Source organism: Rousettus aegyptiacus, unplaced genomic scaffold (assembly GCF_014176215.1).
Source record: "Rousettus aegyptiacus isolate mRouAeg1 unplaced genomic scaffold, mRouAeg1.p scaffold_m13_p_6, whole genome shotgun sequence".
Taxonomy (NCBI): Eukaryota; Metazoa; Chordata; class Mammalia; order Chiroptera; family Pteropodidae; genus Rousettus; species Rousettus aegyptiacus.
In genome coordinates, this window is record NW_023416309.1 from 17,306,756 (window position 1) to 17,517,653 (window position 210,898).

General features: G+C 34.5%; 4 protein-coding genes, 1 non-coding gene and 3 pseudogenes across 13 annotated transcripts; 4 read left to right on the forward strand and 4 right to left on the reverse strand.

Moving 5' to 3' along the window:
* Positions 1–15,593: 15,593 nt before the first annotated feature.
* On the reverse strand, positions 15,594–121,606 carry TET1 (tet methylcytosine dioxygenase 1). Of its 3 annotated transcripts, XM_036222601.1 has the most exons (13): positions 121,223–121,606; positions 112,345–114,356; positions 92,138–92,191; positions 54,845–57,176; positions 51,382–51,472; positions 50,744–50,837; positions 34,298–34,509; positions 30,558–30,708; positions 30,136–30,222; positions 26,697–26,786; positions 24,826–24,963; positions 21,971–22,319; positions 15,594–17,514 (listed from the first exon to the last, which is right to left on the reverse strand). In XM_036222601.1, the coding sequence occupies exons 2-13, from the start codon at positions 114,232–114,234 to the stop codon at positions 16,502–16,504; spliced, it is 6,501 nt and encodes a 2,166-aa protein (XP_036078494.1). In that variant the 5' UTR covers positions 114,235–114,356; positions 121,223–121,606; the 3' UTR covers positions 15,594–16,501. The 3 variants fall into 3 exon arrangements, with proteins under 3 accessions (XP_036078494.1, XP_015982823.2, XP_036078495.1); XM_016127337.2 differs by lacking the exon at positions 30,136–30,222; XM_036222602.1 differs by lacking the exon at positions 15,594–17,514 and having other exon boundaries at positions 21,977–22,228.
* On the forward strand, positions 64,093–64,211 carry LOC118604151 (annotated as a pseudogene).
* On the forward strand, positions 99,300–99,418 carry LOC118604142 (annotated as a pseudogene).
* A 3,931-nt stretch (positions 121,607–125,537) lies between the features above and the next one.
* On the reverse strand, positions 125,538–125,655 carry LOC118604855 (annotated as a pseudogene).
* A 9,358-nt stretch (positions 125,656–135,013) lies between these two features.
* LOC118604402 lies at positions 135,014–135,117 on the reverse strand. Its single transcript, XR_004951716.1, has one exon. It is a non-coding gene; the product is annotated as a U6 spliceosomal RNA (small nuclear RNA).
* Positions 135,118–136,459: 1,342 nt separating this feature from the next.
* Positions 136,460–178,347, forward strand: SLC25A16 (solute carrier family 25 member 16). Of its 6 annotated transcripts, XM_036223149.1 has the most exons (11): positions 136,609–136,713; positions 137,446–137,597; positions 139,460–139,513; positions 140,234–140,326; positions 144,605–144,738; positions 145,625–145,688; positions 155,832–155,953; positions 156,193–156,259; positions 160,016–160,178; positions 163,028–163,096; positions 169,951–173,356. In XM_036223149.1, exons 5-11 carry the CDS (start codon positions 144,676–144,678, stop codon positions 170,105–170,107), a joined length of 705 nt encoding a protein of 234 aa, XP_036079042.1. In that variant the 5' UTR covers positions 136,609–136,713; positions 137,446–137,597; positions 139,460–139,513; positions 140,234–140,326; positions 144,605–144,675; the 3' UTR covers positions 170,108–173,356. The 6 variants fall into 6 exon arrangements, with proteins under 6 accessions (XP_015982822.1, XP_015982821.2, XP_036079042.1 ...); XM_036223152.1 differs by lacking the exon at positions 144,605–144,738; XM_036223151.1 differs by lacking the exon at positions 139,460–139,513.
* On the forward strand, positions 178,265–210,551 carry DNA2 (DNA replication helicase/nuclease 2). 2 transcript variants are annotated; one of them, XM_016127332.2, is made up of 21 exons: positions 178,265–178,552; positions 179,942–180,115; positions 180,984–181,167; positions 182,691–182,836; positions 184,657–184,788; positions 187,787–188,006; positions 191,723–191,840; positions 192,799–192,964; positions 194,200–194,394; positions 195,733–195,963; positions 198,903–199,019; positions 199,098–199,207; positions 199,481–199,590; positions 200,233–200,457; positions 204,912–205,105; positions 205,195–205,284; positions 205,374–205,578; positions 206,406–206,495; positions 207,138–207,320; positions 208,676–208,822; positions 209,437–210,551. In XM_016127332.2, exons 1-21 carry the CDS (start codon positions 178,377–178,379, stop codon positions 209,503–209,505), a joined length of 3,282 nt encoding a protein of 1,093 aa, XP_015982818.2. In that variant the 5' UTR covers positions 178,265–178,376; the 3' UTR covers positions 209,506–210,551. The 2 variants fall into 2 exon arrangements, with proteins under 2 accessions (XP_015982818.2, XP_015982820.2); XM_016127334.2 differs by lacking the exons at positions 178,265–178,552; positions 180,984–181,167 and having other exon boundaries at positions 180,004–180,115.
* On the reverse strand, positions 183,838–184,620 carry LOC107501300 (peroxiredoxin-1-like). The gene is given in 3 exon segments (XM_016127308.2): positions 183,838–184,026; positions 184,028–184,486; positions 184,612–184,620. Coding segments are annotated over 3 exon segments (657 nt in total).
* Positions 210,552–210,898: the final 347 nt, after the last annotated feature.

Consider the following 210,898-nt stretch of genomic DNA (forward strand, 5'->3'; position numbering starts at 1 on the left):
TATCATGCCTAAGAACCTACTGCCAAACCCAAGGTCATAAAGATTTACTCCTATGTTTTCTTCTACAACTTTTATGGTTTTGCTTTACATTATGGTCACTGATCCATTTTAAATTAACTAATTTTTGTATATGGTATGAGTTAAGAGTCCAGATCATTCTTTTGCATGTGGATATCCAGTTGTCTTAGAACAATTTGTTGAAAAGTCTGTTCTTTCCCCATCAAATGGTCTCAGCATCTTTGTCAAAAATAAATTGACTGTAGAATCAGCTTCTTGCAAGATGTCATAGAAGGTAGAGGCTGTGCATGCATCCTCCAGTGACCACACCAAAATTATAACAAAACTACAGAACAACCAGCACATGGAGTTGCCTGAAGTCCGGCTGAACAGAAACCCTACAACTAGGGACAAAAATAAAAGGTCACTGAAAACAGTAGGAGGGGCAGAGACACAAAATGGCTAGGTCCCACAACTGCGTGTGGCTATCAAGAGTCAGGAGGGCTACCTTGGCTCCTGTTGCATACTTTCATAAAATCTCTCAAAGCCTCAGAAAACTCAAAGAAGTATTATCTTGCCTTGGTGTGCCCTGTACCACTTGATAAGCAGCTCCAAGGCCCTGAACTAGTAGCAACCAGCCTTGGTTCCTGACTTGGCACCTCGAGGCACCTGTAAGTCCAATATGGGTGAAAGCCATATGCAGATTGTTTGGTGACTTACCAAGTGGCCCGGAGGTATACAGGCTGTAGCTGAATTTAGCCTGCAACTGGACCCCTCCCAAGACTGTGCCACTGGGCCCCATAGCACACCTATTACATAAAGCCATTCTACTAAACCAGTAGACTTAGGAGCCCTACATAATACATAGAAACACACAGGGAGGCAGCCAAAATGGAGAGAGGAAGAATCATGCTCCACATGAAAGAACAGAAGAAAGCTCCAGAAAAAAGAATTCAGCAAAAGGAGACATATAATATACCAGATGTAGAGTTCAAAACACTAGTTATAAGGATACTCAAGGAACTTGGAACGAGTAGATGAACTCAGTGAGAGCTTAACAAAGCTATAGAAAATGTAAAAATGGAGATGGAAAACTTAAAAGAGAGCCAGTGAAAAACGAAGGATACAATATGTGAGACGAAGAGTACATTAGAGGGAATCAACAGAGTGGATGAAATGGAGGATCAAATCAGTGACATAAAGAATGGGGTAGCAGAGGATACCCAATTTGAAGAGCAACAAGAAAAAAGAACCTCTGGGAAAACATCAAGTGTAACAATATTCGCATCATGGGAGTACCAGAAAGAGGAGAGAGAGTGAGAGCAAGGAACTGAAAACCTATTTGAAGAAATAATGACAGAAAACCTCCCTAACCTGGTGAAGAAAATAGACATACAACCCCAGAAAGTTCAGAGAGTCCTTAACAAGATGCACCCAAAGAGGCCCACACCAAGACACCTCATAATTAAAATGTCAAAGGTAAAATACAGAGTCTTAAAAGCAGCAAGAGAAAGGCAGATAGTTACCTACAAGGGAGCTCTCATAAGACTGTCAGCCGGTTTCTCAACAGAAATTTTGCAGGCCAGAAGGGCTTGGCACAAATTATTCAAAGTGATGAAAACCCAGGACCTACAGCTAAGATTATCCAGCAAAGCTATCATGTAGAATTTAGTGATTTATTGGGGTGATCACTTTGTGAGTTATATAGATGTCTAATGATGTTGTACACCTCAAACATATAATATTGTGTGCCAACTATAACTGAAAAATAATAAAATTTACAAATCGATTGATGATATATGAATAGGTTTATTTCTGGACTCTAAATCTTATTCCATTGATATATGTCTTTATGCTAGTACCATACTTTTTATAATTTTTGTAGCTTTGTAGAAAGTTTTGAGACATGTGAGATTTTTAACTTTGTTCTTTTTCAAATTTGTTTTGGCTTTTCAGGGTCTCTTGTAATTTCATATGAATTTCAGGATCAGAATGTTCAGTTCTGCAAAAATAGCAGTTGGAATTTTTATAGAGGTTGTATTGAATCTGTAGATCAATTTAGGATCTATTGCCATCTTAACAATATTAATTAACCATTCCACAAATATGAGATGCATTTCCATTTATTAAGTTTTCTTTGATTTCTTTCAACATGTTTTATAGATTTCAGAGTTCAGTTTTTGTACCTCCTTTGTTAAATTTATTTCTCAATTATTTTCTTCTTTTCGATGCTATTTTAAATGGGACAGTTTCCTTAATTTCATTTTTGGATTAGTTATTACGAGTGTATAGGAATACAATTAATTTTAATATGCTGATCTTGTATTTTGCAACTTTGTCAAATAAGTGTGTGTGTGTGTTCTTTAGGATTTTCTATATATAAGCATGTCACCTGTGAGACAGCATTACTTCTTTCCAATTGGAATGCTTTTTAGTCTTTTTTTTTTTTTTTTTTTGCCTAAGTGACCTGGCTAGAACTTCCAGTACATGTTGAGTAGAAGTGATGAAATAATAGACACTCTTGTCTCGTTCCTGATTTTAAGGGAAAAACTTCAGTCTTTCACCATTAGATGTAATTTTAGCTGCGGGTTTTTCACAGATGCCCTTATCAGGTTGAGAAAGTTCTCTTTTTTTCCTACTTTATTGATTGTTTTCATCATGAAAGAGTTTGGATATTGTCAAATGGTTTTTCTCCATCAATTGAAATGATCATGTGGATTTTTCTTTCATTGTGTTAAAATTGTATATTACATTGATTGATTTTTGTACATTTATTCATCCTTGCTTTCCTGGGACAAATCCCACTTGGTTATAGTTTATACTCCTTTTAATATGCCACTGGATTTGGTTTGCGAGTATTTTGTTTAGACTTTTTGTATACAGATTGGTCTATAGTTTTCTTGTATTTCGACTGGCTTTGGTATCAGAGTAATACCTGGCTTGTAGAATAAGTTAGGTAGTGTTTCATTCACCTCTTTTAAAAGTGAGAAGAATTGGTGTTAATTTTTAAAAACATTTGATTAAATTCACCAGAAAAGCTATTTTGTCCTGGATTTCTAGTGTCTCTTGATGGATAGTATTTGAATACTAATTCGAAATTTTTACTTGGTATAGCTCTATTCATATTTTAATATTTCCATAGATTCTTGGAAAGCTCATAAATTATAGATGCTTAGATGTGGCCCTGGATGTAAGAAAATGGAAGGAACTAATGTAAATAACCATTTTACAAAATGGCTGACTGGAGGAGAGAGAAGTGATGGTGCTAAGAGAGGGATTTGGGTCGAATAGCAGTTTTTTTGTTTGTTTTATGATACCAGAGACTAGAATATATTTAAATACTAATAGGGAGGATCCAGCATTGAGACTGAAGTTACAGGGGAAAGCAGAAATGACTTTTTCCTTAAGAAGTTAAGCTCCTGAGAAGGCTAGATGGGACAGAAGCCAGAGAATACACATGGAGGGATCAACGTTTGATCGGAGGAGGGACATTTCCTTTATTGTAATGAGAAGAAGAATATGGGTGCAGGTAGATGTAGATTTATAAGCTATAGGGGGGAAAAGAAAATTTTCAGTCTGTGATTTCTACTTCTCTGAGGAAAAAGGCAATCAACATTTGAGAACAATTGGGTGCAAATGTGTACACAGACTGAATGGATTAAAGAAACAGTATTGCAGATCCTGTTGACATTGATAATTGTGACTATGTGACTATGAGAGTTGGGATTCTGCCAGCATGCCAGGGGACCTTTGAATATTCCAACCTCTAAACAAACAAACAAAAAATCATCTCAGTCATTGCCAGAGACAACCATATGGGGAAGCAATTGACTAAATAGGATACTAAGGAACTTTTGGGAACTGATTGAAATATGCTGTATTCTAAGCCAGTCAATACAATAGGCACTAATCACATGTAAGTATTGGGCACTTGAAATATGACTACTGCAACCAAGGACCTAATTTAATTTTAGTTGGTTAAAATTTAAATTTAAAAATTGATAATTGTTTCAGTTTGGGAAAACTTTTTAGTATGTTTGGAATAACTTGGATCTTTGTATCTACAATTCAAGAATAAATTTGATGAAACAGATCAAGTATTTCATATGAAAATTTAACAGCTGAATGAAAATGTACTATCAGTATAAAATACACATTAAATTTCAAAGACAGTACAAAAAAGGAAAAAATATTTCATTGATTAATTACATATTAAAATGATACTATTTTGGATTTACTGAAATAAATAAAATATGCTATTAAAATGAATTTCACCTGTTCCTTTTTTACTTTTTAAAGTATGGCTAGAAAATTTTAAATTACAAATTGAACTCTTGTTAGATTTCTATTGGACAGTGCTTTGTACCTCTTGATTGTCATCATGGTTACATGACTATGTATGTTTGTCAAAACTCATAGCACTCATTTAAAGGATGAATTTTACTGTATGTAAATTATGCCTTCATAAACATAACTTTAAAAAATGTTTTAAAGAAAATAAAAGGTCTTTGTCTAAAAATGCTTCTGAGTAATATCTGTTTCCTAAAGTTCTGAACTTTTCATTCACAGCCTTATAAAATAGCCTAATAATAAATTTGGTGCCTAGCATGGAGAAGGGATTTTCCTTGATCTTTGGCCAAATATTTTTCCTTAAATAGGGTGCTGATTAGAAACAGAATGTAAAATGGTAGCAAGAGAATTATTAAAATCAGGAAATAAACCAGATAGAAATGGAGAGATTGCATAGGAAGAAAGGAGAAGGATCAATGGAAGTTCTAATGAGGTAGAAAAAGTGTCATGGAAACAGCTGACTGGACAAACAGGACATATAGATGTTGAGGTCATGATGTGTTTGGACTAACGAGTTGGAAGAGATAATATATTCCATTCTTTGACTGTGAGGGTAGGAGTCTCTGGTGAAGTGAGGCCCAGCAAATAAGACTATATTTTTAAAGAACTGTATCATCCCACTGCTGATGGGCTAGCAAAATGGTACAGCATTTAAAAATATACACTCAAAAGACTGAGAAAACTTAAATGGCCATCAACAAGGAACTGGTTAAATAAGATGATTTGTCCATACAAGGGTATATACCACACGGGTGTTAAAAAAAAAAAAGAATTCTAGTGAGGTGATCACATTGCAAGGTATAAAAATGTCAAATTACTACATTGTACACCTGCAACCAGTATAACATATAATATTGTATACCAACTATACTTAAATAAAAAGTTAAAAATAAAGTTAAAAAATCAGAATTCTAAATGCATGCAGCTCTACATGTATTGATCAGGACTGCTGGATTAAAAAAAAAAATGTTTAGGATGTTCGAGTATGGATATCTCTGGAAGGATACATAAGAAACAGTCAACTACGGTGGCCTCTGGGAAGAGGAAGTGTGAGGCAAGGCCTGAAAGACCAACTGGTTACTTACCCAATTGCAATTCTCTTCCTCTTTTGTCTTTGCTGACAGAGCCCAAATTTTGTTCAGATGTGACCTTAGGGAAAGCAAATCTTGTTAGCTCCAGGAAGCAAATATTGATTGGTCTAAGCCAGTTAATGATAATCAATTCTCCTTGCTAGTAATTGTTTTAGGCATGACTGTGTGAAAAAAAATCTTGGCTAGTGAGTATAAGAAGTATATTGGGGGCTTCTGGTTTTTGTCCCTGATTAGAAAGAGTCTGGAAGAGAAATTACTCTTCAGGACTTTTCATGTAAAGTTAAGAAAGGTCATGATTTTTTGAGTTATGGCAGCCATCTTGAAACCATGAGGGAAACCTGAGAGAATTGCAGAAAAATAGATCTGAAATTCTAATGTCATTGAATTGCTGAATTTATTAACCCAGAATCACTTATCTCTGGATCTCTTGTTATGTCAGAAAACATGCCGTTTATTGTTTAAGCCATTTTTAGTTATAGGCAAGAGCATCCTAAGTATAAACACTGGGCAATAGATAGATGTAGAAAGGTCATTATTTTTTTTCCCTCTACTGACTGTACTTTCTGAATAAGACATGTACCAATGACGTCTTAATTATTAATTTTTTTAAAAAATAAATCATTCCCTTTAGTTACCGGTCCATAAAAAGGAATGAAATCTTATCATTTGTGACAACATAAATGGACTCAAAGGATATTTTTGCTAAGAGGATATATTTGCTAAAGAAGTCACACAGAGAAAGATAAATAGCACACAATTTCGCTTATATGTAGAATCTAAAGAACAAAATAAAGAACAAACAGACTCGTACAGAGAACCAACTGATGGTTGCCAGATGGGAGGGGGTTTGGGAGGCTAAGTACAGAAGGTGAAGGGATGAAGAAGTATAAAATAGTTACAAAATAGTCATGGGGATGTAAAGTACAGCATAAGGAATATAGTCAATAATATTGTAATACCTATGTGTGGTGCCAGACTTATCAGGGTACTAGACTTATCAGGGAGATCACTTTGTAAATTAATGTCTAACCACTATTCTATACACTTGAAACTAATATAAAATAATATTAAATGTCAACTAATTGAAAAATAAAAATTAATTTTAAAAAGGTGAAAAAAATTCAGATGCGTTTCCTTTAATCCAGCATTTTAGCATTTATTGTAGTAAAAAGTTGAATACAATCAAAATGTTCAATAACAGGGAGTGATAAAATTATAGGACATTAATATGAGCAATATGTAGGTATTAAAAATGATAAGACATTTGAGCTAATATGGGAACTACGGGGAAGAGCTAGCCATATGAGAATCTAAAGGAACCAGGCAGCAGGTACAAAGGTTTTGAGTCAAGAAGAGTTTGGCCTCTTTAAGGAGCTATGGAAACTTGGAATGGCTGGACCATGGTAAATGAAAGCAGAATGTTTGGCGGGAGCCAGGTCACCCAGAGCTTTCCAGACTAAGTGAAGAGTTTGGTTTCATACTAAGGACATTGGGAAGCCACTGGAGTGTTTTAAGCAAGAGAATATCATGATCTGAGATCTGTTTTTAATAGATTACTCAAGCTGTTGTCTAGAGAGCAATAAGATAAAGGATCTAGAAACCATGTCACTAAAATGTTAAAGGAACTGTGTATTTGGCCTGGAGAAGATGATGAAAACATGATAGTTGCCTTATGGGGTGGATGTTTAGTTAGGATATTGACTGAGCTATTTAACAGAGAGCAAAATGAAAGAAAATAATGTATATTTTTTTTCATATAAAAGACCAAGTTGATAAGTGGGTCAGGAGAGTAGATCATCCAGGGGCATGAGTTCCTTCTGTTTTGCTGTTCTGCTATGCCCTAGCATGTTGCCTATGTCATGTCTATATAGTCAGCCGAACTTACATGTGTTTCTTGTAACCAGCCAGGAAGGAGGTGGGAAATGTGGTGTCTAGCTGCCCTCCTAAGCCCGAGGAGGAGGTGAGGATGGAGAATAAAGTTGTTATTGTTACTAGAAGGAAAGAGACTACTATTATGCTACAATAGGGGAGTTAGGTTTCAAATTTGATGAATTAATTCAAATTATTCTGTGATATTTGCTGTCATATCACTGAAAGCCTATTGTCAGTATATTTTTTCAGTTTTTTTTTACATTGTTTTAATAAATACTTTAGAATGTTAACTTTAAAATACCGTTAGCACACTGTGTTCAGGATAAGTTTATTAAAATAAAGATAAATGTAAGGGAGGGCATGAGTAAGTCTAGACCCAAGTTGATTAATGGCTCTGCCAATTACTAGGGGTGTGACCATAACTACATTAAGCTTCAGAATTAATCTGTAAAATGGGGTTCATAAGAGTCCTTATTTAATAGCATAACTGTTGGAATTAAATAAAATAAAATGCAAGGTTTCTGGCACGTAATAAAGATTTCGTAAATGTAGCTATCTTGATTTGTGTTGAACGCAAGCACCCATACATTTGGTCATCTTCAAATAATGAATTCTTATAGTCCTTTGTAGTTAAAAATGTGTGAATCTGATTGGACATTGTTTTAAAAAATATCATTTTGTAGAGGAAAGAAAAATTAGACTACCAGGTGCAAAATAGAAGTATAAAATTTATTTAAAACCACCCACAAAGTTCTGTGTGATCAGGAATGATACAATTTGCAATAGTTTTTTTTTTTTAAAAACTCATGACAAAAATTTAAAATATAATTTCAATTACAGTATTCATTTAGCCTTATTCAGTTAGAACAATTAAAAAGAAACTTTATGCTCTAAATAAATGAGACACAAGGAAAATATAATAGACAATTTCCACAACTATCTTTACAAGTATGTTTCAATAGTAGTACATTTCAATGTATTTTGCTACAAAAACATGAAATCATGTACAACTGCTGTGCACCAAAATTTAGCTTAATTCGATCTTTCAAGTAACATGCAATTTCAACTCACAAGTCTTCAAGTACTGCTAGTAAGTGTTCCCTTGTATGCAGAGCACTACATATTGATCCTGAATTGAAATCATCATAATTTTCTTTTTCCCTTCTACATGGTGAAGTGCTTTTTCTTTAAACCATTTCCCCCATATGTTAAGAACTAAAAATGGGTATTTGTGGAGTTTTAAAATCTTTTCCTTACATTTTCTTACAACATTTCATTGTATGGGATATTTAATACAGTAGGACGGCAGTAGGTAAAAATAATTTCCCCAAAGCAAAACATTAAAAGTACAAAATAAATAGTAAATACACCCTAAAGAGAGAAAAAAACCAGCTAGAGACAAAAATATTAAATTGTGAAATTGATATTTCTCTATTGGGAATTCAGTACTGCTGTATTTCACCATGGTGGAGAATCTGTGAATATTTTACTCTCATTAATGATAAGCATTCAGTCGTCTCTTTTGTACATGAACTCGTAAGAGAAAATGAAGAAACTAGAAATTAATGCTTTCCTTTTTATTAAGTAGTTTCACGAGTTTCTCTTTAGGGAACACTTAATGATTGCTTAATAACCCAAAGATGACCATCCACTCATATGACATGATGCAAAAGCTGCCCTTTATTTTTACTATAAACCATTCCCGGAAAAATAATATTTCTCTTAAAGAACCTATTGCAATGTTATCTTAAAAAAAAAAAAAAAAAAAAAAAAAGACTTTACACGGCAATAAAAAAATATTTAATCTTTTTTTTTAAGAGCTGTTTTTGTAAAGTCTTATGTCATCAGCCACTTTATAATATCACAAACAGGCATTAGTGGGGCTAGGCAGTTACTGAATTGAGTCACCGAAAGTTGAATTTGCCTATTTAGGGCAGTTTGGCCTACTTTTCCATAGTAACCCATAATGCACTGAAGGGATAGTCAAAATGTCTTACCTCTTAATATCTATAAAGAGCTTACTAAAAATTTATAAATACATCTCATTTTTTTTTTTACTCTCTGAGCCAAAGTATATTTAACCTCTGGCCCAGAGACTACATGTGGCTGGAAACAAAGTGGAACGAAAGAGAAAACAAAAATTCAAATAAGTGGGAGACAGTACTATCTCTTGAGATGCTGACAATTTTACATTTTTACCATGAATGCCTGTTTACTCAGTACATTCCTTTAAGAAACCCGAATTTCAATATAACAAATACATTAAACTTTGATTGTGAGTTGCTGACCTTAAGTCTTTGAAAAAATGTTTTTAAAACAATTACTACTTTGGAGGTTTCCCTCTGTTTTAGCAGTATGGGATCTCTTTAGAAAGTTTTTTAATAGGGGGAAAAAAACTTCATAAATCTAAGCCCTAATGCAGAAGTCCTAGAAATTTGAGGAGACCTTTTGAAGTATGCATAAAAATATATCTGGCTAAATAAATAGTGGAAACAAAATACTTCAGAAGCATGTTTTGCATATGAGAAGCAGATTTTATATATTCTTAGATTGGGTCTGACAAAGTTTCTAGTTGATAACACACTCTAAGTTATAGTTTATGATGTAGAAATACATTTAACAGTGTACAGATATTAAATGTTTAGTCTCAGGTGAGTTGACTTGCTATGTGACTTGGAACAAGCCACCTGCTACTGTTGTCAATCTGCAGGTTCCTCAAGAGTAACATGGGAACATTCTCTGTCCTATCTTAGTGTTGGAGAGAAAAAAGTAGCACATAGTAGAGGAGTTTAGTAACCTAAATCATAAAGTACAAGGATTAATTATAATTTTCCTTACTATCATATTTGTTTTCAAAATGGTTCCTCATTTTGAGCTACTATTTTTTAGATAAAACTAGTAATGGAGTGGGAAGAAGAAACATTAAAATATTTCTTGGTGTTGAGCTGTAGAATGAACCTGCGGGTTGCTGACAGAAACACAATTCTCCCTCATTTCTGCCCCTTAACTTCCCGCTATTGCACCTGAAAGAGCTTCTGATGACTTATTTATTCCATCTTTAAGAACTCTTCCAATAACTTTCAGTTCATTTTTTAATCCCTCTCACCTGGATTATAGAACAGTTCCTATTATTGCTAGCAACCAAATTCCAAAGTAGTATATGTACTTTAGAAAATAGATACCATCCACAAAATCGGAACTGAAGGAAAATATGCAAAAAAACAAAAACAAAACAAAACAAAAACCAACAACAACAACAAAAAACCAACCAACCAAACAAACAAAACAAAACAAAACCCAAAACTGTCTATTCTATAGATCACAGACCTATTACTAAGAAAGTCACTGGTCAGGAATTTATAATTAGTATGAAGTGTTATATAGCAATAGCAAAGCCATATAGAAGTAGTGGTAGAATATTTGACTTCTTATACAACTTTTTGTAAAACACTCAAACACTAATAAATGAGTTGAGAGTCAAACATTGTCGGGATTGGTAAAGAGCACTCCATGCTAACCTGTGGTCTTTTGATCACATCTATTCCTAAAGCCTAAAATTACATCTAACTGAAAAGGGCTGAATAAAAGCTCAATTCCTTTTGGGATTATTCCAAAAAGCTTTTGTGAAATATGATTTTAAAAAACAGAAAAAGACAAATTACCAAGATCACTACTATTCTTGAAATGGACCATGTATATTTGCATAGAGGACTTGGAGCATGGAGAACAGAGGGAGGGGAAGCAATAGTTTTAAAGAAAATTTGAGGATAGGATAAAAACTGTAAAAAGACTGAAAGTACACTTGATGACATTGTACCTTCAGTAAAATGAGGAAAGAAAAATAATAAGCAGAGTTTCTAGTCAGATTCTAAGTTTATACCTAGGCCAGATGGAGAAGACACCAAATTACTTTCCAATATTGTTTCTCCCAAAATGCGAAAGTTTCTGACAGCTTCAAGACTTTATTCTGATGAACAAGACAAGAATGCCTTTCATAACAGAATAGCGAGAACAAAGTATCTTTTTAAGAAAACTAGGTTTATATTGTTAACCAAGGGTTTCCAAAGCTGCACTCAAACATGGATGATATGCTAATATGTTTAACATCTGATAATAACGTTCCTACCTTACACTAAGTTTTGCTTTAATTTAAAGAACATCTACGGTTGAACAAATTAGAAGAAAACTTGTGACCCAGGCAGAATCATGGATATTAGAGTAAGAGTGAGAAAAAAGTACAGCCAACAAAGAAAGGATTAATGTTGAACTTTCAAAGTTAGAAATATTAAAAATTGCATACTACCAAAAGAGAAACACATTGTGGGGCCCTTAAAGAAGTGAAAAATTAGGAAGGGCAAAATAAAGAATACCTTTGGAATAAAATGCAAACAATAGTATTTGGGTGCCCATGAGAAACAGGGATTGGAAAAAACTCATCCAGATACTGGAATGCAGAGAATTAATTTGTAGAGTTCAACATGGACAAAAAGTGATGTCAGTTACACCATGGACATAAGCCAATTTCACCATGTCCAAAATTAAAAGAGGAACTTAGTCTCTATTTTATACACAACAGAAAAGCAAAAAGATGCCATTTAATCTCAATACATTCTAAGAAAACACAATTTCAGCTTCCGATAAAGGACATACTTATTCTTTCTGAATTACATTCTAGAGCCATGTATGACATCATTTCCTTAGCTTGTTAGAATAGAGCTCAACACGAAGCATAATTTGATTTGGATAAATCCAGACTCTTTCAGGAATCAAGGCATTGATTATATGACTTGGTTAAGTGTGCCATACTACTGACATCAAAGTCACAAGTTCAATACACTTATGGGCAACTTTATTAGCTGTGCACACAAAACAGTATTCTAATACATGTAGACAGCCACGGCAAAATAAACTATTCTGGGACTTAATTGTGAGGCCACTAGGCAAGACATGTAAACAGACCATACAATCATGACAAGGTAGTATATACAATGGAAATATACTTTCCCCCCATTATTTCAGCCATTCAGTCTTTTAAAATTCCTTATACATGCCTAACACTTAATCCAGGGGAAATAAAAACCTGTACTGTTTAAATACTTGATATTATTGAAACAGCAAATAAGATTTATTGCCACACTTTGTAGGATAACACATCCTACAGGCCAGCTTAATAGGTAATGTCAGCTAAATTTCCCATTCAAGACCTAAGAAACTCAGCGGGTAGGGAAATCTTGATCCAATTTCACTTAACTCCTTTCCCTGAACCTCTCAGGAAAAAAAAAAATCCAAAACCATTTTATTTTTGACTCGTATCAAAATAAGGTTATTTCCCAGTGACAAAATACCTTACGGGTGATCAAACCAAGTTTGTTTTTCTACAATCCTCCCAACCACAAAGTGGCCTTTGTTTGCTTCTTTAAATTCTAATTACAAAAATAATTACACACTGACACTAAGATTTGCTCTCCAGGCCCCAGTGATTGAATTATATGACTTCTAAGGTGTCTTCCAGTGCTATGGAAGGCCACTACCATATTACCTTATTTCACAATTCTTGTTATAAATTTCTACAAAAGATCAAAACTTACATTTGTACTAAAACTAAACAAACAAACAAAAAGATTTTCATGCACTAAAAAGTGTGAAAAAGGCAGCTATTATTAAAGATCCTATACAGCTGATTTACTTGATACATCAAAGGAAATGCTGTGCGCCCAGTATCAGTGGAAGTTGTCATGCAATGTCAACACTTTGTCCCAGACAAAAGATCTGAACATAATTTCTTTTTAAAAGATTAAACTTAAATAGTTTGGGGTTATTTTCATACATGCTATTATGAAATAAATGATAATAAAGAGTCCATGGAAATAATATTAGAAAGTAGGTTACTTCATATGAATTAAATTTCTCATTTACACAAGGGTACGCATTCAATTAAGTATGTACTGGGGTTATGTCTTAAGTAAATTGCTTATGGATTTAATCTAGTTAAAATTCTATATTTAACAAATGAAATTATTTCATCTACATGCAGATTGCATAAAGATGTCGGAAGGTTATTTAAGAGGCAAACATTTTGCTAGTATGTTGCAATAATTTACCTACAGCTATACATTTTCCGCGACGCTCACCTTCTAATAATAATATATTTCAAATAGGTTTATGACAGTTGGTACTTTGTGGATGAACTGGAAATAAGATGTAGGTGAGGCTGACAGGCGCAAGAAAAAAAAATTCGATGATGGCCTAGAGGCCATTAGAAATAGGGCTTTGAAGGGTCGCATGGTATTTTGTCAGATTCTACAATAGGGAAGAGTTATTCTTTCATCATAGTTGTTTAGTTTTTAACATATTATAAACACATCGGGCAACCTGGGAGTCATGTATCAATGAATCCAATTATCATACCATGAACAAAGGCAGAAGATTGAAAACCCAATTTGAGTGCTACAAAAGAGGTAAAACAAAAGATGACCATTAAAGTAAAACATAATAGAGGTGTAGAAATAATGTTAGATGACCAGTTTTCTGAGTGAAAATGTCATTTCAAACAAATTTATTTCTTTGCTTCATGAGAAAGAGCATTCTAACAGCAGTGTAGCCAGCATACAATCACAATGCTGCAGAACAGTAAATAAGCATGAGCTTTAAAAAATTACAGGGCAGACAAGGGGATGGTAAACTGTTAAAATTATGAAATAGAGTCCAACAAAGCAGTAATAATGTGTGGGTCTCACCATGGGGATAGCAGTTGAGTAGGCCTTTCATGGTGTTAATTATAATAACGGAATGGAAACATTTCAGTTGAGACTAAATATTTTCATGTATTTGTTTTGGTAAACTGCAACTAACTTTACAAATCCCCATATTCCCCTCAGTCAGCACTGGTGCTTCAAGTTTAGATTGTTAAAGGACTTATTTAAAGTTAGTGACACTGATTTGAAGATTTGCCACACAATGGATTGTTTTGAAGGAAATTTGTTACTTCTTCAAAAAAAAATGTGTAAGAGTATCTTCTAGGATTTTAGTTCTTAAAGTTGACTATATCATGGGTAGCGATTAAAATAAAGCTAATACTTAAATATTGCAGACATTCAATAATTGTTGAATGGAAGAATGGATAGATGGGTGGATGGATAAAGGGTCTTAAAGCTTTATCCATTAAATCTGGTGGAGAAATTTCTAGTGGGAGCTAAGGCCTAAAATCTAAAACGAAATATCACAAGGGTGTATTCCTGATAGTCTAATACTAATGAAATCTTATTTAAGCAGCTGAAACAATAAACAATCACTTATTTATATGCTTATATGTATAAGAAACCTTAGGCTCACAAAAAAATATACATGTTTTAAAACAAATCTAAGGCACACAAAGTACTAAAACAAGTCAATGAATTACCCTATTTTACATATTCAAAAGCAGAAATCTACTTGTACAAGATGATGGTTTATCAATGGACATTTTGTTATTTACAATCCCTTCATATTCCTTTACTTGGATTAGTCAAAAGCTTGAAACTGATACTTTGCACCATATATTATTTTAATATAAGCTATAACGAGTTTTTCTTTAGAGAGCTTGCTGGAACTTTTGCACCAAAATTGTGAGTGTTAGAGGTTGTGGGCTTCCTATGGCATTTCCAAGGGAGAAGCACCATTAGGTTTTCCATACTCCCAAGGAATCTGACACTTTGAATGTTATAGCACCTCTGCATTTTAACAAAATCAAGTATTTCATTAAAATTTTTTTCTTGTTCAAAACATTTGGTTTGGGCAATCCCTTTTGTTTTTCTATGAATCAAAAAAGTACTAGGAAAAAATGGGAGGACTAAAATAAATGAAGTGCCTATTTTCCTGTTACCTAGAACATAGGCAATTATCAGAAGAAGAATTATCATTCTTCCAAAACTAATATGCTTAGATAAACTATTTTGGATTAGCTTTTAATGGACAGAACTAAACTTATAATACCAATCCTATTGTTTGATTGGGGTGTTATGATGGTAGGAATTTTTCCCCCAAAATATTTCTACAGAAATTTTATTCTTATTCTGCATCAGAATGACTTTCAGAACAAATAAGGCAATTTGGGATGGGTAGAGTTCCTACTACTCAATTTTTGTATTTCATCACCTTGACACTTTAGAAGCATTTGACTCTTCTGAATCCTATAATGTCTCATCTCCTTTTGAAAACACCCATTCATGGATTATATTGAGAAAGCTAGAATGAAAGTAAATGGGAGCCATTGTTGCTTGATAAATCAGAAGAGACCACTCTTACTTAGTTCCAAAGAAAATGTTAATCAATATTGGTGATATGCTGTCAAATTCCAATTTTAGAGATAATTAACAATTTTTGCATGATCTACTTTATGAGAGTAACTAATATCTGAATGAAAAAGGACACATTAAAAAAACAGAAACCATATACATGATTAGAATACATATTTCAGTTAACAAGATGGAACTCTACACAGCAAGAATAAATGATTTCTCTTGTATGCAAATATGCACAAACAACAGACAATAGGATTCTTATACTATACTATTTCAAGTTACTTTTAAAAATAGAAAGTGCTTTTAAAATATATATTTACAATCTATGAACAGCCTCCAACCATTACTAACAATAATGAATTAATTATTTTATATAGGAGAGATATTTTGAGAGAGAAAACATTTCATTGGTTTACTTCAAAGGAATATGTCGATTTTCTAGCAATGATTGGAAGATGTTGGAACGATGGCACCATGAAATTATAATTCAGCTTATTTTTAACTGTGTGGATGTGGTTAAGCACCAGGAGCTGTGTAGAGTTAACACTGTGTATCTTGATTACATCATAACACATGACCTGTTAAAATCCTCTAAAAATGACTCTTTTTCATAGTAAACAGACTTAATTTAAAGCACCAACTGAGTGATTCTATCAAGGTTAACACCTAACCAAAACATTTCTTTATGTATTTAAAACTATAAAACTTTTATTTTTGCTTAAAATGTGCGCCTTCTACCAATTGTCAAAATATAGTCACAGTTAAGAAATACCCACCCTATTTTTTTTTTTTTACCTCAGCCTTCGAATGGGTGAGATGAAGATATAGTAAACGACAACATGACTTTCTTTTAACAGCACCTTGAAAAAATACACTGCACTAGCAAAGGCATTAAGAAAGGGAGAAAAGCCTTCAGACCCAATGGTTATAGGGCCCTGCAACATGTGTGAGAGCATAAGGGGACACAGTGACAACATTGTCATGGGTTAATGTTAATGCTTTATGAGAAGGAATTTGGTTCAATTCATTAACTTCAGGGGACAGTTCAGGACCTTCATTAGCTGCCTGATCTTTCTGCTCTGAGGCCTTAGTTTTCTTATTTTTAGCTTCTTTAGCCTCGAATTTAATCTTGTTTAGTTCAAAACCGTGTTGGGGTTTATTCAGGTTTTTGTGCTGGTAGAAGACAAGGGAGAGGCGTGTAGGATGATTCCGGTTTGGGTGTTGGACAGGAGTTGTAGCATGAAGCTCTCGCCGGGCACACTCAATCAAAACAGAGCCATGAGCAGGTGCTATTGCCACCCCACCAATATTGGCATCCAAGAAGATGTGCTCACTGTCAGACCAATACTCATCAATGTGGGGTAATTTCTCCTCAGCAGGTGACAGGGGGTCGTCTGATAGGGGGTCATCTGATAGAGGCTCATCTGCTTCAGAATGTTGCTCATCTTCTTCCATCACAGAGGAAGCAAGTTCTGGAGGAGAGGTGATGAATGGGGGCTGCTGGTTTGGTTGATTAGAAGTTAGCTGCTCAGATGAACCAGTGGGAGGCTCAGAATAAACCAGGGAATCTGACATGGGAGTAGACAAGGTGGGAAGAGGGCCCACTTCACCAGGCTGTGCGATTCCAGTGCATTCCCCAGCAGCAGCATTAGCACCACTGTGTCTTGCAGAAGGCATTGTGCAGTGGGGATTGCTACTTCTTTCTGAAAACCCGTACGAAACTGATGCACCGTTCTTAAAAGGAGATGGTGTGGTTGAAGCAGTCTTAGGCAACCAGGAGAGGCCTGGAGATAAGTTTGCCTCTTTCACTGGGTGAGGAATGGATGGGGTCAGTGAATAGGTTTTAGTGTTGTCCAAACCTTTGAAGATAAAATTGGGTTCAGATTCACTTTTTATTTCAGGTTGCAAGGTCTCAGTTTTATTCCCTAAACAGAGAAAAGGACACCAAATGTGAGGATAAGCACAAACTACTTTGGTAGTTGCTGTCTTTAAAGACTATTTTTTAAAAGCAGTACAAAGAATAATATAAAATATAACAAGACAATGATGATGGCAATGTTGGTCAGTTTTGTTGTATTTACTTTATCAAACACACATGAATACATTAATAATTGGATATAGTTTGGTATGCTTTATCACCTAATAATTTTCCTTAAAGAATTCTTCCCTTTCAAAATAATCATAAATAAACACACAGATTTAGCTAAATGGATGACCACTGTTTAAAATAGTAACGACCTAATTGGCTACGAAGTAAATATTAAAACCATATATTGGAATAAAATGCAGGTAGGTAACAATATGATGACATAGAGCAATATTTAACTACTCAAAGAGATGTTTACATTTTAGGTACTGTATGATCTCATAGTCAAAAAACTACAAATAAATAATAGTTGATAAATATTTCTGTATAATCAATGCATCATAACCAGCAAAGTAAATAATTAGGCAAAGGGAAGTCACGTAAAATTTTAGTTGAAAATAAGCCACCTGTAACCCTGAAAAACACATACAGTTAAGCTTGTTTCTCATTGAGTAGGGTAGATCGTTATTATCACATTGGCTAAGGTAGGTAACTGCTCAGACGTACCCACACAAACATCACATCAAATGGAAAAAACATTTTGTGAGAACATTCTCCCTGTTTTAAAGTGCTAAAAAAATCTGGGAAGTGCAAAAGCAGAGAATTTTAGGACCAAAAAATAGAAAAAAATGGCCATATTTTAAAATAACAATATAATAGCAAACATCTAATTCAGAAGATCTGCAATTTTTCCCTCAGTTGATACACCCTGGAGACACAATAGTTTTCATTTCTAAAGAGAACTTATACAAAGGACCCAAGGAGTAAGTACATCAAGAAACTTGTGCTACTATCTGTAGCTGCACCTATTATTATAGAGGTTAAGTTGTCAACAAATATAAATCATGGAAAGATTATAATAGTGACGAATCTTTTACTGAGCTGGATAAAACTATGAAAAAAGTTCTTAAGGATAAAATCACAAAAGGATGAGAGCCAAATATAGTGCATATAGCTACTAATAAGGCATATATTATTTTAAAAATAGCATGTAAAGATACTATCTATTGGGGAATGAATGACACCAAGTTGAAAATGATAATGACTGCTATTAACAAGCAGCATGGAACTAGATACGTAAATCTTAAACTAAACCTAAATAAATATCTGTTAAACGGAGCTACAAGCAAAAAGGAATAATACTCCCTGCCTTTCCTCTTCACTATCTCTTTATTGAATCTTTCCCAGCATTGTATAAATGCCTGGACTGCCATTTCTCTCATTTTAAAACAAACAAACTCTCGTCTAAATATAAAAACCAAGGAAGTTAAGGAACATCCTCTAATTCTAAGTTTGAATACCAGTATAAATTAATGGTGCAGCTTTCTCTTTAGGCTCCTTGGAGAAATGGCTGATTTTAGATATGGGGCAGGATTATATAAGATGAGACTGGAACATCTTGTTAGAACATATCCTAAGCAAGCTATCAAAGACAATCGGGGTTATAACAAAAATTCAGACGTCAGCTTCATGGGTTTCTACTGACTACAGATGGGACAATTTGAGGATTGTCTTTAAAAGCTTTTTTAAATTTAGTTGGAAAAAAACTCTACTTAATATGCACTGAAATATAAAACTATGTTTAAAAAAAAAACACACAAGATCAAAATATTAATTAAAAAAAAAAATTGACCACACTGGAAAATGCTGGAGAACTAACTTTATTCTGAAAACTTGTGAATAAAATCAAATAGCTAAGTATTCTGATTTCCCTATATGAACCATATTTCAGAATTAACAAGTTATAGATATGGATAACATTTTTTTAAAAAAAGAAAATCGACTAACAAATGGAAAAAGAATGACAGACTTTCTTACTTCTAATAAAGAATGTAGAGTACGACCATAAATATTTCTAAAACCATTAGGTAAAAAGCTGACAGGATACATTATAATCAGTGAATCAGTTTGACAACACCTGGCACACACATCAGTCTCAACATCATGAAAGGAGATACCATCAGACACTATGTATTCCCTGATGTGAAGAAACAGAAATGTATACATCACTGATAGTGTTCTTGCCATAGTAACTTAAAAAACAAAAAAAATGAAGCTGAATTTGTCTCTACATGACAATAGTTCCTGCTACAGGAAAAAAGAAAAAAGAGAAAAGGAGAAAGAATGTAAACTTTAAATTAAAAAAAAAAAAGTATGGGAGACATATCAACTAAATCTACTGCATTACCTTGTTTGGGTAGTGATTTAAACTAACCAAATGTAAAAAACAAAAAATCAACTAGGAGACAAATGAAGCAATTTTAAACACTGATTGGTATTAATGCATTTTTTAAATTGGGGGTTAGTTTTAGGTATTGTGGTTATAAAAATTCCTTATCTTTTAGTGACACATAACAATGAATCAATGGATAATGGGATATGACTTCTGCAATTTGTTATTTTAAAAATCTAAGGGGTAGGGCCTGGGTAAAGGTATAGAGGAAATAAGAATGGCTCTGTATTGAAATCTTTTTAAACTGGGAGCCTATGAGGGATGTGGAATCCATTATATAATTAATTCGCTTTGTACATTAAAAAAAATTCCATTTAAAAAAAGAATCTCAATCAATTAATCTCCTTTTTAGCCAACCACAAGAATTTCTCCCATTTTTCTCCCATTTCCCTGTAAATCCACTTTATTCATTCTTGTCATCACTTTACTGAATCTGCTCTCTAGAGGCCTTCAAATCTAAAAGTCTCAGTCTTCATTTCATTTGACACAGGAGTAGCATTTGACATGGTTATCACTCCGTCCTTGAAACACTACATACATTCTTGTCATTTCACTTTTCCTCATCAGACATATCAAGTCTCTCTTGCTGGTTCCATCCTCATCTCTGAAGTCTCTACAAACTGAGACTTCTCATGATTTGTGCTTGACCAAATTTATTTTCTGTCTCCTTCAATTTCTCTATTTCATTCATTCTCATGGCTTTAAATACTACCTCTGTGCAGCTGACCTACTAAATCATATCTCCAGCCTGAACCTCTTCTTTGAACTACTCTTATTCAGCTGCTTACCTAACATCTAGACTTGAATGTCTGTCTGACAGGTGTTTTGAACTTGGCATGTTGAAAAGTGAGCTTCCGATCTCTCTCTATATCTTTGCAAATCTGTGCTTCTCTCCCCTTTCCTCATGACACGTTGGTGGTTTCTCCACCTTCCAGTTTACTTAGGCCAATAACATCAGGGTAAATAATGAAACTTCTTTTTGTCTATACTCCAGATTCAATCTATCAGAATTCTGTTGACTCTACCTTCATAACATATCCAGGATCATATATTTCTCATGCCCTCTTCTTTAGCCACTTTCGTCCATGCTCCATCATCCCTGAGTTGTTAGAATAGCCTTGTTTCCACCCTATTTTTCTATTTTTTGTCCCAGCTTACTCTAGTTTTAACTGAGTAACCATAATGTTTGATTTGAGTCATATCATAGACCTTCTCTATTCTGAAATCTCCAGTAACTTTCTTCTCACTCACAATAAAGGCCAAAGTCTTTACAGCAATCTACGAAGCCTGAGATGAATCGCTCAGACCCCCTTCCTACCTTTCTGCTCTCATCTTCTACTGCTTTCCCAATAACCAACAAGCGGTTATCTTCTCGTGTTAAAGTACAAACCCGATAGGAGGCCACAATAGCCTCCTTGTTTACATGATGTATTCAGGTAAAATCCTGCCTCCTGACTTTTGCACTTGCCATTTTCTCTTCCTGGAATGCTATTTCTCCAAATAAAAATACCACTAATTTTCATTTCCTTTAGAACTTTACTCAAATGTCTCAGTCTTAGTGAATCCTTCTGACAATTCTATTTAGACGGAATTCTTTTACAGCACTATCTCCTCTCTTATATAACTTAAAATGATGCTAAAAGTCATCAAGGAAGACTTTAAATGATGTCATTTCATGTATGCCAAGAAGAAGAAGTTGGGCTTCAAAATAGATGGAGAACAAAAAATAAGAACATATTTTTAAAATAAACATAATAGAAAAAATACTAAGAAATACAGATAGTACACTTTTCTGTTGACTTTTGTTTGGTAAGTGTGTAGAAATATATTCAGTGTCACAGTTTGAACTCTAAATAGCTATATTAAAAAACAAATGAGATATATGAACAACTAGCTAACTTAATTGATTAATTCATATCTGACCTAAAGTTTTTCTTTTCATAATGCCTCATTACTAATAGAGTAGCAAAGATAAAGGAGAGGAAGAATAAGGTGCAAAGGAAGCTCTAAATTTCTGCCAATGAAAGTTGTACTAGAAAATTAGCAGGGACACAGGCCTCACCTAAAAGTGGCAGCGATAAAGCCTTACTGTTGTTTGTCATCGAGTTATTCTTCCGCTTGATTCGAGGAATGAATTTCTTCTCTACAGCCCTTATCTTATGCGCGAGAACCTCCGTCATCATTGCTGCTCTCTTCTTCCCAGAACGAGGAACTGGCTGAGTAAACCGTGTTCTTTTTTTGCGGCGGGGTGTAAGGACCTCAATGGCTCCGGATCTGATCTTGGCTTCCATTCCTTCCCTTGAGCCAAACTCATCTGTGTCTGAAAGTTTATAAAGGGGTAGCACATGCAGCTGCTCATCTTGTGGAATAACACCCAACAAACGGTTATCTTCTCGTGTTAAAGTACAAACCTGATAGGAAGAAAACAGGAAATGGAAAATATAGGTCCTGCACATTCATCGCAGTTATTTTTACCTTCTTGCTGCCATAGTGAAAGGGACTTGTATTCCCATTTTATTTTCAATTGGTCATTGCTGCTATATGAATTTTTGAGATATATCAAGGGACCCAACACTATTCAGTTGTAGTAACTTATCAATTGTAAGCAGACAAGGGTAATTTTGAGTTGATTTCATAAGTAAATGAAAATATACATGTTTATATATTTAATGATATTTTAAATGTCAAGCCTTCTGTATGTTACATTTCATCTTATAATTGTCTAAGTTAAGGAACAGTTACTAAACTGCCTTCATATTAAATATTAATGATTAAGAAGACATTACTCAAGCTCATACATCACCCTATTTCTTAATATTTAAATACTGCCATTCCTTGGGTAGAGAGAGCTTAACTATGATGAATTTTATAATTTGTTGTTTTTCCTCTAGAATTTTTTCACTTCTGTCTATAAGTGGAATTTATCTACAGATATTTTTTCCTGCCCTTTCTGTCAGGGTGATATTTTTCTTCAATATGTAAATAGACAGATATTAATAAAACAAAAGAAGAAATGCAAGAGAATTCCTCTTCTAGAAGGACTTATATTCTAATAGTTTAAAAAAATAACCAAAATATTTTACCTTGATAAATTTTATCTCCTTGCTCCATTTTGCTCCTATTCTGGGTAGGAGCATATCAATAATTTTGTCTGTCTGTCTTTCTTTTGGACGTGAAATAGGACAACTTAAGAAAATTTGTCTTGAATATGCCCAGTCTCAACCCTTCTCCTTTTTTAAAATTATTTTTATTCATTGTAGAGAAATTAAAATACAGAACTATATACAGAAAATTTGACCTGATACTTAATATTAATATTTTCCTACATAAACTAATAATATTTTAATAATAATTTTGAACTGTCATTAAAGACCCATTAAAATACATTCAATGACTTAACAATTTTTCATTAAAAACATTTTCCCAGAGCTAAGAGTGCTTTCTAAAACAGCAGAGATGTTATTAAGACTCAAAATAAATGAAATTGCCAGATTTGATTTTCAAGATTAATATAATTTGGTGGATACAGATGATACAATAAGGCAAACAAAAAGTTTAAAAAATCACACCATTTTCTCAATATCTATAGTTACATTTACTTGCAAGGCTTGAAATATTGAACTTTCGACTACAATTTGTTAATTTTTTAAAAAGTAGTTATGTAAAAAATTTGAAACTTCCACCAGCAAATGTTTACATCAATCAATTTATTTGTCCGTAGGGAGGCTAAGAAGCAGACAAAAACTAGAAATGAGGAACATAATTAGAAAGACTGGGGAAACAGACAGGAAGAAGAGTTGGCAGTAGAATTTTAAGAGTTCGGGTTTCCGAAGATGAAGAAATCTCGAACTATACCAAGTTCTAGTAAGAGCCTCGTTGCATGAATAATGAGAGCAGTGGAAGAATGAGTAAAGGATAACATGTGAGAGAGAAGCACAAGAATTTAGTTTGACTCTGAACCTAATCCAGGCTGATCACAGATACTCTGTTATGAGGCAATTCAGGTAAAATGATGAACCAAGCGATGATGATAAACCACTTTCTGACTAAGATTCATCTGGACAGATTTATAGAATTTCAACATCTGAAAATAATACTGGTCTCAAAGACTATAGTCATAATCAGTGAAGAGGACTGATATGCAAAAATGTTACTTCATCTCCTTAAGCTGTCGCTGATAAGCTTCACTGACCAGTGATAATCAGATTGTGCACTTCAAATCACACTGTAAGAGCCTGTAGCTGTCTTTCATATATGGTTGACTGAAGAAACTGATGTGGTGCAAAAGAGAGGCAACCACTCTCTATTAATCTCTTTTACTAGATGAAAGGAAAATAATTACTTGAAGTAAACTCATTTTCCTTACAGAAGGACTATTGCATAATTTTCTCCAGGGTCTCCTACTTAAGTTTATCTCTTGATTGACTTTACACTATAATCATGTGATTCTTTTAATGGCTGTGAATGTAGTATGGACACCTAAATGCAAATATTTCTGATAATTTTGGAATATTAATGTAATTTTATATTTCTGCTAAGAATTAATAAGCATAAAAATAATGATAAATTTGGCACAGTTCTCTTACAAAAACCCTTGTGGTACAGATGGCAAAAAGAAAGTAAACTGCTTAACTTCTATAGACCAGTTTGATAGCAGAGAATTGTTTTTATTTCTACCTCCCAGCAAACATATCGCAATTAAAGATATAATTCAAGACTTTCAACAAAATGTTTGTTTAAAGCTAGATCTGTACCTTTTGGAAGTACTTCGATGACCATTTAAATTAACGCTGTTGATATATACGCTATGTGGAATGGGCCATAAAATATGATTTGTTACCACACTCATATTTAAGGACCTCAGCCTAAGCATATAGCAATGGAACTCTTAGAATCAAAAGACACCTAGGTACATACCACAGTGCTTCCATTGTTCATGTTGTGGATGTCCCTGTGGGGATGGGCACAGAAGTCTAGGCAAGCAGTGACCCCAGAGAAAGGACGACCTTCTTTGCTGCCAAGCCGACATTCTCGGGCAACATGTTCATATTCCACCTAAAAAAGAATGTATGACATACAGTTTAAGAGATAGAAAAAAAACACTTTCAGCAAAGACTAAAAATCACTTTCTGACAAAGTTCATAGACTTATACCTTAATTTCAGAGATTTTGAGACTACAGTGTATTTATTGCATTGAATACGTAGCTAACATTCGGGATTAAGAGTTTGAGACTACATGGGTAAAATGACAAGTACCGACCAAGACTGAAGGCAGGGTGAGGACACTAGTACCTGCTGGTGGTGGATACATAAGTAGCCTGAATCATTCTATTTGGAAGAAAGACTAATGTAGTGCATTAATCATGCGTGCAGAGTTTTCAATGTGTATAAAAAGTAGATATACATATGTATTAATGAACCGATACAGAAAATAAATTTATAAGATTTTTAAATGAAAAGCTGGGAATTGATCAGAAAGCATGTTATTCATAATACAAATAAACCACAGATTTTAAAAGTATGAACTTCTGGTTATGTTTTAAAAAATTTATACTTATACTTTGTCTGATATATGATCTGCAAATATTTCCTCTCATTCTGTGCTTGTCTTTTTTAAAAAAAAATTTGCCCCCTCCAAGCTTTATTAAGATATTACTGACATATAACATATGTAAGTTTAAGGTATACGATATGATTAGATATAAGTATGTATTGTAAAATGATCACCACAATAAGGTTAACTAACATCTCAATTCTTTCATATAATTATGATTATTTTGTGTTTATAGTGATAACATTTAAGATCTTGTAAAAACTTTTAAGTACATAACACTTGTTATTAATTCACATATGTATTAGATGCCCAGATTTTATTTAACTTGGAGCTGGGAGTTTATACTCCTTGACCGATATCTTCCCCCACCCTACCATTTATTTCCTCAATGACGTCCTTTGAAGCACAAAATTTAAATATGTTTTTAATTTAAAAATTTTGATGATTTTTTCATTTCATTTTTAGATTGTGCATTGCTAGTGTATAAAAACCCAATGATTTCTGCATATTGATCTTGTATCCAGAAACCTTGCTGAACTCACTTGTTAGTTCTAATAGTGTGTGTGTATATGCCTCAATATCTTCTACATACAGGATCATACCATTGGCAAGTAGAGATAGTTTTATCTTGTCTTTTTTAGTCTGAATTCCTTTTCATTGCTCAATTGCCCTGACTAGAATTTCCAGGAAAATGTTTAAAATGTTTAACAGAAGTGATGAAAGTAGACATTCTTATCTTGTTCCAGGTATTAGGCAAAAAGCTTTTAGTCTTTTATCATTAATTATGATGTTAGCTGTTGAGTTTTTCAGAGATGTGCTCTTTCAGACTAAAGCAATTCCCTTCTATTGTTAGTTTGTTGAGTGTTTTTATTATGAAAGAGAGTTGGATTACTCACTGCCTTTTCTGCATCTACAGAGGATTCAGGCGGTTTCTGTCCTTCGTTCTACTAATATGGTTTATTACATTAATTAATTTTCATGTGTTGAACCAATCATACATTCCTGTTTTTATAAGTTTTATTTCTAGAAATAAACATAATTCTGTCATTCTGGAGTTTTATTCAATTACCATAATAGCAAGACTTAAAAAAAAAAAAACTTAGTAATTTTGGATCTATCCAATAAAAACAAACATACAATAAAGTTCAAATTGGAAAAGTTTTTCTATTAAAACTTTTGCTTATGTAGAAATTTCAACTGTTTAAAGAGCACCATCAAGGTCCTAAAACATACCTGGTTCTGGTAAGCAACTGGAGCATACTGCTTATAAACTGGAGCTAATTGTGTAGCCAAACTCTGTAAATTATCTTCAAGGTTTTTTTCCTATAGGAAAAGACAGTCCATAAAAGTTGTTTCACAATGACATGTAAGATGAATTTAAGGTATGAAAATGAATCACAGATCATTGCTGACATGTGCTTGATGCACAATTCATACTTACCCTGATAAAAGACCTACCGTAGAAAATAATATGGATTTTTTTTTAAGTCTATACTATTAGTGATTGTTATGCTTTAATTTAGTCTTTTGAAATTAAAATTCTATGTTATAAGCTAATTTGAAATTTAAATGGTGTTAGAGATAAGTTGCAAAACTGCTCACATGTTATTGAAAATGAGAACTACATTTTATATTTTTTCAGTGGTACTGAACACTTGAAGTAAATCAAAACAAGGTTGTTGCTGGCAAGGGGTGATATCAAAGTAAAGAATCCTGACACAGAGCAACAACTTTAACAGATGGGAGGGTAATACACATAAGGCACATACCATATATCAGGTCCTGAGATAGGAGCTTCAAGTGGGCTACTGATTGTCTAAAAACAGTTTCCTTTTCTACACCATAATGGCTACAAATTGAAGAAGGTTTGGTAGGACTGTGAGGGAAGATTAACACCATTACCAAGTATCTGAATTGCTATTGATAATAAAAACATATAGACTTTTTTAAAGGAAAAGTGTCATGGTGAGAGTCTCCATTAAAAATGTCACTAATGACAGTATGAGGTTTGAAGCAGAGAAGGAGACTTTGGAAACAATAGTTGAAAGATCACTGTGATAGCTTTTCAGAGGTAATTATAATCCTAAATCAAGTCAAAGACTTAGTAAAAATGATCAGTCACATCTAAGGAAGACAACTGAAGGGAAATTGAGAACAAGGATGAAGGAGGGACTTAAAGTTTGAAGCTTCTGCCTCATTTGAAACTTGGTGGAAACCAAGAACACAGAAAGATTTTCATATGGATCAGTTCACCTCTGATATGCAACAGATTATTATAAAAGCCAAATCCACACAGCAATGTAGACATAGGAAGTTAATTCTTGAGTGGTTTTAACAAGCCTCATTCTTGGCAATTATAAAGCATCAGTTATAACCCTTTTGGTTTCCTTCTGATTTATGTTGATGCTTTCATTAAAGAAGAAATTCATGTATATAAGGTCTATCTCTGGATTACTTTGCTCCATTCACCTTTCTACTTAACTATTACTGAATGTAGCTTAATAAATACAGTCAGGAATGTTAGCATCCTAGATTAAAAACACTTCCTGGCTACATTACTTATTCCATTTATTTGGGGAAAACTTTAGAATTGTGATTTAAATACAGATTTTGATTGTTTTCTAACATATGAAATATTGGGTAGAGTGCATTAATTGTGTTTTACTGCTAGTAGAATATTATGAACCATACAGTGTCACAGGTAGACTAATTTGACATCATATGAAATACCTCATTTATTGGGTAGAAATGTTGAAAAAAAGTAGGCAAATAGAAACAAATCATATAAAGTTTGTTACTACTGGTATCATTTTATAAATTAAGGCTCATTCAAATTGTGAAAATCCTGACTTTCTAATTGTTTCATTAGAATAAATATGTATGTCAGATACAAAATTTCTTCTTTTCAAATCTGTCTTTACCTGCTGGGGCTCAAGCCAACATCTCTCTACTTTTCTCACCCTTTTCTGATCTCTAAGACCATCAAATTCACATCCATGGCTACAATTAACCACCTGGACCATAGATCACCCCTTGAGTTTTGGATTCTTATTATTATTGACCTGACAGCCTTACTTGGAATTTCCTTAAGGGATAGCCAACCTATTGTGTCTTAAATAAATTCATAATCTGTCCTCTACAAACTGGACACTATTTCAGCATACGCTTTGTCAAGAAATAGCACAACCAACTAAAAAATCTTTCAAGAGAAATCACTGTTCACCATTTCCTCTCTCACTACCATAATCCAAGCCACTATTAGCCCATCCTGGACAAAATTAGCTAGCTAATTTTGCTAAACCCACTCTCATTCAACTCTAAAACCCTTCAGTGATCTTCCAAAACCTTGACATAGCTTACAAGAACGCTGCATGGACCTCACTCTCCCTTGCCTGCTGAGCTTCATTCTGGCCTTCTGTCAGTTCCTGGAATGAGCAATGCTTCTTCCTGTATTATAAGCACTATATAAATGTTACTCATTATCAATAATAACCATAAGCAAAAACTGATCTCACATTTATTAATAACAGTATTATCATTGTAGAATAAAAATGAGTCATGTCAATATTACTAATATATTTATATATTAACAGACAGTTTCAACATACTATAATATTTAGAAAGAAGACAACTAGTTAATTTTAAGGGAGAGCTGACATCACATTATCAAGTGTTCTGATCTTTGAACATGGTATTTTTTCATTTTCAGGTATTTTATATCTTTCTTATTAAATTTTTATAGTTTTCTCCCTAAAGTCTAACATACTTCTTGTTAGACTTCTATGGTACTTTATATGCAACTGATAGTTCTCTCTCTCTCATTTTTTCCTTGTTTTATTGCAGTAGATGGGAACTCTTAGAAAATGCTAAATAACTTTAATTACTTCTTTTCAGTGATCATTATTTAATTCTGAGCTTTTTTGAAAAATGTTACATTCATTTTATTACAGATGTAGTTGGATTAATTCCTGTTGTTTTGGTTTGGTTTTCTATTTATCCTATATCCTAAGATTCTGTAAACTCCTTTTGCTGATTTATAAATGGATGGTTTTCTTTTTAAAGATTATTCCCACAACTAGTTCAAAGCTATAAATTCTGTTTCCATTCATCTAAAAATTTTTAAACATGCACTTTTCCAAATGTTTTTCTGATATCTAGAGCAGTGTTTTCCAAGCTGTGGGCCATGAAATCAGTTTAGTAGGTCACAATTAGCATTCAAAAAATGTAATTTTATCAAAAATATTATACTGCATCATAGTGATACTTAGCAATAACCATATTATACATTAAATTATTTTTAAAAATATTTTCTTTGTTACATATAATAAGGCCAAATCTTCTTTTCTGATAATTTTGTTTTACTTACTTATATATATCTATCTGTACAGTGGTTTGTGATATAAAATGTTTTTTACTCTTAGTCACAGCTCAAAGTTTGAAAAACACTGATCTTAGAGTTAATCAGTATCTAAATACTCCCCACTCCAAACAAAGCATAAAACATTACCACACTTAGTTCTTATAGGTGCCCCACCCTGCCTCCCACTGCCTACCCACCCCTGAGTTGTTAAGAGTATGGAATTATACTTAAAGGTTATTATTTTTAATTTAAAAATGTAAGTACTCAACTTATTTAAACTTAACAGTAAGGTTGACTAATTTCTTTGCTCACCATGGCCTCGTGTCCCGGACAGATTGCTTCCGGTTTCATATATCTTCTTTCTGGATTACGTCCTTTAGTAATTCTTTCATAGTAGCTCTGTGGGTAGTAAACTTTCTGAGTCTTTGAAATGTTGGCAAATGGCTTTATTTATTTTTCCTACTTTGGTTGGGTATAAAATTCTAAGTTCTTTTAACAATGATTCTCTCCGGGGTTAGGGGAGAAGGAGGAGGGAGCCAGAGACAATTGGAATTTGGGTTGCTAATTGAAGACGTTACCTAATTTGGTTAGAATTTTAAACTATTTACATATATATACATATTTACTCTTTTGTCACTACTATTTAATATTTAAATTTTTTACTATTTAAAAACACTTTAAAGGAATGTACTTATATAACCATTGTTGAATTCAAAAGTAAAAAGGACACTTACATGTAAGGGGGAGCTTGGATCAATTCTAAATCTTCTAGGGCTTGGGCTTCTACCAAATTTGCAGCCATTGAAATACATACTCCATGAACAGCCGAAAGAGAATGAAGCTCCACAAGTCTCTGGATCAATTCCTTGACATGTACAGGTACGACTGTAAGATGGTAATTGCAAGGGAATCAAGTGATAAAACAGGACACTTCGGACAGAACATTTCAGGTTCATATAACTTTAGAAGTATGGATGGCTAATGAACTGATTTGAACATATCTCTTTTATTACTTATTTTATCTAAATGCAGTTATGTTAACACAAACAAACTGTATGTAAATTTTTAAGTAAAAATTTAGTTATAGGTCAAGATTGTAAATCCAAATAAATGATGATAAACTATACAGATCTAAAATATCTATAGTCTTTTTGGATTTGGAGATATTTTGGGAGGGGAAATAAAGGGCCTGGATTTTACATCCTAGATCTGTTCCCTAGCAGAAATGAAGACTTGAGTATCTTATGACTTCTTTGGACTTTATCTCCTCCATCTGTAGAATGACATTGATATAATCCTCTGAAGATTGATAAAGGATAATATACATATTCTATGTGAAATCACTTTGTCATGTTAAAGAAAGACTTTACGAATGTCACAAGAGAAAAGTTGAGCAGAAAAGCCTGTTTCAGTAACTTGGTAACTTTATTGTTTGGGGGCATTCTGAAGCCCTAAAACAGACCCTATAGTAAAGATGTCAATGATACAAAGATATGAAACTAAGGAAATAACATATACTTTGTGGTTCTTATTCGTATAATGCTTGAAATTTCTAATAGTATGTATGTAGCATTTATGTAATGATTTAAAAATACAAACAATATGGAAACTAGACTTTTAGTGGTAAGCACTAAACAGAGTATACGGATATCAAATTATAATGTAGACCTGAAGTTTATGTTATTAGACAATGTTACCTCAATAAAATAATAATAATAAAAAAAAATTTTTAAAAAGTAAATGGAAATAAATTAGAAATTTAGAAATATGGAAATTTAAAGATCAAAACTATTAATATTTTCAATTGTGAAGGTCAGGAAAAAGCTGGACATGTAAGATAACCTTGAATATGAAAAGAATACAGAAAAGATCATTCAAGATACTATGAAGGAAATAAAAAAAGAGAAATAGTTCAAGTATTCTAACTTTCTTTAAATCTTACAAAATGGAAGATATGTTTTAAAGAGGCAAAATATAATAATTTGATAAGAAAGAAAACTGGCATGCAAATGGGACCAAAGAAGTTAACTCGAAATTGCAAAGGAAATTAAAGTTGCCAAGCAAATAAAAAAATAAGTAACTTATTTATGTCATGGAAATAATACATGAGGAGAGAAAAATGTAGTTTTGACAACTGAAGTTATTTAAAAATTAAACCCAGGAAATGTGAAAGATTGTGAGACCTCATAGAGCTTCCCCAAGATATTTTAAATAGTCAATGTCACTGATATTGTGACAGATTAACTTAAAATAGGTCCTAATATTATGGACTAAGTGTAGTATTTGTACTAATAATTCTTAAACTGAATTGAATCAGGAAGAAACAATTGGACAAGTCAAAATGAAGCAACAATCTATAAAATCAGCCCATTCTCTTTCAAAATGTCAATGCCATGAAATTTGAAAGACTGAGATAAAAGGATCAAGAGACTAAGAGACAACCCAAATGCAAATAATTCTGGGTAGTGTAAAATTACTATAAAGAATATTATTGAGAAATAAATGATATTTGAATATGAATTATAGATTAGATAATAGCATTTTTTTATAATAGTATTTTTATCGAAGTTAAATTTACTGATTTTGATCATTGTACTAGAGTTATGTAAGAGAATGTCTTCATTCTTAGAAAATACCCTATAAAGTATTATTTAGGGAAAAAAAAAAGAAAGACATAAAGTAACTAGATCACAAGTAATCCAGAAGTAAAAAAGTCAATAATAATAAAATATGTGTGAATGTGTGCCTATGTATATAAGTGCAAATGTAACGAACTGTTAACAATTGTGGAATCTAGGTAAGGGGCATATAAAAGTTCATGGAAGTATTCTTACGTCTTTTCGGTGAACAGAAACAAAAAAAATGCTAGATCTACATTGGGTAAAACAGAATAAAACTTACGTTATTGGATTCTTGGGACGATTAAATAAGACAATATATGTGTAACCTTTAAAGCAGTGTCTTCAAAGAGGTATTATTATTCTGCATGCACATAACAAAATAATTAGCAGACATTAAAAATGATGTGTACATATTTGTTGGCATTCGCAAGATAAGAAAAATATAATAAAATGATGATATAAGCATAAAGGAATATTCTAATCTTGTGTGGGAATGATACAGATTTTTGTTACATTTTGTATAATGACATTTCTTTTTTAAAAAGAGAGACCTATATGAGGAATACTACATTAAGCACTCTTGAAGGGCACATGAGGACTCTCGAACAAATGGGGAAAAAATACGTTATGGGATAAAAAGTTTCAATATAAAAAATGTCAGTTTATTATAAATTAATTTAATGCGATCCCATTAAAAATATCGTTAGATTTATGTTAAAACTGCACAATTGATTATGAAGTTTATGATAACTTTAAAAAAGAACAAGAATGGCAAACGTTAAAATATATTATAAAGCCTCTGTAATTTAAAAAATGTGGTACTAAGTACCTTAAAAGACAGGACAATGACACAGAACTCAAATACGAGAGGATTCCATTACATATGTAATTTTTGTATACAGCTAAGTAGCATTCAAATCAAGGAAAAAAAAGTGATCTTTAGACAGTAGTGTTGGGATAAATGGAAAAAAGGATAGAAATGAATCTCCTCTTCCTATTACTAATCACCATAAATTTTAAATACATCAGCTATTTATGTTTTTAAATATTTGTGATTTCAACGAGTATGAAAAGAAAACATAGGTGAATTATTCTATAACTTCTGTGAGAAAAAATGTCCTTAAACACCACTCAAAACTTAGACACAAATAAGGGAAAAGATAGATTTAAAAAAGAAAACTTTTGCAAAAAGATGGCATAGCCAAAGTAAAAAGACATGTCAAAATGGCAAAAGCATTTAGAAATTATATCACAAAGGATTTACAGCCTCGACATGTAAAAGTAAATATCTCTGAAGTGAACAATCCTTTAGAAATATGGCCTGGAATAATTAACAGATGGTTGACCAAAAAAACTCAGAAAAAGAATGGCAAATAGCTCTTAACCATATGAAAAAATACACTCATAATATGAAAAATTCAAATTAAAAGTAAACTGATGCCATTGATCACCTATTAAATGGGCAAAAACTTAAGTTTGACAATATATTCATGGGCAAAACTATATAAAAGAGATATTCTCTTATATTGCTAGAGGAAATGCAAAATGATACAATTCCCTGTGGAGGAGCTTTTTCTTTACTGAAAAACCCCCCTACTTCCAACTCTTGGGGTAAAAAGGATCAAGTATCAAAGAAAAAAGCAATGAATGAATATTTTAATGGAGGATATCCTAAAATGGTCTTAACTCACTATGAAATCAAGTCTCTCTTTAAAGAAGTGTTCTTTTTTTTTTTTAGTTGCAGAGTATCTAAAATTCTGTTCTCCCATATATATAGTTGCTAATTAATTAACAATGCAACATTACATAATAGAGGTCTGAATGTAAAAACAGTACAAAACAGATTTGATTACTTTTCATTGAGAGTGCATCTTCGGTCTGTGGGATGACCATTGTATGACTTTAGATTTTCGGTAAGCTCCGTGTACAACTTGTCTGCCATTGGAAGAGGAATGCCATCCCATACCATGATGAGCACCACCATCACGGCTGTTGGACAGTGGTGGCCTGTACGCTGCCGAACCAAACAAAGAACTTTTTCTTCATCGCTGCTTCTTCTTAAAACCTGCAAAAGCAGAATACATTCATTTCTGGAAAACAAGGAATCTAAAGTTGAATACAATGCATATTGCTTTTAAAGCTCTGTATTACTGCATTTATTTTTTAAATTACTACTTCTCAAAGGGTTGAGAAGCTTATAGGACTTTCAGTTGTCAAACTAGCTTCCTCCACACAACTCATCATGGAGTATCCCAAGTCACTTGACTAACAAACAACAGACAGAACAGAAATCTGTGCTATATGGTTATTATTTGTAAAAGTAAACCAAAGCAATCTGTGTTTATTTCACTGTTGATACACTATTATAAAAGAGACAACAGAGGATCTTGTGGAAAAGTGCCTAACTATCTGCTCTGCTCTTCCACAAATGTCACAATGGGACAAATCTAACTAGATGAAAAATTTCAAGGACTCCCAACATTAAAAATAAATTTGAGCAATAAAATCTAGCATCTGAGGAAAGTTATGGATCTTTTCCTTGAGTGAACAGTTTAATAGAATAATTAATAGAAAGCAATGTTCCTGCAATTCTTGTAATTTTTTTCCACACCATCATCAGGATTTATCATACCCATTTTATGATAAGATTAAAGGGATCCAGCTGACATGGTGAATGCAAAACACAACTAATTTTGAATATCCACTTAACTTGCACCACATCATATCCATGCTAAAAAGACTTCAAAAGTATTTAAAATATTGCCCACTGGCCCTAGTGTTGATAAAAAAACATAAAAATATTGACACAACATGAAATCATCCAACTCTGTTTAAAGCTCCCTCTATACGTTACAAATTTACAGAGCAGAGACTGACCACATTAATCAGTACATAATCAATAACTGATGAAACTGCCCACCCCGTGACGAAAATGGAGTAACCAATAGCATAATATTCTATTTTTGTTGCTAAATTACATAAACTTGAGATGAAACTTCTTAAGATGTTAGTTACCCAATATCACTTTCTTCTGTCACTCCAGATGGTTAACAATCATTGCTACCAAGGCATCCCTTGAGTAGAGTTGGTTTTAGGACCTTCCCCCTAAACACAATTATTTATATTAAAATTTTTTCTATATTTATATGTCCTTTACAGCCAAATAAGAATACATTTGCTTTTGAATTAGCTTAAATACAAAATGATATATACTGTATCAAAAAAAATTATACCAGATAATTTTCAAGTTGTCAAACCAACAACGAAGATATATTGATCTATTCTTCATATGGAAAATGCTAAAATGCTATTTATTCATAGTATTTGTGCTTTTTCCAGATTTTTTTTTCAAATTTCCTTCAGTGAACAATAGAAAATTAAGCATCATGAGCCTCTAAATTCGGATCTAGGTTCAACAAATTGCTTAAACGTTGCTATGATATGGATATTCATGCCTACCCAAAATTCATACATCAAACCTTAAATTCCAATGTGAAGATATTAGGCGGTGAGATCTTAGGGAGGCGATTAGGTCATAGGTGGGAAGCCCTCATGAGTGGGATTAGTATTCTTAAAAAAGAAACCCCACAAAGCTCCCTAGCTGCTTCAACCATGTGAAGACACAAAGAGAAGAGAACCCATACCCAACCAACCAGGCTGGCACCTTGACCTCAGACTTCCAAACACAAACTGTGAGAAATAAATTTCTGTTGTTTTAAAACACCCAGTCCGGTGTTTTTCACAGCAGTCTTAACCAATTAAGACAAGTTATTAAACCTATATTAAGACCTCTGAAAGCTATAACTACATTACTGAGAGCTTGTTTGAAGGTTCTAGCAGGGGAGCACAGCTACTCATATACCCTTGACTGAAGAACGGTCCTCTCCTCTATCGGGTAAGGTCGTCCTCTTTCACGGAACGTGCTGCTTCAGAAGGGATGCACTTGGAGTGGTGAGGAAGGGGACACCAGCCTAGCCAGCCAGATTGGCTGAATCAACCCTGGTAATCAATGGGGTGACAGATGTCGCAGCCAGATCGCCCTCACATCCTATAACTACATTATTGAAAAAAATTAAAGAAGACCTAAATAAATGGAGAGAGATACCATGTTCACGGAATAGTCATTATTGTAATGATGTCAATTTCCCTCAAACTAATTTCTAGATTTGATGCAATCCTAATCAAGTCCTGTCCAAAGTTTGTTTTGGGTAAAAACTGACAAATTCATTTATGTGAAAACGTGAAGAACCAAAAAGAGTCAAGAAAAAGAACAAAGACAGAGGAAGTGATTAACTAGATATTAAGATCTATTGTAAAGCTATAGAAATTAAGACAGTTTAGTACTGGAGCAAGGACAGATAAAGAGATTAATGGACTAGGATGGAGAGCTCAGGAGATCCAAATAAATATGGTCACCTGACTTATGATAAAGTTGATACTTCAGTACAATACAAAAAGTAGCCCTTTCAATAAATGGAACTGTGTAAATATTCATACAGAAAAAAATGAATCCTAACCCCTACTTCACACAAATAACTTGAGTTACAGTGTAGATCTAAAAATAAAAAATAAGGGCCAGGCCTGATTAGTACTTGGATGAGAGACCACCTAGGAAGACCAAAACAGACCGCCTAGGAAGACCAAAACAAAACAAAACAAACAAACAAATAAATAAAAATAGAAATGAAAAATAAAACTAAGATTTTAGAAGAAAACATCTTCATGATGTTGGAGCAGGTAAAACATTTAAAATAGATTACTTAATTTAATATTAAAAGTTATAAAAATAAAGTTAAGATGTTAGATTATATTAAAATTAAGAACTTCTGTTCATCACAAACATTAGCCAGCAAAAGATCAAGGCAAGCAGTACGATGGGAGAAATATTTGTAGTACATATAATTGACAAAATATTCTTACCCAAAATACATAAAGAATTTCTCCAAATGCGTAATAAAAACACAATAGAATAGGCTCAACACAAAAGAATATACAAACAGATGAAGAGCATATGAAAATATGCTCAATATTATTAGTCATCTAGCAAAGTAAAAACAATTTAAAAGCACTGCATATGTTGCTGGGGTTATGAAATGAAGCAACTGCTATGGAAAACAGTGTGGGAGATGCTCAAAAAATTAAAATTAGAACTCTTATATGATCCAGCAATCCCACTTCTGAGTATATTTCCAAAAGAACTGAAAACAGGTCTTAAACAGATATTGGCATATCTGTGTTCATATTATCACTATTCACAATAGTTAAAAGGTGGAAGCAACCCAAATGTCTATTGATTGATGAATGAATAAACGAAATTGGTATACACACACAATGAAATATTATCCAGACTTAAAAAGGAAAGAAATCCTGTCACATGCTACAACATGAATAAAGCTTGGAGACATAATGCTTAGTGAAATAAACCAGTCACACATACACACACACACACACAAATACTGTATGATTCTACTTATGTGAATTATCTAAAGTAGTGAAATTCATAGAAACAGAAAGTGGAATGGTGGTTACCAGGCGCAAAAGTGATGGGAAAACGATAAGTTATTTAATGGGTATAGACTCTCAGATTTGCAAGAAAAAAGTTCTGGAGATCTGTTTCATAACAATGTAAATATATATAAAACTACTAAACCATATACTTTCTGGTTAAATCTGTTTAATAATCTATCGGATTACTATTGCTCTTAATATCTCTGCATTTCTGTCTTATGTTTAAATCCTGCATTCTGTTATTTTCACTCTATCCTTAAAATTATTTGAACATAAGAGTTCTGGGTAGATATTAGTGTGATGTTTAATCTTATTTCCTATTTACTAATTTTTAGAGAAATGAACAACATAAGCAAATATGGGGGGAAAAATACTGCTGTAATCAATTTGGAAAGAAAAATGGACACTTTGTTCTCAATTTTGAAAAGTAGTGATAATTAAAGTACAATGTTTCAGAAGAGCCTAGTTTGAGCCCCAATTTGAATAGCAGCAGTAAATCTGTAGCCGTCTTTGTTTGTTTGTTTGTTTTTGAAAAGTCTTTTATTCTATATCAAAGAGACTAACAAAATTCAAGGGTAATAACTGTTCTATGGTAATGGAATAAAATGATCAGAAGATGAGTTCTAACGAGTTCTAAAATTATACACACACACATACGTATATCAAAAATAGACAAAAAGCAGAGTCCAAGAACCCATGAGCAAATGACACCTCCATTTGTCAAAACTGATCCAACTGAGAAAGAAAAACATAAATGACTATCCTGTTTACTGAATGACAAATCTTTAAGTTATTTAGGCATTTCATGACAATTTATTGTAAAGTTTGAACTTAAAAATGCGATAAATGACAAATAAATGTAGATAAGTGATCCTGATGGGATTCTGAATCAGGACCAAAAATTTGTTTTCTTTTTCCATAAAGGATATTATTGGATATAAAACCTAAATATTAGATAATAATATTGTATCGGCATTGATAATTGTCCTGAGGTTATGTAAGACAATGTCTTTGTTTTTATGAAAAAACCACACCCAGGTATTTAGGTGTACAAAAAAGGCATCATGATTACAAATTACTATTAGAGTATTCAGGGAAAATAGAGAAGGGGAAAGGGCAAAGGAGAAAGAAGGCAGGAGAGAGAAATTTCAAGCAAAACAAATATGGTAAAAAGTCACATTTGGAAAATGTCAGTGTAGAGTGTAAGGAATTCTCGTAGTATTCTTGCAACTTTTGAGCTGTCTGAAATTATTTCAATAATAAAATAAATTTAAAAAAAATTCCATGGTGCTAACCAAAGTTTTGGGACACTGTATATTTTATTCTCAATACCAGCTTGGGACTCAAGTGTTCATGGCCCTCGGTAATAGAAGACAAGGAAGCTCCAGCAGGTCACTGGATCACTGGGGTCATAGCTCAAGGGACAAGCTACAGGCAGATCTCCAGAAGGAAAGTACCAACTCCAGCAATTTAAACAACAGTCTTCTGTCAGAAATAATGTAAGAAGAATAAAAGGTAAGTCTTTGCATAACATGAGGATGAACAATGGGGAAATTTTTTATAAAGGAAAAAATCTTTCAGTTAAATTCAATTAGTGGGACAATGAATATTCACTGCATGTTAAAGGTTAGACAACATCTTAAATAAATTAAAGTAAATTAATAAGTATGTGAACTTAGATAAAGCAATTAGTAGCCAAGTCCAAAATACTACCATGGTTAGGAAGATGTCACTTTGTCTAATTATGATATGCTGCAAATTGTAATCACCTGGAAAGCTGATTAAGTAATACTAGAAGTGAAATGATACAAATTCAAAAGTAAATATACAGCAACAACAAAAAAATAAATGTACAGCATTATTTGTGCTAATGGGGAAAATGTTAGCAGTGCGTTTTTCTATTGTAATATTATTGAGGGGAATATATAGTAGTCCCCCCCCCATCCACAGTTTCAGTTAACTATAGTTAACCACAGTCTAAAAATATTAAATGGAAAATCTCAGAAACAAACAATTCATACGTTTTAAATTGCACACCATTCTGAGAAGCGTGATGAAATCTCACACTCTCTTGCTCCATCTCATCCAGGTTGTGAAAAATCCCTTTGCCCCCCATGTACATGCTGTATACGCTCCTGGTCCATTAGTCACTTAAGTAGCTATCTCAGTTATCAGATCAATTTTGTTGGTATTGCAATGCTTGTGTTCGGGTAACTCTTATTTTATTCAATACTGACTCCAAAGAGCAAAAGTAGTGACCCTGGCAATTTCGATTTGCGAAAGAGAAGCCATAAAGTGCTTCCCTTAAATGAAATGGTACAAATGTAGGAAAAACCATAGAATATATAGTATTTGGTACTGTCCATAGGTTCACATATCCAACAGGGAGGTCTTGGATGATATCTATCTTAGATAAGGGAGATTACTATATAAGACATTTGTAAGGAGTTTGTATGAATAAGGGTGCAAAGTAGGGCCAGACTCTGTATAGAGTGGGAAGGCTTCGTGGAGGAGACCCTTCTTAAAGGATTAAAAAGTTTGCCACCAGAGAAAAGATAGTATAAAGGACATTCTAAGATTTTTCAAAACAAGCCCCACAAGGGATGAATGTTATTTAAGGGAGAATTCTGCCAATTATATCAACACCAGATGGCTTCTGTGATTATAAAACTACTTTTATTAAATTATTATATATAGTTGGTTCTATTTCTGGGATCTCTGGTATAAAGGTAATGAGTGTTCTGTTTTTAAGATATAGCTCAAGGGTCAACACCACCCCAAAGCTCTTCCTAGAGCCTCAGCTCTAAATGTTATTCTTGGTTTCCTCCCTGCTCCTGCTATATGCCATTGTCAAGCTGGCATGTTGTCGGGTATAGTAACTATGGTGCATTGGTGGCTGCTGAAGGCGTGGCCATGAATGAGCTCACCTAAGAAGGCATATTTGTAGGCAGGCTGACTCAAGCGCTAAGGAGAGATAGAGGAAAGCAGTGTTACTGAAGCCAAGCAAAAAATGAGCTTCCCGGAAGGGAGCTACTGAAGAGAGGTTATGAGCATCTAGAAATTTTTTTAGCAGTTAAGGTATTGGTGACTGTTGAGATAGAAGGGGTGGAGACAAATGATAGATTGGTCCGATGATCGCTAGGAAAAGATTTCCTAAATTTCTATGACAGCATCCCCTTAATCTGGGTTACAAATTATTTTGCTTCAACAGTCTATTTATGAACATCTCTGAAGAGTATATTCTAAACTATTTCTGATATCTTGGTCTGGAAGACACAATCTACTTAATTCCCCACTGGGAACTCTTAAGGCAGCTTTAGACCAGGATTCAAAGTGATAACCTGGAATATTCTAATGAAACTCTGGCAGTCTAGGGGGATTTATGGCCATTCATTACTAAGCATATAGAAACTGGTAGAAAAAGAAGAGAAGACTGTTCTGAGAAATAAGGTTACTGTTGCAATTTTTAAAAGGCAACAGTAGCTTAACAGTATTTTTATATTCTTCCTACACGGAAGGAAGAAATTCAAAGACCATACTATAGCAGGCAAATATGGCTTCTAGTCATAGTATATTTACACAGGCAACAGAAAAACAAAGTATTGTAACAGCTTTCTAATTCTCCCACTCCCAAAACTATTCAATGAACAGTATGCCAGCATTTAATTATTTTTCCACTATAATCACTAATTTCCCTTACGGGTATACAGATTTTATAATCATTCCTTTGTAAACACAACATTTTGTTTGATGGATCAGAATTATTATTTTGGTATTTGTTGGTACCTACAGATATTTGAACCACAGAACGGCTATCAAGCTATTGCCTTTGATTACTAGGATTAAATGTGAATTTAGATATAACAGACAATGTCGTAAAAAACCAAGAAGTGTTATTAAAACTGGAAGACAATTTTAAAAACAGATAATAGTCTTTCTAGAAAATTCAAGAGAATTAAAGAAAAATCTATTAGATTTTTAAAGACTAAAACAAGTAGCTCCTTATAAGTATTGAAGACTCAACAGCTTTAACATATACCAGCAAAAACCAATAGAAGTTTAGTTTAAAGCTTGAGTTAAATATAACAGTAAGGATTATCTTAAGGAAAATGCATGTGAAATACTCTCGATAAAGCTATTTTCTAAAGAGAAAGATGTAAAAGACATAATAAAATCATAAAAAATATAAATAGAAGGTTATTTTAAAAAATAAAAAGCACAATTGGGGGAACATAATAGTGTTCCTAGATGAAAGGCTACACATTCAAAGACACTGATACTAGCCACCAAACTATCCCTCATTCTATATATATTTAGCTTGTTTCTAAGGTTCAGATGGAAGAGTAGGAAATGAACATCAAGTTGAAAAAAATAATTTTTAAACAAATGAGAGAGAATTGTCCTTTTAAATTTAAAACTTTTCTTCAAAGCTATAGCAAAAAATGCAGTACCAGCCTAGCAATGGTCTAGTCTAATGGGTCAATGAACAGTGTCAACAAAAATGGATGTGTAAAAAAAAAATGAAATGGAATTTTAAAACAACAAAAACAAAAAAATTCAAATTAATAACTAGACATATACATAAAACTATAAACATGAGGAGACACTATTTTTACAATATTAGCGTGGGAAAGTCTTCTTTAGCAAGATGAAAAATTTCTGAAAACATGTAGGAAGTGACATAGACTTGACCTGAAAAGAAGTTCAAGCTTCTGTACAGTTAACAAACAGCCAAGCACTAAGGCTAAAAGTATTAGACAACAGCAGATTATAAAGAAACTCAACCCTACTAATTAAAATGGTTTACAATTACAAAATAGATTTCATCATTAGATTAGTATATTTTTTACTTAAAAAATGTTTTTAACAATAACAACAAAAAGATTTGTTAACCCAAGTATTATAAGCAAAGAAACTACCTTTGCAAAGCCTTTTTTACAGTAAGCAAATTCTTAGATGCCTTCTTTATAATTTCTAATACTGGCTCCAAACCACCGATGAAGAATTGAGCTATATATTCCTTTTCGGTAAGCAACAAGGAGCTAAAAGCTCGAGTAGATTCTGCTTTCAAACAATCCCATGTTTATTTAATCAAACTTTCCTGAAACTTAGGAAGTTGTAGAATAATCAGTTTTTACCACAAGCGATATTGATCTTTTCACTCTTCTTAATATGCTTTAGCAGTTTGTCCATCATTTTTTCCTAAAAGTTCTAATATCCTCTTGGTTTCGGTGAACCCCAAATTACCAAACATCATTGTGTCAGTGGGTAAATTTAAGATAGATTTTTAAATTTGAAAGCAATAGATTTAACAAATTTTAAACATAATTTAATATAGATAGAGCTTTAATTTTCAACTTGGATACATACTTATTTTAATTTTGAACTTATTTTTAACTGAAGTCAAATCAAATAAAAATTTAAATGTAATAATTGTATAAACATTACGGCAAATAAAAGAGCCCTTTTAAAACAATCTGAGTTGTGAACATGCCAAGGGGGCTAGTTATCTTATATACAAAGAGGTGCCTGATCTGGTCCTTCACCAGCTCTACGAAAGATCTGGGCCCCACAGAAAGACTAGGTTAAAATCACAGCAAGGTGCAACACTGATATCAAATGCGGGGTAGATTACCAGAGATCAATGTTCAGTTTATCGATAATCATGTGAGACAAAGTGGATAATTTTCAACACAAAATGATGGTGGCCAACCAAAAAAAAAAAAATCACTCATTGATCAAGATTATTTAAAGCTGCTTGTATATTATAATAAATGAACTTCAGCTTTGGGGGTGGTGGGGAATGACTGGGTACATGAAACAGGTTTCTGGACTAGTGATAATAATTAATTTCTTGATCTGAGTGGTGGTTACATGGTTGTGTTTACTTTGTATAATTTCGCTGGGCTGTACATTTATGACTCGCATACTTTATGTATATTATAGTTGAGTAAAGTTTCCTTAAAAAATGAACTCTATAAGTGAGTAAGCCAACAGAAAGTAGTTCTAAGGATGGCATGTTAGCAGACAATAGGCTTAAGTGAAGAAAAATATTTTACAACGAAAACAGACAGTGAAAAATATAAATCAGCTTAACATCAACTGACAGCATCAACTTCTTGGCTTCTGCCTAATTTTCATCATTGAAGCACAAAATGGTTTCCACACAACAGCAAGATAATGTAGGCACCAAACAAATAATCCAGGACACTAGCTAGTCCCGTTATTATACTGATGTGGTAATATACAAAGAGGTGCCTGATCTAGGCACAGAAATAAGTAACACCACGGCATAGCTCAAAGACAACCAAGTCTTATATTAGACCGAACCTTGAAACAAAGGAACCAAAAGAGGAAAGTCTTTGAAGATTATATTACTGTATAAGTCTAGGCAAGATGGTCTGAAAACTTTTGGATACTTCAGCTTAGTTTACACCTCACCCCAAAACTCTGGTCACCACCAGACCAGAGTAGGCAATAAAATCTTTACTTTTGCATGTTCATTGCCGTACCTGTTATACTGATTAATAAATAATCCTACAGAGGAGTCCCATCAACAGGTGCTTGATGTGAATCGCTCTGGCATAGGAGCTATCTGGGCAGCTTGTCTGAATTCTTCTCCCTACTCCTGCTATCACCAAAAAGGCTCAGTTAAAGAGAGGAGAGTAGTATAGAGAGAAAGCTAATATGAGTCTAGTGTATCCAAGAAACTACATCACTCTTTCCACTAAACTCTGCTGAATAACAAGATAACTAGTCCCTGACAAGATCCAAAGTGACAACAGAGAAAAGAGTACAAAACATCTGCCAAAGGCCAACAATTATGGGGGAGTGTTAATGACCACCTAGCAAAGAAACATTTCAAGAAAAGAATAAAACACTGTTAAGAGTAAAGGCAAAATAATGTGAGAATGGCTCAGAAAGTTGTGCTGCCCAGTTACAATGTGCTCTTAGGCATTTTGTATGTGACCATTAAAAAGAGAAGCAATAAAACTCCTTCAAGAAAAGGAGGCAAATTCAGCACAATAAAAATAGAAAGAAAAAAAAAAACACTGTTAACAAACAAGTCTGCACACAGATGAAAAAATGTACATAAAATCACATAATGTTTAAGTCAGTTTGATATTAATATTCACAAATGTACACTGTGTAAGATGAAAAGTAAATCTGGAGCAATGTGATCCATTAGTTGAATGTTTATTAGATTCCTTAGTTTAAAATAATTGATCTTCATTTCCTCTCACCCTTTCTTTTACTTCATTCCTGCCTTTATAAAGCATCCACATGTAAGACTTAATTGCCCTAGTGTCATTAAAAATAATCTCCTTGTAAAGTCCTAAAAACTACGTAGACTATTGAGAGACCTTATTTTTTCTACTTTTTTTTATTTAACATCTATCAAAAAGTTCAAGTTTGGGGTGGACAACTTTAGCAGACTAATAGTTCTAATATGAAAAAGTATCCATGCCTCAGAAGAGCTAATAATGAATACCACAGCAACACTATTTCAAGATACCAATTCGAATTCAAAATATCCAATATTCTAAAAGTCTTATTTATTTAATCTCCATAGTTATTCATTCAACAAAAATTTGTTGACTATGTGCTGGGTATTGCTCCAGGCACTAACAATGAACAATATGATTATTTTAAATAAGATAACTTGGAAAGATTGCGAAAAGTAAAGTTTGATTACCATTTTCTTTTTCTAAAACACATAATCATTTACGAGACCTATTTCTTTTTCACAGATAAACAGAATCAATTCTTGGTTTTGTTATCGAGATTATACTTTCGAACTGTCATTAGTAGATATCAAAATTTTCATTAAGTCGCATAGCAACCATGCTTCAGTTCATTCTTTATATCTGGATTGCTTCTGTATTTATGAAAAGTGCCAGATATGTATCACTATGTATCGTAATATTCCGTTTATTCTGATAAATATTGTAAAAGAGAAAATAAGAAAGCAATTTTGCTACAGCTGCTTCATGGAAAATGCTAAATACTCTGTACCTAAGAATCCTTGAAGAAGAGTTAAACTAATAGAGGACTTTAACAGAAAGTTATTACCGAAAATCTTTAAGCTGCAGACTTCATACTTGTTTTTGTAAAAAAACAGAAGTATATCAAAATCCTATCAGTGAATTATTGTTATTATATTAGAGAGATTTGAAAGGAAGGAAGGAAGAATCATCTAAAATCCCACCACTCAACCCAGTTACCATCTTGAAGATATTTTTAGCCTTTGCTACTTAATAGGCAAATAAATAAAGAATTCAGATATAGATTAATGTAGCTATGTCAACTATCGGTACCAAATATTGGGAACCAATCTCTGCCATTTATTTCAGCAAATGTGCAAGATATTATGTGGGAGCAAGAGACAAAAGAACAAAGGAAAGCAATACTATATTGTCGAGAAATACAAAAATGAGGAAAAGCAAGAAATTTTTTACCACAGAAGTCAGCATGGGAGGTTCTTGGGGATTCTGGGAATCTAGCGATGCTCTATTTTTAACCTGGGTAGTTGTTTCATGAATGTTCATTTTATAATTATCGGTAAACTATACATTTATATTTCATGAACTTTTCTGTTGGTATATTTTATAATGGACAATGTTAACACTTAATGGCATTATTTTGTGAATGATGATTCACAAACTAAAGGGTTTCTTCTTTAGAGAAATATAGGGCTATGGCAGATAGATTAGATGTATCAGATATTAGATATATTGGCTAGGACTAAGATAGCTATATTTTACTAAGCCTATGTAGTGTTCATAATATGTTGACATTTTTAGTGAAGAAGAAATACATGGTAAGTAGTTCTCCAAGATATCCCCAATGATCACCACCACCTGGTATTTATTCCCTTGCATAATCCTCTCCTACGCTGAATAGGGCTCACTTGTGTAGCAACTTCCAAGGCTTATGTCACCAAAGACATTGTGGCTTCCTCCATGTGATCTTTTGACTGACTCACTCAGGGGGAAACCAAGCTGCCATGATATAAAAAAGTGCTTTAAAAAATCTTATAAGAAAATGAGGTCTCTAGCCAACAGCCTTCAAAGAACTAAAGGCTCCTGCAAATGACCTGGGAAGTAGACACTCCAGCTCCACCCCAAACTCCCCAGTCAAGTTTTCAGGTGACTGCAATCTCATGAGAGACCCTCTCCCAGAAGCACTCTGCTAAGCTATGTTCAGATTACTGACCCCCAAATGTTTGTTGCTCAAAGCTACTAAATTATGAAGTAAACTATAAAGCAGCAACAGATAACTAATACAGATTTTATCAATTAATTCCTTAGAATGCTTTTTATAAAACACAAATCAGATAGATACCACATCCTTAATTCTACATCAAAGGCTTGTTCCTGGACTAAAACCCAAACTCCTCACCATGACCTAAAAAACCATTAATGCTCTGGTTTCTACCTACCTTTTACCCTTGCCAGGTTCTATTATCTACCTGAGGAGGTAGCTCAACCTCACCAGACTCCTCTAGCTTATTGAAGAATGTACTCTCTTGCTTGACCTTTGCACTTGCTGTTTTCTTTGCTTAGGAATGCTTGCTCAGTTCCTTTTTTGTCACTCAGATGTCAGCTTAAATGTTCCCTCCCCAAAGAAGCCTTCCCCGATGAATCATTCATAATGAAAAGACCCTGAAAAATTCCCAGTAAGGAATAAGATAAGAAGGCCATATTTAAAGCGATATGAAATTGGAGTTAGTCTGGTTAGACTAACTGTATCAAATGAAAGAAATTAGAAGTATAAAATTTGGAAATGAGAATAGATTACATGATTGTATATCTCAGATACACAAGAGAAAAAAATTGGAAAATAAGAAATATGTAAACTCTGTGGGAACAAACCTTTGAAACACCCTTGAAGAATAAAAGAAGGCATTAGCAAATGGAACGGCATGATATGTAGGATAGGAAGACTATACATCAAAAGATGTAAATTCTTCAAATTATCTGTGTAATATGATTCCAATAAAATACCAATGACTTTATTCTTATAATTAGATAAAGTGATTATAAGCTGAAATGGAAAAAAAACCAAGGCAAGAATAGTCAGGAAATCTGAGAAAAATTAAAAGAATTAGCTCCATCAGATATTCAAACATATTATAAATCCTAAATAACTAGAATAATTTAACATTTTAATATTTAATACAAGAGAGACATAACGGTGATGTAATGAATAGAAATCTAGTATAAACAAATACAAATCAGTACAGAAAAGACAGACGAGATAATTAACTATAGTGACCTAGAAAAATATAAGTTGTTACTAACAGTCTACACACGAAATGGATAAAATCGTTAAATGTAGAAAAAATGAAGCCATTAAAATACTACAAAAAGAAAATGGGAAAACTTTTTATAAGCTAGATGTGTAAAGATTTTTCTAATTAAGATATAATACTCTAAAGCCATAGAAGAAAAGATGAAAAAGTTTTTCATCTTTTAAATTAATTTTTAATTTCATTTTAAAAATATGAATGTTAAAAACAATGACAAATGAAAAATTGAGGAAATATATTTGCAACTGTTATCACAAATGGTCAGTTTCTTACAGGAGTTCTTACAAAATCAACAGAAGACTAATAATCCAAAAGAAAAATGGGCAGTCTGCATATTATCTCTAACTTTAAAATATTTTTAATCAACTCTATTACCTTTTCAGAAAAATGAATAAAATAAAAATGAAGATCACTCTAGCTGTTTAGATATAACTTTACCAAAACTCTTACAGATGGATACCGACTTATATGAGTGTTTTGTGGAAATTGAGAAAAGTACTTAACATTTAAAGCTGAGTTGAAACAGTGTGAAAATCAGGACAGGAAGTCTATCCATGAAGTGAGGAAATAATAGTTCACAACCACCAATCCCAGTCCCATCACATGATAGAAATTTTAGGGAATGTTTTAGACTTCTAGGGGAGCAGTTTGGGAAATGTTATTTGTTCTTGAGAGGCAAAGTGACTCTAGCAAACATTTGTGTTACTAGAGGATAAAAGTGAAATTTAGTCAGTAAGTCTAGTCTCAAAATGTGTTTGTGATGGCAGACGTGACTCTGGGCCAATTTCTTCTCATCTACAAAATGAAATGACTGGTAGAACTTCATTATTTAGCCCAGTGCCTGGCAATAAGAAAGTGTTCAATAAGCACAAGTTCCTTCACTTATCTCATTCTTAAATTGTTTTTTTCTTTTCTTCCAAAATTCCCTCACATTGTAACAAAGTTAAGTATATTGGTTAAAAAAAAAAAAAATCTCTCTCATGTTAAAGAAATTCGGGTTTAAGAAGGCCTGAGGTTGGTGTGGCAGCTCTGCGGTATCATTAGGGACTCAGACTCCTATGATTCTTCTCACCATCCTAGTACAAACCTCCCACTATTATTAGGTCAATTCCTGGTTCCAGATGGCTGTTGGAGTTCCAGCCATTAAACCCATGTTCTGTAAATGTTGAGTGAAAAGAGCAGACACATGAGAGTACATACTATATGATCCTAGTTATATGGAGTTAATAAAAAAGACCTTTATAGTGATAAGGTCAAAATAGTGGTTATTTTTATGTGGAGTCATTGACTGGGAGGGGCCACAAGGGAGCCTTCTGGGGTGCTAGAATGATTTATATCATTATTTGGGTTGTGTTATAGACACATGAATAATTTCTTGATATGTGCTAACCTAAGATTTGTATACTTTACCAAATCTAAGATAACTGACTAAACAAGGTACATCCCAGTTCTTTGATCTTATCCATATTTTGACAAGACTGCTCCAAGTAGACTGAAGAAACTGAGCATTCTAAAGCATTTGTATTCAGTGTCCAGCTCTTGTGCTTGTCACTAATATTCACCTTTCAAAGGTTGAAAAATGAAAAAGACAGTCTACCACAGTAATAAGGGTGTAGCAACTGTCTTAGGGTTAACCCTATCTCCATTTTGCATTTAATGCTTTTCTCTGAAAGAGGTACAGAAATAATGGCTTTTACCTTTTCCAAAATCAGAATAGGGTCCCTCTGTGAAGATTTATGAGGAAATACATGTCATGGTCTTAACATAATGCCTGACACATAATAAAAGGTAGTAATTATTTTATCATTATTATATTCATCACAATTATTAACAAATGATAGCACAGAGACTTCAAATGATTCTATGGCCGGGAACCCCAAATAAACTGGTTAATATCCTTTTGGATGTGAAAATCCTACTGAAAATATACATCTGGCTATGAACCTGTTTTTCAGTTGAGAACTTACTAACGAAGCTGAATCCAGTTCTTATAGCTCTGCATTTTCTCAGAACTTAAAGTAGTCATAGGAACAAGATGGGAATATGTTGTAAAAAATTTGGTTTTGTTTTCACTAATACATTATCCTCATTAAGGTAGCCCTATGGATACTGAGTTAGAAATAATTTCAAAATACAGTAACTGATAAAAATAAGGTATAAATCAGTATGTATAGGTTAGTACCATTTATTTATGTTGTCTAATTATGAATGCTTTGAATGGTCTATAAAAGTACAAAAGGAACTGATAAAAGTGGTGACCTTGGGAGACAAAGAACATCATGGGGTAACAACTAGGAAGAGCTATACACTTTCGTTCATTTAACACAAAAAGCCCAGGCTATGACAGATAGCTTCCTTATTATTTCCCTGGAAATAATGGAAGTGGGTACTTTTCTAGTCCACATTTTCATGGGGAAAAGATTTATTTTATATGTGGAACAAATCCAATTTGAGAAATGTATAAACACAAAGTACTTACCCACTTAGCGATTGGACACCCATGAGAGCTTTTTCCTTCTTTCCCTGTATACACTACTATTTCTATCCTTACTGCATTTCCTTTCTGCCCGTACCTGAGTACAAAACACAGTGAAAGGAAAATAATTGCAATATAAACTTTTAACATCTTAATGCGCATAAAATATAGATTTACAGAAGTACAAAAATTAAACACTCCTCATAATTTACTCTCATTAAAAATTCACTTTTGTGTGGCAGATATTTTATTTGTTATCCAGTTGTTTAATTATCCTTAAAGACCAGTCTTTTAAAAAAGGGCCTGGCTCCAAAACAGACTAAAAGAATGTGACTGCAGTGTTCACGGTGGTAATTCGAACTCTTCTACCATTATTATACAATAATATAAATGCAAATATTTCTGAATTTAACAAAGACAGCCTTGCTTTGGGAGTGTCTTGTTGAGTGCCCAATAGCTCATGTGGTAAGTGACTTAGCACGGAACCAGGAAACTATTCTTTTCCTGGGCCCTAAGAAACATCCAACTCATACTCCTGAAGGTTTTCCATTCACCTCATGTTTGTTCCCAGAGATAATTTCTCTGCATTGAGTATGGTCCACAATAATGAATGATTTTAACAGGGAAGTATATTTCCTCACCTATTCTCCATGATTTCCCTGACAGCAGCAACACTTGGTCCTGCCCCAAGGTGTGTATAATATGGGCCTTTGTCTTTTTGTATAACTCGATCTGTGGAAGGAATAAGATTATTAGACCCAAAGTTTTACAGAATTGCACAGGGGCAAGGAGGAGCTATTTTTACTAATTTTTTTTTTTTTCAATTCAGAACAATGAATCTTGAATGGCTTTTGTAAGCTTTAATAATTAAAGTCTAGGGCAATAGGCCCTAGAATTTAACTTGTTTCTTTTTCTCTTTCTGCTCTTAACTAATTTATTCTTCCTCTAAGAATCAGAGGATGAAAAACATACTTTAAGATGTGGGTCATATTTATTCTTCTATCTCCTGCTTTAAAAATATCTATAATAATTGAGGTGCAAAATTAAAATTTGTGAGCGCAACACATTTTAAAAGCATGGCCCCAGAATCTTATTAAAATTGAGCCTAGCAATCGCACTAAGAATTTGTTCTACTATACATCTGCACAATTATGTACTTACAATGCAAATGTACACAGAACGTTCCTAATTACAATTATTTGTAATATCCGAAAAAAACCCTCGCCCTTACCATATATTCATAGGTGATAGGATATATAAATTAGAGATCTTTATATAGTGGAATATAATAAAACTATTAAAACAAAAATCTTAGAATTTATTTAGGTAAAAAGCAAACTGCACAAATAATGTTTTGAAAGACCTAAATTTTGTAAAATGTGAATCAAAATTAAAATCAGTAATAATGTTAATCCATACAGAAAAACTGTAACAGAGGTTTTATCTTTAGAGAATGAGACTTAAGAAGACATTTGTATCATATTTCTGTTTCATTTGAATATTTTGAGTGTGAATTACATGTCTTAGAAAACAGTATTTTTAACTTGGACTCTTAAAATCATGCTAACTAGAATCACTGCAGAATATATTTTTCACCATGGTGTACATACACCAAAAAGACATTATTGAACCATTTTGATTAGATATCAAATGCAATTTAGGATGACTTCTGAGGCTTCTAAAGCAAGGTATATTGAATAGATTTTAACTTATTATTGGTGATCTAGAACAGTGGTTCTTAACCAGGGGTGAGATTTTTCCCTCTGAACATTTGGCAATGTTATTGGTTTTGACAACTGGGCAGGTGTGCTTGTGTGCGCGCGCCTCTGTGTGTATTACTGGTATCTAGTGGGTAGAGACCAGGGGTGCCACTAAACAGCCTATAATGCCTAAAATAGCTCTCCTACAATTAAGAATTATTACATCTAAATGTTAATTACTCTTACTTTGCTAGAACATAATACCTCCATGGAAATCTTTTACCCTTATATAGGATGGTCCCACTTGGGATGATTTCTGAGTGAGTCTGTTTTTTGTTTCTCTTCTTCAAATTTCCATTTCTACACAATAACAATAACCTCGCATGTAACGATTATAGGAAAACATGTAAGCGACAGTGTATAAAATTAGTTCCAGATCCACTGTAGATACTCAATAAATTTTAAATGCCTGACTGTCTCAGCTCCTACATTGTGGCTAGTTACTAGTTATAAGGAAGTGGTCTTGAGACTAGATTATCATCCTATTGATACAATTAGACTAGCTCAGGAATATTTTTCCCATTTGTAATGATACTTAGAAAAGTACTATCTCTTTCTTACTTCAGATTTCGAAACGACAAAGAATAAAGTTTATAAACACAGGCTCTCGAGTTGGGACTTCCTGTCTCTGAATTTCAGCTTAGTCATTTACTAGCTGTGAACTTCTCTGTGACTCAATTTCCTCATTTGTAAAATAGAAATAATAAGCCTTTCCTTTGTAAAATTGTTATGAATATAACAAGTCAAGGACATGGCATAGTATCAGACTTGCAAAAAAGACCTAGAATAGGAGCCATTATCATTTTTACACTTTTCTATCCTTGGTCCAAGACCTCTCATTCTCCCAAATCAACCCCACTCAGACAGAATTGCCCTTTCCAGATTGTGAGTTCCTTTTCAAAAGAGCCTATCCTTGGTTCCTGGCACATGGTAGGCTGTCAAAACTGTGTCCTGAATGATGATGAGTAGAGAAATGGAAGGATTCATTTCAGAATGTCAAATGTAATCTGAATAATAAAGAACTAAAAGTCGTCACTATACTTCACAATTTTTTCTATTGTGGTAAAAAAATATACATATATATCAGAATGATATACTTTACCCTTCCAAACAATTCTTTAACTACCCATTCTGGTATGTACTAATGTACCATCTGCTTCTAGTAAAAAGACTGCTTTTATTCAAAGCAAATCTTGAGTCTTTGTGATTTGGGGCCATATTTTAAGTAAAACTTTGAAGAATTAAACCTATCCGAGTTCAAAACAGGTTATTTTACAAATTCTGTCCTACTATATGTTGTATAAAAGCTGAAATAATGGGGTTTTACTAGCCTAACAAACTTTAATGACACAATCTATTTAATCTCCCTATTTACAACCATATTTGAGTAAACAAGTTTCTTCTTATATTTGAGCACTTACATGAAATTTTACCATAGACAGTGTCTAATCAGTAACAGGATTCAATTAAGCTTCCATATGTTTCAAATATTGAGCAAATTTCTCATAAGGCCTGCCTGAGAATCTTTACTCCAGCAAGATTTTCTCAGGGCTTTTAAAACACTGATAAAACTTCTAATTGTTAGTTTCTGAATATTCTCTTTCAGTGACTCCTAAGGCACAAAATATACAAATACATTAGTTAGAAATTGGTCCATGACCCAGCTATTTGCACAAACCTATTTGTTGATTTTTTTTAAAATAGAAAATCAATATTTATTCAACAATTTAATGTTTTAAAACTCCAAAAGGTTTGCAAATTCTTCAACTGGCCAAGTTTATGGAGTTTTCTCTTTTACAGGCACACCCTTTATATTACAGAACATAAAAGCACTAGGCACTGAAAAAGAAATAAATCAGTTCAAGTTCTCCACTGGGGTAGCAATCACACAGATACTTTGTATGGTTATTTGTTAAGTTGTACACATATTTTACTTTCTCTATATGCAAGTTTTTTCTCACAATAAAAACTATTTTTTTAAGCAAAAAGTTTACAGGTTAAAATTCTTTTGAATAGAGGAAAATAAACTGTAACAAGTATTAAGGGAATTTATTCTTATGATGTGCATAATACACAACTTGAGAGATATTTTAGCTTTGAGAGTAATCAGCAAATTTTCCACTTGAGAAAGTTTCCAAATTATGAGTTGAATTTCTCATTTATCTAAGCAGAATCAATAAAGGTCCCACCGAAAAATGGGTATAGAATTATTTAGTCCATCTTAGCTAGAATACGAATGGGGCAAAAAGGCCACATATAAAATATAAACCAAAACTTGATTCGGTTATGACTGAGGCAATTAACGTATGTAAATTAAGAAGAAACACACTAAAATCACACTTACCAAGACAGTTGCAAGTTGGCAATTCGGAATCTTTCGTTGCGGACACCAGGTTTTTTGTAGGATTAGTAAAGAAGTTCATGGCATAATCATTAAAACTTTTCTGTGCATTCTCTGCTGTGGAAAATTCTGATGCTCCAACACTAGATAAACAGACATCCTCTTCACTTTTGGTAGTAACTACTGCAATTCCGCCTGAACATACTACATTCACATTCCTGAGAATTTGTGCTGGGTCCAGTAAGGGGGTCTCATGAGAGATCCCAGGCAAAGTTGGCAGTCTCTGATGCATGAGTTGATCTTTAACATCCTGCTGGAACTGTGTTTGGTCATCATCAGGCATCACATTAGCACACTGGTTAGTTGGAGAGGAAGGTTGGAGTAAAAGATGAGCATTCTGATTGACATTCACTGTTGGCTGTACCTGAGAATTATAAACGTTTCCTGTAAATGCCTGCCCATTGGATTCTGTTTTTAACTGGGATATAGGGAGAGAATCCAATGGATCAACCTTCATCATTTTTTCCTGTGCTAAATCAGGATAGTATCGCTCGAATTTTATCTGAGCGAGTGGAGGAAATAATTTTTTATGTTCTAAGGCTGAACTTGTTTGAGTCAGTGGTTTCCATAATTTGGTTACAGGAGGAATTTTTCCCAACAGAACAGGAAAATCATGTGGACCAAATTGACCAAATCTCTGAAATTTAGATGCTATCCAAATATCATGTAACTTACTGTACTCATATGACAACTGTTCCTGCTTTTTCTGATCATTTTCTTGACAGCTTATGACTGCAGGCTTCTTTTTCCGCCGATCTCTTGATGGGGTAGATTTTGTCTTTTTCTGGGTTGTATTCTTTTGCTTTGTTAATGACGAGCCATGATTATTTTGAACACTGGAAGGTGGTTTCTGTTGTATTGTGCTCTTCTCTTGACTGTACTTTTGCTGCATGTTATATGCAACAGGGTTTGTTGGTGTACTTTCAACATTTTTTTCATCTGGCTTTATATAATTAAATTTTATTATTGATGCAAGTTGTGTTAACTGTGTTGCCACATCTTCCTCTATTTTACTATGAACTGTATCTAGACATGATGGATTATCCTTTGAGTCCAACTTTTTACTGCTATCCAGTAACTGGTTACAACACCCCAATTTATTACTTGTTGGTGGCAACTGATGCAAATTCTTGGAACAACTGTCAAGAGTAATTCTGCCTTGAGCAACATTTTTATTGGTGTTAATTTTAGATGAACTTGAATTCGATGTAAAAATAGATATTGAATTTTCAACTTTTGAATACTCCTGTGACTTTGTAGATGCTTGGTTAGTAGCTAAGCTGTTATGTGACTTGGAAATGATATTTTGGCCATTGAACACCACCGTGTTGCATGAACTTTGCTTTTCCAAAGGTAGACAGTGATGAAGGCTTTGTGGCTCCCCTTGTAAATTTGGTTCTTGGAGATCTTTTTTTACAGAATAGAGGATAGCTTTGCAGTTATTAAGCAAACTAGCTGTCCTCTGCTCTGTTTCTTCATCCCTCTCTGACTTTGATGGCGAGGAATTTTCTGAAGGGGCTTCTGAAAGCTGAGTCAAAGCTTCAATAGCCACCACTTGCTCCAGCGTTAATCTCCTATCTTTCATTAAGGATAAAAGACTCGGTTGAACTGGAGATCCATCTTTTGGTTCTTTACTTGGTATATTTTCTAGAGATTTTGGTTGATCACTTTCATTGGGTGTACTTGTCTGACTGTTTAAGTTGAGGTCTGCAGGATCTGGAAAAGACTTGCAGTTAAAGCCAGGCTTCTGGAAGACTAAAACATTACTTCTCCCCTTATGATGATCACAGCTTGTGCTTGTAGCAATGGAGCTCATGGCATTGTTATGGTTTGCAGTATCTTTCAGGAGTTTATAGGAATTGTTTTCAAATGCTTTGCCAAATTCTTCAATGTTGAATTTTTTAAAAGACACATTTGTTTCAGTTGGTAAATAATGTACATTTTTAATGCCATTTCTTATAGATTGTGGAAACAATTTTTGAGGTTCAAGGATTTCAGTAAGTAGGACTTTTTTCCTGTCATCTTCAGAATTTTTTAATTGTTCAGTTTCTGTCACGACTGCCTTAACCTCTCCTTTGACATGATCAGTTAAATGTGATTTCTTGTTTTGTATCCACTTCTCCACTTCAATACCTGTCATACTTTCTTCATTTTTAGTTACATTTTCAAGGGGATGTAGGTTCAATTTCAATCTCTGTTCTTCCCCATGACCACATCTACTGTATTCCATGGATTCTGACTTGGGGCCATTTACTGGATTGTTGTCAAAATCTGCCTGTAAAATAAACATAGCAGATACTTGTATTATCCACTTAAATATCTGAATAAGAGGCATGGGAACTTTAGAATTTAATAACAACTAGATATAAAGCCCCAGAAAAAAATATTACTTTTGCTTTTAACATGTTTAGAGAAGTCATAAAATACCAGTAAGAGGTGTGTGTGGAGAAAGGAAAAAAGAGAAGTAGAAACTAACATAATTCCATGCCTGTTAGTTATCATTTTGGTATACACATTTGTTTTTCCAAACAAATTTTTAAAATATTTTTAAATTGGTATCGTTCAATGGGCAGTATCTACAATTTTAATGCAAACCGTACTGAAGTAGAACATACACACAAAAAAATGGACAAATCATAAGTATATAGCTTGTTGAATTTTCACATAATGAACACCAATCTGCCCAGATTACAACCAAGAAACTTCCATTTGGTCATCACTCCATCACCAAAGGATAACCATTGCTTTAAAATTTACCATAGATTTTGTTTGCTTATTTTCAAACTTTATGTGACTTCCTTGCACTCAAAATTTTATTTGTGAGATTCATTCATATTGCAAAGTATACTTGTAATCTATTAATTCTTGTTTCTGTATAGTAATTCATTGAATGTGCTACAATGTATTTATCTATTCTACTGTAGAGGAACATTAGGTCATTTTTAGTTTCGGGCTATTACAAGTACAGTGCTCTTACATATTACTGTTATCTTTTGATAAACACATACATATATTGGGTGGCTTGAAAGTGCTGGGTCACAGAGTGTGTATATATGTGTATGTAGCTTCAGTTTTAGGAGACAGCAAAAAATTTTCAAAAGTGGTTATCAATACACACTCCCAGTGGGAATTATGAGAGCTCCAACTGTTCTACATTCTTATTAACAATTATTATTTTCAGTCTTTCTGCTTCAGTCATTCTGGTGGGTGAATAGTGATACAACCCCTTGAAAAAAAATATTTTTTGAGATAAAATGCCCATAAAATAAAATTCAATGTTATCATTTAAAACGATCATTCAGTGGTTTTGAGTATATTCATACCATTGTGCAAAAATTGCTTCTGTCTTATTCCAGAATATGTTCTCATAAGAGAAATCTGGTACCAATTAAGCAATCACTTCCTATTCCTCCCTCTTATTTTTTAAAACCTTAAAACAGCTCATCCAAAATTATACCACAGGAATTGAGACAGTAAGGGTATTTCCACTGAAGTCAGGAGCAAATAAAAAGATAACCTCCATTGTACTAATATTTAAATATGGCACTAGATGTACTAGTTAGTGCCTCAAGAAAAGAAAAATATAGATATAAAAAACTAGGAGGTTGCTTGTTGAATGAAGATGATATTAACTGACTTCAAAGAAAAAACAGGAGCAGTGACTTAAATGAATCAGAGTTCAGATGGGCAATAGTTACATTCAGAATATAAAATATGCAAGCATTATCCTGTTGTATAATATTAAACAATCTTAGAAATAAGCTACGTCTAATTTCTTGACCAGAGTAGGTTCAGCTTGCCAATATTCATCAAAATATACAATTATCACATTTTCTGTACATATATTACATTTCAATAACATCTTTTTCAAAATAAACCTCAAATGGCCAATTTTTAAAAACACGTAGCAATAGTAAAAAAGATTTTTATTATTAAAAAGCAATAATTTTTTAATATGCAGGGTAAACAAATTAACAGACTAAACTCAAAAATATTAAGTAATTTATTAATAAAATGCTAGCATTTCTAAGCAATGGAGAAAATATTGATTTCTTAATAATAACATAAGAGGGAAGTTTGATCTCTATCTTGATATGCAAAAAAATTCCATATATCGATCATTTAAATGTAAAAAAGATGTAAAAATTATGTAGAAAAAATCTTTCAAAGCAAGAGTAAAAAGTAAGAAGCCATAAATGAAAAGGAGCCATAGACTTCTCTGACTACATATATTAACATACATATATTAACGATTTCACTTTTTTCCTTCCACTTTGGTCTCACTCAGTCAAGATTCCAATATTAACAATTTTAAAAGCAAACACACCATTATATAATGCTTTACGAATTGCTGATCAAAATCCACGAGTCTTAATACCAATTTAGTGCTTTGTGACAAGTGTTTTTTTAATGGAATAGTAAAGAAAAATTTAAACACACTACATTTAATAAATATAATTACCATGTAAGTCTTTTATGTATGTGTTTGGATGTGTCTGTGCACTAAATCACAATGTAAAATGTATTTCTTAATATGTATAGTTGTCAAAAAAAGGTAGGAGAAATATTGCCATGAAAAAATTCAAAACAAAGTAAAAGCAAAATAAATGAATGGGACTACATCAAACTAAAAAGTTTCTTCTGCACAGCAAAAACCCCATCAAACCAAAGTAAAGAGACAATCATCCGAATGGGAAAATATATATTTGCAAGCAACGTCTCTGATAAGGGCCTAATATCCAAAATAGACAAAGAACTCATATAACTTAATAACAACAAAAAAATAAAAGATCCAATCAAAAAAATAGGCAGAGGACCTGAACAGACACTTCTCCTTAGAGGACATAGAAATGGCCAACAAATATATGAAAACATGCTCAACATTACTAGCTATTAGGGAAATGCAAATCTAAACCACAATGAGATAACCACTTCACACCCGTTAGAATAGCTATAATCAACAGGACAAGTAATAACAAATGTTAGAGAGGATGTGGAGAAATAGGATCTGTCATACACTGCTGGTGGGACTGCAAATTGGTACAGCCACTATGGAAAACACTATGGAGGTTCCTTAAAAAACTAAGAATTGATCTACCATATGATCCAGCAATCCCTCTGCTGGGTATTTATCGCAAAGACTTTAAAACTATATCCAAAAAGATATTACACACCAATGTTCATAGCAGCATTATTCACAGCGACCAGGATGTGGAGGCAATCAAAGTGTCCTACGATAGATGATTGGCTAAAGAATCTCTGAAGAAGCTGTGGTACACATATATATAAAGGAATATTGCTCAGCCATAAGAGACAAAATACTGCCATTTGTGACAAAAGGAATGGACCTCAAAATACTCATGCTAAGTGAAATAAGCCAGACAGAAAAAGTTGAAAATCACATGATATCACTACTGTGTGGGATATAAATCTAAAAACAACAAATGAACAGGACAAACAGAGATTCATGGACATAAACTATAGACTAGTGGTTATCAGAAGGTAGGGAGGAGTAGGGAGGTAGATGTGGTGACAGGAAGAACTCTAACTATGGGAGGTGAACACACAATGTAAATATTTATATGCCTTACTGTTAAAAGGTACAGCTAAAAAAAAAAAAAAAAAAGAAAAAGAAAAAGAAAAGAAATAATTTCTTAAAAAGGAAAAAAATTCAAAACTCAAATGATAAACTGAGAAAATATTCACAATACATGTAAAGAGTTACTATTCTTTACATAAGAATACATATCTATCAAATTCAAGTCCAGTTTATTAGATCGTAATTCATATAGAACAAAATCATCCCTTCTGAGTACAGTTCTATAATGTTTTAACAAATGCAGTCATGCAACCACTAACCAAGATAGTGAAAATCTGCCTTGCCCTAAAAGGTTCCAAGTGCTCCTTCATAGTCAATTTAAGAGCTATTATTCTTAATGTAAAAGAGCTCCCACAAATTAATAAGAAAAGGAAAATGACTCAATAGACTAGTGATTAAAGAATGGGAATGTGCAGTTCACTTAAGTGGCAATCCAAAGGATCAAAAGCTATTTGACTTTACTAAAAGACAAGCAAATGGAAACTAAATGTAATTTTTTCATCCATCTAAAAGGCAAAAATAAAAAAGCAGAAATGTATATAAGCAAATTATAATGCAACATAACATTTATACTACAGAAAGTAATAAACATTGCTCATATATTCATAAAGTGAAATAATGTATAGTTATTACTCTATGAATCCATCTAGTGATTCATGGTGAGATATCTATAATACATCAATCCAAATAAACAAGGTCACAGATGTGATGTTATTATCCCTCTTCATTGAAAACATACTAACATTTGTCTAGCACAGACAAAAAGCTGGTAGAATAAACCTATACGTTAATAGTGGTTATCACTAAGAGAAAGTGAGGAAATGGGGAGGTTTTTTGTTTTGTTTTGCTTACTCGATGCTTTTAATTTTATGGATATGACTATCCAAGTACACTGGAACTTCAGTGCGTACATTTCATGAAAGAAAATCTTTAAGTCCTTTTAAGATTAATGAGGCAACGCTACCTAACTTCGAATTATACTACAACGCTGCAATAATCAAAACAGTATGGTATCGACAGAAAAACAGACACATGGACAAATAGAACAGAACTGAGTCCAGAAATAAACTGATATGCATATGGGCAAATTAATTTTCAAAAAAAGAGCTAAAAAAACATACAATGAAGGAAATAAAGCCTTTTCAATAAATGGTGCTGGAAAAATGGGAAAGCCACGTGCAAAAGAATGAAATTAGACTGCTATTTGAGCCCACACATAAAAAGTCAAAATGGATCATGACCTAAATATAAGACCTGAAATAATTAAATACATAAGAGAAAACACAGGGGCTAAACTTATGGACCTTGGTCTCAGAGAGGATTTTATAAAATTGACCCCAAAGGCAAGGGAAATAAAAGCAAAACTAAATGAATGGAACTATAGCAAACTAAATAGCTTCTGCACAGCAAAAGAAACTAGCAACAAAACTAAAAGGCAACCAAGTAAATGGGAGAAGGAATTTGCAAAAAATACGTCCAATAAGAGACTAATATCCAAAATATAGAGAGAACATAAGTCAACAACAGAAACAATCCAATTTAAAGAAGGCGAAGAAGTGTTGAACACATGCTTTCCCAAGAAGATATATATAATGGCCAACAAATATATGAAAGATGCTCTACTTCCCTAGCAATAAAGGAAACGCAAATCAAAACCACAATGAGTACCACCTCACACCTGTTAGAATGGCTATTATCAGTAAGACAAGAAATAACAGTATTGGAGAGGATGTGGAGATAAAGGAGCCCTCATATACTGCCGGTGGGAATGTAAAATTAGTACAGCCACTATAGAAAATAGTATGGAGACTCCTCAAAAAATTAAGAATAGAGCTACCATATGACCTAGTAATCTCTTCTGGATAGATACTCAAAAAACTTGAAAACATTTATTCATAAAGATATATGTCCCCCACGTTAACTGCAGCATCATTCAAGGTAGCCAAGACATGGAAACAAGCCAACTGTCCTTTGATAGATGATTGGATACAAAAGATATGGTACATAAACACAATGGACCATTACTTAGACATAAGAGATGAAATATTGCCATTTGCTATGACATGGATGGATCTTGAGTGTATTATGCTGAGCAAAGTAAGTCAGACAAAAAAAGAACAAGAACCATATGATTTCACTCATCATGTGGGATATTAAAAAAAGCAACGAATGCACAGACAAAACAAACAAACAAACCCACAACGACACAGACAACAGTATGATAGTTACCAGAGGGTAAAAGGGGTTAAATATATAATGACTGAAGGAGACTAAACTTTGGATGATGAGCACATAATGCATTATAATGATGACGTATACTAGTACTGAACACCTGAAACTTACATAATTTTATTAACCAATGTCACCCCAATAAATTTAATAAAAAGGAAAGAGCTTTATGTGCTAAAAGCACAAAAATTTCTCATTAAGTAATGAGCTTAATTAAAAATAACTTACCTTTATTATTTAATTATATCTCACAGCTTTTTAAAAACAATGGGTATTACAAGTCTATAATAACATAAAAACATTCTAAACACTGCCATCTACTAAACCTAGACTTTAAGAAAACAACTTAAGAGATTATATTTCGGTATGGGATAATAAGATTTTTTTCTGTTCTGTATCCTCAGAAATCACCCCTGAACTCTTGCAAACACATTCTATCAAGTGTAATGATGTGTGTGTGTGTGTGTGTGTGTGTGTGTGCACGCACACTAAGGAAATGGTTACTCTTGTTCTTGCTGATTATAGTAAAAATGAGTGTTCGCAGTGAAACTTGCTACTCATAGTGAAACTGAGTGGCCATAGCAAATGGATTTACCACTACTGGGTATAAAAAAATCCAAGTTCAGGCCATGTCAAAAGTGATTGGACAACACAGATGATTTGTATGGTACATGAACTGTATCTTAATAAAGCTGTTACTATCCACCCCCCCCCAAAAAAAGTGAAACAGCATGTATGAGTGAAAGAAGAATTTTAAAAATATATAAATCGTCTTACTTAAAAATACATCTACATAATGTATAAACATATTTGTTTTTAAGCGGAAGTGTTAAAAAGAAAAGAAACCAACCTAATTGCTATTACTGGTGAATCTTGAACATTAAAACGGGGAAGAGAAGAGAGCAATCTTGGGGAATTAAGTCGCCCAGGAGATGCGACTTAGCCAGAACTTTTGTTTCCTTTCTATAAGGGATCATATATACTGCAGTGGGGATTACATGAGATAACATGATTGAAATCGTTAGCCCAGTAAGGACTGGTGATCATTAAGAGAGTAACAATTCGAAGAATATTAGCTGTCTTATAATACACTCATTTAATCCACGCTACCACCCTGAGGTAAAATCAGAGGTGCTCGACTTTAAGAAAAATAAGTTATAATGAAACTAAATTAGTATTTGTCACTTATTAGAATAACAAACATTGAAAAGTTTGACCTCGTGGCCCTTGAGGAAGCTCGAGGATTACGGTCTCATGTTAACTCTGGTTGGTTAGAGTGGAACTGGTGCGACCGCCGCCCGCCGCCCGCCCCTGCCGACCATGGAGGGCAATCTGGCAATAATTATCAAAATTATAAGTGCAAGTCTACAGCCATGATACCCTGAACGTGTTCTATCTCGTTTGACCTCAGAAGCTAAGCAGGGTCAGGCCTGGTTAGTACTTGAATGGGAGACCACCTTGGAATACCAGGTGCTGTAGGTGTTAAAAAAAAATTATAAATGCAACTTAACCTTTGATACAGCAATTTCACTATTGGGAATTTATGCTAATCTGTATATTATTACATCAAGTTTCGATAGCTTTGTATGTTTTAACAAATAACTGAAAACAGTTATTTGCTGACTGTAGCTGACTAATTCAGTTGTGGTACAGCTATATAATATCTTGTAGGTATCAAAAAAGAATTCTAAAAAATTCCATTGCTGGTAAGCAGGATGTCCAGGATATATTGTTTTAAAAAAAGAATATTGAACCTGTATATGGAACATTTCTTTTTGTATAAAAAGTATAGGGAAAAAATATATATATTCACATTTGTATAAAGAAATATATATTCATATTTGTATAAAAAATCTTTAGGAGTAATTCTTAACAATGAGAAAACTGAGGGGGCTTGGGCATTATTAGACCAGATCTGATTAAATATTGTTTTGATTTTTAAACATATTTTCTTTAAATTAAATGAAAATTGACAAAGCTCTCTATGAAAAGATTTCCAGGGTATATTAAGTGAAAAAAGCTAAACGCAAAATAGTTTATGTAGTATTGGATTATAAACAAATTAGAATATAAGAAGGGGTACAGAGTATATACACATTTGCTAGTATTGGAAATATTGCAGGAAGGCTATACACAACTGTCAATGTTTGTCTTATAGATACTGTACTCAGTGGTATGCTGGTAAATATTTAACAACCAGCTAGGGAAGTGGGGGCAGGGAGGAAGCTGTGTTTTGTAAGGCTGGCCAATTTTTGTGGTATAAATACGCCCACCAAAGTAGATTGCAAACTATCAGTATGATCACCTTAGTAAAGAGTTGGGAAAAAATGTGCCCAGTGAGCCAGAAGGAGCTGACTTCATCACACCACCACTGAGAGCACTAATCCAAACTACTACTTGACAAAGACCCCACTAGCTACATTAAGACTTTTTTTTAAAATGAAGATTTTCTTGGCATTTAATCTGTTCAGATATAGTATATTCCCAAACATCCATCTTGAATCTCAAAATATTTAACCTTTAGTATCTCGAAAGAGAAGCTAATTCTCTAAAGGAAGTGAAGGGTTTTTAGTGAAGGGAATGGTGGCTGCTTTACCACTTCAAGTCCCACGTACATTCTGGGAACACCGGACTCTTGCCACCTGCCCACCTGTGTCTCTTCTCCTCTTCTGTCCCCTAACCCCATCTTCTTCCTACTATCATCCTCTGCTACCCACAAAGAGCCCAAGGGCACAGCTTATTTACTTATTTATTTTTAGAGTCAACCCCAAGCGGCAGAAACAAGGTTACAGTTTAAAAGACAGTAGGCAATTCAAAATCCCCTAACTCCCTGCCTTCCACTCCATACCCACTCCAATATTTGTAGGTTGCTCTGGGCTCCTTTTATCCACTCTGAACCAAGAGGAGTGTTGAACACTTTAGATAAGATTGGGTCCAATAGTTTCCGAGCACCCTCCATTTTCTCATTTCCTTACATTCTCAACATCGCGATACTCTTACACTCAATTTTGAAGGAGCTCAAATGTCATTGAGCAAAGAGATATTTTATTCTGAAATGACTTTGCCCTTTGGACAGAATCCGATTATAGCCCCTTCCCAACACACACATTCCATACATGCTATATATATTTCCTGTGTCAAGAAACAGGTGCTCAGATCACATGGAAAAATTAAGCCTTTCAAAGCATATTCAGAGACATGGTCCAACAGGACTATGACCTTTATTACAGGTAGACCAGTGTTTCACAACCTGCTTTTCTTTTTTTTTTTTTTTACCCCCTACACTAGGAGTCTTTTAAACCATTTTTTCCCCCTAAGAGCTCTTCCCATGAAATATTAATACCACACATAAGTGACACTCTCAGACCTATGTTCTAAACTTGAAAATTGAGTGTTTGGAGAAAAAAATCAGGGAGAACCACTGGTGCTCCATTAATGTTGGCTTTAAGATGACATAATCATGCTCAATACTATATTTTACCCCCCATATTCGGTATTAAGAAGCATTGAGGTAGCCTCTGTTCGGCAACCAACCACTGTACAATGCTCACCACAGCTACTTGCTAAAACAAATGAACAACAACAAAAAACAAATTTAAATCAAAAGGAAATATGAACCAGCTACTCACCAAAAATCCACCCAAAGAGATGCTAAAATAAACATTTAACACATACACACACAAAAAATGCCTCCTTCAAAGGAGACCTACAAAATAGCTACCTTATTTTCCTAGAGCAGTAAAACTGTCTACCCTAAAATTCCAGGCAATTAAGCCATCTTTTTCCTCTTTTAGGCATAAAAAAGAGGACATCAAGTCTACCAAGTTTTGTAGCCCTAATATTCTTTGAACTTTGCCTAAGATCTCTGTTCCTCCGGTTTGCCTATAGCCACCTACCTGGTGAGTTCAAAGGCCATAGAAAGGGGCGCGAGTGGTCTAAGGGACTAGGTCAGTACTCATCCCACTTGCCCTACCTTGGTGCCATAAGGCCTTATGGCTTTGTCATGCTGGATATGAGCCATGGCAGATTTCAGAAGTTTCCCACTTCTCCGCACCAGATCCAGACTTCTTTTCTAATTTTTAAATGCCTAGCCTGAACAAAAACTCCACCCTCATTTGCCCACAGGGTCTTAGAATCCAAAGTAAATCCTTTAACTTGGGGGTGGGACGAAGGAGGAGATGACTCATGCTACGAGAGGGAGGGACCACTTCTGTTAATGAAGAAACAAGTAAAATGAAGATTGGTTCCAAATGTGTATAAAACGTGACTGATACAAGAGCAAAACCTCTCTAGTCACAGGTGTCCTTGCCTCTGGACCTCTTTCTCTGGAGTTATAAACCATTACATAGCTTTCCCAGTCAAAAAGATAAAACCCTTTCGGACCCCAAATCTGCCTCAAGCTATCGACCTATCAAATTCCCTCCTCACTCAACTATCTTAATGGCTACCCCCAAGGTTATCAATGAGTTCTGGATTGCCAAATTCTATCATTTTTTAAATACCACAGACTTAACCTCCTCTTTTATAAACCAGCACGAAGATTTTCAACTGAATCTCGATAATCTACGTCTTCCCCTGGAGATTCAGTCTCACATGCCATCATCCCTCTCCCTTAACTGTGGGTGTGTCTCCGAGTCCATTAGGATTCTAAAAGGAAACGCACTGCCCTTTCATTAACTATCCTAGCCATGCTTAAAGCTAATAACCAACTCTGTCATTCAGTGTATAATTCCTTATATTTTTTTGTGTACCTTAATTATTTCATGTTATTTTTTAGAACGTAGGCTTTACTGGAATCAAACAAACTTTGGCCATTCTCCCAGACCAATTGCTCACAAACCATGTGGCCTGGAGCAAGTCCTGGCTCTGTGGAGCCCCATTATGCCAGTTTCCTTAAGATAAATCAGGATTAGTAATAGCACTTACTGAAAAGGTATACTGTAATGTGAGGCACTAAAAGAATCCATGTATTTATATATATTGTTGAACCTTAACATGTATGAAAATGAACCGATTATTTAAGGGAAAAATACATATTAGGTAGTTCTTCCTTTTCTACATATCCTTCAACATGTAACAAAAACCTAATAATTCTAGGCTCAAATACACAATTAAGAAAAGAATATTTATTAATACCTATTATTTATGTATTGAGTATTTACTACTTGCCAGGCATCATTTATAACCACTTTATAGGAATTATCTCATTTGCTTTTCCTATCAAGATCAGCAGTTATTATCTCCAGTTTTTGATAAGTTTCTGACAAGGTTTTAGGAAGGTTAAGTACCTAGTCAAAGTCAAATCAAACCAGAGGTCTGACTAGATCCTAATATTTAACCTCAAGGTACTGTTCTATAAGTAATCATTTCAGCAGCAAGTAAGTATTAACATTTATAATGAAGTCCATTAGTTACCAATATTTACTAACGTTTACTGACCTAACATTAGCATAAATGCTTAGAACTTAAAAGAACAACACAATTCCTATGGTGATTTCTTTTTTCAGATTGTGGGAACTATTGCCTTTGTGAACCCACTTAGCCTACTTCTTCCATCTGTCTGTGAGTTGTAGCAGCACAGTATTGCTATTCAAAATACTTTCACCTTATGTCCAAATTCAGTATATGCACATTGGGTTCACATGGTTATTAAGCAAAGTGAGTGAAAATAGAACCCGACTTAGAATTTGATTATTGAGGATGTGGTCAAAGGTCATGGTCTATTTTCCCAATGTGCCTCGGACTATAATATAATGCTCTTTATTTCTAGATAAACCTAATGTTTTAGCCTCTTCCTCTAGATTTCCAGTTTCATGCAATTAGGAGACTAAGATTCAGTGAAAACTTATTGGTATTAATTAATACCCCAATATGACTTGCCACATTAATGCAAAAATTTTAAAAGGATGAATTGCAGATTATCTAATTCAATAAGAAAAGATTCAATCAAACTAATGTTATAAATGCGGTTTGTATGCACTCATACTCAAGATTCATGATAGACATCAGGCTCCCAATACATCGTTTTTACTTGTTTTTAATGGAACTTCAATGCTCCTCAAGATTTCAGGTTTGTCTTATGACAAATTCCTCCTTAGAGGCTCCCTCAACCTGATCAGAGATAATAATATTCAAGGAACTTACCTCACCTAACTCTATTCTTGAGGCCATGCTGGCTTTCCTGCCACTTATAACAAGCCAATTCATGATCCTACAAGGCACCAACAAAGGTTTCAACTTTCAGTTCTTTCCATGTTGCCATGTGGCCTTGGATCTTAAGAGTCCTTCCTCCACTGTTTCTCTTAGAAGAAAAAAAAATGTCTATTTCTGTCTAGGCTTTCTAAGAACATAAGCTCCAAGAATACTATTTATTCAGCACTTAGCTCGTGATGATATGCACAGAAGTATTTACACATTCCTAACAGGAAGAGAAAAAAAAAACAGCATTCTGGAGATACTTTCAAGATCTGTAACTCTTTCCCTTCTAGTTCTTTCCCCATAGGCAATAACAAACTCAAGTCTTTTCTAACTTGAGAAAACAAAACTCTACAGAAATATTTAGCTCCCACCCTATCTCCTTGCTCCATTTTATAAAGAATGCCCTCCAAATAATTGTCTGCAATCACTGTCATGCGCCCTTATACCCATTATAATTAGGCTTCTGCTTACACCAACTCATTGAACTGCCCAAGATTCACTGCTGTACTCCCAATTGCCAAATTCAATGGACTTCCGAAATATCTTTAACACTATTGCTCACTTCTTTAAGATTCTCCCTCCAATTCTTTGCCTATCATTTGCCTCCCATGCTGGCTTTCCTGCCACTTATAAATCATGCTGTTCCCTTCTGCCTGGTCTCCAAATGCCCCATTTATCTACATACTTGCCTTCAGCCTACACTATTTTGCTGATGACTCCCACAGCAAGATCTGAGTTGGATGACTTCAAACTCAGTCATCCAACAACCGGACATCTTCATCAGGCAATTAAAAATCAACCATTTCTAAAAACTTAACTAGTTACTGCTTCCCCAAGTCTGCTTTAATCTCCAAACTCACCTAATAACCCATGAGTCGTCTCAGGAGCCTCCTATGTTCAAGACCCAAATTCGACCTCAAACCTCAGCAGTCTTATTTAAATCTCTTCCATTCATCCTGTTTTCTCCATTCCTAATGCTTCTCCCTCAGTACAGTCATTCAACAAATATTTATACAATACCATAACATGCTCTAGGCATGGTTAACAGGAGAGATAAGGTAGGTATCTACCTACCTGTTTCTAAAGAGATCACATTCTAATGGTTGTTAAAAGTAAAGAGAAACAGGTGAAATAAATTAATGTTTCTATGTAAGCCACCATATCAAAAATATTATTTCAACATGTAATATAAAAAATTATCAAAGATATTTTACTTGTTAAAAAAATCAAGTCTATGAAATTCAATGTATATTTTACACATAATGTATCTCAGGTCCAGCTAAATTTTCAATAGTTAAAGTAAAATATAGTATTATCAAAACAAAGTTGTATTTAATTGAAAAATATTTTGCTTTACTTCAGTTTTAAATTTTAAATTAATTAAAATAAAATCAAATCACTAAGTCAGTTTCTTGGTCATGCTACCCAAATTTCACGTATTAGACAAATGCAGTTATTTAAGGAATTTATTTAAATGCAGCTCTCACTGCTTCAGGCTGTATTCCACACTGCACCTGGCTAAACATCAACAGCACCCTAGGGGGTTTAAGAAAACCAGATTCTAAACTAACCCCAGCAAGGTTTCCTTAGGTCTTAAGATTTCTTTAGGTCTATAAAGATTAAAATTGATATTAGGAGCAGCTTGGTAAGGGAACCTGGGAACCCATTAATCCCCAGAGCAAAATTCACATTTTTCAGTCCATCAAGCAGGGCCTCCAATACCTACCTAGACTTGGCCAAATTTTGCAGAATGTCGTTTGCAAAAATACCCCCCACGCCAGCCCTATCTCCAGCCCTGTTTCCCCTAGTCTATTTTAAGCAGCTTGTGTTGTCTCAAATAGTAACTTCAACACAGAAATGACCTTCGGTCATTCAACCATACTCCATACAATTTGCCCCCAAAACACCTAGAACTAGAAGAAAGGTGATCTGTTAGTATCAAGTATTTCTTAACAATCCCCAGGTAGTAGAATCAAGTATTTTTCTTTTATGCCCCAGCTTTGCTCAGATAAAACTGAATACTCCTTCCTTTACTATCTCTGCACAGATATTTATCATATCTATTGATTGCACATTGTTTGCAATGCCCTCTACTCATCCTGGACTTTATAGTCTTGGTGGTTGTCCTCTAGGACAGAGTTCGGTGGTTGTCTTCTAAACTCAAAATGTGTGATTTTGGGGGGAAATGAGGAAATCTAAGTACAGACTAAATATTAGATGATATTAGGGAATTATAATAATGTTATGATTGTGTAGAATGCTCTTATTAAGAGATTTAATTTTAAGGATGAGACCTACAACTTTCCAAGGGTCCATACACAGAAAAAAGACAACTATTGAATTGAAATAATGGGTATGGCATTATTCTCTCGACTTGTTTTACGATAGAAAATTTCCACTTAAAAAATCAAATGTTTATCTTAAAAATAAAAATATAAACACACGAATGAATTAAAAAAAAATCTCTGGAGATTTTCCAACTCTGCTTGTATTCATCTGCAAATATTATTTTAGAAGAAAGCAAGAGTCTTCTCCTTTCCAAACGTCAATTTTTCTAATACTTGTGTTCGGGAAGTGGAATCAGACACTTCAAATGGCAGAACTGGTTAGGAAAGTTTTTTTTTTTAAATTAAGTTTTTTGGGGGTAACGTTGGTTAATACAATTATATAATTTTCAGGTGTACATTATAATTTTACATCTGTATATTAGGAATGTTATTTCAGATATCCTTGTTCTAGTCTTTCTTTTCTTGCCTCCTGCCAACAGTCTCCAGGACCTACCTTGCATCACTAGACTGACTCCTTTGTTGCCCACAACTACTCAGTTTGCACACAACACCTTTCTCAGTTTGCACACAACACCTTTCTCTGGAGCTCTGGTCTTTTTTTTTTGAAATCTAACTCATCTAACTCCTTTTTTAAGGTGTGGCTCAATCTTGGCAAGATAAGCACTTAGAGTCATGAAGCTAAGAAGTACTATATACCAATTCAACACAATGATGGGTTTAGTCTTTTTTTCCTCCTTTCATTTCCATAGATAATTATGATGATAAAAATTTCTTTCACTTTTTATTAAAATAATTTAAAAATATTTCTAAATTTTGATTTTTTGGATAAAGAATAAAAATATAGACAAGAATGTTTATGGAAGGCTTGTTTTGAGCTGCATTATAACAGCAAATATTTCAAAATTATACAAGACTGAGTAAATAAAGTAATGGTATGAAATATCTGTACAATGGAATAAAGTATAGTTCATCTATTTAGTTCAGGAATGAACTAAAATATCACCTACTGAAATAGCAAAAGGTACAAAATATATCGTGAAAGAACAGCTGAAGCAAAACAAATGATAAAGACTCTTTGTGTATATGTAAGGAGGGTTGGAGGGAGGTATTTAGGTGTAGATTTAAAACGTCTGAAAAAATACACAACAAACTAGTCATCATGAGGTTCTTGCTGTGAAGAGAGATGAGAAGAAGAGAAATAAAATGGTACTTTTAGCACTTCAGTATTTTAGTAGTTTTTCAATTAATATCTATTCTCTTTATAATTAAGATTTTAAAAATTCTAACTGGATAAAAATTGAAATAAAATTCAGAAATCCCGATGTTGTTTCCTACAAAGAGATGTTTTATTCTGCTAATAATAAAGAAATAAAAATTAAAGACCTAAATAGATATTTTTCAAAAATCCAATAGCCAATGGGTACATGAAAAGGTGCTAATTATCATTAATCATCAGGGAAATGCAAATCAAAACTACAGTGATCTATCACCTCAGTGAGGTAGTAGCATTATTCATAATAGCCAAGGTAAGGAAAAAACCTAAGCATATGTCCACAGAAAAAGGAGTTAAAAAAAAATACACACACACACATATGATTCTCTTTTATACATGCATAATGGAATATTACTAACCTTTTAAAAAAGGAAATCTTGTCATTTACAACATGGATGAACCTGATGAGCATTATTAAGTGAAACATGTCAGATAAACAAAGACAAATTTTGCATGGTACCACCTATAAGTGCAATCTAAAAAAAAAAAAATTAAAATTCAAAAAAGTCCAAACTCATAGCACCAGAGAGCAGAAAAACAATTGCTAGAGACTGGAGGGTGGGGGGAAATATGGAGAATAACAGGGTACATAACAACTTTCAATTATAAGAGGAGTAAGATCTGAGGATCTAATGTATAATATGGTAACTATAGTTGCTAATACTGTATTGTATCATTAAAATTCATTAAAAGAGTACAATTTAAAAGTTCTTACTAAAAAAGGGTAAATATGTGAGGTGATGAATGTGTTAATTAACTTGATGAGGAGAATCCTTTCATGATGTATATATACATGTATCAAATCATCACCCTGTACACTTTGAATATCTTACAAATTTATTTGTCAGCTATACCTCAATAGAGCTACAAAAACTCAGTAATAATTTAAAAATTAAAATAATGTAATCAATTTTAAATGTCAGCATAACCACAATTGATAATACCTAAAGGCGATAAACTTGATACTCTTAGTTTAAGTTTAAATTTATAAAAGGCAATAACTATCGAAATGTAAAATGTACACCTTGAAGTACATTCTCTTTTTGTTTCTATTTTTCTGGAATATTTTTGCCCATCCTTCGAGCTTCAACTCCTTTTGCTTTAGGAGTGTCCCTTATGAAAAATATATCATTTAATTTAGATTTTGTTTTATTTACATAATCGGAGGCATTTCTTTTAGATAGTGACCATATTTCATAGACAGTTATCTAATTATGTTTGGTGCTAGCAGGTTTTTTGCTAAATGGGTATTTTCCCCTCTTTTTCTATTACTTTAAAAGACATACACTTTTAAATTTATTACTGATTCTTTTTATAGCTTTACATAGTATTCTGAAATCTGTATTTCTCAATCACAATGGAGAGTCACTTACACTGACCCAAAACAGAGTACATAATAAATTAACATGAAAAGAACCGAGCTGCAAAGAAGTTATATAGTACAATCTAATTTTTTATTAAATAATAAACATTAGTATAATTAGGAATATAAACCAAATATATGTTATTTGGTATAGGGTTAGTTACTGGGGAGTTTCACTTTTGGCATCATATATTTCTATAATGTTTATTTAGTTAACTTGTACAAAGAGTCCAAGTAGTTTTATAATAAACATGATTATTTTGTTATGAGGAAAAAAGGAAAGTTTTTATGCAATAATAAAAAAAAAAGGGGTTTTAACTACGTGACATCATTGGGAATCTCCCTCCTAGGATTTTATCCTATTGAAATTTATCCTTAAGAACTATATTATAGGATATGGGTCCATTGTGTAGTGGTTAGCACATCTGCTTTACATGCAGAAGGTCCTAGGTTCACACTCCAGTGGAGCCACAATCTATGGTCTATGGCCATGCCACCCTGAACAAGCCCGATGTCTGATCTCGGAAGCTAAGCAGGGTCAGGCCTGGTTAGTACTTGGAGGAAGACCACCTAGCAAGACCAGGTGTTGTAAGCATAAATAATGATAATTGATTTTTTAAAAAAGAACTATAATACAAGGGATGCATATAGAAGCAGTTAAACTTTATATAGAAGAGCAAGAAATAATTAACCTAACGTCAGGAAAGAAATTTCCTCTTGTTGAGAGGACAATGATGTGGTAGAGGGACAAACACGATGGTTACAGTATTGGCAATGTTCTATTTATTAACAATTTGGTGATTAAAAGTGTTCTTGTAATAATTCTAAACAATACAAATGTCTTATACATAACTCATATTTACATTTTAGAAGTTTAAGAAAGTTTAAAAGCATAAGGTATTATAGTATGATACCATTTTCTATGTGTACTTATATATACAACAAAAATGGTCTGAAAAAATATAAGGCAACTACTAATACTAAGTCTATTCGAGTGAGTCGGGAGAGGTGACTTTCCACTACAAGTACATTTACAATGAAAGAAAGAGATACTTAAGTGTCTAAAACACCACCTGCTTGGACTCACATTATTTAAAATAAAACACCAGCACTTGTTTTGCCATCATTGTTTCATGAGTTTCCTACTGCAAACAAAATGCCACAGATAAAAATAAAGGCATTACAAAAAAAAAAATTATTAAAGTTATAAGTCATTACCTACAAAAGAGGTCATTGTATTTCCCCCTTCCTCTAGGTATTTCTTTGACAGTTACAAACAGACAAATTCAAATCTGGAACTATATTACTTTTTGATTCCTCATAAACATTTTAAATATCATGGACCATAAATCCAATAAAGGAAAAGGAAGATAAGAATAAAAACATAAATCAGAAAGAAGGGGCAAGAGTCTGAATTCCACTGTCTATGAGAACCCAGCTACAACCCAAAAGATTGGTGTTACACAATAAAATTATAAAATCACCAAATTTTAATATCATATAACTGAGGATGGGAAAGTCTGACACAGTTGCAAGTAAGGCTTTTAATAAAAATCAACAAAAATAACAACTGAAAATGGTTTCCTAGTCTATGAATGCTGAGGGTTTTCTGCTACTGCTGAATTTTTCTCACCCCTTTTTTATGAATTACGAAGTTACAACCTGACCTTAAAATACCTCTATTCTGCACCTCCCTGCAAAGCTGCCAGGTAGACTTATGTGGCCTGTTTTTAAATCATTTTGATGCTTGCTAACAAATGAGATGACAGCCATGAAAACTGAGTTTTGAGAATATAAGGCTCCAGGCATGAAGAAGCCTCAGCAGATGTTATACATTTGGATATTAATAATGAAGCAATTCCTACAAGGCTTCTTGGTATTTTACTTGCAAAAGTGATTCAAACAAATCAGCTTGGGAAAGAGCAATCAGTGGGACTAAAAGCTGGATTAAAATAAGTATGGTAAACAAAGGACCCTTGCCAGGGGTGAGCAGTACTTGGCTAGCAGAGCTTCGAATAACATCTAGACCATCTAACTCTAACAATTAATTGAAAAACACAGAAGAGCAAATTTAGGGCCAGTGATAAATGAGACCAATGCTAAAAACAACTAAAAGGGAAGAAAATTTCAGTAACGTTCCAAAAGAGCATAAAAACGTGGTAATCATTTCACAATATACACATGTATAAATGAGACCAATGCTAAAAACAAATAAAAGGGAAGAAAATTTCAGTAACGTTCTAAAAGAGCATAAAAATGTGGTAATCATTTCAAAATATACACATGTATCAAATAATCAATGTTGTAGATTCTAAACTTACATGGTGTGATGGTATATGTCAAGTGTATCTCAATAAAGCTGGAGAAAATTAATTTAAAAAACTGAAATACAAATAAAGTTTGATTTTTTTTGCATGCTAAAACAAATGAATAAAAGGCCATTAAGAAAACAAATTTGTTAAAACTATTACATTGCTTCACTAAAAATATTTCAGAAATCATGGAAGTACAGAAAAGTATGGAATTCATTTTTAAAATGAAAATGTCTGTGGGAAATACAACAAGGCTGAAATTCTAAGGAAAAAGTGCTGAAAAAGGATTTGAAGTGGCAGGCAGTAGGCAACAAATCATAAAGCAATATACTTGGTATACTAGAAAACAACACAATTATACCAGCAAATGCAATAATCTCCTTTATACATCCCAAGGAAAAGTCACCTTGAGCTAAACTTATACATCATTATGCTTAGTTTTAATAAGTGAGAACCCAGCTACATGAAAGTGGTGGAATCTGTTATGTCTGGCATTTTTAGGTTACTTGCATTTAAATTCCATACACCTTACCCTTTGCCTGGCGTGCTGGCTGGGTTTTACTACTCATGTGACAGATACACCAGAGGCTCAACATGCTCTGATATAAAACCGTTAACTACACAAGCTTAGTTGTTAAGTAAGTTATGAAGTGGCCATCTGTGTTTTTTGCTTAAGCCGCTGAGAGGATCTCAAGGTTAGAAGAGACCTTCAAGGACATGGAGTCCACCTACTGCTTCCAGGCATGAACTATCCCTGCATTACCTCTATTAAAAGTGATTTATCAACTTTTGCTTAAGTACCCAAAATAACAAGAAACTACCTCTAACAGTCCAGTATGCTGTATCTTCCTAGTCCTCCTCATCCATTAGTCCTACTTTTATCCTCACATGGCAAGTCTTCTTCAACCCTTCAGTGATAGATTATAGCCCACGGAATAAATTACACAGCTGTGGGTCCATATGACAAAATAAATATTTGAATGAGTGACAGAAGAGGGACAGTGCCTCCTTACATTAGAAGTCCCATTAATAGATACCAAAAATTACTATTTGGTAAGCACTACATTATTAATTGTTGAAAACGAGAATTATCTACATATGATAAATTGATGGGTAAAATATGATGGAAAATAGGACATTTGCATATAGTGTCCAAGTATCTCTCCACAAGCTACTTGTTAATCACAAAGGAAAACAGTAATTTTACAAAGAATCCTGGCAGACACCTAAGCCAAGTGATCAAAGTCAACTCAGATATAATACCTGATATGACACTCTGAGGAGGGCATATTGCTTCTGTAGGTTTTTGCCAAAAATGCATACATTAAATTTAATCACGAAGGAGCATCCCAAAAAAAAAAACAAAACTAGTTTGAGGAACATTCTACAAAATAATTGACCGGGATTCTTCAAAAGTGACAAAGTCAAGAAAGACTTAGAAACACCGAGGAACTGTTGCAATTTAGAAACTAAGGAGACATGACAACTAAATGTAATATGACATCCTAGATTTAATCCTGAACCCCGTTCCCTCCAAGAAAAAAGAAGATCCTAGTGGGTAAATTGGCCAAATTTGAATTAGGTCTTTAGAATAATAAATAGTATGGTGTCAATGTTAATGTCCTGATTCGGATAGTAGTGCTATGGTTATGAAAGATGTTAGCATTGGAGATATTGGGTAAAGTGTATAAGGAAGTTCTTTGTACTACTCTTGTAATATTTTTATGTTAGGAATAATATCCAAATAAAAAGTCAAAAAAACATGTACCTATCATAGCCTAGAACCCATTCCTCTTTCTCAAGGGCCCTTTCCCCCCTCGAGGCTTAACTAGAACTTTCACAGATGGAATGGTTGTCACGATATTGGTTCAGTGTACGCTTTAAATTATAATGTTATGATTCACAATTTTTATTTTAATAAAATTTTGTAAAAATTATATTTACATTACAGAGGAACAATAACCCAGAAGACACAGATAAGGAAAACTAGAGGAAAAATTCCAAACCCTCTTTTCAGGGGAAACTAGCTATGTAGTCTGTCAGATCTCTCTTTATGTATATAAATATATTATATTTAATGCATTGTATTTTTAAAACAAAAATGAGATCTACACCATATGTTATTTTGTAACCCATTTTTTCATTTAAAAATACATTGTTAAATCTCTCTACACTTCTTTAAAGTTTAAGTAGGCCTGTATACTTTCAAGCCTCTATCCAAACTGCTCTCCAGAAAGATAGTAACAATTTAATTTCTCAGAGAGTGCCAAGACTGTCCCATTATAACTCAGATTTCCCATATTTACTAACTTTGTCTTTTTACCTTTCCAAATTCATATGGGAAAACACATCTTATAATAATGTATGTTTTTCAAATCATTATAGAGGCTGACCATTTAAAAATTATTTATTGGACATTTATATTGTAAGCTTGTTTTCCTTTGTTTTAAACTTTCAGGCAGCTCTTTCATTCTCTATGACATCATAAACAACACTGATGGTATTTAAGTGCTTTTATTTCCAAGTACTGACATCTATCTTAATTACAGATTTGAACTTTCAGACTATGAGCTTTTGTATGTTATTGTTAAACATCCTGAAATTCAATCTCTTTGATATGTTTTATCCCTTGATTCAAAGATTAAAGGCAAATGGCAAAATACTAGATAGATCCTGTTTCCTCTATACAATTACTAAAATTGACCACCAACTCTTAGAATAATAAAAAAATAAAAATGAAACAAAACAAAATTTCACCTCACTTTTAACTTTTTTTTCATAGTTCTTATATGCTCATTATTATGACATGTGATTAGAATATAACGACTAAAAATCTGTGCTCAGTCAAGTGTGTTTACTTTAATAATGATGGAAAACTAGGAGGCAATTAATTCTCCTGGACAATATTGGTTTTCCAAAAATGTTATTGTAATTTAATGATGCTATTATTTTTAGTTAAAATATAGAATATTATCAAAAAATATGAATAAAGTCATTATTACAGAGTCACATGATGAGTAACAATTAATAAGAATGTAACTATCACTAGAATAACTAAACGAAAAAACTGTCAAACCAAAAATTGGAGAAAATGTGAAGTAACTGAAATTTTTATAACTGCAGTGGAAGTATAAAATGGTACATTCACTTTAGAAAATTCTTTGTCAGATTCTTAAAATATTGAATATACAATATTGTATGATTCAGCAATTTAACTCCTATTTATCCAAGAGAAATGAAAATATATGGCCATTAAAAAAAAAAACGCTTATAAGAATATTCACAGTAGCTTTATTCATAATAACCTAAAACTGGGAACAATCCATATATACATCTATAAGAGAATGAATAAACAAAGTGTGGTATATTCTTACAGTGGAATGTTACTCAGCAATAAAAAGGAGCAAATGACTGACATATGCAACAATATGAATGAAACTCAAAAATGCAATCATTTCTAAGACAATTCAACAGGAAAAGAATAATCTTTTCAAAAAATGGTGTTGGGACAACTAGATATTCACATATAAAAGAATGAATTTGGACCCTGCATCATACCCACTATATATAAAAATTAACTCAAAATGAATCAAAAACCCTAAAATAAAAGCTAAACCATAAATCTCTTTGAAGAAAACATAGGTGTAAGTCTTTGTAAACTTAAAGTAGGTAAAGTTTTCTTAGATATGACACCAAAAGCACAAGGAAGCAAGAAAAAAAAATAGGTAAATCGATCATCAAAATTAAGAACTTCTGTGCTTCAAACACAAGAAAGTAAAAAGAGAACCCACAGAATGGGAGAAAATATTTGCAAATCAAAACTAATAGGGACTTGTGTGTAGAATACATAAAGTATTATTACAAGTTAATGATAAAACTGTCAAATAACCCAAATAGAAAATGAATAGACAGTTCTCCAAAGATATTCAAATGGCCAATTGGCACATAGAGAGATGTTTACTATCATTAACCATCTGAAATAAGTATTTTGCTGCCCACTAGGAGGGTTAAAAAAAAAAAAGTGATCATAACAAGTGTTGGCCAGAATATAGAGAAATTGGATCCCTCATACATTGTTAGTGAGAATGTAATACAGTGTAGCTGCTTTAGAAAAATTCAGCAATTTCTGTAAAAGTTAAACATAAGACTTTACATATGGCCCAGCAATTTCATTCCTAGATATATACCCAAGAGAAATGAAAACACAAAAACTTGCATATGAATGACCGTAGCAGCATTATTTGTAATAGTCAAAGAGTGGAAACAACTTGAATGGCCATGAAATGGTGATTGAGTAAAAAAAAAAAAAGATATATACATACAATGGAATATTCTTCAGAAATGAAGGAGGGAAGGAAAAAAAGAACTGCTATGGGCTATAACATGGATGAACCTTGAACACAGGATGCCAAATGAAAGAAATCAGTCACAAAGTACCATGTATTGTTTGTCTGTATCTACACAAAATGTCTGGAATAGACAAATCCACAGAGATAATAATAAAATTATTGACTGCCTAAGGCTAGAGTGAATAGAAAGGCTGGGGGGTGACACAGCTAAGAATAGGATTAGTTTTGGGGGTAATGAAAATGTTCTAAAAATGATTGTGGTGATTCATGTATTATAGTAAAAATACCAAAAGCCACTGAACTATACATACACATTAAATGAGTGAATTGAGTGGAATATGAACTATACCTCAATAACGCTGTTTTTTTCAAAGCCAAGAATGTTTAAATCTATCTATCTAGCCTTGAGTGACAGAAGGTAGGTATCAAAAAATAGTATATTCTATATAAAATTTCATGTAAAAATTTACACAAAAGGCAAAACTAACCTATGGTGATAGAAATGAGATCAGTTGTTGCTTGGAGGGGGAGGAGGCTGACTAGGAAGAGGCCGAAGGGAGCTTGCCAGGGTAGCAGAAATGAACGGTGTCTTTCTTTTCATTTATCAAAACTGGTTAAATAATATATTTAAGCTCTGAGTATATCACTGTATATAAAATATATTTCAAAAATAATGCTGCTATTAAAAATAAGTTAAAAAATAAAATAAAATAATAAGTCAATACATCTGTATGTATGCATGACATATGTCACTACAGATACACTCGTGTGTATATAGACTATATTTGGAGAATGTCCACAAAACTAGTAAGAGTATGTACTTCAGATGTGAAAGAAAGGAGGTTGAAAGGACAAATTGGTATATAGAACCTTACCTTTTCTTCATACATTTCTGTTTGAATTTTTTCAAGATTTTTTTTTGTAATTTAAAACTACTTTTAAATGAGTTAATTGGATTTCCTTTTAAATCATACTTACGTTTGCATTTTCTTCCTTAACAAAATTAATTTTGACTACACTTTGGTGTTTGGTGTTTCCTTCAAATTGTTTGTTGTACAAAGGATTGGAGTAAACTTTTGCTGTTATTATGATAAACTATAAACATCACAAAGAGGTTATCCTGAAGGATATTTAATGTAATTTGTTTACTATCTGGTTCATAAACAAATCTTTTTTCTTAAAAGCTACTTCATCCTAAATTGAGGGAGTAGGTTGTTACTGATTATCTTCTATTTTACTTTGTCTTTATTGAGTGTCTCTGAGTTGGGCTCCTTTCTTTCATATTAAGTTCTTGATAAGAGGATTGTATGGAAGATAAGAGCCAGAAAGGGCCAGATAAAGAAGGAATGAAGTCTGTGTCACATTCCCTTAGGAATTCTGTGCCTCCTCATCCTAATTATCTGCCTTTTTCCCAACATCCCACATATTATACCCACATTTTACTATATAGTAACCTGTCTATAACTTTCTCAACCGATATTAACCATTTAACTGCATTGTGGAATACGATATCAAATAGAGCCACAGACATTTTTCATTATTACTTAAAAGTTTTATTCATTTAATCTGTAAAACTTAAGACATGTACCATTTCTATGCCCAAAAGAAAGTCAAAGTGCTTTAAAGGTAACAAAATATGAAACAAAAAGTTTAGGTTAAAATGGAGTCCATCACAATAATATTTCACTCAGGCAAAGATCATGAATGGATACTCAAAATCAATGAGAAGTAACAGAACTTATATAAAATATCTTCACAAAAGATACTTAATTACAAAAGGAAAAAGAGTAACTTAGTACTGGAGAAACCTGACAGATACCACTTTAACGCAGTAAGCGATGTTAAAATCATATTAGAACAAAATGACATGATGTGCCTTTAGAGATGATTCACAGAGAACACAAACTCACTTCTATGGTGTTCTTGATAAAAAGGCATAAACAAACATTAAATGAATCCAAATTAAGAGTCATTCTACAAAAAGAAAAAGAAAAAAAAAGACCTGAATTCTTTAAAATATCAGATCGACAAGACTAAAGAAACAGAACTGAATGCAATGCATAATCTGAATTATCTTTTGATATACACTGCATTGTTAAGGACAATTGGTAAAATCTGATCAGTAGATTAGATCACAATATTTTATCAATGTTAATTGCCTGATTTTGATCATTGTACTATAGTTATATATGAGAAGGTCCTTATTTGTAAGAAATGTAGTATTTAGGGATAAAGAAACATGTCTGAAACTTAATCTCAAAGAATTCAGGGAGGGAAAATCTATATATGCAGAGAGGAAGATAAAGCAAATGATAAAATGTTAATGTTTGAGTAAAGTGGGTGATGGTGTGTGAGGATACTTTGTACTACTCTCACAGCTTTTTTGTTGTTGGAAATTATGTCCAAAAACAATTTTTAAAAATTTTAATGAAGTCCACAAGAAAGAAGTGGGAAGATACTTTCTCATTTCAGACTCGAGCATATTACACTACTTAAACAATGAATTTAGCTAAGTTTTCTAACTAAAAAGTCAAAAATAGAAAAACACATTGTTTATATTGTCTTTTTTTCTGACTATGGGCAGCACATAAATTAATCTTCACAGACTAGTTTTCAGTAGACATTATACTGAGCAGAAGTTAGCCTGTCAGGCTTTATATAACTGTATCATGTGTTGTAATGCATAGTATCTTAGGAAATGTAACTCAGGTAACTCAGCTCTCTGATGGTCCTAACTTGCTTTAGTGAAGTGATCAAATATCAGAGGCTTTAAATAAACCCTGGATTGCTGGATTAAATTTCTTATGAAATGTTTTAACCTGCAGTGCAGCTATTTTACATTGTCCACTAAATGAGGGAATAAATTGCATTTCATGGGTGGGGGAACAAAATTAACATTTTGAAATTACTTCTGATCATTTTAATCAGCAAATAATCTACAGATTCTTATAAAGTTCATCAAAACCCTTACTTCAAGCCAATATTTCTTTGAGATTAAGTTTCAGTTTTAGACATGTTTCTTTACCCCTAAATACTACATTTCTTACAAACAAGGACCTTCTCATATATAACTATAGTATAATGATCAAAATCAGGCAATTAACATTGATACTTTTATAAGTATTTCCCATAGCTTTATAAATACTACTACTTCATTTTTCATTTCTTTATTCCAGTGAGCCATTAATTAAGGAATCTTGTCTCTTCCATTCCCTGCTACCAACTGATATAGACACAGCAGTTCAACTTAATCTTTGCATTTACCCAGCTACATTTTTTTTTTTCAGTATGCTAATCTCCTCCAATTCTGAATTTAAGATCCAGTACAGGAAACACTGGACAGTCTCCAACAAAACCTCAACAGCAAAATGTGGACTGGACAATATACCTTAAACCTAAAATTTTACTGTCAGTTGCCCAGATTTCTTGATCTTCAAATCAAAAGGTTTTATGAAAATGTAATAAAATACAAGCAGTGTTCAAAATTATCAGTCCAGACGGACAGAGACATAGATAAGATAGATAGACAGAGACACAGAGACAGACAGACAGACAGACAGACACACACACACACACACACACACACACACATACACACACACAATGACGGTGGAAAGATCAGATAAAAGGAAAACAAAAAGATGACAACCAAATATAAGACATGACCTAAGACTGGATGCTAGATCAGGAGGACAATAGCTGGAAGGGATTTGGGGGTAAAGGGGACAACTGAAAAGATTTTTAAATGAACACTGTCTATGTTACATTAGAATGACTCAATTATGACTTCTTCGGTATGATAATTGCACTGTGCTTATGTAGAAAAATATTCTTTTCTTAGGAGGGGCGTGGTGAAAAAGTCACAGGTAAAATATCACATGGTCCAGCAAACAAAAAATGTATGTAAACAAAGGATATAGATGTTTAATGTTTTGTTCTTTCAACTTTTCTGTGGGTCTGTTTTTTTAAGTAATGTAAGAGAAAAATTAATCGAATTAAAATAAATGTATTAGATATGTGTCCTGATTTCCATGGTAATTCATTACAAGAGGCTATTCAAGGCTGGCCTGTGGAATTGAGAAAGTATATTGTGTATTCCTTACATACCCAGATGTCATTATAGTAATTTCTATAATTCAGACCTAACTAACTAAAGTTAGGCCATGATATGCATTAATTCAATCACTTGTGAAACCGACATGAGTTGTAAGCATAAGATAGTAGTAAGACACTAGGCAGAACGCAAAGTTGCATGCTGTTCCAAATTGAAAAGGTTTACAATCTAATTTAAAGAACAATGACAACTCAAAATCTAAACACGTTAATATTCTATGAAGCTTTTTATTTTGTTAACAATCATAACAAAAATAATGATGATAATAGCTATCATTTATTGAACATCTACTATATATGGGATTCAATAAATTAAAAGTTATGCAATCTACCAAACAACCTTGTGGATTAATTATTGTTTCCTCTTTTACAGAAAATGAAAATAGGTCTCAGAAAGTTCAGTTAAATTTCCTGAGGCCACAAAGTCAGTAAATAGAAGAAGCAGGGCTGTGTAACATTAAAGGTCACACATCTTCCCCTTTGGGTGCTGCTGATACCACAAGGTAAAACACACAGTTAAAATTTTAAAAATGAAAAATAATCAAAAACACTAAATACCTGTGATATCGAAATTTAAATGCTTAGACATTTTCACATATTTTTTCCTGTGTTTTTCTTCCCAGAGAGAAATTATCATCTAAAATAACTTTAAATTCTTTTCAAGAATTAGAATACTCAGTTATTAGATGAATTTTTCCTTTTCTAAAGTAGAATGAATACACAAGTTGGTAAATGAAAACATTTCTTTCTAAGAAGAATATCCCTTCAGAAATTTAAGATAATTTTTTTGATAATTTAGTGAGATCTATGGCCATGCCACCCTGAACAAGGCTGATCCTGGAAGCTAAGCAGGGTCAGGCCAGTTTAGTACTTGGGTAGGAGACCACCTAGGAAGACCAGGTGCTGCGGGCGCAAACATAAACAAACAAACAAACAAATGAACAAACAAGGGATAATTTAGTGAGAACTTTCTTATATGGTTCCTACCTGGAAGAAATCATGCTTAAGGAATATAACTTGCAAACATCACTGTAACTTGTATCCTGTTGCAAATGTGTTCATTCCAGTCTACCAGAAGTCCCATGTGTGTGTGTCTTAGGTCATGTGAATAAACACTGATGGATAAACACACATCTTTGACAGTTGTTGCTAGCTTATGACATAATAAGGAAAATAAGGACCATGTGCTGAATCATAAGTCTGAATTATTAAATTGATATGAGCACCATGTATTCTGAGATTATCTTCTTCCAACTCTTTGTAATTAAGTTTCATAATTTAAACTAACCATTAATTGTTAAGTATTTTTTTCATATTGATATTCTAGTTTTTATGAACACACTAAAAAAATATACATTTTCTGAAAGGTTTGTTTAGTCTTTTTAGTAACACATATTACATCTCTGGATATAATGATAATAATATCACTAATTGAGAAATTACTACCTGCTTAGGTGTCCTAAGCACTTTACATGCATTAAATAATTCATTTAACTCCACCACAATCCTATCTTAAGTGTATGTGTGTATGTATATACTATACTTAAAATAAAAAAACAAACAACATAATACTTAAATAATTTAGTTATTTAAAATAACAAATATAAATACATTCTTAAAATAAGTTTACTGTTGAACATCTGGTCCCTTAGAACCATGGAAAGAACCTATGCTTGAATCAAATTAATATGATCACTACATTTTAAATGTAGATGATAAAACTGTAGCACCTCTTCCACTAAAATGTGTCATATGCAGGAAGTTCAACTTTTAGTTCAAAAAGGACTAAAGGAGTTAGTCAATATTTAAAACTATAAAGTATCAGAACAGATTTTAAAAAATACTGTAATCTTCATTCTCTTGCATTGGCCACTACAATAGGTATATCTTGCCATCAAATCTTTAATAACATTATTTTTATGGCATATTTTGGACACTGAAAGAAATTCTGTTATTAAATTAACTATAACTGGAAAATAAATTAAGATACTAGTAAGGTTTTAACAAAAATTTAATTAACAATTCTTTTTACCTGTCAAAACAACAGTCTAGACAATATATGGGAGTTATATAGTAAAGAAGGTAGACCTCTGAAAATAGTCACTAAGAATCCAGCACTATCAAAACACAGTATCAGATGAACATAAGTATTCAAGACGCAAGGCATATTTTTTTTTCTGCACTAGAAAGAATTCAATAAACTTTTTTTTGTGGCCTGGATAAAATTTTCCTCAAGCCCATTAAACCCACTTGGCTTTCATTTACTCTGATTCTCTGTTTGGGATTATTCCTAGAAATTACAGAAAGAAATCTTGAGTCACTGGAAATGTACATGCTTTAATGATAAATGAATTGTTTGACTGTGTGAGCTGGATTAGTGACAAGCTAGCCCTGAAAGCAGCAGTCCGACAGTCTCTGGGCAAAATGCTATATAATACAATTTCTGCATATGCAAACTTCAGAAGCCCCATGTGTGCCTTTGATCATGTGAATAAACATCAATTGATGAATGCATGTCTTTGACAGTTTTTTGCTAGCTTATGATATCATGAGGAAAATAAGGACCATGTGCTGAATCGTAAATCTGAATTATTAAATTTATATGAGCACCTTGTATTCTGAGATTATCTTCTTCCAATTTTTTTTTTTTTTAAGCTGGTATCCCTTTATACTCTCACCACCCACTCTGAATTTTCCCCCACTGATCCGCTATATTCAGGAGTCTCCAGACTTCATTGCTTAGAACTATGAAGAACTCTATCAAAATGGCATGTTTCATTTCCTGAAGAATGGTCAAGCTCAGTATTTGACCCATCACGTAAACTTGCAATCTGTTGCTATAAATCATGTGTTACATTATAACCAGACTTAAGAAAAGTTTATCATTTTACCAGTGAATTCTTTTACTAACTGAAACGAAGTTGTAGGTAAGTGAGCAGAGTAAAATCTTTAGTACCTCTGTTATCTTCCATTTCTTGTAGCTTAATGAGTTTTAAAAATAAGCAAGGTAACTTAATTGTACCTAACTTAGGACTTTTAAATCAACACTAGTAGGTTTAACAATTTATAAATAAAGGGAGTCTAAAGGCCATGCCACCCTGAATGTGTCCAATCTCGTCTGATCTTGAAAGCTTAGCAGGGTTGGTCCTGGTTAGTACTTGGATGAGAGACCACCTAGGAATAGCAGGTGCTGGAGGAGTAAATATGTAAATGTGTGTGTGTGTGTGTGTACATATATATATACATATACATACATATATACTATATATATAAAGAGAATGGTTCTCAATGATATCAAGTAAATTTCCCTAGGTGTTTTCTCTATTTCTGTACTTTTTTTGTTTCCTTCAAAAAATATGTATACCGCAATTTGTAATTTATTCATTGGTCTTTAATTTTTTTTTTTGCCTGCCATCCCTCCACATTTAGTCTCCTTACAGGCTGAAATCATTGTAGACTCAGCATTTAGTATATGCTAAAAATATATTTAATGAATGTTAATAATAATGTTGTTCAGGAAAGAACATTTATTGAGCATTTACTATGTGCCAGGCAAAGATGGTAGTTTTAAATATTCTGAATGTCACTATGTCATGCAAATCACTATGTAGGAAGTGATTTATGTTTGATTTGATTCTTTTAAAACATTTTAAAAAGACATAAGTATGCCTTTTTAGTGTCTGTCCTCTTTTAGTGAGATATATGTCTCATATGTGCACGCCCCCCCCATCACCAGTGCTACTTTTTATCAGCATCATCAAGGAAGGAAACAGTGAAGAGCAGGGCCGCCAGTGCAGAAGCTAGCAGGAAGATCACTTTGTTTTCATTTTTCTTTTCTAAATCATCTGTAAACTGTTTCCTGGTTTCATACTCTCTGACATTTCTTTATATTTGTTCATCCAGTCTTTCGTATACTACTCTGATGATATCTTATAACCGAATAGCTAGAAAAATGTACCTTACCAGCCTAAAAAAATATATCTAATTACAGAATGAATAAATGGGGTCCCCTCTTATGGATACTCACACCTTTTACTTTGAAATGATTTCAGATTTGCAGATAAGTTGCAACTGCAAGATAGTATGAAGTTCCGACGTACTCAGCCTTGCCTAATGGTACTTCTTTACACAATCACGGTTCTAGTACTGTTTTTGACCCCACCATACATACAGTCCCCACAGTCACTAGTGATGCTGAATATGTTCTATTTGCCCCTCCAGGTCCACACTCCATCTTCTACACCCTCTTACATGCTGCAGGAGGCTGACCAGGTTATATTTCATCAGTGGGCTCCCTTTTCTTTTCATTTCTGATTGGGATCAACCAATGAAATCAGCAAGAAACCGGAGGGCAGGGTATTTATTTCCATACGGCTCTCTCCATGACTTTTTCTTTGCACAAAGATACCTTTACCAAAGTGCCACAGTGAAAGCCCCTGATCCTTATATTAAGCTAAAACTATTCTATCCGAGTTCCTGCTCCCAACTCCCTTGCCCCTTCAGGCCTACGAGTGGTGATGGCCCTCTGCTGTCATTAGCTCTGGGATGTTCTGCCATCCCTATATTTTCCCATAACCCTGCCCTACAACTTTCAAACAATTCCTTTATTCAACTTCCCTCAACACCCTCAATTGACTGTGCAATATGATTTTCTCCAGGAACAATGACTGACAACATAACCAAAGTGATGTTACCTTAAGATTGACTTTCTCCAAGGGAATATATTATATTCTCCTACAATAACGCATAAAGTGAAGATTATTTACATAGATGTTTCTACCAAGAAGAGTTCCAAACCATGCCATTCACAAGTCCAATTTCAAGAATCAAGGCCTGAAATTATGTCACGCCTTTACCTTACTCAAGAGTCAAGGAAACAATTATAGCACAGCTAACAAGCTGTTGTCTGTATATGAAAGTAACTTTAGTGATCATTAATATGGCTTGAGCAGCAACCTGGTCTTCTAGCATAGTGGGGGCAGGAGTTTGTACTGACTCCCACCTCAATTCGATTCCCATTCTAGATATTAGATTGTTTTTGACAGAAACTATCAGTTCAGCTAGAGGAAAATGCTCTTCTTAGTCAGGGATTTGAGATCACTAGTTATAGTTTTAAGTTTTGAATTAGAATAAATATAGGTTATCAATACAGATAATAAATTGTTTAAAGATGGGAGGTATGAGATATATCAGGTAATTTCATCTCTTTACCTCTTTTTATTTTATTTGTTTATTTGTTTGTTTGTTTGTTTAATCTCAACTCTATCCAACTACTTCCTAACAGATGATGAAGATGAAAGTTAGTCAGAATACCTATAGAATACCAAAGAGCAGGGGATCCAGGAGATTTGAAGATCTAAGAGGTCAGAGTCAAAGTTCGTTCTCTGGCACAATGCCAAAGGCAAAGAGAATTACTAAAGGAGACCTAGGTGTAACCTGTAAGTTCCCATCACTGATTCCCTGGGTAGCAGCCAGCAGATTTTGAGTTTTCATTCATAAAACCTTAAACTAAAGGTGGTACTCTTTCCCCACACTCCTTCCCAAAATGTAGATTTAGTTCTTTTAACATCTCCTTCAGGGTTATATAGTATTCTACATTTGTTCTAACTGCATTTTATACACATCAAACTAACTCTCAAAGAATTTTTGCATTTCTACGATGGAGCAGGGAAACAAAGATTTCTTTGGAGAACAACAAAAAATATTATGCCCAATAGAATATTGAAGAAAACATTTAAAAATGCCAACATCAGAAAGAAACAATTTTTTTCCTTTTAGAGCACTTCCCTATTCTTGTACAACAACCGCTAGCTATACAAAAAAGTGAGCAATAATTCACTTCTGCTTGCTGTGGCACATGAAATCCAACCACCACAGGCATTTATTTTTTTAAAAAAGTCAGATCCACTGCCATGATTCAAAAATGCAACACATAGTATATTTACTTCTGCAATTTATAACAGGTGACAGGACACACAGAGACTAATAAAATAAACACAGAATTAAATCGTACTCCCATAGCCCAATTCTACTTCCCAGCAAAGGCAAGTGATGATTTAGCTATAAAGCTTAGTCTATATTAGTTTGTCCATGCAACCTACCACTTTTTCCTATTCCCCCATCCCTGCTTCCCATGGATTTGAGAGACATTTATATAAAAAGACTAAAACCATTTCTCCCTTGAAGATTTTTAATGATCTACTTCTATATTTGGGGAGGGAAGTAAAAGAGCGTGGATCAATATACAAGGAAAAAAAACAAAACAAAACAAAACAGAAGAGGGTTTAATTTACCTTGAAAATAACCAGTATTCTATTTGTTCAGGCCAAGTGAGACTTTGCACCAAGCAATTTCATTCATTTCACAGTGCCTAACACATTGATGACTGTGTGGTAAATATTAAAATACTTGTTGGTTGATGAAAAAAGTACATGGCAATCTTGTGTAGACACAGGACACAAAAACTCGATGTGGTCAGACAAATTAGAAAGCAATGTAAGGTTTGGTTCTCCATGTCAACAACATTTCTAAGGTACACACTGGGGAAATAAATGAGATAAAAATTTGCCACATCCATAGTTCAACATGTTCTTCCTCTTTGCTAAAACTTTATTTTTGAAAGAAAGCTAAGATTAAGTTAAAATATTTTAAATTATTTGTGCACAATATAATTTTAAAGACCAGCAGTTTTATTGCCTAATATGTCTTCTTAAATTAAAAAGGTTGCTTGCTCAGGTTGCTTCCATTTATAATAGTAATATACCACTTGAAACCTTTAACAATAAGCACCTATTTGCTAGACTAAACCTAGCCTCGAACTTTCAGTAATGCCATATGCTTTTAAATTAACCCTTTTAAATACTGTACAAAGCTCATAACACAGATTGCTAGCTTATAACTGAATTAGGTTACTACTGAATACTCATTAGGTAAACTATTGAAAATAAAGAAAACATGCATATTCTTACAGCTCTATGAATGTCAAAATTAAAGATGATATACTCAAAATTTAGGTTTAAGCAAATAGAATTTGGCTGTAAGAGCTCAATGGCTTACACATTTTAAGTTGAACTAAAAGCTCTAAGGACCTTTCCCTTTGGAAAGAAAAATCACGTATTTTAAAATTGTATCTAATGGAAGGTCTATTAAAATCACAATGGATCATAGCTGTCAACTTCAAATAGTGTCTCTCCTTAAGAGATTAAGTTCACACACAAATACAGATGCTACAAAGGGAGCTACAAAGAAAAATAAATTTTATTCACAACACTTTGCATATAAACTTTTCTTTTTGCAGACTTGTGTAGAGTTGAAAATAAAGGATGCTAATGTGCATATTATGCAGCACATCAAAAAAAAAACACTTCAGTTGAGTGAAAATTCATTTATCTATCTATTGAAAACCTGGGAGAATTCACATCCACTGTACTCCAAATTTACCCATAAGTGACAGAAAAATACTATATGAAATGGAAAAAAAAATCAAATATGATTTAATCAATAGCTGATTACCTTTAAAACTTTGGGCTTCTTTTCCCTCTGGGGCCTCTTGTTTTCCTTTATAACCTAAAAAAAAAATCAAATTGCAAAATAAGCCTCCGTTTAAGAAAAAAATTAGCTCCCACCCCCCAAAATTTTTTGGCTATTTCTGTATAAAACTACTTATACCATTTAAAATCATCAACATGTTTGCTAGGCAGAACCTAAAGAGCTTATGTAAAATGTATACTTTAAAAGTCACTGAAAAAAAAAAAGCCTTGCATGAAGATGAAGTAGGGAAATACCCTTTTTTCCCCTTAAAGTCTGTCTTAATTAGCCTCTGCATTCTTCACAGCGAAGCCCACGAGGTAGCCATCTTGCTTGCTTCTGCAGAGGAAGCCTCTACAGTGGAACAGTTCTGCAAACTGCTTTTTGGTATTATTATCATGGTGTTTAAAGGCAGCCCTGGCCTGCCAGCACTGTAGACGTGCTGGGCATGCCTTTTGCAAAAACAGCCCCACGAAGAGTGCAGCCAATGGCAATGCAGAGCTTAGCAACTCCAAAGTGATCTTCTATGCCTAGCCTTCCTAGACAAAGGATCTCCTGTGTGGCTCCGCTCTCACCACAGGACACAGGCAGCCACAAGCTGCGACATGGAGTTCGCTGCAGAGGATCTGGTCGCGCTGAATTCACAGGAGGCTTCAGCAAAAACAATGCACACAAATCCTCCAGGTCTCCGCCATCAGATCGATGGCGGAGTCTCCCTGATTAGTAACCTCTTGGTGGCTCCGAGGACAGGTCTCCGCGGGGGGAGGCGTGCGCGGCCCTGCCTCCAACATACAGGAGATATAACTGAGCCGAGGGGGGCATTTGGGCTTGCTGAAACTCTGGAAGGTATTGTGCATTTTTACTTTATAAGGCAAGGCTAAATATTGGCGATATTTAAGGCAGGGAGGTTATGTGAGGACAGTGTAGGCTCAGCTGTTGGGCTGCATGTCTCATTCCTCGGGAACCACACCTCTTTGCAGCAGGCTCTTTGCCCAGAAACACAGCAATTTGATTTCTGTCAATAAATGTCCAATTACAAAGGCGGATTAAAAAAAAAAATAAAGCCACTTAAAAGGAAAAGGACAGGAGGAGGACAAGTGGGGGGAGGAGTTTTCAAAATACACTTGCCGCTCTGCATGGCTGGAGTGAAAAAGATTTCTCTCTTGCTCTGGACATTTCTGGTGACCTTCAATTGCTAAAGAAATCCCTCCCTTCCAGAAGGCAGACTCATACCTTTGGGACAAAGGAGCATCTTTGGCTCCTCTGTCACCCAAGATCATCAACTGTCACTGAGCATCTCTCAACAGAGCTGCCAACCAGCTCCCCACGTGGAGCCTGTCTGCACCCTCGGCTGTTGGTTAGACAGGGCTACCCACTTTCCATGGATTGGGACCAGAGCCAGAGAAGGAACAAGCCACCACCCACATTCACACACCTGAACTGCCCCTACGTCCAGTGGGTGGTAGGCGCTGGGAGAGGTGGGCACCACAGTTGGAACTTGCCAGACCCTAGAAATGGCAGAGCCAGAGGAGTCTGGCTCCCTCCCTTTAGCCCCCTGGCCATGCAACAGAAGAGTAAGAACCAGTACAGCTGCTGTGAGCTGGCAGGTCTCAAGGTCACTGCCAAAATGGAGCGCAGAGGCTGGTCACAGTCCCATCACAGCCACCTTGACAGCTGCACAGATCTCGAGAAGACAGCCTCAGCTTCGCCCCTACAGGGCCAAAGATTCAGCAGCACATTTGGGGGATTGGCAGGAGGGCCTCCCTGGGTGCTCAGCCAAAGATGGGTTTTCCACTTGCAGTTGGATTCAGAACAGATTCCCACAATCAGGAACAGAGTGAGGGCCAGAAGGCCTGTATTTCATCACCCTTGATTCCTAGTCTTTCAGTTTGCCACAAAAGCAAACTTTCTGTGTTGAAATGGGAAGTCCAACATGCATTGTTTTCCCATTTTAAAATCTCTCCCTCACCCACCCACCCTCAAAATTTTTAACAAATGTAAGAAGCAAGCCTACTTACAGCAAAACCAGTGGATTCTGACCTAACCACATCCACCAGGGCAACTTCAAGCACACTGAGCCCACACTAAGAAGTTCTCTGTGGGGATTGAAGTAACCATGAAATAGGTAGAAAAAGAGTCAAACATAAGATTTGAAAATGGGTGCAAGACCTTTTCTTAAAAATAGGTACAAACTCTACATTTCTTTTTTCTTCAATTACAGTTTATAGTCAATATTATGTTAGTTTCAGGTGTATGACATAGTGGTTAGACATTTATATAACTTACAAAGTGATCCCCTCGATAAGTCTAATACCCTCTTGATGCCATAGTTATTATTACAATATTGGTAACCATAATCCCTATGTACATTTTTTTTCCTTCAGAGTTTGTGTGTATGTGTGTGTGTGTGTGTGTGTGGTAAAATATATATCACATAAAATTTGCCATTTTAACTATTTTTAAGCGCACAATTTAGTAGCATTAAGTACATCCACAGTGTTGCGCAACCATCACCACTCTCCATTTCCAGCAACTTTTCATCATCCCAGACACTCTGCACCCATTAAATAATAACTCCTCATTTACCTTCTCCCAGCACTTGCTAACTTTTCGTCTCTTTAAATTTTCCTATTCTAGGTACATACAAGTGTTATCACACAATATTTGTCCTTTTATGTCTGACTTATTTTACTTGGCATAATGTTTTTAAGACTCATCCATGTTGTAAGATTTCATTCCTTTTTAAGGCCAAATAATATTTCATTGTAGGTATAGACCACACTTTCTTCTGTTGATGTACATTTGGGTTGTTTCTACCTTTTGGCTATTGTTAAATAATGTTGCTATGAAAATGGGTGTACAAGTATCTTTGAGCCCTGGCTTTCAATGCTTTTGAGTATATATTTGGGAATGGAATTGCTAGATCATATAATTCTGTTTAATTTGGAGGGGGGGGAATTGCCAAACTATTTTCTACAGCAGCTGTACCATTTTACATTCCCATCAGCAATGCGTACAGGGTAGCCCTGCATTTCTTAAAGCGCCTTACATTTCAAATTACAGATTATGCCCACACCCTGAGTTCTTAGATGTAATTTTCAAAAAACATCAACATTTTACCAGGTTGACTGTTCAATATTCAGTAGAGTGGCCATGATATATTAAGATATAATTATATAGTTAAAATCAACCTATTATCTATGTGGTCTATATATTTGCCTCAATAAAATAAAATAAAATCAGGGTGAGAGTGTTAGGTGTTCTGAATATCCACATTGGTGAGAAGTCCATTCTTAAAAGCCCTGTGGACAGGCATTTTTCACTGCATAGGATTCTCATGAAGCCATCATAAGATTCTCATGAAGCCATTTGCACTTGGCAACCTAAGCAAACATCGAAGGTCTGTTTGCAATGTTTTGTAAAATGAGTTAATAAATGAAGCCAAATCTCACCTTCGTTAAATATGAGAGTGAATGAAAGTGACCAGAGCCAATATTAACTCTAAATATCCAACTGATACTACACCATGAAGATCTGCACTTGTTTGAACACAGAATAGATTGGGTAACCTCTATGGTTACCATTTGTTCTAAATCCTATACATAGAGATTTGACAGTCTCAGCTCAGGGTTTGGGTGACGACAAGCTTTGATGGAAAGAATAACCAGAAATTACTAGCAGAGAAACTGAAAGTTAATTATTATTTAGGGCAAAGAACATGCAACTAGATCCTGTAAAAAGAATGACAGTAGAAACTAAGAAATATTGTGTTATAGTCCTACTTATCGGAACTTATTTTTGTCACTTAAATCTATTTATTTTTTCCACAGGAATCATGATTTTCAAATTACATGAGTTGATATTTAATTTTGTCATCACACAGGTGTATTAGGTTCTTTCAAATATTACAAAATAAGATCTCTTTTCTCTTAAAAGATCTCTACATGATTATAAAACTAAAAAACACACACAGAGAGAGATTTAGTCTAACTACTACTTTATTTTATAGATAAATTGATGCCCAAAGGGGTAAAATTATTTACTTCAGGTTACGCAGTAAGTTAGAACTTGACTTAAGCCTAGTTCTAACCATCTACACTGCTCTCTACAACTCCTCTTCATTTTCAATACCCAACATTAGACATTTGTAAATATCCCAAAATAACCTTAAAAGAAATGTCTTCAAACTCACTTGCTTCAGTTTTAGGATTGAAAAAAGCAGCTCAGATTTCTATAAGACTGGTATTTTAAATCAACATTACATTAGTTGTACTTTTTGAAAAATATATTTTGTGCCCTTGGAGATAAATTTATGAATAATTTCAAAATTGTACTTCTCTTAAGTAGAATTCTGCACAAGAAATTCTGCACCCACAAGAAACTAAACATACAAACACTGCCTAGGAGGAGTCTTCTAAATTTATCTCAGGAGTAATTCACTCTTCCATCAAAATTAACAGCTCTGCAGCATAAAATCCTTCCAGTATTAGTGACACTCCTCTCCCATGAAATCCTTCCATATTCTTCTTATGTATTGTTGGGGAGTCATAGTTTTTGCAGAGATAAATGTATAAAGATATTCCAAGTATCATCTTTTTAAAACTCCCAATCAATAAGAACAAGGAAAAGATGTCTCATACTTTTCACAGTCCTAACAGATCTTAAAGTTAGTTTGGGTTATTTCTTGTGAGACATAGGAATATGAAAGACTAACACTGGAAATAATCCTGGGTGACTGGGTCAAGCAATAACAGTCTGAGTATAAGTGACCGATCCACTTGCGCAGGCTTTCCCAGGCTTTCCTCTCCTATTTCCTTGTCTGGGGCTTATCTGCAGTAGCCTCTTATCTCTCTAAGGGGTCAGGTCTACCTAGTATAGATCCACTCCATTCCCTCTACCAGTCCTGCTCACTGTTGGTAAAAATAACCAACCGCTCTTCAGTAGCAAGAATCAAGGAACAATTACTCAATGATCTTCAATAGTGGCCAAGTGAGAATTACTGACAATGAGGTGAATCATAGATAATATCAGTGACTAATGGGGCTAAAATATTACCTCTCCCCAATTTCTCAACAAGTTTTAGTACTAATTTGAAATTGACAGAGCTACTTCCTCTATTAGAATCTAGATCCATTAATTTGTCAAAAGCAAAGAAATCACAGAGGACACAGCTATTTAGAAAAATTTCTCCTTTTGTAAATGATATATTAAAGTTTGCTTCTTATAATCGCTAGTTGTCCTGTGTTTTTGTTCAGATGACATTAATTATTCAGGAAGGATTAACTTCTCTAGTTTTTTAACTCATTTACTAGAGTCTTAACACAATCTACAGAGAAGCAAGATTTGTCTACCTAGAAATAAGCTTCTCTTTCAGTTGTGTAACAGTGTACTGGACTGATGCTTCTGATGTTTGGAGTAAGGGATGCCCTTCCTTCATTCCAGGAGAACAGAGAACGCCAACCATATCAGAAGTACTGCTTCACACCTGTGGGATCTCATACTTGATGACTAATTTTTTTCCATAGAGCTTAAAAGCAGGTAGAGACACAGAGAAATAGTTGTTTTAGGGTAACCAAAAAAATAGACCAAAAACTTGCCATTGAGCCCATAATATTTATAAATAGAATGCCTACAATTAATTATTTCCAAAGTCTGCTTGCTCTTCCTTCTATTCAAATACTTATTCAAAGGGCACATTAGCTCTTGTTTAAAATGAAATAACAGTCTTTGATATTTTCCTAAAAACATTTCCTCTTACTCGCTATGATTTCTATATCCAAAGCTTTCAAATGTAAAGCCCTTTAGGAATACCTTATAGGGTCAAGAGATAATATGTTTGCTGTAACAAGAAAATAAAAAGGTTATTTTTATCACAGTCCAGCTTAGAAGTCAATAGTTAAGGAGCTCAAGCTTATAACTGTGTTAACTGTGCAGATTTAAATGAAAACATTTGACTATCTTTACTAGGATTGTTTTAGTATAAACAATTGTAATGGTATTTCTGTAGGTACTCTTACTGACTGGTGTAAAAAAATGCAGTTTTCACTAAAACCTGTTTGATTTACCCAACTTTCAAATACTATTCGATGGGTACATTAGCTCTTAACATTTAAAATAAAGCTTTCTTGCTGTTGTTGATATTTATAAACTATTAATTAATATTTTCCTTGCCCATAACATCAGTTCTTTCAAGAACATTTGAAAATATCTCAAACTGCATCCACTAATGCTGCAATTAAGATTTTAACTTTATGAAAATATACTCATATTTTTACAAGGCTATGTTTTTCAATCATCGTCATAAATGAAGTGTTAGTGGGTTTGGGGAGGATGAAGGGTCACTATACCCAAGAATTCTCTAAATCGCTACCTATGCATGTAATAAAAAAAAAATCATTTCAGATGTTTGGAAAGTATTATTTTTTTCTGGATTGTGCACCTTAAAAAATTATATTATACAATATCAAAATATTATCTTATATGAGATCAGTATGTCCCTGTTGGGATCCAGATCCCAATGGTGCTATTAACTATAGGACTTCGAGCAAGTCAACAACCTATAGACTCAGTGAGGAACAATCCTAACATTAGAGTTTAATGCTATAAAGGCTATGACTTTGAATGCTATGTGATATGACTTTTAGGTGGTTGTAATGCAGCCATGGAGAATCATGGTTATCCCTAATTTTAAAAATTATGCACAAATAAACAATGTAATGAGCAATTAAAACTCACTTAATATCAATAATTAGAGATGTTCAAGTACACAATATTTTGGGACACTGGAACCTCTCCCAGATAAATATAATAATAAGATTTCTGCTAGAGTTAGGACATGCTAATTCCACCAAACCATCATAACATAATCTCATATTTACTAGCTTAAAAGAATATGAAACTTTCAGTTCCAGTGGTAAAAGGAGTACTGATTTACAACAACCCTCCTGCTGAAGACAATCAGAATAGCTACACAACATTTAAAAATGTCCGCTTGGAGGCAAAGGAGAGTGAAAAATTACCATAATAGCATAGAATTATCAGACCATGATTCAACAAGGAATGAGGTCCAGAAAGTGTAAAAATAATCTAAATAAAAATAACTAATAGAGAGAAGAAGTCAAAAAGATGATTAAAAAGAAATGTAACCGTCAATGGCCATGCTACCCTGAACAAGCCTGATACCGTCTGATCTCGGAAGCTAAGCAGGGTCGGGTCTCGTTAGTACTTGGATGGGAAACCACCTAGGAAGACCAGGTGCTGTAGGTGTAAAAATATAAAAAATAAGGGATTGTAAGCTGACAAGGTCCTTGTAATTTGTGAGGTCAACCAAGGGTTGCTTTGTCTAAAAAATAAAAATAAAAAAAAGAGAGAAATGTAACCTTGAAATGAAAAGATAGAAGCAGAATTGGCAAACTGAAGCTTAAATATCTGATTCATGTCAAAAAAAATTATATTTTTTCAAAATGAACCTAAAAATTTTTACATATCTCTTCCAAAATTCCACAAGCATGACTGTCTTCAACCAGTCTACCTCTTGGTCCTCTCCATCCTCCAGGTTCTTCACATTATGCTTGTTGCCCCAGCTCAGGAAAATGGTAGTTAAAATGAGCATATACCATCCATGCCAAGGTTTCTAATCCTAGATCAACTGTGTGGTCTTAGACAAGTTCCTTGGTCTCTCTAAGCCTCAGTGTCTTACTTTATACATTGAGGGAAGAATGTATATTTCATAGAGTTGTTGTGAGTATTGGATGATACAACTAGCATCAGGGCTTAATACAGTTAAGTACTGGGCAGTTAAAGTACTACATAATAGTTGTTACTAACTCCTTCAGATATCAATGTTTACTGTATACCAATTCCACATCTCTGATCAGTTAGCACTCAATTCAACCAACATTTATATGGTGTCTACCAAATGCCAGGTACTATATAGGGAGGGAAATGAAAGGCAAGAAAAAGTTCTAGCTTCTTTGGGCAAGCCAGTGAAGTCTCTGCATAGTAAAAAGTAAAGTTCACTCATAACTTTGAATGACAAAGTAAAAAAGAAAAGATTAAAGAAAAAATAGATAAAATATAATTTCTCAAAATTGAAAACTTTTGTTTCAAAGGATATATCAAAAAAATGAAAAGACAACTCTTTGAGAGAAAATATTTGTAAATCATATGTCTATTAGGGGTCTAGTATCCAGAACATAAAAAGAACACTTGCAACTCAACAACAAAAAGGCAAATAAATCAATTTTTAAATGAGCAAAGGACTCTGCTATGGTCTGCATGTTTGTGGCCCCCTCCCAATTCATATGTTAAAATCCTAATATCCAATGTAATGATATTAGAAGGTGGGGACTTGGGAGGTGCTTACGTCATGAGGGTGGAATCCTCATGAATGGGATTCGTGCCTTATAAAAGAAGCTTCAGAGAGATCCCTAGCCTCTTCCACCATATGAGGACATTGAGAAGGAGCAAGCTGTGAACCAGGAAGTGGGCCTTCACCAGAATTCAATCATGTTAGCACCTTGATCTTGGACTTCCCAGAACTGTGAACTATAAATTTCTGTTGTTTTCAAGCTACCCAGTCTGCAGTATTTTGTCATAGTAGTCCACAGGGACTATGATAAGACTTGAACAGACACTTCTCCAAAGATATACAAATGGCCAATAAGCACATGAAAAGATGCTTGACATCATTAATTATTAGAGAAATGGAAATCAAAACCCAGGTGAGATACCACTTCACACCCACTAGAATGGCAATGATAAAATAAAGTCAGATGATAACAACAAGCATTGGTAAGGATGCAGAAAATTTAGAATCCTTCGTACATTGACTGTTGGAATATTAAACCTTACAGCTGCTTTGGAAAAGTTTGGCAATTCCTTAACAAAAAGTTATACCCTATGACCCAGTAATTCCACTCCTATAATTCTCTATCATATATCCTAAGAATATAACCAAAATATTTAAAACAAATGTCCATACAAAAACCTGTACACAAATGTTAACAAAATCATTATGCCAAGAAATGGAAACAACCCAAAAGTCTATCGCCTGATAAATGTTTATACAAGATGTGATTTATTCATACAATGAAATATTATTCACCTTTAAAAGGAAATGAAAAACTACATGCTACTACATGAATGAAAACATTATGCTAAGTGAACCAGACACAAAAGACAAAATATTGTATGATTCCATTCATATGAAATATCCAGAAAAGGCAAACCCATAAAGGCAAAAATAGATTAGCTATTGCCAAGAACTGGCAGGGGGTGCTGGGGCCGGAGGAGAATGAAGAGTGACTGCTTAATTGTACTAGATTTCTTTTGAGGGGTGATGAAAATGTTCTAGAATTAAGATAGTGATGATGGTTATATAATCTTATAAATATATTAAAGATCACTGAACCATACACTTTAAAAAGAGTAAACTTTATGATTTGTGAATTATATCTCAATTTTAAAAGCAGATTATTCAATTCTCCCAAATCATAGCAGAAAAAGTACCTCTACTACTTGCTAACTATGAGGAATTAAACACATTTTTAAAGTGAGTTTCTATTTCTCAGTCTGCAAAATGAGAGTCCTAATACTTAAATTTCATGAATCATTGTCAGGGTAGAATATGGTAACATTAAGCCCTTTGACACAATGTCTAGTCCATAGTGGACCCTCAATAAATGTTCATTTCTTTCCTTATTCCTTCTTTTGCCAGTTTCCTGTGTTTCAAGTCAAAACTTTTCAATTTTGTTAAAATCTTATTTACCTAATTAGCAATGAAGACATAGTTCTCTGGTTGTTGGATCTTTAAAAAGAAAAGTTAAACACTATTTTGTTTTCCTTGTTTTATTGATTTTTGTTTTAACATCTCATAGAGCACTATAAGGGTCTCTAGAAAATAGAACTAGGTGAATAAAGAAGGTAATTTAATTTCTATGTTGCCTAGTAGACAAATTTCCCTGCAATTCCGTACTAACTTCTAAACAACTTACTTACTCCTACAAGTATACAATAAATTAACATACATACTTTTCTCTCTAAATCTAAACTGTATCAACTCCATCTGAAATTCCATGATTTAGATCAACTGTGGTCTTCCACTGCCTTGTCCTCCCACTTCCTCCTGCCTTGATCCTACTTTTCTTTAACAGAAAACTCGCCACAAAATGATGTTGATATGAAATATGATATGAAAATAAGCTGTATAGAGTAAATGTGTAGAATACCCCAGAAACACCAAAACCCTCTCATTATACAAGGACAAGAAAATAACTGTGGCATTGTCATCTCACTGGAAACCACAATTATAATTCTCTATCACATGGGAACAGTGAAACCAATTTATTCATAATACATGTTAATCCTCCAGCAGGAAAAACACTTTTGCATTTGAAATGGTGTGTACAGGCCACTTCTGAAGGCTTCAGTTACTTTCCTCTAAGTAATATAAATCAAGTGTAAAAGGAAAGTGGTGAAAGTAATGAAATGACTATGCAAATCTCTTCAAGGACATAACAATAACTACCACATTTAAGCACCTACTATGTAGCAGGCACTGTGCTGACCCTTTATAGACATCTCCTCTGCCCATGGCAGCCCTATTTCACAGGTCTATCACGATGTTACTAACAGAGCTATTCTCACACCGACGACCACATGGGGGGATATGAAAACACTTAGTATAACTGTTTTTTACTTAATCATAGGGACAATTGTAAATTTTATTCCTCGAAAGTCTTAAAAAGTGGTATGATTCTCTTGTTTTTCTTTTGGAGAGTAGAAGACATGACTTTAGATTAATGAAAGCTATAGACCATCTCTCTAGAAAAATGCATATAAAAATATGTTGCACATAATTTTGAGGGGTAGGATAAGCTATGGCTTATCTTTCCAGAAAAAATGCATATAAAAACAACATGTTGCATATAATTTTGAGGGGAAGGAACCAACAGGGCACTGAAGCCCATCTAGATTAAAAATCTCTAATGTAGAAGTTCTATTTTTATGATTTCCGAAACATCACATGAAAGACCGGTGTTGGGATCATTTTAATAGGATCAAATTAGTCAGGAATTCTTGTCTAGTAACCAAAAAATATGTGGAAAGTTTAGCGAGACTAAAGCACTAATAATAGTAATTTTTAAGTTCTTTTTTTTTTTTCCATAATAGCTAAAAATACGCCAAGTCCCTAATCTGATCTGGCTAGTATCCAGTCATTAGTTAAGAGACATGCTGAAAGGCCAGCTCAATCACCATCTTTTAGAGGGCATTAATATGTGTTTACCAAAAAGAATGTAATAGAAACTTTAGTTTCTCATTTTGGGAGACTGAAATGGACCTGACTTTCTTAAAAAAAAATATCTGTACCACGAACTTCAGGTTTCCAAAGGAGGTAAAGATTTAGAAATTATTAGACAACAACTCACTAGCACAATGCTAAATATTTTAGTTATGCTAATATATTTAGCTTGAAATAAGACTACTGATTTCAGTGTCAGGAAATAATCTGAAATGGGAACCTAGCTTTATACAAAAAAAAGTTCACTACCACATGAAAATTTTAAAGAAACCGAAGCATCCCGCGACAAAAAATAATTTAGTAGGTTATGTTCATTTACCTAAGGGAATATTACACATTTTTAAAAAATATTAACAAATTTTTAATTACAGGGGAAAATGTGGATGATATACTGAGTTAAAAAAGAAGAAAAAAATTTACCCATTTGATTTTGAGTATTTTTTTTTTTTTGTAAAGCAGAAAGAATACTGGAAGCAAACATGCCAATATATTCATGGTGGTCTATGTAGTAGGGTTATGGGTGTTTTTTTTCCCTGCTTCTAAACTCTCTAAATGCAATTTGCATTACTTTGATTTAGCATGTTTTATTACTTTTTAAAGCAACACAAGCTCATTATGTAAAAATTCAAACCACATAAAAAAATTTAAACAAAAACTTAAAGTTACATATTTTCTAATACAACCCCTCTTCTCCATCCAGAGAAATCTAATCCTCAGAGGTAAAACTACCACACTTTGGTTTGGTAGGTATCCTTCTAGTATTGTTTTTCTAAATTCCATTTACAATTAGAAAAATACATGATTTTGAGCTTTCATACTTCTTTTCCTTTAGAATTTTGACTTGCCTAAATGTTGCATGTCAGTCTAATTCAATCACAAATGTATATGGCAGTAATTTTAAACAACATAGGTAATAGAGCTTTTTAACATATCTTTAAAGCATTCTGTACCTTCCTAAAAACTTTTTTCTCAAGTCCTCTATTTGATTTGTTACAGATATCCCATGATTCTAACAACTTTGGTACTTGAAAATGACATGTATAGAATAAATCTCCAAATGTTTTTGGGTACTAGCTGCTAAGATGATATATTAAGTATAAAAGGAATACAATAAATGGTTTACAATGCACTTTTAAAAAACACATCGGTATGTAAGAAATAGCCTGAATCTTATAATTTAAACATCTCATTTTTAATCACTGCTCTCTCAGCAGAACACCATGCTCTTCTTTTAAATACAGTGACTCAGTATTAACGGGACATAATTAACTCAGAAAAAAAGCAAGATTTTTCTTTTGTTGCTTTCATAACACATAGAAGAGCTGAGGATAACTAGCCAAGACTTTCTGGATACTCATGACTGGACCATTTAGTCTCATTATCAAGGTAATGATGTGAATTGCTTAGATCAGTTTGATTTCTTTGCTACTTGTATCTTATTTAAGTATGATAACACAAAGAGACCCTGCCTTCCTTCCTTCCTGGGAATAATTGTGCTACATCATAGTGCCACAATGACTGACAACTTTATAAAGAGAATGACTTTTGTAGCTTTTGAACTATCAACTCTTAAAATCCCATTCAAAAATGAAAAACCAAGAGGTTGATCAACAAAAATGGATGTGGAATCAAGCTCCATGGCAAAATAAACATGTACCATAACATACTACAGTGCTCACTATTATAAAATAGTATAATTTAGATTATGCTGAAACTAAATAAAAATATTAGCCAGTTTCACACTTTTATTTCCTGGATAAAATAATATACAAAAAATGACAAGATAAGATTGTACCACAGTGACAAGATTCTAGAAATTAACACCCACAGGTCAGAATCAATCACGATCAACATGGTTTTATTGACATACTTATGATTTATGCATGCAAGACCCCTAGATCCCGAAGTCTTCTTTTTTTTTTTCTCCTATGGTCAGCTCTGTGGTTAGGTATGCTACTGAAGTCTCAGTAGTGATCCAAAGAGATTCTTTAAAGGCATATTTAAGGACATATAACATCTGCCCTCAATTGAAGGAGTTGGTAGCAAAAATTTGTTCCATATGCCATATACAACATATGCCCAAATGAGATCCAGCTGTTTGAAAACACTAAGAAAAGCAGTGGCCAGGAGAGGGTTGCCCCATCCTCACTCCCACGAAAATGGATAAACTAAAAGGTATGTCAACCAATTCCGAAATGACATTATCTGGAACCAGACTGTTAATCACATTATCAATAAAATAGTGGATGGTCAATGGTTCGAATTGTTTCAAGTACAACCCAAGTAGGTATTACTATTTTTCCAGGTGAAATCTGCATTAGCTAAGAAGATGGCGCAGTAATAAACAGCATACTTCACAGTGTTACCTAGTACACTGCTATTTAATCGAACTGAACATACGATAATCCTTTAATATTTTAGAGGGGGAAATCAATATTAACTAGAGTAAATGCAAGAGAGATTATTTCACTTTGGCAACCAACTCATAAATAGCTTGTTTAGTCATTTAATTGTTAACTAAACTTCATGCTATACCAAAATATCAAGAGATTATAATGCGGTACCTCACCCTCAGAAACATATCTACAAACAACTGTGGTTTTTTTCTTTTGTTGTTATAAACACTAAAAATTGAATGAATGAACAGCCTGGCTAAAGCACCTGTCTCTAAAAAGCCCCTCGCCCCACTTTAACTTCTATCGCTATTCCATAACTAGGGTAATGCATAGTTCTCAAAATGTTAAAGTACAAATACACATGAGGCATACATAGCTAAGAGTAAATTCCTAGATGACTATGAGTTATAAAGTTAGTGGTTTTAATTATCTGTATTTCTGAATATGAAGAACGCTGAACAAAGCTTAGCAGAAAGACAATATTTTATCTCTTAGCCAAAAGATATCTCTAGGAAGACTATGCAGCCATCCTGCTGTACAATTAAGAGAAATTATTATTGTGCGAGATAAAATGTAATCTATGACCAAAATAAGTAAATCAAAAATTGTTTTTATTTCTTCTGGAGATTAGCAGTTAACATTTTGAGAAGTGGCATATGTCTTTAGGGGCTAAGTATATTATAGAGAAAAAAAATTCTAACAGTTCTGTTTCACATACCAAATTTTAAAACTGTAAATGTATTTTCTCTTTCTAACTCCAACTCTCAACAAGTAAGATAATTCTAATGTAAGGAACAAACAAATATATGATTTGCTTATCAATATTCTTAGGTATCAAAGTAAATGGCCTTCAATCATTGATAATGGCATCAAATAAATATCAATATTTTACATAAAAAAATCAGAAATGAGAAAAATATATAAAATACCTAGGAATAAAACTAATGACTCCATATTGAAAACTACAAAACATTATTGAAAGAAATTAAATGAGTTATGTGAATAAAAATATATCATCATTTGTATATCAACTATACTTCAATTTAAAATCAATCAATCAATCAATCGATCAATTTAAAATATATATACACACACACACACACACACACACACACACACACACACACACACCATGGTCATGAACTCAAAGAGTCAATATTGTAAAAATATCAGCCTCTCCAAATCATGTACAGATTCAGCATAATGACGTTAAAAATCTCAGTATGATTTTTTGGGGCAAATTTAAAGCTAATTCAAAATTTTTAACGAAAATGTAAAGAACCAAAAAATTGCCCAAATCAATATTAAAGAACAAAACTGAAAGACTTACACTATCAGTTAGCTTGCTATAAAGCCTAGTAAATAATGACAGTTCAGACACAAGGATAGAGGCCAACAAAACAGTCTAAAGAATAGACCCAGAACTAATCACCTGATTTATAACAAAGCTGACACTATAATAATGGAGAAAAGATGGTCATTGCAATAATGGTGCTGGTCAAGTAGATATACATATAAGAAAGAATGAATAGTGACTCTTATCTCACACAATAAACAAAAGTCAATTCCAGATATAGTGTACATCTAGATGTGAAAGACTTTAAAGTCATTTTTTAAGAAGAATGCAAAAGAGAACATCTTCATGACTTTGGAACTGGCAAAAAATAGACTAATTTTTCTTAAACATGACAGAAAAAGAGATCATAAAGGAGAAGATTGGTAAATTGGACTACATTAAAGAATTTCTGTTCATTAAAAAGCATCATTGAGCAAAAAGTCAAGTCACAAAATAGGTAAAGATATCTGTAATTATATATTTAACAAAGGATTTATATCAACAAACACAATGAAATCATAAATCAAAACCGAAAAGGCAGAAGAACCAAAAATGAACAAAAGACTTAGGCATTTCAAAGAAGATATCTAACTGACTAAAAACCATATCAGAAGTAACTGCATTTCATGAGACATCAAGGAAATGCAATGTAGTGATACTACTGCACACCCAACAGAATTATTAAAATAAAACAAGACAGAAAATAACAAGTGTTGGCAAGGATGTAGAGGAAGTGGAACTCTCAAGCACTTCCGATCAGAGTCTTAATTGGAACAAACACAGCTTTTTGGTAATATCTATGAAAGCTAAACATATGCATATTCTATGACCCGGCAATTCTACTCCTAGAAATATACACAACAGAATGCATACATATATTTATCAAAGACATTTATGATTGTGTTCATGATAGTAGCACTACTGTTCATTAAGAGTAGTATAAATAATATGTTGTAATACATATGTACAAAGGAATACTATATTGCAATGACAATGAATATCTGTAACTTTAAGTGACATATGAATGAATCTCGCAAAGATAATATTAAGCAAAAGAAACCAAAAACGAAAGAGTTTAAGGCAATGGTTCCTTGTTTTTTCAGAATGAACTTCTCTCAGAGAGCCTGTATTCTCCTTTGCCTCTCTGGGCACTGTTGGAAGGGTGGGTCTACCTACTGCCAGAATTTAGTAGAAAGATGATCAAATACATTCTTTATAATCAGCTTTGTCAGTGATAAAGGTAATCTTCTGGGGCAGGGGAAGCACAAGAGAGTGAGAGACTATGAATATCATCAAGTGTAATGGAACCCTGAAATAGAAAATACACAGAAACGAATTAATTAAAACTATATTTTCAATGCAGAACATAATCACATAGAAGGGTGAGGATGGTGCACGTGTGAGAGAAAAATAGAGACAAAGAGAAAGAACTAATTTAAGTATCTTTTGAACACAGCACTGACATTCCAGTAACCATGATCGCATCTATCATCAAGATCTTGGTTTCTAAGTATCATTCTCTGCTAAAAGAAACCAGGTTTCTTTGGATAAACAGCTGACTTCAGGTCTGGGTCAGGACGGAAAGTAGAAAAGCCTAGAACACTTGTGCCAGAAAATAAAGATTTTCTCAAAGAATGGTTGAAGGTGTTCTTTGACCAAATTTGGGACAATTTGAGCATCAAAATAAATAATGATAATAAAATATTATAACCTATTGAATATAATAAAAACCTACAAGTTCATACTGAAATAAATAAAATTATAAGTAAGAAGGAAAAGCTCTTCCTTAAAGTTTAAGGCTAAATAATACATTTTCAATAAATAGAGAATTGCCATTTAGCAGCCATCAGGCAAAAATCACCAGTGATTGTTAAAACTAATGAGTGAAAGTTTGAGGGGCAAAATAAGTAGTCTGTCCTTGGAAAAAGTAGCAAAAGTCATAAAAGATAAATATTGAAGAACTATTCTAGACTCCCCCCCAAAAAAAGTACGCTGTATGATTTCATTTATATCAAGCTCTAGAAAATGCAAACTATAGTGATAGAAAGATAGTGTTTGCCTGAAGAGGAGGAGTGCAGGGAGGAGGAGGCTAGGTAGAAAGAAACTTTGGGGAGTGATGTTTTGATTATAGTAATGGTTACACAGTGTATATATATGTCATAATTATCTAATTGCATACTTTAAACATGTGCAGTTTATTCTGCCAATTATATCTCAATAAAGTTGTTTTTTAAAATCTGAGGAACTGTTTCAGGTTAAAAGAGCCCAAGAAGACATTTTCTTGTAAGTGAAATGAGAATAAAGTCTATGGGTTAGATAATAATTATAGTTCAATGTTAATCTCCTAATTTCAATAAGAGAATATTCTTGGTTTTAGGAAATAAATTCTCTAGTATGTAGGGACAAAAAATTACCATATCAGTGGCTTACTCTCAATTGTTTCAGAAAAATATAAAGAGCTGAGTCAGAGAGACAGAGGAGAGATAAAAAGATAAAATAATGTTAAAATATTATCATTTGGTCGAAAGACATCAACTCATGTCTGTAAAACTCATAACTTTTCTATAAGTCTGAATTATGTCAAAATGAAAATTTTTTTTTTTTTTTTTTTTTAAATAAAGTATGTGGTGTTTGGGAGATTATGACCAACAGCCAAGATCATTCATCCCTTAACAAATCTCATTTTTCCCTCATACCAACAGAACTTGACAACTTGACAATGGTGGCCACACTTACTTGCCAGAGCATGTTTACATATGTAAACCACCTATCAACATCTAAATGTATAAACCTGACTATCTGAGTTACAAATATATTCTCTTTTCATTTAACTAAGTACCTGCCTAGACAGACACTAGAAAAACAAAGTGCACTGGTATGAAACCTACGGAACACACAAGTATAGCTGGGGCACAGTGAGGAGTGAGTGAATTGGTGGACTTTGGTCAGATAGGGACAGGAAGATGTACACTGAGCATGGACACTGAGGCGAGAAAATGCATGGTTAGCTTGGGGAAATATAAGTAGCCAGATACTGCTGAAACTTTAAATATAATCTGAGAAGTGACAGCAAAGTAGACAGAGGCAATCAGCTGTGCCAAGATCTTGAAGGCCTTGTGTTGCATGCTAATGAATTTAGCCTTCATCTATAATTGGAAGACACTGAAAGTTTTGCTCTATTTTCTTTTGTTTTCAGTAAGATATACTATATATACAGAAGAGCACTAAGTGTATTTAAGTAAAAGAATCAGAGTTATCAGAAAGAAAACTCGAACCGCACTAAGGAGAGCTTGTTGTTCAACGCCCTCACTTCCCTGGCATCTGGTACACTCACAACAAATCTGCAGGGCACAACTCAGAGTAGAAGTACAATAAATACTTGCAGATAATAAAAAGAGCACTGAAATTGTCCCAGTAAGAGATAAAAACCTCAGCTACAGCAGTGGCCAAGAAAATGGAGAGGTAGAAGTGCTCAGATCTTATAGAACAAGAGACTCTAGAAGAATGAGAGAAAACTATCAAGGCTGACTGAATTTTACCTTTTGGGTGACCGTGTAGATTACAGATAAGCCATTGAACCAAGTACCTAATGCAAGAGGAGAAGTAAGTTTGGAAAAGAAGAGAACAAATTTGTTTCTATCTATTAGAGACAGAGTATCTTTAGCAAGGATGTCATTTGGTAATATTACAAAACAGGAGCTTACAAGGGAGGTCTCTGCTAAAGACATTGCTACTAAGTGTTTTAGATGTAGGTTTGTAAACTGGTAAGTTACTGGCAACATTGTGATCAACTCATATTACAAAGTAATTTGAGTAATGGAAGACTATTCATTGTAGCAAAGTTTGCAATAACAAAATATTTTAGAAACACTTTAAATGCCCATCAATAAATGTTTGGTTCAATGTCTGACCTTTTGTTTGCAATGGCTTAGTCAAATAAGAAGTCAGGATTTTTGCACAGATAATTTAAGTCAAGAATGAAATAGAAAAGACTGACTGAATTTAAGTTCATAATACTTTTAAATTCATCTATTCTGCCATAACTGTATTCATAATAGACACAAAATAAATCTTAGCTTCAAGTGAGTGAGCTAAAAATTAAAAAACACCATATTTCACAGGTGTTTTAAACATCTGAAAAGCAAGTTTGAGTATTAACCAAGCTCCATAAAATCTTTTAAATGACGTCTAAGTCAACCAATACTTTTACTACCTTAGATTCATAAACTATAATGAGAACTAATGTTTATATATCACTTTGGAGCTTACGAAGCATTTTCAACTTCCTTCTTTTTCAGCTCTTATTATCTTATTAGGAGATACAGGATTCTTTAAATCAGGGAGCGGCAAAAGAGACAGAGTCTTGCTATGTTGCCCAGGCTGGAGTGTAGTGGCTATTCACAAACACAATCCTACAGCTGACTAGCACCAGAGTTCTGACCTGCTCGTTTCTGTCCTAGGCTGGTTCACCCCTCCTTAGGCAACCTGGTAGTCCCCCACTCCAGGGAGGTCACCATATTGACAGTGAACTTAGTGCAGGCACTACAGCCCAGAACTCCTGAGCTCAAGCGATCCTCCAGCCTCAGCCTCTGGAGTAGCTGGGACTGTAGGAATGCCTCCACTCCGGGCTCAACTTCTAAATACCATTTAATCCCAACAACCCTGTGAGATTACAGCAGAAGTGGTAGAAATCACCTGTCAAAAATCGAGAGGAAGGCTGTCTTATTGTTATACGTTCAAGGCGAAGTTTCAAGATTAAGAATACAGACAGTTTATTCTTTCAAAAGAAAAGCAATTTAATTCCTCTAGTGTCTCAAGCTGCAAGGAAGTTAATGAATTTGTTCCACTCTTAATTTTTAAATCTGTAACATTTAGCCGAAGTGAGGGATAGTGGAAATATTTGCAAAACCACTTTTAATACAATTTCTCTAGGTCTCCATCAAATCCTGTAATTGAAGAATTTCTGAGACAGATTCTAAAAATAAACTCATGTATCACTACACAAGACATATTGCAGGGAGGTCCAGATTCATACGGATAACTTAAAGCAACATTTTATGCCACCGTAAAAAGATATAATACTGAAGCAAACTGTCTCTGCACAGATCACTCTACCAAGTCTCGAAGGCATCTCCCAGCCCCTTGGGTATGTACTTACCTCCAAAGACACAATGACGGATGGTTTTTTTTTCAGTTCCTCACATTTCCTCTTCTTACAGATCTGGTGGCTGTTCTTTCTGTTCTTGCAGTAAGTACATTCACCACAGTTGGTCTTCTGCTGGCAGGGCTCACAGACCCCACATCGCTTTCGTTTCTTCTTTTCCAATGTAGGTAGCAAAGTTGTATAGGAAGGAGAAGAGGAGGTACTGGCAAGTGACACTGGCCTAGACACCACTGTGGTGTTGATCTGGGAGTTCCCTCCTCCTGGTTTGCTGGGACCAGCCTGGGAGTGTTGGGCAATGCCCTGTGAAGCATGGTAGAGTCCCGTCTCAGGGGCTAATGTGAACCCCTGAGTGTTAGCGGGCAGAAAGCTTATATGAACCTGCTTCTCATTTTCTATATTGCTTATAGTCATTACTGGAGGTACTAAACTTATCTCTGAGTGTGATGATGGTTGAGGAGTGTAACCTGAGCTGCCCAAAGGCAATATCGGCACAGCACCCTGGACCTCAAGGCCATATGAAACAGTACCCTGGGGATCAGGCCATCCTGGGAGAGTACTGTAAGTAGCAATTGGGTTTAGAGGGGCAGGAAGAAAGATAGGTGGGTCTGAGACAGTACCACCACCCATACCAAGGATTTGTTGGTCTAAGATAGCACCAAAGACCTCTCCTTGGACCGAGATAGCACCAGGGAATTCCGGTGGGTCTTGGGGCTCACCCGGAGCCTCTCCATGAACTGAGTTAGCACCAGGAACTTCCCATTGATGTGGGACAGCACTAAAGTCCTGTCCTAGGACAGGGGTGGTGTCAGGAACTTCCTGTTGATCTAGAGTAGCTTTGAGTACCTCTGGATGATCTGGTTTAGCACCAAGGGTTTTTTGTTCTGAGCCTGCCAAGAGGAGTTTTATTAATGAGGTAGGATACATTGACCCACCAATAGACAAATAGTTTCTAAGGTCTAATTCAGGTATAATAACTTTATTAAAGCTGGAGGTGGGGCGGCAATCATGTTCACTTTTGATGGGCTCCTGATAAGAATCACATAGCTTAAGAGATTCTACTCGTGAACCCAAATCTTCTAACTGAATGCTAGAGTTTCCTTCAGAGGTAACCTTGAGGGCTGCTCTTTGGAGCAAAGGAGCACACAGAGTGTCCTGAGCAAACATTCTAGGGGAATTACTGATATCATTCAATGTCTCTTTAGAGAATACTCCTTCACCATCACAGGTGCCTTCCAATGACCCAGAAAGGATCTCTGCTGCAGGACCACTGTGAATGGGAATATTTATTTTGGAATCCTCAGCCCTTTGGGACCAAGACTGGGCTATCTCTTGGCTCTTGCCTTTAATTAAAGATTCATTTTGTATGCCAATTAGATTCTCTATATCAGGAGGAATTAGGGGGTCTTGCATTGAGACAGAATCATTTCCTGAGGGCTTTACTCCCATGTTAGTGAGTACTTTATAATTACACTCATGTTTCTTTTCCAAATTTTTAGGAGGTGGAACTTTTTTGGGTTTGGCTATGACCACTGGAGGTTGGGAGAGTCGCCTGCTAAGAGAGGTGCTTCGGAGAGCCATTGTAAACCCATTGCAAGTTAAGGATTCTGGGTTCTGAAAAAGAACCTCGGTCCTCTCCAAATTCATTCGTGCTGCTCCAGCTCTTGTCAGAAGGCTCCTAACTGGCATTGGTGGTTTGGGTTCTGTTTTTTTCTTAACATCTCTTTGTTGAATTAATCGCTTTAATTTCCCAGGGCTCACTGTCTTGACCGATGCCACATTTTTGTTGGCTGCCTTGGATGTCTTCTTTAGCTGACTGTTTTTCTTTTTGTTTAGTTCTTCCCTCCTGACTAATTTGGAAGGCCTTGCAAGACGGGATCGAGACATAGCTACAGAGTAGGAAAAAATGAAAGAGCACAGGAAACAGAGTCATTGGTCCTTCAGAAAGTCTCACTTTTGAGGAGAATCTGGATGCACCATGGTTGAATTCACTTGCACAAGGTTTTGGTCTGAAATAACAACAACAACAAAACATTGGAAGTGAGTCTTTTTCCTACACATTTTCTCTTTCAAACTAGAATATTTACTATCCATTATTAATTAAAATTAGGGAACTGAAGATTTTTACTGCAAAAGGAAAATATAGATACACACACAAAAACACGTATCATTTAAATGGTGGATTTACAATAAAGCTCCTTTAATTACTATAACAACTGATTAAGTTGATAAAGTTCTTTGAATAAGTAAGCATGGGGGTTTCTTTAGATTAGAAACTACAACTATTGTTATTACATGGAGTTGAAAGCTCAAATCCCAATCTTCACAAATTTGGATACTTAAAAAATTATTTGTTAATCTATTTCCTCAGCACATCACCATACAGAGAGAGGTATCAGCTGTTTGACAACAAAGCTGGTAAAACCAGAGGAATAAGAGGCTTATATAATCCAAGAAACTCTACTCCTTGGAGATTCAGTAATGTTAATACCACATTCCCATTAACAATCAACAAATTTTGAGCTTTTTCCATCCACACAAATGATAGCATAAAATCTTGAGAGTTACCATTAACAGATTAGGTTACAAATAAGACTCACTGGTCCAACAAGTATCTGTTGAGTACCTACAATGTATAAGGAAGGCACTGTAGCGGGCACTGCCCACACCCAGAAATGATCCGCTTCTTCTCTTTTTTCTTTTTACCCAACTAATCCAAAAACTGATGAATTTTTAAAAAACCACTGATGATATAAGAAAAAAAATGGGATAATTAGAACAGTAAAAGATGTTAGGCAAGCAAGATAAACAAGAAAAAAGAGAAAAAAAAAAGAGAGATGACCAAGAGCCATCATCAATTGCCTTTTACCTCCTCAGATTGCTTACCCTGACCCAAAACAAGACCAAGTGTTGAACAAGGATGAAGCTCACCATAAAAAAATATATATATATCTCAGTAGACTCTCCAAAGAGACAACAGACTGGGTAATAATTCTTTAATAGTTGACAGGTTGTTGGATTTTGAGAAAGCATATTGTAGGAGAATTGTTACCAGAAACTGGTCTGCCATCAAGTGATCACAGTATGTGGCAAAGTGAGGAAGAAAAAATGAGGCAGTATAAATCTTTTCATAAAGTTAAATAGATGCATTTAAAAAACTCTCTCTTATTCTGAAATGATGCCTTCCTGTTTTCTCTCGCTAAAATGTCCTTTCTAAAAAATGTAGTAAAAGTCTTTTCTTTTGTGAAAAAGGCGGGAGATAGGCTTTATTTATTTATTTATTTATTTATTTATTTATTTTTAAAGTAAAAATTGGACAGTCCTCTATCATTCTCAAATTTTGCTTTTTTGTTTTTGCTGTACCGATTGATCCAGGTAATCCCTAAATGCACTGGTTGGTTTAGTGGCTACAGAAGGTATCACATCAGAAAGCCCTAAATTTGAACCTGTGATCATCAGCTATGTCCTTCAGTAAACTACTTAAATGAGTGTCAAGGTTTCTGCATCTGAAATGAGTTGTTTTGAGGTATCAATGGATTCCTACAGGGAAAACCTAGTGACACTGGTTTCATCCTTGTGATATGAGGTTGAGGGAGGAGAGGAGAGGTGGGATAAGAAGGACTTTGGAATTATGCAGACTTAGGTTCAGTTTCCGACTCAGAAACATTACTAGTCATGTGATTCTGACAAATTCCTTAGTTTCTCTGCACTTCAGTTGCCTTGTGTGTAACAGAATAGGAAGCATAATAGTACCAGCCTCATTGGGTTACCATGAGAATAAAATAAGATGCTATATGTATGTAAAGGCTTATTAGCACAGGGCTGGCATATATTAAATGTTTAAAAAATGAGTTGTTTCTTTTAAAAGGCTGATTACAACTCCAAATACAAAAAGCAATAATAAGAGAAAATAGGCCAAGCGGTAGTTATTATTATAGAACTAGTTTAACACAGTCTGCTATGTAGTGCAAAGCAAGATCACATTCTTTTGTTTCTGTTCCCACCTAACACAGTGCAGGCCACATACTATAATAAAAGATCTCAAGACTACAACATTCAGAGTAAAAGCATTTTGCCTTTAAGAAAGACATTTTAAATAGACATTAATGAAAACCACAAGAAAATAACATTTTGATACAACTGTGCTAAATACAAACACTAGGCCAAAGAATACTTCACTTGAGTTTTTGGCAGCCAAGCTTACTGCTTTCTCCCTTTTCTTTAAAAAAAAAAAAAAAAGAAAAAGAAAGGCTTGCACTAACTCTTTGGCTGTGAAAAACTATTAGATATTTTCTCCGAAAACCACTGATTTTTATACCAGCATTTTTAGAAAACAAAAGACATTTGCAATTGCAATCTCTAGAAAGTCAGCCATCTTTATAAGGATGTTTTTTCAGATAATGAAAAGCAATCCATTCCATTCTCTAGAAATTCAACAATATCAGTATAAGCATGCTTTATCTCTTGTATCAAGATTACATTGCTAAAAAATTATTAGGAGCATGTCATCGAGGTATTATAATCAGGGAAATTAAAATTCATATATGTAGGCTAGTAATCTGGACATGCCAGAGGGTGTCATGGGATCTGTTTTTGAAAGTAGTTTATAAATCAATTTCTGTCTCTTATATATTCTTTTATATTTTTAGATTGAAGTGCTTTAAAAATTCAGACTTGTAATTAAGATAATGTTGACCAGTCAGGCCTTATCTCCTGAAAAAGAGCCTGCCAAGGAAATGGAAAAGGTATGAGCAACATAGATTGGGAAGATGTGGCCTTTTTAAATGGTAACAGCCTTTTTATGAGATCATGAAAGAGGCCAATGACCCCTGAAAAACTCGACTGCAGGGGAGAAACCACTGGGTACCACCCAGCCCAAGAAACAGACAATCAGAAACAAAATAAGGGCTCACACAAGATTCTAATTTTATCAACTTTGGCTCCACTGATGAAATGTAACCTCCTTTTGTGATAAACCAAGTTACCTCAGAGCAGAACTCTGGGAGAAGAGGCTGCAATCTTCTTCTGAAATTAAAAAATAAATAAATAATGTAGTCCATTCTATTAAATAGGTCCATATTTTAATATGGAATTATCCCCACAGAACTTCTTAAATTTATTTTCCTTAACAATTTGTAAACATTATTAAGTGCGCCATTTCCTTTTTTGGTGCTTTTATTTATTATAGAACATTTAAGTTATACACAAAAGGTACATTTACAACAGAATACTAATTCCACTTACATTTTTCACTTCTGATGAAAACTGCCATTTCAATTATTTCTCAGAATCTGTTTTATTCTCTACCCTAGAATATATTTGAGAGTCTGAGTGCTACAGCTATAGGATAACGTGATCAAAGAAGAAAATAAGAGCATGATGTCCTTGTTACTATCTAGTTAATTGACTCTATTCTCTGAGTTCTTATTTTCCTGGAAGAGAAAAAAAATAACCTCCCCCCTCAACCATTGTGGGATGCAAAACATTACTTATTTAACAAATCTTTTCACTAGAGGGCATGAAAACCCTTCACCTACAATTAAAAATTTTTTTTCCTAAAATGTCCTTGTGAGATAGGGAACTGGCATGTATGAGATCCAAACATTTTAGGCCAAGAGATAAAGGGCCAACTCATAATTTGAAATATGAAAAGACACAATGCTAGACCCAAGTTAAAGACTGGAGAAGTGGGAAGAACAGCCCCAGGGTGAATATGATAAGTAAGGCCTATGTAAGAATCTGCTAATTATTCACACAGAATTTAAACTTAATTAACTAAGTTGTTCAACAAATAGGATCAGATTTTTGCCTCAATATTATGTGAGCTTACTAAGTAATTGTAATCAGTCTTTCTTTAAAGAGAGGTGTTTTTTTTTTTGTTAGTTTTTTTACAATTATTGAAGTAATCACTTTGCCTAGAAAATGAAAGCTGTATCAGTTTTCTGTAAAGGACAATATTCACAGGACCATGTCAAAGTCTTCTCCCACCATATACTCCTCCCCCTTCTGGACCTTCAAAAGTCCACTAGGCAGGAAGTGGCTGAACTGATGTAACCATCCAGGCTGCATGTCAATTTAAAATTATATTGCAATCCTTCCCACTACCAGCAGTGGCGAAAAAAGTGGTATTTGCATACATATAGCTAGTAGAAAAAGTAATGCTATTTTCATAGTCATTTCATTCAGAATTTAAAGGCTACTCAGAATTTAAAAGCTACTGCACTTGACTGAGAAACACAAGACTTAAAATATTTCTTTTTAAAAGGCACCACCTGGCTTAGTTTCCTTGAGCAACTAAGTTCTACATCTAAAGGAAGAGGAGGTGGGCGGGTTGCTTGCAGTTCCTAGATAGTTTTCTACCACAGGAAGTGTGAGAGCCCTCGGCACATGGAAAGGCTGTTCAGGGAAACTCACTAGAATGCCAGCAGATTTAGTCAAAGACTCCTTCCATATGTAAAACAACCCTGCTGTCCTGCAGAGAGCAAGTGGGGGGAAAAGGCCAAAAAGGGCCACAGAAAAAATAAGGGAGAAGTTAAAATGGAGATAGAATAACTCTTCTAAAAACAAGAAATGCATAAAACACATTTGGGAAGAAGGAAAAGCGTAAGAAGGAAAAAAATCTCTAAAAAGAAAAAGGCCAAAAGACAGGAAAAGGAAGAAATTCATGGTAATGAAGCTAGAATATTAAAAAGACAACTGGGATCAAAACACTAAAGACCAAAGACAGAAAAACGGAGGGGCGGGAGGAAGAGAAATTTAAGTGTGTAGGGAAAGAAAGATAAAGACGCAAAGAGGAGGGTGGGGGAGGGGAGAGACAAACCAGATAAAGAAGATTGGAGGAAGAGAAAAGGAACAAAGGGCAGGGACCATGGTGATCCGAACCTGCGACCCATCAGTTCTGGTATACCGGAGCTGAGAGCGATCAGCTAACTCCCATTAAAATGGTAAGCGATGGTCCCAGAGTTATAATGAGCTATTAATCCTTGCAAGGAAAAAAAGACACTGTAAACTAACTCCCATATATCTTGATTCTGAAGTTTAATTTAAATTCTAACATGGTTTTAAACAATATCAGAGGTTGACAAGCGATCTTACTAAGATCCCTTAAGTGAAAAGGAAATGGACTCGTTTTTAACCTGTGTACCAGTAAAATCAGTAAACACACCCTGAATCGTGTTTGCTAGGTCTTTAGTTCTTGGAAATAATACGGACTAATCTCCAAACATTTCCTTTTTTACGCACCTATCTGCGTGAATTCCCCCACCCCCGTTCAACTGTACTAATAAATTCCTAATATGCCCCCAAATAACTCTTGCCCCAACTGGTTAACAAGCGCCTTTTCCACATTCTTTTTGACATCCTGAGGCCTAAGGAAGCCAATTAACATTTTTATTTTATTTTATTTTATTTTGTCGGGAGGGGGAGGGGTAAACGGTGAGCACATTTCGGTTCAGGGCTGCACCAGAGCGCCGCCCTTCAACCCATCCCGGTGCAGTCCGCAGCGCGCCCCGCCGCTAGGTTGTGCACCTAATCTTTTCCTCGCTCAAGGTCTTGAAGCACTTTTCAAACACTTCTTCGTAAACTGATCATTACTATGGTGGATTATGCAGCTCATTTGGTGAGCGTGGAACCTGGGAGGAGAGGTGGTGGCACAAGGATGACCTATGCGAGATAGTTAATTTGGGAGGAGGACGAGTTGGGGGCGGGGGAAAACCTCCTAGTTCAAGCAACATCTGTTCTCTTGGTGATACATTAATTTTTATTGGCTCAGGAATGCCCAATTTGGGTTCCCTATGCACGTGGAAAAGTTACTGGGGCCGGCCAGTAACTTCCTGACCACTTTTTGCATAATTACATAAACTGCACGCAGACGTTCTAGAAACTAAATCAGTTGGGAGGGTGGGTGAGAGACGAAAGGGAGGGGAGGAAGCGAGGAGAGGAGAAAGAGGGAGAGGGGGAGAGGAATCCAGCCCTGTCTCTTCCCCGTCACGGCACAAACTGGCGGCTGTGTCCCTGCCACCCCCGCCATCCGCACCGGCCGCTCAGGTGCCGCACTGCTGGTCCAGGCACCCGGCTCTGCGCACCTCCCGCCCTCTGAGCCTGTTTGGGTTAACGCCAGAGAGAGACTGAAGCAGCAACGCCAGTGCATTCGACGACCGAGTGGCGCTCTTAAGAGTTTTTTAAAAGCCATTTTGACAGAACACTAATTCAGTTCCCTAATCCCTTCTTCCCGCATCCATAGAACTCTAGGTCAACCTCTGGCCGGACTCCTCTACAGCCTCCTCTCCAAAAACTTCATCCTTGAAGCCCCTTCCCCAAAATGCTGAGGGATGCAAGCGCCAAAATATTTTCCCAACGAACCTGTCTCCTCTATCAGTATGAGGGAGGGAGAAAACTTATTTGGGGGTACGCTTAAGCACGGAACAGCCCCTAATCCCCACCCGCAACTTGCCCTAACTCTTCCCTCTCCTCACCCCGAGGCGCCTCGACCTCTGAATCTCCTAAGAGGCACCTCAATCGCCAGTGGGATTCCTCCGGGACACATTTGCCCTTCCCCATTCCAACCCGGTTTCCAGCGGAGCTTGGGGTCCCAGTCCCCGCTTCCCCCACCCGGCCTGGCAGCCAGGCCTTGGGGGCAATAGGCCTTGTCCTCCGGCCGGGGGTATTGTTTCCCACCCGCAACAAAAGAGCTTCAAGCGGCCCGGGGCGGGGGGTCGCCGCGGGGAGCGGGCCCACCCCTGCGCATCCCAGAGGACCTGCGGACGCGGAGACCCGGCCCATGTCCAGCCCAAGCAGAGCGCCGCCCCTCGCACTCCCTTCCGGCCTCCGCGTGGGGGTCCCGGCGCCCCTCTCCTCTGCCCCGGCCCCAACTCACCAGTGGCCCACTCAGGCTCCGAGGACAGCGCGCCTTCCTCCAGCTCCAAGCCTGCGCCAGCCCTCGGGCAAACTTTCCAACTCGCGCTGGTCCCCACAACTTCGGAGCCCCTGGCTCCAGCCCGAGCGAGGGTCGCGGGTTGGCCCCGGCGGACACCTACCGGCTCCTGGCGCGGTCAGGGCCGGAGCCCCCGCGGTGCGTGGCTGCTTCCCAAAGGTCCACAGTGGAGACGCAGGTAGAGTTGCATGACTGGGGTGCGGCAGGGGGGGCGTCCCGGGGGGCAGACCGGGGAGCAGAGAGGCCAGCGGCTGCGCGCACAAAGCGGCGCCGGAGCGGATTGCGCTGCAGCTCCCCGCCAGGTCAGCCCCCCGGAGCAGCAGTGTCTCCCCAGGACAGACCTTAGGGAGTGAAGCTGGGGCTCTGCCTTCGCTGGACCCTACACCACTAAGCGAGAGGCAAAACGCGAGCTGGATTTCCCCAAACTGGAGCTGGACTCCCCTCTGGACCCTTCCCCCTTACCTTACCCTTCACCCCTCCCCTTCTCCTTCCTCCTCTCTCCCAACATTTTTTTTTTTTTGAAGTCTAAGGAAAGTACTGGGGAGAGAGACAAGTGTCAAGATTTTATTGTCATTATTTTTTTTCCAAGGGGCTCTCGGGCTGAGAGAAAAGTTTTAGGGTCTCTAAATTGAATATTCATAGATTCATAAGGGAGTGCCAAGTCAGAGATGACACCATTGAGCCGTATCTGGGTCACTAGCAGATGCCAGAGGAAGGTTGCGTTCCCTTGACTCAGCGCTTGACGTCTGCAAAGTTCATCATAACATTTTTGTTAGGTATTTGGCCCTGCACTTTGGCGGTGGTCTTATTTTATGGATAAAAAAATAAGACACAGGAAGAAGTAAGTTGTTCAGCATTAGGAGGGATAGCCAGTGGCATTATGCCAAAATTAAGACTGGAGCATCTGAATTTCTCCCTAAATGTTTGATGGCTGTTTATTCTTCCAGCAGTCAGTCATGACACAGACAAGGAAATTCAGATCTTTAATGGGGTCACACTGGTAAGGAAAATTTTATTCATGGAGCTATCATTCCTCTCAGGTCAAACTTCAACTGAAGAAAAAGAGTCATTCTATCATTGCCTTGCACCCCATTCTACCCCCATTCCACAAGTAATTATTCATTGTTATACTTGATTTAAGAAGCATAACCAGATCGTTCTTTTGAAAAAGATCCTACCTTTTCAACCTTTCTTGCTGCTTGGTTCAGTCAAATTTTTCTTGAGCTAAGAACCAGGCATACAGCATTGAATAAAATTTGCCTCCTACCCAGGAGGAACACACATTCCAGGTTTGCAAGCAGAAACTAATGACTGCTCTGTGTTTTCAGTGCCACAATCAGATAAATATCTTGGTTGGAAAAAGTCAGAAATGTGGAATTACTGGTCAATCCTATCTGCAAAAATGAACTCTTCTCAGTCAATGTTTCCAAAAGCCTAATTGTGAATACCTTGTCTGAAACAATCTCCTTGGACCTAGATGAAAAGAACAAAAGGAAACAGACTATCATAAAGTAGCATTAATTGAAATGATTAATTTTAAAATGTATCGAAATGGGAATATCCCACACAGACTCGGAAAACCATCCAGGCAACACTCATTCTCATCATTCCATAAATGTTAGTTGAGTCCATGTTATGTGCCAGGCACTGTTCTAAACTCTGGAGAAACAGCAGTGAGCAAAATGAAACCTCTGCACTAGTGGAGTTGTGTTCAATCATGGAGCGGGAGTGAGGCAGCAGAAAATTTAAAAAGGTAAATAAGCAGAATATACAGTGTGTCAAATTTGATGGTCAGAGGGAGGGGGAAAAAGCAAGAAAGGGGACAGGGAGTGCTGGGGAAGATTACAATTTTAAATATAGCAATCAGCTCTTTGAGTCGATCTGAAAGAAGTAAAGGAGGGAGCTGGGGAGATTTTATCCATAGGAAAGAGTACAGGCAAAGACCCTGAAGGTGGGATTGTGCTGTGGCAACACAACTTTTACTGCAATAAAAAATAATTGGAAACTGTCTAAATAAATGCCTATTCAAAAAAAGGATAGATTGCTCTCACTGGTCAATTCTAGGACAATTTTGAGTTTGAAAAAGAGGTTTAGCTTGGAAAAACAAATTTAGGAGTCATCGGCATGCGACTGTCTTGGTATCTAAATCTTAAACATAGCATCTAGCAACATCAGGTCCATCTGAACCTATCAGAAAAGGGGTCTGATATTTGTAATAGAAATGAAAGAGTTAAACAAGTCATGGGAAACTAAACAATAGCATGAAGTGTCTACCCAAGGAGAAGAAAAGAAAGTGTAATTATTTCTAGACTTCAGTATCAAAGAATAAATGTTTAAGCAATTACCCACTATCCTTACAGCTACTTTACCCCATTCTTCCTTAATAACAAACCAAGACTTTCTGTCCTGTTGTCAATCACCTCTCTAGAAAAGAGATGTGAAAATATACATAATATGAATATAGAAACTGTGCTTAACTAACTTCCTAAGGATGTAACTCTAATTTCATCTTAGCTTTCCTGCTTGTTAATCACCTTGGGCAGTGCCATAGGAAGAAATATAACACGCATGTGCACACACATAAAGTTTCTTTCCTAAAGTATATAATCGCCATTGGCAAACATTAAAAATTTTTGCAATACTGAGTGTTGGTGAGAAACTCTTATACACTCTGACAATATGAATGGTACAACAACTAAAGAAGACAGACTCATTCTCCATAAGGATATCAGGGATAGATAGATAGAAAGACAGACAGATAGATGACATATTAGTATGTAGGAAAGAGTTCATTGTTCCTTGATGGTCTGGCACAGCACAATCTGCATGGTCCTGGGAGATAACAGAGAAGGCTGGGTAAAATTAATCTGCAGTAATCGTTTAGCATTGGAAAAGATCTGATGCTGTCAATTCTGCTAGGAGTCCAAGAAAACAAGAAACACTTAAAGTAAAAGAGACCCAAGGGAACTGCCAGAGAATTTACACTGAGCATGCAGGAATGGCATTTACTGGTCAATTCACGGACATACAAATGTAAAACTTTGTTCTCACTCAAGTTTCTAAAATGAATTCGAAGATCGTCAAGAATTCACAGGGTACATACAACATATGGTAGGTACAAATCAAGAGACACCTCAGTGGAGGTAGAAGAAAGAAGAAAGCAAAGATATTCTGAAGAGGAAAAAAATTGGGATTGCCAGAATTCATTTAGGAAGGAAGTAGAAAAATTAGCATGTCTTTATAGTGACTGCAGAGTATGAAAATATATTCTAATTAAGAGATGAAACAAAATTTTTATATTATAGTCAGCTTCCAAAAGGAGCAGATCCCAAATCAAGAACTATTTGAGTGTGTGGTCAAAGTGAGTCTGTTTTGGTGCAAACTTCCTCCCTATAACAGGATTAAACCATTTTCTCCATGTATGCCTTGGCTAGAAACTTCAATGGTAACCTTTCCAATCTACTAATTCAATCGTCTTCTTAACTTCTCCCCAACTCAACCTGGACATACCCCCACTTGACCTCTATATCCACGTTGTCCATTTTCTCTACTGCTTACAAGCAGCAGAATTCTGTTGGAGCCTTAGCCAGCTTCAAAATCTTAAGACCTGAGTCTGTCTGAAGTCTTGTGTTGTTTTGTTAGTTAGTTAGTTGGTTAGTTAGTTAGTCAGTTCGTTCATTCGTTCGTTCATTCATTAGTTCATTAGTTCGTTAGTCATTAGTTACTTTTTGCCTGAGGTCCTTATTGCTCCTCAGCGATCCCTACTTTGGGAGCTTTTTAGCCTCTTCCTGGCATGGGACCTGTTTTAAGTCTTCATTTTGCTCACTTCCAAAGCTACCCACAAGGAGACTATCAAAAGAGACCCTCAAGCAACAGATTTCTTATTTACCTTTCTCACCCTTCCTCAGCAGTACTGTTTCCTTCTTTATCTGAAGTTTCTTCCCTGTTATATGGTTGCCCATTAACTTGTGCCCTTGAGCCCACAGTCTCCATGTTTCTTTATTTAAGCAGTTTTTACTTCTAGCATCTTTAGTCTCTTTATTAGCTCTTTCTTTCCTGTTGTCTACAGGTCTTTCAAGCCTAGGTGATCCATTTGCTTGAACTTGTTCTCCCATTTAACTTTACTCCTGTTTCTCTCCATGACCAATTCTATTTCTTGATAATTCTTGTTCCTATCGCATTTATTTATTTATTCTTGCATCCATGGACCCACTCTCCTGAGGTCACATTCACAACATAGCTTCATTCTCCTTTTTAAAGCCTACAGCACCTGGTCTTCCTAGGTGGTCTCCCATCCAAGTACTAACCAGGTCCGACCCTGCTTAGCTTCTGAGATCAGACAAAATTGGGCATGTTCAGGTGGCATGGCCGTAGACCCCTCTCATCTTGAAATGCCTCCTCCCTGGAATTCTGACACCTATAGGCTATCCTGGTTCCCCTTTTTATATGTCTAACTGGAATGTTTTCACCACCTTTTCCCTCTGCCTGCTCCCTTCTTCAGAGCGCTCTTGCACTGCAAGCATTTCAGGCCTCCTGGTCCAGGAGAAGACTTCCAAGGCTGAATCTCTAGCCCTGAATATTTTGCTCAGTAACTCCAGCCCATTATCTCTAACCTCCAAAGCCATGTGCTGTGCTTGTGATCTGTTTTCCTTTTCCTTTTACCTGAGAACTGCTGGGGTCTTCCCCACTCTGATGCTTCTTTTTATGTCACACATGATAACCTCCACATAGTAGGCACTTTAAAAACAACTGACTAAATAATTTTTGGACATTTTCTTTCTCCTTACTTAGAATTCATTTAAAGCTATTTAAATCACCTGGTGAGTCTCTGCTAACAAACATTTTCTCTGGCTTTATGAACAGAAGGGATGAAAAGGTTGGGACAGATACAAGTCTACCTGGAATGTCCTCTCTCTTGTTCCGTCATCTCTTTCCTCTACATTACTCTCATTCTTGTTAACCTGGAAAATATCCTCATCCCTCAAAACCCACCTCACAGAGCTCCTTGTCTGTGACTTCTCAAGCAATTACCCACACAGAATTAGGAGCTTTATAAAGCTCACAACACTGCTTCTGCAGCATTCCCATGTCTCTGTCATAGCACTTTTCACACACTCTACCTCTCAAAGGGCTTACTTTTCATTTTTACATTCCCAGTGTTTAGCTCAGAACTTGGCACTTAGCGGACACCCAATAACTCAAGAAATTTTCGTTGAATGCCTCTCTGAGGTCCTAACTAAACTCTATAACTGCAGTTATGCAATTCTGTGTGTTTGCACAAGCCAGGCTAATTTCTTGATGAATTTCACAGTATCACAATACTTTAAACTTGACAGCAAATGTAAAGCACCTACAGGGTCCCTTTCCAATCTTCTTACCTTATATTTATGACGAATTTTTAAAATATTTATTGTTGCCTTAAAGATTTCTAAGACCTTTACCTACTCTAGAATTCTATTATTTAAAATGCACTGACAACTCAGTTCCTCTAGGAAATTATTCTTGAACAATTCCACCAAACATAGTTAACCTCTAAATTATCACCTCTCCTCAGCGTTCATGAAGAATAGCATTGAACGTTATTAATTTGTACTCATCAATATGTAATTTTGACATTGTTCATATTGCATATGTCAACATTTTATTTCTCCAACTACCTAAAAGCTTCAGGGTAACATTCATACCTTCTATTTCTTTTGTATCTCATCTTACAGTATCTCATACTGTAAGACAGACTCTCAATAAATGTTGCTGACAGGCCGAATATCGACTGAAAGAAGGAATGGGATAATATTTCCAAAGTGTTATCTCTAAAAGTAAAACACTAAGTAAATCTATTAGTGTTATTATTGCTCAAGTGTGTGAATAATAATTCCTACTTTTGATTGAATACCATCTTTATAAGTTATACTCTCTTCTCTAAATAAACATGGCTTCAGTTGCAATTTAAATGCCCCAGACTAACAAGTTTCTCTCTCTAGCCTAAATCCCATTTTTGAGCTCCATACTATTTCAACTTCATAGACCTTTTAAATTCAGCATTTCTAATACTTCATTATTCTTAAATCACTCTTTTTTCATTGGCTTCTATAACTTCTGTTTTGCTCCTTACATCTCTAGCCATTCCTTCCCTGTCTCCTGTGCCAGCTCATCATTTTCGAACTAGCTATTTAGTGTTACAGTTACTCAAGGTGACTTCTAGGTTCTCATACTCTTTCTCCTCAGCCTCGACTTATTGATGTTATATAGCACCTTCAGCCCAGAGCTCCTTACATATTCGGTTCTATAATATCTCCTCTTAGATGTCTCCAAGGCCTGTGCATACTCAATATGTCCCAACCAAGAAACTCATCCTTTCCCCTGTCCTTTCACCTCACTCTAAACCAACAACAAATTGATCTTCTTCCAGAGATCCCTCCCTCAATGCATTCATCCTGTTATGTTAGCTAAGAACCTATGGATTATCCTTGACATCTTCCTTTCCTTCTTATTGAACCCATCACCAAGTCTCATCCATTTTATCACTTCTGTGTATCTCAAATTCATCCATTTCTATTTCCATGGCTTTTACTTTAGACTAACAGCCACATTTTACAATAGTCTACTCATGTCCACTTTTGTCCCTGTTCCATTATCCAAGCCATGGGCAGAATGATCTTTTTGAAACACATACCCGACCATATTAATCACAGTTTAACACTTTGGTTTCATGTTGCTTTCAGGAAAATGACAAGACTACTACAGGGACTACCCGTGGCTATAAAGCTTGACCTATCTATCTCACCTTGTGTCACAAACTTCCTAGTTCTTCCCACTCTAGTCACAATGGCTTCCTTCTGTGTATGCAAACCAAAAATTATTCTCTTGTAAGCCAGTAAATTCCATTTGCCAACGAGTTTCATTTTAGGCAGGAAAAGACTTCTGCAGTTCTGCAATCTAGTAGCTCCCTTTATTGCCTTACACATTTGACAAAGTAAGTGACCTGCCTGATCCCTAGAAGGCATCTAAATTCTTAAAACTTGAAGGTTAGAGTGTGGTAATGCATTCGAGGTGGTTATCACACCCTCAAAGACAATGACCTCTCCCACCATAGGCTCTGTTTACTTTTCCTCAAATGTTATTTCCTTCTCTTTTTTTCAGTTAAGGTCTAGTCATCCTTCACCTTTGGGTTCAAGCACCACTTCTTTAGAAGAAACTTCTCTAAACTTTTTGTTAGGTCAAATACCTGTTTTATGGTCTTATATCATCATGTACAAAGCTTCCTCTCAGAAGTACTTATCCAAGTTTCAATTTTATGTGAATTTCTGTGATTATTTGATTAAGATTTGTCTTTCTCACTAGAGTACAAAGTACAAGCTTCCTGAAGGGTTGGGACCAAGTTGTGTGTTTTGTTATTGTTGTTGTTTTTTATTTGTTTGTTTGTTTGTTTGTTTTTTTACTGTTGTATCTCTGAGCAAGAAATACCTATGACCAAATGAAAGAATAAAAGAATAAATTAGGTCATTCTCTAAATAATTTCTAGGTCATTGCTACATCTAATTGTAACCACATTGAGATGATGCAGTTTCTCTTCTGAAGATTTCTTTCTCTTACTGCCTGGAAAACTCTTACTCATATTTTAAGGCCCAGCTGAAGTCTCAGGCTTTTTCTAAACTCCTCACCCCTTCCATGGAAATGGTTTCTTCTCTCTTTGTTCCTTACAGTACTCCACGCATACCCTTAACATAAGATAGATAACCAACAAATTGTACTTAGTTTTTTGTAGTTGCTTGCTTGCTCTTTTACAAAAGCTTTTTATAGAATTTTGTCTTATTAATTTTTGTATCTTGACCATCTAGCATAATGCTTGGCATATGGTAGGTAGACAGTATATGCTTATTAACTGAATAAATAATAATCTTTTCTGCAGGTCTAGTAATATGCATACTAAGGAAGAGAGAGGAATACAGTACCAATTATGTGCTGAGCACAGTGGTAGATACTATACCTAAATGATCTTATTTGATATTCACCTTATTTCTGGGGGGAAGGATCACTCATATTTTACAGACTAGAAACTGAAGATAAAAAAATTAAACATAGAGCTATCATATGACCCAGCAATCCCACTTCTGGGCCTTTATCCAAAGAAATTCAGAACACTAATTCGAAAGGCTACCTACTTTCTTGTTTTCATTGCAGCATTATTTAAAATAGCCAAGATATGGAAGCAACCTAAGTGTCCATTAATAGATGATTGAATAAATAAGATGTGGTACATACATACAACGAAATATAAATCAGCCATTAAAAAAAAAGAATGTGATCTTACCATTTGTGACAACATGGATGGACCTAGAGGGTGTTATGCTAAGGGAAATAAGTCAGAGAAAGACAAATACCATATGATTTCACTTATTTGTGGAATCTAAAAAACAAAATAAACAAAAACAGAAATAGACTCATAGATAGAGAACCAACTGATGGTTGTCAGATGGAAGAGGGGTTGTGAAGCTGGGAGGAAAAAGTGAAGAAATGAAGAAGTACAGATTGGCAGTTATGAAATAGTTATGAGAATGTAAAGTACAGCGTAGGGAATATGGTCAATAATAGTGTAATAACTATGCATGCTGTCAGGTGGGTATGGGACTTGTCACGGGGATCACTTTGTAAGCTACATAAATGTCTGACCACTATGCTATACACCTGAGACTAATATAATTTGAATGTCAACTGTAATTGAAAAATAAAAAATGTTTAAATAAATATACAAAATAAAATAAGTAAATAATATAGGGGATTCCACCTCCCCAAAGAAATTGAAGATCAGATACTTAGTAAGTCCTTATCATCACTTCTCTACTAAGCAAAGAAGTAGACAGTTAAAATTTTAATGTATAGATTTCATGAACTATAAAAAGACTTGACCAGAAAATGTCGGTTTTCATTTTTTAAAATACCAGATTACTAAAGCCAAAATAAAAGAGAAACATCAAACAATTTTCTAAAATCCCTGCTTTCCTGATTAACCTTTACCTCATGTTCACAAACTTTCCACCTGTCTTTTGCACGCTAGCCATGGAAATCTGATGTCACAACCTAGGAATATCTAATATTATTTTTAGATTCAAAAATAGTAACTATTGTGCTTATTTCATCCAATTTTTTAAGATCCAGTTATGTATATTCAAAAATAGAACCAGAGTCTGCTTTTAAAAAAATCCAACTATATAAAAGTGTACAATGAAAAGTGAAAGGTACAATTCCTCCATCCTTTATCCATCTCATTTCCCAGAGGTAATCACTGCTGACAGTTTCTTATGTATCATTTTAAAAATTGTTATGGCATTTCTTCTGATACACTAAATGCCATACTTTATACACATAGGAGGAAATGAGATGTTCAATTTCACATGAAGTTGTATAGTGTCTAAAATATTTTAAATTCTGTCTATGGATAAGTTCTTTATTAAAAGAACTATTCTATGTTTTATATGGGGTAATTTATATATGTCTCCAACGTTATTGAAATTAATGAAGCATCTGTGATATATGATGCTTATTCATGATAAATATAAGTAAATAAAAGTTAAAAATCTGTGGTCTAAAAGAGACTATCTAATAGAAGACTTGAAGATAGCCAAGGTCCACGACAATGTTTATTTATCTATTTTTTTAAGTAACATAAATTTTATTTATTTACTTGTTTATTTATTTCAATTAATTAATTAATTATTTTATGATTGCATTGGTTAGCAAAATCCAGTAAGTTCCAGCTGTACACTTTAACAGTAAAGCACACATATATTTACATTGTATGTTCATCTCTCATAGTTAGATTTCTTTCTGTCACCACATATTTGACCCCCTTTATCTCACTTACCTCCCCGCTCCCCCGACCTCTGGTAAGCACCAGTCTGTTGTCCATGTCCACGAGTCTCTGTTTGTCCTGCTCATTTGTTGCTTTTAGGTTTATATCGCACATATAAGTGATATCATGTGATTTTCAACTTTTTCTGTCTGGTTTATTTCGCTTAGGATGATTATCCCGAGGTCCATCCATTTTGTCACAAATGGAAGTATTTCGTCTCTTCCTATGGCTGAATAATATTCCATTGTATATATGTACCACAGCTTTTTTAGCCAGTTATCTATCATAGGACATTTCAGTTGCTTCCATGTCCTGGCCACCATGAATAATGATACTACCAACATCGGTGTTCGAATATCTTTTCAGATATGAGTTTTAAAATCTTCAGGGTAAATACCCAGTAGAAGGATTGCTAGATTGTATGGTAGATCGATTCTTAGTTTTTTTGAGGAATGTCCATGCTGTTTTCCATAGTGGTTGTACCAATTTGCAGTCCCACCAGCAGTGTATGAGGGTTCCTTTTTCTCCGCATCACTTCTGACATTTGTTAGTTCTTGTCCTGTAGATTATAGCTATTCTAACATGTGTGAGATGATATCTCATTGTGGTTTTGATTTGCATTTCCCTCATAGCTAGCGATGTTGAGCATCTTTTCATATAGTTGTTGGCCATTTGTATGTCCTTTGGGGAGAAGTGTCTGTTCAGGTCCTCTGCCCATTTTTTGATTGGATCTTTTGGTTTTTTGTTGTTATTGAGTTGTATGAGTTCTTTGTCTATTTTGGATATTAGGACCTTATTGGAAGTGTTGCTTGCAAATATATTTTCCCATTTGGATGGTTGTTTCTTTACTTTAATGATGATTTCTTTTGCTGAGCAGAAGCTTTTCAGTTTGATGTAGTCCCATTCGTTTATTTTTGCTCTTACTTCCCTTACCTTTGAGGCCAAATTCATAAAATCCTCTTTAAGTCCAAGGTCCTTGAGTTTAGTTCCTATGTTTTCTTCTATGTATTTTATTGTTTCAGGTCTTATTTTCAGGTCTTTAATCCATTTTGAGTTAATTTTGGTGTGTGGTGATAGACACAGTCTAGTTTCACTCTTTTGCAGGTGGCTTTCCAGTTTTCCCAGCACCATTTATTGAAGAGGCTTTCCTTTCTCTACTGTATGTTTTTGGATTTTTTGTTGAAAATTATTTGCCCATATAAATATGGGTTTACTCCTGGAGTCTCAATTCTGTTCCACTGGTCCATGTGTTTGTTTTTCTGCCAATACCACGCTATTTTGATTATTGTCACTTTGTAGTATAATTTGAAGTTGGACAGAGTGATGCCTCCAGGCTCGTTCTTTTTTCTCAGGATGGTGTTGGCAATTGGGGGTCTTTTGTGCTTCCATACAAATCTGATGATTTTTTGTTCCATTTCTTTAAAGAATGCAGATAAGATTTTGATGGAGATTGCATTAAATCTGTATAATGCTTTAGGTAACAAGGTCATTTTAACTATGTTGATTCTTCCAATCCAAGAACACAATATCTTTCAATTTCTTTGTATTTTCTTCTTCTTTTAATAGGGTTGACAATTTTTATTAAAATGGCATGCCTATTCCTCCCTGTTTCATAAAATGTCAGAATATGTGTGGGTTGGGGAAAGCTTTCAAAAAAAGCTTTTTAGGTAGTTATTGTTATATATGATTGATATGGTATTCATATATTATCTATGTTTAAAAAATGTATATTTACCAAACCTTTATCCTTTGGTGCTTTTGTATGTTTTCATCATGACAGTTTGTACCAACATCCCTAACCCCTTTCTGTATTTTAAACCAGTTCCTCTTTCTGTCTTCCCTATTCTGTTAATGCTACCATCAAGTTTCTTAATCATCCTAGCAAAAAACTGAGAGGCAACTTTGACTTTTTCTATGTCTTGCCCTCCACATATCATCCCTTAGGAAGCCTAGAAGATGCTTTCTCCTCTATTTCTCTCTGATCATAATGTTGTCATATCTGCACCAGCCCTCTTGCCTGGATTGTTTGTTGCTAAAGCTTCATAACTGGCTTCCCTGTTGTCAGATCTATCAGTGTTTGCCTTCCCAATCTTCCTATTACTCTCTCCCAGATTAATTTTCTAAAACATAGCCGTCGCCAGTTTTTTATTATCCACTGAATTGTCTAAACTCTTTAGTCCAAGATTAAAACTGTTCATGATATAACTTTGCTCTCCTTCTTTAATGTTATTGGTCAGTGACCTGCCATACAAGTGTTGAGGAGTCATGAGGAAGGGCTCAAGGATCTTAAGTGAGACAAACTGGACTACTCTTTGTTCTTTGAATATGTTCAATTTTTTAATGTGTCTTTGTGTGTTTCCTTTGGCACATGCTCAGCCATGTCAAAAGACAGTTTAGTTCCCTCTTTTCCTGATAACCACTAACAAATATGGTTTGCCTTTCCTCTGTATCCCCACTTTTTATTTATGTATTATATTTATTTTACTATTAAGTTCACATTCATCTCATTAAGTAGTACATTCTTTGGGAAAGGGGATTGTTTTTTTCTCCACTTATTTAGCCTCTAGCTAGTAGTCGTCGTCCTAAAAATGAAAGAGATAAAAAAGATTGATCTTTAATTAGTTCTGCCATCATTTATCATCTACAGAGTGTGAAATAACATATCCAATGAACAAAGCAGATAATCCCTATCTTCGTGGAGTTTACATTCTAGTGGGGGGAAACTGATTAAAAAAAAAGTTTTATATACGAAATAAGTCATACGTGTGTGTATGTGTGTGTGTGTGTGTGTGTGTGCGCGCGCGCGTGTGTGTGTGTGAGATATGCCAATAAATGCTGTGGAAATAAATTTAAATTAAAATTGAGAAATGAGATAGTGAGTTTTGGTAGGGATGAGGTTGGAATGGGTGGTAATTTTAAATATTACAGCCGGGGAAGGCCTCCCTGGAAAGGTGATATCTGTGTAACTACCTGAAGGAAGGGAGAGAATGAGGAACATCTAAGAGAAAAGTAGTATAAGCAGGAAGAACAGGATGTGCAAAAGCCTGGAGAGCATGACTAGTATTTATGAGCAATGAAGAAGCTAGTGTGACTGAAGGGAGTCCTAGGAGTTGAGGCCAGAGATATGATAGGAAATCAATAGACTGTTATAAGAATTTCTCTAAGTGATATGTAAAGCCGTTGAAGGGTTTGGGGATAAGAAGTAACAAGATTTGCTGTAAGTTTTAAAGAATTGCTTTAGCTGCCATGTTAAGAATAGACAGTAGGGGGAATGAGAGAGCAGGGAGACCAGGAAATTAATCAAGGTTTGTAGACAGAGGATGGAGTTGCTATTTAATGAAATACAAGAAGGCTGTAGGAGTAGCATCTTTGCACAGAAAGATGATTTAGTTTTAGATAGGATAAATAGATACCAATTAGATATACAGGTGGAGATGTTAGAAACATAAAAAGAGTTGCGAAGTCAGTGGGAAGGGCTGGAGACTGGGTGTCATCACTACATAGATGATATTTACAACTATGAGCTTGCGTGAAATCTCCGAGAATGAGTGTAATTATAGAAGAGAGTCATGGACTAAGCCCCGAGACACTACAACATCTGTAGGTTGGGCAGTTTAGTAGACACCAGCTGAGTAGTGAGAGAAGAAATACTTGGATGTTTAAATCACTAGACCTGTCAGTTATCATCTATATTAACTTTTCATCCTTGATCTAGATTGAGGGCTTTTTTTTTTTTTATGGCGATTTTAATTTTATTTATGACATTTCATTTTCTGCTTTACCATACAGGTCTTATAAAGTCCATTGTTATTTCCTTTCCCTGTTCACATTTTCCAAATTCAAGTATCAAGAATGCCCAAGTTATTTACTATATAACAACTCAAAAATATGGAATGAATGTCACAAATTTGCAGGTCATCCTTGCATGGGGGCCATGCTAATCTCTGTATTGTTCCAATTTTAGTATATGTGCTGCCCAAGTGAGCACTGGATTGAGTTTTGAAGGTGGGGCCATTGAGTGATAAATTAAACCTGTAAGGTGCATCTCATTAGGAATGGAAATGGATGAGGTGTACCAGTACAGCCTGGACAGGAGAGAAAAAAAATACACATTAGCACTAGGAACTGGGGCAGTTTTGCTAGTTACGTAATATAAAAGTACAGACATTTCTCTTTCTTTGTAACATAAATAAAACCTTAGGGAGCTTTTTCTTTGTATTTTTTATTGTGATAAAATATACTTCCTATAGTTTACCATTTTAACCATTTTTAAGTGTACAATTCAATAGCATTAATTACATTCATAATGTGCAATCGTCCCCATTTGGGGAGCTTTTGATTCTTCACATGTAAAACAAAAATAATGACATTATATGGGCCTATATTTTCTGGTAGAAATTGAAAATTGGTAACATGGAGAAAATTAACTTGAAATCTGGACTCATCATTAGTGATGAAATGTGGCTAGAAACACTGCAGAGGCATAGCTATAGAAGGAGAAAGAGGAGCCCAGTGTCAGTAACAGAGAAGGTTGGAGTAAGTATTGTGGAAAATTATGTAATTTCTGAAAGAGAGGACAGAAATTCAGAACAACTTGAGTCTCAAAGACTAGGAATGAATTTTGCCCCGGGCTGGAAGGTATGAGGGGCTCATAGTAAGAAATAGTGCCTGTAAGGAGTGGTTAAGAAAGTCTTGGAACGCAATGGGCCATGGAGTAGGAACTGGGAGTTTCTAAGGGTTTAGGGCAGACTTGGGGTTGGTTGGGAGTAGAGCTCCGTAGTATTTGAGAGCTAAGCAGAAGGCACAGATTCCGAAAGGCCTCACCAGGCAAAAAGTATTTATGTAATTCATAGGGAGGGCTCCAAAGAAAGAATCTACTTTAGCCATATTGCTTTGGCAGAGGTGACAGGGGTGGAGTGAAAACTTAGTGGGGGGTTAGGGAGAGCAGAAATTGAGGTTCAGTGAGGAGCTTTGAGAAGACAGCTGATTTGGAAGGAAATGGTGCAATTTCAGAGGTTACTGGAGAGTCGGAAACCAAAGGCTAGTTCTGAAACGGTTCACTTTAGGCAAGTCAGAAGACTGCCCGATGGGTAGTTACAGGTCAATTCCAATACAGGTCAATGGACAGGAGAGGGCTTTCCGAGTTGGTGAGTTTTGCTAGGACCTTCCCGCTGGCCACGCTTCGCTTCTAGCGCGACAACAGAAGAGGCCTGAAAGCGAACCCAGGCCTAGGGATGCGGGGTGAGGCTGGGTGGGGGAGGCGACAAGCTCCCGCGACTCGCGCTTGGGCCGCGCGCCAGGCCCTGCCCCTGGCCTACGCCATCAGGACGCGCCCCGCACCGCGCGCCGGGTGGTGTCCCACCCCGCGCGCACCGCGATCCGCACCAGCCTGTCGGTCCCCGATGGCCTTGGCCGCGGCTCATGGATTGAAAATTGGCGACTAAAGCTCCCGACACAGCTCTGGTCCTGATGGCGGCGGCGGCGGCGGCCCTGGCAGCAGCCGACCCCCCTCCAGCGATGCCGCAAGCAGGAGGGTCCACCGCCCGCCGCGACTTCTACTGGTTGCGCTCCTTTCTGGCGGGAGGTGGGTGTCCGCCGAGAAGACCTGGCCGCACTCGGGTGGGAAGGGCAGGACCTGGATGGAGCGGGTCGGATGCATGCGGCCGTTCTGATATTCTTGGGCAATGGCCGCTTCAGTGCTCTGCTAGATGTTTGACCCACTGTCACCTTTTACTAATTAATAATCACTTGGCTAGTGATAGCAGGGTCCTGGGGAGGAAGGGCCTCTAGCTGTCGTGGAGCGGCTGAGGACTTGGAATGGCTGAACCAGGCAAGCATTCTTCAGGTTTGGATGGCAGGGAAAAGAGAGTCTTACAAAGACTCCGGGGTTTCTGGCAGCCCTTTCTTTTATAAAGACCATAGATGGCCTAGTGTAAACTTGGATTTTGCTGTTTGCTTAAAAGAAACCAAATCCTGGAGTTCAGCTTTTTAAACATGATTGGGAAATTGTGCAAAACTGTCAACAACCAAAACTGGCTCCAACTCTGTCACAGTTGTCTTTAACAGATGACGACTTGGCAGGTGCAGCCCAACTTTTGGCCAGAAGGTTCATATTCTCTCAGAAATTTCCTCTGTCTTCCCATAATGAGATATTTCAATATCTACCCCTTCTTAATTGATTGTCTGGGTTGTCACAACTCAATTATTTGTTAAAGCTGGGAATTTTTAAAAATCCAATATTATGAGGACTTGTAGAAAGATATATCTGTGTGCAGGAGTATTAAGAATTTAATTATTTTGTTCTGCTGATAAAAAGGACATTGATTTATACAAGGAACATTTGAGTGCCTGCTGAGTGCCTGCTGAGTGCCTGCTATGTGCTCATTGCACATCAGGGAACAACACAAAGACCTTGGAGTTTACATTGGTTGGGAGTTGTGAGGAGAAAGACAATAAACAAAAGAAAAAGTAAGTTGTATAGTATGTTACAGGTGATGAATGCAATTGGAAGAAGTAAGGAGAATGGGCGAGGAAATGGAGAGGCTAATTGGTGCATATTTCATAGGTTGTGTTAAGTCTCATTGAGAGGATTACATTTGATTAGACTTGAAGAAGTAAGAGAGTTTAGCAAGTTGATGTCTAAGGAATAGCATTTCAGGCAGAGGGAGAGAAATGCTAAAGTAAAGGTTTCAAAGTAGGAGAGGGCCGGGTGTATTCAAAGAAAAGTAGCGACACCTATGTAACTGGAGCCAAATGGTGTTGATGGAGGAAAGAGGTTGGAGAGGTAAAGGGAGGCAGAAAATGAAGGGCTTCACATACCATTGTAAAGATTATGATTTTTACTTGGAGTGAAGTAGTGAATTAAACTATCACAGGTCTTGAGCAGAGAAGTGACATGATGTGATATATTTCAAAATGATCACTTTGGCTTCTTGTTGAGAATAACCATAGGAGGGTGAATATGGAAGCAACGAGACCAGTTTGGAGGTTGTTGCAATAATTCAGATGATGGATGGTAGCTTGGAACAGCTTAGTAACAGGAGAGGTGGTAGAAAATTGTGGTTTAGTTATAGATAGAACAAATAGTATTCTCACAGACTAGAGATGGGATAAGGAAGAGAAGTCAAGGGAGACATATTTGGGTTTGAGCAACTGAAAGGATGAAGCTCTCATTGACTGTTATGGGAAGGCTGTAGTTGGAGCAACTTTCATGATGGGGGATATGAGGAGTTCAGTTTTAGACCTGTTACATTTTGTGATATTGACTAGATATTGAAATAGGGTCATGGTGCATGTAGGCGAGGATAGCAACCAGGACTCTCATATTCTGCTGGTAATAATGTAAAGTGGTATAACCACTTTGGGGAACTAGTTGGGTAGTTTCCTATGAAACTGAACATTTGTATGCCATATTCAATATTTCCATTCCTAGATATATACCAGCATATATATTTCTGTTCATGACTGCAATATTCATGGTAGCCCAAAACCAGAAGCAATCTAAATTCCCATTACTGCTAAAATATATAACTAAAATATAGTATAATCATGCAATGAAATACTATTTAGCACTGAAAATGGATTAATTCCTGCCACATGCAACAGTGGATGAATAATATTGGAGAGAAGAAGCCAGCACAAAGCAAGCCATACTGTGTAATTTTATTTATATAAAGTTCAGAAACAGTCAAAACTAAGTCCATGTTGTTAGAAGTCAGAAGGTTGATTGGTTGTCTCTGAGAAGGAGGGGGAAAATAGTGATTTTGGGAGTAAAGAAGGAAGACTTCTGGGAGGCTGATAATGTTTCATTTCTTGATTTGAGTGGTCCTTACTTGGATGTATTCACCTTGTAGTATGTAATTCATTAATTGGCATACTTATGATTTTTGTACATTTTTCTGTATATCTTACAGTTAGTTATTACACAAAAATTAAAAAGAGGAAAAGAATTGGAGAGAGCATATAATGAAAACTGCAAAGGAATCTTGATTAAGTTGTTTATTTTTTAGAAGTTCGTGGTTTTTTTCTTTTACATAGTGAAATTGTTTTAAAATCAGGTTTGTTAAGGTATCATTTATATACAGTAAAACCCTTAATTTAAATGCATATTCAGCTTATATTTTCAATATGTGATGGGTTTATCGGATATAACCCCATTGTAAATCAACTCCATTGTTCTAATGGAAACCAAATTAGAGATCACAGAGTGTGTGGGTATTTGTACATGTAGGATACTTTACAAAAATGTTTTAGTTCATTTGGGCTACTATAACAAAAATATCACAATCTGGGTGGCTGGCTTGTAAACAACAAACATTTATTTTTCATAGTTCTGGAAACCAGGAAGTTGAAGATCATAGCGCCAGGGAGAGATGCAGTGTTTGGTGAGGACCTGCTTCCTCATGGACGGGACTTTCTTGCTGTGTTTTCACAAGGTGGAAGGGGTCAGGTGTCTCTTTGGGGCCTGGTTTATAAGGGCACTAATCCTATTCATGAGGGCTCTACCTTCATGACCTAATTACCTCCTAAAATCCCACTTCTAAATACCATCACATTGTGAATTAGTTTTCAACATATGAATTTGGGGGGCGGGACAACACAGCATAGCAAAAATTATATCTTATCACCGTAGAAGCATGCCAAGCTAGTAGGGCTGGCCTGTATGTATGCACTTTACTGTCATCCACATGTCTGCACAGTGGCATATGGTAGGGACCAAATACATAATTGCTGAATGTATGAACGAATGAATGAGTGAATTTTGGGGTAAAAATTCATTATTTCAATGCAAAAGTTATGCAGAAGAAGAGGAGATTACTTCAAACAGAGCCTTACAGTTGAGTGTCTGTTTCCATAACCACATTTAGCAAGATTCTCGGTGTTCATCAGGTAATGGAGGCAGATTTACATTCTTCAAACTTATTTTTAAGTATGACATATTCAGTTATCATGTTACAAGCAATGAGGGCCAATCATCTACATAGCCTTTCTACTGGGCATTTCCACCCATGGAGACCACAGGGTGTGTTGGCTGAACAAATAATGATTTCCATCTGGAAAGAAATGGTATACAATTTCTTCCTGACCTCTTAACATTTTTTTAGGCATTGCTGGATGCTGTGCAAAAACAACAGTTGCTCCTTTGGATCGAGTAAAGGTTTTATTACAAGCTCACAATCACCATTACAAACACTTAGGTGAGTTAATAGAAGCTAAAAACTAAAAATGAATGAAAATATTACCCATCTTGGTTTTCAGTTGAATTATAGTGGAAAGAAGACAAAAAGGAGATTCAAGTTTGGGGGCAGATTTTGCAAGGGATGTCTCTCATCCATATTAATATTTTCGTTTGTAATAGTGATTATACGTTATCGTATTAGGGTACTGATATCCTCTAAACCAAAATCTTTGAATCATTGAAATATATACTATTTGTTTATTGGGATTAATGTGTCACATCCTTCGCAGACACATTAACAGCTCCACCTGATTTTTTAAAAAATCCAATCAGTGATGTAAGTAAGGTTTATTCCTTTAAACACTGTTAAACATGCCTTCTAGAAATCTTAGTGCAAGCAGAATCCAATGCAATCAGTATATATGCACTGTTAAAAATTATCAAGCCTTTAATGGTTCCTTACAAACATAAAATTCAGCCATTTCATTAACATGGACACTAACATGCATCCATAGTCAGAGTAAGAATTTTTAATCACCTTTTTGGAGGACATTTTGGTAATATGTATCAAAAAAGAGATATACTTTTAGCCTTTCAATTCTAGTTCCAGTTGGTTATGTTAAGAAAGTGCTAATCAGAATTGTGCTCAAAGATGTCTATATAAAAGAAAGTATTATTTATGTTAATAAAAAAATATTTATTGGCTAAATATTATAAAAGAATATTAATTGGCTAAGAAAAATGTTCATAATGTATTAAATGAAAAATATTTCAAGATGGCTGAATCATATTGCATTTTATATAAATAAACACGTGCTTAAACAAAAGGATGGAAGGGCAAACATTAACATGAAATGGTTAATTTTTAGTGATCAGATTTAGAAGAAATTTTTTCCCCCTAAGCTAATTTGTAATACATGCTGAACTTATATTACTTTTTCAATTAGAGGGGGAAAAGATTTAAAAGAAAAAAAATTACTGTGGATAGAGACCAAGAAAAAAATTAGGTTAAGGCAGCTAACTTAAACCACTCCATTACTTTACAGTTTCATGCTTCAGTAGATAGGAATGATATGTGCTCTGCATGATCTATGCAGCATCACTGTGTAAGAAAGATGGTTAACAGAGTGAATAAGAATTACTTTTCCAATTAGGTTTTTAAAATGTGGTTTTTCTCAAAAAATGGAATGGATATTTATGTTATGTATTAATCATAGTTCATTTTCTCAATATTTTTAATACTAAATCTGTACTTAAATTTAAAAGAAAGAATTGCTACCATCTCTGTGTTTAGCAATGAATTCTGTATCTTCACATTATACTGCTCATGTATAGAAAGAATCAGACCTTCGAAGTTATTGATATTATATAAAACTTGAAAGAAGGAAATGATTTTCTTTTGTTATCTACATTGAGGGAGAAGGGAGATGAATTATATTATCCAATATCTTGGGGTGCTTCATAATGACCCACCACATGAATGTCCAAGCAGGATTGTTTTATTTCTTTAACCTTCTTCCCATGCTGATGTATGTTGTTTTGTTTCCTGATTTGTAATCATTAGATTACATATTCACATTAGATTTCACGCTCTCCAGGACTGCATGCCACGGGCTGCAGTGTACCCTACAAGGCATGCAAAATTTGAAATGGAATTCCTGGAGTGCAACAATGAGCTGTTGGTGTTGTATATGGAGTTTCATGTAGCTTTAAAATTGACAAGCCAAAAACAAAGAAGGTGTTGTTGGATTTTTAAATTTTCTTTTAAAAATGTCTTTGGACATTTTAGTCTAGGTACTTCCTTTTTTATATGTATGCGTAAGAGCATAAGATAGTTTCTAAATTTTGCTTTTTAAAGCATTAATTTTTGCAGTCAAAGATGAAGATGTGCTGTTGATTAAAACTTCTACTTTAGCTTCTTTTACAAAATATGTGACATTACTTCCAAGGCATCAAAAACTACTTTTTATTTTGAATCAAAATTATTGTGGCCAAATGAAAAGGAAGGAGTACGGTAATTAGAATTTCTCCTTCCCTCAATCTGCAATGTTAGTGTAAAGAATTTTTTCCTGTAATATATTACAAATCTTTAACTTCTATTTAGCTTTACACAGTCAAATGTGATATAAAAATAGTAGATAGATTATAATAGGATTCTTTAAAAGTCTTTACTTTTAATTTTTTTATTTTGTTTAACTTTTGAATGTGTAATATATTCACAAGCTCATAATTCAAAAAAGTACAAAAGCATATGTCTTTCTCCCTCCATTACTCCTTCATTGGAATCAAGCATTTTTACAAGTTTCTTCCATTTACTTTCAGAGCTAATATATACATACGCAAGCATATGTTTACATTTTACTAAATATTAGTTTTTTCTAATCTTAGTTTGATAAAGTAAGTAAAGATATAGAAAAGAATTTAAATAATACATAAGCCTGACGTAACAGATTCACAGGGGACTTTGCACTCTGCAGAGAGTACATATTCTTTCCAACCAGTTTTGTAACATTTCAGACCAGTGTTATACCAGAAAGAAAATCTCTGCAATAACTATGTATGGTGTCAGATCAGTATTAGACCTTATCAGGGCAATCATTTTGTAAATTACATAAATTGCATGATCACTATTTTGTACACCTGAAATTAATATAATATTGTATGTCAACTGTAATTGCAAAAAAATTTTTAAGTATTTTTTAAAATCTCAATTTCTCAAAGTAAAAATAGTACAGATTATAGATTGAAGTTAAAAAAAAACCAGTATGATATCTCAGATATTTGAAAGCCATTTGAAAACATTTAACATCCATTTTTTATTTGTTTTAGTTATATTGTTTTAGGTGAGATTTTTATAAAAAGCATACAGTTAAATATGACCTTTTAACAGAATTCGAGAATCTTCGGTTTTTAATAGAGAGAATTGTCATTCAGATTTTTTTTGCAATCATCTAGTTTTTCACTCATGTTCTTGTTTTGTTTCGTGCTTATTGTGATTTTCTTGTCCTCTCTAGCCCCGCTTTCCTGCTCTTTGCTTCCTGGATTTCCTTTTTTAAAAGTACTATATCTGTTTCATTTCTGCTAATAGTTTCTCTTAAAATGTTTGTGATAAAGAGTTTTAAAGAATAATATAATAAACATGTGGACTCACATAGAGCTTTGGAAATAAACATCAGTACAGTTGAAACCTCCTCTGTACTTCCCCTCATCAGCCTCTGGTCCCTACTATATAGCCATTGTTCTAAATTTGATTACCCTTAAGTAATTCTAAATACATTTGAATCAAATTAAACAGTGCTTAACTTTTACCCCCTCTCTCAGCAAGATGATGTCTTTAATAGAATTTGTTTTGGGGGGGAAAGGGTATACTTAGTTTTATTATTCATGTATTTTGGGAGAATTTTACATATTATACACATACCTGTGTATGTATACATAATAAAATTCTTTTTAATAGACTGTCCATTTAGATATTTACTTATTAATAATGCTTTTAGGATATATCTTTTCTTGGATGTTAATAAGTACCTACAATTTTAATTTCTGGGAAGGGATCAAAAAGTTACTTGTACTCTAAAATTCAAAATGAGCCTAGTGATTTACTTTCATATTAGATCAGATTTTTGTTTGAAAAATTTGGAAAGGAACCTGAATTTAAATAGTTAAATATTGAAGTATGTGTGACATGTTTATGGGAAGTCTGTACTGCAAATAGGATTAGTAATTAGTATTAATAGAATAATAAACATATCAATATATAGGATCAGAACTCCTGCTTTTGTTTATTAGTATTACTAATTAAAGTGTTCTAATAATGAAAATTTACCTCCAAATTTAAATAGTTTTAATGTTAGTTTTTTTATTTGTTTCATGTATTTAGTGGTATACTTATGTAGCAAACTGTACATGTATCAGGGTCAGTCTGGGAGACCTTGATCCTTCCAGATAGAGTTGTTCATTTGCAGTACAATATCTGGGCCTTGAATATGTTTCTGTTAATATTTTTTAGGTTGTTATAGTTTAATACAATTTGTGATAATTATAAATATAATTACTATCCTTTGTAGATTTTATATTTTTATATGGAGTATGTTTATGTAATTCGAATCCATAATGTATTTTGAGTAGGTTTAACTGTTCAAAATACATATATAAATTACTATTTATGTAATTCCTCAAGCAAAATTACATCATGAATGATGGCATAGTAATCTTTATCTGTGATTGTCATGAAAATTTGAATTTAGTTTTCTCTGTTTTAATAGCATTTTTCTTCTAAAAATCTTTCTAAAAATAGGAGTATTTTCTGCATTGCGTGCTGTTCCCCAAAAGGAGGGATACCTTGGATTGTATAAAGGGAATGGTGCAATGATGATTCGAATCTTTCCCTATGGTGCAATCCAGTTTATGACGTTTGAGCATTACAAAACGGTGAACTTTTATTTTGTTTTCTTCTTTTGTGTCCTTGAATAATCACAGTTAGTTGACAGGGCATTTGTCTGGACCTTTAAAGTTACTTTGGATGAATGGATAAAGTAATGCCTTTTTAAGGAATAAGACTTGTGATAGTTTAAATTTTTAAATATAACTGGTTTCGGAGTTATCCTGTAATTGTTAGTCATTTTTGAGTAAATTGTTTATGTTCACACTTGTGAAGAAGAGCCAAAGTATCCTTCAAGTATATAATTATAAATTCACAAAATATTAATAGCTCTTTAATGTGCTTTTTGTTTCTTAATTGTAGGAGAGGAACATTATGGCTTTGGATTTTTTTATTACATAAAATAGTGAAACTACTGTGAAAGTCTGTTTTTATGTAATGATCTAAGTTAACAGCTTTTTCTATCTTACTTGTTGATTAAGTTTCTCTTTTCTAGCTGAATGAGTTTATTCTCAAACAACACGGAAAGGGGTTAAGTATGTTAAACTTCCTAGGGTATCTTAAAATGACAATATTCTAAGTCAGAAATGATGCCATCAGTATATCAAGACTTGATTGCCTATAGAAGCACTTTATTCCTACTATTCCCATTCACACTTTAAGTATTTGTGGTCATCAATGTGTAGAATGGTATATTTGGTAATTCTAAGCTAGATTGCTTCTGTAAAAGTACAAAATTAGAGCAGAGACTGCAGAGGAAATACCTGACCTCCTTATGATGTGATACAACACTGCCCAGTTTTGTATAATTGTGCTTATTTCACTCACATTTCATATTAGTTCTGTAACTCTTTTGAAATAAGTCTTCATTATTAAACAGTGAAATGGGCAGCATTAAAAAAATATCTCATTTAATCTGATGTTTTCGGTTTCTAGTTAATTACTACAAAGCTGGGAATTTCTGGTCATGTGCACAGATTAATGGCTGGATCCATGGCAGGTAAGAAGAGCAGGTATATTTTATTTCTGACAAATTTATTTTCTACTAAAATATTTAATTTTGTTTAGGTGATATATATGGCATTGATTAAGTAGCATACATTTTTATCTTTGTATACTCAATTATATAAGAAATTGTTAATATCCCAACTCAAAAAGAGTACTTAACAATAGGAGATGGCAAGAAATAATCTAAATTTACAACTATGTGAAAAATGTATATTACCTTTGACAATTCTATTTCTGGAAATGTTTATTTTTTTTCCTTTCAAAAAGTTATAATGACTATAGTAATGCATAACCCTTTACAATGGAAATAGTTCCACTCCCTCGAAGCAATCATTATTAGCAGTTTTTTATGCATGCTTTTTTCTAATACTACTCCAGGATTAGAACTTTTCTTCTATAGTTCTCAAGACTATACATAGATCTTTTTGAATACATAGATCTTTCTTATTTTTTTAATAAACATATTCTAAAATATGAATATACTATGATTTATTTAATCAATTCTCTATTGATTGATATTTGGGAAATTTTCAGGTTTTGTTTCACAAATAACATTATACTTATATGACTATATCTGTAGAATGAAAATTACTTTATCAAAGGATATATGTATTTAAATTTTGATAGATATTGCCAAACTGATCTCTATAATGCTTTCAACGACCTTTCCCCTTACATACCATACCAACACTGGATCTTATCAAATTTTTAATATTTGGCAATTATGAATAAGATTCATCAGCTTTTCAAATTTTTATTGACCATTTATATTTCTCTTACTTTGTGGCTTGAATTGTTTCCCTTCTTTAAATATTCATTTTTATGAGTTTGGGAGTTAGGACATTAGATTTTTATCTGTCACATATTGCTAATATTTTATTTCCCAGTTTTAGATTTTTAGAAACATAATGTAAAAGTTGTTTCGCCCCATATAGAAGTTTTACATAGCCAAGTGGGTTGGCCTTTATAAGTGCCTTCCCCATTCTAAGATTAAAAATATTTAATCATGTTTTCTACTAAAACTTTTATATTGATTTTTTTATGTTGATATTTTTAATATTTATTTTTATATATGGAATGAGGTAGGGGTTGAATAAATTTTTTCTGTAAATGACTAGTTAGTTGTGCCAACATTATTTAATCAGTAATTTATTCTTTCCTTGAGTTTAAGTACCACTTCTATTACATACTAAGTTCAGTGAATTTATTTAAGAGAAGAAGTAGGGATATATATAGTGATATCTAGCAACAAAGATGTTCATTGTAGTTTCATTTATTGTACCAAAAGTTGATTTAAATATGTAGCAATTGAAGAGTGGTTTAAGAAAGTACATATATCAGAATTCTACACATCTGTTAATATATTTTTTTGTAGAATCGTATTTATTGACAAGGATGTTTACATTGTAAGTAGAAAGCAGTTTATAAAAGAGAATGTTCAATATCATATTTTGTTTTTCAGTATATGTGCTGCCAAAGTGAGCACCATATTTTGGTTTTTAAAAAGTGAATACTTATATAAATATTCATAGGAAAAAATCTGTAAGGTTATAAACCAACATGTTAACAATTTTTATTTCTGCTAATGGAAATAAGACTATTGGAAGATGAAATATTAAAATCTTAATTGTAGTTATCACAGAGTTTGTAGAATTTCAGATAACTCTTTGACAATTACTTCAGTCATGGTATGACATACTCCATGATGATGTCAGGTTCCTGTAACCAGAATTCTGTACCATCTCTTGATGTGTACTAGCAGGGGCAAAGAGAGAGGAATGGGTGGCTAGAGCATATAGATAATTTTTGCCTTACTGAGTGAATAGGCTCCTGCTTTTCAGTGTGCACAATTAAGCATTCTAGTAGTTCTGATGCCCTTGAGGTCTACATGTGTGGTATGGGGGGAGAGGAATGTGGTCAGATGCTGAATAGGCAACAAAAATCTTTGGATAGATGTAGGAGACACTATGGCCATAGATAATCATCTTCCTGATTGTTGAGACAGCAGGCTTTGTCTTACATGACAAGTCTTAGGAACTTTCTGGATACTACCTTAGACTCTGAAACCAATGACTCTTCAGCTTTATAGCTTTCTACCTACAGTTATGGTATCCAACCTGACTTACCTTCTCCATGGTTTTGTCTTATCCGATGTTTATTTAGCTCTTCTTGACTTCAAGCTGGCCAACCCAAGTTCAATGAGTAGTAAAAATAACCAAGAATAATATTAAAAATATTTAGCAGCCCAATTGTAGATGTACTAACAAATAAGACAGGTTCTGAAAGCCTCCAATAACTTTCGTGACTGGATCATGGAATGGTATGTGGTGGTGACGAGGTGGGAGCTCTGGTGGGGAGAGAGAGTTACCAGAGCCATGGTAAGGGAGATTTTGGGGAGTTGGAACAAGAGCTGTTTGCCAGCCGATACAGAAATATTTCAGTATTTTACACTGGCATGAAGATGCTGCTAACATTAGCTAACATGTGTTGATCACTTGCTATGCACTGTTCACAGACCTAAGCCTTTGACATATGATCTTTGGGCAGTAGACATGTAGTCCACAGAACATTACTATGAGAAAAATGTTATGATTATCTTCATTTTGCAGAAGAGAAATTTTAGTGAAATTTCCAAACCTTAAAGTTCATGATTTCTTAATATTACTTTTTAATTTTTTGTCTCTTTAACTTTACAAGTGAATGGTCAAAATTCTTTCTTTGAGGGTTGCAGAAAAGATGAAGTAAGATTATGAATATGAGTTAAATAAATCTTGAAGACTTTGTATTATTTCCATTTCTTGGCACTTGACAATTGAATAGTGTATTCATTCAAATGATGTTACCAGTTTCATTTTTCTGAAATGAAAGACATGTTAACATCAAGGTTTCAGTATCTATTAAAAAACAATAATAAGCAAGAGGAACTTCAATTATAAATTTTAATTTTTAAAAAGAAAAGTTTTTAAAAATTACATCTATTATAGATAAGACTAGTGCTTCCATTATCCAATATTTCTATTTTTTTACCATGTTTTAAGTAATTACAATTTACATTTTATTTATATGATTTTAAACAGTTGAAATGAATGTTTTAGTTAAATTTATTTTTATCTGGTATCTTTGGTCCTGTACCTTTAGTGCCCTTTGAATGTAAATTTGAGAGTTTTATATTTGCCAAAATGAAAAAATGGTATGTTTTATAATCATTTCAACAGAGCTTATTTTAAATCTTTTTTGAACTTCAAACTTTTCCCTCATCCTGCAGCTATAATCCATACATCCTGAATCCCAGACAGTGAGAAAAAGAAAGAACTAGAGGCTGAGAATCAAGGTTTTTATATTTAAGGAAGGTCTTTCTTTTTGTACGTTTCGATTGTTTGAAATCAATCTTGCTCTGCCAGTTCCTATGGAACTAAGAGTGACAGGATAAACCTGCTCCAGTTTGGTGTTTTGGCTCAAGGTCTAGAAGTCGAATGGACAGAATACTTCCTGGGATCCTGGCCAGCCTCCATTTCATAACTCTCCTTTGACTATGGGCAGATCATCTAAGCCTTTTATGACTTATTTATCCATTTGTAAAAGTAGAGCTTATGGTTGCCCAGCTCCCTATTTCTGAGTCGTTCTGAGGGTCAGAGTAAAGAATTGCTATGAAAACATTCTAAAAGTTCTGAGGTCCTCTATACATATGAGGGAATGTTATTAAACCTTCCATGCAAATGACTTATTACATGATCTTCAGCCAGCCACGTAAATTCCTCTTTTGTCTCATTTGTAACACAGGGAAATTTTTAGTTATAAGTAGAGGTGATATGCAAAATATTTAACATCCAATATAATGTGGATAGCAACCAATCAGGGCAGGGGCTGGGCATCAGCAGTTAGAACAGTTGTATAGTGCCGCCTAGTGATCAGTAGAACAGGTTGCACACTGTTCTTCTGAGAATTTCAAGGAGGCTTTGTGGCACCTTTCCCAGATACTTTTATATTTAAAAGGGATCTCGAGCCATGATCTAGAATTCAGAAGCAACAAGCTTCCTAAATATTTGAAGAAATTGTTCTTCTGAACTGATAGTCCAACTCTTGAATTTTTTTTTTTTTTTAATCAGAACTTACTTTCCTTAATTAATTGATTTGAGGCCTGATTTGTACATGCATAAGGTGCGGGATAGGCATGATGTTCAGGCATCCGCTTTCTAGCCCTTTGGCTAGGCTTACCTCATGCCATTATCTGAGACCTCTGATTTCCACATGAGACTGCTATACAAAAGGCATCTACAGTCACTTACACAGTTACTCTTGTGTAACAATGATTACAACTGTGGCTCCTGAATGTCATAATTGAATTCTCTCTCCCTAAATATTCTCTAAGAGCATAATTTTAGTTACCATACTAATCAGAGATTGTGCACAGCTATAGACAGGCATATCTTTGTAATTTCTAGCTGATATTTAATATCAGGCTTGAGGCAGTGATTTGCTTCCAAAGGACAGGGTGCACTAGAAATGAACTCCCTTGGACATCTACTCTAGACCAATTTCCTTAGCTTTGTATCTTAGCTTTTATATCTGTGATTCATGGAGCCCTTCCTTTGTCTAAAGTATTTACTTAGAATCCATATGTTTTTGGTTGAACTTCAATTTCTGGATATGTCATAAATTTTGGATGCTACTCCCCCTGTGGTAGCATCAGATAGGGAAGGATGGTGATAAGCTGGGAGGAAAGCCATCTCTAAAACTCAAATCGGCTTTCATATTCACTGATAAATTAGGGAAGAAGGAGCTTGACGAGGGTCGGATATGTTCCTCTACTCCAACCCTGTGTCTAATTTTTTATTATCCAAATTTTCATATTTACTTCTCTTTTCCCTCTACTGCCTCTTCCTTGTAGTATTAGTTCTTTTGTGAAGAAATCCGTCATGCTTCTTGCTGGAGAAAAAAAAATTATATTTGCCATATTTTCAGAATATAATCTCCCAAATTTTAATGACCAAGGATTATCTGTTTTTGATACTGAGGTTAGAAATATAATTTGCCACCAGAGGTTTTTTTTTTTTTTTTTTTTTTTTTTTTATTTAAGCATACAATGATTATGGGAGGCAATGTCAAGCATTTCTATGCTTTTCAAATCAGCAAAATCTAATTCCTGATTAAAGTATGTTCTTGGGTTACCACAATTCTTACAGTTCTAGAGTAAAGAGATAACAAAAGGATGAGAATTTAGGGGTTGTTTCTTCCTCTTAGCCTCAGTCCATTTGAATTCATCACTAAAGCCTCAGTTTTCTGACTGAAGGAAAAGAAAAGTTGGCACATACACAAAAATTGCAAGCACATTTCAACTCGATTGAGTTTCCTTGGGCCCTGGTAGGTGAAGATATTCTGTTCTTTGTACTGAATTATAGTTGTAAAATGGAGGAAGAAGAAAATTATCACTACCACTATTTGTGGTAAGTATTTTCTGATTTTTCTTATTTGCCCTTGGAGGGCTTTTTTGGGCCTTCCTGTAAAGCAGTGCTAGTAGAATAGTAAGGAGATGTATGATAGAACAAAGTCTTAAATGGGAGACATTAGCTTTATGAATTGAAAATGCTAGTTACCACCCTCTGAATGATTGATATATAGCATTCTTTTTTTTTTCTTTTTTTTTTACTTTTTTTTTTCAACATGAAGAGTCCATTTATTCAACACAGCTTCGTTGAAGTAAGTGAAGCCTCTGGACTTTGAGGGGATATATTTCCTCATTTCTATTTTACCCCTTTTCCACACATTTCCGTCCTTTGCAGGCCTAGAGCTTGATGCAAAAAAAGTTACTGTCTGAGATATACACAACCTTTGAGGGCACAGTTTGGAGGGGCAGGTGCACAGGACACTTGTAAAAGTGGGACAGCAGAATCTTACTGTAGCCCATTGAGGAAGTAGGACTTGTGTGCAAGCAGCTGCCTCAGGATCAGAGCACAGCTGTCCACCTGGTTAGCCCGGTGCTTTAGGATGAGCTGGTCAGCCAGGCAGCCTGGGAAGGTGCCCAACATGAACTTGAGAAGAAAAACATCCTCCACTGTTCATTCTGCAGCATGGTCCTCCCCATCTAGGTACCTGTGTGCAGAGACAACCAGCCCTTGCGGTGGGCTATGTGGTGGTGTGCATGTGCCTCCTTGTAGGTCACTTGCTTGTTCCCCTTGCCCACTTGGACTTGGGCCACCTGATTCTTGGCACAGACTGTAGAGGTATGCAGGGCGTGCCAGGTATACAGCAGTTCTCGGCTCCAGGAGAGCACCCACAGGCTGAGCCCCCTGCTGCTCATGGGTGCCTCCATCTTGGGCTAATATGTCATTCCTTATTAGTGTCAAACTGAGTTCCTATTTTGTTTTATATTCCTCTCCAATAATCCTCTGATTGTGCTTCTCTTTTTTATTTGAATTCTTGAGCATTGATGAGAAGGAAAAGAGAGATTAGGTGTAGAGGAATTTGGTAAAATGAGAAGACAAAGATTTAGTTCTTAAAGGAAAGGGTCGGAAAATGAATATCTTAAACAAGAATAGACTGGGAGAATAATAATAGCTAACACTTAGATATAATATTTACTATTGTTGTAGGATTCTCGAATGGAGAGACGGGACACCGAGGCTATAAGCAGGAAGCAGCGCTTATTGATGCCGGCACCGGCTCAGCGGATTCTTATCCAAAGGCTGAGCCTCAAATGTAACATAACAGGCAGTTTTATACAGTCTTATTATTCCTACACAGCTACAGAGATAAGGAAGAACATGAATTGGTTGGCGAGCCATGAAACAACAGATGTGAGCTGGAGAGTCTTTGAGGTGGGGGAGAGGGCAGTCAGGAATGAACTCGTTCCAGCAGGAAATGGCCAGGCACGGTCAGCCTGCCACACTGTGTTATTCTAGGCATTTACCTATATTTATTAATCTTCTTATACCCTAATTGAGATGACTATTTTTTATGACGTCCATTTTATAGATAATGAGACTGAAACCCAGGTTAAGTAACAAGGTCACACAGCTGTTGTTGGGACAAAAAAGGGGTCCATCTGCCTGGGTGTGCCTAAAGCAAAGAAGAGATGTGTAGGTTGCAGCAAAGAAAGTAAAGTTTATTAGAGAGTTGCAAGTCCCAGATAAAGGCCAGCTATTGCTCAAAGGCCTGGCTCCCTCAGTGTCTTGGCAGTACAGATTATATAGGGAAAAATCAGTAGTCATGGAAACGAAGGGATTTGGGATTGCAGGTGCTACTGATTGGACTATTGGAGGGGGTTGGTTTTCATACCTGGTTCTGGAATCAGCCGTGACACCATCTAGTCTGTTCCTGTGGCCTGGCTCCAGCGGCTGGCGGGGTTGTAGTTCTACCTCTATGGGCCTGGGGCTGAAAGGCATCTAAATCCAAGATGTTATCCTTAGTCTAAAGTCCAACCAAAACCTATCATCCTCATGATTATAGACCTGGTGCTTGGCTAATCTTATGTCCTAAGGCTTAATGATTAAAGGAGCAGGCATTCTGAGGCTAAGGGCTGGGTGGGGAAGCAATGCCATTATCTGGGCAAAACCAGCTTGAATCAGAGAAAAAAAAACTACATTAAAGAAACTAAGTTTGTGTGAGGTTTCAAGCTATGGAATAAGAAGAGGTGATACCAGGAACACCGTAAAGCCCATAATACGGAGGTTCTTGCTAGTTCCTCAGCCAGACTCATGGTCTTGCAATTTTTAAGCTAATGCCTCCTTTATCCTTACAAATTTCTGGATGTACTCATTTTTACCAATTTTTCATTTGGACTGCTTTGTTAATTCCCAGTTATTTCATGAGAAGCCACTTAAAGCCAGTAAGAAGATGAGAAGGCTTGAAACAGTCAAGAAAGAAAGAAGAAATCATTGGAGTCAGAGAGAGCAAATGGGAAAGGAAAGACTGAAGTGATCCAGATTAGAGAATAGAAAAAAAAAAATGAGAGTTGTGCAAATTTACAGAAGTTGTAAAAATAAAATGGATAGTGATGATTTGGGAAAATCCTAGCAAAATCTGATGTTTAACCAAGTTGTGTCAGCATGATCAAGCCTTGAAATGGTCAGCCTTTTATTCTCTATATTTGTTAAACTTCTTAATGTGAATCATTTCAGTAAAGATGGAAGTAGTTTGTGATCTCTCTTATTTTTATTTTTTAAAATTTCCTTGCAAAATCTTCAGCCAAGCTGCAAAATATTAAGCCAAACTTAAGAATATGTAGTTTTTAAAATATCCTCACAATAAAGGATTTGCTGTGACTTAAATGAATGTTATTGCCAAACCTTGTCTCAGGAACACTACATATATCAGTTTAGATTCAGGTTAAAAGAGGCCATTTGGAAAAGTCACTGCCTTGACTGCCAGACATGGCTAGTTCGAATACCAGTAAGTTGGTCATCCTGGAGGGTGAGCTGGAGAGGGTAGGAGACTGTGCTGAGGTGTCTGAGCTAAAATGTGGTGACCTAGAAGAACTCAAGAATGTCACTAACAACCTGAAGTCGCTGGAGGCCGCCTCTGAAAAGTATTCTGAAAAGGAAGATAAATATGAAGAAGAAATTAAACTTCTGACAAACTGAAAGAGGCTAAGACCTGTGCTAAATTTGCAGAGAGAACGGTTGCAAAACTGGAAAAGACAACTGATGACCTGGAAGAAAAACTTGCCTAGGCCAAAGTAGAGAATGTGGGCCTACATCAGACACTGGATGAGACACTAAATGAACTTAACTGTATATAACCAAAACAGAAGAGTCATGTTCCAACAGAAGCTCCAGACTTCTGTGTCTTTCTCTTCTCGTGTAAGAAGTTTCTTTTGTTACTGCATCTGCGCTGTGCTAGAAATGTCAAGCAAATTAGGAATATGTGACCAAATATTTTGTATCAGAGAAGCTTTGAATACCAGTTAAATCTAATTCCTTCCTTTCTTTTGAAATGCCACCAGCTTTTTCAGCTCTATTTTTATCCTTAAATTGCATTTATTCCTAAGGTAGGCAGGGTGTTTCCTATTGAACATGGTATCTTAAGACTGAGGCATTTGGTTCCTGGGCAATTAGACAACCTCACACTTTCAAAACACAGACTCCCATATCTAGTCACTGGTCAATTGAAAAGGTTGAAGAATAGAACTTCTGGGCCATCGTTAGATACACTGAAGGAGGCCAGGGACCATCACATTAAAATGGGTGGGGATTTTCTATCCAGAGCAAGGTGGGGTGCTATTGTGGGAAGTCATAAACCACAGATAGGTTAATCTGATCATTCTGGCTCTTTTCCACATTCTATCATTCAGAACAAACATCCTCTGAGCAGTCAACATGAAAATGGGAAATAGTTGTAATATTTGCTCTGATACAAGGCCATCCACTCAGCAGAAACAAATATGGTAGAATTTAGTCTTGTTCAGGGGAGCCATAGCGAAGACTGCTCACCATCAATAATTGAGCAAGAGTGTTTTTCTATTAATAAATATTGGGCAGAAGGGGCCTCCCTGGCAGATAACATAACTGGCCTAACTTCCTCTCTTCCGGACTTCAGGGAATGATAAATTGAAGATTTATATATCTAGGACTTTAATTCCTTCTTCAGGACCAAGTTAATAAAAGACCAAGAAACTCCTAAAAAGAAAATAGCTGGATAGTTTATACAATTTGAAATCATATATTGATGAATATCTACAATTTAATATTAAATTTATTTATCAGGAGATTTTATCCCTAAAACAATCATTTCTATGACCTTGGTCATTTATGTTTTCATTATGTTTAGTCAATAACAAATTTTTCTAAATTCTTTTTTAAATTTTTTAAATTTATTTTTTATGGTGACCTTGGTTAACAAAATCTAATAAATTTCAGTTGTACACTTGAACAGTAAGGGATATATATATTTACACTGTGTTTACCTCCCATAGTTAGATTTCTTTCTGTCACCACATATTTGACCATCCTAAATTCTAAAAAGAAAATAATGACAGCGCTTTGACATTTTTTTAAAAAAAATTGAGAACACAGCTAATGATAGGAAAGATATATGTATCTTTCATGTAGATGACATGTATGGTATGATATAATGATAGGAAAGAGATATACATGTGTCAAAATTTTTCTTGTATAAATAAGTTTCTACTTTTTTTCAGGTATGACAGCAGTTATCTGTACTTACCCTCTTGACATGGTTAGAGTACGCCTAGCATTCCAGGTGAAAGGGGAACACACTTACACAGGAATTATTCATGCATTCAAAACAATTTATGCAAAGGTATATATTTACTTTTCTCATTTATATTACATGTCCTTTTATATTTAGGGAAATATTTTAATATCTAAATTATTTTATTTACAGTTGATAATAATAATAATAATAATAATGATGATGATGAAAATTCATCTGTGTTTTAAGGTGGATCCCAGAATAATTTTTTCATTATACTATATGCTTTTATTCTTTGATGTTTACTATAATGAGCACATGTAATCTACTTTCTCTTCACTCAAAAGGAAGGCGGTTTCCTTGGATTTTACAGAGGCCTGATGCCCACTATATTAGGAATGGCTCCATATGCAGGTATGTTTTAAATTTGGCAGAATCTTGTTTTTTTTCTTCTTCTAAGAATGATTTTTAAAGTTTAGCATTTTATATTTAAGCCCCTAATCTGTCAGAATTTTTTTCCTCTTTAAGGGTAACCATTTGACCTATACCATTTATTAAGTAGTCTCTTCTTTCCCCAGTCATCTGCATTGCTACTTAATACAATAATAGAGTGTAATTTTATAATAAGTCTTTATATTTGGTAGGACAAGTCCCTGGACCTTATGCTTTTTCTTTTTTCCAGGAATGCTCTACCATAGATATTTTGCTATTTCACACATGTTAGAATCAGTTTTTGATGTTGCACAAGAATCTTTTTTGGGATTTTGAATGAAATTTCATACATTTCTTGGACATTTTGCTAGATATAGACACCTTTTAGCTGTTATGTTTTTTAGAAAATTACATTTTCAGTTTATTGCTTGATTTAATTTTTATATGATCTTATAACTGACTGTTATCCTACCTGTTGGTATTATAGCCAGCTACCATATTTTGGGGTTTCTGTGTGAGCAATCACATCCTGTGCAAATAACATTATTTTTCTTACTTTGTTCTAATTCTTTTTAAAAATTTATTTATGTTTAATTATCTTACTGTACTAGCTAAGAACTTACAGTGGAGCAGTGAATAGAAGTGATGATCCTGGTCATTTTGGCTCGTTACTGATTTTAAAGGGAATGTTTCTAATACTTCTTCATGTAGTATAATGTTTGTGGTAGTATGTATCAGTGATATGGTTCAGGAAGTTTTGATAAGAATTCTTATCTGATTTAGTATTGAATTTTATAAGATACCCTTTCTGCATTTACTGAGGTGATCATATAATTTTCACTTTTAATCTATTAATATGATGGATGACATTAATAGATGTTCTAATGTCAACCAAAATTGGTTATAATATAATGATCTTTTTATATCCTGTTAGATTCAACTTGCTAATTGTTTTTAGAAGTCTTACATCTATATTCATAATTGAAATTAGCTTGTAATTTTCTTTTCTTGTAATATCCTTGTGTAGTTTGGGTATCTAGATCTCATAGAATGAGTTGAAGAGTATTTCTTCCATCCTCAGGAAGAATCTGCATAGAATGGTTAGAATCATCTGTTTCTTGCAAGTTTTCACTGTGGCGTGATTTATAAAATATTGCTTTAATTTCTTGGATGATTGTAGTATCATTCAGGTTTTTGTGAGTCATTTTTGGTCATTTATACCCTTCTTTACCATTTTTAACTTGACCATTTTGTGTTAGTTTTCAATTTTTTGGCAGAAGATTTTCCTTCATTTTTTTTTTTACATCTGCTCTATCTATAGTCATGTCCACTTTTTCATTTTTGTTTATTTTATCAGTTATCAGATTTTGTAAAGAATAAAATTTGGCTTTTTTCTCTTTTCTAATCTACCTCTATTTTCTACTTCATTAATTTTTGTTCATGTCTTATTTATCTCTTGTTCTCTGTTTTAAGTTTCAGTTGGATGCTTACTTCATTAATTTTCAGGCTCTGGGTCCCCCCTGCCAATGTAAGCATTTTTTTTTCCAAATACTGCTTTAGCTACATCCCATGAGTTTGTTATTTTATTTATTTGTTTTTACTTAAAATTTGGAAATTTTCAAACATATTCAAAAGCAGGTAATAGTATAATGAATCACCACCATGTATCTATCACCCAGCTTCACAGTGATCAATTCATGACCAATCTTGTTTTATCTACTCCTAATTACTCCCTCAACCCACATCCCAAATTGTTTTAAAGCAAATCCACTTTATTTCATCCAGAATATCTGTATTCAGCTCGTTATACTTTTTTTAAAGAATTACCACATACCATCTGAAACTTGAAAAAAAAATTCCAGTTATCATCTAGTTACTGTTCAAATCCTTCCTCCCCCATCTAATAATGGATTTTTTTTTTTTTTGGCTAGATCCAAGTTAATATTTGCCTAGTATATCTTTTATCATCCTTTTACTTTCTACTTTTTCATGTCTTTTAAATGTTTCTTTTGTATCATCATATAGCTGGATATTTTTTTAATCCAGCCTATAAAATATTTGTCAATTAATCCACTTAATGATTATTATGATTATTGATATATTTGGACTTGTTTCTGTGCCTTACTATTTGATTTCCATTCATTGCTTTTCTTTTTATGTTTATTTTTATTTCTTTGCTTATTTTTCTGAATCCTTACCCCCTTATTCTTTATAAATATACAACTTTTTGCCTCTTCTTATTCTTAGCGGTCTTTAATTATGAGCTCATTACTTGATCTTAATCTCTTAGCTTCAGACCCAGTGAGTCTTTATTCTGTAGGCCCAATGACAGGATCCATCTGATTGGCTCTGCTGCTATTAGCAACAATATGTAGAGTCATTCCACCTTTCTCATGGGCCCACAACTCCCAAGTGGACTCCAGCTTACTTTTTTTGGAGGTGGTGGTACTGGGGATTCTTGGAGACCTTCTCATCATTTTTGCATGCCCCATAATGGATATAGTTATTCTGCAATGACAAAGTCCCTCAGAATACCAATATTGTTATGCTGAAAGCAGAACTCTTTTTTTTAGTGCTCTTTAATATTTTGCTGTGTTCTTCTCTATTTTTGTTTTTGTTTTTAGTTTTAGTTTTTAAAATATATTTTTACATAGTTATAGTATATGTATATAACTTCATTTCTTATTATCCCCCATTTTCCAAATTTTAAAAATATTTTTGAATGCTCTTTACAAACATTTTTATAAGTTGTCATTATATTTCACTAAATATGATTTCACATCATTTTAGTTCTCATTTTTTGTACTTATGTTTAATTTGCTATGAACTTCCTTGTCATGAGCTTTTTCTATATTTAGATTAAGTTTTTAGAATAGATTTCCCAAATATAAAAGCATATAAATATTATAAAAATGTGTATCATCATTTCAAAATGCTATAAGATTATAAGAATTTTGTAAAAAGAATGCGTATGTTGAGGTATTAGCCTAGACTGAATTTTTGTTAGTGCTTATTTCTTCTTAGGCATCAAGTATCTTTTTAAATGTGTTTTGTAAAATTTAGTAGATATAAAGGTATCTTAAGTAATGCTTAGATAATAGGAATGCTTGAATTCTATTATTGATTTTATTAAAGTATGACTTTAATGGATCTATTATAAAATCATGTAAATGTTTAGCAAGCACCAACTACATATCACCAATAACTTAATTCAATATTTATTACATTCCATGTGTCTCATGAGTCAATATGAATATTTCTCTCATGGTCACAACTCTTCCTTGCAGGCAAAATTAGACATCAAGTTAAAATAACAATGCTTTGTCACTTCTGAACTTTTTGCCTCTATCTTTATCACCATTATTGTTACTATAAATAGAAGTTGTCATATTTACTCATAATTATTAATATGAGTTTAATTTTTATTCATGAGAAACATTGGAAAACTATTTAATTCTATTTATATATAAGATGGCATTATACTCACTGCTGTCTTTATTCAGGGAACTGAACTATATTTTAGTGTGTAAAAACCAATGTTATAAATTTTTACAGGTGGTAATTTTGTCATTTTTAGGTTAGCGATATACATTAATTAAATCTTTTATCTTAGGAAACGTTAGGAAACAGGAAATGCATAGTTAGTTCCTTGAGTTAATTGGTTATTATGTAAGAACCTTGTCTTTTCACAGCTCATGTTCTGTTAAGCTCGTGGTGAATTTATATTTTGTTTTTCAGGTGTTTCATTTTTTACTTTTGGTACCTTAAAGAGTGTTGGGCTTTCCCATGCTCCTACCCTTCTTGGCAGACCTTCATCAGACAATCCTAATGTCTTAGTTTTGAAAACTCACATAAACTTACTTTGTGGTGGTGTTGCTGGAGCAATAGCACAGACAATATCGTAAGTTCCTCATCAACTTAACTCAGTCAAATTACAGTTACCTAATCCTGATTCTTAGCAGTGGTTAATCATTTTATTTTTTCTAATAGATTATTAAAATACAGGATCTCTTGTAAAATATAAGTATTAATATCATACTTTTTTTTACATGTGCCCACACTTTTAGCATATTATAAATAATCATTTGCCAAACTGGCCAAATGAGTTTGAACCTACGGAATTTCCTGTGAATTCATTTAAAAGATAAAAGAAAGCTAGAAAGAAACGCTAAGTGTAGTCTTCATATTTTCTCAGGAATTTGCCTATATGAAGTTCTGAAATTTGAGCCATGTATTATGTTTGTGTGTTTAAGGAGGCACAACTTCTCTTACGCTAAAATAATGAAAGCCTGCTTTGTGTCAGAAAGTGTACTAAGCATTCGCTGAAGGGAAAACAAAGTTATTGCCTTAAGAAGCCTATATTCTTATTAATGGAGTTATAGATTAATTTAAGTTCTAGTAGAAACATAGATAAAGGTATTACTATATTATAATTAGAAAGGTGCTTCAAAGAATTTCTCTAGACCAAGAAAGATTGAGTAGATGAAATGAAAAGAAGTGGAATATTAAAAAGCAGGAACTTTTCAGAAGTAGAATGAAGAAAAACTTTCTGTGACTGAAGTATCCTGTAAAACAGGAAGACAACAGGAAATAGTACTGTCATAGACTCAAAAGAGTATCTAGTGGAAAAAGAAAAGTCAAAGTAAGATAAGTAATGAAAAGTAAGGTGTTCATTGGATTTTACATTTAAGGATTACCTTTGTGAAAGCAGATTCAGTGCACTTGTGTGTGGAAGCAGACTATGCTAGATTTAAGTTAACAAAGAGAATATGTGTGTGGTTTACTTCTGGGAACCTTGTTCATTTGCAGAAACACAAGCGCCTCTAGCTATTTTGATTCTCTTCTTGATTTTACTGCCCCCTTTTCTTTATTATTCATTTCCCACTTAGATCCTTCAAATGTGTCTATTCCTTCCCACTTCTCTTCTTAAACTATACTCTATACCCGTTGACTCTTAACAGATCCAATGGCTCCTTCTCAGATCTTTTACCCTCCTAACAGTTGTTCCAGTTCCTTGGTTTTTGTAACAGTGCCTTCTCTTGGCGATCATGCTCCCTGACCTTCGGAACTTTTCAGGTACTTTGCTGATTCATGTCCTCCTCTTCCTACCTATCTATGCCAGTTTTTTAAGGCCCAGACAGACTTTAGTCCTCTGTTTTTCCCTTAAATTTCTAGAATAGCTCCTCTATCTTTATGGTTTCAATGGCCACCTCTGTACAGATAACCATTTCTATTTAAATCTGCATTATTGACTCACCAGTACCTTTCTAGCAAGCTCTTGGCTGTTACTACTTGGACTTCTGCTGTCAGTGCAAACTCCATAATTCAGATTTGGCTTTCTTGTCTTCTTTGTCGTGACATCTTCAGCTCCCAACTTTCCTATTTGCCACTGATAATCATTAATCTTCTACTCCTGTGAAATCATTTTTCACATTTTATATATCCAAATAGTTACTGAGTCTTACCACTTTTTACTTAGGGACATTGCCTGCAATGCTGTTTTCTTTCTTCCTAATTGTTATTCCCCTAGATCTGATCCTTGTACCTTGTTTTCTTATATTCTCTCCTTTCTACTAATCAACTCCTTCTACCCACATACATCTGTTCCTGCTTGGAAGCTGACTCCTCCAGGTTGATATTTTGGTCCCTTTATCCCCATAAAGTTTTTTCATCTCTCCGCCCTCCATTAAAAAATAATTATTGGAGATGCTGTTGAGGTATGTAGGGCGCTTCAACTATTGGTAATGTTATTTCATGAGCTATTTAGTTGGTACATGGGTTTTTTAAAAAATTATAATTATTTCATAGTAAATTTAAATGTATATAATTATTTATGTCATATATCACTTATGTATATATTGGAGAGCTTTAAATAGGAAAGTAGAAAGCAGCTTTGTGACACTGAAGAATGTCTCTAAGACTGAATTTTCTTCTCTTATGTTGGGATAACAGTACCTACTTCAAGCAATTGTAAAGATGGAATGAGATAATGTGCATAAATTGTTTAGCACAAGACCTAATATAAGTGGTCAAAATATTAGCAAAATTATTAGCAAAATAAAAATAATGTTCAAAAATCACCTGGCATCCTACTCCTAAAAGAGATTACTTTTGTGTATTTCATTTCAGGCAATTTTAACATAGAATTTTTTCTGCTCTCTAAATGCAGTTATTTATATTGTTCATTTTAGCTCTTAAGGAAATTTTTTTTGTTGGTCCGTTGTATAGAGGGGAACTTGGTGAATACTCTTAGGGTAGCGGTTCTGAACTGCAGGTGATTTTGCCTCCAGTGGACACTTATTAATATCTGGAGACATTTTTGATTGTCATAACTGAGAGTGTGTTCCTGGCATCTAGTGGCATATGCCAGGGATACGCCTAAACATCCTACAATGCTCAGGACAGCTCTCTACAGCTATGAGTTATCCAACCCAAAATGTCAATAGTACCAAATGTGAGAAATCTGGTTTCAGGAAGTGCCATTTAATTTGGCCTTGAATAAGGAATAGAACTTGATTTTGTGGTGATTGGAGGGAAGAATCATCTAACCTGAGGGAACCACAGAAGCAAAGGTCTAGAAACTTCTATTGTTATTTAATTTTATTCATGTGCTTATATCCTGACTCCCAGATTAGACAAAACAATAAGGAACACATTAATTCCTAGCATATCTAGGGCTTCGTATGTAATAATTGTTGAGTAGAAAACTAAAAATCATTTTAAAGTCCTTCTGCCTTTTTCTTCTTTTAGCTACCCATTTGATGTAACTCGTCGGAGAATGCAATTAGGAGCTGTTCTTCCAGAATTTGAAAAGTGCCTGTAAGTTCTCTATTTGTCATCATTCATTTTCTTTAGGAAATGTAATGTTTAAAGTAAGTAGGGAGATGGGACTGTTTAAAGGATGGATGAGCAGTTGTCCTTTAAGCTTTCCTTTCACCAGTAGTCTAGATCCTCCATTTTATCTCCCATAGTTTAATTTGATAACTTTGTAAGGTTTTAAACAGGTCCTAATCCTCCCATTAAAGATTGCACTTTAGAGCCACGTATGTAATTTAAAATTATCTGGTAGACAGTCACATTAAAAAATGTATAAAAAGAAACAGATGAAATTTTTTTCCTGGCTTTATTGAAACATAATAGACAATTGGTTGCTCATATTTACATTGTACAATTCAATGAATTTTTTTCAATTATAGATGACATACAATAATACATTAGTTTCAGTTGTACAGCATAGTGATTAGAGATCTATATAACTCATAAGTAATCATCCCAATAAATCTAGTACCCCTTTTCCCCCTTACATATTTATTACAACATCGTTACCTATTTTCCTTATGCTACATTTTATATCTCCATGTCTAATTCGTAACTATCCATCTTACTTCTTATTCTTATTCCCTTTGCCCTTTTTGCCATTCCCCCAAACCCCCATCTATATCTCTGAGTTTATTTCTATTTGTGTTGTTTAGTTTGTTCTTTAGATTCCACATATACATGAAATCATATGATATTTTCTTTCTCTATTTGACTTATTTCATTCAGCACAATACCCTCTAGGTCCATCAAGATAACATCTTTTTCCATCCCCTTCCTTTTAGTCTGTGTATGTCTTTTAATTTGAAGTGAGTCTCTTGTAGGCAGCATATTAGGGGTCTTGTTTCCTTATCCATTCAGCCACTCTGTCTTTTGGTTGGAGCACTGAATTCTTTTCCATTTGAAGTACTTGTTCATAGGAATGTAGTTATTACCATTCTTTATTCATGTTTTTGATACATGTTTTTTCTTTTTAAAGAAGTCCCTACACCATTTTCTGTAATACTGGCTTGATGTTGATGAATTCCTTCAGCTGATTTTTGTCTGGGAAGCTCTTTATTGGTCCTTCAACTCTAAATGATAGCTTTGCTGCATAAAGTATTCTTGGTTGTAGATTTTGGGTCTTTATCACATTGACTATTTTGTTCCAAGCCCTTCTGTCCTGCAAAGCTTCTTTTGAGAAATCAGCTGCCAGCCTTATGGGTGCTCCCTTGTAGGTAACTAGCAGCTTTTGTCTTCCTGCTTTTAATATTCTCCCTTTGTATTTAACCTTTGGCATTTTAATTATGTGTCTTGGTGTGGTCCTCTTTGGGTTCATCTTTTTTGGGACTTTCTGAGATTCCTGGGGTTGTATATCTATTTCTTTCACCAGGTTAGGGAAGTTTTCCATCATTATTTCTTCAAATAGCTCTTCAACTTCTTGTTTTCCTTCAGGTACCCCTATGACAAGGATATTTTTACATTTGCCTGTGTCCATAGGCTCCTTAAAGTGTTGTTATAGTCTTGACTTCTATTTTTCTTGCTGTTCTGATTGAGTGTCCTCTAAATCGGTGGTTTGATCCTCTTCTTTATCCACTCTGTTGATTCTCTCTAATATATTCTTTATTTAATATACTCTTTATCTTCATTTCTGACTGGTTCCTTTTTATAATTTCCATTTCCAATTTTATGTTTTTTATCTCTTTGTTAAAGTTCTCACCGAGTTCATCTACTCTTCCTTTAAATTGATTGAGGACCTTTATAACCAGTGTTTTGAACTTTGCATCTGTTAAATTGCTTGACTCCATTATTTCTGGATCTCTATTCTGTTCTCTCATATGGTTTCTGCTTCTTTATCTTTCCATTTTGGCTGCCTTTGTGTGTCTGTTTCTATGTACTAAGCAAAGCTTCTAAGTCTCCTGGTCTTATTAGTGTGGATTTATGTAGTAGGTGTCCAGTGGCACCTACTGAGAGAGGTTCAGCTGCAGCTGCACATCAAGTTTAGCCCCAGCCTGTGCCCCTCTGGGGGCTACCTGTTAAGATTCAGCAAGCAATCTAAAGATGCTGTGCTTATAGCTATCTCAAGAGGCCATGCCAGAAACTAAGGTCAGCTGTCACCAGTGTGAGTCTTGGAGTTGGCTCAGCAAAGACTACCAGACTTACTGAGGACACAACTGAATGTGGCTTGAGTTGCCCCACAAGTTGAGGGAGGTGGAGTTTCAGAGACTCCGCTGAGCAAGTTACCTCTGTTATCCAGTTTGATGACATCTCGGCTATGGTGGTGCTGCCTCTCTACACTGGGAAGGGGGAGGGTTCAATGGAGGAACAATGGATACCACCAGCGCGTCTCTCAGGAGAGAGCCTTGCCTCTGGCCCTCCCTCTGACAACTCAGTGTCCCCCTAGAAGGTCCTGGTGCCCTATGAGAAGCTGACCCCGGTGCTGGTGCTCAGAGTGAGGTCCATCACTGCAAAGGTCCAGTCACAGACTTGGCCCCTTTAAGAGGTGTCTGCAGGTCCTTGAAAAAAAAATGGCATAGATGATAGAGGCTCTGTTCATCCCTCTGGTGACCAAATCAAAGTTGTGACAGAAACAAGGAGCAGTAGCAAGGAAAAATCGCCTGGGATGAACAAGCCATACAACTAGGGAGAAATCCAATAAATCACACTGCAACAGCAGAAGGTAGGGCAGGGCGAATGCACGGGACTGTCCGGTCCTATGCAGCTGAGTGGGATGGAGGCTGCAGCTGCAGCAGCAGCAGCAATAGATGCCTCTTAAAGGGGCAGTGTCGGCGAGTGGATTTTCGCAGTGACAGACCTGCTTACTCTGAGCACACTGCTGATTTAGTTGCACATAGAGGCACCAGGGACTTACAAGTAGACATTGTGAGAGTGAGGGCCTAGGCAAGACTTGTTTGGCACAGAAGTGCTGGCGGCATCCATCATTCCCTATTGAGCCCTCCCCCTTCCCAGTGCACTGGACACAGCACCGCCATAGCCGTGAAGTCATCAAACTGAATAACAGAGGTCGCTCCATCCAGAGGATTCCCTGAAACCCCACCTCCCCCAACTCACGGCCCCACCCAAGCCACATCCAGGTGTATCCTTGGCGAGTCAGGCGCTCCTTGCTGAGACACTGGAAGAGCCAGCTGGCCTCAGTGTGGCCTTTTGAGGCAACTTAAGCACAACATCTGTGGATTGCTTGCTGAATCTCAGCAGGTGGCCCCAGTAGGGCAGAGGCTTGGGCTAAATTGGCCTGCAGCCGCATCCCTCTCAGGACTGTGCCACTGGACACCTACTTCACAAATTCACACTAGTAAGACCAGGGGACTTAGAAGCTTTGCTTAGTACATAGAAACAGACACCCAAAGGGAACCAAAATGGGAAGACAAAGAAGCAGAAACCATATGAGAGAATAGAACAGAGATCCAGGAATAATGGAGTCAAGCAATCTAACAGATGCAGAGTTCAAAACACTGGTTATAAAGATGCTCAATGAACTTTTGTAGAGAACTCCAACAAAGAGCTAAAAAAAAAAAAAAACAACATAAAAATGGAAATAGAAATTATAAAAGGGAACCAGTCTGAAATGGAGAACATGTTATCTGAGATTAGAAGTATATTAAATGGGATAAACAAAGCAAATAAAGAAGAGGATCAAATGCCTTATTTTTAGAGGACAGGAAAGCCAATCAGGACACTCAATCAGAATGGCAAGAAAAAAGATGCCAAGACTATAAAAATAATTTAAAGAGGATATGGGATACTATTAAGGCTCCAAATGTTTGTCTGATCAGTGTAACAAAAGAAAATCAAGATGTTGAACAGCTGAAGAAATAATGATGGAAAACTTCCCTAACTTGGTGAAGGAAATGGACATAAAACCCCAGGAAGGTTAGAGAATTCCAAAAATCAGGGATCCAAAGAGGCCCACACCAAGACACATCACAATGAAAATGCCAAAGGTTAAATACAAAGAGAGAGTCTTAAAAGCAGCAAGAGAAAAACAAATGATTACTTATAAGGGAACACCCATAAGGCTGGCAGCTGATTTCTCAAAAGAAACTATGCAGGACAGAGGGCTTGGCACAAAATATTCGACAGGATGAGGATCCAGGATCTACAACCAAGAATACTTTATGCAGCACAGCTATCATTTAGAGTTGAAGGACAAATAAAGAGCTTCCCAGACAAAAAATAAGCTGAAGGAATTTATCATCACCAAGCCAGTAGTAATTACATGAGATATTGGAAGGACTTCTTTAAGAAGAAAAAATGTCAAAAACAGGAATAGAGAATGGTAATAACTACATTCCTATCAATAAATACCTTAAATAGAAAAGAATTTAAATGCTCCAACCAAAAGATAAAGTAGCTGAAAGGATAAGAAAACAAGACCCCTACATATGAAAAGGAAAGGGATAGGTAAAGATAATGCTTTGATGGACCTAGAAGATATTTAAGTCAGACAGAGAAAGATAAATAATATATTATTTCACTTATATGTGGAATCTAAGGAATAAAAAGAACAAACTAATCAAAAACAGACTCACAAATGTAGTGGACAATTTGGTGATAGAGGAGGGGAGTTTTGGAGGCCTGGGAAAATTGGATGAAGGGTTAAAAAAGTATAAATTAGTAGCCGATGGATGGTCAGGGGGATGAGGAGCATGGTATAGGGAATGCAGTTAGCATTAATACGTTGGCTAGGTGGAGGGTCAGGGGAGGTAGGGAGCAATTGGGATCATTTTACAAACTATATAGAAGTCTAACCAATGTACTATATACTTGAAACTAATTAAAAATTTTTTTAAAAAGGTGGGGGGAGATTTTGGGCAGAGGGATTTCAGAGGCAAAGCGATTCCAGCTGATGCACAAGTGTTTGAGCATCACAAGTAGAGCTGTCTGCTGACGGCTGGCCCACAGTGCAGCTGTGCAGACAGCAGAGACCGGAGGCACTCTACCTTCCACTGAGTCCTTTGCTAAAAGGACCGAAAATCAGTGTCCTTGAGGCAACGCAGCGCTGTGCGCTGCCTGACCCCCAGGTGGAGAGAGACGTGGAGAGGGTCATGTACCCAGCGGGGTAGATGGCCAGCTGGGTAGGCAGCCTGCGTGTAGACAAGGCTGCAGGGAGACCAGGGGAGCAACCAGTGGGGTTTCTGAGATGAGGACAAGGTATGCAGCATTGATGGCAGAGGAAGGGATGCTCTGTGTGGGCAGGGTGGATGGGCCAGGGTGGGTTTTGACCTTGCCCCTAAGACCAACCCAAGTCTTGATCCCAGTTTTCTTAAAAAACTTTAAAGTTGCTCTGTTTTAAAATGAATAACTCAGGGGTAGCTCCATAGTATAGCTGTTAGCACGTCTGCTTTACACGCAAAAGGTCCTGGGTTTGCACCCCAGGTGTAGCCATGGACCATTCCCCGGGTGCATCAGGCCCCCAAAGTGTGTTGGTACACCAGGCCCCAGGGGCACGCCCTGAGCATGTGGGAAGAGACACCCGCCTTCAGAGATCCAGTTCTTAAGGGGTGACAGCAACATCTGTAGGTCAGGGGTGGAAGTGTGGGAGGGAATTAAGGAGAAGGGGAAAAAAGTGAATAAAACATGAACCAAAGTGAAAATGTTAAAAGCAAACAAACAAACAAACAAAAAGCATCTGCACACTGCAAATGCTGGCTGCCGTGGTGGTAGCCCCTGTCCCACTTAGCTATCGGACCAGGCAGCCTCACCTCTCTGTCCCCTCCCACTTTCTTACTTTGCAGGGTGATTTCTTATTTCTATCCCTAGTTGTAGGGCTTCTGTTATCTAGATCCCAAGTAACTTTGCTTGCTGTTTGCTTCATGTTTCTGTCATAGCTTTAATTTGGTCGCAAGAGGGACAAAGCCTCTATCATCTATGCTATTTTCAACAATTCATTGAAACAGATGAAATTTTTTAAAAATATTTTTTGTTACTTTAATATATCTAAAATATATCACTTCAACATTTCTGTATTTTACATCCTTTTTTATACTAACCATTTGAAATCCAGGGTGTATTTTACATTCACAGCACATCTCATCGTGGCTTTCCCACCTTTCAAGTGCTCAGGAGCTACCTATGGCTGTGGCTACCATTATTGCACAGCACAGCTCTAGAATTTTTTATAATCTATCTATAGAGATTTAGAATCATTCTGTTTGACTGGCAATGTGTTGTCTCTCAGGGAAAGAGCAGAATGTTTTTTTAAGACCTTGAATTACCTTTCACTCAAAAGATTTTTTGAAGATTTCAGTCCAGATTGTCTATTGAAAGGGAAAGGCAAAGTCCAAAATGTTGATTTGAAAGGAAAGAAGACACCATTTGAAACATAGTCTTTATTGCTGAAATCTGAAAGATAGTCCTTCAAGCTTTAATTCCATAACCATCTGCTAGTTATAGTATAGAACTTAAGCTGAAATGAAAGCTTAAAGGGAAACTGGTCATACTTTAAACAGATAACATCAGTATTTCAGATATTATTATGAAATAGTGTTGACAATAAATGTCACATAGTACAAACAAAACACATTGTATTAATGAGCCCTGCAATTATATGCATAGTGCTTGTAGTAGTTTGTAATGAATTTCTGTTTCAGTGTGAATTTTTAGCCTATTTTATATTTTAGCACTTCCTTTCCCAAAGCTATTTAAGATGGCATTTTATCTTTTTAAAATGCTATTATGACTGGGGGTTGGGAGGCGCGGTGAGGGGGGAATTTAAATCATTTCTTCAAATACATACATACATACATACATACATACATAATACATACTACATATATACATACATACAGCTATTATGGATCCTGAAATTGTCTTTTCATGAGAGGGCATAAAGGTGTCATTCAACCATTGTCTTTCAGTACCATGCGGGAGACTATGAAGTATGTCTATGGACAACATGGAATTCGAAAAGGATTATATCGTGGTTTATCTCTGAATTACATTCGCTGCATTCCCTCTCAAGCAGTGGCTTTTACAACATATGAACTTATGAAGCAGTTTTTTCACCTCAACTAAGAAAAAAATTGTGATTTCCATAATGAACTCTCAGAGGGAAAAATAAAATGTTATTTTAATTTTTAGGAGAACATTACTTGAAGGAGGATATTTACCCTGTCACAGGAACTTGATTTTAGTACTTGATTTTTTTATTCATTGCAAATAAAAAGTGCTTACTGTACTTTTTGATGCCAAAAGTTATACCGTAGTACACTTTAAAAAATTCCTAAACTGATGCTGGCTAATCAGTTAGGTTATTTGAAACCTTTTAAAAGTGTTATTTGGAAATAGAACTAACTCAAAATAGGATTCAAGAGGTTGCCATTAGCTTTATCATGCTGTTCCAAGTTTTTAATTGTAATCATGATTTCCAAAAACTCTAATATTGGTTATTATTATTATAATAAACAGGCTTGGTTATATTGCAGAAGAATGATGAGAACTGAATTTTTAAGTTATATAAACCATAGCTTAGAAGCCAGCATTGAAGTATTATTATTTTTCTTTTCATAATTCTGCTTTACTGTATAAAAGGACACTTTTTCTCTTCATTTTAATAAAAATAAATGTATTTTAAAAATCATGAGAGACTCAACAATAAATGAAGAATTTTCAAGTATTGCTCAAATGTTATTACCAAGTGTTGTGACTGTTTTAAATATTTTAAAAAGTCAATATATTTTCTAAAGGCAGCAATAATAAATATTGGATATCTTTGCTTTCAAAACAGATTAGCATTATAAATTCGTGTTGTTAAATGATTTGGTGTATACCAGAAAATTTATTTGAGTGGATGCTGAAGTATCCATTTGAGATATCCATTAAATAGTTGTGAATGTCAAAGGTTTTTTCTAAGGAATTATGTTATGATACATCAACCAGTTCTTCCATGTAAAATAATTTTAGTGCAATATAAACTTAAATAGAAATGTAAAACTGATTTGAATTGCTATCCTGTATAGTAAAATGGTTTCAAACAGTAGAATTCCATTTATTGTGTTTAGAGTACCTTTTATGTTTTATTTTAAGCATGATGGAAAGGGAAGGGGAACAATTATAGTTTTGTCCTCAGAAATAGTGGTTTCTAGAATTGATGTATGTAGTTTTTAAGACATTAGAAAGCTAAGGTGAAAGTGTTATTTTTGCTTCAATATTTTATTTTGCATAAAAGATTTCTTGTCATACCTTGGTAAAAATTAGGTGAACTAGTTTCATTTTCAAAGTCTTTATTTTAAAATAAATACGTATCTTTGTATGGTTTATAAATGTACCTGCAGCTAGAAATACATGTGTTCCTAAAACTATTTTGGATATTTTCGTTTCTGGGTTATACTGTAGGTAAATATTGTTATCTAGTCTCAAAATTATTTAAATGTATAAAATAAGTATCTCAGTTATATTATCAATAAAAAGGACTGTGAATATTTTTTTAAATATAACTTTACATTCTGTGTGTTTTATAGAATACACAGGGTATTAAAAATAAATTTTATTCATATTTTGACAATATTGCTTTTTTAACTATTTACATTATTGAAGCACAAATGTTAAACATAAGCAGTCAGAATGGAAGAATATTTAAAATAATGACTGTATTTATATCCGATTTATTTCAGATTGATAACCCAAGTGCATCTTGCCAGATTATTTTCTCTTTGAAGATTGACTATTTCTGTTTTGTTCTCCATTATTATTCTTTTCCTGCCTTTAGGTTGTTATACCCCTCTGATCTATAGAATGGGACAGTAGTCTGGCCTAGGGATTGATAAGTGATGTACCACTCCTAGCTTTCAATAGTTACCTCTATGGAGGTGGAAAGGTTAATGGATATGTGTAATAATTTTCTTACCCCATTCTTCCCAAGGGTACTCAACATTTATTTACTCAGCACTCATTATGTGCCAGGCATTATATCAGCATTATGGAGGCTTACATTGGGAGGTCTGTTAGCTGTACTTAAAATCTGATTTGGATACTCAGTAATATCTAACATAGGGGATTTTTCTAATAGAGTATGTACCACACTTTATGGTATTTGCTTGTTTACCTGTGTCCCCTCAGTTGGTTCTCTCAAGGATAAAGCCATGCCTTCACCCCTATAAGTAGCACAAGATTTGGCACGAAATTGGTACTCAGTGATGTTTACTGATGGGAAAAAGGAAGGATTAGTCCTTGTTTTTGGAGATCTTATGTTCTAGTAGGGAAAAATGAGGCACAAATAGCTCACGGAAAGAACAATTTAGAAAGAAAGTCATTTGGTTTGTTTCACAGAAATGAACCAAATTGTCGCTAATTTGATCCAGGAAGAATGGCAAATAATAAAACCTGCTACATGAGTAATACATTGCCTTGCAGAGTTGATATATGACATACTTGTATAGCAATGTACACTTTATACAGTTCCTCACATCCATTCTTTGGATACCAGACTGCATTAGGCACTAGAAATCAATGAGAATAAGTCATGTACTTTTCCTGAGGACTTAACTATATTCCATGCCTTGTTTTAAGCAGTTTTGATGCCTTAACTCTATCTCTACAACAATACTATAAGATAGGTACTATTTAATATTCCTTTAGTACAGATGGGAGGCCCAGGGTGATCAAGTAATTAGTCTAAGTTCACACAATAAAAGGTAGCAGTAGGATTCAAATTCAGCCAGTTCGAATCTATAGCCTACTCTACTAGCTATGATGCTGTACACAGTATTACACAGTATATAACACATGTCAATAAATTTGACAGTATTAACATGTCAAACATAAACCAATCAATCATATGATTACAGTTTATGGAAATGCTTATTAAAGGAGTAAATAGATTACATGATAGAAAATAATGTGGGATGTAAAGATCAGAGCTACTTTAGAATGGTTCAAAAAAAATTTTTTTTTGGTGTGTTGAATTTTAACCTGACATACAGAGGATAAAAACGAAATAGCCATGCAAAAAGTCTTGGGAGAAGAATGGCCCAGGTTAAGAGAAAAGCAGATACAAAATTCCTGAAATAGGAAAAAGCTTGGCTTGACATGGGAAATTTCAGAAGGCCAGTATGAATGAAACATTGTGAATGAAGGAGTGGCAACAAATGGCATTGGAGGAGTACACAAAAGCTAAATCGTTTAGGGATCTATAGGATATGGTAATGATTTTGGTTTTTATTCTAAATGAAATGGGAAATCTTTGAAGGTTTTCAGCAGAGGGGTAAAAATGTCTGATTTTATTTTTACAAGGATCACTCTGCTATGCCAACAATGGTTTTCATTAAAAAAAAAAAAAAAAAAAAAACAGACAATAGAAAAAAAAATAACCCGAAATTCATTCTTTAAAAAGATCAACAACATGATAAGTCCCTAGCTACACTAATAACTAAAAGGGAAAGAACATAAATTACCATTATCAAGAATGAAAAAGAGGACATCACTATGGATCCTATGGGCATTAAAAAGATAAGGGATTTCTAAATAGCTCTTTAACAAGGAAGTGACAACTTAGATGAAATGGACAAATGTCTTGAAAATCACAATCAGAGCTGACATAGATGAAACAAAGTCTGCACAACCAATTAAAGAAATTGAATTTATCAAGGATCATTTTGTAAAGAAAACTCCGGGCTCAGATGGTGACTTCTATTGAACATCGAAGGACGAATCTTATACAAACTTTTAGAAATTAGAAAACAGCGCTTCCCCACTCATTTTACAATGCCAGCATAACCTTGATACCCAAACCTAACAAAGTTGTCACACAAAAAAAAGTTGTAGACCAGTATCCTTCAAGAACAAAGATGGAAAAATCCTTAACGTATTAGCAAATCAAATCTTGCAATGTATAAAAAGTTTATCATGACCAAGTTGAATTTATCCTAGAAATGCCAACTTTAAGAATCAAAGTCAATAGTGTAATTTCTCATAATAATAAAGGAGATAAACCATGATCCTTCAATAGATGCAGAAAAAGCACTTGGCAAAATTCAACAGTGACTCATTATAAAAACTAATCACGTTGGAAGAGACCGTCCTCAAGCCTTGACAGATTATATTTTCCAATAAAATATCCCATTCACATGCTCTTCTCATGTATCATTGACATTCACCCCATGAAGAGGTAGAGACTGTTCCCTCCCCTTGAATCTGGCTAAATGGGCATCTGACTACAGTGAAAGTGATGTTTTGTGACCTCTGAAGTTATGTCATGATGTTGAAATGGCTTTCATCTGGTCTTTTTGAATCCAGTCACCATGCTGTGAGGAAACCAAGTGGCTCCTGTAGGGGAACTGATAGCCAGCATCAACTTGCCAGCCATTTGTGTAAGCTATCTTCAAAGCAGATCCTCCAGCTCTCAGCTGATGCTCTGTGGAACAGACACAAGCTTTCCCCCAATTGAAAATTCATAAGCTAAAAAAGGATTGTTGTTAGTTTAAGCCACTAAAATTTAGAGGTTTGCTTTTATTTTATATGTAGCGTTAGATAACCATAACAGGTATCTATAAAAAACATAGCATTATATTTAATGATGAAATAGCATCATATTTAATGGTGAAATATTGAACGCTTTCCCACTAAGATAGGGTAGAAGGCAAGGATGCCCAGTATCACAACTTCTATTTAACCAGTGAACTTAGGTAAGAAAATGAAATTAAAAGCATAAAGATCAGAAAGAAGTAAAATTGCCTCTATTTACAGATGATGTGATTATTTACATAGACAGTCTTAATGAATTTACAAAACTACTAGAAATTACAAGTGAATTTAGCAAGGTGTCAAGATATAAGGTAAATATAAAAATTATACTTTTTATGTACTAGCAGAAAGCAACTGGAAAATAATTTTAAATATAAAATACTTAAATTTAACAAAAATATGTAAGATCTCTACATTGACAATTACAAAATGTTGCTTGGAGATATTAGGCTTTTTTTTTGTAGAAATTTACAACCTAATTCTAAAATTTATGTAGAAATGCAAAAGACCTACCTTGAATATCCAAAGCAAACTTAAAAAAGAACAGTGACATCACTACCTGACTGTATGACATTATAAAGCTGTAGTAATTGTGACAGTGTGGTACTGGCATAAAGACTGACAAACATCAAAAGAAAATAACAGAATATCAGTCTGTCCAGAAATAGACAGATACTAATATGGTCATTAGATTTTTTAACAAAAGTGAAAAAGCAGTCCAATGGGGAAGGAAAGTCTTTTTAACAAATGCTACTGGAAAAATTGGATATACACATGGGCGCATGTGTGGAGGGCCTGGGACAACTCAATTTCTGCCTCATACTATACACAAAAAATAATTTGAGATGAATCATAGACTTAAATGGAAAAAATAAACCAATAAAGCTTCAAGAAGAAAATGTAGGAGCATATCTTCATTACTTAGGGAATAGAGAAGATTTCTTAGTCACAGAAAGCAAAAATCATAGAAGAAAAATGGATAAATTAGATTCATAAAGATGAAAACTTTTGCCTATCTAAAGATCTTGTTAAGAAGATGAATAGGCAAGCCACAGACTAGGAGAAAATACTTGTAAAACCTTCCTTACAAAGGTTTTATGTCCAGAATTATGTAGAAAATTTCTGTAACTCAATAATAAAATGATAATGCAATTTTTAAAAACGGGCAAAGGATTTGAACATTTTATAAAAGAAAGTGTAGAAATGACTGAGCATGTAGTAAAGTACTCAATAACATTAGTTGATGGAAAAACAAATTAAAACTAAAAAGACTGACAGCATCAAATGTTACCAAGGATGTACAGAAGCTAGAATGTCCGTACACTGTTGGTGGTAGTGTAAAATGTTACAACCACTTGGATAAAGGTCAGGCAGTTTTTTATAAACCTAATGTAAAACTCCCTATGGCTCAGAAATTTCACTCCAAGATTTTTACCCAAGAAAAATAAAAGCATATGTCCACAAAAAAACTTATAAAAGAATATTTGTAGCACTTTTATTCAAGATAGCAAAATTCTGTAAATAGTCCAGGTGTCCATCAATGGGACTGGACAAGTAGACTACCATTAAAAAGGAAAAAATTATTCACTCATGTAAGGATGAATCTCAAAAACATACTGAATGAAAGAAGCAAGATACAAAATAGTATGTACCATACAATTCCATTAGATAATTCTGGAATAGATAAACCTAATCTTTGGTGAAAAAAAATCAGATTGGTGGTTGCCTCTCTAGTAGGGATAGATGTGGGAATTGCCTGGGAAGGGGCATGAAATTTCCTGGAGTGATGATAACATTCTGTATTTTAGTAGAGGTTTGGGTTAAACACATTTGCCAAAATTCATCAAATGGCACACATAAGATTTGACAATTCCATGTCAAATTTAAAATTTACATGTAAATTCACAAAAAATTAAACTATCATAAATATTAAGCTCTAGCTAATGATATGCATACTAAATATTTAGAGGTGAAATGCACTGATACCTATTTTGAAATGCATTTAAAAAATCATGAATTCATGGATGGGTAGAGGAATGACTAGATAAATATAGATTTGATAAATTAAAGATAGCATAATGGTAATTTAATGGTAATTGTAAACTCTAAGTGATAGGTATATGGGTGTTTATTATATAATTCTTTTAGCTTTTCTGTACATTTGAAAATTTTCATGATAAAGTATTGGGGAAAAGGGTTGAATTAGGAAAAGGATTGAATTACAGGGAGACAAGAATGGAAAGTACATGTAGGCATCCACTGCAGTTTTACAGACATAATCATCAGGTGGTGACAGTGAAGATGAAAAGGTGTAGAGAGAGGATAGTTTTAGAGGCAGAAGCTATTGGTCTGCCTATGGATTGAATGTGAGTAATAATAGAAAGAAATTAAGGATAATATCTGTGTTTCTGGCCTTATTCCCTGGGTGGATAGTGCTATCATTGAGAAGAATAATATGTTTATGAGTGAAATAAAATGTTCCATTTTGGCCATGTTGTAATTGAGAACTTTCTTCTCCCCCTCCCCCCGCTCCCAATAATATTTCTAAGTATAGATGTCAAAAAGGCAGTTAGATTCTTGAATTCAGAGGAAAATAATTGCCTATAAAGTTAAACTTGAGGCAGGATAGAGACGGTATTTAAAGCTGTGGAAATGGGTGGAATAACCTAGAGATCTAATCGAAGGATAAATTTGTTGAGAGCTGAACTCCGAGGACTTTTAACATTTAGAGATTGAGCAGAAAATGAAGAGATAGTAAAGGAGCCTGAGAAGGCCTGTGAGGTTGGAGTAAAACCATTTGGGTGTGGTGTCACTGGTTCAAAATCTGTATTTACTGCATGCAAGGCTTTTCCAATTTTTTTTTCAAGAAGTTGCTCATAATTTTTATATGAATAAAAATGAATGTGGGACAGCTCTTGATAAAGACTAAGTTATGTGACAGGTTTATGAGTTGATCATTTTATTATATTTTACAGCTTTCTGTATATTTTAAATATTCTGTAGTATATTATTTTTGAAGGTGGTTACTATTCTATATATGTAAAATAAATTGCTTTTTAATTAAAAAAATTAAAAACAAAAGGAAGGTGAATAGGAGTTGAAATTGATAGCCTTAAAGAAATTCTTAAAAAAAATTTTGCTCCGGAGGGTGGTCAAGAAAGGAATGGGGTAAATTTCTTTAAGGTAACATCTTTTAAAAGTGGGAGATGTTGGGCCACATTATAAGCCTGGGAGCAATCCAATAGTGAGGAACAGGTTACTGATACAAGAGAATGGGGGAATAACTGAAGAAGCAATGACCTTGAGAATACTCCAGGCTTTAGCATTTTGAGTACAGAGGATTTGCCCATAGAAAGAGGATTGCTTTTTCAACTTGAAAAAAGTAGAAAGAGGTTTTAAGGCTGGTGCGGTGTGGATATTGGTAGTTTTATAGATTTACTCGTAGCATGATGAGAAAGTTCTTACCTGACAGCTTCTATTTTCTCAGAGTTTTCAAAAAAAAAAAAAAAAAGGAGGAAGGGAGGTGGTTTTTCAGAGGGCAAAATTCTAAAAGCTAACAAGGGAGGCCTGGATTTGAGCAACTGCAAATGCTTCTGATTCAAACTAAGAGCGTGCGCTGGGAATGGGTTGGCTTGTCTAGAGAGAAGGCAAGAGCATTTAGTCTCGGACTGATTGTGAAGACTCCCTGTTTCCCAAAACCCAAGGTAAAGGAGCAAAACCGCCTTCAGGACCTGGGGCGCCCAGCTGCAGTGATCCACGTGGAACAAGCACCACGCGGAGGAGCTGCCCGCGCAAGTCTCTTGGGACCACGGCTGATCGGCGCATGCGCACGGCGCCTCCCCGACCCGCGCTCCTCTCTGTTTGTAACGTTGCTCCGGGTGCCCCTCATTTTACCTGGTTACCGTTTGCGGTCTCTGCACCCGGGATGGAGCAGCTGGGTGATCTGGAGCTGCTCATGGAGAAGAGCTTCAGAGAGAATGTTGAGCCGCCGGCCGAGCAGTAAGCGAAGCGGGGCAGGGGAAGGTCTGGGAGCAAAGCGGGAGATTTGAAAGAAAGGAGCGGGAGAGGCCGCACCCACCCGGTTCAGGTTCCAGGGCGCCAGACGAGCGTTTGGAGCTGGGGTCTGCTTCGCAGGGTTCTTTTTGGGGGCCCCACTCGTACCAGAGCCTGGGGACTGTCCATTACCCAGCAATTCTTTCCCTTGATTTCACTTTCCCGAATTTGGAGAGTCCCAGCCACTTTAAATGTCTTCAAAAAAGGAAATTGCAACTGCGAGATGCTTTTCTCCTTGTTTAGTTGGAGAACTTATCCCAAGAAGAACGCTGCATCCTTATGTCGGTTTGAATGGTCGGGGGAACGACCCACAATCATGGTGTAGAATTATTTTCAATAGCCATAATTATTTTCAGTACTGGTGCTAATTATTGTTGACGGACCTTTGCATTTTGGGGTTTGATCAGCAATACCTTTGGGGAAATCTTTAAGGCGTCTCAGCTTACCTTGTGAAATCCATGACCTGAGGCTGCCTAAAGTAGGTGAATGAGGAGGTTACACAATATTAGAACCTAGGGTGGGTGACATAATTTTAGAGTAATGTGAAAGACACTTGGTGTTATAATTCGAGGGGTGATAACTTTTGACTCGGAGTCTTACCGCAATCAAACTGGAAAGATTTAAGAGGAACTTAATGTTTTCTAGAGAAGAGATTATTTTGCATAGTTTCAGGCGGCTAGGATCAATTGATAAAAGTATTGTGAAATTGAGTTACTCATTATGAAAGAAATTTCTGAGTTTCTTTATGAAGGAATGAGCTCATATGTTAAGTTTGCTTTGTCTACAATGCAGGGGGCTGGTTTATCCTGAGTGAGATTTCATGGAAGGATTACCTGCATTAGATTGGACTAGGTGATTTCTAGCTATGCTCTTAATTTAAAGATTAATATCATTCTGTAGCTTACAGTAGGACTTCAGTGAACCCCTATGCTATGTGTGCTTTTCTATAACAAACATCTCTTTTATTTACAAAGAGGATACTGTCCAAAACATTCCCTTTTATTTATTTTTGAGAAAGTGCACCAGTGGTAGGAATGTGCTGTTTCATGTTTTTCAATTTCTCTTTAATCCTCATAATCATGGAGATTAATGATTATAATTGGAAAAATTCATATCATAAGCATGTTTTAAATGGCATTGCTTCTGGGAAGTTTTTATAATAGTGTTCTATGTCCTTGCTCTCTTAATTTTTACCTGTTTTAGCTAACGTCATTGTGGTAAGCTTTCCAGAAAAAACAAATCTAAAAACTAGAAGGTTGGTTTTTAGGTAAAGGAGATTGGATAGCTTCTTATTTCATGCTTGTTTTACATTGGTTTTGTATGTGTATGTTTTAGGAAGGTGGAAGCTTCCTTTTCTAAAACAGTCCTAAGCCGAGGAGTGGATAACCGGTACCTGGTATTAGCCGTCAATGTTGTACAGAATGAAGAAGGAAACTGTGAAAAGCACCTAATCATCACTGCTTCCCAGTTGCTAGACTATAAAGAATTGTGCATCCTTAGGAATAACTGGTAATTTTTGTGTGACTTTTAGCACTGATCTGGAAGATTCTTAAGGGTACCGTCTTAAAACCCTAGGCTTGTGTGAATGTCACTATAATTTAATTATTAATAAAGGGAGTTTATTTCAGCCTGAATTAATTCTACATAAAGATTGTGCCTTTTACTCCAACATCTATCTTAATTCCCTTATTCCAAAACTTGCTTTTTATTGTCATTTGAAAATAAGTACAGAAGGGACTGTTTTCTGTTTCCCGGTACTTTTCTATTTTAAGATGGCAGCTTAAAACTCAGATTCTCTCTATGAGGAAAATTAATTACAGCATAAGAACATTCTTTGAACCTAGATTTCTCTACTCAAGTAAAGTGTGATATGTAAGGGGCAAAGCAGAGACAGAGAAAGTGGAGGTCTAAATTTGTCTAGGTTTTTTCTCTAGGTTTCAAGTTGGATGGTTTGAATTAGTTAAATATGATTTTATTCTTGCTACGTTGGGTTTGACTTCATGCCCCAAAAGTTATAGAAGCTTAGATATTCTGTAGTCTTAAGAATTAGAGAATTAATTATTAAAACGACATTCTCTATAGTTGACGCTTTATATTATACCATTAAAGATTAGATAGCTTTTTCAGTAGATGATGCTAAAGCAGTTTTCCTTTTTGAGATTTAAGGAAAAACCCATGAATATTCTCTGACGTGTTTCAAATGACTAGGAGTTGATTCAGAAGACTGCATCCTGGTATTTAATTTTTAAAAAAGATCCAGAAATTTAGAAATACATATTTCTTCAGATTAAATGTTTATTTTTTGAAGCCTCCTTACCAAATTTAAGTGTAGGAACCTAAACTGTGTATTGATACTTTGACTTTGCTTTGTTTTTAGGTGCTCTGTACCAGTAGAGCCAGGGGACATCATTCATTTGGAAGGAGATTGTATATCTCATACTTGGATAATAGATGAAGATTTTGGATATTTGATTCTGTATCCAGACATGCTGATTTCTGGCACAAGCATAGCCAGTAGTATTCGATGCATGAGAAGAGCTATCCTAAGTGAAACTTTCAGGGTGAATAATATTAACAGCTAGTGTCTATAGGGTTTTAGAGTTTACAGAGCAGTTTTACACTTTTATTTTACTTAATCCTTTCAACAGTCCTGTGAGGTAAATAGTATTAATCAGCTGCCTTTTGCAGATAAGGAAAATCAGGCTAAAAGACGTTCAGTGATTTGCCCAAAGTGATGTAGCCAGTAATTGGCAGTCCTAGGACTCCAAGCCAGGTGCCTGAATCCTTTGAATCTTGTTCAATGCTAATAAAATAATTAATTCTACTGATAAGGAAATTAATTAAGTGATAATTTTGTAATTTAATGCATTTAGACATTTCAAAACTTGGCTTCATGTGATTCTCAAATAAACAGTAAATGTCACAGTGCCTTTAAAATAATTATTATGGAAAATTTCAAATATAAATCACATAAATGATTATAATAACCCCCTATGTACCTTTTCTGCTTTTCCCAAACATTAGTTTGCAAATAAATGAAAACAAGGTTTTTAAAAAATATATAAATACCATATATCTTTATCATACACAATAAAACAGTGATTTCTTAATCTAATGCTTTGTTTATGTCTAATGTCTTTTATCAAAAATATCTTTTTATTCAGTTGGTTTGTTAGACTTAGTAGCCAAACAAGGTCTTTGCATTACGTTTGGTTGATATGTCTAAGTTTCTGCCTTTCATTCACCCCCTTTGTTTCAGTGCCACGTATTTGTTGAACCTGGGGTTTTATTTGTTAAAAGCTTCCTCCTCCTTACAGAGTATTGTTTTAGTTACACAATTAATCTCCACGTATGTAGGAAACCAAAATTAGAGCTGAGCAAGAAGAGAAAAAGAAGGAAAAATACATAGATTTTCTGTTAATATTAGTTGTCACTTACTATATTTTATCCACTTTTTTCCTTCAGTTGGGGGAAAATATCAAACTTTTCTTTTAACCAACCATGTATTATGAAGTAGACCTAAATATTAAGCTATTAAAATTTTATTTTAAAATAATTTTAGACATATAGAATTTGCAAAAAAAAGTGCAAGAGTTACTCTGTAAATTTAAAAAATTCTTAATAAATGGTTTGGGAGCTTTATCTACTTTTTTGATAGCTTCAAGGGAGAGGCTAAGGCTAGTTCAAGTTAACTGAAAAATACTGTTTCTTTTTGAGTGGAGAGAACTCTTGCTAAAAATCTCTACTGTAAGTTTAAATTTCATTTGAATAATATCTTTTACTTGCATGAGTTTATGAGCTATGCCTTTTTTGACTTTTCTGTTTGGGTAAATTATAAAGTGAAATTAGAGGTGAATACATTCAGTATTTGAGAATATGTTGAACTTTTTTATATTGGTTAATTTATTTTAAGTGAAAGTCACTTAAAATCCCACCCGCCACAAAAAAACAGGTTGATAATTTACCATTTGTCTTACCAGTGCACATTAGCCATGTAGGTAATAAATAGGTAATAAATACACATTTATGTCTGTTAATATGTTGCGATTTAAAATTTTTGAGTGATGAAAAATTTTTTTTGTAGAATTCTGATCCAGCCACACGCCAAATGCTCATTGGTACGATTCTCCACGAAGTATTTCAGAAAGCAATGAGTGATAGCTTTGACCCAGAAAAGCTACAAGAACTTGCTTTTCAAACTGTTCAAGAAATAAGGCATCTGAAGGAAATGTAAGTAGTTGTGAGATCACCGTGGGTTCAATTTTATTATATAACTTCTTTCCTAGAACCTCTAAGCTATTTGGCCATTAGACTAGTCAATGTAAATTAGCGTAGTACTAGAATGCAGATTACAGGGTTGCAGTACCTGCAATTCTGTGAAAAGGTTCCAAAATTGCATATCAGGAGCTCTGGCTAAAAATATTCTGTACATGTGCACAATAGACTCCTTAGCTGCTCTCAGAGAGTGTGAAAAATTTTGCCTTATTTTTAGAAACAATGTGACATACTGAAAATTGTATGAGTTTGGCAGTCCGATGGATCTCATTTCCAATTCTAGCTTTGCCAATTTGATGATGGAAGCAGTTACCTAAAGATTTTGGAAAACGTGATAATGCCTATTTTGCATTGTTCCAATGGAGGTAATGTATATAAATCCACTAATGGCTAATCACTGGCATTTTATGAGTGACTGACTATGTGCAGGAAAGATTAGCATACTCTGCTGTTTCTTTCTTGACTATTGCAGTCGACCTTTTCTTACGAAAATGTTATTAGTGGTGATTGTGATCTCCAGACTAGTTGACATCAGTTTGCTTACCCAGATGTAATTCTGTTTTTACTATTTATATGGGAAATGTTGGCAGAGCTTGGGTTGTTGATTATGTCTTCTCTGTTGAACCATCTCTTTCAGAGGACTGATAGGGCTCTGCTCTCTTCCTTTTTTTCTTTTTCTTTTCTTTCTTGGTTCCAGTTTAAGAGAACTTACAAAAAGTCAAAAGTAATGCCCCACTACTGTACACATCACTTGGCCTGACCCATGGCAAAGTTCAGGCCATTTCCTTCAGAAGAAGAAGGGCTGGCCTCCCCAGCCCCTGCAGGAAAGGCCAGTCCTCTCCCATTCTATATCTGGGCTGAGTCTAAGATCTTGTGTTTTAAGCATGACAGTAGTACAAAAGAAGTTTTGTTCTTATGGCTGTCCACTGCCACCTGACCCTAAAATGGCCCAGCACTCATTTCTGCTTAGAGAAATATTTTTCGCTCTTCTGGAAATCAGGCTTAGTGATAACGCTGCCACGCTTCCAGCCAGCTGGGCACATTTCCCCATGTTTGTCAGTGAACTGGAAGGCCTGAACTAGTCTCAGAGTCTCATCCACAGAGCGGCCAACAGGGCAGTCATTTATGGTGATCTGCAGAAGGATGGATACCTTTATCATCAGTGATAAAGAGGTCCCTGAATGAGATGCCTTCATGGGCCTTTAAAACCCCATAGTCCAGAGCAGTGGTGTGCTTGGGGTCTGACACTACTGGAATGTTCATGGGTCCCAGTCCTTGTTTCTTGGGTGTGTTGATCTGTGCGAGGTGACAGAAGTGAGAATCCACAGAAGCACCAATCACTTGGCAGTTCGTTTTCTTAAATTCTTCTGCCCTGTTGCTGAAAGCAGCACCCTCTCTTGGGCACACAAAGGTAAAGTCAAGAGGGTAAAAGAAGAACACAGTATATTTTCCTTTGTAGTTAGATAGACTGATATCTCTGAACTGACCATCTGGCATAACAGCTGTGGCTTTAAAGGTGAGGACAGGGTGCCCAATTTTACGTCTTGCTATCAGCAGCCTTGAGACAAAGACACCATAAGCAGTCAGGTAGAAAACGCTTGCTCTCTTCCTTTTTCAAGGCTGAATAATATCCTATTGTGTATATATATATATAGATTACATTTTGTTTATTCATTAATTAGTCGATGGGTATTTGGGATGTTTATTTGGGTATTTTTGTCCTTGTTCACTTTTTTCATATTTATACTTTTGTATTTAATTTCTTACTTTGGCAGGTACCGCTTAAATCTGAATCCAGATGAAGTAAAACAAGAAGTAGAGGAGTATCTGCCTTCATTTTCTAAATGGTCTGGAGATTTCATGAATAAATGTACTTCAACTGACTTCCCTCAGATGCAGCTGTTGTTGTAAGAAACCCTCTTTGCTTATATGGTGTTCTTATGTTTAGACCAGGATTTATTCTGTATGTCAAATTAAAACCTTTTAAAGGTTGAGTTATTACTCAACTATTTTGTTTGCTTATTTTATAAATTATAGTCCTGTGCATCTTTTCAGGGCAAATAATAATCTAATGAATGGAAAATTCCATTTTTATTATAATAAATCATCTAATTTTTGTATGTAGGTATTTTAAATAAATCAATTTGGAAATATTTGGGGGGTCTTAATTTCATATGTATTTCTCTGTGTTACTATTACATGTGGACTGTCATATGTTGATTATCACGGATTTGTGCTGTGTGTTTAAATACTGTGTTTAGCCATTTAATTTTTTTTATTTTTTCTCCCCTTCAAGTAACGTTGATATAAATTTATAGGTAATAATTTTTCTTTTTTATAATTCACCTATTCAGCAAGTATTTATTGAGTGCCTAATATGTGCCACTAATGTTCTAGGTGCTGCGCTTACAGTAGCAGGGGAAAAAAAGCCACTGGCTTCATAAAGCTTCTATACTATTGAACAAGTAAACAACATGTGCCGGATTGTGATAAATGCAGTGTAGAACAGAGGGGAGGGAAAGAAGGAAGGAAGAGTCAATGGGCCATATTTCCCTAGAATGATAAAAGAAGACATCTCTAATCAGGTGACACTGAGCAGAAACCTGAAAGAAATGAAGGAGGGAGCTGTGCTGCTGTTTCCAGGAAGAGCATTTCAAGCAAACGCACTGTGTGGCTCACACTCCTGCCAGTGCGTGGCTGGAGTAAAATGGGGTGGGGGAGAGAGCAGAAGTAGCTCTCTACAGCCCTCATAAGCCATTTTGGGACTTTGTCTGTTCTTATTAGGTGGGAAGCCACTGGAGATTTTGCACAGCAGGTTTTGATCTGGTATCTTCTTTTTTTAATGGCAACATTATATTTTTAAATAGGCACAATTTCCACTTATATCAATTTTCTTAATCCTTTCTCAATATTCTTAATATTTTATGACATTTTGTGATATGAATAACTGGTTCTAAATTTGTGAATCAGAAGTCTTGGGAACAATCAGTTTTCTAGACCAATGTGTTCTCTAACGTTCTCTGTGCCTAAAAGGACATTCTGAACCTGGATGTGAATCCCAGTTTTACCACAATTTATCTTTGTGGCTTTAGGCAAGTTCCTTAGCCTCTTTGTACTAGTTTCTGCCTTGATGTGATTTACTTTTAAAAGGATCACCCTGGCTATTCTTTTGAGACTATGTTGTAGGATAAGGGCTGAGATAGGGAGGGCAATTAGAAGGTTCTTGTAATAATTTAAATGAGATGGTGGTGTGTTAGACCAGAGTGACAGTTGCAGAAGTGATGAAAATCGGTTGGATTCTGGTCATATTTTAAAGGTTAGAGTTTATAGATTTTGGATTGGATATGGGGTGTAAAGGAAAGAAAGGTCAGCAGTGATTCCAGGGGTGAAAATATGATTAGACTGTAAAGCACAGAATGAGACCTTTAAAAGCCGTTTTAAGAGACAACCTTTCTCGCCCATGGGTATGAAATGTATATTTTCTTTATTTTCATGATACTATATTCTCTGTCAGTTGATTCTAAAAGGAGTTTGACAGAATTATGTTGATTAAAATTATATTAGTTAAATTGAAATACTGTCCTTTGTTCCACAGATTAAGTTGTGGCTTCCCAGAATTCCTCTGTTGTAATCTTCAAAGATTGCAGAAGTGTATTACTGGAGGTTATATTTGAAGCATCTTGGAACAGTTTTTAAAATTTATTAAGATAGCATTCTTTTTTTTAGAAAATATTTTCATTTGTTAAGAAATAGCTTTTGATCTAAATAAGTTGAAAATCATATCAACTAAATAATGGATTCTAACAGCTAGAATTCTTATACTTTTGAAATCTCGATTTTATATAATATAGTGTTTTATTATTAGGAAATTTATCCTTTTCATGCAAGATTTCTATTAGATTTAGTATTTTATATGGCTTTCCACCTAAAATAGGATTAATAAGTAGAAGCTCTTTTTTAACTTTTTTTTCTGTGGACTAACTTACTGCTCTGAAAATGAGTAATTCTTAGATAACAGAAGTGTAAGAAGCTTTAAAAATTATTTTCATCTCTTCTAATTGCTTCACTATTTATATATTCCTTGTTTTCCTCCTTCTCGTGCTTGTGGCTTATTTAACAGTTAAGATATTAAAATCAGAATCTCTTTTGTAACATAAAAACAATGTTGAGTACTTAGTTTTAAATATCGATAGTGACAGAAATGGATTAATTTAATAATTAAGTAAAGGAATAATGAGGAAGTGTAGGAGCACATGAGCTCCTCACAGGATTGTCACAGAGGGGTATAAGAATGCAGTGTTGGGTGATCAAGCCCCACACTGCATAGATAATGGGGAAAGACAACTCATTTGTACCCAGTTTAATATGGTGTTATATGAAGGAACACATCCCTTTCTACCTACAACCACATACAAGCCGTTATGTATTAATCTGTGTAATAACTGTATATCAGAATATTCAGATTGGTATTGTGGCTTTGCAGTCTAAATATTGAGACTTTTGCATAATCTACGCCTAAGGAAATAAAGGCCTGAGTTAGGAAGATTATAGTAGGAATTAACTAAAAGGGACAAATTATGAATATTAACAAAATTTAAATTATGTGAGTTATAACCTATTGAACAATGCATCAGAATCACTTGGAGAGTTTGTTAAATAATTCACTGGCTCTCACCCTTAGAGTTTCTGATTGGGTAGGTCTGGAGTGGGGTCTGAGAATTTGCATTTATCACAGGTTCCCAGGTGATGCCGATGTTACTAGTCCAGGAACCATACTTTACTGCTATAAAGGTATATAGACTTTTTCTCATCCCCACATTCTCTGTGTGCAATAGAAAGTCAATGGTAGCAGGTGAGAAGTGAGCTTAATGTTCTAATGAAGTATTTTCATGTTTTGTTTTTTAGGCCAAGTGATGGTAGTAACAATAATGCAACATGTAATATTGAAGTCGTAAAATCATTGGATATCGAAGAAAGTGTTTGGTCCCCTAGGTTTGGATTGAAGGGCAAAATAGATGTTACAGTTGGTGTGAAAATACATCGAGGATGTACAACGAAATATAAAATAATGCCATTAGAACTTAAAACTGGCAAAGAATCAAATTCTATTGAACACCGTAGTCAGGTATAAATCTTATAAGAAAATTGTCTGTTTAATAGGTTTAAACATGTAGTCTGCTTTTTAAAACAATGTAGTCTGCTCTATATATTTTGGTTCAATTCAGGTAATGTTCGAGTTTTATATAGTACTTTTCAATTTGTGATACATCCAGAGTACTTAGATTGTTTTTTAAATGTATATATGGCTACAGCACAAAGTTTTCTCCAGCAAAGAGATACAGTAGCTGACCTTGTAAGCCAGTGTTGTCAAGTTAATGCTGCCGAACTACCAGTCTAAACAGATGCTCCTAAAAAAAGAAATCCTTGGTCATGTAAGTTGGGGAAACCAAATATATTCGTAGATTGAATAATACATATTAGCCTATTAAAGTTTCTGAGAAGTATTAAAGTAATATCATTTATTTTAGCTGTGTTTAACCCAGTGTTTTCTAAACCTAATTTACCATGAAACTATGGTTTTCATGTAACATCTATCTAGGAGACACATTAGGAAACATCATTCATTCTTTTATTCCCTACCATTAATTTGGTTATATTTATTTTTATCAAAATGAAATATAGAACTGTGTCTCACCATTATGTTAAATTCAATTTTTTTTAATCATTTTTTCTTTTCTTTGGTAAATATGATCTTTTGTTGTCTTTCAAAATTATCTGAAATTTATATTAATTATAGTGACTTAAAGTAATTAACATAAAGTTTTATTTTGTTTTTTAATTATTTCCATTCCCTCTGCCCAGTTCCACATTGGCAGTCTGTAGTATGTTCTAGACATTTTTAAATAGGCAAAGATAATACAAAAATATGGTAATATTATTATATTTTTATGGAATAATATATATTAAAGGAATAACAAATAATATAATATTTGCAGTATAACTTAAATTTCCTTTTGCTCTTAGAATTTTACTTATTTCAGCAGATTTTATATAAAATAAGATTCAGATTCAAAATACTGAATTGTGTAGTCGGATTTTAAAAGACTTTCTCTTTTTAAAAATTTTAATTTTGGAGGGTAACATTGGTTAATTACATTGTATGAGTTTCAAGTGTACAGTCCTATAATATATCACCTGTATATTGCATTGTATGCTCATCACCAAAAGTTTAGTTTCCTCCCATCACCATATATTTGACCCCCTCACCCATTCATCCTCTCTGTGACCCTACTCCTTTCTGGTAACCACCATACTGTTGTCTGTAAGAATACTTTCCTATTAAATCTTTCTCGCCATTCTTAGTTGTGTACCAAACACCAAAAGTTTTCACTAAAGCTTTTCCATTTGGGAATGAAAAGTAAGATAACCTTGTTGTTGTTTCATCTGTTATTAGATTTTACAGATACTGGAGGTAGAAGCAAAAGTAAGTTTCCCCTATTAGAAGAATTGAATTTTTCACTTGGTAATACAGAAATGACTGAAATTATGAACTAAAGACTTGGCTAGACTAAAGGGCTCTTGAGGAAGGAAGATTATGCCAAGATAGAAGAAAAGCTATTTTTTGAAGTCAAAGATTTGAAAAAAAAAAAAAAATGTTCTGTGTAAATAAGACTGAAAAATTTTTTACTTTTGTGTTTTTTTTTAAGGACAAGTTTGCCTGAAATCACTTTTGAATGCTCAAAAGAATAGAAATATAAAAGCATTTCAGCATCTAAAGTGATCTACATTCAAAGACCTTTCTTCTAAGGCTGCTGCTCTAATTTGTAGTACCTTCAAGGCAGAGAATGTTACTGTATTTAATTTTGTTCAGTTGGAATTTTTATCTTTGTAGGAAGAGAAGCTGCAAGAAGAACTTTAAAGAATAAAATAGTATTAAAAAAGAATAAAATAGTTTGTATTTTAAAAAATTGATTAGAACAAAGGTCAAAAAAATGTTGGAGTTTATCTTGTATATTCATTGCAAGAAACAAGAAAACATTAAAAACATAATTATAGTTATTCATTGACTTGTACAGATATTGAGGACAAGGAAAGACATAAATTTCTCTTAGAAGATTTAATTTTTTCACTTTGGTAATACAGAAAAAGCTTACATTATAAAATAACTTCAATTAAAGAAGATCTTTACTTTATAAATGGGTTATTCCAAAAGTTTGTTTCTAAGTGAGTGATCCATCATTTGAAATATATTTTCTGAAGGAAAAATATGGAGTTATGATCCCCTAAACCTGATCATAAAAACCTATTTAACCTGTGATGTAGTTGAATTATAATAATAATGTAAAATTTCAACTCAACTTTTTTATCATAATATTCAGGAAATATCATTTCAGATATTTTCTCCTTGTAAGTCTCACAAGCAGAGTCCTATATACTTTATTCCTTCTGCCTCAGTTTTCATTGAGAGAAAAACTTAACACACAAGGGTAGTTAGTTTTGGATAACCCCTCTACCCTGTCATTTACAAGTTCACTTTAATATTATAAAGCTTTATTTTGTATTTATGCTGTATCAGGGAACATAAGTAGGGTGCTTGTAAGAAGACCTCCCAAAATATGCTTTGTAAGCTCAAATGTTATAGCAACAGGTCTTCATAAAAATCTTATGTTTACAGATGGAATATAGAATATCAAGCTAAAATATCAAACTTTGGTGTGATTATTTCCTAAGACTGAATGTTTCCACATTTTACTTTGTAGATATTTGAGGTTACCATAAGTATTTCTATAAATGTCTTTGAACATTGAGGTATCTGGGATTGCATTTTCTTGGCAAAACTTATTTATTGGGATTTCTTCAGTATTTCTGTTATACTTGTTAATTGTATAAGCACCACTATTTTTGGTGGGAGCAAAAGAACAAAAATTAATGATATTTAACTTATTTATTTATTTTTTTTGTAAACGTGTCTTGTGTACTTAATGATGATGACTTTGTAGATATAATTAACATTTATGCTACAAATAATGCTTTTTGTCTTCTATAAAGTAATCATTGTGTTTATTCATGTATTTTTTATTTTTTAGGGTAATCATTGTATTTTAAATATAGCTTAGAAAACGAGAATATAATTATAATTTGACATTATACTTATGTTGATTATAATTACTGATCTTGATATTTTTGTATATTATTCCTTAAAGACCTGGGCCTTCATAAATCACTTAACATTTAAATCTTGGAGATTGCTTGGAAAACAAATCAGCTTGTTAGGTTGTATAAGACAAAATGACTTACTCTTGCTGCTAAGGTGTTTTCATAAACTAAAGGAGCCATTTCTAACTTGTCTTAAATGTTTTCTCTGAAGAGCACCACATAAACCTAATATAGCTAATAATACTGCATGCCTGGAAAAAACAGTGAACTCTGTAGAGTTAGTCTCATTTATTTGTCACAGTAACTATGGTATAACTATGCATTTTAGTGTTTATTTCATGTATTTTAAACAGGAAAAATAGTGTCTGAAGGCTATTAACTTCAAAATGTTTCATTAATTTCCCTCTTTAATTTATTGGAGACCCAAATATTTTCTAAGAAAAATCTGAGATTTTTTTTTTTTGTCTGTGTAAAACTGAGAATCATAAACTATGTTTTGTGGAATTAAATATTTGACATTGAATTTATGTGTTACCTTTACTGATTTGGCTCATATTATTTTCAAAATGTAAATAGCTCATTGACCTTTTGATTTTAAAGCTACAGAATGTGTTGATTGTAAAACATGTATGGAAAAATAGAAAATTAAAGTTTTATTTGACAAAATGTACGATGTTTTCACAGCTTGTTCTGTACACACTGCTAAGTCAAGAGAGAAGAGCTGATCCAGAGGCTGGCCTGCTCCTCTATCTCAGAACTGGCCAGATGTACCCTGTGCCTGCCAAACATCTTGATAAAAGAGGTTGAGCTCTTTTCTCTCAGTTTTACTTTTCTAGGTTTTGTTTGTTTGTTTTTTCCTTCAGCTTCTGGTGATTCATACAGGCATACCTTGGCGGTACTGCAGGTTTCGTTCCACAATACAGCTAGTCACAAATTTTTGGTTTCTTAGTGCATATAAAAGTATGTTTACATGATGCTGTAGTCGATTACGTGTGCAATAGTGTTTCTCTAAAAAAAACAACATATGCCTTTATTTAAAAATAGTTTTCTGCTAAAAAATGCTAAACATCATGGAGCCTTCAGCAAGTCATAACGCTTTTGCTGGTAGAGGGTTTTACCTTCAATTTATAAAAAACGCACTGTCTGTGAAGTACAGTAAACCAAAGTGCAAGAAACAAGGTATGCCTGTATTTATACCTAAGAGTAGCTCACTGCACTTACTAGGCCTAGTACTAGTTTGTAATTTGTAGTCATATTCTTTAAAAAGAATGTTAGCAGTATACAGTATAGCTGAAAACATTAAAAAGTTTTATTATACAAAACTTCATTTTAATAAACTTCCTATCTTATACTCTAGATAGCTATATTTATCCTTAGCATTCAACTAATAAAACATCAGCTTCACAATATTTACTAGTTATGAGAAACATAGTTGAAAGAACTTAAGTGAACAAAAATTGAAGGAATTATACCAAAATGTTAATAGTGGCTATTACAGAATAGTGAGAAATACAAATGTTGTTCTTTACTTTTTTATGTTTTTAATCTGAAAGTCTTACTTATGGAGCGGAAAAGATATATGATAAACTCAAGAAATCTTATTTTAAAAATTATTTGTAAATCCTTTTTCATCAGGGAAAAAGGTATAAACTTGACTATATGATAAGGTGAATTTTAGTATATTAGTACAAATTAATGAAGTTATACTTAAAATTTTGAATACTAATATTAAAAAACACCCACCTTTTTATTTCCCATAGAATTATTAAGGCTAAGAAACCAGATGGCATTCTCTTTATTTCACCGTATTAACAAATCTGCTACTGGAAAGGAAAAGACAAACCTTGCTCCTTTGCCACAAATAATTGATGAACAGCAAACCTGTAAATATTGTTCACAAGTTGGCAACTGTGCTGTATATAGCAGGTATTTTTATCTTCCAAAAATGTTAATTCCAGTTAAGTATATACTCAACTCAGAATCATTTAACATTGTTGACTGGTCTGGCGTTGATGATTTCATTTTAGTTATTTTCCTGTGTGTAGTATTTCTAAAATGAAGGGACTAGGAAAAAATAAAAAGTACAGTTTATATTTTACAACTAGCCTGTTTCCTTAGGGAATAACAGAATACTTTTTAAACTTTTTCCAGAAGTGGACATTTTCATCTTGCTGCATGTTGTTTCTGGAGAAATGAAATAATCTTAGGACTTAAAGACTCTGGTTAAGAAAGATGTAGTATGGGCATTTTGAATATAGTATAACTTTTCTTAAATGATATTTCAAAAAGTCTTTCACCTCTTAGTTGCTATTTTAATTTCAGGCCTTTTGTACTTAAAAATAACAGGGAAATTGATTGTTCCAGACACAATTTGATATGATCCAATGGACTTGTCATGTATATATATGTTTATTTTTTTACATATGGGAAGTTTATTAGCTGTCTTATGAATAGTAATATGTATTTATACCATCCTAGGCCAGTGAAAGTTTTGAAGGGCACAAACATGTAGTTAGATATACAGACTAGGAAACAAAATCAACTCAGAACCAAAATTCTGATTCAGCCTGAAAATTCACATAAAGGACTTTTAAAACTGTTGTGTCAAAAGGGTCTCTAAATGGCAGAGGACCATTAATCATGGGAAGACTGGGTCTATAGTACCAGTACATTATTTTTTTTTTTAATTCTATGTTTTGTTTTCAATGTTTTGTAAGCTATCATATTTTTGATTGTATATGAAAATTTAAAAATTAGTGGTGAGCAAAATTGTTACTCCACATGATTCTTTTTGTTTTATGTTGACTTTCTTATGGTACAGAGCAAGATTTACAAATATGAGTTTGAGAAATGCAGTTGTATAAAAAACCAAAGCTTGGTGCATACAGGAATGAACTAGACTAGAGCATACTAAACTTTTCGTTGTTAGGGGAACAGTCACAGAAGGCAAAATAATAAAGTATTGAGTTTATTATGCATTTTGTTTTGTAAAAAGCCATTTGACTTGTAAAATCTTGAAATGACTTTTTTAAAAAATTAGAGGCTGTGGTTTTAAGTTATGATGATCATCATATATGTGTATTTATTTTAGAAATACCTCATTTTATAGCCAGCCAGTAAAATGTTGTATGCACACCTCTGACTTGGAACTTTATATTTAGAGCAGTTGAACAACAGATGGATGACAATTCAGTCCCAGTTGGCATGCTGCCCAAAATAAAAGAAGAAACCCAGCATCTAAAGCATACACATTTAGAGTATTTCAGCCTTTGGTGTCTAATGTTAACCCTGGAGTCACAATCAAAGGATAATAAAAAGAATCACCAAAATATATGGTTAATGCCTTCTTCAGAAATGTAAGTGGTCCATTTAATACAGTAAAACTTCAATAATTTAGTTAGTGGGATGTCATTTGGAATTCATGACAGATATAGGTTATGTAGCATGTTACAGACATGCAATTCTGTATATTCGTGTCAAGTCCAGATGGCTGTCAATGAATCGTTTCTAAGTAAAGCACCATTGTTAGCTATTTTCAGTAGGATGAATATGCCTCAAGAAATCTTATTTTAAAAATTATTTGTAAATCCTTTTTCATCAGGGAAAAGGGTATAAATGACTATATGATAAGGTGAATTTTAGTATATTAGTACAAATTAATGAAGTTATACTTAAAATTTTAAATACTAATATTTAAAAATTTATATTTTTAGTATTAATTTTTGTAGTATTTATTACTCTATTTAGAGGAAACCTATGTTATTTACTCTCATGGGCATATGAGGAAAAAGAGGTGACACACTCAAGAAACATGCCTAATGTATATACTTAATGTTTTTAAAAAATTTAAAGTTGGTCAATCTTGTATTTTGTGAGATTCGTTTTTTTACAGGTTACTTCTAAAGTTGCAATTTTGTATATCTTTGATAGTATTTTTCTTCATGTAATGTTTAGTTGCTACTTTTCATCCATTTTATTTCTTTCCAGAATGACTATTGATAATGTGGCTTTAGAAATAATTGGATTGTTATTTCCTTAATACTAGACTTTAACACAGGAAACATAACAGTGGAGAAAGTTTAAGTAGTTATCGATAGACTACATAAGTACAGAGAATGTATTAAATGTACATGTCAGCAAGCTTCTGAAGTTGTATAGTGTTTTAATAGTTGTGCCTGAGAGATTATGAATGCTTAATACTTATTTCTTAGAAGCAGTGGAATTATCAGTTTGCTTGCCATTTTAACAACAATAATTGTAAAATATTGTGTAAACACTGAAGGAAATAGGTAACTTTTTCCTTCACATCAGGTTTGGGAACAGATTTTTACAGTTTGTCTTCTCTAATGTTATGCACAGGAGGTGGAGTGTCCTTCAAAGATCAAGGTGTCGACACTCATGTTGTTTAGAGGTCCTAGCCTGTGGGTTCAACAAGGGAGGTGCTTCTTAGCACTTGCCTAGAGGTCTATTGGTGAGAGATTATTTTCAAGCTGATAGAATGTTTCCTTAGCATTTCTAAAACTTTAGTGTAGATTGTGGAAAATGTAAAAACGACAGACTCAGTATTAGCGTTAGAGTTTCCAGGGGTCAGATGAAAAGGTAAATTGTGGAAAACTGCAAATACAATATTTATGTATGTGATATAAATGGAAGCGCTCTCTCTTGCTCTCTCTTTCTCTCTCTCTCTCTCATAGGGAGCAGAGTGGCAGCTGCATTGGAAACCTGATTAGAAGAGAACACGTAAAGACAGTTTGTGATGGACAATATTTACATAATTTCCAACGTAAAAATGGCGCCATACCTATCACAAATCTAATGGCAGGTGACAGAATTATTTTAAGTGGAGAAGAGAGAACACTATTTGCTTTGTCTAGGGGCTATGTGAAGGAGATTAACATGACAACGGTAACCTGTTTATTAGATAGGTAATGATATATTTCTTTGGAGGGTGTTAACAGCCTTATTGATATATAAATCACATACCATGCCGTCTAGTCACTTAAGGTATAAAATCCAGTGATGTTTAGTATATTCACAGAGTTATGCAGCCATCACCAAAATCAATTTTAGAGCACTTTCATCACCCCAGAAAGAAGCCCTGTACCCTTTAGCAGTCACTCCCCAAGACCTAGACGACCACCAGTTTCCTTTCTATCTCGGTAGATTTAACCAGTTCTGAACATTTCACATAAATGGGATCCTATATGTGATCTTTTGTAACTGGCTTTTTTTCACTTAGCTTACTGTTTTTGAGGTTCATCTTCATGTAGTAAAATGTATCAATGCTTCATTTCTCTTTTTTAAAAATTGAGCTAAATTTGCATAACATAAAATTGATGATTAATCATTTAAAAATGCACAGCTCAGTGGCATTTAGTACGTTCATGGTGTTGTGCAGCCATCTCCTCTGTCTAGTTCCAAGACACTTTCATTACCCTGAAAGGAAACATTGTGCTTTTAAGCAGTCACTTCCTCCCTTGCCTTACCTCTTGCCCATGACAATGACTAATCGCTTTTCATCCCTATGGATTTATCTGTTCTTGATATTTCATATAAATAGAACCATATAGTATAGTATGTGACCTTTTCTGTCTGGTTGCTTTTCCTTAGCTTAGTGTTTATGAGATTCGTCCACGTTTCGGCATTTTTTAGTATGTCGTTTCCTTTTGTGGCTGAATAGTCTGGTATATGGATAGACCACATTTTGTTCATTTACCAGCTGATAAATATTTGAGTTGTTTCCACTTCGAGGGCTAGTGTTGCTATAAATATTCACATACCATTTTTATGTGAACATCTTTATTTTTATTTCCTCGTATAGACATCTCATAGTGGAATTGCTGAGTCATATGCCGATTTAATGTTTAACGTTTTCAGGACCTTTCAAACTGCTAAACTTTGTTTAGTACATCACATTCCATAGCACTGTGGACATATTCTTATCTAATTCTCACAATCATGTGTATGGCAGGCAGGGTAGATACTGTATGTTAACTTAAAGCTTATTTCTCTATCTTAGTACTCTGGGCACTCACCATTTCGTTCTCCTTTATTAATTTATTTTTTCATGGAAATGTTTTTTTCCATTTATAATTGTGCTATATAGTATATTTATCTCAAAACAAAATGGGTTGGTTTAAAGATAAATTTTAAGTAAATAGTAGAATAGTTGCTATGAAATTTTGTGGTAGAGACTAATACCCATGTTCACCAATATCTGTATTCCCTTCTTCCTGTATTCTCAGGCTTCCTTGCATTTAAGTGCAGGCAAGCATCACCATTTCTTAATGGATGGAAATGAACAACTGGGATACAGTGACTTCTGGGTAACTAATGGAAATGACCAGGCATGTTCTCTACCAATCAGTAATCCTAGTTAAGCCCTAACCAACTCTAGTCTGATTTTCACATGGGAGTATGAGCCACAATATTCGTATTGTGTATTAGGATTCTCTGCATCCCTTGCAGTGTTTATTTAGTGGCTACCATGTATTAAGTGCATTGCAAATCCTTGGGTTATAGTCTTGTGGGTAGACAAGGGTAGACAAATGTATAAACATATTTTCAGTCTAATGTGACAAATGTTCCAATAGATGGGGTTTAACACTAGAATAGGAGGGTCAGGGAAGGCTTTTTGAAAGATCATTCTGGATCTTTATCCTGTGGATGAATAAGTTAGCTTGGTGAAGCAAGGTGAAAAGAGTGTACCAGGCAGAAGGGACATGGTGAGTAAAGGCATGATGGTGTGATATAGTTGAAGTGGAGTATGCAAGAAGGTACAAGTAATTTTTTTTCTGGTTTGTTAAAGATAAAGAAGGGAGTGATTTGAGAGGTCAGGTTATAGAAGGTCTTATATACCACATTAAGAAGTTTTGACTTAATTCAAATGTATTGAAGAGTTTAAAACAGAAGAACGATAATAATCAGATATGATTTTTCTCTGTGGATACGCTGTGGAGAGTAGAGTTAACTAATGGAGGTAGAACTGAGAGCAGAGAAACCAGGAAACTGTTGTCGTAGCCCAGGCTAGAAGTGATTGAGGGCCGAGTCAGTTTGGCAGAGAGGTTGCAATGACTTTGAGAAGTATGTAGACAGTAAAATTGGTGGCATTTGGATACTGATTGGATATGCAAGTTGGGAAGAAGTTGAGAGTGAGGGAAGGATCAAGGCAGCAGTGTGGATGCAATACTGTTAACTAAGATCAGGACCACAGAAGGAGGATCAGGTTCAGCACGTTCAGCAGAAATGAAGAGTTGTTCAGTTTTGAGTATACTGAGCTTTCATAGCCCTGTGTTTGACCAAGTGGGAAGATCTTGCCACCTGCTGGATATCCAAACCTGAACCTTGGGTGAGGAATGAATGTGAGGTCAGGTCTGAAGATATATACTTGGAATTTATAGCCATATGAAGGCATGGACCAAAGGGAAAATGACAAGAAAGAGCAGTACCCAGGACCTGGGAGGGGACCCTAAGGGACACCAAGGCTTTAGGGGCTGCTAGAGGAGTGGTAGAAGGCATTAAGAAAGAGACCTGCATTCTTAGTTGGAGGAGGAAGGAGCCATGTGCCCAGGATCCTTCTGTGAGTGGTAAGTCCAGGTTAGATTTCAAGGCCAAGTGAATTGTCAGCAAACATAGGTTCCTAAATAGTAACTTCTTTGACCTTGGTGCCTTGTGCCCTCCCCTTCTCCCTTTTCCCATAAGTCCAGGGTCCTGTGCTGTCTTTGATTGGCAAGTATGAATTAGGGACTGATACCCATTTTAACAGTTATTCTGACCCGTTTACTCTTTTAGCAACACATTTCTTATACAGACCAACTGACTGTTAAATGAAAAACATCCATGTACATCTGTTCTGCTGTTTTAGGAACTTGTCAGTGCTCCCAGAATCAACTTTGTTCAGAGTGGACCAGGAAGAAAAAAATTGTGGTATAGATACTCCATTAGGAAATCTTTCTAAATTGATGAAAAATACTAATACCAGGTTTGTAACAGTAAATGAATCTGAATTTTACCTCACTTTCCTAAGGAATATTACTTAAAACATTTTTTTTCTTTTTAGCCAAAAACTTCGAGATTTAATCATTGACTTTCGTGAACCTCAGTTTATCTCTTACCTCAGTTCTGTTCTTCCACATGATGCAAAGGATACAGTTGCCTGCATTCTAAAAGGTATGCTATAATCAACATAGCATGTCTGCTTTCATTTATTTTTCCTGGTTCTATTTATAATTTAATCTATATTATAGTCTAATGTTTTCATAATTAATACACAGTTACAGTTTTTAGACTAAATCTCTTTGGAAGTAGTTTACATATATCCTTTAACTTCATCATATTTTCTTTGAAAAGATGTGTTGAAGACTTGAATAGAAGTTGCTTTTCTTGTAATTTGCTCATTGAAATTCAACATTTTGTTGTTGTTATTTTAAAATTCAAATGTAGGTTTGAATAAGCCTCAGAGGCAAGCAATGAAAAAGGTACTTCTTTCAAAAGACTACACCCTCATCGTGGGTATGCCTGGAACAGGAAAGACAACTACAATATGCACTCTTGTAAGGTTATTATTCTTTTGCTTAGAAACTAAATATTTAAATCAGTTTCTCCGTAGTTCGGAGAATGTAATGTTTGATATCAAAAGGGCTGAATTTTCAATCGAAATGTCTTCATTTCAAATTAACTTTCTAGAATGACATGAGAAATAAATATAAAAGCTAAATCATAAATAGTTGTAATCAGATTGCAGATTTCTACCATTTTAGATTGTGTAACATCTCTTTCTGTTGGTGGTATATGTATCATGGTATGTTTTCCTTGCCTTTAAAAAATAAATTTTTTAAAATTTTGATTGAAATAGATTTTTCTTGGATTGTTTTGTATTAGTAAATTTCTGAGCAGCCTTACAATAATTATAATGATGGCAGCAAATATTGATCGATACTGTGTGCCAGGCACTCATCAAAGTTCATAGGTACTCAATTTTATTATCACTAATAATGTTAACGTCATTAATAATGTGATAATGCCATGTTTTCATAAAACATTTTGGCATTATAATTTTAAATACAGTATACTTGGCTCAGCTCTTAGATATGCTTTGTATAAAGTTTTCTTATTCTTTTACAAAAATATAAGCATGTTAAAAATTGTCTAGAATTAAAACTAATGCTGTTTTCCTTTCTTTTATTTATTACTAGGTAAGAATTCTCTATGCCTGTGGCTTTAGTGTTTTGTTGACCAGTTATACACACTCTGCTGTTGACAATATTCTTTTGAAGTTAGCAAAATTTAAAATAGGATTTTTGCGCTTGGGTCATACTCAGAAGGTACATCCAGATATCCAGAAATTTACAGAGGAGGAAATTTGCAGATCAAAGTCCATTAAATCTTTAGCTCTTTTAGAAGAACTTTACAGTAATCAGGTAAGTACAAGTATGGTATAATAATGCTGACAGTAATTTCTGTAGCCAAAACGAGGGGAGAAATGGCACTTTGGGAAATTCAGTTGAATTGACCAAATTTGCACGTGATTAATTCATATAAACCACAGTTTACTAATTTATTGTTTGCTCTTTGCTTCAGAACTGAAATGAGGTTTTGGTTGATTATTCAGGGAACCCAGTAAAGGTAATATCCTAGTACAGGAAGACTGTTTCTACTCAAAACACTTCTGATACTAACTACCTGGAGTTAGTGCAGAGCCCGCAGGTTAGGGGCTTAGTCTCACAATGCCCCCCCCACTTTAGTTCTCAATTGAAGTCTGTACTTCTGAACAACCAGCTATAAATGATGGTTCCCATGACCCTCTCCTTGGGTTTGGTAATTTGCTAAATGGCTCACAGAACTCAAGAAAGTGCTTTACTTATATTACTGGTTATGTTATATAGAAAACAATTCAGAAACAGCCAAATGGAAGAGATGCATAGGGTAAAATATGGGGAAAGGCGCATGGAACTTCTTCACCTGCTCTAGGTAAACTGCCCTCCTAGTGGTATGTGTTCACCAACCCAAAAGCTCTCCAGACTCCTTTGTTTAGGGTTTTTTTATGGAGATTTCATCATGGAGGCATGATTCATAATTGGCTATTGGTAATTAGCTCAGCCCCTCTCCCCTTGTTGGAAGTAGAGGGGTGGGTAGAGCTGAAAGTTCTAACCCTCTAATCACATGGTTCCTCTGATAACCAGTTCCCTTTCTCAGTCTCCTCATTGCTGTAAACTCTGGTTTGGTTGAAAGGGATGCTTATGAATAGCAAAAGATGTTCCTCACACTCTTACCACTCAGGAAATTCTAAGGGGCTTAGAAGCTCTGCCAAGAACCAGGAAGAAGACCAAATATGTATTTCTTGTTATATTACACTATCACACTCTAGAAAACTGTTAACCAGGATTTTTTAGTGAGTTCGAATTATAAGCAAAGGCGCTTGATATTTCTAGGCTTTGATATAGAACCTAATTTACATTTTATTATTTAATGTCTATGTTTTTATTGGCAAGTCTTAACTAGTATTTTTGTCTTTAAAAAGATCATCTAAAATAAATTAGATTTTATAGACCGTTCCTTCAACTCCTTTGTCTAATATCTATGCCAAATAGTGAAAAATTTTGAAGTGGCTAAGACATATACTTGGTTGACTTTTAAAAAATTATACTTTTTATTTTGAAACAATTATAGATTCATATGCAGTTATAAGAAATAATACAGAGAGATGGTGTGTATCCTTTGCCCGTTGGTAACATTTTCCTAAAAGTTTTACACTTTCATGTTTTACATTTAAGTCTGTGACCAGTTTATTTTTGTATAAGGTGTCAGATTTAGTTCAAGGTTCATTTTTTTCACCTGTTGATGTCCAGTTGCTATGGCACCACTTCTTGAAAAAACTTTTCATTCCTCTACTGACTTGCTTTTTCACCTGTGTTAAAAAATCAGTTGGGTATATTTGAATGGTAAAAATTCTCAATACTATACTCACAAAATTCAGCAGCATATTAAAAAGTTTATATACCATGGACAAATGGTGGGATTTTTTTCCCATTATGCCAGAATCATTCAACAAATGAAAATCGATTGATATGGGACTCCATCCTTTCACTTTCAGCATGCCTATGTCATTAAATTTCAAGTGACTTCCTTGTAGAAATTGTATAGCTCAGTCATGTTTTTTATCTACTATGCTAGTCTGTTTTTTGTTTGTTTTTTTGTTTTTACTTGTTATCTTTAATCTCTATCTTTTAAAACGTACATGGCATATAGATCTTTTACATTTATCACACTTACCGATGCATGTTAGGGCTTAAGTCTGTCATTTTTTGTTTTCTGTTTTATTTTTTTGTTGCTCTGATTTTTTCTGCCTTATGGATTACTTGAACACTTTTAAAATTCTATTTTGATTTATCTACAGTGTTTTGGTGCATCATGTTGAATATCTTTTTTAGTTGTTGCTCTAGTTATTACATTACATATACATAAATTACGGTCTACTGGTGTTGTCATTTTACTAGTATAAGTGAAGAAACTTTACTTTCAATTATGTCTCTTTATTTTCCCCTGTTTATAATCCTCTTAAATATTTCTTCTATATACATTTAGCACTATATCAGACAGATAAAATTTTTGCTTCAACCATCATACATAATTTGGAGCAGATGGAAAACATTTTGTATTTATCCATATTTTTGCTTACTATATATTATTTTCCCTTCCAGTATTCTGAGTTTCCATCTTTCACCATTTCCTTTCTATTTAGAGAACTGCCTTTGGCCACCCTTTTAGGGTGGTAGGTCAGCTGGCAAAAAATCTCTTCGTTTTCCTTCACTTTGAGAGTATCTCAATTTCCCCTTCCTTTCTGAAGGATAGTTTTGTTAGTTATAAGATTCTGGGCTAATCGTTTCTTTTAGTCCTAGAAAAATCTCCTGCCTTTTATGGTTTCTGATGAGAAATATGCTGACATTTGAATTAGAATGTTTTTCTCCTATAACAAGGTAATGGTTTTTTCAGGCTACTGTCTAGATTTTTTTCCTTTCCTTTAGTTTTTAGAATTTTAATTATAATGTGTCCTGTAGATTTTTTTTTCTCAGCTTAATGAATCTGTAGATTTAATGTCTCTTTGCAGACTTGGGACATTTTTAACCATTATTTCTTCTAGTAGTTTCCTCCCTCTTCTAGGACTGTAAGGACACAAACATTAGATCTTTTGTTATGTTTCACGGGTCCATGAGGCTTGTTTATTATTTTTTTCAATATTTTCTTAGGCTATAATTTCTATTTTTCTTAAAAATCAAAAATTTTAATTGCAGTTGACATTCAATAGTGTATTAATTTCAGCTGTACAACATAATGATTAGATAGTTATATAACTTATGAAGTATTTCCCCCTATGAGTCTGGTACCCACCTGGTACCATAGACAGATATTACAATATTACTGACTAGATTCCCTATGATCTACTTTATATCCCAGGACTATTTTGTAACTGCCAATTTATACTTCTTAATTCCTCCCCCTTTTTTACCTAGCCCCACCTGCAATAGTTTCTACTTTTCTATGTCTATGTTCACTGATTCTCTCTGTCCCATTGTTGAGCCTATTCTGTTTTTTTAAAAATTTGGTTATTGTAGTTTCAGTTCTAATATTTCCATTTGGTTCTTTTATCTTTGCTGAGACCTTCTATTTTGTTGAGACTTTGTGTGTTTTCATTTGATTCAGCTGTGTTCGTAATTGTTCACTGAAACATTTTTATCATGCTGCTTTAAAATCTTTGTCATATAATTCTAACATCACTGTAATCTTGGTGTTGGCATCTCTTGATTGTCTTTTTCCATTTAGCTTGAGTGATTTTTGATGATCCTAAGCATTTTTGTATTATGATATTTAAAACTTCTGTTTTAGCTCACTTCCTTTGACACTACTCCAGTAGGGCAAGAGTAGGTATACCACCTCATTGCTAGCAGGTAGGACTTGAAGTCCTGGTTTCCTATTTGGCCTCTTTTAATACACCAGGTATTGGCTCCTCATTACTGCTGGGTAAGGGAAGTCTAGGCTCCCCAAGCAGTTTCCACTGGGATTGTGGGTGGAGCCTTATTACCTACCAGTCAGCAAGGACGAAAGTCCTGGCCCCCTACTTGGCCTTCTCTAACACTACCCTGTAGGGTATTAGGGAGCCTTATAGCTTTACGACAGTTGCAGTGTAGTTTCCCCATTCTGCTTCTGCTGGCATTGGTTATGGCAGGTCACACTTTTTTCTATGGTATTTGGCTAGAGTAGAGTGATTCTTGTATAAAGTTTTCTGCCTACTAGGCTTTCTCTTTCCTGTTCTTTTGGCTTTTGTTGGAACTTTTATTGGTCTGTATCCATTGGTGTTCTTGGCTTGCTAGCTTCCAAATCTGGGATATATGAAGCAAAAAGAAAACTTAGGGAATAAACTATTATGCTGTTCCTTGGGTTCCAGGGTTCCTAGTTTGCCAACCTTCTCTACACCTTTCAGATTTCTTTTGTTAGTCTTATGGCCAGAGTTTTTAGTCGTACTCTGTGGGAGAAGTAAGAAAAAGTACTTCATCTTCCCAGAAGTGAAGTCCTACTTGACATTTAAAGAAAAATTTTATTAACTTTCTGCCTCTTGAGTGTTTTAGATTTCTATTTGGAACGATCCAAATCTGAGCATTGTTAAAAGTGTCTGGAAATTTTACTTGATTTTTTTTCAACTTGTAGTAAAAAAAAAAATTTTTTTTTTGCATGCTATATGTGTTTCAGAATTAAATGATATTGGGGAATTCTTGTTATTGGGGACAAAAAACTTTTGATCTTTTAATTTCAAAACAGGGAAGAACAAGTTATATTTCTTGGAAATGTTAAATAACTGATCTATTTTATTTGTTTTTAGCTTATAGTCGCAACTACATGTATGGGAATAAACCATCCAATATTTTCTCGTAAAGTTTTTGATTTTTGTATTGTGGATGAAGCTTCTCAAATTAGCCAACCAGTTTGCTTAGGGCCACTTTTTTTTTCACGGAGATTTGTGCTGGTGGGGGATCATCAGCAGCTTCCTCCTCTGGTGCTAAACCGAGAAGCAAGGTAAGCAGACCCTGAAGTTTTAATTTTAAACTAGATTATTTTTAAGCGACAGTTACAGTACACTGATAAGCCTGAATTTGTGTTGACAGAGCCCTTGGCATGAGTGAAAGCTTATTCAAGAGGCTGGAGCAGAATAAAAATGCTGTTGTACAGTTAACCGTGCAGTACAGAATGAACAGGTATTTGTAACAGCATCAACTGTGAGTGATTTTTATGTTTTGTTTTTTTTAATCTACCAAAACTAAAATTATTTTTGTGATTTTCTTAGTAAAATTATGTCCTTAAGTAATAAACTGACATATGAAGGAAAGCTGGAGTGTGGATCAGACAAAATGGCCAATGCAGTGATAAACCTACCTAACTTTAAAGATGTAAAGCTGGAACTGGAATTTTATGCTGATTATTCTGAAAATCCTTGGCTGATTGGAGTATTTGAGCCAAACAATCCTGTTTGTTTTCTTAATACAGACAAGGTAAAAAACAAACAAACACACTTTAAAAAAATTTTTCTCCTTTCATCCTATAATTTAAATCTATTCGGTTTTCACCGAGGGGCAGGCAGGCTCCGGGAAATTAAATTCGATAAACTGATCTCACAATTACTGCTTTTATATATCGCAATTCCAATTTATTGGTTATAATTTACAATTACTTACCTCACAAACGACTGCTCAGATTCTTTATTTTTGTTATTCAGGTTTCCTTTTCTTAGCATCAGGATTCCAAATAAGCTGTATTAAAAATAATCAAGGTTACTTAGGGATAACGTAGGAGCAAAATAGTCCTTGGAGAGTTTTACCAGGTATAGTAGAGCCTGGGGAACTTTATCTGTTCCATTATTTGTATAAAAGGCAACGAAGAAACAGAAAGAACACAGATACTAGAGCTAGATCTAAGTTTGAGTCCTAGTTCCATGATTTATTGTGAGGCATCGGGCAAGTTACTTTTCTTTTCTGGCTTTTGACTCTTTTTGTTTGTTTTCTTTTTTTTCTTTTTGGCTTTTGACTCTTTAAAATGGGGGATAACAAAGTAAAGTATGTAAATCCCAAGCTGCGGTTGGCTTTCATAGAGATTTCAGTCCGAATAGTAGCATATATAAGATTGTTACCTCTGGGTGGCTTTCTAAAAGTAAAGAGTCTCGTTCATTTTTGTTAATTCTTTTATATTCAACTTTTAAGATGAAGATATTTTTTATCTGTCCCTACAACTGGTAGTGTAGTCTTTATGGCTACCCGTGTATTGATAGTGCTCTTAACTCTAGAGATTGTTTTACAAGCAGGATGCATATTTTCCTGTTTAGGTTCCAGCACCAGAACAAGTTGAAAAGGGCGGTGTGAGCAATATAACAGAAGCCAAACTCATAGTTTTCCTGACCTCAATTTTTATTAAGGTAATTTAGAATTTAATTTTAAGGGCTAATTAATATTAGTAGAGTAATAGAATTAATATTAGTGCAGAGTAATAGAATGTTAGAATTCAAGGAATTTACGATTAGCATTAACCCTAGTTTGTTAAGATAAGAGGACCGAAGCCTGATTGTTTTTGTTTTATTTTGAGAAAACTTAACTCAGACATAATTTTTATAACGGCATTTTGGGTTTCCATTTAAGGTAACTTTTTGTAGTATCAGATAATTCTGACGGTGTCATTGTGGTGCTGTGATTGGGGGTTAGGAACTTCAGTTTAAGGAGTAGCAGAAAGTGAACGGTATTTCTTCATACATTTTTGTATGACAGCACTGTTCTAGTGTCATGAAAACAGTTATACCACGACAAACCTCTAATATCAAGGGAACAATTGTCTGAAGAATTTATTTCATCTCACAAAATGTGGGTGTAGATTTAGAGCAAATTCAATAATTGTATTTACTCCTTGCAATAGGGATGTCTGTTATAAATATCAGTTGGGCACATTAGATAGTAAACATTGACTTTAATAAATTTAGTAAAGCTTAATAACAAAAGTGGTCCTAAGCAAACTGGTTGGCTAATTTGAGGATTTTTCATTTTAAATTGTGTCCTTTTCTGTTTAGGCTGGATGTAATCCCTTGGATATTGGTATCATTGCACCATACAGGCAGCAATTAAAGATCATCAATGATTTATTGGCACATTCTTCTGTTGGGATGGTTGAAGTTAATACAGTAGACAAATACCAAGGAAGAGACAAAAGTATCATTCTAGTATCTTTTGTTAGAAGTAATAAAGATGGAACTGTGAGTTAATTGTATTTTCTGCTTATTTATGTGGGACAAATTTTTTTCCTCTCAAAAAAAAATTGTGATAAAACCGCAGAATATAAAATTTACTATCTTAACTATTTTTTAAGTGTACAGTTCAGTAGTGTTATGTATATTCACAATATTGCACAATAGATCTCCAGAACTTTTTCTTTTTGCAAAATTGAAACTGTACCCATGAATAACAAATCCCTAATTTCCTTCTTCCAGCCCCTGGCAACCAACATTCTGCTTTCTGTCTCTATGAATTTGACTCCTAGGTACCTTAAATAAGTGGAAGCATACAGTATTTGTCCTTTTGTTACTGGCTTATTTCACTTAGCATAATGTCATCAAGGTTCATCCATATGGTAGCATGCGTGTGCCAGAACTTCCTTTCAAAGGCTGAATAATATTCCTTTGCCTGTATATACAAATAACATTCCTCTTTGTAAAGGTATATGCAAATAATATTCCTTTGCATGTATATATGTGCAAAGGAATATTTTGTTTATCCATTCATTCAGCAACAGATATTTGGGTTGTTTCCACCTCTTGGCTATTGCTTTTGGGGAATTTTAAATATAAAGTCTTCCTTACATATACTTTCAGATTTGTAGATAATTCCAAGTTTTGTTTTTTTGGGTTTTTTTTTTTTTTTTTTTGCATTTTTACTTCTTGATTCATTTTTCTTGATTGTGATACCGCCATATGCTTTTAAATATATACACAGTAAAAAGCCTCCCTTCTACTCTATTTTTTTTTCTACTGTTCTTATCCTCACAGATAATTACATTTTTGTTTGTTTGGATAAACTTTTAGAGTTTCCTATGCATATACAAAGAGATATGAATCAGTATTCATAGTTCCCTCCTTTTTAACGTAAAAGGTAATATGTACACTATTCTGGACTTCGCTTTTTCCACTTGTTAAAATAGCTTGGATATCTTTCCATGTCAACACATAGATATTTCATTCTGTTCCTACAGTTGCATAATTTTCTGTTGTATATACGTGTCATGGTATATTTAACTATTCCCCTGGATCTTCTATTGTTTTTATTACTGTTACAAACAATGCTACAATGAGTGGAGATAACTCTACTTTTTAATTTTTATTATAAGTATTTAATAATTTTAAATTGTGACTAGGATATTAACCCAAGATAAAATATTTGAAATTGGCATTGTGGTCAAGTTTTCTAACTGTCTGGATTTTTAAATGTGTTGATGAATCTTTTTGCAATATATGTTTTTGAAAGTAATAAAAGTTGAAGACAAACTGTAGTCTTTGCCAGTACAAACTCAAATATATAAGAAAACTCAAATAATTGAAAATTATATTTCTTTCAGCCTGGTGAACTCTTGAAAGATTGGCGACGTCTTAATGTTGCTATAACCAGAGCCAAACATAAACTGATTCTCCTGGGATGTGTGCCCTCCCTATACTGCTATCCTCCATTGGAGAAGCTACTTTATCATCTAAACTCAGAAAAATTAATATCCTTTTTGTTTTATATATTGTCATGTTTGTGCTAATTTGAGTACTTGATGAACTTGTATAACTTAAAACTGTTTTTTGCGTATTCATTCCATGGGCATATTTCAAAGGTCTGGTTACAAAGGAGAGAGAGAAAACAATTCACAGGAAGTAATTTTAAGTAAAAAGTAAAATAATGAAGTTGATGGAGAAGGATAGTTTGTGAAGTGAGAAAGGAATTAAAAAGGGACTTGATCTGTTGCTCTGGGAACAGAGTACATGTTTCCTAGAACACATCTAGGAATACTGGTTATCCCTTCTGGTTCCTCACTCCAATATATAACTTTCCTTTTTAAATTTAGGACAAAGCATTATATTTAAAAATGGAGAATTGTTCCTTGTCATATTGTAGTTTATATTAAAAATAGATCATCTTAAAATTTTTTATGAAGATGTTAGGTTAACATAAATAAACCTTATTGCTTAAGTACATTATTATCCATAGAATGCCATAAAAATCATAATATTTTAACAGTCCTGTAAACCAAATTATGAAATCTTAAATAATAATGTCATAAATGTTTTTTATGTGATTCCATATTGTGTTAAAAATATCTTCCTTAATTTATTTTATATTATTGATCTTCCATCAGGAGAACATGAAAGTCTTTGTCACATATTGGGTGATTTTCAAAGAAGATAAAACACTTTTTCTTGCTTTTTTTCATACTAGTGCAGTGATTTCTATTTTCTATTATTTGTAATTTGGACATGCTGTAAAATCAGTGCCTGGTTAGGTTGTCGAGATAACTTTTATCCCAAGGGTATGAAATAATGCAAATTACTCTGTTCAGAGTACTAGGTTTTTGGTTTTTTTGTAGAGTTTTTTATTTTTTATTTTTTTGATATAATCTTGTTAAACATAAAGTTCTATCACCATTCAAAATTTAACACAGTATTTATTTTTTTCAGTACAGGTATACCCAAAACTGAAGTCTCAATTTATAGGTACTATAAATGTGTTTTAGTGTGACCTAGAAAGAATTTGATAAATATTTACTAGCTTTAAAAATGGATTGATTAACTTTTGGATCTGAGGTTTAAACTTTTTAGGTTTAAATTTTCAGGATGAATGATTTTTATCATTTTATTTCTTGAAACTTAGGTAAAGACAGTTGGTTTGTTTTTATTATTTAAACACCATCTTGTGGTGCTAAGAACATAGATGTGTCTTTTCTATATTTTGAGTTCCCTGGTCCAAAAGCCATTTTGCTGGTTCTCCCCTCTGACTTTTGCTTTCTGATGTCAGATATGTTTTCACTTTAAACCTAGTCTTTTAAATTAGTACTTATAAATTGATTATTTCCAAATTCTAATTCTTTCTTGCTCTCCCACTTATTTTCAGTATTCTAGAGTAGATTTTGATGTAAAAGAATAATTCTTACTCTTTTTTAGAGAGGAACTTTTGTTTTCTGAATTGACGACAAAAAGGTATATCCTTGTTTGTACCTATTTACGTTTATATGCCTATTTGTTTGGGGCATTACTCATTTTTTTTCTCTTTGTATAAAGATGTTATGTAAAACAGAATTACCTCAAAGTACTTAATTATGTATATGGTGACCGATTTTAACCTCAGTGTATCCATCGTCTAGGGGGAAATCTCATTTCTCAATTGCTTCTACCTCACATTTTAAAAAAATTATTAAAGTTTTTATTAAATAAATTGTTTTCTGCTGTTAGACCTTACTGTGTCAATTATTAATACCAAATAAAAAGTTCAGGGTTGTCCAGCATTTTTCTAGTAGTGATAAGTGAAATATTGATTGATAATGCTCTCAAGCTGAAACCAAAGAGTGCTGACGTTATATAACAGAAAGGAATCTAAGATGATTTCAGTTTCCAGGAATAACATGAGTAAGACATTTTTTTTTTGGTTTAGTCAGTGGTTGCTGCTTCACAGATTTGTGCGTCGTGTGAAGTAAAGCCCTATGGAAGAAGAACCTGAGGAGTATCTATATTTCCTGTCATTTATGAGCCTGCCTTGATTACACGATTCTAGCCACTTAATTATTTGAAAGAGTTAAGTCATTATT

What these genes read in the sequence shown, in the direction of transcription:
- TET1 (XM_036222601.1), bottom strand. Translation starts at nt 114,234, where the DNA reads ATGTCTCGATCCCGTCTTGCAAGGCCTTCCAAATTAGTCAGGAGGGAA. An exon ending in GCCAACTTGCAACTGTCTTG is followed by an intron (nt 51,473 to 54,844) that starts GTAAGTGTGATT and finishes TTCCTTCCACAG; the next exon opens with ATCGAGTTATACAAAAAGAC. An exon ending in CAGTTGCTTACCAGAACCAG is followed by an intron (nt 24,964 to 26,696) that starts GTATGTTTTAGG and finishes ATTCTTTTTTAG; the next exon opens with GTGGAATATGAACATGTTGC.
- SLC25A16 (XM_016127335.2), top strand. Translation starts at nt 136,599, where the DNA reads ATGGCGGCGGCGGCGGCGGCCCTGGCAGCAGCCGACCCCCCTCCAGCG. An exon ending in GCGCTCCTTTCTGGCGGGAG is followed by an intron (nt 136,714 to 140,233) that starts GTGGGTGTCCGC and finishes ACATTTTTTTAG; the next exon opens with GCATTGCTGGATGCTGTGCA. An exon ending in TCACCATTACAAACACTTAG is followed by an intron (nt 140,327 to 144,604) that starts GTGAGTTAATAG and finishes TTCTAAAAATAG; the next exon opens with GAGTATTTTCTGCATTGCGT.
- DNA2 (XM_016127332.2), top strand. Translation starts at nt 178,377, where the DNA reads ATGCGCACGGCGCCTCCCCGACCCGCGCTCCTCTCTGTTTGTAACGTT. An exon ending in GTTTTCTTAATACAGACAAG is followed by an intron (nt 205,579 to 206,405) that starts GTAAAAAACAAA and finishes TTTCCTGTTTAG; the next exon opens with GTTCCAGCACCAGAACAAGT. An exon ending in GAAGTAATAAAGATGGAACT is followed by an intron (nt 207,321 to 208,675) that starts GTGAGTTAATTG and finishes TATTTCTTTCAG; the next exon opens with CCTGGTGAACTCTTGAAAGA.